The 260664-nt window shown below is 40.8% G+C and overlaps 2 protein-coding genes and 1 pseudogene across 3 annotated transcripts; 1 reads left to right on the forward strand and 2 right to left on the reverse strand.

Moving 5' to 3' along the window:
• The first annotated feature begins 18394 nt into the window (after window positions 1–18394).
• On the forward strand, window positions 18395–201350 carry LOC138203554 (MAM domain-containing glycosylphosphatidylinositol anchor protein 2-like). Of its 2 annotated transcripts, none has more exons than XM_069158514.1 (19): window positions 18395–19426; window positions 76026–76165; window positions 87454–87628; window positions 109889–110085; window positions 116113–116245; window positions 116492–116761; window positions 129911–130002; window positions 130085–130322; window positions 140616–140936; window positions 151057–151329; window positions 161416–161564; window positions 169952–170129; window positions 179873–179893; window positions 182047–182202; window positions 185481–185642; window positions 191875–192005; window positions 192567–192663; window positions 194293–194377; window positions 194620–201350. In XM_069158514.1, exons 1-19 carry the CDS (start codon window positions 19354–19356, stop codon window positions 194660–194662), a joined length of 2934 nt encoding a protein of 977 aa, XP_069014615.1. In that variant the 5' UTR covers window positions 18395–19353; the 3' UTR covers window positions 194663–201350. The 2 variants fall into 2 exon arrangements, with proteins under 2 accessions (XP_069014615.1, XP_069014616.1); XM_069158515.1 differs by having other exon boundaries at window positions 18396–19426; window positions 140643–140936.
• On the reverse strand, window positions 55031–58838 carry LOC138203715 (low choriolytic enzyme-like). The gene is made up of 8 exons (XM_069158729.1): window positions 58764–58838; window positions 57979–57997; window positions 57817–57870; window positions 57507–57653; window positions 57284–57401; window positions 55461–55639; window positions 55283–55367; window positions 55031–55172 (listed from the first exon to the last, which is right to left on the reverse strand). Exons 1-8 carry the CDS (start codon window positions 58836–58838, stop codon window positions 55031–55033), a joined length of 819 nt encoding a protein of 272 aa, XP_069014830.1.
• A 2071-nt stretch (window positions 201351–203421) lies between the features above and the next one.
• LOC138203763 (uncharacterized) lies at window positions 203422–205687 on the reverse strand (annotated as a pseudogene).
• Between the last annotated feature and the right edge of the window lie 54977 nt (window positions 205688–260664).

The following is a 260664-nucleotide window of genomic DNA, read 5'->3' on the forward strand; positions in this document are numbered from 1 at the left end:
ACGGGAAGATAAGAAGTAACTTGTCAAATTTGATCAGCAATGAATTATGCATCACTGGCCACTGAGTTTAAAGCTCTCTGATGAATCCTCTTTATCTCTTCATCTGTTTCGGCAATCACACGCTGCTGTCGGGAACTCTGTCTTTGAGTACATTTATATATGCATATCCAGGGTGTATCAACTCCACTGTATACCTTTCTGTGTGTACAGTAGGTGTGTGTAGATAAGATATAGCCTCCAAAAGACAACAACTTACTTTTGCATTTTTAAGCTTTAGAAAAAAAGAAAACTGCATTATTGTAAATTCAGATTCAGGATCCAGGATGAACAAAGGCAGCTCGTAAACAGCTCTTCCAGAACAAGCTTGGATGTAAGCAGATATCTTATCACAGATACCTCTCCATCTGGGCGAGTGGAAGGGGGAAAAAGCTGCTAACAGGATTATGTCTTGCGTCTTCACCTTTACCAAGCAGACGGAGGGGCAAGATCGATATGTGACTAATGTGATCAGGGAGGGCCATCACCCCTCATCTTGTGCTTTCAATGAAGCCCCCATTAACCACGTGACTGCGCAGCTCCAGCACAAGTCTGCAATTTGTCTTCCCTCCGCGCCGTACAGTAAGCTTTACTCTGAGAGCACAATATGTTCCTGAAATGGGATATGTCTGATATCATCCCATGTCTCTCAGTTTGAAAATTTAAATCCATACCGGGGAAGATAGGAGAATCAGCCACATTGCTAATAGATCAAGGGTTCTTGTCAGTAACAATTCAGCATGCCATCCCGGTGCATTTTCATTTACCTACAGCCCAGGACTGCAGGTAGCATGAGTCGAGCATATCTCATTAAAATAGAGGAGAATGGTTTTGCCGTTTCTATTGTGCTCAGTAATTCCTCGGTGATGATTCCTCCCCCACCTTGCTAATAGAACAGCCTTTCAGATCCCCAACCCCTCTTTTGCCTCTCCATTTTCTTCTTCTCTGAGAAAGACAGTCTGATTCCCCCTCCACTCCCAAGTTAATGAAATTGTCACAGCATCTTATGAAATCGCCACCGTGTAAGCAATAACATCTGGCAAATAGATGACGCATGTAATGTCCACTGAGCCTCGCTACACAGAGCCTTGTTAATGAGTGGAGAGACAGGCTGAAAGACAGGGACAGAGACAGACAGACAGACAGATTGACAAGTAGAATACAAGCAGACAGACGGACAGATTGACAGGAGGAGTGTGTCTCTGTCTGAAGGTAAAAATGGAAAACAAAAGCACAAGGTGAAAAGGCTGAACAGCTTTTTGGAATGCTGGTGTAATTAGCTAAAGTTTGACGAAAGATAACCTTCAATTTCAAACAACAGACTTTATCAAAAATGAAAATGTTGTTGTGTACCAAAAAGTTCCAAGTTAAATGGAAGTATTATGTTCCACCATTAAATGTGTGCCTATTTGGGTGACAAGGCCTAGCATTTAAAGAAATGATTGACAACTCAGTAGTGTGTTTATCTGTGTGTGACAGATAAACACACAATCATGCCATTTTTAGATTAACTATTAATTGTTTAGTCATGTTACACCAATGCAGGTATTACACCTGTCAGTTACCATGTCAGAATCGTGTTATGAAAAGTACACGCATGTGTGACCAGGGTGGAAGAAGGAAGTCATGTGATGGAGGTCATGTGACAAAGTGAAAAGAGTAAAAAGTCCATGTAAGGAGGAAGTCAGAAGTGATTGGGTGGAACAAACAGTGGAGTTTTAACTGGGAGAACAGCGTTCGAGTCCATTACAAAGCTTTTAAATAACACAAGTTACTTGCATAACGTAACATATTTAACTTCTGTTGTGTCCGTAAAGTACGTGATGTACGTAATGTTTTTCAGCTAAAGTTACTTATTGTAAACAAAACCATGATCTTTTCCTAACCCTAACCAAGTAGTTTTGGTGCCTAAACCTAAGACACCTTACTTTTCATGCTGAGGCGACGGGTATTACAGGCTTTGGCGTGATACTGGGTTGAATTGTCATACAAATAATTGCGATAACGATGGGAATGAAAATACATTAATGTTAATGACAGGTACCAATATTCGCAATTTCTCAACAACGTGATGTCTTGACAGTCAAACCTCGAATGGTGGAAAACGACATTGAAATAGTGATGGAAATATGGCATTTCTGTTTCATCCAGCTGTTTTCATACAAATGGATAGAAATGATTCCAACACTAAAGCAAAATATTAGTCCTACAGTGACAGATGGAGAAAATATGGAGAGATATCCAGCATGTCTTGATTCAGTTTGTGTTTTTAGTCAACACCAGTCGGTCAATTTTGGTCCAGACTGAAATATGTCATCAACTGCCAGATTAATCTCTGTTAGAAAAATTACTCAGAGGCTAGGTTCAAAATCAAATATTTATTCTTGCAAGAAGGAGCAAATACATGCACCCTCAAAGAAGGATGCCCAGCATTGCTCAATGTCACTCCTCCGTAGGGCAGCTTTATACAGTGTGACAAACAGTTGACAGTCACCCCCATTCCCTTTGTATCTGCTTTCGTATGGTAATACTGAGTTGGTTGCAGGTCACAAGACAAGGACACAGGGGAGTCGTCAATTAGATGCAGAAAGTAAAACAAAAGGAACTTTCCAGGAGTCACTTGCAAATAAGAGTAAAACAAAAGAAACCTTTCGGAGCCACTTGATGAAAAACTTTCCGGAGTCACTTGCAAATAAGATGACCACATAGAAACTTTCCGGTGCCACATGTAGACAAGAAACAATCTTTTTTTCTTTCCATCAATCTCCTAGTAAATTATACACACATTTGTGAATCTCCTTTGAAAGTTGGGATTTGGGTTCAGATTTAAGGTCACAATTAGGATTAAGTACCCTGAATTTGCATCAAAAAGTGGAATGGTTTTACACTGGTTGTGGTTAATTGTATGGGGATAAAGGTTCTGCTTTCATAGCTGTTTATCTGATGGAGCAAGTTTATATCAACTCAGACTGAAAACACCCACTAACACTTTGTTTTGCACTCTCCCGTTCTCTGTTCCCTTCAAATTCAGCAATGTCTAAATAACTAGCTATAGACCTTCATCATGTCAGACATTTGGACTTATCCCAGTTGGGAAAGCACAGGTTGGAATTTCTAATTGCTCAGCTCCATTAAAGGAGAAGTGTATTGGATTTTGTGGCATTGAGGATGGAGATTGCAACTTAACACCTGGAGGCCACCAAATTTTCAGTAAATGTGAAAGGCCCTTTCTTGAGCCAGTGTTTGGTTTGTCCCATCTGGGCTACTGGAGAAACATGGCGGGCTCTACGGAACAGGACCTGCTCCCATATGTAGATATGAAGGGCTCATATTAATTTAAATAATACACAATGGCATCCAGCACCGTTCTTTTGAATAAATTTCTTCTTAAACCCCACTTAGGCAGATTTTACCCAAGATTCTGTCATTCACCAATGTTTTCTCATTTGGGATTTTTTTTCTTAGGTAAGAGAACAAAATCTACATACACTTAAGAGCACACTTACGCACATCTGAGTGTTGAAATGTTAATGCCAAATAATAGTTTTTTGCGTTTTCTTCAATTCTACACTTGTATAATACTATAGTCTTTAAACTACAATCGTATTTTTTATATTTAAAATTTTAATCATTATTTGTATTACTTTTTAAAGCATCATGGTTTTGAATAATCACTACACTAACACCCTGACAACTGGACAACAGCTTTGCCTTCCAGGTTTGACAGCAATTAATTGCTTGATAGTAAATTTAAATTAATTGAACTTTTACAGTGTAATTCTTTATATATTACAATTATTCTCAAGAAGGAAACACATCACTTAAAAAAACTAAGAAGTTTCAGTGTATTTTTAGTTTCAACATTTTTAATTAATTTCTTGAAGTGTTTCTGGGATTGTAATCAGTGTTGAGGCTGTCTGTCAGTGTTGGGCTGTCAACTCTTGGATGTCCAGGACCACCTGAGACCAGACGTGGGGCAGGTGAACAGGATCTGGATGTAGGTCTGGAGGTGCTGCTGCAGAAGGTTACAGTCTGCACGCTCCTGATTACAGTGTTCACTGAACGAACAATCCCATCAGATGTATCTTTTTTTTTTCTAATTTTACATCCAGTACCTACGCTACGCTATTAACTATGACAGCGCTTTTTCTGTTCACTTCCTGCAGCAACACCTCCGCTTCAGAACTACTGTAATTGGTCCTCCTCTTAGAGTCCGCTGCGCCACCGTCTTTCAGAATTATACTCTGAACTTCTCTCTTCTCCTTCACTGTCTGTAAGTCTGTGTGCACACGGCACTGCAGTATCATGCCCTTTTTTTATGGGCATTGGTAATTATTCTAATTAGGGAGAACTGACACACACTTTCAATTTATGAGGACTGTGGGTTTCATCAATCTAAGAGCAGAGGTGCAACCTAATCCGCGGTTTAAGAACACGTTGTGAATCTGACGTAGACTTTTTCTTAGGATATTTCGTAAGAACAAATTTAAGACAAATCTTTAGAAGATATTGGTGAATGAGGCCCAATGATTCTTAGTTTCAGGTGATTAAACACTAATGAAACTATAATTATGCATATTATTTCTACCAATAGATCTGCCTACATCCTACACACTGCTTCTTTCTGTGTGCCATTAAGCCATGACATGTACCAGCATGCACAAAAGCAGGACCTCTAAGCTAAGATGAATGCAACCATTATTAATACACCTACTGAGACAAGCCAAAATGTCTTAACAAGTGAATGTAGTGATGCTTAACGGATCTCATATCTTTTTGCTGTTCGTTAATCCTGTTGGGCTTCAGAATGAGTATGAAGTGAAGATGCTTAAACTGACAATTATGGAGCGGGGAATATATTGTAGTCAGTGAAGATTCTTGTTTCCTGCATTGTGATACAAATCTCCTGTCTGTGTGCATGTGCGTGCGCATGTCTTCCCTGTTACTGCATCGTGCTGAGCAGAAAGGAGAGCGGCCGGCTCCTCGGCAGCCCTGGCAGGCCTCACACAGTTCGTGCTGGCTGCCCTCCCAACCTGCCCTTCCAACGGGACGCCAGCTGGCCCGCTGCTGCTGCTGCTACTGCTGCCGCTACCGCCGCCCCACCACAGCAACCATCATCACCAGGGGAGGCTGGCTGAGTGCATACAGGACGTAGAAGGGGAGAGAGAGAAGATGGGAGCTGCCAGCTCGCACCATCCTCACCCGCTCACTGAGATGTTAAATCTGTTGTCGGCCTCAGTCTCTCGTCGCCGGCTTGCCAATTTGTATGCAGACGTTGAGTGTAATTCATTACAGACTGCCTCCTTTACCCAAGCTCTCGTCCAGGGCTCGCATTCCCGAGCATCTCCGGCGCCACACTGTTTCGAGAATCATTTATGATTATGATGCAATTATCTATTTACTAAGCAGCCCTCCTTGCGTTTTCCCAAGCTCTTTGGCACCTACATCTCCCATTAGAAGTGTTCGGTCAGCAGTGCTGAGGACAGCACACTGAACCCGCGACACACCATAATTAGTCCCCCCACCTCTCCACATATCACAGTTCTGCTTGGCTATGCTCTCTGGAGACACCCATCATGTATCCCAGACACCCAACTAACCCCTGACCTCTCTGACACAGACATGCCACAGGAAAATACACCCGTGTGTCTGCACAAGCATGAACACATACAGTATGATGTGTAAATATATATGAAGAAAAATGTGGGTGATTACATGTTACACACATCATGCATTACCCAAACCATCGGGCATTGATTTCGTAGCGTTTGTTCTTGATAGAGTAAAGGCACACGTCAACCTGTTTGCTATTCTCGTGTTGGACGAAATCAAAGTAATCAGTTTGTGAATAGTTAAACTTGATTAAAGTACTGGCTGTCAAACTGCCAAATACTATCCTGTAACAACCCTTTGCATTTCTATCCCCTTTTTTCCGCAGCCAACGGTGTCTCTTCTCATTTTACATCTATTAGCAATGTGTAAGTCTACAGTGTTGGAAGCCTGCCCGGCAATTAAACGACAGCAGGGAAATGTGATGAATGATTATAGGAAATGAGTACACGCTTACACAGAAAAGACAGAGATGTAACCCCCCACCAACATTCCCACCCCCGACATACCTACTATTTTACTTGGAGCATCCATGTTGTGTGGTACATTTGCATACATGCAAACCACACGCATCCAAATGAAACGATGCTTTTTCTCGAATGCAATTTGCATTACCATCTCCGAAAAGATTAAATCTAATTTCATAAAGACCTAAAGCGGGAAGATTTACTCCCAACATCTACAGGGAAGTGAGACTTCACCTGCCGCTCATTCACAGTGCACATCCGCGAGCCTAGACTGCTGTGAAAATGACGTGTCAGTTGCTTGGACGCCGTAATAGAGGCGTGGCATACCAGGAATACAAACAGAGGGAACCGAATTCGTCACTTCATTAAATATTTCTTCCTTTGTTGTCAGTTGTTGAGCTAAGAAGCCAGTCACGTCCCAGGTGTTGCTGTAGGTGACGATTTAACTTTTCACATGAGGTCTAACAGATGATGTCGTGTGATGAGGCCTTGGCAACCCCGGTAAACCTGTTCGCTGTTACCGTGGAGTTTACAACATCATGAATATTTGAAAGGATGGCAGCGAACGTCAAAGTCAGCTCAATCCACTCCCCCAAAAGCACACTTAAATGAAGGATGAGCTGAAGAAATTCTTGAAAGAGCAACAAACTCTGCCAGATATTCAGGTAGGACATGAAAAAAGCATGAAAGCGAGAATAACGTTGTATTTGTGTTATTTATTATTAATGCATGGATTTTTACCCGTTATATGCGGTATCACTGTTTAAATATTACCACTCATCTGTTGGGAGTTACTCTGATTGAAATTGATGCAACAAGGCTTTGACCAACGGCCCTACTGCGCTGTTGCAATATTCATGATGACAGCGTGTGCAATGAACAAAGGCTTTCCCTGACATTACAGTCCCCAGTCCACAGACTGTGCAGCTTTTCACGTAACAAAAAAAGCTGGTCAAATGCATATCCTATCACCCATCATAAAGCAAGCAGGAGCTCACTTCTAACATTTCATGACACATAGCACAAGAGATCATTTCCCCCAGGCTCTGTGTTCCTGGATAGAGTTTAGCTGCGGCTGCTGTCACACCATTCCTGCAGCAATGTTTGACTGATGTGAAGTCCAGACAAGCTAAGTTTGTTATGTCCTTCCTATTGATCCCAGCATGAGTTTGTCTTTGTTCAAAAAGGTGGAAAAGGAATGAAGCCGTTTATATTCTTTTCCTTTGCACTGTTATATTTTAATGATTACAGCTGCCTCTGTTAATATATGTTAACAATGGATGGAGTGCCAGTGTGTGTTTAAAACCAACTGTACTCACCTGCACAGCACCAAGCGGCAGACAAACAAAGTTATTGACCTGCTGGTGAACATATTGTAGTGATCCATTAGTTGGTGGAGAAGAAAACAAAGCTAAAAGTTTAGTGGGGATTTGAATTACATTGATCAAATCAGTCTTTGTTGAGTGAGTTCACACAATACAGATTAAACCTACAACTGTCATATGAATATGTCACACTATATGGAGATCCAGTGTTTGGTGAGACTTCCAATGTAGCCGTATGCTAACTTGAATGTGGACAAAATAATACAATTTTGTGTCTCTTCTGGACTTCCCAAGTGTGACTGGACTGAATGTTATCACTGAAGACAGTCATTTCGCAGCGGTTGTGATGCCTCTTACCTTATTTATCCACCGTTTCACAGCTACAGCAGTAGCTACGTGGTAGGCTGAGACGGAGGCTATGACGTAACCACATTTTGGTAGGATTTTGTAACTACTCTTACGAGCAGAAGAAGGAGACAAAAGTTCCGCTCTACAGGTTTGATGTACTGCATGCTCTGAAATTCACAGGCTAGTATTTCTGAGCTATCGACTATCTTAAAGAAAGAGTCTTCAGAAAAGATGCAAGGCAAATGGAGATGGAGCAATTGCATACAAATTTCTTTGATACAAATTCAACGGAAAGACACAAGTGGGTAGATGTAAATATCTATCGAGCACACTGAGCCAAGTCTTGGGTTGGTGCTTCCTTTTCTTGCTCGTTTGCAGCTAACACCTCTACACTTGGTCTACTAAAAACTGCTCGAACAGTCAAGGACCCACACTTGTGTAACATATGATACAAGCCAAACACCCGGCTTTCACTTAGTCACTTCATGTGTCTTCGGCAGATTGGATCCCCTATCTGATCTCTAAAAAGCTGAATGTAAATGCATCCCAAAGCCTTGCAGGACAGACTGCAGTCGTGACTGTTCAAACCACCTCTGTTGGTGAGTTACGACACATTCGAGCAACATGTTGAAAAAGATGCTCTTTATTTGACCGCTGGCTTTGTGCAATGATGTCTGAGGAACCAGGCTGTGGAAGTACCCACTCACTGTCTGATTTTCTTAACACGTCCATGGTCTGTGTACTGATAATTACACAAAAATCACATTGAAATTAGCAAATGCTCTCTAGCTCATGTAATGAATGAGGACAATTTTTCCTCCAGTGATTTCTACACACAACGCGAGACAGCATTGATCTGTATGGGTGAGGGAGTGATTCGAGTCATTCTAGTTTATTAATTCATGTGTTTGTGTTAGGTTGTGAAAAAGTTTTCGCTGACTTCAAACTCTGCAGCTGAACTGCTAACATCTTAAAGTTGCTTTTCTTTTGGCATTATTGGCAGTTACCAAACAGCTTGAGGTGCATCACCACCGTCTGAACTGGAGGAGACCTTGTGATTTGCATTTGTCTTTGAAAACTAAGATGGATTGCCATTCATTTTCTAGTCTGGTCATGGAAACATATTTATGTGCTTGAGTGGAAATGGAATTGACTAATTGACTAATCTGGATTGTATCCTGATATGACACAATGGAAATGGCAACCACAAAAGAGGTCCAACAATTCTCTTGTGTCTGAGCACACCAGATAGACTGACCAATTGGCATCCCTCGGAGGTGTTATGTAGCTGTGTGACTCTTATGTTTCTATGTTTACACTCAAATGACCATTAAATGACAGTTTGCGGTTGCTCGTACCAGCTGGAACCTTTCTTTGTGTAACACGTATGTTCTCCATGTCTCTGTGTGGGCTGACTGTGTATGCACAGTTTTCCTCCTACAGTGCAGACATTCAGGTTAGACAAAGTGGAAACTCTAAATTGGCTTTAGTTGTCTGTCTGTATGTGTTAGCACTGCAATTGAGGGCGGCCTTTTGTCAAATGCACACTGAAGAGGTCTGCTGCCCTCCTCGGCCGTGACCAGGAGTTAGAAGATAAATCTTTCTTCAGTAGCCAACGACATAGAGAGAAGGATGGTGTAAGGATAAGAGAATATTACTTTCATACAGACAAATGTTATATAATGGTCTGTGTTTGTACTGATGCTGCATATTGACGCACTTTTAAAAGCCAAATAGCTTGAATCGGGATAACTACTTCTAACGGTAAAAAGAGGTGAAATTAGCTTCTAAAACTCAAATTTTTACTCACAGGGTTTTCCCTGCCATTATGACACTTAGCTGTGTGATCGTAGCACTGCAATGTGTCTATGGCTGTTTGTCAGTGAAAAGATGCTACGACTCCCCAAGACCTAAGTCAAGTTCCCACCTGTTGATTAAAGTAAAGGGGGTTCGCTTGAAGTTAGACAACACCTAAGGTCACCGAAGCTGAAATGACCTTGAAGGTGGAGCAATCTCAGCAGTCCTGAACGGAGAACAGATAAAAATCTGACTGCTGAGTTCAGCTTAGTTTGTAACATTTATTAAAACTATAAGTTATTTGTTGCCACCTACTCATCCCCCTTACCTGCAGCAGGAGGACTGATGTCTTTGTACCTCATTCTTCCTTAACTTAAACTTCTTCATATTCTATATTGTATTAATATGTTTACATATTTATTTTTTAGTTTGATTTTTGAGTGAGATAAAATAAGATCAATTTGCATCCACACCTGTCCCTACAGTTGGCTGCTGGATACAGACTGGCTGTGGGAAAATGAGAAAATCACTGTTCAAATCCACTAAAAAGCCCCGATTTACAATCATTTTGTGATTATTAGTTATATGGCCCACAGTACATTTTCACAAAAAAAAAAAACAGCCCTCCAGAAACCCAGGGAAAACCCTGACTCAAATTTTCCAAATTATCTTATGTGGTGTGGTATTTCTGGAGCCAAAGCGAATGGGTGCCAGGCATAAACAGCAGTGTGCACTCTGAATTCACGCTTTTTGTTTTAAGCCAATAGCAAAAGAAGACAATTTAAAGGACAACCGGGTGAGCAGATGGCAGAGCCATTATTACCCTACACCTGAACTCTGGTGCAAAATAGAAAAGCCAATGGTTACACAGCCGCTGTTTCAGGCTCTGTTTGACCACTCGATTACTTTTTAAAGTGGGCACATCAGAAGGCAATGTTGGGTGAAAATAGGGGACACAACATGATGTGACGCTGCCGGAGAGCCGCTGTTTATTGGCCACGGATGATAGAAACATAACCGAGCTCAAGGTAAAAAGCACCTTTTCATTGTCCTGTGGAGGGACTGTGTTTTTGTTGCGTGTCAATTTTTTTTCAATGCAATTATAATTACATGCATGTAATTTTAAATATATAAACATTGTAGATTTATTGTCTTTCTCTGCCACAAATATCAGCTGAATGTGGGTTGTTTTTCTGCTCCATGTCCTGACGTAGAAGTGATTAGAATTCAGCTTCCATGGAAGTGAATATCTAGCCGTGTAAATCAAATCTGCTGGCTTATGAAGGAGAGGCAACAACAATTTTGAGAGCAATATGCAATATTCATTGTTCATTAATAATTAATTTGTTTGCTCGCAACTCAGCCTAAAGTGATTGTGGCCCTTTTTCATTTGGGTGTATATCTATGGCAAACTGTCCTGCTGAATAGAGTGGCATTTGTATTTTATTCACACACACCGCTTTACCACATACTTCATTGCGCTGTGCTATTGCCCCCAACCCTACTATGTTTCCAGAAGGAGCTCAGATTCACAATGAGGCTCTCGTGCTGAATCGGACACAGGAGCTGCCGTAGATAAAGAAGATAATTATACCATAATGGTATCTTTTTTATGAAACACCCAATTATCTGCATCTGTTTGTACACTCATACAGGTACAAACAGTGATTACTGAAGGCCTTTGGAGTGGGAGAGGTTGGACTAGTGTGTAATTTGGTGCTGATCCAGGGCACCTGCCGAAACACAAACAGCAGAAGTTTACTTTCGAATGAGGATTTCCTCCCTGTCGCTCTTTACCTGCAATTTTAAGTGGAGTCGGTAACGTAATTTAGTGTCAGTCGAGTGCGATGTGTAGTGTAATGATTGTACCCAGAATGAGATCTGTTCTGAAGATTTATGTTTCTGGCTGAGTGCAGCCAAGGACGCCGTGGCTAACATGGGCTTCACTTTACCTTCTTTACAGACAGCTAATTAGATTTGCAGACACTTAGCCAAGTAGAGCTGCATACTAAACTGGGGTTTGCATTTACAATGCAGTTGAGGGGTTTATATTTGGAACTTGATTGTACTTGCTTAGGTCGGTGAATTTGTGATTAGCACAGCACTGGAAATGCAAATGCATTAGTACCTCCATGAGAAAATCAAAAGTGCTAAGTTCCTCCTTGTAATATCAGACTTATTTTCAGTTTCGAGGACTTTTTTGTTTTATTATTAGGGAAAGATAATTTAATATCATAAAATATGTGTTTATGTGTATCATTCTGGACAATATGTTGGTAAACCGGGAGCCACAGGAAACAAACTCCTCAAATGGTCAAACATAATTGACCATAACTAAATTTGTCAATATTTCAACTTAATTTGTTAACATTAAAATACTGAACCAACCCATTCTCAAACTGTGGCGGCCGAGGAAGCTGCAGTGGGTTTAACTCGATAAAACACTGGTGAAGGGAGGTGCCAAGGTTTTGTACTAGGTAGTGTCTTAGTTTGGTGTATGAGCATAGTGTTAGCATGGCACCCTGTGAATTAGTGGGGAGTTTAGATGAAGGCGAGGTAGTAAAATTGAGTCAGTTCACTCTTGCAGTGTTATTCTACATTAATATGGCGCTTTGTGTGTACTTCAAAACCAGTCTTACATGTCCACGCAAAAGTATTTACATTTCACTAATACAACCATACTACAGTTGGATAGAAGCCATCAGTATGTTTGAAACGGAGGGCACGAAAACACGTCTATTCATAGATAGAATGACTAAAAAGAACCAGCAGATATGTTGGCAGATGATGCATTTAAATGTTACGGTCAATTTCCGTACAGAATCACATTATGTAATTTGAGACAACGCCAGCCTGTCAAAAGTCATGTACTACACAAGTAAGTGTACTGACATGTAGACATGGAAGTGTGCTAATGGAAGTACACAAAGTAAGACATTGCAAACAATTTTTAAACAATAACCAGCCCCAGTCAAAATGTAAAAATATTCTTAATATATACAACAACTACAGCTCTGTTTATGAAGTGTCTGAAATGGGCCTTTATACAGCTCGATATGGTAATTTTATATTTTATACTGACAGAAAAAGTTTCTGGAATATGTATTCATTAATTATAGATGTATCTACGTACGTAAAGTCTATTACATACTTACAACTAATGGCCATAAACTGCTGCTGAAAGCTCTGAAAGAAATCTAATAACTGGACATCGAGTTGAGACTTTTTTTTTCTCAAACTGAAGTGAATAAAGTATTGATGTATTCACGAGTTTTTAAAGTCTTACCTCTGAGTCATATGTACATGTGTGTAAACAGTTAATGATCCCTGTTTGGATTTGGTTTGGTTGTGAAAACATTTTTAATTAGATAATCTCAAAAACTGAGCAGATGGCAATTAAGTGTGTTTTTTCACATCCTATACAATATAATCTTCTAAATCTGCTCTTGTTTAATTCACAGCTTTGGAGTCTTCTGAAATCAAACAGATCTTAGATGTCTGCTGATGATATCAGGTATCAGCCCATTTAATGAGTAACGTAGGTTCATACAGCTTAATTAGCACGGCATGTTAACTCTGTGCTGTTTCACCAAAAACAGCCACGACAGAATCAATCTGATGAGTTGGGATGAATCACTTGGGAGCGCAGCTGATCAATAGGTCAACAGGAAGTTCCCTTGTGTTAAAATGGATAGCTGCTGTATAGCTAAATAAAGGGAGACATACAAGCTTTTCTTAATCACAGTATAGACAGATGAATGAATTGGTTTTAATCAGATTGTAATATTGAAGGATGTCATAAAAAAGTTCCCCTTGTGAGCAAAGCAAATGAAAATCTTTATGACTTCTAGATAAGTGAGGGCTACAGTTAGGAGCTCTACATATTTCATGCAGTGTTGGCAACTTTTACAAAGCTTCAAATATGCAGGTAAATTTACACCACTTCAGTGATTTCATTCACAATTCAATCTCTGTAGAGACCAACCCTGAAATCTCACCAGGGACCGTCACAAAGGGCTGCGGTTTCTGGATTCTGACGGCATCTTGATACCAGCTGCCATGAACCGCTGCACCTCATTGTGAAATCTACCTCTTTTCACCCCAGTTATGTGTGTAAATACCGCCGACAGGCTTCCTGCTGCCGTGAATACTGAGTGTATCAGAGTGCCACTGCCCAGGGAGAACGGGGGTGTCTGGGGGAACATTCGTTGAATAGAAACGCACGCCATGCCTGTCAGACCTGCCATTTATTTTTACAGTCAGGGTAAAGGCCTTCCTCTCAGCACGAGCTCCTATGCAGATCCATGTTAAAACGCTGCGCTTACAATGCTTGGTGTCTCAACAGAAAGCCCAAAAACACTGAATCTAAATGGAGGCAACTCGTTTCAGGTGGAACGACATGCAAAAGCACAGGTGTTGTTTAGATCCCGCTAACATAACAGAAGTTGTTTGGTTCCCAAACCTTTTACGACCACGACACTGCCTCAAAGGAAGTGTATTGTCATGGCGACCAAGCCAACAAACCTATTCTATTCTAATCTATTCTATTCTATTCTATTCTATTGTAGTCTATATTCAATATTCATTCTGAAACATATTACTAAAATATTGAAACAGTTAAATATTCATTGTCCTCATTGAAATGAGCTCATATCTAAGGTGTACAAGGACAAACAAACTAATACAACACCAAGTTACAGGCATTTTAATGGTACATTGTGAGCTTGCTGTTGTGCACTCTGATATGGGGAGAGAGAGCAGCACCTGCAGGTCTGACTGCCCTCCACTCCACTGCATACTGTAAACTGGACACCCAGAATGAGAGGACCATATTGCACTAGTAAGATGTTGGGATTGTACATCAGCACAGACAGTGATTGATATCTATCTTCCACAAATGTGAGTCAAGCCATAAGCAAACTACTGCTCAGTCTAATAACAGTGTTGTTAGCAGACTCACACCATCTGTGAGCTCTGATTACTGTGTCAAATTTCTCCATTGCTCGCTCTGATTATCACTATTTTTGCTCCTTTAAAAACTCCCTTGCCAGAAAGCGTGTTGTGTTACGATAACAATTGGCAACTACAAGTTGACATGTCTTTTGATGCAGCATAACTGCATATTAAACCCTTTTTTTAAACGTGGTAATTGGTTTCTTTCATCTTGATATGTTTTTAATATGGTGAAAAGTGCAATAAACAAACAATGATATGATTAATCTGGCAGCACATTAGCCTGTCTTCAAGGAATCCCAGGGGGGCCGCAGCACCGTCTTCAGTAACTGATGTCTTAGAGGACCAACACGACTTTGCATTAACTAATCAATGCTAGAATTTCTATTTGAATAGAGATTGCCTTTAGCTTTGGCATCTTTTTAAACTGCTGTCTGGAAGAAAGTCATTAGCCCTCTTGCTGGATGCATTTCCACTCCACACTTTCCTTCCAGTTGCGTTCGGATACATGCAAGACACCGACACCCTGTATACGAAGCATGACACAAAGTCCAAATCATCCGCCGACTTTTAAATTTAGATCTCCTCCAGCCTGTAGTGGACCTAATTTCTTAAGTGAAAACTCCACCAGCAGTGGCACACAGTGGGGATGCTGGGTTGTATACTGTTTTTGATATGCGTGCAGGCTTGGCAGGCACTTGGGCATGTGCCGTTTTTTTGAGTAACGGCCAAAAATGTATATTCCAATCCCCCATGAGTGCTTGTGCTTTAGATGTTGCAGATTATAACAGCATGCTTAATGACTCTTCAGGCTGTGCAGAGGAAAAGGTAATTGCAGGTAATTGAGCCATTAAGTGTCTTTTGAATCCAGACACGCAGACCTGTGTTATTTATATATCACAAATCCTGGTGTTTGTGCCAGATGACATCTCTCTTGTTCACCAGATAGGTTTAAAGTGATGATTCTCATCGGATGTCAAATTTCAACAGGGGCAATTTGAATGAAGCAACAGCGAGCGGATTGAAATAAGTGATGGTTGCTTGATAAGCTTCGGGTTTTAGTAGTCAGTGGATCTGTTTCCACAGGTGGCTGGCTGTTCTATGACTTTTTAAGGCAGCGAGATGGAAAACTACATGTTGTTCCATTTGAGATTTGCTCATGTGTGAAGCAAACCAGAGCAGAATATTGTCAGAATACCAAAACCATTACCCTCTGATGTTCTTTCACACACATTCGCAGATACACACACTTCTCTCCGGCCCAACCTGGCCTTGTATATTTTTATCATTATTTTTTTTTTTTGGAACTGTGAAGCCATTGCCGTGTTTGAAGATGCATGCAAAGCCCAGAGAGCCTTTCCCAAAATGTCAAATTGTCTTGTTTCATACCGTATCCAACACCTCACGCAATGTATGACTGACTAAATTTTGTGAAATGTCATACACCTACAGCCACAATTTTAGTGAGTGCATATTATATTCATAAACCCCTTCATGACATGGAGACTCGCAATGGGCTTTATAATTATATTCCCTCCACTGTCAGAGCATTGGAGTAGCGTTAGACATCTTGGATGTAAAGGTTGCATTATATGCCACAAAGGAGGAAGACGGGGAGAGTTGGGGGGGAAAGCCGAGAGCAGACGTACCCACAATAGACAGATGGGGAGTTAAAGTCGAAGCTACCCAAGTGAGCGCCCACTCCGGTCCATATTGGATGGGTGATGCAAAGGTACAGTCATAAACAGAATGATTAGCAGTAAGCAGATGGAGGATAAGCGGCAATACCGGCACACACCACCATATGAGAAAGCACGTACATTTCTTATACTTGTCAGGACATTCAGCTGACTGATATTCATGTCCAGACTGCTTAGCTGTTCATGAGAAAGCTAAAATTGTCCAGATTTTTTTTCATCCTCTTAAGAAGTGTCAACATACTCTTCAGGAACCTGAGGCGCTACAGGTCACTTCACTTGCGTCAACGAGCGAGCCGTTTCAAGAAATTCAAGCTGAAGTGGACACTCAATATTCAATGACTTGTTGAATTGTGATTATTATTTATTTATCTATGAAAGGATGGCTTTTATTACATTTGCAACCTTGATGCCGATATAGTTTTTTTTATTTTTTTATTATTATTTTCAGACAGTTAGAGGGGGGAGAGAGGAAAGATAGCGAGGAAAAGAGCTCTCAAATCCACACCTTGAAATGAAGCGAAGGCAGTCACTCGATGAAAAGATGATCACTCTGGCCTTCAAGAGCATCACCTGAATGACAGTATAAAATGGACAGACGAGATTCATCATTTCAATTCTAAAATTTAATGTAGAATATATCGAGTATTAAAGCCAAAGAATTCCTTTTATTTCTCTCCTCCACTGTGAGGTCCAGATATTCACAGCTCAGCTGAATAGCAATGATAGGAATCATGATGTCATCTTAATCATTATTTTAAAACTGCAATCAAATTTATAGCCTGGACACAAACTGGGTGGAACCCCTAATGACTGCTTGGTTATGGATTAGTTCATTGGGTCCTGTAGAGGGCGCCAAACCACCCACTGCTGCTGCAACACTCACTTCCCCAGCTGTCTAAAGATGAAGCCCTCTGAGGACAGTCTCTGTGCCTCAACGAGAATTTCCTGTCTGTCACTACAAGTAAAAATTATACACTTTTTAATTTGCTTAAGGGAAGCCTTTACTCTTTTACTTAGATCTAAATTAATTACTTGATTTAAATTTTTTTTAATATGTGACGCGTTAACTTATTTCACACTGCCTTAAAAGATTAGTATTAGTTGCCAGGAATTACAGAGTTTTGATTCCTGGTCATGTGTCTTTATTGTATGTTTGGTCAGGGATCACACCGTTGGACCACTCACCTTCCTTTTGTCTGAAAAGTAAAACATTTCCTTCTCCATTGGGGAAAATACACTAATTAAAACCATTTAATTGAACGTGTTGCTAGGAAACGACTAGTCCAATTTTATGACTCTGCCAGCTCTTTACATTACCACGACAACAATAAAGATGCTGCACTTACAGTAGATCATGTTTCTGTTACTTGGAAATTGTACTGCCATGTGACAATCATGAGAGTGAAACCTATCCGGAGATTCCTTTTTACACACTCTTTAGCTCCTGGATATTTCAAGTCACCAGATGTGACCAAATGGAATGTAATTAAATGGATTTTCTCGTTTTTCAGGCGCCCCCTGGAAGTGCCTGCAGGACCCCTGAGGGCCTACTAGGACCCCATTTGGGAACCACTTAGCTATACCCCTGCAAAACTTTCAAAGTTACGTGTTGCTAAAATGTTGCCAGAAATACATGGTGTGTGTTGGCAGCAGTGCGCGTGTGTGTATGTGTGTGTGTGTGTCTCTCTCTCTCTCTCTCTGTCTGTGTGTGTGTGTGTGTGTGTGTGTGTGTGTGTGTGTCTGTCTGTCTGTCTGTCTGTGTCTGTGTCTGTGTCTATGTGTGCTGGATAGATTAACACAGACATCTCACTATTCCAAGCCAAAGAAATCTGATGTAGCGGATGAATGCTACATGACAGACAGCATCTCATCCTCCCTGTCTGATAAAGGAGGCATGGTGAAACATGAGCAGACAGGAGTGTACTGTGTTTGGTGGTGATTGCAAAGGTCTGTCAAAGCTCGATCTCCTGAATTCCAATGGTTCCATCTCTTCCCCCTTTCTCTTCCCCCCTTTCTCCTCCTCTCCTCTCCTCTCCTCTCCTCTCCTCTCCTCTCTGTCTCTCTCTCTCTTTCCCTCTCTCTCTCTCAGCATCCAGCAGCTGCGCCTCTCATGCCTTTCCTGACGCTGAGCGAAGCCTCCCATACAGATGAGCACTGGAAGCCACGCACCTCTTGACGTAGCTACAGACCGGTTGCGGTGCCACTCGGTCTCCGTAGCACGTATTGCGCAACGTGACTGATGCTCAACTGGCACCGCGGTGGGCACATCCGGCACCCACCGTCTCGTGAATTTACCAGAAAGTGGTCTCATAGCGTCGAGACAACAGAAGGCATCGCAGAGGAAGCTGAGGAGAAACCGTCAGCCGCTCAGCAACGCGCTGGACCCTCCCCTTGTCATTGCCACCGGGAGAGATGAGTCGAGCGCGCCGTGCCGGGGTGCAATCGTGATGTGACTGTGAGCGCACGAGCCTCCACTGTAGTATCGACAACACGGCAGCTTGACGACTGTATCGCCCAGAAGGTGAAAAGCTGTGAGAATTTGACTGAGGGTTTTGGGAAGCGGAGGTGATGGCTTCGCCTGACAGCATGCAGCCAACGCAGCAGCATCCGCGGGGCGAGCCGTGAGCACAGCTGGAATTTTGAGAAGCTATGTCCATGGGTACCGAGCCTCCGTCCGCTGACAGTCGACACAACCTGCGTGCCGCCTCAGTTTGGCGCCTCGGGGGTCTTCGTTAAAGTCCGGGGACACACGGTGCCAGTGGCGTGCGCCTACCTGGAGACGAGGAGAAGGTTGCATTTTCTTATAAGGCCGGGCTCTCTGCAGCCCGCTCCCGGCGCCCGCCCGCCTCCCCACGTCCACCAGCGGCGTCTCAGTGCCGCCAGCGCTCCGCATTCTGACTGCATGACATTCTCCATCGAAACCACCGTCACCTGAGCCTGCCTGCCTGCCTCCCTGCGCCCAAACCCAACATACCTTTACTACTGAAACTAAACAGTGGGACTAAATTAATCGACGTGCCGATCGGAGCAGTGCCGCGTCTATGCACCTCAGCCTCACCGCCCCGGAAAGGACTTCTTGCTATTGAGAGCTGGATATGCAGAGATTAACGTGAAAGGATGGATCTAATTATCTGTGTTTTGGGGCTCCTGGCGCTGATCGTGGAAGGCATCCGTTGCCAAGGAGTGTATGGTGAGTGTGAGCAATTTACTCCTGAAACCAAATGTGATCATGACCTTGTAAATCGCCACTTAGATTCACCCCCTTTTGAATCACATAAGAAGGAGAAGCAATTCAATCAAGCATCAACTCGTGCAAGGTTGGCAAACCGGGTTTGAATGTCATGTTTGAGTGAGAGGCTCCAAATGTTCCTTTCAACCCTGAGGTTATACAGCAATTCGCGTGTGTATCCAATCATGCACAGCCCCTTTTCTCATCCAATCCATCACTCACGATGGTCGGTGAGCAGGCTAAATTTAGTAAGGTGCATTCATGGATCATTGTACTGGAACCTGGTGGTTTTGTCTTGTCGCCTTTGGACGCTCAGACTCGCCACGTACATACATGTAATTCGTTAATTATCAACCAGTAGGTCGACACTTACCTTATATCACGCCGGATATAACATTTGGACTGTAATCTGTTGAGCTGTGGCGCTTGGTATGCATGAATGGTTTCATGCGTGTTGGATCTATCAGCCCACCTCCTCCTCATGTCTGTCTGTCTGTTTGTCTGAGTCTCTCTCTCTCTCTCACCTACACGCGCTGAACAAGGAGCACACATTTCTGTCTGTGCTTGTGCAACCAGTGGCACAGATGATATCTCACATGAATCGTCACCATCACAGCAGCAGCGGCGGCGGCAACAGCAGCCGCACTGTGAGGACGTAATGATTCATGTGCACTAACACTGGGACAGGGACGGAAACCTTGAGGTGCACAGCCCTGACCTGTCGGCGGTAACGGTTGCTCTGACCGAAGCAAAAATGCTGCGGTTGTGAGGTCAGTGTGGGGTTGTGTGTTTTCAGAGGCCGTTTTGCCAAGCGCAAAAAAATAATAAAAAAAAAAGATCTTGGTTTGTGTGAGTTGTGTGGAAAGATGATTTAGCAAGAAAGGTTACAGTGAGCATGACAGGAACAGTCATGGTGCTGCTTCTGACCAATGATGCGCCACGCTGTGATCTAGTCTTTACCTCTAGGGGAAGGAGGTGAATAAGATAATAAATCACAGCACATGACAGGGCAGCTGTGGCATGGCTGCTCTTATGTGTACAATTACCTCACGTTTCCACACTCCTAACACCTGTTGCAGAGATATTTTACAGTAGAGTGTATGTAAAAACGCGTCGGGTGTCGATTGCACCTTATCTTCAACCCTCTAAGCACACATTTGAGCAGTGTCACATTTGGACGTGTTGTTGTTTGGAGTTCCTGAATTCCCCCAGTTACGCAATGAGCCCGAGGGCAGAGCTTCTCATCAAACACTGATGCCTCAAGAAATCATTGCCTTCACTGGATTCGATACGCGTAAGCACTAAATCGGCCTCTCCAAGATACTGTATATTTAAGGCAGACAGGCATGACGCTCACCATCAAAACCCATCACATGAATGCCAGATCAAAGCTGCGGATTCTTGGTGTGAGCATGCTACGGCGTGTGCGTGCCGATGAAGATGCAAGCTCGTTAGAAGGAATCGTATCCCATAATGCTTAATGTGGTGTTGCCAGAGTGGTATATGGACTATAGTGGGCTTGTAGCAGCAGCAGAAGGGCCAAGAGAGGGGGGGAGTGTAGCAGATGGAGCTGTTTGGGCATTGAACAGTCTGCAAAGTCCTCCTAGTCACACCATCTTTCCCCCCATCACTACAATGTGTCACCTATTCTACAGGGATGATTTCCGTGTGCCTCTGCTGTATATTAGGGCCTTGTAACAGGAGAAGGGCTGCAGATAGACAGATACTTTAACTTGTTGATCACATTCTTTTAAATGGTGAGGAGCCATAGATGAAGACATGTATATGCCTCATGTTTAAAGGATGCTGCATGCCACCAGCGAGGCAGGCTGAATGAGAATTTATCCGCAAGGTTCAAAAGTCAACATTTATTATTGATAGTGCATGCGTGTTGCGTTGCCTCTCAATATATTCACTCAAGGTTTTGATGCACGTGCTATGCATACGATACAGGTAAAAGGCAGAAGGCATGTGGCTGAATACTATAGAGAGGATGGTACATAACAGTATCAGTTACCAGCTCTTTTCATGAGTTTTTATAGAAGGCCGACCTTGCGCTGGTCCTATCTTTGAAACCCGAGTATCATATAGTGCAGAATGTTCTTATTCTTTCCCACAGGGAACTGCATTTCAGTATTCAAACCCCACTGATTCCATCATCTCCGCTTTGTTCCCTTCAAATCATCTTCCTATCTTTTCCTTCTCTGATTTCTAAATTGACCCAAGAACTGATGAAGGGATATTTTTTTTGCGAAAATGAGACTTTCAACGTTTATTTATTTTTTTTTTTTATCCCAGACCATCACTATACGTCATCACCGGCAACTAAATGGTGGAATCATGATGTAGTAATGAAGAAATCACGTACTAGTGTGTTAAGTGGTGCTGCCAGAGTCATTAAAGAGGATTGATGAAGGCAAGTCATCCCTCCATGACTCCAGGCCACAAGAGGGGAAAAAGAGAGACACCACTAAAGTACAACATCTGCTCCTCTCTTGCTCTCTCCCGCCCTCCTTATCTTCTTCTGTTTCCCTTTCTTTCCTCCAAGTGAATTTTTTTTTTCATCACTTTCACCACACACATGCCCTCCTCAAGGAGATTGCTCTATTATGTAGACCTCCGAGTGATCCGATAGCTGTTCCTCCATTGTAGCAATTCCTAAAATGAACCTCCAAACCTGCTGAATATTCTCAGATGGCGTTTATGTGTAATGTTACTGACAACCTAACTGCGCTTAATAATTATATCAAAAGGCTACAACGGAACACGACTCTTATAATAGCACTGAAATGTTTTGGTGCTCGTTTCTTTATCTGGAGATGTACCGTCTTCAGTACGTTCTCTTTGCATCAGTCAGCTGGCAAAAGCCTCCATGGGATGTGCAGATGTTCCTGATCTCGTTTGTGTTTTTGCTGCTGAAGAGAAGAAAAAAAAAGTTCCTACTGCTTTTTCCTCCCATCCCACTTCTCCCTCGCTCGCTCTGTCTTTCCCTCCCTCTGTCTCCCTCTCGTTTGCATTGAAGTCCAAGCAATTGCTGGGGTTTCTTTTCATGAGCCCCGGTTCAGACGCTTTGGCTTCTAAGCTATGCAAATGCATTCTGCCAGTGAAACTAAAGCCGTCTTTGTTGGTTCTCAGAGGCCTCCTCCACAGAGTCCTTCATCATTCCCTTGGATCGGGACCCTCACATTTCCCACCGTAATGAGACCACGGATAACTCTATCTCTTCTCCTCCCTCCCACTCTCATTCTCACTCTATTTCCCCGCCTGTCTCTCCCTTCCATCCCCTTGGGGAAACGGCGGATGGACGTCTACACTATATGCACTTCAATCAGAGGCAAATGAGGATATACAGCTGAGTACGGCACAGAACAAGCAATTTGTTGCAGTAGAACACTTTTCTGTGCATGTTGAGGATTACTCCGTAGCCCTGGGTGGGGCTTCAGATAGCACCAACTTAATCATACTGAATGTCAGTTCTCTTTGGACCTAGTCCTCTGAGACTGGCACTGAATATACAGTGCGGCACAGAGACAATGTTTGAACTTGATGTCTGAAGCGCTCCTGCTGCGCTCTGTATTCGCTGGATAATCCTTGACAGTTTTACTTTAATACTCAAATACAATGGGATTAAGGTGAAACAGCTGTTTTGTGAGGGTGGTGAAGTTTGGAGACCGGACTTCATTATAGTTCAGAGTTCGTATTAAAGGGGTTTTTCACCAATTTTAGTATCGCCGACCCTTAAAGTTGCGAGAGAGATATTTAAAATCATAATTGGGGCAGCAGAGGCTGAGATGTCCTTGTTTTCAGTAAGCGTCAGGAACACGACATTTCCCATAATGCAATTTCCTTTTACCCTCCTGCCTGGCAAAGGTCCTTCAAACTCCCCATTGCATTTAACAAGCTTGAGTAGCTTCCAAGTCAAAACTAGATGACATCAGAGATGCGGACGATATTACGCAACTGTTTTTGCAGACAGAGTCAGACCTCCCACATAAATCTGTTGGCCAGCCGTTTAATTTTGTCTTGAGACTTGCTTGCTTATAGCTGTGAAGCCGGGGGGGGGGGGGTCATGCTGCCCGTGGTCATGTGCGGCACGTGTCTGTGTGACGGAGTGACACTGAAAGGATGCACCCCATCTCCCCTTCCCCTTTAGTTTGTTTGAGAGATGCAGCTGTGTATAGTTTGGCAGTGAGGCAAAATGGAAAATAGAGCCACAAGCTTTCGGGGGTTGTATAGTAGAGCGGGGGATTTTAACAGCATTGTCAACCACCACAATGTCCCCCGCACAGAAAATAAGCAATTCCATTCTCCCCTTTTCTTCTGCATAGTTAAAGCAAAGACAGAGTCGTGCATAGCAGCGGAGAGGAATATGTTTTCGATGTGGATGTTTGCGATGTGTCATGTTTCTCATGAAACTATATTAAAAAAAAAGAAGTAAAATGCAGCTTTGGCTACTTTACACGCGTCATAAACGGCTGTAATACTTCCTCCTTTCTGCTGTGAGGATTTGGATGAGTTCAGGAACACAATTTACCTCTGGAATCATTCAAGCCCAAATCCCTGCTGCGGACCAAAGAAGCTTATTGTAACCTGGCTGGCTGCTTGAACTGTTAAGCCCACATCCCCAAAACCCCGAGCTGCTCGTGCTCCTCTACACAGTGCTGAGGACAGAAAGCTGCTGCTAATGATCTTGTAGTCATTCATTCATTCATGGACGAATCTTGTGTCCTGGTTTATTTAGTAATTCCATACTTTGAATGAAGTCTTGTTTGGCCTCTAACCTGCAGAAAAGGCCCCGTGTTGAACCAGAATTGATATTTTTCCCTTTGCCTCCTGACATTCTAATGAAGTGCCGATTTATCATGTGGACCATTAAAAACAAGATTTAAATCTTAAATGTCAACCTTGGGTCCCCGCTATTATTACTTTGTACAGCAGCACGGCTTTTATCTGTAGTGATTTCATTTCTTGTTATAGTGTTAATTTCCTCATGCTGACAGACATGCAGTTGAACTCCAACAAATTAAAGCAACGATATTTGGCTTTAAGAAGCCAGACTGGTCAATATTGTTGCTGCAGTTGTAGTATGACACGTGTTAGAGGTAGATCCCGGGGATAAGACTCTCTTTGGCACTGAAGCACTGCTTCCCTTCCATTCCACTCTGTGTTTTTCATGTCAAAAGTGGAACTCATGCAAAAGGACTTATGGCATTCAGTTACCAGTAACTGCTGCAGTGTTGACCATAAGTGATGATGGGCCTTGGAAAGTATTGTGTTACCTTTATCCCTGATGTGGTTGCATTTGTTGAAAAGCTTGGATCAAAACTGTAACATCATGTTGATGAATGAAAACCCAAATAACTAACAACTAGAGTAGCTGTAGTGGAGTAAAACACTTCCCTTTAAAATGTGCAGTAAAGGAGTAGAGATATAAAGGGTAATAAAATTGAAATACTCGGGTACAAATACAGGACCTCTAAACAGCACTTAGCTTCAGTACTTAAGTCAATGTGCTGAGATTTCACCAGTTAAAAGCATCTGTGAGTGGCTGACCTGGTTGACAATCTTTAATGGAGCTCCTATAAACAAGGATCAAACACTCATAGGATTAAACTTATTATTTCACCATGACAAGTCTGATCAATGCAAATTTGGTCAGGTGAATATTCGTGAAAATTCAAAATGTCTCGGTCATTGTGGATTCCCTGAATCAGAGGTAAAGATATTGGTGAAAAAAGCAGGATCGTCTTATAAGAACCCAAACTCTGCCCCATGTTTCAGCTTCTCATTTTCCACACAATGTATCAACATGAACTCCCAGTTAAGTCAAACATCCACAAACATCTCATTTTATGAGCTGAAATCCCACTTACTGAATGATTTTGGTTTATCATACTGCCCTCTGACCCTCTGTCTATTCCAGCATACACTCAAGCTTTCATTATACCGTCTTGCCTCTTATATGCTTTACACTTTGGCCGGCTTGTAAATACTGTATGCCATACATGAAGGGATAAACAAGCCCAGATGCAGAGAGCTAGGACGGCAGCTGTATGTGCTGCATGCTGATAAGAGCACATCAAAATCCCTTTAGCCAGCTTTATAATTTCTGCATAAGGAGAAAAAACAAGTGCATTCATGCTTTCAGAGGTAAAGTACACATTTGTCTTATTGTCTTGTTAGTTAGTTTAAATTGTAATTGTTAATGTGCGACTTTGCAATTTGGCATCATCCAAAAACATGCACCTCAGGTCAGGTTACCTGGCACCGCGCTAGTGGCAGCCTGTTGCAGCAGCTCCCCCCTGAGAGCCCCCCTGCTGTAGCGAAGAAATTTCCCCTCGGGGATTAATAGAGTGAAATAAAAAAAAATTAAAAAAATTAAAAAAAAAGGAAAATTATTAGGTGTCAAATCATTACGTAAACTTGATCATATGTTAATGAACAACAGATCTCACTACTAAGATGGCAGATCCGTTTTTTTCTGTGTGATGGTTTTCTGTGTCTTGAGTTATCATTTCCATGATTGGCAACGGTTCAAATCACAGAGAATTATACATGCTAGCCAGCTTCAAAGTGACGCAAACGATGAAAGGCTCTCATTGAATATGAATGTCTCCTCCTGTCTTCCCATACGCATTTCAGTCAATTGAATTGTCTTTGTTAAGCCAAACTGGCAGGACCCGCATTTACACGCATGAGGTACAAATCACTCAGCAGTCCCAATAGGTAGCTGACAAGAGCAACAGGGTGCCTTTTAGCCGTACTGCGGAGGAAATAAAGAAAAAAAAAAAGAAGAAAAAAAAAAAAAGTGAGCCAGGAGAGAATTGGTGCGTTGTGGCACCCACAAGAGGCTAATGCCAACCTTCAACTATGTCACTTCAGCCCACACAGGCATCCTAAGTGCTGTTCCTGTGAAGTGATGTCTGTTGTCATGGTGACAGTATGTGAGCCTGGCATTGCACGTCCTCTGACTTCCATGTTGCCTCCCTCCCTCCCTCCTTCCCTCCCTCCATCCCTCCCTCCCGCCCTCGCTGCCTACCCACTCGCTCATTCTCTCCTTCCCCTCACATGCCAGCAAATCAATCGCTGAAACAAATGTGAAGTGATTGCAGAAGCGAAAGCTCCTCGCAGCAGCCTTACAATTGTGCACGAGAGCAGATGAGATTGCTGTGAAGGGAGGGACAGGGGTGTGTGTGTGGTGGTGGTGGGGTACGACACACGTGTTGAAGGTTCGGTAGAGAGGGTGACTGAATGTGTCTCTTCAAAATTCACTACCATTTCATTGCTGCAGGAAGAGGCCTACTTATGTTTGTGGCAAATGATGCTTGAGCTTCTCTGACAAGCAGGAACAGTGGCAAAGTTAATGTGTTGACAATGACGCCTTCAGTAGTCTCTGGCTTTAAAAACAACAGCCAGACAGCAGCGAGGACCCTCACAGAGAGACACCCCTGCATAAAACTACCATCATATTAATACCTCTCTACCCACCATTACGTAACCCACTGGTTTGTGAACTGCCACTTGGAAGACTCCAGCCTGGCATTTTGGCTTCGATCGTCTTGTTTTTTTGTGGGCCACTGAAGTGACCATATTTGGATGAGCTTGGGAGAAGCGAGAGGTGGATCTGACCATAGACTGTATTAAAAGGCAAGTAGCTTCTGTGTTTGACAAGTGACACGAGTATAGAAATGCCGCAAAGTGCAATACCACCAAGGGCCACTAAGGGTTGGCTTCAAAAAAGCCGCCTCGATAGATTCCCATTCGACTCTCATGACATACAAAGCCAATGACTTTTTTTCCAATGGCCATGATGGTGTCATTTGTTAAAGTCACTCCTCATTATTTTTCTGGCACTCCATCTCAAAATAATTCAATCATTGAATAGATATTAGGCCTCAAAAAACAGTATTTTTGGGGGCGTGTCTTTTTGATTGACAGGCCTTTGGTGTAGTCGGATTTCTGCTATACAGTGCATCCAGAAAGTATTCATTTTGGAATAAGGCTGTAACATAACAAAATGTGGTAAAAGTGAAGTACTGTGAATACTTTCCGGATGCACTGTAGATGGGCAGGCGTAGTGTCCTCCATTTCCCAATCACATCAATTCAGATTTACTGCTTGCTCTTCCCCAGCTCGTCCAAATATGTTCACTCGTGGCTCCAAAATAGCAAGATGGCGACGGCTGAAAAGCCGAACACAGGGCTTCAAAACAGCTGTTCATAAACTAATGGGTGACGCCATGGTTGGTTGTCGCTTGTATGTTAATCAGAACCCGATGAAACGATGCCCACTCACCTATACCAGAAACCTGACTACCCCCCGAGGAATGTCAATCAAAACAGGCGTACCCCCAAACATATGTCAATTTGAGGCATAATATCCAATTGATTATGGAATTATTTTAAAAAGCACAACCAGAACACTAATCAGAAGGACTAAATTTTGTGAATGACACCATAATCACTTGTGGAAAAAAACATTATTGACCTAGTACTTCATGAGCAAAGTTGGTGCTTTTTTGAATGTTAGTGTTTTGTAGTTTTTTTTTTTTTTTTTTTTTTTTAAAGCCAGCCCCTAGTGGCCCTCAGTGGTATTGCACTTGAAGGCATTGGCTTCACTTTTCAGTCTACAAGACAAAATCAATTTTTCTAATCTATGCTCTCTCCCCCATCAGCCAACAATGCAAATGCACTAACAACACACATATATATGTAAGGTGTATTTTTTTCCTCCTCTATAGTCGTACCCCCTACCAGCAAAGATAGACTGTGGAGTTGTGCTGTAGCTCTGCAAAGCTCTGCACTGGGAAATGTCAACACAGACCAACCTGCAGTTTGTGCAAGTGTGGGAGGATGTGTACTCATTTTCTGTGTGCACTTTTTTTCTCCATCTTTCTAGGGCAACACTTTGCTGAGATATTAATTTAGCAGTGTGATTTATGACCACGTTCACACATCAGCCCATCTGAGCAAGACCCATCATGGATGATGTGCGTGCCTCAAAGTGTCTGCAAACATGTGATGCAGACATTATGTGTGCTTGTGCGCTTGCTTTTCCACTTAGTACACCTCCTACCCTCTGTAAAGGGATATCCAACTGTCTGCTAAGCCCTTCTTTGTATTATTGAGCTTTCTGTGTATCCCTTAATAGTCTCTAAAAACCATATTCTTCTAACAGAAATTCACAATGTAATAAGTAATCTCTTTAGCGTCATGCTCGCTTCATCTCTCCACCAGACACAGTATATCCCAGAGGCTGTTACACCCATGGGGATAACCTCAAGCCGTGTACTGTCAGTTATTGGCTTCCTATGGCAAAGCAAGTGGAGTTATCTGGAGTAGGCAAAGCGTTCTGAGAGAAATCTCAGTGGAGAAGCAAATCTCAGAGCGAAATTTAATGCAGATCTCACCCAGTTCTGATTGTCTGCCGTCCTCCCTCGTCTTTATTCAGGCGGCTGCAATTCACAGCCATTCATACCTGGAGATACACGTTTTTTTATACACTGCAGGTGCAGGAGCCACGCACCAGCTGCTGAGAACAATAACAAGTCCACAATCCGGGCAAAAGCAGTTTAACTCTTGCCAAGTTGCCCGAGTCTACACACAGTCTGTTGCATCCACTTAGAAATCCAAGCTTTGGCCTTCAGTTATTAGCAGTCCAATGTGGCTCTTGACCCTGCACACATATAGATGTGTCTGCTCAGCATGAGGTGTGTGCTTCCTTTATGAGAGCTTCTCCCTCACTGCAAACAGCAGAAGAAGAATCAACCCACGCTTATCGCCTTCAGAGAAATCCTCACTGGCCTCAACAAAAGCGCTCATCTCGTATTCATGGCACACTTTTCTCTTTCTCTGAGACAGTCGCTTTCATTCCGTTCATCCAGATGTTTTTATTTGATAGGCAAATCAAATCATCACAATAACATACTTACAGTAACACAAGCTTTAATAAATTAATTCTGTGGGTATAAACACAAGTCAAATTACTGATTAATTCAAATGTCAGATTGTGTTATGTGCAGCATACCTTCTGGTTGGAAATATGATGCTCTTCCTGAATGAACTCACCAGCTCATCATATCCTGTGATAGATGGAGTTAAAACATATATTATGTAGAGCCGGAACGATTCTGGATCTTTGGAACTGATACTGATATTAGGGAGTAAAATATTCCAATATAGATATGTTGGCTGATCATTTATTTATATTTTATATACAGTATATATAAACACATATGTTTTACGTTGATCTCTAAAATGGGTTTTTTGACATTTGTGATAAAATAATGGAGGCGCAGGATATTTTACCATTTATTGTCCACACTGACATCAGTGCACTGAAATGGTGAACTTCACCGGGAACCTAATTATATAATTATAAATAGCTCTAAAATCAAGTAATCTTTAATTTAACTTAAGCATCTTTTTCTGCATTATGTTCTATCGGCCAACATATACACCAATATTTTTTAAGTATGATAGGTTACACATTTCTACCTACCCTATTAAAATGTAATACGTAATGTAACTATTTGAATTACTTCATCAGAGTAATGTAATTTATTGCATTTGGTTACTTTTTGATTACTTTTCTAACACGTTATATACTGAGCGATAAAGCTGAAAAATCATAAAAATAAATGTAATCTAAGCAGTGTAAACCTCCCAACAGGACTCTGACAGTTACCACTAATTACTGTCAAATTCTCATTTAAAATCTCTTTTTGATAATCTTTTATCCGGTGACATGGCCAACCGCCTTGGATTGGTTGCTTAAAGCAATGCACAGTGATTTGATTGGCAGACAAGAGGTGGTGCGAATTCAAACAAGAGAACCAATCAAAAACAGGGCTCAAAATACTGCCAAATAAATGGAGCCTGTCCAGATGTAGACAGAAGGCATTCCAGCCTGCCTAATTGCTTATAACTAGTTACACACGGACACTACTAATATATCTGTGATAGGTGAATATTTTCTGATAAAATCAGCCAGCTCATATCAGTGGGGCTCTGATGTTGCATTATAATTATACCTGAGTAAGAGATGTATAAAACAACAGAATTTAGTCAAATTCAGTGCCCAACCGAGTGGTCCCAACCTTTGAAGAACACCAAACTCACATGCCCATACATGTGCATACAGAGGAGCTCACAGTTTGCCGTGTTTTTCCACTCGTCTTTCGTGTCACTTAGGTGCGTTTCATCTGGAGATGACTGAAGCCCGCAGGAAGCCTCCTCAAATGCCACATTCACAGCTTGAGCTGACCTCCTGCCCTTTTTCATTATTTCTGCTTCTCACCACTTCCCTCCATTTTATCTCCCTGCGCCCTTACACTGCCTTCTCCCTCGCATGCAATATACACCTTTGGTTTTTAGGTGTGCGCCAAATGCCTCAAAGAGTGGCATCCTATCTGAGTAGTTAAAACATCTTAATAATTCAGACCTTTCCAGTGACCCCTCATCTGTGTGATTACCTTGTGAAGGTTGCTAAAATATATGTTGGAGCAGAGGTTATATCCGTCCGCTCTTGGGTTGTAATCAAAGGTCTCTGTGGTAAGCAGAAAAGCTTCCCTCAGCAGCAACTTTTTCTCGAGTGAACAGCAGGACTCACCATGGATTTTATCCTCCGAGCTCAATTGGGGGTTAAGGTTGATTGTGAGAAATTGCAGGTCAATAGTCGATTTGTAGTTGATTGTTTGGGGACTGCTGTGCCAGTCCTCGAGATCCCAAGAAGAACACCAGCGTTTACTCTCAATGCATATGTAGTTACTATATTTTAGTCATAATCTGTTGAAAAATATACATGGCTTTCCAAGTGATTTTGAACAAAGTGACTTCAAAGACTTTACTTGTTACTTTATTCCCCCATAAGATTGAAAGTTTGCCAAAAGTTTTGACTGAAATTAATTGAAAATACGTATCTCTAGGTCTGAGATAGTTATTTTGTAGTTGTATTTACCAAGGTACTGTCCCCTGTAGTGACACAGATGATTTAACACTACACAGATATCAGAGATTTATCAGCTTCAATAAAATAGAAGTGCTGCTCTAGGCTTTTTTTCACCACACGATTAAAAGAAATGACGAATCTTGTATAATTAAAAATGTACCTCAGAATTGATTTAATAGCAATGTCTGGTGAAGTATGATTTCCCACTGGCCTTCGGGCTCCTGTTTTAAGGAAAGAAGAAATATTATAATTATTAACCTGTGTAGGAAGACGTTTCGAAAAAATATGGAATGCATTCATTCCAGGATGTTGTGTTTTAAATGAGTTCAGTTTTGCTGGGCTGTGTTTGGTGTGCTGATGCGGGACCATTTAGTTATTAAAGTTATTAAAGTTTGTTGGTGGGGATATTAAACACCGAGAAATCCCAGGTTTTTGCCAAAAAAAAACCCAGAAGACTTCAAAACAGCTTTGAAATGCACCAATAAACCTCAACATATTAGCGGATCTGCAAGGTCCTCTTGGCTCATCAGAAGAAGCCATGCAAATCCAGTAATAGCTTTTCTGAATGCATTAGTAATACTCTCCAAAGAGGTGGAACCTGGGTGGTGTTTCCATATTGCTATCCATATTTATATCATAAACCACATATCAACACATGCAGATAATATTCATGTATTCTGCAACTGATCTAGCAGAAGCAGAATACTGAAATTTGGCTGCACCCCCTCTGTGGTGGGAGCCTCCTTTAGTGGGTGTCTTACATGTTGATGTATATGTGGGCGCAGCATGCGTGCACGTGTACGACTGTGTGTATCTGTCTGTTTGTGTGTGCATTCCCCCGTGGATTTCTGTGATGCTACCGAGGTAATTGGATGTGTGACGCCCACCAAAATCCCCTTCAGCCCTGGGCAAGCGCTCTTTCAATCCCAGCATGCCTCTCTGGAAAGCACAACCCAAAGGAAGGCTTATTCTTTCAACTGGCAAACATCAAATGGTTCCCTGTTCTCTCCATCACAGCCTCCGTCTCTCTGCTCCGCGGTAGCATCAGAGGAAAGCCCATTAACATGTAATGACATGACCCTACACATGCGTGGCACTCGTAGAGGAACATACAGCTGACGATGCACACCCTGCGCACCACAGTTTTCCCTGCTAATAACGGTTGATTTTTCATTTTGACAATTATTTAGTTCAGATTAGGGAACTGATTGTCCACTCATGGAGCAGATGCAGCTCAGGGGCAGGAGCTCAGAAGTATCAAGACTGTTAAATTATCCCTGATGGGTGGAGATGCACCTACGCCCCAGCAATGTGTCAGATATTTAATTACAGCGCTTTGGCGACTGTAGTCTTTCCAAACTTTTATAATGGAAAAAAAAACCGGTTGCAAGCTTACACATACACATCAATATTAGCATGTAAACAACCAGGAGAATGAGCAATCAACTGTTTCATAGAGTAAGGCATCATCACACTAAATGCTCATGTAGAGATGGGCTGCTGTGTGTGTGTCATTACAGACCGTTAACACATGCTGTTCAGTTGGTGTATTTTAGAGCTACAACTACAATTATTTTTATCATCTATTAATTTGATTTTTTTAAATTGTTTAGTCTGTCATAAAATGTCACAAAATAGTAGAAATACAAGTACAATTTCCCAGAGACATGTCTTGATGTCTTAAAAATGTTTTTTTTTTGTTTAATAAACAGTCTAAGACCTGGAAGTGTTCAGTTTTAGGGCTGAAACTAAAGATTTATTTACCAGTTAATCTGTCACAAACATTTTCAATATATTGATTAATCCCTGGGTGTACAAAATGTCAGAAAAATGTGAGAAATGCTGTCACAGTTTGACAGTCGAATATATCATTATTAAACAACCACAGCAAAGCGTCTTATGGACCCGTCACTACAGGATACTGTGTCAGTGTCATGCTTTGCCACACCGACGTGTGAAAAATAAGGGGCCTTAGATGTAGGCACCAAAAACCAAGTGATTAGGGTCAGCAGAAGATCATAGTTTGGGATTTAATAAGTCATTTTATGTACGTTATGCAAGTTAAATACATTACTTAAGAGAAACTTATGTTGAATTTTTCTCTCTCGCAGACTCAAACACCGGTCTCCCAGTCGAAAGTCTTGTGTTTGTTCCATCCAACCACTCCAATCTCCTCCCTATGATCGCTCTTTGTACTTCATCACATGACCTCTTTCTTTGATAATCATACATGCGTGCACTTTTCACACCTCGGCACAGCAAAATGTAACATGTTACCTTGTAGTGGTCTGAGAGGTGTGTTACATGCTTTGATACTGGCCAGCATTACATTACTTGTTTTGTCTAACCCAATGCCCCAGTGATATTTAATTTAGGGACGTAATTGGTAATCATTTGTAGTATGCATTGCTTAATAATGATACCTTAATTAAAGTAACGGATTTAGGACTGATCAATTAGATCCCTATATTTTAGAAGGTGCTTGATAGTTCTGTCATTGTGAGCACGATTGCATTCGAATGTTAGCGTTTACCTCAAAGCCCCGACTTAGTCATTGTAGTTCTGCGTACACAATGTAGAAACAATAGACTCAAGGTAAAAAAAAAAAAAAAAAAGTGCTTTACTTTGTGTTTCAGTACGTAATAGGAGTATCTGTTCTATCAGACACGTGACTGAAAAGTGAAAAACCAACACTAGAAGGCTGAGCATAACTTTACTCCTTAAAAGAAGATATTTCACGAATAATACATTATGAAATCTTTCTTTTTAAAATTAATTTTCTTGACTAAGTGAGAATTATAATCTGCTCCAATCATCATTTATCCCCTCACAAAGCAGTATGAATGTCACAGTATTATTCATAGTGCTGGCTTTTTAAGTTACACGTCTTTTCCCTCCTATGCGGTAGTGAGAGTTAATCCCATGTGTAATGCAGAATGTGACGCTCCTTTAGCGCAACAAGGCTATTTTTTTTTTTTTTTTAAACTGGAAGCCTTATTAATAATAGATGACAAACAGGGGTCAGAATGAGGTTTCTTACTTAAAAAGACGCTCTGTTTAGAAAATTTGATCTTAACTGCTGGTGAATATTAGCCTTCCCAGTGATCCTGCACACTCCATGCAGCCTGGATACACACACAGAGGATGGACCGTGTGTTCTTGAAAACTATCATGATCTCTGTAGCTGCCAGTGTCTGACATGTGTACGTGTGACTGCTCTGTTTGCACATGTGTCTGTGTGTGTGTAAATGTGCGTCTGCAGGCGTTGGTATGCATCGGGTGCTGCGGGCTCTCTTGTTCCAGTGGCCTGACCTCCCGCTGAATCACATACTGCAACGGACACCGGCAGAAAGAGAGGGGGGGGGTCTTCCTTTCCTTCCCGTTCCTTCCCTTCCCCCTTTTTTTTTTTATTCATCTCTGGATATTTTCCGTGACCTTGTTCTTCTTTTTTTTAAGTTGCATAATATGCTGCTGGAGGTTTGGGTGCAGGGTACAGGGCGTGGAGGCAGCGGCTGCTGCAGGCAGGACACTGATCTAAACTGTGATGACAGCTCAGGCTCTCTCCCTCTCACCTCCTCCACGCTCTTGAGGGGAGGTGAGACTGTGGCAACACGAAGGAACCTTAAAGACAGCAGGGGATTTCGTCATTGCCACAAACACAGTTTTATCGAGAGAGATGGGAGTGAATAAAAGAGCACTCTCTGAACCGTGAACTTCATTCACACATAGATGGAAAGAATCCCACTTGCATTGGTTTGCTTTCTGAACCTGTATGTTGTGCTCCCCTGCTTGCTCCGGCCCCTCTCTCTCTCTCTCTCTCTCTCTCTCTCTCTCGCTCTCTCTCACACAAACACACACACTCTCATGCAAGCAAAACAAGAGGGAGAAAGCCTCTGACTCTTACTTCACCATTAAGTGGCTTGTTGTACATGTTACAAGGTTATTTGCTGCAGAAGTGGGAGGAAGCCATGATGATAATGTCATTAAATTGCGGGGGGGGGGGGGGGGTCAGCTGTGGGAATTGCTCATAGCCTCATCTGATGACATAATATGCGAAAACTCGAATAACTTATGGCGTAAAATTGCATAGTCACACGTCAGTCTGCTGCAACAGTGAGCACCGCGTATCTTTGTGAGGAAGCTGAAATAGGTTTCGATTGTTAAATGAAGCGATGCAATTAGGAGCGGGACATATGGATGAAAACCTCTCTCCTTATATATAATGAATTAAAGATTTTTTTAAAAAATTCAATGAAACTGTGAATGGATAAAAAAGGAGTTTGTTTTCATCTTATCCGGTGAAGTAAATGTCTAACAATTCATAAAACTACATCACAGTGATGTATAACTCTTACAAAAATCCAATATTACCATGCAGCAATATGATCCTCACTGATTGGCAAAGTTGCCCACAATGACAGAAATATTAAAGGAATAGCTATGCATACCATAAACCGTTTTATTTCCCATTATATATCTTCATATTGCCCACTAATTGCGTTTTTTCTGTGCGACATCTTCAGAGAGGACAGAATAACATGACATCTGCAAAATAACACTGTGCCTTCCAATATCCCTGCAGCAGATATTGCTTTGATGTGGTGTTTTTAATGTTACTTGGCAGTTACAGTCAAGTTATTTCATAAAGTTGTATTAGATTGTATTACTGTATATGAGGGGGTTCACCCTTTCACCCTCTAGAGTACATGCTGTACATACAGTTCAGGCCGTCAGCGTTCTGACAGCTCTTCAGGCCCTCTGCACAAAATTTAACCATATATACTACATTAAAGCACCAAGTCTCAGCTTTAATTTGACAAGATTTATGTTGTGCTTCATTTAATTATGACCAAATTCCATACTCTCCTTTACAAATACTAGATCGTCAATCAGAACTTTGTTTAGGTTTTCACTGTCTTTGAGGCCATTCAGAAAACGTGATTTTTTTTAATGGAAGGACAATTTATAAATACTACTAAAATAATTGTCATTATATAGCCGACCAATTTAAACAAAAAAATGTTTTCAGTTACAGATTGAAGTGAAATTAATTTAATATTTATGAATTAAAAGTAAGAACTGAAGTTAAATTAAAGGTCGCATATTGGATAGTTTCAGATTCATGTTTTTTTTGTTATAAAGCCGTTCTAGGTGCTAAATATGAACTGTGAGTGGATCAAAATGCTCCTCAGAGAAATTCACACAGCCTGTATTCAGCAACTGTGCCGTTTGGACATCAGTAACTTTATGATGTCACAAACTCACCCTCATGTCATGTGACCGCCCTCACCACGGCTGACTCTCCAACCTTTTATGTGGAATATAATACAGAGCGGTAATTCAATTGTGGAGCTAGCAATTTACAAGACCGAAGAAAATCTGTGGTTTGCACATTCGTGCGACACTCAGAAAATGACTCAGCCAATCGTAAGAGACGTTCATTGATATCAATGCGCCTCAAAGACTACAGACCAAAAAACATCTTGTTCTTGATAGAGCTCCAGAAAGAGGGCTAAGAGAAAATATGTTAAACTATTAATCAGATGGTTTTTGGTACTAAAAACACAATAATATACTCTGATGGATTAAAAAAAAATAAAACACCAGTGAAGGAACATAGTAAAGAGGAAATTCCATATGCACCTTAAAAATGATTACTTAAGTCCCAAAATCTACTCTTTGTGCTACGGAGATGGTTAAATTAAAGATAAATGGAGTCACCAGTTCCTCATTCCAAGGAGTCATATTCTGGACCAGCTGAAGCTTTGATAGATATTCTCATTATATTTACTTAAATGAATAATATGTTCACTCCTGTCTGGAGCTGCAAACCAAACAGACCTGCTCCTTGTACTTCCCTGGCCTGTTATATTCCTAATACACAGTCGCCCTGAGTGTCGCTCCTGCTGTGTCAGAAGCTTACTCACCTGCTCCATCGCCACAGTCGCCCCTGAAGAAAATAAAAAAAAAGTTGATATGTCAAAACAGATCCATCACTTAACTCCTGTAGCAAGTCGACTCTGCCTGATCCTTCCCTGCGCTTTAGTGACCCCTCTGGCTGATGAAGGGCATGAGATGAGCTCCCCAACACACATTAGGCAGTTCCCTCGCACAGGGGGTTAAGACAAATCAGATTTACTACAGCATATTGTTTTCTCAGGCCTCATTGAATATATGTAGATTACTGCCTCTGTTCATGATAATGGTCCAGTTTTATGGGATGCTGCGTGTAAGTCTTTGACCAATATTTGCAAAGCTTTCTTCGTGTTTTTCTCAGCTTGTTTTTGGACATGTAAATCGGGGCTGCCACAAGGCAATGCGGATACTTTTGCCAGAAATCCGTAGCATACTCTCTGTTTTGTTTTAATTGCTGCTCTCCTCAGATATGTGGTGCTCCCCAGATATACAGTACAGTATTGGCACTCTTCATGCCAAATGGTGTAAAAAGATACAAGAAAAAGATGAAAATATGGATCACGTTCTTATTTTTGTATGGTAAGAGGAATCGCAGATATTCAGTTGACATAAGTAGAGCTCGGAGAGACAATCAGAGATTACATCGGTATTTGCATAAAAAAAAGAGGATTGGGGTAAATTGAAAAGTGTTCTTTGTGTGGGTGTGTTTTACTTATACTGTATATACAGTGTACAAAGAATATCTGCCGACATACCAATATTGGAAGTCAAATCAACACCCGCTAAGATCAAGAGATCAAGCCTCTGTGTTTATACACCAAGTCTTCTTTGCAATATTTGAATAGATTTAGCTCAGATTTGCATTCATCTGACATTGATTTGGCTTTTTTCCGGATGAATACTCCCGAGATGGACTATTGGTTTACGAGTCTACATGCAATGTCTTAATGCACTTACATCATCGGCTGACATTACCGTATTGTTAAGAGCAGTATGTCATCATGCGTGCTGATACATGGCTGCTGTGTGCTGTGAATGTTTTATTGCTGTCTCGAGAATGTGTTTGTGAATCTATTAACATAATGGAAGGTCTTTTATGGTGGCATTCATGGGAGGCAACTCCCTCTTGGACAGGGGTTAAAAGGTTCTCTGCTTCTACCATGATGGTAAAACATTAGGACATTTAACTTTATGACATGTCAACATTGATTATTCATGCAGTTATTAGACTGTGTCCAGCTACGTATCCAAAGTGGAGGATTGTGGTTGGGTGGTTTTGATATGTTGTGCAGTCACTGAAAACTCAGCTCTAGCTTTGTCTGTGCTTTCCATGGAGTCCCACATAAATAAGTCCAGAATCTAACAATGCTCTCTCCTCATTTGTTAGCTTCACCGCAGGGTGTAAGCTCTTTAAACAGAAAAGAAGCTTTCTGTGAGATAAAGGGCACATGGAGCTCACTTAAGAGCACCCTGCCTTGTTCTTTTCCTTGTTTGAAGCGCCTGAATTGGAACAGGAAAAAACAAAAAGCAGGACTGCAGGAAGGGAATTTTTAATGAGGGAATTTTTAGTGCCTGCACATGATTTTCAACAGTGGATAGATAACCCAAAGGGGAAAAAAGAAAAAAAAAAATCCCCTAGCAGCTATCCCCTTGGTAACATTATATGACCACTCAATTTACATTTGTAAAGAGAAGATAAGAGTTTCTCCATCATCTCTGTGTTTATCTTCCTCAGCGGTGCTCAGAATCTGGGGCTTATTTCCCCCTCCTGGTTGGCTTTACTTCCTCTATCATTTCCTGTTTCTTCTTTTTATTATCCTAAAGCCAAGGTGCACAATGTAAGTGATGCCTCCTTTGACTGGGATTCTGAGGGAAAGTATTAGCAGGCGTGGAGAGGAGAGAAGGCTCAGCAGGGAGAAGATTAAATTATCTCCTTTGAAGGTGTGCCGCCGCTTTTCATGAGACAGAGGCCATTATTAATATGCAGTGACACATGCATACATCCAAAATGATCCTGGACGCTTCGTCATGGATCATAAAATTCCCCAAGGTGCCTTTTGCTCATTGCATACTGAGAGCCGCCACCACAGCTTTTATGAATCATAGCGGTTCCGCCAGGATATATGGAAGGAGGGCAGAAAACCGGGAAAATGGCTCTTGTGTTTTATTAGATTGCCCAGACAAAATTATATTAGTTTTGAGCAGTTTGACTCCATGGCAGGGCGCTGTGGCGCTCCGTCCATGGGTGACAGGAAGGCCAGTGAACAGATTGTGGGGTTTGCATTGGCTTGCAAGAAGGTTAAATGGGTCATGCAAGCTGTTGTCTGTCTGGGTCATGGTGATCTCATCTTGTGATTTGTTGCTGGGATTCGAAGTTGAACTTTTGTCTCGAGCTCTGTGATAAAATGGACCGTTAAGAGCAGTGGTTCTCAGCTGGTCTGGCCTCGGGACTCTCATTTCTCCTTTGTCATTAAGTTGGCGACCTATATTTGAGAAGTTTTTGAGCCATTCAGCCAAAAAATAGTGCAGTAATACACAATGACACTGTTAAAAACATGAAAAAAAAAGTGCAACAAAAGCTAAAAACCCAATAATAAAAAAAAAGCTGGATTATCTTGAACGAAATAGAAAATCTAGACTAATTCTAACCTTGTTTACAAATGCACGAATGGAGCAAGCTAATGATGTCAGGATGTTAGTTTCAGTCCTTATTGCCATGTCAACACTGGCAACAAATGGCCAGTGTGAGAACCAACTGAGACGTCACCCATTAGTTTGTGTCATGCTGAAGCCTCGAGTTTGGATCTTGGCCATCACCACTTTGTTATTTTGGAGCCAGAAGAGACCATATCTGGACAAGCTGGGGCAGAGTGAGTGGGAAATCGGACTTGATTTGAATGGCAACTCGAGGACACTACGCCCCTCCCACCCATAATGGCAACCTGTCTACGGAACCAGAGCCTTCATGAAGCCAACCCCTAGTGACCCTTAGTGGTATTGCGGTTTGAGACACTTCCACAATTGCCTTATTTTTCAGACCTGGAAGTTATGTCCACTTTTATTCACAGTCGATGTCAAGGACTCTGCATCATGGGCAACCAATGTCCTTGAAAATAAAAGTGGAGCAGCAGAAATTCTGTAGACTTCAAAATAAAAGTAACTCAAGTCAACCTAAACTTTTTAGATTTTTTACGCACGCACTTTTGGGTCTTGACCCACCAGTTGAGAACCACTGGTATAGAGTATATTAATTCAGAAAGCTGTTTGACAGTATGTAGCATGATGTTCTTTAGTTACTCTAATCAGCTTGGTAGGTAGCCAGGTCCAACTAGCTCATGCTATTACAGCGAGGTAGTACCTGTCCATGATGTCATCTCTCACCTTAATGGTTGCCCCATGGAAGCACCTGAAACTTCTTTAACATGCAGTGCTCACTTTATTCATGTGATGCTTAACTCCATTGAATATGATATGCCCACAGCATGCTCATTATACAACTGGACGGAGGCATCAACAACGCCAGCCAGAGGTTACACATATCCGTGAAGCAAATGGGCATTGACTGTGTAATTGGAATTTCTACCCTTTTTATTTTCCAACTGTGGCTTCTGCCTGGTAGATAGCTCAAATGAGCTGTCATCCATGATTGATTTTCACATTTCAGGGATGCCTACTTTCACTAAGCACCGACTATTAGAGAAGCTCTGTCATGCCTGTGGCACGAGGTGGGCCGTTAAGTACGGAGTAGGAAACAGTTTGGCTTGGGTGCTCTCAAGCTGAACGTGTAATGTACATGCAGTAGGCACACATTTAGTTCTGTGCATGGCAGACGAACTGTAATGCACGACACAATAAAAGCCTTTATGATCTGCAAAGTAAGATGATTTTCAAATTCTCATGCTGCCAGTGTTTCGTGTTAAGGTTGGTGGCTTTGGATGGTTCACAAGTATGTTGGAGATTTCTTTATATGGTAGCAGTTAATGTCATCATATGTCACAGCGTGTCACTGAATGTGATAGCACATTGTCAGAAACAATGTGTAATTTTCTTAAGAAGCAGCCTCTAATGGTGAAGCGAAGGTGTAATTTCTTCTGTTTCGCTGTTGAAGTGGGTTTAGTTTAGTCCATATGAAGGTCTTGGTAATCTGGTTTAACTTCACCTCAATTTCCCGATAATTTTAGCTGCACTCAGGAGCTACTTGTATTCTCTCTGTTACTCAGTTGGTCATTAAATCCTGTGGTGGAAATTTTTCAGATTCCACGTCTCCCCTCACCCACATGTCATTGCTCCTTGAACTCTTATGTAACCTGAACTATGGTAACGCTAATTGTCTCAGCTCATTCATTTGACTGATGGTTAGTCCATCTGCAAATGCTAAATACAATTTACAGAAAGACACGTCTCGACTCCCTGGCGTTTAATCCAGTTTTCAGCCCCCACAACCTCCCCAGACTCAAGGATTCAAATCAGCAGCTCACATACTGTGTCATTGTGGGTTGGCAGAAGTTTGCCATGCCAGGCTAGTGGGAGTTTTCCTGATGGATTGGTTGGCCTGTCAACACGTGATGAGCCCAGTGTCACTAAAATAAAAATAATTACTGTCTACCATGTGAAGCAGGTTGGTGAGTGAAGTATCTGTGGTTTGGTGGTTACGGACCATGCCGAGTCACATTTCCGAGGCGACTTTTTTTTTTTTGCCAGAGCTCCTGAGTGCTAATCATAAATGAGTCCGCAGCTGGTCAAGCTGGTAGCAGTTAGAAGTTAAGCGGCCTTGCGTGGATATTACGTACTTTGTCATTTATGGTATAACAGCAGATGTTCCCATTGAACCTTTAGGCTTTATGACTGGACATTGATTTACTCCCTCTGTGTTTTCTGGATGGATGGTCAGGGCAAAGGCACTTATCTCACTTACAGTGTGAAATGGAGTGTATCCAAAAATGTGATTCGGTATGGCAGATAGACTCATACCTACACATAATGTGGCTCATGCACGCATAGGTATATTTGTGTGTAGACACAGATTTAGGGCAACAGGGTGACATAGCACAATCCTGCACAGTTTACTTTGTGTGAAACTAACAAAACAAGACACATGCTCCTCCCTTTGCAAGTGGGTGTAGGTTTTTTTTTGGTTTGCCTAAGGCTAACATGCAAAGCTTGTATGCTGCAAATGAGAGATTTTGCTGCTCTCTTTGTAAAACCACACTTTGTCTTTGGATAAATGGGGTATGTCATGGGTATTTTACCAAAGAGAAATAGTCTCACAAAATTGGTTTCAAAATACTGCTTTCTATTATCTTTGTCTTTGTCTATGGATTTGATCTTCCTTCACCATCACAGGTAAGATTTGTTGTTGTTGAGGATGCTTGTGAAGAACATGGTATACTGTATGTAAAGCTTGGATCATATCAGTAGATATATGTGAGGGGTTTCACGATGTTTTGCTCCAAAAAGCTTTGTCATATTAAGTAATTCCCTGGATAATCTGTCACCGAAAAAGGTAATCTAAATAATGAATGAACAAATTTATGTAAAATGCAAGTTTGTACAAAATCTAACTCATTAAAGGTTCATGCATTCAATGATGCATACGTGTCCTAAAATAGATCCACACAGATAAATGCAGTGTAACTGGCACCATGTACCACATTCTGTATGTGTACATATTAGAGGTGGAGAGATATATATATTTTTTTAAATGGGTCATGAAGGGTATGGAAAACTTTGCATCGATGCAGTGACAAAACACACTTGCCCAAATACATAGCCCAGGTTTCCCCATATGTAGGTTCTAGTTGGGCAGCCTTTCCAAGTTGATAAAAAAAATCACTCGGATTTAGCTTGGGTAGATTTTACAATTTTAGGCCGCACACCTTTCTGAGTTACATGCACTGCAACTGAGTGGGAACCAGATGCTGCTCTGTGTAAAATCATCTTGTGGGCGTCCACTAATAGCCTGTCTTTAAGGCGTCGAGAGAACATCTGTAAATTTTGTCGACCAATAATTATTGTGATCTCTAAATTGTTGAGTCTATCAAAAGTCTCCATGTGAGGCATTGAGAGGACATTGTAGTCTCCAATTTTGCCTGTGTGAGGTGTTTAATCTCGCATTTACCGATAGTCTGCACATAATGTGTTTAAGGAACATGCGGAAATTTTAGCATCTATCAATGGTTTCCCTGTGAGGCATTCACGGGACATCTTTAAATTGTAGCATCTACTGATTGTTTTCATGTGAAGTGTTTAAGGGACATCTGTAAATTGCAACTACAGAAAATAATCTGAGTTACATTCTCCCCCTCTAATCTGCATTGAGACGCATCGTGCATTTAAATCGTTTATATGTGGATTGCAATCGAAAGAAGAGGCCAGTGAAGACTCACACATCTAATATATATTCATGTTGGCATTCATTCACAGTAAAATCCACAGTTCAGAGATCAGAATCAGAAAAAACTTTTTTCAGGTACTTATAAAGTAGAGGATGTCTGTGTGGATATGTAGTGCCTGTAGAACAAGACCTTTAACCCGAGAAGATGGGAAATATTCATATCGTTCCTGCTCCAGGCTACTTGCTTCCTGAAGCCCTGTAGGTGCATACTATGCCTTCCAGGGTGAGGTCCTGCATTATAAATGCAAAAGTAGAGGTCACTGATAGTGAATCAGAATACAGTTTTGCCAGCAGGGACCCTGAGGGTCTGCTTTAATGATAACTCAGTCATAGTTGGAGGCCACAAGACAAAATCAGGTCCTGTTTTTGTGCAGAGGGGAACAGTTTGTGGATGATGCAGATGTCCCTGGGGGAATCTTACATTTTTCATTGACAAAAAAATGATTAATTTAGGACAATCCAGATTTGTTTTGTATTTGTTTTGCAATAACCCAACTGAAAACATCAGTTGTGTCATTAATTGTTGAGATTAATAATTAGGAGGATTTATAACACAAGTCAAGTGCAACATCTTGTATTATTTTAGTATCATCGGTGGTATTTTGGCACTTTTGCTCAAATAAATGATGAAAATAACACATTAGAGTTCCCTTTCATTAATCAAAGGATGTAATTTGACACTTAAGTATTTCAGAGTCCCCTCTTTGTATTTATTTCAATGATTTAGATGGTCCATAAAGGTCTTTGCCAAAAATAAAATGTAATTGCTGAAGGATATGAATCATTTCAGGGCTGTGATCTTACGTCCCTGTGAGGCCTGTTGTCATTTGTAATTCAAAAAGTTGCAGACTTGGCAGGTGCAGTAAGGGTACTATTTTACACTTATCTAATTTTTCATCTGTAATACCCCAATATGTCTTTCTGGGTCTCCCCCTGGTGTTCTGATTAATGTCAAAAGTAAAGAACACAAAGACGAGTTTGGATCAGAGCTGGCTCAGAGCAACAAAAATGCACACAAGATCGAAGGAAATATATTGTTCGAAATATCAAAGTGTGCCAAAAGAAAACTTACCATCCTCTAAAAGTTAATATAACATTTTAAATTATGTAATGTAGCTATAAATTGTAGATTCTGGATAATAAAACTGATTTCAGTCGTGTTTGCATTTTACACTCAGCATGAAAACCATTTCACCTGCTGTAATCCATTTTTGACACAAATCACCGGTGAACACTTAACACTTACTGTCACCTCCTCCTGGAAGTAAAACAGCTAGATGAGTGATTGCTGTGCTCACTCTCTTTCTCTTCCTTTTGTTCCTCGACTGATCGGACTGCTAAAGCTTCTGCTTGGCACTTAGCGGCTCCTTCAATTGGAGAACTGAGGGTCCCGGACGGTTAGGAGACATTACAGGTTGCTCCACTCTGACAGGTATCTATAGATGCCATTGACTTTAAATTAAAACAGGGTGTGAGGTGATCAATCATAAGAGTGCACTGTGGACACCGCTACAGTGTGATGCATGGGCTTCCACTCGCCAGGCTTCACAACAGTGCACTGCGATCAGAGCTAAATTACCCCAGTGACCTGCGCTCCTTCTCCTGTCCCCCCACTGTCCTCCCTTTCTGCACACTGCCAAACCCTCCCGTTTTACACTCCATGGAGCACCGCTGTATTTTTTTGTTCCCTTGTTTTATTACTTCTCACACAACCATTGTCAAAATGTTGCAGTTTTTACTCTGGAGTATGTTAAAACTAAAAGTCGGAGTGTATAACTCCGCTCAGGTCAGGTATGTCAAACCCTCACCTCAGCATGCTACTGTACCGAACATTTTACTTCATGTTCAAATTAAAAAAGGCTGTCACTGTATGTGACTCATTCAAGCCTTGGATACTGTTGCTATGCTTGTGCATGTAGAGTGAAGTGACAAAGCTCTCCCTCTTTTGAAGGCTGCTGATGAGTGTGAGTGAAGGACCATGTCATGTACAATTATCACAACAAATCACACATATTTAACATTACTGCTCTCCACTCTTGACATATTGCGTAAGGCATCAGACTATTCAACATATCTCTTAATTCTCATCATTTTTAAACCATGATGTAAAACATATACAGTTTGACACGAAACAGCCTGTTCTTGGTAGATCTCCAGAGAGAAGCTGAAGAGAGGGAATGTAAAGCTTGACTGAAATGGTTTTTGGTTCTTAAAACCACAAAAAAACATGTCTTCTAATGGATATTATGATTGCACATAAAACACCAGAAAAGTATAAAATATGGAAACTTGAAATGTTTTACACTGTAGAATTACTACTTTTAAACATAAACGATGAGTACTTCTTCCTCCATTGTTTGATCCAATGAGCTGCTCTCATGCACTTTGATTGATGAGAGTGCGCTGTTGTTTCATGTAACTGGCTGAATGTAACCTTGTAGAGAAAGAAAGTGAATAATCACTGCTAAAGTGAAGACATGGCGCATTGCAACTGCATCTATTTATTCCAGAGAGGACATAAGGTGATGGTCATTTACTGACAGTTTATCAACGTGATGTAGAAATTCATAATACAAACAGTACCGTCTGTCCGAAGCACTTCTCATTCCTTCTCTCCATTTCGTCATTTGTCTCCATGAAAACTTGTACACAGGACAAGGTAACATTGCTCAATTTCATGGTCTAATGAGCCTCGTCACAGGAGGTATCATACTGGCACACGACATGTTAAATTGGTTATGGGAGAGAGAAAAAAAAACAACTTTATTTCAATTAGTTTCTTGTGCTAACCGGTGTGGAAGAATGCTCTCGCTAAACAACTAACTGAAAAAAACCAGACACTAAGGCTACTCAGAAAATTATTGCTTTTTGTGCAGTAAACTGAGATGGAAATCGAACCCCAACTGCTAGCAGTGACAGCTGTAAAATATCACATTGTCTGCATGAGAACTTGCCTTTTCAGAAATAACATAAGAAACAAAATCCTCACTTTCAAAACCAGTGAGTGGGCTCATTTCAGTGTCCTTCTCACATGTGCACACACATGCTATCTCTCACTAACTGCAAAAACACACTCAAGCATAATGATGTTAGGATTCATAATCATAACCGGTGAACTGAGGAAAAGGCTAATGAGCATATGCACTGTTTTAATGCACCAGCACCATCGTGGCTATTATTCAGCACACGCTGCCTTGAAAAACGATCAACTGTATCCCCGCGCTATGTGTAAATGAAGCTAACATGATTGCCCACAACTCAAGAAAGACCACTGCTGCGGCTCAATAAATCCCGAGGGTTGCTGGAGGGACTATGGCATCCACTGAGAACACAGCGGTGTACCCAGAGCGCTGCACACCCCTGTCATTTCCTTTGCTTGGGATTTCTTGTATTGGCTCTATCGGTGGTTTGTTAACAATTCGTGTCCGCATTACTGTCAACCACCAGGAAACCTCCCAGTGGTTGGCACTTTTAAACATTGCCCAAATGGATTTTTTTTTTTTCCCTTTTCAGAGGTAGAAGCACAATGAGGACAGAGGTAGAGGCCTGGCATACTTAGGTTTGCTCCTGAATGGAAACTTCAAATGGAAGCAGAATATAATTCAGGTTTTCCTTGAATGGCTGGAGCCACTTGTGCAATCTGAACTAAAACAGCGCGGACACTATCCACATAAAAGGAAAAAAGCCTTATTTCCCCTGCCTGTGAAAATGTTATTGCTTCAATTTCCTACACAGTTCCCAAAAGCACTGGCTGGACAAAGAAACTGACAAGATGTTCCTAAGGCCTCTCTCTGTACGACACACTATTTGACCTTTCTGCTGATTTAGCATGTCCTTGTGGACAGTGCGCTTTGCTCCGAGACAGAGACATACATCGCCCGAGCCGACGTCCATGTGCTCTCCAACCCATTCATTCAACGAGAAGAAATTACATTTTCCAATTGTCTGCGGCGAGATGATGGAAGTACATTTGGGGGCAAAAGGATGTGTGGAGAAACACAATCAGCACCGAGCAGAGCCCACAAACATACCATCAAAGTGAATTTCATCGGAAATAACATTTTCAAAACCCGGTCAGAGACTTCTGACCCTTTGTGCTTCGTTGTTTGGGGGGTTGAGCTGCATTTATGAGGAGCTTGATCCTGGTTGTTTGTTTGTCATGTGCGTTAAGTTTAAGATTTTCCTTGAAGCACAACGCAGCTGCATTAATTACCGCCTTAATTGGGCGATATACGAGTATACCAAGTTAAAAATATCTTAAATGTGCAACAAATCTCTGCAGGGACAATATGTCCTCCCAGGAACATTATATGGTAAACAAAGAGAAAAGATACATTTAGATTCAAAAAGGAACATAATTTTCCCTTATTGGCTATATCTGGGAGCGTTACAGTTCTGTAAATGCCAAACACTTAACAACAACTAAATATCCTATCTTTGGGGATCACTCTATAAGCTGCTGGGACTTGCTTTATCATTTTGTCATCTCATCATCGTCTATTTGCCCATTTTATTTTATTTTCCATTTACACTGTACAACTGTGCTGTGATTAAAACGCAGTCTGACTGCAAATGACGATCCAATTTGTTGGTTTAAATGTGATGCGGAAGACTTCGCCAAATATTTAATTAAGCACATGCCCAGAAGAAAAAAGAAAAAAAAAGGGGCTGTATCATCAATCGAAAACCAGCAACAGCTGTCGGACGATAACGGTCCACTCGGGTTTAATGGCAAGTCCACCAAGGACAATGGAAGTGAAGTACAGTCTACCGCCATGATAATTAGCTGAAACCGTGAGTGTAACTGTCCCGTCTATGAAAACAAGAGAGGCTCTATTAATATGACATTACGTAAACGGCCAATGACGACTCATCCACTCTGCCACTCACAAAGTCAGACTCGTACAACCTGTGTAATTGCCACATAAAATTGATACGTTTCAGGGTTGTAATTATATATCTATTGCAGTAATTATACAATCCCACCTTTAGTAGGCATGTTTAAGTGCACTGACACATGCAAGGGGAGAACCAGCCCGGCACCAACTTTTTCCGTTGTGGCTTTTTGTCTGAGAGACAAATTAGAGTTCAGTGTTTGTACGGCCTATTTCAGGGTTTTATGTCTTCTATTAGGCAATTCAATAATTATCAATTGTGCACTAAAGAGGATCTAATTAAAGATTAATAAACCAATTGTTGACCAGGACACCTAGAATGTGTTAACACTACGGCTGGGTACCAAATTTCAATACTTTTATGGGAATGACTGAACTGCCTCAATACTATTTGGTATCAAAATATGCCTTGTTATTCAGAACCAAATTTTGATTCCAAGGCTATACACATTAAGTTTGTTAAAACATTTTTTTGCCATGTACTGTATCTGTCCGAGTTGTGTGAGCTGCTGTAACTGGAGGCTTCTCTGTGTGCAGGACAATTGTAGTGTCTGGCGATAGCTTGCATGTGAGGCATTTGTGGACATCTGTTAATTGTAGCTCCAGTAAAACAACCTGGGTTACCATCTCTCCCTCTTAACTGTATGGAAACTGAAGATGTGTACTGCACTATCATGTAACTTTCTTTTTCTAGAATAACATTTTTATAAAATGAATATAAAAAAAAGGATTGTTCAGGTCCCAGTATGAGTAACCAGGTATCAGTACCTGTGTCAGTGTCAAAGGTTTTTGCTGTATGTGGAATATCTATCACATTTTGTATTCTTAAAAGTCACATAACTGCTAAAACCCTGTCTTCTTCTTAATTAACTTAAAGACTCCCGAGAATTGTTTTTTATGCACAAGCGTGTGTGCGCACACACGAGTGACACAATGCAATTTGTTTTCCAACGTTTTTCCAACACAAAGAAGAAGAAGACTGCTGGCAAGTAAGCACGGATGTAAACAAATGCCGGATTTAAAATACCTTCAAAAACCGGCTTTACTAATGTTTTGTGGGGAAGGAAATGCTTTCAACACATTAGTCAGAGCTCAAAGATGCTTTCGGTGGGTTTTGGTGAATGCCACTGATTGTAAACAAAGCTTTTGTTTGTTTGCAGGAAAAACGACACAGTGCACCTTTAAGTGTCACAATGATGCTTCCAAGCAGCACAAAAGCTTAGATGCTCTTTATGTTTGTATGACCAATTAAATGTATACCGTATTGTACATAGTATATTGGTTCTTATTTACTTTTCTTATTCTCTGTGTCTGATTCGGCTGCCTCGTTCTTTTCAGTTCAGTAAATCCCAATTTGATATGTAGCGGAGCTCCCACGGGTAAATAATTACAAATCATATTAACATGCTTGACCAACATGGCAGAGTGGAAGTGTAGCATTGTGTTTAGTCCAATTAAATTTCAAAAACTGAGAGAGCGGTTGTGACACTGCTTCTTAATTCATATTTTAGTGTCAGCGGCGAAGCCGCTAGCTGTTCAGTGAAAGCTAAACGGCTGCTTTGCACACTGTATGTCAGTCCTGCTGACTGTGACGATAGTTTGCTTCATTTTCAGCGTCAGACTGCTTTTTAATCAAGAAATCAATCAGCCTGCTTACTAATTGTGGCTTGATACTACGGCGCTCGTCTGTTGATCAGAATGATGGGACTTCCTTTGCCGCAGTTAGGACGTGGCTTTGCCTTTATCCTGCTATGCACACAGTTTAGCTCAGAGGTGAAACGATCTGCAGGATGAGAGATCAGTAGCTCCCCGTGAATAAACCTGACAATCTTTCAGGGCACAAGCGACAGGGCGTCTGTCTGCCTCTCTCTCTTCTGGTCAACTCACTGGTTTCTCTCGCTGCTTCGATTTGGGCGTTTCAGTGTTGCCTTCCTCTGAGTACTGTCTCAGTCCCCTCCCTCTTGCTCCCCCAGTCTCATTGTTCCCCTCTCTATTTGTCTCGTCTTATCTCCCCCTATCCTTTTTCTTCCCCGTAACCGTTTCCCTCTCTTTCTCATTCTCCACGCCTCCCTTGCTCTCTCTTTATCTTAACCCCTCCATCTCCTCCTCTGCCCCGGTCTCATCAGACAGACACAGGGAGTGATGCGCAAACACCATCCCTCACATCTCCAATGAGTACCTTGTTATCATCTTGTCCCCACAGCGGCTTTCTGTCTGGCTCCGTCTCAGCTTGGATTCTGTCACTAATGGGACCGCATCATTTTCGACAGCTGCAATTCCTCAGCGTTGACAAACAGAGATGTGGTGCCGCTCTGCGAACACAGCTCAAAGGGATTGTAGACTAATGCCTCGGTCTGATTTACACATTTACAAAGGCCTTTTTAAAGCATCATTTCTCTTTGACACAGGCTGCTGCCACATGACCTGTAAAGACAACTCACTTTTTAGAGCTCACTTGCGTATATTTCTCCTTTCAATCTTTAGAATATCTAAATGTCACCTTATTTGACTGGCTGCTGTAATGTCCTTTTTTTTTTTTTTTTTTTTTTTTTTTTTAATGTATTTATAAGTAATGTCAGCCACAATCCCAGTGTCAGAGAACACAAAGCATGAAACATTCATGAGATTTGAGAATGTAGTGACAACAGACTGTAGCTCGTCAGCGTGCTATTTTGGGTTCAGACATCTTAGAAGTTTGTATATGGCTGCTCGGGCTCCTCAGATCTGCAAAATAGAAGCAAAGTGAAACTTCATGAAAGCTTCAACAATGACACGTTAGAGTTTGCCTTCCTTCGATCTCCCAGCCGTGCTAATCGTTTCCATTGGGTCCAGCAGGGCAACAACAAAGACTCCCAGAATTTGTATGCCAATCTGTTATTTCTTTTGATTGCATCCTTAACTAAATTTACTCTTTTTTTGGAGCACTGCTTTCATCTCTTTCAAAAGGGGCACTTAACAGCTGAGTTGCTTGTGACCCCGATCAGCCTTTGAAAGCAGACGCGCACCACAGATTGCAAAATCGAATGCACTTCGTAAACAACTGTCTGTTTTTTTTGTTTTGTTTTTGTTTGTCACTGGGCTATTAAATTGTGTTCAGCTTAATGTACAGTCTATATGAAAGGGCAAGTCTCTTTTTTTTTCCAAGTCTGTCAGACAACAACACTATACAACAATATTTTGTAAAATTTAAAGAGCTCCTGGATGCTGTATTTTTTACCATAGTGACTCTGAAGCAGTCCCAGTGTAATGTGATTTTAGGCCTTCGAAGAGTAAGCGAGAGTTGTTCTGTCAAAACTGTTATTCTTAGGTTCTAATGTCAGTTTATAGAGTTTGATTTATAAAGTAGTTATTTTTCTAAAATTACATTCTTTTTACAACAAATTCCCAATTTATTTATTTATTTTTGTTGTCGTTGCTTTGTTTTTTGGCGAGCTGCTGTGGAAGGACAGTAGCCAGCCATTCCAGAAATTGTTATTTTCAGAATAAATTGGGCTACCCAGAAATGCGTTTAATTTGCATGTGAGTTGTACCACACACAAATTTATGCATCTTTAAAATTGTTTGAATCTTTAGTCATTCTGTCTGCACGTTCATGTACAGGGCACATACACAGGCTGTATGTATAAATGTGTAAACTGATCCACATTGATTGGAGCCTTCATGCCACTAATATTACAAATTTAAAGTACAGAATCACCACGTGTCCTGGTGCCAATTCACTTTAAAATAAAAAAAAAAAAAAAATGCATTGGACAGAAGGGTTATACTGAGAGGTGTTTCTAATATTTTGTCAATCCAATTCATATAAATGGGAGGGACAAAATATTTAGCCTGGTAATATCAGACACAGATTCACTGTGCGAGTGTATGGGTTTGGTCACGCTCCATTTGGAAAATTGTTTCCAGTTGTTGCATCCTAATAGGCGTAGACCTCGATCCTTTAAATAGTTGCCATTAACCACTGTATGATGGTACTCTAGCACTACTTGTGAGCAATAGTCAGCTGGAGTCAAGCTCAACAGCACCATAAATTACAGACTCCAAAATGATCATTAAAATAAATCATCACCTCGCTCAATCACTCAGCTGATCTTTATGCTTCACCTGTCGGTGGTTTAAATGTTGTGGCTGATTGGCGTATGTAAACCATTTCATTCCCTGGAAGGTCAAACGCATATCGTGTTCAGGGAAAACTGACACAGCCTCCAAGGTTGGACTGACTGGTATGGTCAGAGCGAGCATTCGAATTTCCTATTTGGCGGGCAGCCCGTGCAGTGAACTGAGGAGAGCTGTGTGCTGAAGCTTATCGTGTTTGAAGAGAGGCAGGTACACTGATCTGTGTTAATAATGTGGTGGTAAGAGCCGTTCAGCCAGCCAGTGGTTATGGCCTGCCAGCATATTACCAGTGACATCACAGATCAGACTGCATTTGGCTCCGCTCTGCTTGCTCTCATTAGAACAGACATCCTACAGGAGACCCTGCTGGTCATGTACACTCTGCCCTTTAAAGTACGGTCAAAGAGCATCTGTAAGAGCCTCACAGACAATTCTTTAGACAGACAATAACTGAGTAATCCTAAATGTTAGATCATGTAGATCAGGCTTCCATGTTATGTTTCTGTGTTCTACAAGGCTTCGGTTGCACCAAAACCAAGAGGGGTGTATGTGTGAACAATAAAAGGAAAGATAAATTATTCCATTTAATATGCTTCAATTTATGTCATCCGCACAGTTCAGGGAGATCACTCTCACTAGATTCCTGTTTCATTGAACGTTCAGTGATTTTTTTTAGCCACAGTGCGTTCCAATAGTGGCCTGTTTGTACTTCAGTCATGGGATCCCAGGCTCATCTGTAACCTTATTTTAATTAGGCTGTGCAGAAATGCTTTAATTTATAGCTGGCCGAAAAATTTCTCGGAGCTTCTTGGAGCATGAACAGAGCCAGAACGTTAAATATTTCAATAAACAAGTAGAATTTAAATATTTCATGGGTAGAACGATTGATATGAACTGAAACTACTTTATGAAACATTAAAGGCCCTGTGTCCATCTGAACTATTCAGATTCTCTGGCTTTCTCAGTACACTGCTTGTGCCATGGCCTCTTTAGCTGCATTTAAGCCAGAACGCTGTAGAAATACATGCAAAGCAGTCGTGATTGTTAGTGCATTTAAACATCATGGGAGGGGAGAAATTTGCGTAATAGGAATCTGTTCTCTCTCCCAGGCATTCTCCTCCCTTATCTCACCCTGAAACTCCCCCGCTACTCCTTTGTCACCCAACACTGCTCTCTTTCACTGTGGTGAATACAGAAGAATAACACTGCATAGAATTTCAAAGGGTGGAAAAAAAAAAAATATCCAAGAGCGTGGGATGTGGCCAAGTGAAAAAAAAAAAAACTAATTTCTCTGCAGGGTTAGGGAGTAGAAGGAGAGCGGTTTATCTCGTGTCCTACCACATCTATGCCTTTCCGCAGAGACTCAGCCCTGCAAAGTTTTGCTCACTGAGTATACTGCAGTACCGATTCACTCTGATAAAACACCGTACTCTTCACAAGTGTGCAAATCCCAAACGTAATTACTATGAAGCAAAATGGAAATGAACTCAATCATGAAGATATTGCCACATATTTGCCCCTCAGTCTTTTTCATATCTAATTAAATCCATGTATTTGTCTTTGGCCAATATTTCCTAACTTTTCTTCCTGAAAGTAACATGGAGAAATTAGAGAAAATGTAGTAATAAAAGATACAGTAGAAATGCTTCATTACTTTTTTTTTTTAAAACAGAATTTTACAGCATCCTATAACAACTCTGTGCAGAGGTGGATCTCCAGGTTTGAAAAGTGAAGCCAGTGTACAAGTGCCTTAAAGTGCAATACCCCTGAGGGCCGATAGAGGCTGGCTCCAAGAAAATGCTGGCTACAATCAACTTGGATATTAAAAATCATCAACTTGTCATCAAATACAATAATATATATATTTACCACATTCATTAGGATTTCATTTGTTCAATTCCCTAGAGTCCTCAGAATCTCAGTCCTAAAAAGGTAACGGTCAAAATGGCCAGACCCCAATAAATAAGGATAAATAGATTATTTTGTAATGGTCACATGCAAGATGTCATGACTTGTAGTCATTGATATTGGTTCCCAAAAAGCAACATAATAGCATCTTTAGATCCCTCCTGTCTGATAGTCTAAATAAGCATAAAGGCTGAAGGCTTAAATGTGTAGTCTTCAAACTAAATTGACTTTCATATGTACAGTGTGTCCATTTAAACGTCCATAATAGAATGCAAACCAATAAATAATGGCGAAAGACTGAGGAAATGATCCATTAAATCTCTGTTTTAATAGTTTACTTTCACATTATAATGAAATGTCAGACTTAAAACATACTGCAGTAAACTTTTATCCAATGTGGTTCCAGCACTTGTAGAGCCTGTTAATCCGGAGAACGTCAATCTCAGATAGGCCGTCCCGCTGGCCGATTGGAACAGAGTTGTCAGGGATGGGAGTTATGCTTTCCAATCCTAGCTTTGCAAAGGCAGATCTACAGATTCAGACAATGTAATGAGACGATGAGTCATTCAGAAGTTTGTTTCTAGAAGCGAGTTAGATTCACTGTTTTCAAATTTATGTAGCAATTTTGTTCAACCTTACTTTCCATAGTGCATCACAGAGGAGTAGTCATAGGGAGTGTTGAGATCGTTTGAGGCCGGCTTTTTTTTAAAGTTGGACTGAAAACCTGGGCCCCAAAAAAGACCAGTATATAACAGATTAAAAAATAAATAAATCAAGCTCAATCAATTAACCGTAAACGACGGTGTGAGATTCTTACCTTCAATGATGTTTCCCATGTTGATTCTGACATACTTGTCGCGGTCGTTCCGATTGTGTTCGTGGTAGAAACCCAGTGCGTGCAGTAGCTCATGCTGGATGATGCCATGGCTTATGCAGCCAAACTTCTGCAGTGACACCACCTGCTTGTCTCCAATGCGACCCAGTAAAGAGGAACAGCTACGATTGGAGAGCGTGAAAGAGACAGAAGTACATGACATCAGCCTGTGTTTACATCCATAAATTGTTGGCGTTCTGATAACATTTGGAAAGGTATATATTGGGAGTAGAAATGCAGCTACCAACTAACGTTCATTTGAACAACACATTTGTGTTTTGTTCTTCCTTTTAAAGGTCTTTGTCTAAACTGATGATCAAGTCCACTTTAAAGAGGTGCACTTGATCATCAGAGGTAGAGCGGTCGCAGAGGAAAGTACTAGCAAATGTAGGGGTAGCATTTTGACCCACAAAGGGGAAGGCTTGGAGTTACGAAACACTTTCTGCCTTAGTTAATCACTAAAATAGTGCTGCGAGATGCTTGTTGCAGCTGTAGCTGCTGCACGTATGGATCATCAGATAATGGACATCTCTCCTAACTAAAAGAAATAGAAAAGGATTACATATGACGTGGCTGCATGGTCATTTTGTCTTTGTTTCTTTGTAATTATTTTGCTTGCCAGTGTTGCTGTTTGGCATCTCTTTATTGTAGTCTTGCATCTTCTTGTGATCATTTTGCTGTGTCGATATCTTTTTTCTTTTTTTTCCCTCTTTATAGCTGTTTTTAATTCTATGTAGTTGTTTTTATCTCTGTAGTTGTTTTTGTCTCTTTGTAGTTGTTTTGGATTTATTTGTGGTTTTTTTTGGGTATCTGTCCCTTTTTATTTATATAATAGTAAACACCAGAGCATGCAACACAAAATATCAAATGAAACTACCAATGAATGCCTGAGACGTACAGCTTTTCTGCCGTCAAATCGATTTAGATAGCTTCACTGTGATATCACCATAACCTCTGTGTGCTGAGAATCTGTAATATGAAAAAAATGTATCAATTCACTAGATTTGGTTTGAATGAACTCGATGTTAAAAGATTCTCATCTGAATCAGGAGCCCAAAAAACTGTATTTGGACACCCTGCATATGCCAACCCTGTCTGCTTGAAGTTACATGTATGTACTACTGATTTTTCAACAGCAAAATACTTTTTATAGGAAAAACATTATGCAAACAAATTACATCTTCTGTTAATGTAATTATGACATTTGCAAATTTAGAAAGTTGACAATATATTTATAATGATGCTCATGACCAATGCATATTCCTTCCACCAAAATATACATTGTTGTAGTGCAAGACCCACATGTACTGACTGCTGTATAATGTGGTTATGTTTACTATGGTTATGTTCAGACACCAGTAGCGTTAGGTTAAAGTAAGGGAAAGACCGTTTTCTGGTTTTACACGGGAAAGGTTTACAATATATTAAAGCATCAAGTTTATTTACATTTACCAAATAGCACAATATTGCCTAAACCTTATCCAAAGTCAAAGTACTTTTGTAGCTATTCCTAACCACAGGCTGGAGGCCGGATGCGAACCTTAGTTTGATAGTAGTTTAATGGTAGTCATGTTTTGAAAAAAAAAAAAAAAAATTTGTTTAATTCTTAACTGTACAAGGTTTTTTTATGCACAACGCACTTAAATAAGTGTATTTATTTTCACTGCTCACTTTTCTTTTTGCAGATATAATAACCTTGCGTGTCGTACCGCTTTAATAAACTGTATACTGTGTCACATACAGGAGTGCTTTAGTTATTAACCTACCCATATCTTGGTTCAATGCTTAGGTACACCCTCTCTCTTCCACGTGGAATGAAGCGAATGCAGGTTTTTGATTCCATGTCCTTCATGGCCTTCAAAATCTCATTCCTCTCAGTGTAGTCTACAGTAGTGGATAAAAGTAACAGTAACATCATTGTTTGATTAGACGAAAGAGACATGTTAACATGCAACAATCCAGTTTCACTAATGTATCATGTAAACCCACCGTATTTTTCACTCACAACGTAAGGGATTTCCACATTCCCGTTTCCAGACTTTGGCCATAGACAGCTATAATTGTCATTAAAGCACTTCATAGCACTCCTGGTGTTTGGAATTAACACATCTCCTTCGAACAGAAAATCGCTAGATCCTATTAAAACAAGAGAAAATACGACTTTCCATTTAAATGTCAATGTAAGAAATTGCCTTCTTTCTCCAAAAATCTTTGTTTTTTCCTTTTATTAAACAGAAACTCGACACAATGTGACAATTCTTTCGTCACTGACGTTGTGATATCATGATTGAATACTCACCATTGTTCATTCTGAGGATAGTTGTGGTAATATCGTCCTCGGCAGACTTAATCTCTGAGTTCTCTAATGAATGGAAGAAAACCAGAAGTCATACAACGGTTTTCCCAACAACAAACTGTTAGACAAGACTGTGAGTCGATGTATCTAAGTTTGGTTACTTACCATTGTCAGCATCATGATGCTGTGAAAACATAATGAAAACAAGACTCGGTCAAAACCTAGAACATGGCTGAAAGGCTGAACCTCTTTTAATTTGAAAAGAGGACTTCTTAATTTGAAACAGATACAGGAAGTTACAGCATTTGACCAGCCAATGGTCAAAGTCATTCAAGACTTATATGGCTGTTGTAGTCCAGCCAACAATAAACATTTGATTAAACAGTTTAAAGGTCTTTTCAGACTGGGAGATTTTTGTCTCACGTCATTGAATTTTGTTTTACCTTTTTTTTTTTTTTTTAAATTATTTTTTTATCATGAGTACATTCACACTGAACGTGAACATTTTCATGGTGGAAGAGCAACTTTTTCTCAGAAAGATAGGCTTTTCTGAGGTTTTGCACAGCGAGTAAAGGCACCAACCAATCACAATCTATAAAACTGGAATCAATGTCACATTGTAACTCCTAATGACAATTTGATTGTTTTTGTCACCTGGTGTTACAACAGCGCCCAAAAAAATTGCAAAGGCAACAATCTTAAGAACAACGTATTGAGCAGCATATGTTGTTCACTGTACGTTGCAACGGCGCAATTCTATTCAAACTTTTCTTTGAACAACTGTTGCAAATTTGCTGCCGGTACGAATGATTTGATGCAAACAATTTGCATCATTTATACATCACCCCCTGGAGTGTAAAGGCCCTAATACAATGATAGGGGGTTATGTCACTCACTACACACAGTCTTTATGAGCTGGTCTACTCTATATTTAGGAAGTTATTTCTTACCTTGCCATGGTGAGCGTTACAGAGGCCCAGAAGCTGCAGAAGAAGAAGAAGAGAAACTGTTGTTGTAAGGTCCATTTTGGTCTGAAGCTGCCGATGTAAAGGTGCTGATCTTTAGAGTTGTCGCTCAGGAGATTTCTCTTGTCTTACCGAGGACTGATGCTGAAGCCCAGTCAGAGGCGAGCTTTTCTGCAAGCTGTTAAGGTGTTTCTGTGTGCAGAGATTAATGATAGGGGTTTACTCAGCTCCTCTTAGACACACAGCTGATGGGAGTGTCCTGCCCACCCTGGCCTACTGTTTCCACACAGGAATCATTTCCTTCTGCAGGGATTAAAGTGACCACAGGCTGCTGTCTGCTTGCTTAGCATCAGATTTCAGATGGCATTTTTAACCAGCCCGGGGTTTGGCTCACGAGATGTTGGCCTGCCCGAAAGTCTTTTCTCAAAGATAACGAATACAACATTTGAAAAACGTAATACCATGTTCCCATTAAATATTTGCAGGGGCTGACTTCACTGACTCATGTTTTCAATAATGTTCAAAATTTGAGCTTAACAGACAAAGACACGTCGTCATTTTTGATAATGAATAATTTCCGGTTGTTTTATTCCAAGCAAAAATATCAAATTAATTTGCAAGTTTTAATGTCTCAGATGTAAGGATTTTCTAATTGTCTTTCCTTGTATGACAGTACTCTGTATATATTTTTAGGTTTTGGACTAATGGTTTTGGACTATTGGTGTTGTGAAAGAACATTTACATAAGTCTTGTTTTGTTTTAGTTTTGAGAAGAAGTACTACAGAAGTGAAAGCTTCATTTGACCCTAATATGCATTGAACAATTTCAGTTTATTGAGAACAATTACAGTTCTCAATAACATTAATTATTATATCTTCATAATAACTAGTGCAATACCCATTGAAAATAGCCTGTCTCTCAGTATGGTTGCCTGCTTGTAGTATTGCCGTGTAGCTTTCTTGAGAACAGCTCGTTGCAGACGTAGGTGAAGACACTCTTTTCTACGTTCGCTGCGATGCTCTTTGGAACTGCAGCTGCGCGGTTTGCCTCCATTCCCACTGCTGCACAGTGCACCAGTTGCCCGTTTATCAAAGTTTATCAATATTAAATGTGTTGCATTGTTGCAATGTGTTAAATGTATCCAAATTGCACCACATTTGACAATGCACAGCACGGGGTCCCCAGCAATACACTCACCAAGTTTAAAGCAAATTGAATGAAAGGTCGTCAATATATGCGAGAGAGAATCATACAGAAAGGTTCCTTTCATCTGTAGTTGCTTGAATTTTACAAAGACATACTTATCTGTTGGCTCAGTTTGTTTTAATACTAAACATCCACATCGCTTAGATTGATTGCCAGAATTTTCAAAGAAGGAAAAAAAATTAACATTACATTTTAAAATAAAAATCAAGATTATTATTTGATTTCCGTTTGCTGTGGGATTACATTACATTACATTTAGCTGACGCTTTTATCCAAAGCAACTTACAATAAGTGCATTCAACCATGAGGGTACAAACCCAGAACAACAACAATCAAGAAAGTACAAATTTCTTCAAGAAAGCCAAACTACAAAGTGCTTATCTGCTCCAAAACTCTGAACATTGCTTTGGTTTGGAGCTGCTGTGGTTTGACTCCCCATATTGCTGCTGTGTTTTTCAACCAGTCAGAAAACTTTTATTTCATGGTGCAGCTTATTTTCCTGCCTGTCAGAACAAACTTGCCCTTTGATCCAAGCACTTAAGAGCTTGATCACGAACAACTTTTGTGCTATTTCAGTGCATCTCTTAACAAAACACACACTCCCTAATAAAACAACAGCCACTGTGGATTTACAATGCTTTAGAGCCAACAAAGAGATTTTTAGTTTACACTGGGTGCGACCTGTTTGTTGTGTTAAAAGCTGTTGTTTCAAATAATGGCTCAATTAGTCACTGGCTGTAAATTTTTGTATTCATTATTGAGCAGCCGTGATCTCAGCCATAACAACCAGGCCATGGCCACCAGACTGTGATGTGAACCAACAAAAATGGTCCTGTAATAACTCAAAGTCTAGAAATGCGTTGTTCAAACTGATGAGTATTCCGATTTATTGGATGCCTGCTAATAAATCATCAGAGGATTGTTTACAGGAAAAGAGGGATGCGGTACATCTTTACAGCATCATAAACAGTTTTAGGATCAGATTTCACGTGTCAAGGCCGGCGGCTTCAAACACAGACTCCATCATGGTGGCCTTTATATGATGTGGTCTTCCACTGTACATCACAATAATGTGGCATTTATTATCGGCAAACAAAAATTGCACTGTGTGTGCGCGTCCTAGAATGAGATGGACTGCAGCTTTGAACTCTGTTTACTGCAAGTTCAATAAGACCCTCTTTGTTTGTGAAATTGTACGATTGTTTGTGTTATGCATTCTTTCCGCACAAGAGTGGGGAGAAGCTCCGGAAAACCACAAGTTGTCAGAGTCAAATTAAAGTGTAAGACTTTCCTGGTGTCAAACTCAGCTTTAATTTCATTCTTTTTCCTCTTATATAATTTTCTTAATGATGTGTTCCGTGGACCTAAACCTCAGCTGTAATCGTACTCATTTCTGCCACATTTCAAAGTCGGTATGGATCCGCCTTTTAGGTTGTGCGTTATATCTGTAACTCAACACATCTGATTGATGGGGCAGCACTGCTCATATTCATTTTAAACAAAACAAACACGGTAAGAGATGTGTGAATGGATAAGTCTGTTTTATGGAAAATCATTAATCTTAAACCCTGACAGGTCTGTAGAAAATGAAACTAAAAAAAAAAATCCTGCCACCAGGCTGCAGCCTTGCTGACTGAATAAAAGTTTTTTTTTCATGGGTGGAGAGCTGAAAATGCTCTGCAGCACTATGTTGCCATTTGTCACTTTCAGAGTTGCATTTAGCAGATTTATATGTGTGAATGAATTTTGAAAGCATGTTGTTTGGATTTTTGTCACATACTGATCATAAAAATATAGTTTTTAAGACTGTTGTGACTTTAGAAGTAATAGGACACAGGATATAAATATCGGATAGCTAATAGGTAACACCACAAAATATTGGAACAGCATAGTATGGAATTGACTGAAGTTAATGATCCAGTAAAATGGCATTAAAATAGAGGTGAAACTAGTATTGGCTGTTTTTATAGCTACAATTCACAGATGTCCTCTACATGCCTCACGTGCAACCTATTGGTACATGTTACAATTTACTGATGTTCCCTAAACGCCTCACATACTATCAGTAGATGGTGGCTCGATGGCTGCACACAGAGAAGGCTAGTCACTGTGGTGCACACACAGTTGAAACCGAGTGATTTTGGGTTGCCCAAGTAGAGGCTGTGTATGGTGAATGTTGTGGCTCATTGACGCTGATGAGATTTACTCCAGTGTGAAACATAAAAAAAATATTTGTTTTTTAAAACAAAAACAAATTAGTATCAATTTTGGCACAGAAGCAATTCTGTCAGTGCCATAACAGTACCAAAGTTTGGTACCCAGCCCTAAAATAGAAAAACAATCTCTTATTTCAACTTCTTCAGTGGGAGGATTTGCTGATTTATTTATTTTTTTTAATCATTTTTAAACAAGAATATTCAATATTTCTGGTTTGGGGCTGATGGCGTCAAATGGAATATGACATTTGAAGACATCACTCAAGGTTTTAGGAAATTGTAATGAACAATTTTTGGAATATTTTCTTACATTTTATATATATAAAAAAAAAAAGGTAATTATCCATAGATGCATATTTATTGTTGCACTGTGACTTTACCCATTTTGGCAGGTGGGTTTGTGGAGGGGGGAGCAGATGGGAAGATTTGGCACGTTGTTCTTGAACACCAAACAACGGTGATGGCTGACCCTATTAGCCCTCCACTGCGCTACAGTACATCTCTCGTTTTTTTTCTCTGACACGACGTGGGCGGCCAAAGACAACAGTCAATGAGCAATATCAATTTACATAATGGACTATTAAACAATGTGCTTAACATTTTGAATTGCTACACTGGTGTTCAGTGGGAGTGTGTGCCAGGAAGTGTGCTGGTATGATAACCTCCCTATGAAAGGAAACACATTAGCCCGCTCTGCTGGCTCTTACTCACTCTTGCTCCTTCTCCTTCTACAGTTGGTGATCTGATCTGACACAGATGCCCTGCTTACTCTCCCTGCATTCACCTTTTGCTCTGCGTATGACTGCATGTCAGAAGAACTAGCTGTTTTGTATACTGCATTGATGTCGAGCATCCCCATTATGCGTTGTTACATACAAGTCTTTAAATGAACCGGCTATTTTTTTTCTCTCTCTCTCTCTCTCTCTCTCTCTCTCTCTCTCTCTCTCTCTCTCACAGGCTGGCTGTGTTTTTTTTTTGGTTTTTTTTTTTTATTACAGCAACTCAGAGAAATGGATTTATTTGTTTTTTCCAAGACAAAAATCTTTGAGGACTTTTGAAAAGTAGCTCTCAGCCTGCCCTCTCCTGTCTCTATCTTCTCTCACTCTTTGTTCTCCATGCTGGAGTCAATCTGAGAAGGTAAACATTGTGTTCATATTAATTGACATCCCGACAAACAGGAACAAATACATGGAATATGAACCCCGTCTTAATTGGTGTGCATTACCACACTTGTAAGAGCCATGCGAATAGTAAATTAAATCAGGTGTGTTATTGTAGTAATGCGGCTGATTAAAACACAATTCAGTTGTACAGTCCATTCAGGGAATAATTGGATTTGATGGATGAGGTGTCAAGTGCATTATGAGGCACATTTGAAATTTATTCTATATAAGGGCTTTATGATGGGAGAAATAGCCATCAAGAAAAAAAGATGTTTCAAGCACAAGATCTTTTTGATCAGGCAGAAATGTATCAGTGTTTGTTGGATGTCTGGTCAGAAGGGTCCGTTGGTGCTAATATTCCAGCAAATGTCAAATTCAAATTTGTTTTGTTTTTTGTCTGTAAACTTTTCCAGAAATACTCACTTCCACATGTCAGTATCTTCATTGGTACCAGTTAGCGTACAGTGCGTGCCTTGCTCAGGGGCACGTCAAAACTGATTATGAGTGAGGGAAGACTGTGACTCATTCACTGTGCCCACCCACGCTTTCCCAGCTCGCCTTGAACTGATCATGTTAGAGAAGTAGGTGCAAGCCCATTTCCGTTCCTTCGGGCTACAGCCTCTGATATAGACCCTTTCTGTTACCACGTTAGTGGAGAATAAAACCTTAATTTCAGCCTTTTGGACGGTATATAAAATATCTCAAATTTAAAATCAGTACTTGTCTCAACCCCAGTTTAATGAAACACATGTTGCATAGACACATCAGCCTCATTATTATGTGCTGTAGACGCCAGCAGTGAAAAATATGATATCACACAGCCCAGGGTCAATTCTAAATGTGTGATAGCTGCATTGTTGCACAGCTCAAAACATACGTTTCATATAACGGCTCTCAAAATGTGAGACTTCTATGTTTCAAACTGGGTTTTTGAAGAATAAAGTCGTGATGGAATAAACAGTGACAGGATCCACGTAAGGAGGAGGTGAGAGGTGGTTGGATAAAACACAGGACTTTAACCCAGGAAACCAGTGAGAAAGCAAAAATCAATGTGACTGTTTTAATTAACGCAAGTAAACTTACGTGTTTGACTAATGTAACGTTACCTAACTTATGTACGTCACGATACTTGCATGTTTTTTTTCCCAACCCAAACCATGATATTTTGCTAAGCCTAACCACGTGATTTTGGTGGTTAAACCTAATCTAGTCTAACCTTGTGTGTATGTCTGAGAAAACAGCGGGCTTTGTTGGGCAGTCATGTGATGCGGACGAATGCCAATACAGAAGAATAGACAAAGAAAAACCTGTTTGTGAGCTGTTATCATAAAGCTAATACATTTTGGGCTGTGGACCAACATAGCTATTTTTACATTTTGATTTGAGACAGTGTTGTATTACGAGAAAATATACCAAAAAAAACGTTTTTGCATCAGTGTCCTAAAGCTCATGTGCCGGTCACATTTGAAAATAATTACAAGAATCCTGATAATCTTGTTTTTTATGTCAGTAGCCTTTTAGTGTCCATTCGAAAGACCCATTGAAAGATTCAGTAGCTCTAGATACTCAATAATTTGACTCAATTTGTGTCCTATTAACTTAAAAATCCAAGTTTCTAGATATGTACGTAAATGTCCTAAACTAGGATTTAAGGTGAAAACTGAGAAACTATGACAACAGCCCTTTAGTGTAGAGATCTGAATGAGTTGTACAATACACTGCCTTGGTAATTTTCTGAAGTAGATGATGTGTAAATAACATGATGATACAACATGTAAAACAATAGTTTTAAGGTACAAGCATGAGAGCCTGTACTGGGTTCACTTTACAAAGATAGATTGTCTCTTACTGTGTCTTAACTGGCTTCTGTTTACTTCGGTCACACCCATGCGGTTTAAAGCGCTCACTGTTTGTGAACACCTCATTCTATCAAATTACACAGTGCAGGAGTCTTATTGCTGAAGCAAGGTTTATGAGGACGTGTTTTAACTACTACAACTACTTTCTGGTTTACTTTGGTAAAGCTTATCCTCCTCCTCCTCCTCTTCCTCTCCTCCTCCTCTCCTCTTCTTCTCTTCTTTGAATGGCCCAGTCAGTGCAGATGACCTGACTAACTTAAGTTTTCCACCCAAATGTAGAAAATCCCCTAATGAGGCTTTAGGTGCTGCTATTTTTCATCTTCATCATTTCGCTGAGCTGCATTTAGCATCACATAGAGTAAAGCACCCTTCAGTTAACAAGACTCAGTGGAAAAATTATAATTCATTAAAACTCAAAAACTCTCAGAACCAGATTAATTCGCACACGACCGAAACAGTCGTGTGTTGTGATATCACTTTACGTGCCTCGTCACTTGGTGGATTTTTGTTGAAGTGCTGCAGTGTAGCTAACTTGAACTTAAGAGGCATTTCCCTGGTCTGTGCTGCTGATAGAGGAAAAGCCACATAGCCCACATTTCCAAGAGCATAGCTCAGTGAGAGATCTCTAAAAACCCATTTCCTTCCTGGCTTAGAATAATGAGGTGTTAGAACCTGCTGGCAGGGCTTAGCTGCATACCTCCCCAATCGAAAAGTTATAGATGGTATACAGTCACACACCTACACACACACACACACACACACACACACACGTACACACTCAAAACCATGGACATATGCCCCCTGGAGGTTTTATGGATACCTGCATATTGCAAAGCCAGCCAGCAGGCAGCACAGTCAGCCAGCCTGCGCTGTGGGCATTGATAGGACAATCAGTTCAATTTGGAGTAGCCACAGCCAATCATCAGACAGTTTCTTGGCGGGCAGCACCCAATCTTCAGAGGGTTGCCAGATACTTTATCCTCAGTGAGCTGTTGGTGGCTCGCTACTAGCCAACCATAAAGAAAGCTGCTGCTTTGCGTCAGCCAATCGTGTGAGTGTTGGCCAGAGTAAGGCCTATCAACAGATAACGGCTGCATGGTTACAGCCAATCTGGGCTTTATCCTTCCCTACAGATGTCCGATTAGTGTTGTTTAGGGAAATCAAACTGCCACAACAGGCCCACGTTGCCAATGTGGCACCGTGAATGGAGAGAATAGTAGAATGGGATAGGACAAACCCACAAAGGCTTACTTAACTGTACCACTGTGATGCTCTGGCTGTCATATGATACTGTATCAGTGAGCATTTAATTGTGTAGCACTGTTGGTAGGCAAAATAAAGTATCATACCTTTGGTTTGACAGTCTTTTTTTTTTTTTTAAATAATACTGAGCTAGCAGGCTCTGCTGAACTGACGAGGTGTTTCTTTAATGAGACTCTGAATTTGCCAGCATGTACTCGTCAAGGCCTATAAGTTTATTCCTCATAAACCTGTTATGGCTTCGCAGAAGCCAAGAACATGTTCAATGAACTCTGGTCATGTCCAGTTTAACAGCCCTATAACACATGCTTGCATCTTAAGTTGACAGAGGCCTTAGATCAGATGATAGTAAAGAAGTTTTAGTGCTGCTCTTGGTGTGTTTGGACATTTGTTTGTACATCATTTTGAAGGCTTTCTGTAGTTCAAGCTCTGTTGAGCATAACGTGCGAATGGCCCCTGAAATCTCTGATCATTCAATAAAGGCAAGACATTAAATTCCCTCCCCATCCCTTTTTTTTACAACACATGAAAATAAAAACAAAGCAGATATATTATTTGTAAGTCTGTATACCTTTTTGCATAACTAATGTTTCATTATGTATTTAAACTTAGATATTGAAATTCAATACTATTTCAGTTTTTGGCAAAGATTTGGGAGTATTTTAAGGTAAACTGTTACTATATAATATTTTGGTGAAAATCCACACATCTTATCCACGGAGACTTTTTTATGTGTCATAGCAGCAAATGTGTAATTAATAACAATAACAACTCCATGAAAGTCAAGGCAGCTACTTCCAGAGCCCTTGCATTGTTCATGCTGCCTTATTGGGACACTTACATGTGCTTTTCTTTGGAATATCAGCCATAGGAAAAGTCTATTACTGTTATCTCAATGTAAAAAAACAAAAAAAAAAACCTCATAAGACACAACTTTCTTTTTCTTTTGACAGTGCAGCTGTCTGAATCAAACAATATTGTTCGATCATTTCTTTGTAGTCTTAGAGAAGTGGGTTCCTGCAATGCTTAAAAGTCCTATGCCTGCATGCAAGCTTCCAGTCATCTTAGAAAGCTGAGGAAGGCTAAGCAAGACAAATTAAACAACATTGCAGCCTCAAGTTTACCACTAACATGGTCAAATGGGCTATGGAAGTAATTATTACGTAACTACTGTCATTATCAAAAAATATGCTAACCATTTCATTTAGTAATCAATTCATTATTTAGTTTTTAGTGAAGAATAATCTATTGGACTTCAACAGATTCCAAGTTGATGACTTCACATTGTTTTCTCTGTTTAACAGTTCAAACACTTGGAGTTTTTTTTCTTTAAAAAATGCCGAATTGTTGCTGATTAAATTTCTTTTGACTGATTGTTTCAGTACTGCTTGAAATATTGTGTTGCAGTACAGCTTTAGTAGAACTCAAATCAAAAGTGTTGGGAATCTTACATGCTCAGAGTGCTAGTGTTGAAACAGGAACAGTGAATTGAAGATGGTGGATTTCTCTTGGCTATAAACTGAGTGTTGCTAAATAAAACATCACATTACGTTACATTAGAAAACTTCTCTTCACTGTGTGCAAGCAGCATGCGTAGCTGAATTCATGCAGTGGGCTCTCCCTGCATGACTCAAGTCTCAGCTGCTGTACGTTTCAGCACCACAAACAGAGGAAGCACCATCGCAGCAGTGCTTCAAGCCGAACAGGACACGACGCCTTACAGTGTTAACCTCAAATGTTTGGCTTGGAGTAAAAAAAAACAAAAAAAAAAACAAGCATCTAATACTAATCGCCTCAAAGTAGTACACCAGATGATACCAGGCTCATTTGTGTCACTTCCTCAAGATGGTTTGCATGACATAAAGCTTGCATGAACATAATGGATGCAGCTGTATACAGTCAAGCTCCATAACCCCTGCTGTGGAGTGCCATAATGTGGGAGCAAAAATGAATCTGTCCTCCAAATCGCCCTACCTTCACCCTCCATTGTCATCGCTTTTTTTTTTTCCTGTCTTTCTATCTCAGCGGGGCCTTGGCAGGTTCACACTGGTCTAATTTTAGAGTAACAAGGTGTGCATGTGTGTCAGTGTGCAGTTGCATGACTGTGTTTGAATAATTGTCTGTGTCGGTAGGTGTATGTATCTGTATGTATCTGTATGGCCTAACTTGCACAACCCTGAGGGCCGTAGCTGTGCACGCCGTGTTTTGTGCTCTTGTGGTGATCCATGTCCGGTGTATACATGGACTAATGTACCTTTCTGCTGTGTTTATGAGCTATCTTAACTATCCAGTTCAGTATGTTCCCTTGTACTATTTAAAAACAAAACTCTCCATATTTTAATAACGACTGTTTTGCTTTTCTGCTGAGCTGGACAAACGTGGGTTCTGCGTGATGCTGCAGTCTCGGCGCCGTGTGAACGTCTGTGTTTTTCAGCTCCACTGTACACTCTGTGTGATAGATGATCTGTGCTGATAGTGCGAAGCCGGATCTATACGGAGTCTCATTTACAATAACGGTGTAGGCTGAGGAGTGCATGCGAGTGCATTACGTTGTGTAATCAATACGCTCTGACAACCCTTGATGTAATAATATGCATGTGCTGCTGGCAAACCATTTCAAGGCCTTACACACATGGCTGACCCCGTGGATGAGTTGCTTCTCAATTATACAGTAGGGAGAACTGGGTATACTTTCTATGGGCAATGGTAGAGTTACAGGAAATAATAGAATTCAATTCGGGACGCCTTTGGCATTGGCAATGGACCATGTTTACCTATTCTCAAAGGTAAAACACATTGAATTACCACTGATATAACCAATGGCAATGTTCTGCATCGCCTGAGATGATTCATGTTCAAATGTATTATGAATGTGTTTTATGATTTAATATCACCTTTTCCCATTTGGGATGATCTAGCTGCATGATAACTAGCATACAGTCGCTGTATAATTATTATTGAAGAGCTCTGTTAGTTGCAAATTATTCTACTGTCCATCTTAAAGCTGATCAATATTTAAGTTACTACAAATCAAGATACTGTGTGTAATATAATAGCAGTTCCTTGCAAGAACGAACCTACTCATACTTTACATTTAGTGTACCGTCAGTTCTATAGACACCGTTTTGGAGTCTTTCAGCTCATTGTTTCAGTTTTACAGGACTCAACTTTACTGTTTTCGTTCACTTTCATTATTCTCATCAACCTGGTTTTCATAGCCAGCAGTTATATTCAGCAAAAAAAAAAAAAAAAAAAACTCTGAGAAACCCAATTTACTGTACATTTCCTGCTGGCACTAAACATTGAGGGAAACAAAAATGAATAAAGCATTTAGCAGCTAAAAGGCATAAGAGTGCAAATTGGAGGAAACATTTGCCAGGTGGCCAGATACATAACGCTCAATGAATGATAATCCTGCTTCTGTATGTGTCAATGACCAACTGTTTGCTGCCTTTAAATAGTCTAAAAATAAATGTATTATTAATTATTTAAATGTAACAAAAGAGGGTATATATTTAGATAATGTACATTTTGAAATCTAAAATATCCTTCCTTTTATACAGTTAAATTCATAAACATATTTTTGTTCAGTTTAATATACACACAAAGATTTTACTTATTCTGGTATGAACAGTAGTTTTTGGTGGCAATTGACCTAACTGAGTCAGTCTGTTAACTTTATGACCTTGTTGTACTTCTGCTACCTTTTACAAATTACAGAAAATTTACCATGGTGACTCGGAAACAGTGAACATGTTGAAGCTGATACTGTAGCAGACATATCTCTATCGGATCTGGTTTAAATTTTTTGGTTTCGTAGATGTCAATGAAGGTCTTGTGTCTAGTTTGACTCGGGACAAATTTCCACTCTTAAATGGGTCAAAAATGGGTTAAATGTTTGTTCATTGCTCTCATACAATGCTGGAAATAGATGCAAACATTGTGTTATTTAACAACAAGTATTGATTGTACAATACTTGATCAGTTTTGCAAATATCTTTTTCAAAACCCAGCTCCTTATGTTGGTATTGTGCAGTGTTATCAGAGTGAAATTGACTTCTCACACACACACACATACACACACACACACACACACACAGTCCTTTTATAACCAACAGGAAGTTCCATTCCAGTGTTCCTGGAACAGAATCTATAATGAACTTGGTGTGATAACAAAAACAATTATTTTTTAAATTGTTACCATATTCATATTGCATATGTTTTTCTCCTTCTGTTTCTCACTTGCTCGTGTTTTTCTCTATTTGGCTCTCCCATTCTGAGAAGGTGATTACGGAGCCAGAAAACTAGCAGGATATGGTTAGTGGTCCTCAGGGGTTGGTCTGAGGACATTAAGCCCACAGCGACAACGAGGCCCAGCTGTAGGAGTCTTTCTTTTTTTTTCACATTCATTTGTTTGTCAAATTTAGAGTCTCTACCGCTGCCAAGAACCCCCTCTGCCACTCAGGCACTCCAGAACTGGGGTGACAAGGCTGCTTTTAGCCAAATCCAATTTAATCTCCATTGGCGGTAGTGGATAAAGCTGTCTCCATCTCCCCCAACCGAGGCCAACGAAGGCCAGGCACTCTATTGGGAGCTGCTCGTTCACCACACGAGGACGTAATGCACACTTAGCACACACATACACACATGTACAGCCAAAGATGAAGACAGAGTACTAAACTAACAGTCTAACATGGACAATTGTATGTGCTGAGACACTCTCTTGTTCTCCTCCCCTCCTCTACCTTCACTCTTCCTGTGTGTGTTTCTGCAGTGGGGAAAATTATGTCACTGTTATGGAAATGAGATAATGAAATGGGAAAAAAGCGATGCACATCTGAGACTCCTGCTTCTAGTCTGCAGGTCCTCCGCTTCCTTTAAAAAAAAAAAAATAAATAAATAAATAAATAAAAAAAAAAATATATATATATATATATATGTTATAAGTATCAGGAAGCTGTGTGTGCAGAGTTTGTGTGTGCCTGCAGATGGCTGGGTGGATGGGGAAGTCAGAGGGAGTGACATTAAAGGCAGAAATGTACATTTATGCAAATTTAACATAGTAACCTGACAGGTTCATGACAACATTTGCTCAACATTGTTTAATCACAGTTTTTTAAGTGCATGTGGAGCGAATAAACAAGCGCTTTTAGAATAACTGCATTAGTTTAACTGTAAAGATCTACTCAATATTTAGCATTGATTTTTTTTATTTTCCTCTCCACTGTTTTGCACTAACATCAGTGTGAGTGGCAGATGTGCTGCTTATGCCAATGCCCCCAACCGGCAAGAAAAAAAAAAAAAAAAAAAAGATCAGAAAAAACATCTAATTAACATCCAAATCTGCCACCAGCAGACTACTTTTTTTTCTCTACTTCACTGCTTCCAAATGACCTCCGCTCTCCTGCTCAACATACATGATCACTCACTCATTTAACAGCTTGTAATTTGACTCTGCAAGGATGTGACCTTGTAATGATAGTAGACAACGTTGCTGTAGAACATTTGAATATGAATTAATTGTCCTTAAACACAATTTGATGAATCTTTACTTGTGTTTATTATAATAAAGAACTGGAAGTAGTGCACTTAAAAGCAATTATTTGTACTTTTTACCATTCTATGTCACTTCATAGGTCGATAACACCTTATTTCAGAAGGAAAAAGGTCACTGTTTTCTTTCTATCATGTATGTGCATAATGAACACATGGGTGCCGTCCTGATTCATATCCTGGTATTATTTTCATGCTATTCTGCAAATTGAATGTTTGTGGCGGTAATGTGCCAAGAAACATAACAATCCTCCAACAAAGTCCAAGAAGAAGACTGTTAGGAAGCAAAGATGAAAATAAATAATGCCAAATTTGAAGTCTTTTTTAAAAAGACTGCTTTTAAAATGGTTTGTGGGGAAGAAAATTCCTCAAGCAGAAACACAATGTATTTAGGTGGGAAAAACTCAAAGTAAACACAACTTCTTTTGCTCACAAGAAAACTCAATTAAGTAATGCAGGACTTGTAGTTTTAACAGATCATTTTGTATATTTTACTTTTTTTAAATAATCTGAATACTTATTCCAACATGAGGACTGGTTTGAAATTCAGTATTAGGACATTGCAAAATGATACTCACAAGATCAAGAAATAAAAATCCTTATTATTATTATTATTATTATAAGCCTTTGCAAAACATTAGCAAACTTGTGCATACTTCCTTTTTCCACAAACAGGTCTGTGTTTAATGCACAATTGAAAAATACTTTACGATATACCTTTTCTGTAAGCTTACACTTGGATTGATTTTGCGTTCTTCAGCAGTTCTGATTCAGAGGTGGACAAGGAGATGGAACACATATGACATTTTCCTTATTTGTACATAAGACATCAAACAGTCATACCAATTATACATATCACATATCATCTACAACTGTACATTCGAAACTCAGCTGGCAGCACACTGATCTGGGATAAGCAACAGGATAGTCTTATAAATGATTGCGTTTAAATTGAGGGGCTGTAGTTAGCCAACTAGTGGACAAAAGTTGATATTCTACATTTAAAAGTACAAGGAGATAGATGAGATAAAAGGCGGCTCCATTATAGCGTAACACTTTCAGTGCATGAGACATCATCCATGTCCACATAATGAATTTGTACAGGATGTAGTTAAGATGTAAAGGGATATAACCGTCCGTTTCTGGCCTGCTGCGATGTGTTCAAAGCTTTGTCCGTCACCCATATCCCTTCAACCAGGATGTCTTTTTATCTCCGACCCGTCGGTGCACTGACATCTCATTTCATGCAGCCCACACTTTAAATCCCACAGCATTAATGTCCATTCGTTGATGTCTTCTCTGAATATATTATGAGTAGTTACTGTCAGTAAGGTATCAAGTGGCTTCCATAAACAAACAAATTATGTCGTAATGACACTGACTTTAGTTCACGCTTCAGGCCAAAGAGTAGGTCTTGGCTATACGTGTGACTGCTGGAACATTTGTGTGCTCATTATGTATGCTCAACAGAGGGTTATTTACTTCTGTGGCTTTAGGAGGAGTGTTGTCTGTGTAAAAGAACAAGTGTGTGTTTATGTGAGTGTGTGTGTGCAGCCGTTGGAGCAACAGCAGTTGAAGATCATTAATTATGGGTGTTTCCCCACTTTCCTCCAGGACTGATAGCACGCTGCAGAGATACTGGCTCATTGGAGTAAATGGCATTAGTACTTTGTTTGGCTTGTGCCCCTGGGGTCTTGTTTCTAAGCCTTTTTTTTTTTGTTTTAAGTGGCTGCGTTGCGTGAAGCTCTCTTGCACTGAGCCTATTTCTCAAGCCCTTATCTCCCCCTATGGAATTCACCACCAGTGTATTCGTCTCCAAATGGAGAGAGGCAGACAATGAACGTGGTAAGAGCAGGACAAGTCCAGCAAGGCTTTATGAGGAGCTAGTTAGCATCAGTATCAGCCCTCATCAATCTGCGTGGCATTTGGACAAGCACAGCGGAGCATTAAACTAACAAGCCGAGTGAGACGAGACAGCGTGGCTGCTATTAGGGAGGGACAAGTGGGTAGCGCGTGGCTAAGGATCCACTCTGGCTGAGACTCCCAATGCAGCGGGAGGGGGAGGAGGAGGAGGAGGAGTGTCGCTGCGCTCATTAGCATCACAGCCTGGATAGAGGTGGAACCGAGTCTGCTGCCGGGGCTGACTCTGCCGAGAGAGGCCCACACAAGAAGCCGCTCCTCCAACATGAAAGGCAAACTTACAGTCTCTGATTTCTGCCTCATATTTTCACCATTTTGTACTTCTCCTCCTAATCATATCCCGTATCCGCTCTCTAAATCATCTCATCCCAAACCTCTTCACTAATCATGCAAGTTGGAGAGGACGAAATGCTTAACAGATGCTAGTATTGTCGGGGGTCGGTAACACGCGACGGCGGATTCACAGCTTCAGCGGAAATGATCATTTCGGAGCAGTTTACCTAATGACTCCTTCCGCTGTTCAGTTTAACAACCAGCACTTGTGTGTCGGTGTTTGGACTGATTCAAATGTCCTCACTCTCAGAAGGGTCAACTTTAGTGGTGGAGAACACCAGTGCAAGTAATTACAGCTGTGGACAGACAGCTGTGGGTAGTTTGGAGCTCCACTGCAGGGTGCCTGTGCTGAATAATATTGAGTATAATTTGCCAATATCACATTTTTATATCTCTGATTAGATTGCATTATGAAGTTATGCGGGAGAATGAATGTGCTTCAAAAGGGCATACACACCAATTTAAATATGGACACCCACTCTCCATATGGTCTAATGGCAGGTTTTCATTTAATATTGAAATTTTGTGCAGTCCCTGCAAGACATTTACCTAATGAATAATCATATATATAATTTGGAGTCAGAGTTATGTTTCAAAATATTACAAAGTCTTTCTTTTTTTGTTTTATTTAAGATGTTGTAATTAAACCTTTCTGGCATTTAATTACACTGACTTATAAATCCATCTTGATATTTGATAATAATGAAGGGAGGAGGATGGGGATATGAGGGAGATAATTTATGAGATGTCTTGTTTGGTGGCCTGCCATCAATAGTTTACACTCAGTGTTTGACTCGACAAAGAGTTTTGAATTACTGCTGCTGGCTAATTCGGTTAAGATACAAATTGAGTGTCACTTTGATTCACTTTTGAGTGATATTGATTGGTCCGGCCACAGCTACAACATCTGTTTCCCTCAATGTTCTGTGAGATCAACATCGTCCTCCCTGGGCAAAGGTGCATCGGAAAAGTCTGCAAGCAGCACAGAGGGTTGTCGGGTCAAATATTGACTCGAAACGATACAAATAAATCCAGAAAAAAACGTGTGCCCTATCATCACCTTCAATGGTACAAATACTCACCAGGTAGCATGGAGTGAATCACAGGCCTATTGTGTTGTTTATGTTTAACACAAAAAAGAAATATTTTAGATATTCTACACTCGTGTACATAACTAAGTACATAAAATTCAGCATGTTTGTCTACACGAACATCACTGATATTTATCTGCAACAGAAAGCATTAATAACTTGTGAAGTGTTGTCACTGTATTTGAAAGAGCTGCCAATAGTTAGACAAAAATAAATTTATATTTTAAATAGTGAAATGTTACTTATATTTTATCTGTTTTTCATCTGAACGCCTCATAAAACTTACATTTGTTTTTAAATCACAAGCCGCGTCAGCCCCACGTCTTTTTAAAGTGCTCTTCCCACAAGTCACTTCTAATAAGAACTACAAAACATTGTACTGCAGTTTACTTTATGAAAGTCGCTTTCCTCGACTTTGATCTGCTAGCGGCTTTTAAAAAATGTGAAGACAAAGCGAGCGCTATAAAAGTAAACCGTGTCACTTCTTTATGTTTTTCTTGTTCCTCTGGTTGTTTGGGTGCTCCGTTGGGTGCTCTGTAACTGTGTGCACAACATTTTGGAATAGCCTTGTTTTAAGTGAGACAACATTGTAATCAATGCACCATTTACTGTGAATGCCAACATTATTTTTTTTCTCTCTCCACAGCACCTCCGAGTGTTCGCATTATCCACTCAGGGCACGCCTGTAATGTTGAGGAGGAGAGGCACACGGAGAGAGTCTACACCATCAGAGAAGGCGAGACCCTGGAGCTCACCTGTCTGGTGACGGGACATCCTCGACCACAGGTAAGCAACTCGGCAGCTCTTCGTCTGCCTGCAGCACAGACAAAAATAACCACACGAGGAAATCACGGGACAAGCTTGTCGACCGCCTCTCCTTCAGCAAGCTCTCTTTTAATTTTGTATTAGAGGTAGGCGCACCGCATACCTCTGCACTAAACCACCTTAAAAGTTTAATCCTTTAATGAATTGATGGTTTAGGTTGCACTGTGCACCTGCATGTTGATAATGAAAGCTTTCCAAGTCTAATGAGAGTGCAGAAACATCTGCCAAAACAAAATGTAATGAGTGAGAAACAGGCCACAGTAAAAAGACTCTGGGTCATGTGAATGCACATGGGTTCTCCGCATCTGAAAACAGCTTTTCTCACACTCTTATTTACTGTTGTGATCTGAACTAATGAAATATTTTTTTTTCTGTAGAAAATAGGCTCTTAATTTTTTCTTGTTGTGCTTTCGACTTTTTGCTAATATATTCAACTAAAAGTAGGAAAACAGAAGAAACAAGGTCCTGAGACAAAATACAAACAAAGTTTATGCATGCAGGTATTTCAGATTTGCCATAAGTTACCTGACGATCACATTTTGTTGTCGTATTAACCTGGCAGGGTTTGCACACGAACGATTCTAACATTTATCGCATGTTATTTTCAATTTGTCTGATGATACAAATTTCATGGTATTCTGCACCATCTCCGCAAAGGAGTGAGTGCATTTGCATTCATTCATACAATTCCCCCTTTTGATCCATAGACGGGGCCGTTAGTTTGTACACTTGCCCTCTGGATGCCAAAGCAAAAGAGCATATTGATTTTAATATTTCAATTGAAAAGGTGAGGCCTCTTAAATTAGAGTTTCAGACGCACCGTTCATCTCTTTCTGTCGTCAAGGGGGACAACTTCGCACTCATCATCTCTGTCTTTCCTCTTAATTAAAATTTTTGAAAAACAGAGCAGCAGGAGAGGAGGGAGGAAGGGAGGGAGAGAGAGAGGGAGGGAGGGAAGGAGGGGAGGGGCGATCAAAAGCTCTGCATGGCAATAGCAGGAGAGGAAGGGTCTCCTTTGAAACAGAGTCATGATGAGACTCACGCAGATCCCCTGGCACAGCGGTCTCGGCTGTGTCTCTCCAGACTTTGGGATCTGTCAGCTCTGTCCCCCTCTGGTAGTGGCATGGAACCGGGGGGCAGGGCACACTCATTCTGAGTGGTGTAGGAAGCCGAGGAGGTTATCTGGGGTGGCAGCAGACCCAAGGCCGGTTTTTGTGATGTTGGTGGAAAATACAAGGCGTATGTGACCTCATCGAAAACAGACTTTCAAGTTAATACAGCAATAACAGCTCATCTTTTCATTAGAATTAAATATTAATCCTCAGAACGTGTTCGGAGTCTCTCTTTGCCCCCAAAAGTTCCACATTTTAATTGAGTCGAGTTTCTTCGTCTTTAAAGAGCATACGTGGGCAAAATGTAATCAGTACTTACAACGGTTGTAGTGTATTTTTATTGTGTCCAGTCGTGATTATTGGCAAGTGTGTAGCTTAGTTTTTATTATTGACTGACAACCAATGTGAACAATTGTTTGTGTGTACATTTCTCCTGTTTTCGTTTTTCTGTCATACACTTGCATACATGTACACATATTCTACACACAATATTGACCTTAGTTGTGCCAAACGTTTGCTCCATATTTGCCTGTGTTACTTCTGCAGCACAGTAGCCTGGTTTTTGCCAACTGTAGCTCAAAGCTTCAGTTTTCTTCACTATGATTACAGTCTGGGAACTCGGCTCATATTAGCGTTTGCTCAACCACTCTGAAGGATGGACCAATTGGCGACAAGTGTTGGTGGTTAGTGTTGTCTGAATTATGATTATTAAAATGATAAGGAAATAAACAGTCAGCAAGCCAAGTGTTTCAGTAACTGTTTGCTTTTATTCATTATTAAAACTTCACCTCACGTTTTTTATGTCACCAGACCTCCCTTTAAAGCATGTATTTCACCTGCATGTGTACTTCTGACACTTTTTACCTCACATTTTACATTATACATCTCAGTCAAAAACAATCAGTTGTACATTACATGCTGCATGTGAATATAAACTACCCATACATTAATAACTCATTATTTGCTTGTGAAAAAGACCACAACTACAATATGTGTACTGACCATCTTTAGCAATAATTTTTCCTTCAGAATAAATGCAATCTTATCTTGAACACTATTGATACTAAAGAGGCAATCATTATTTCTTATCTGTGAATATAAAAATCTTTATTAACAAAGCTGTAAATGACCTCCTCTGAGAAAAGGATGTCCTCCATCAATTTGACCCACAGCACTACATTTTGTTGGTGTTAAAATTATTAATTAAAGGTCCCATATTTTACACTTTTATGATGTGTTATTTGCAGTTCTGATATAAAAGAAGATCTTTTTGTTGTTTTTAAATACCAAAATCCATGTCAGTGTAGTTTATACAGTATCTCTTCCCTTAAGCTTCTCTCTCGGCTCTACTAGGCTGTTTTGTGTCTGTATCTTTAAAGTGCATTGATATCAATGACACTCTCTTCTGATTGGCTAACCCTTTCCTGAGTGGCACATGCCCAGGTCAATCACACGTTTTCTTCAGTTTTGTAGCTTTCAGCGGTGGATTGACCACTGTGTGTTTTCTTTCTCATAAATGTTTGGACATGACAGTGAGTTTGTGACATCACAAATTTAGGAAGTTCAAATGCCACAGTTGCTGAATATGGGAATTTGGGCTGTGTGCATTTCTTTGTGGATGGGGTGTTTTGACACTTTCAAAGTATTAATACACCTAGACCTGGTTTATAAAAAAAAAGAAATAAAAAAAAAGAGAAACTGAAATCTTAATTTAAACAATATGGGACCTTTAACAGTAATTAGCTAATTTGCACTGCCATCTGATGGTAGTTTATGTTAATTTTACCCAGCAAAACTTAAGGTCAGGTTTCCCCCACGTCTCACTCTTTCATTTCTCATTAAAATAGGTCACTTAAGAAATATATATTTTTTTAAAACACACATACCTGGCAACTCTGCATACTAGTATGTCTAATTAAAATGATAAATTCATACGAGATTGTTGTATAACATTTAGGCCAGACGCGTTCCTACTGTGCACACTGTTGAATAATTTTCAACTTTATATTCTTGAACAGCTTCCATAGGGTAACATAAACCACACTCACCATCTGGACCACAGTAACACAGAGGGCCAAATCACTGTAAATGGCTTCAATTAGTTTTGCATTAGCAAAATTGCATTTTTCATCACTGCTGTCCAGATTTCCATCTCGCTCTCTCTGACTTTGAGTACTACGTGCTCCAGGGATATCACATAGAGGGGTGGTGTGCCAAGTACAGCACCACAAAGGACCAACCACAGAGTAAATGAGGGTGTGGTTGGCAATTTCACCACAGTTTTAATTCTTCACAAGTCTATCAATATGCACACTTCTTAAATTATATAGACGCCCCCTCAGGGCCTTCCCACTGATGGGAGAGACTGGATTGTGTCCAGCCAGGCAGCAGCTTCCTCGCAGTGGGCCTCTCTGTCAGCCCCATTCCCATCCGCCCACCCTCCTCGGAGGAAAAAACAGAAGCTTTCTAATAATAAAATCCTATATGCGTCCAACCACACACACAAAGACACACACAAACTCATGGCAGCGGCAACACTTGTCTGCTTTCCCATTTAATTGTCAAATAAATATATGTTCTTGTCAGTCACCCGCACAGCGTATAATGTGTGCTTTTCTGCTGCTGCCTCGTGGGTTTGCCATTTCAAGGTGTTACTACGGGACGTGCAAGAAAGCTGTGGCTGTTGGCATGTGGCGGGCTCGGGGGGCAATTGATTCAAATTCTCTTAGATGTATAGTGCAGAAATCACTGGAAGGATTACTGCAACTTGGCTATCTGAGGAAAAGCATGTGACATCTCTTTATACAACACTAGCCTGGCCACTTTCTTGCTCTGTTGCTTCCTTTTATATATTTCTGAAACACTAGTGGACAGACAGAAAATTAATCAGCAACGAGTTCAATAATCGATGAGTTATGTTTGTCATTTATCAAACAAGAAGACTAAGCTTCTCCAGTGCTTTGAGCTAAAGGCTCAACATGCTCACAACAACTATGCTAACATGTTGCAGACCCTGATGAGCTTTCGTAGGTACTATTCATCAAAGTAACCACTGATTTCTGCTTGACCTCAGCATTCAAATAAAGTTGTGCCTGATTGGAGTCACGACCTCTGTTGGAGCGTTGCTACATTTCTTGGCACGCTACCACCACCTGCAGTATAGGGGAATATTATGAAACCTTTGGCAGGGATGTATGTCACATTACCCGTGTTTGTGTGTGCAAAGTGCTAGTTGCGATCATAAACTCCTCATGCTCCCTTAATATATCAATGCGGTTTATAGACCTTTCCTGGATATTCTCAAGATCTACAATAATTTTCCACAATTTAAAAAAAAAAAATATTTTGATTAAACGATTTATACATTTTAAATATTATTGAAAAAGTCAATACTGAAATCAGCTCTTCTTTCTTATATTTATAAAGAGTCAAACCCCCATTTTCTTTGTCTTTATCACTGTTTTACTGTGTTTTAGAAACCATATACAGCTTTGTCTGTTCGTACTTTCACGGTCATTGTTTTCCGGATTCATTCATTGTCTTTGATGCTATGAACAGACATCAAAGAGTCCCTGATGATGAAGCCATCTGCCCCCGTCTCCTCTGCCCTGGCCTCCGTCCATTATGTCCACACTACTTTGTTTGAGTACCAGGCTCCAATAGCCAGCAACACCACATTGCAAACACCTTTTTTTATTTCATTTTTTCTGTTTCAATTATTGGCCGGCCAGATTCGACTTGCAGCGCCACGGGTCACCGGGTACAAATAAGCCGACCTCAGGCTGTGGGACATTTCGCTTTATACAGACCAATTGGAGTATGTGATCTGTTTTGGATGCTCCCATGACAGTTCGCCTACAGTGCTGGTGTCTTTAGCAGATGGTGCTTTTTGTGAACATGATTTAACCTTGAACTTTTTTCACTGTGAGCCATACAAACATGCAGCATCAGAAAGGGGCACCATCTCAGAGCATTCCCTTGAATTGCACCCTGCATCCAAGGCACCCGCAGTCCTTTAATTCAAACACTCAAACACACAGTCCAAGACCAACAGGAAAATAGAAGTTGATGTAATTTTCCTTCTATGTTTGTGTGCGTTTCCTCTTTGATCCTGATCCTGACATCAAGGCCTTCATTGTTTTCATATGATCATCTAATTGTCATGATGGCCAGTATTTCCTAATACAGACCTGTGGAGTAAGTACACTCACAATTTGGTCTCTGGACCCCCTGTTGCTTCTTCTGATCACTCGATTGTCATACTCAGCCACACTTGTCTGCACCACCGAGCAGCACACACCACCATCAAGGCCGAAAAGAAAAGATGGCAAGCAATTAGAAAACCAGTCTGTAGTTGGAAAGAGGGAAACGTCACAGCAGGCATTGTGGGAGATTCACCGAAGACGCATGCTCCGGCATATGATCCCTGCATAACAACAGACACTGGGCGCATTTTAATTAGCTCCCGCCATGACATCGCAGCATGTGTGGTCTCAAACACTGCTGAGATTTTAGGTTGGATACCAATCTGGATGAGCTCCTGCTATCCATGTCAGCAAATGTTGATCTTTCTATTGGGGTGTCTGATTTAAGAGGGACTTCTTTTTGAGTCCACTTTGCCTTTCCCCTGTGGAACTAAGTGGTGTCATGTATTTGATGCTTTTAAAAAGATATATATGCAGTCTGAGGTGAAAGATGAAAACCAGACTCTATATACATTTATGGTAATGATATAGGCACACAAACACAAGGCACAGACAGGAATGATATATTTCTGCCATAAAATAGTTGCTGAGTGGTACATTTTGGACAGTTTGACTTATTCCCCAGTGTATACTTGCACGTTCCCTTTTTTTGGCTGAAGTAAAGGAGCAGCAAAAATAGCCAAAACCTCCGCCAGGCTGTCGGTGGGCTACCAGGAGCAATTATCATATTGCGCAAATCCGGCAGCTCCTCTCAGATCAAGAGTATTTGCATTGCACTAAGGAGAGTGAAGAGGGTCAAACTGTTCTCACTAGGCATACTTCAGGACTCCCCCCTGTGGGCAGAGGTGCTCAGATGTTAAAAAAAAAAAAAAAAAAAAAGTCAGGAGTGGAGGAATGAAAGTAGCCTGAGGGTACAGGGAGAGTTGAAAGCTCACCAATAATGTAAGTCTGCTGCCCCTGTGAACAAACAGGGGCACTTTCCTTTTGAAAATATAAAACGTTATTTGAATACCTGCTTCTCAGTGTCGCTCGAACAATGCACTTATTGATACTGTGTCTTCCTAAAACTCAAAGCTCCTTACACAAAAGCCAAAGGAAATGGCTGGTGGTATAAGCTGGGAGAATATTGAATTCTGCTGAGGTCACCATAAGCAAGCTTGCTTTGTATTTGCATGAGGGAATCCAGAGCACTGCAAGAGAGTGACACAGAATTCAGAAAACTTTGCTCCATCTAATTTATGCTCATAACTTATTTAACTTTAGGGCTTGTTTTGCTGAACTCATGATGTCCCTAACTGTTATAATGGGGCTCCAGATTTTTCAACAGTGGGGCTTTAGCATCGATCAATTGCTGAGTTTGGGTCTTTTTTTCTCAGTGTCTGTTGATGCATTTGAAACAGGCCGAGTGAAGCCTTTTCTTTGCAGTGTGTTCATTTAGAGGCATTTATTTTTAATGGTAATATATCCACTTAAAGACTGTGTAAAGGGATGGGACAGAAGCACAGTTTTTCAGAGAAAGAGGTTGATGAAAGGGGGAAGTAACACACACACACACACACATAACACATACCCTTTGAATTTCGGGGAAGCTAATTTATTTCTACCACACTGAACAGTAACACCCCAAGCAAGGCAGAGAATCTTAAACTTTTCTGATAAACTTTGCTGCATCTGAGGTCCTCTCTTTGTCACCCCCAGCCTCCAAAAAGAAGCCTCTGTAATCGGGTTCCATCAGGAGTTTTTTTTGGGCCACCCACCCTTCCATTTCCTTTCTCTCGTCTGTTTGGAAAATGACCAAACTTCAAGCCATCGCAACCTGGTGCTCATCATGGTTAAAAAACCCTACGGCTAAAGCAGCACAGCAGCAATCTCTGTGATAGCACCCAATCCCCTTCCCTGCATGTGATGATATCCCTGTTCCATCTGATGCTATCTCTGTAAAATGGGATGTTATCAGTACCAAAGATGATGCTATCACCATACAGTGTGGAGATATTGGATTCTAATTCATAGCTTCCGCTGCCTAGACAGAGATTTGTGGGGCTCTGCAGGCAAAGCCAGTCCATCTGTGGCTTACTTAGAAGGAGAGATTGAATGGAGCTTTATGCTTGGTGGTTCTGGCTGTGTTGGCCCCCAGGCCAGAGTTGTCACAGTACCTGTTCATGCTGTATGCTTTAATGAGGACAGGAGAGGGAAATGATGGAGAGTCAATTACAACCTCATGTTGGAGAGTAACACTATTTCACCTTTCATTACACCTCAATGTCATCGGCTAACCGGGTCTCATCAGTTAGTAAAACGTACTCATGCTGAGAAGGCCACACTGAGGTCAGTCTGGTGTAGAGCAGAGCGAGGAAGAGTTGGAGGAAGAGTTTTAGCATATCAAACCAACACTTTGTAACCATGGCATTACACAAAAGAATGTTAGAGCTATTTTTATTTTAAAACAGGATGTTCTTCATCAATCGTCTGTGCGTTGCACCGAATACTAGAACCTGAGACAATATAATAAACATGCATACAGTGACTTAACTTTAATCTGCTGCAAATTTACAGAGTGGCTGTGGATTTGATTTACCTCAGAGAGAAGCAGGCCATTATTGCAAACAGACTTGTATTAGGCGGTCTGTTTTACTGTGATATACAGATATATTTCATTTCTCCTACTCATCTGCTCCTGTTTAAAAGGAAAAGTGTACTGATTTGGGAAATATGCTTTTTGTATTTCTTGCCCAGAGTTAGATGAGAATATCGATACTGTTCTCATGTCTGCTCATTAAATATAAGTTCAAGTACAGTAGATGATTCGCTGAGCTTAACATACAGACTGAAAACAACAACGATTGGCTCCATCCACTGGTGGCAAAATTTGCTTATGAGCGTCTCTAAAGGTTACTGCTTAACACAATATATATTGTTTGTTTAATCCACATGTGAGCCAATTACTAAAGACACATTATGATCGTGGCAGACTATTTATTGCCAAGCATTTCTCTGTTTGAATGGCAACCTCACATGACAACAAGACTTCAGAAAGTCTGCATAAAATTTGATGCTTTCTCAGAAATTAAAGAATACATTTTCTTGTTCTTTCCTTTCTCATCCATTTTGTGTTCTTTTTATTTGGTGTTCAGTTTCTTAGCTTAGATGTTTCATATCAAAAAACTTCATGCGACCCGAAGGCCACAATTATCTGTATTCCAATGGGCTCTTAATATGAAGAATGTGCAGGAAGTGTTGTTTTATTGACAACAAATTTTAAGTGATCAATAGAAACTGAAAAAGCAGAAAAAACGTGTGTATTAAAAACAACAATTATGTTAAAATTAGTGCTTGGGAAATGTGCATGTTGTAGAATATACCATGCTATTTAAGAAAAAATATTTTCCTAATACATAGACTTGGTCAAGAAAACTTCCACCTTAACAAACAATCTGGTAAATACTTGGCAAATCAAATTAAAAGAAAGAAAGAAAGAAAAAAAAAAAAACAATCTCCTTCATTAAGGACTCAGCAGGGAAGCCCACACATTCACCTGAGATAAATAAGATCTTCAGAAACTTTTATGCCACTCTATACCCATCAGAAAAGGAACCAAGTCAACAATATATCAACTCATTTCTCAACAGTATTGACCTACCACAGCTTAGTAAAGAACAAACCAACATGCTTGACTCACCAATAACACAGGAAGAACTTGTCACTGCCCTCAATCGTATGGCCAATAACAAAGCACCAGGACCGGATGGCTTCTGGCCCATTTTAGCTCCACTTTTTTTTTTACAAAATTATAACCGAATTTAAACAAAATGCAAGACTTCCAGAAAGCATGAACACAGCCACAATTTCACTGCTCCTCAAACTTAAGACCCATTTTTACCATCCACTTACCGTTCAATCTCTCTTCTCAACGTCGATATGAAAATCATTACTAAGGCATGGAATAGAAAAAGTCACACCATCCATAATTCACCCAGAACAAAGGGGATTTATTAAAGGGAGACATGCATCCAACAACACACAAAGACTTTTGATTTTAATGCATTATTCATCTTCACAACAAACAGGAACCATCACAGCCACCTTAATTGTCGAAAAAGCCTTTGACAGAGTTAACTGGTCATTTCTCTTTACCACATTACACAGATTTGGTTTTGGGGAATCATTTATTTATTTATCATTTATTAACTGGGTCAAAATTATGTACACCTTCAGCCACTATTTTCATCAATGGACACATTTCACAAAGCTTCACATTGCACGGGGGACTAGGCAAGGATGCCCACTCTCACCCTCTCTATTCATAATTTTCATTGAACTGTTAGCTGCTGCCTCTCGTCAGAACATTCACATCCAAGGAATCCAAACACAAAACATACATCATAAAACAAGTCTTTACGCAGATGATATATTGCTGTTCTTACAAAAACCTCGGTCATCATTACAGAAAACAATTAAACTTATTGAGTCATACTGCAACATCTCTAACTATGCCATCAACTGGAATATATCTGTCATACTTCCATTACACAGAAACATCTGGGATGTGGCAGCCTATAAACCACCTATCCCTCTATGCATGGGTAACGTCACGTATTTAGGTATTAATATTTTCCCCAGGCTGTCAGAGCTGTTCAGACTCAACTTCACTCCACTACTTAAAACAATAAATGACGACCTCCTCCGCTGGATGAACCTCCCACTATCCATTATGGGCAGAATAGCAACCATTAAAATGACAATACTCTCCAAAATAACCTATTTATTCACAATGATCCCAATACAACCCGACACTGTGCTATCCATACCATCAATAAAATGGGAAAAAGACCTATCCATTACTCCTGATGCCGACTTCTAGATCCAAATTTACAAAAACATCTACTTCATGACAAAAAACGCCAACCTTCAACTCATACAATATAAGATACCCCACAGAATTAATTATACTGCGCAAAAGATGTTTCAAATGGGATTCGCATCAGATATCTGTTCATATTGCCCGCAAAACAGTCCGGATAGCTATGTGCACACCCGTTAATTGCTTTTGGAAAAAAATCATTGTCCGTCATCCTGCGCTGCCACATCCCATTGTCCCCCTCGCTCTGTTTACTAGGTGACTTATCAACAATCAAACTAAAGAAAACAAACAGTAGATTACTCCTTGTGGCCCTAACTATCGCCAAGAAAACTATCCTCATGAACTGGAAATCAAGGACCACCATACACATTACACACTGGAAAATCCTTCAAATAGATTACTTCTCTATGGAAAATGTATCCTCCTCTATCAAAAATTCTGCAACAGAACCTCACTTGGTTTGGTCAGCTCATTAATTTCTCACAAACTTAATCCCATCTATCCTGTTATCTTACTTTTGTTTTCTTTGTCTGTCCACAATCATAATTTAAGCATACTCACACTGGTATTCAGATCTACACAGTAAATTGGAATTTAGACCGACTGCTTAGTAAACACACACACACACACACACACACAAAGGCTGCACCAACAGCATATTAACACCAACTCACACAAAACCTAACACATCTTGTAACTGGCCTGTATTGACTGCTCTTGTTGCCCTTGTGTTATTCACTTGGTGGATTGTCTTTTTGTGTTGCAATTAAAAAAAATATATACAAAAAGAAGAAAAGAAAAAGTGATTTTAACCGCTTTTAGTGTTTTGGCCAGATCTGCATTAGCGTCTGGCCTCCCCCCCGCCCCCTTCATTTTGGCTGTTTCCCTATGACTATTCATTTAATAATGATCTTTTATTTTTACTATACATTGATTTTTTTTTTTTGCCTGATGCCGTATTTGTCTCCTCAGCTCACTGGATGCAGATTATAACAAGATAAGGGCTTGAAATTGAACTGGAAGTAGTATAGTCATTTTTACCCTTTTTTTTTTCTTTTTCTTTCTCCCCAGATTCGATGGACAAAGACAGCTGGCAGTGTGTCAGACCGCTTCCAGGACTCCAGTGTGTTCAACGAGACGTTGCACATCTCAAAGATCCAGAGGAACCATGGAGGTCGCTACTACTGCAAGGCTGAGAACGGCCTCGGCTCTCCAGCCATCAAGTCCATCAGGGTGGACGTCTACTGTAAGTACGATGAAGGGATATATGGATGGTATTTGTCTCCTCAATTGCAAGGCTAGAAATTAGCAAAATATTTTACCCAACGTTCAGATACACAGTTGCCCACTGGCTATGTTTCCTGACTCAGTGTTTTTTTTATCTTTTTTTTTGCTCCGTTATTCTTTGTTTCTTCCTGGTCTACAAAGACATCCGAGTGAGGCAGAGTCGAAATGGTAAATTGCCCAGAGGTGTGACTATCAGAGTCTGTATCTGTGTTACCCAGCTAAGGATTGGCCATGCTGTCACTTTGTCTTCTGCCTAATTCTCTTGGAGGCCAGATTCCAGACAGCCATGATCCTGAAAAGGTTTCTATTCACAGCTTTGATTATGCAATAAAGTCAGCTTCTTAGCAGTGTAGTAAAATGCACCTGCCAGCACAGTTAGCAGATAAAATGTAACCAGCATGCTTTAGTATTTAATCAATTTGAAGGCCTGGCAAAGAATTATAATACAAAATGAAACAGCTGCTGTGGTATTAATTTCTAAATATGCCAAACATTAAGAAAAGCCAAACTGTGACAGCTGGAGTACAGATGTAACAACATGAAACTTTACAACCCGAAATAGCAATGTTCCATATTTGTGCTGTAAATGAAAAGTAGTTCTTTAGAGGTAGTGCATCCAAAAGACCCCACAGCTCTCCTGAGGATGTTAATTAAAGTGAAACGCTTCTATTATCCTGACACAGTCATTGACTGTCAGTGCAACCTCTTCTATTTTCTCTACGACAAACAGGGAAGGTTCATTAGCATTCATCAAAGAAAACAGCGATTTATTGTTATTGTTTTATTGATTTGGCATTGATTGTCCTGTTTAACCTCGTTGAGCGGTCGTAGAATGGCGAGACATGGGAGTTGGTGCCCTGCCTCTGACTACCTGCAGCCTAAACCTCTTTATGGGTGTTTGTGTACACAAAGCTGAGTTTATATCCACTAAGAAATATGTTGGCATGTTATAATCAGCTGGATTCAGGCCAGACCTCTAGTTTTAGTGTTTCAGCGACACGAAATTCAACTGAGATATATTTAAAATCATGTGTTTAATGCCTTTGAAAGATCTCTAAGCTGACTCCTTAATTTTTCACGAGTGCTCCAGTCTTCTCTTCCCCACCAGCACTTAAATCCCCTGCTACCAGGAGCAAATTGCTGGATCTTTGAAAATTGACGACCCCTGTGCCCTTAATTTGTTGCCAAACATCATTTACAGCCACAGAGGAAAGAAAGAGGTAGTGGAGCAAAACATTTCTCCTCTAAATACGATGCACCTCGTCCCTCTCCAGTAAAACCAACATCTATTTGATGCATTTTTGAGTTGTACAACACTGGTCTCTGTAAATCAGGGATGGAGACCGACGGTTAGAGCTGATATATCTGCAGTAGAAATATGATTTTTGTCTCAAAAATCTGTGATTGTTTGCCCTGACTTGTATTAACAGGGAACCTTTAGCCCAGTTCTGGTCTGTGTCATCCATCGTGTATGAGTTGGTACCAGACTGCACCATAGAAATTGCACTGGTAAAATTGTAGGGCAGTTAACCACATGTACATTTGCCAAATCAACCAGTTAGTCCAGTGAAACTAAAAACTATTTTAATAAAACACAACCTCATTTTCAAGTGTGATATTGGCTCATTTCTGCTTCCTAAGGCCACTCAGAGCTCTTAAAGGTTTTTTTTTCTTTTTTCTGCCCTCCGCCCTTAAGTGGTAGTAATGTGCATCATTGCATCTTGGTGCTCCATAATGAGGTGAAGAAGACACCACCCAAACAAATTTACTTGGCAGTGGACACAAAGAATATTAAGTAATACTTTATTAGAAGTGAGGACTATATGAGGACTAACTGGTTGAATTTGGCAAATGTATGCCTAATTACTGACCCCACCCCCATTAAAGACCAGTGCACAGCTGTTTTTTCAAGCTTTTCTTTGGGAGAGCCCAGGATTAGAAAGAGGTCCATGCTAAATCTTGCTCAATGCAATATATCAGCAAAGATACATATTAACCGATATATATCAATAAAGATATATTGTCTAATCATGCAATAATTAAAATACCTTGCTTACCTTTGATGACATACCTTGTCTCCTCGTTGGTCAGTGCCTAGGTATTGAACAACAACTATCCAGCATTTTGGCTATACAAACCTGGTAAACTAGCTGGCAGGCAGAGTAAGAAAGCTTTGTTTTGCCCTCCACATGGGCGTGGCCAAAAGGATCTAAAATCACCTAAAAACTATAGATTGGTGTTAAATAACACTTGTGTCGTTTAAGCCCACAAAAAACCCCTAAACTGGTCATCACTGAAATAGACCATGATAGATGTGAGTTTTATGCTAATGGTAACTTCAGCAATATTAACATTACCTGAATAAAACAGCTGCAGCAATGCTCCCGCTGGCTCGACTGAGAAAGAGGTCCATGCACAGGCTCTCGGGGCCTAAAACTGCAAAGAGTGTGGCACATTTGCGTACTTCATTTCTTTTTTTTTTTTTAACATATGCATGACAAAACAATTCCCATTTGAATGAATGAGGCCCCATCTTGTTATCCAGTACCCAGCCCGTCCTTATTTACCCGCATGATCTCTCTCTCTCTCTCTCTCTCTCTCTCTCTCTCTCTCTCTCTCTCTCTGTGTCTCTGTCTGTATTCTTTTTCCCCATGTCTCTCCCACAAATTCGAAGTACATTGTTAACTGGCTCTCCTCTCTTTCCTTTCATGTCTCTGTCTCTCGGTGTGTGAGCTACAGTCTTGTACCTGTTTATTTGGACTGACACTGGCAGAGGTTGTGGAATTGAAACTTGTTTAGAAAGCTTGTGGAAGGCCTTTGCGGTGCAACGAGGTCGGGGCTGAATGCCTCTCAGCTGCTGACAGTCAGAACTTTGTTCCCCCTGTGCACCATTTCACATTGGCCGCACTAAAGAGCTGGAGGAGCAGATGTGGAAATGGAGCCAGATAACACGGAACCTGAGCGTGGTTCCTCAGTGAGCTTCATCATATGGCATTTTGTGGTCAGTTTCCATGCTGTTAAAGGAAAACTAATGATTATATAGTTGTTGAATGATAAAGTTCTAGTTGTAAGAGCTGGGCAATCTTCTATTCACTTGATGTATTTAGTATGTTTGCATTATATTCAATACATACACACTAAATACAGTATATTCCATAGAAGAATGGCCTCTATATAATAACATCTAAAAAATACAATAATAAGAGTACAGCCAATGAATATGCTGTGTACAATAACCTATTCGTTTTGTATATGTAATGTTGCGTAGAGTTTTTATATAGCATTTCAATTTGCTTTCCCTATAATGTCCTTGCATCTGGCCTTGTAACACAGTATGTGTGCGCTTCACGAGCATCGTGTTATGTTGCACATCCAACGAAAGCACATTGTTCCTACAGAACAATGTTATAGCCATCCCCCGGGGGTGAATTTAATTGATGGGCCTCTGCAGTACATGCTATTTTTAGTGGTTCGCAGCTTCAATTTTTAATTAGTAATAAAATTGGTGTTCTGGTGCTGGACCTCCCAACAACAACACCTTGAATTATGCTTGCTGTCTCTTTCAACATAGCTCGCGTGTCCATGTTCATACCACTTTGTTTGTATTAGAAAAAATAAAACTAGAAGGTCTAATGGACTGTGTCTAGTTTGCTGTAGAGGGAAGATGCTCTCCATAACCAGACACAGGGTCCCAGCATGTTTTACATTAAGAGCCATTAAACCAGAATGATCTTTCTCCTGCTGATTGCTTTTGCTTTTTTCATTTATTTGCTTCTGGGAATCAAGGGTCTTGTTTTCAATTTTCAAAAATAAGCACTAAAGATTTTCTTCATATGTGCACTTTTATTAGATCAGTAAGCTTCCTGAACTGCAATCCTTCCTCATAAAGGGAGCCTCAGCCTACATATTCATTAAATGAAATGGGAAAAATACATGGAAATATATAATGTACAGAGATATTAAGGGACATAAATGGAAATATACATAGACAAGCAGACAGACAGACAGAAAAAAGTTTTCTTTAGAGTTGTCTGTGAGCAGCCAGCAGAATCAGCAGGGGATAATTAATGGTAATAACTGACCTCTGCAGCACACAGGAGCTGATATTAGCTGTATAGCCAGCTCAAAGCTAACATATTTACAAAGCTCAGAAGTCCATCTAAGCACATTTTATACCTGCTGACACCTCAGTTGTGTTTGCCCACAGTTAGGTCTACAGGGAAGGTCCTCTGCAAAGTTAATAAAGAACCTTTCCCAACTCCTCCACTGATCGATTTTAAGCTTAAGATGCTCACTTCTTTTTCCTACAGGGGAGTCTTTTCAGTGTTCTCATTTAATTTCAGCTGCATTAATTTTGCCGCAGCATCTAATGTTTCATTGAGTGACTGATCGAAAAGGGCTTAAGAGTTCTTTGGGGGCAGCTTATTGCAGGCTCAGAGAGTTCACTGACCATCGCCGGCACAATATATCTAAAAGAGATTTAGCCAAGAGGCGAATTGGAGAAAATGTCCACTGAAGTGACCTAAAGACAAACAGTTTTGAAGAAGTTTTGGGTGGCTGAATTACTTCTGTTCACAATGGGTGGTCAATAAATGTACGCTGTTGTCTTCCAGGGATTCATGGCAACAATTGTGGTCTTCCAAAATACACTCTAATGCTGTTATGTGCTGAACATGTTTGCTGATGAACTGATTTAACAGAAAATGAATTAGCAAGAATTATAATATCAAGTAAGTCCTGTAGCAAGCAGCATTGCCAAATATCTGCTGGTTTGTTCTTCGCAAATGTGAAGATTTGAAGCTTTTTGTATAATTTGGTCGGACAAATAAAGCTATTTGAAGACATCACCTTCTCTCAGAGTCTTTGATGCCGCCCCGTTTTCATTCTCAAGGCATCAAGTACGGCTGTTTTGTCATCGCCAATGGCATCAGAGAGATATGCACAAGTTGCCCTTTGGCGTCAGCACCATGACAAACCGGGTCAAAGAAGGAGGTCATGTCAATGTTATGCGTTGTTCTTGGGGTGGAAGAGCACAACATAAGAACAAAGAGAGCACAGGAATGGAAGCGAAAAGTGAACAATGTATTGTGACACTCAGTGAGTGTTACTTACAGTCAGTGAAGCTTAAATTCAGGGCGAACCAAAGGCCAAAACAACAAACCATAGTCAAACCATCCTCTTGAAAGACCTCCATCTAATCCCTAGATTAACCAAAGAAAGAAACAAAAAGACAATGACTAATCCCAACTCCATAAATTACACTAAACAGGAGAAAACGATGTTCAAACAAGCAGTTCACCCCTACTGCTCAGTGCTATATAACAAGTGCCTGAGCTATTAACATAATGTACAGTGGTGTGAAAAAGTGTTTGCCCCCTTCCTGATTTCCAATTTTTTTGCATGTCTGTCACACTTACATGTTTCAGATCATCAAACAAATTTAAATATTAGTCAAAGATAACAAGTAAACGCAAAATGCAGTTTTTAAATGGAGGTTTTTATTATTAAGGGAGAAAAAAAATCCAAACCCTGTGTAATCCAAACCCTGTGTAAAAAAGTGTTTGCCCCCTAAACCTAATAAAACATAACTTAACTGTGGTTTATCACACCTGAGTTCAATTTCCTTAGCCACACCCAGGCCTGATTACTGCCACACCTGTTCTCAATCAAGAAATCACTTAAATAGGACCTGCCTGACAAACTGAAGTAGACCAAAAGATCCTCAAAAGCTAGACATCATGCCGAGATCCAAAGAAATTCAGGAACAAATGAGAAAGAAGGTAATTGAGATCTATCAGTCTGGAAAAGGTTATAAAGCCATTTCTAAAGCTTTGGGACTCCAGCGAACCACAGTGAGAACCATTATCCACAAATGGAGAAAACACAGAACAGTGGTGAACCTTCCCAGGAGTGGCCGGCCGACCAAAATTACCCCAAGAGCGCAGCGACGACTCATCCGAGAGGTCACAAAAGACCCCACAACAACATCCAAAGAACTGCAGGCCTCACTTGCCTCAGTTAAAGTCAGTGTTCATGACTCCACCATAAGAAAGAGACTGGGCAAAAATGGCCTGCATGGCAGAGTTCCAAGACAAAAACCACTGCTGAGCAAAAAGAACATTAAAACGCCTCGAAGAATCCAGAACTGTAGGAAACCGATCTTTGGATAAGTCAATCTGCGGCAGCTCCTCACAGGAGGTTCTCCAATCCAGGCTAGAGCTCTCACCCATCACCAAAGAGAGATTTATTTGACACAAAAATAAAATGTAAATATATATGGGACTGTAACAGTGTGAATAGCAAGAGTGAGTCTTTTTAGGGAGAGCGGAGGTCAGGGAGGCTCAAACACAACTTTTACCGCGGTACCGGTGTTCGAATCCATGAGAAAACAAAACACAGCGTTGATTCTTTTTTCTGTAACATAAGTGACTTACGTAACATGTAACTTATGTAACGTGCGTAACTTATGTGCCGTTAATGATGTCAGATTACTTATTTTGATCCAAACCACAAGCTGTTTTTAACCCTAATCAAAATTGAGACCATGTCACATTTAACCCAAACCACGATGTTTTCGTAAACGTGGTTTTTGGTGCCTAAAACTAGCGCACCGTGTGCTTATGAATGAGACGCCAGCGGGCTGTGACAAAAGGGCAGCATTGGACAAGTTGGGATGAGAGCGGGTTGCTGATGCACTTACTAAACATTTAATTCATCCAAATCATTTTATTCTAAGGATAATTAACATATTTTTCAATCCTGAAAATAATAGGCAGTTGCACTACACTTCTTATTGATTAACAATACAACCCAATACAATTCAAGACATTTACTGGCGCTCAAGCGTACAGTTTGTCAAATTAACTGAGAGTGAGATAGAATGCTTTCAGCTGATGGTCAAATGGAAAACAAATTACTCTGCCTTAAACCTGCTCAGTCCAGGTCAGCATTTATTGGACACAGTTTGATAAAGGACCACTTTAAAAACTCTCTTTATAACGGTCTGAACAAGCTCTGCAACTAAATAGAGAATGTACAGAAGCTGTGCAATAAAAACCAAACATACAGCCAGATTTATTGTTTATACAGTGCTTCAAAAGGGCTGTTTGTCCATATGCTAATGTTGTACATATGATATTGATATTGTCTGTGTCGTCAGCCATGTCCTGTTTGTCCATGGCTGTGAAGCAGTAAGAATCAGGTGCTGCATATATTGTAGAAAACAACCCAGTGGGCTGCAGATATCATTTCACTGAAGCCTCCACACACATCTTCACTCTTCCCTGATATTTCTCACTTCATTCCTTCAAAAGGATTAGAATAAGACAATAGCTTGCCTTCTCTGTGTTATCTGTGGAGGGACTTACGCAGCCCTGACTCCACACTGCTGCTGCAGAAGCCGGAGAATTTTAATGAGGATACTGTGTGTGTATTTTGTGCGGGTTTGTCGGCGCATGGGCTGGAGTCTGAGCTTGAATCATGTTTTGGCAACAGCAGCGTCCATCTAGATTAGAGACGTGTGAATGTGTGTGTCCATTTCTTTGTGTGCTCATGCGTGCGAGAGGAAACAAAAATAGCGGCTGCCCATTGGGTTCAAGCACATGCTTATGCATGAACACACTCTTCACCAGTGAGGTCCCTGACTCACACAAACATGTCAAAGGCTTAACTTGTCTTGGCGTACGCCTCCTCAGCCGTGCAGCACTGTGGAGCAGCATGCAGGGTGACTTCAGGAAGTGTGTCTGCTTTATGTTTGCCTTCCCTCGATGAAGTTCATGAAGGCGCTCGGAGACCAAACAGCAGCTGATGGTGTTTGTTTTGTGGACGTGCTGGCTTTGCTTTAGTCGGTCAGTAAAACTGGCATTTCCTATCCCATCAGGTGTCTGACTTGTGCCGACCCGCTGCAAGGCTCCTGGGTAAATGTGTGTGTAGAGCAAGAGAAGGGAGAAAAAGTCGACCTCCAGAAACCTAGAGCCTGGTGACAGAGCTGAGTTTTGACCGAGGCTTGCGTCATTCTTATTATCTGCTGCATCATTTTATTACTGCTGTTTTCACTTTACCCAGGAGAGGCTCCTCTGAAGTGACTAGTTAATATGTTTGGGTATATGAAGAAGGAGGTGTGCGGGATGGAGATCTCAGGGGAGTCTATTAATTAGTGAGTTCAGATGGTTGTAGCATTTGCTGGAGGCAGGTTCAATAGATTGAGTTTTGTCTCATTGAAGGAAGATGCAACTATTAACTGGTGGACCTTCTCATTATATCAAGCATTTATTTGGACTGTTTCATGGATAAACAGATCTGTCTGTTATATCCTCTATACTGAGTACACCCTGGATAATACTCACAACTTGGGTAACTTAGACCCACTAACTGTTCTACGGCCTCCTTAGTTTACGTTGCTCCTTCTGTAAAGCTGTCTGTCCTCTCATTGCACATGTGGTCGATGTACTGCTTCAAAAAATGTTGTCCTTGATTCCAGACAAAGGCTTAAATTATAACTCCATCCATTCACATGTTATTGACACCCACTTTATAGCCAATCTTGACTTTGGGCGAAGGTGCGGACACACAATAATTCACACTCACATTAACGCCCACGTCCAATTTAAAATGACCAACTAAATGAGCATGCATGTCTTTTGACTGTGGGAGGAACCTGGAGAACCTGGATAAATACCCATGCAACCCACCTACTCTCGTTAGCATTTTTTATCAGCTGTTGCCAGTCAGTTGTTTGAGCCACCGTTTTAATGTTTCCAGCTGACCATCTGTAGGCAAAAAGTTAGTTGCCAGTTGATGATCCATGTTGGTCTGATATTGCACCATTGAGATCTTTACCATTTGCTAAGGAAAATTATGAAATTAGAGACTTACACTTCATCCAGTATTTTCTTACCAGACCAGAGGTATTTGGCTGAGAACTAACCGATGAGTTTGACAAATGTAAAACTGTCACTGACAGCGCTCCTGGTGTTGTTGCTATGTAAACAGGTTTTAGCACATCCACCACGTAGAGAAATTGTACACAGTAGATGTGCTAGAGAGTTTTATATAACCTCTAACCCTGCAGACTAATGCAGCTAATTTATGATAAGCCCTTTGGCCTTGCTTAGTTACTGGAATTAGTAAACTTGTTGGCAGAGTTAATTTTTTCAGCTTATATTAGAGCAAACAAACAGTATTTAATCCATTCCACACTTGTGTTTTTCTTTGCCTAAAAAATACACCTCCACTCTAGTGGGATGCTGATTACCGGTCCCATTACAGTCCAATGCATGGCAGACCACTTAAACGTGTGAAGAAAGCCAAAGCTTTTTTTAAATTTATTTTGTACTCATTTTAGTAAAAATTTTGATCAATAAACTTCACAAAAAGTGTGATTTTAGTTTATAGAGGTACACACACCAAGTTTTTTATTGTTCAATTTGCTCCTCAATTTTAGCTCTATTACAAATAGAAATGTCCACAAAAACACAGCTTGTAAATGCAATTAAGTCCGTAAGAGGTTAGAATAATGAGGTTCCCCAACTGCCTCCTCCTGCCTCTGAATGTAATTCAGGTGTCAAAATGTTAATAGGAGCTGAAGTTTTGTTTGTTGTTCACAGCTGCTTGTTGCAGTCTTTCCTCAGAGTTTATTAAATACCTGTAACATTCATAGAGCAACGGGATCCATCTGTGCAGCTCCACAGTCAGAGGCTTGCTTTATGCACACATTACGATAGTGGTAACTTCATTAATTGTTAACTATTCCCAACATGGAGACAGGATCGATGAGGCGATTGGGTTCTAACAGCAAATGACCTTCTGGACAAGTCCTCTGTCACACACAGATTCACCGTTTATACAGTGAGCCATACAGTCAAATCCTTTGATACAGAGTGCCTGTCCCCATGTTCAGTCCCGAGCTGCATCAGAGCTGCCAGGACATTTTTATTTTACAGTCCTGTGTATAAAAGTCTGATCCGTTGGCAGTAGGAGCATCATTTTGTGTGCGAGTGTGTTCCCCAAATGGAAACAACCTGTCAAACAATTAAAGTAAATTAGAAAATGTGGCAGCAGGTATTAAGAATGAAAACACTTTTTTTTTGTCTCCACTAAGTTTCTGTAGTTGGACAAATAATCATTAGACACCGACAGCATTTTCAGTGTTTAGAAACTAATAAATCATTTAACTAATTTAAAGATATTGTCAACAACGCAAACAGCATATTTGGGGTTATGTATACTAATTACCTGGGGCAGTTTGTATTATGGGTCCTTTTCCCCGTCAAATAAATGGTGACCTCTCTCCTCCTAGGCTATTTAAAGAATCAATTTGCCCAAATTACTGTTGAAATGACGATTTTCTCACTCGCCTCTTGACGTATCTATTTACCCAGAGTTTTTGTGTTTTTGTGTATTTTGTAGGTTTGTAAATTAATGGATTTTCATTTGTGATGCTCACATTTAAATGAAGCATTTCAAATTCAACATCTCTTTGCAGAAACGTGAGTGCCACCCCGGTCAGACACAAATACACACACCAATCTCACTCCAGCTGTTAGTTGGCATCCCTGTGATAGTAAATGTCGATTTTTACAAGTTACAATTACAATGCACGAAGAGAACCATGTTGGGAACATGTTGGGACTGTTGTTCCAACATGTAAAGATAATACTAAAGAGAGAGAGAGAAAATGAGAGATCTAGTAAAATAACACACACACACACACACACACACACACACACACACACACACATTATCCAAGGCTATGCTCACTTCATTGTGCAGATATTTTGAGCTTGTTTCACTTTGCATTATTTTCTGATTTTACCAGTCTCTTCAGTCGCACAGATTTCTAGTAATACAACTGTGATACAGTTTTCTGTGGACTGTTTCTTCAGCCGAAAATATTCCCATGAAATTTGTAAACACGTTAATTCTGGGGATTAAGCTCCATTCTATCGGGCTCTGGTTCTGAAAATAGATATTGAATTTTAACGCATGCTTTGAGTATCGTGGGTGAAATTTCATTCACCCACAAACCTAGAAAACCTTGACACTGTGTTTGCACTTCTCCCACTCGTTTTTAACATTGTGTACCCACTGTTTCCATAGTTGCAAGTTTACATACAATAGTCAGTGATGTATATTTTCCATCGCTTTAATTTAATGAAGTCAACGATATAGTTCTGCTATTTTAAACAGTTGTTCTATAATAGTTCTCGAAAGACTTACTGCCTGATTTCAGTCACTACACGTTCCTGCAAATGTTTCACAATAAAAGCCTTGCTAAGAAATAAAAGATCTCTGTACTAAAAAGCTATAGGGCTTTTAATTTGAAACAGATACAGGAAGTGTTGAGTTTGTATTCATATGTAATGCAATAACTTAACACAGGGCAAATGGTAGCAGTTCAAAAGCAGGCTTCAAATTGACAGTGATTCAACCAATAAACCTTAAATATCAATGTCAACTTTGACCATTCAAATTTTTTTTAATCTACCCTGAGAGGATCTATATAAAATATATTGTGCAATCAACCATAAACAATTCATTTGGAGCCTATTTAAGTCATACAAAACCTCACAGGATATCTTCATTATCAGTTGTGGAACGTGAGAGAAATGACTGACAAACTTTATCTTAGTCTGTCTGTATGATGTGTTCCCATGATATGAGGTGATGCGTTATACAATTTCGTGAAAAGATCCCATAATGTATGTAGACAAAGATATATGTGCAGTGCCTGTTAAGTGCTTTTGGATGGAAATGACCTGGTGTGATGAATGGTGTGATACAGCCACGATGAGTTATCTGAGCCTTGTTTCAATCAGGACAGAATGAATCAGCACATTATGTGTACATTATGTAAATGTTTGCTAGTGTGGTTAATGGCAGTAAAGCCAGTTCACGACTGCCCATTACTCTTTCAAGGACTTGCTCTGGGGAGGGGCCCCCTAATCAGAGTAGCGGAGTCAACCACGTCTCTTGCCTTTGTTTTTCTCACCATCAGGAGCTTAAAGCAGTGTGTTTGTGTTGTATATGCTAATGTGATCATCTCTTGTAGAATTTCGTTGTGATCTGCTTTTTGGTGTGTGGTTTTTTTTGTTTGTTTACATCTCTCATGGTGAGGAAAGGCAACAGTAAGCTAATTGCTAGCTATTATTTATCTTTAAGACAGTATTTTTGGACATGAGCAAGAAAGCCCCAATTAAAAGACCTCACTATTCAGCAGACATCAGGATAAATAATGATGATATTGATCTAGAGTTCTACTCACTATAAAACTGAATTCTTGAACAAGGCTGGATTTAATGACTGCCCGTGAATGATGTGTTGTTTGAAGAAATCTCATGAGGTCAGAAGTTTTGAGGCAAAAAGCAGTTTGAAGAATGCTGTTTTAACAAGTACCGTGTAGGTTTGTGTGTTGTTACCAAAAGAAGATCAAGGAGACAAGAAAAAGAGAATCAGCAAAGACAGTATGACATATGTAACATGATATAGAACCTTAGAGATGTGCATTATAGACTAGGGATGGGCATTTCTAGCAAAAATACGATACAGTACACTTATGATATGCCAATTTTACCTGGAGAAAATGTTTTGATGGCTGTAGTCAACTTTGCAGGTCTCCCATGTTTATAAGAGCATTTATTCTCACAGGGCCACACATGTTTTGTTGAACACTGCTAGTAACATGTTCCTTCTCTCGACCTCTCGTTGTTTATTCTAAGTTGGCAAACAGCTTTTAGGTGCATTACCGCATTAATACATTACGACTAGGCACTTGTAAAAATGAAGTAAATACAACTTGTATGGCTATTGTAAAATCCTGAACCATCCCTATACAGGAACAATGAAATGTCCTCTCAAAATTGTAAATTGATGTTGAAACAGGATCTTGCAGTGTGAAATAATGGCGTATCCATTAAAGAAAGGATAACACTTGTTAGGATGGTCATTTATGAACACTTTTGGTGGTCAGACTATATATTCATACCTGTTGGTACAATATGAGTTTACTGTTGAAAATTCCCTGATGGTGAAATGCCAATTACATCAGAAGTCCAACTTGCATCAGCCAACTGGAGGCCAGTCTGCTGTTGCAAACAAGGCAGGTCATTAAATTATTAAATATATTGCTTTTTTTCTTAGACATAACAATGCCACAGATGACTGACATATTTGGTCATCTTTCTCCCCCCAACACACACACACACACACGCACACGCACACGCACACGTACATACACACATGCTTCCTTCATCCGATACATCCATCTTAATCTGCTAAAGCACACCACACTTGTTGCTTTATTCATATTGCGTGGAGAAACATGAAGATGATGATTTTTCTGAGAAATTTAGAGGTTTTTTTTTTATTGTTGATGTCAAATTGAAAATGAGCCTGTAACATTAGTAGAAAAATGTTGTTGTTTTTTATTTAAAAAAAAAAAAATCCTTTCAAATCATCTTTCAGGAAAGATCTCCCATGCTTGGCCACTCTTTGTCCAGACCAAACAAAGGAGAAGGTCATTAGGCTGAAACCAGAGAAATAAGTACATCATGTCACTGGTGCTTTGCCTCCAACTCTAATGGTGGGCTCCTAGGTGTTGTTGTTCAGATCACTGGTCTGTGACCTGCTTGTTTTCTTGAGAGATGAATTAGAGAGGAGATGGGCTGAGGCAGACGCCACTGTCTGAGGGAGAGAATGAAGAGGAGATTCATTACTCCTCACCCCCAAACACACATACGGACACCAACACAAACACGCGGACACACACAGAGCTGAACTGGGTCTCATTATTTCCCCATTTCCATCACTGGGAGGAAGTAAGGTCTTTCAGCCTCCTCAGTGAGCCTGCTGACGTCTGCCCCTCCATTTATCACACACAATGTCCATGTGTGTGTATGGGTGTGCACATGCACACACACACGCGCGCACGCACACACACACACACACACACGTTGGTCTTTTACACAGACCTACAGAAATGCAGTGTTCCTCCAAAGACAGCATAATTGGAAAAGCACAGTCACTGAGGAAGACGGAGGTGCGGCTGTCCTAAGATTCGTCAACGCAGCTCCAGCTCTTAAAGCAACAGTTTATATGGGACAGTTAAAGGGCACGATGACTTTATCCTGCTGGAGGGAAACATCATCCGCTCTGTGAGCTTGAGAATAATGTGTTATCATATTTTTCACTTCAAGGGAAAAAGAACAATCAAAAGTTTATATTTAGGCACATAGAGTTTGAACACAGCAAATAAAATACATCTTTTTACATCCAAACTCATGTTATTAAAGTCTTTTTTGTTGGTTTTTGCATTAGTAGTCAGTAACCCAAGAGGACAAGCCCAATTTACTACACATTAGAGCATCTTCTTACAATTTTAACAGGACCATTGTCCTCTATATCCACTTAGGCCGCTCTACCAACAGTGTAGCACGCTGTATCGTTCACTATCGCTCCATTGACTCCATTTTGCATTGCTACTTTAATTGGCAGTAATTACACTTAACCAGGCCTGATGACCGTGGCCTCAGAGAGGGAGTTAGTTACCATTACCTTAATATTGAATGCATATCCTATGATGGCTCGAGAGGGAGTGAGAAAAAAAAAAAGAGCGAGTGCTTGTGTAAGGGAGAGGGGTAATCAAATAAAGGATATTTTATCGAGGAAAAAGAGAGGAAAGCAGCTTTCTCCTTCTCATCCTCCCCGCTTCCGCAGTAGAAATTAAACTTCAAGTAAACGCAGGAATGTGGAAATAGCTAATGAATAATTCAGCACTTGTTACACAGCACCACAGAGGCATGCCAAGCAGCAGCCATGGCAGGGGTGGTGTGTTGCCCTTTACAAGCCTTAACCCGACTTGTCCAGTTGGGTTAATGTTCCTGGCACAGACAGGGAGTACCCTTCATAAACCCACCGATCGCAAAGGTTTTACACTTTATTAAAGCAGCTGTCCCTACTCCTGGTAAACTAACCCGCTGATTACATTTCAATTCAAAACTGCAGTTATTAAAGCGACGATGGGTAATACGTGTAATGAATCAGCACAAACAAATCCACCTAACCTCTTGAACCTGCAGTGTTTCATTAGAAAAGAGATTGTGGATATGCAGTATTGTTCTACTGATGCAATCAGAGCAAAAGCGGTGATTCGTTTGTTTTTTATGTAGACGTGGTAAATGCAAGTGACATTCCATTCATTGCCGCAGTAGCGAATTCGGTGTGTTTTCAAAAAGCGCATTGTCATCTGCCTTTCATCGCTTTTGCTTTTCGCTTTTTATCAGACGTATTAGAAATGTGGCCGTCACAATAATTGTCATAGATTTTAGTGCATACCCTCTGTTTTACTCAAAATAAATATACAAACATGTGTTCACCAATACATCTAAAAAGTGATATACACTAAATGAGTAGTCCCAACTGATAAAAACCAATATTTAAAACTTGATTATAATTATTATATATAGAATCAGTAAAATACATATCAACAGTTATTTTTTAAATTGAAGAAAGGATTTGCCTTCAGTAAAACTCAACACAGAAATTTGGAATAACTCACTGTGGGCTCTATTTTAACCATCAAAGTGCACGGTCTAAAGCAATTACATTTAGGGCGTGCCCAAATACACTTTTGCTAGTTTACTGTTAGATAATGTGAGCGCAAACTAAGGCACATGGTTCAGATGGGTGGGACTCGTCTTTTCATTAATCATAGGTCTGTTTTGTGGGTAACACAAGTCAGAGTTTCGGCTTTAAGAGCCAGGTGTGCTTGTACTTGGTGAATTCCTGTTATAACAACAGATTTGCCAAGACATCAGAAAGAACGCTTTTCTGCAGAGGAAAGAGATCTGCTCATGTGTGGATTGAGCTGATTGATGAACGCAATAATAATCTTTAATATTGGAATCATTTTATTTATAATTCTTCACATGTTTGTATGCTGCTGCACATTCTTTTTTGTGTAACAGAGCAGTGTCTGTGCATTGTGCCCCCGCCTAACATCTTAATAATGTGTCCTTAAAGTAGTAGTAAAATACTACACCAGTGACTTTAGACCAGGTTTTCATTGATCAATGGGTCTAACCGTTCCTTATTTTATGACCAACTCGCCCATGGGTAATCAGATCGGCACAAATCCCTGGATGGAAAATGAAAACTCGTTTTCAGAGCAATGACTTGATGTCACAGCGAGGTGCCAGGAAGGCAGATTATACTCCAGGAAATCACCACCACCACTAAGAAATAGCCCCCCAGTGATATGATTCTCCCATTTAACTCTGCAAGAAAGCCAGTCAGCATATTTATCAAAATGTCAAAATATTCCTTTAAGGTAGGAAATGGAGTGTGCCTAACAAATAACTCATAAATTGATTTAAAGAATTCCCTAAATGATCAAGACACTAACAGATGTTTAGCCATCGTATTGTGTAAGAAGGAGCATCCCTAACATTTCTATAGATGAACAGTGGCCAACAGTTATAGATTTTCTGGCAGGAGGTGACAGCACTCTGCATCTTATACAGTATAATAAGGCATGAAATGTCCTAATAATCACGAGATATCCATCGTTGCTGAATGACCAGGCCATGCGTACATTAGTATTCTAAATAACCAGATGCACTCCGTTTGCATGGCGCCTCCAAACACTGTTCACGTGTTTCACAACACAATGACTGAGAGCTCCTCCCTGCTTTTCATCTCCCCCCCCCTGACAGCCCTGAGAGCAGTGCAGCGCATGAAGCTGCTCACGCTCATATCTCATGTCTCAGAGAATGATATTCAGTTTACTGCGATATCTCTGCTACACAGGCGCCATCATCAGAGTGGACTTATTGCAGAAATAGATGCATCATGCTCTCGCCCACACCTCCAAACACAAGCCATCCACCGCCACAATCACACTTTAGTACGACGCAACAGCTGACACCAAATAGATCCGGCTGGCAGGAGGTGGTTTTGTGGAGAGTAGCCGTGAGATAGAGGTCACTGTCGCCAAGGGGTTGAGAGATGGAGGGAAAGGAAATGTTCTGACAGTAAATTACATGCCGGATTCACATATTCCATCAGAGGCCTACATATGAGACGGATGTTATATATCACCGATATGGCTTATTAACTTTTTGACCCACATAAATGGCATGCATTAAAGTGCACCATTCAGCAAACTAAGATTACACACCATCTATATCATGTTTTATTTGTGCTGCCTAATGTGTTTACATGTAACAGTGATGTAACACATTGTCTGCAATTTTGGGTCTCCTTACACTCCATAAATTCAAAGCATAATGCACCAGCCTGGAAATATTTCAACATTTCATTGAATTTCATCTTTAATCATCACTGCACATTATCTCCATTTTCTATTCATCTCGAGGCTTTTATTAAACAGCTACCAGTTACTGTATATATTAAGGAAGGGCATTTTAAGCAAAAATACTATTAGATATTTGCTCAGAAGTAATCGCCTGTAAATCGACTATTCGCACACGCCTGGATGTACACACAAACACACACATTAAGAGAAAGAGATTCACTTACACTCTAAATTAAGGCTCAACAAATGGCATTAATCTTCTAAAACTTTCACCTTGACCAAAGCTGATGAAGAGCATACAAGCTTCATCATTGAGGTGAGGGCTGTTGTTTGTGCTGCACGTCCAACATCAAACTTACTTCATCTGGCCATCGATTATTGATCAATGGATTGATCGCTGTCTGCTTGGTTCTTCACTCTAAAAAGTCTGCTTAGCTGTCATTATGCTGGCTTTACCTGCAGAGTTTGCACTGCACCTCATCTTCCTTTATGTTTTGAAGGACTTTCAGACAGCTTTCTGACGCCTGTAGTCGTCTTTGTTTGTTTCTCCTGTTCGCATCGTGGCCTCTAATCTCGCAGTACCACACAGTTTTACCTGGCAAAGCTCTTTGGCCTTTAGCGATATATTCTTCTGCTCCTTATGTTGTTTAATTGCGGCTGGGAAACAGCTTTTAGGGGCATTATCGCCACCCTCAGACGGAAATAATGCATGAAATATAGTCGCATACATAAATCACTTCTTTTAATTTCAATGACGATTTGAATAATCAAAAATCATGACCCATCTCTCGTATACATACATAACTTTTTAAATGAACAGATGTCTTTGAGGGCCGTTTAATCTGTTCAGAGACAAGGTTCCTTGGACAACAGTCCCGACTGAACAACCAACATCTGATCTGATCAAACAAGGTGGTCTTTGTTTGGCTCAAACTGAACCATAGTTGGATTAATTTGCAGTGTGAACACAATGTTCAGACTTTTCAACCAATTCCAGAAAGTTGAGACATGCTATCGTCACCCCTTAAACAATAGAATAAGGGAAACCACTGGAAGAGTGAAAATGAGTAGCTCATGGGGGGGATGAAGACACAAAGTATAGTAATAGTTATTTGGTCAAATTGTTGACTTGATCAAATCAACTTGAAAAATCATAGAAATGCTGAAACTACAAATTTACTTTGAGAGGAAAATAAGCGCTGGTAGTAATGCATAATAATATGAGTATCATGGCAATGAAATTAATCTATTCATTTTTCGCCATTGAAATGGACAAGACCAGCAGCCAAATTGACAAAATGGTGATGTCAGATGCACACCTGTCCACAAACCAATCAATGTCAAGGATAGGGAGATGCAGCACATGTAGGTGATGACAACAGGATGTAGGTATGTCATTCAAAATAGTAATATGAAACCAAAACTAGCCAGATGTATACCATTGTTTACATTTGTTTAAATGTATACAATGTAACCAAATGAATTACATTAATGTCTAAAGAGCTACAATATCAGTTCACCCCTTATTGTTTTCTGTTCATGTGGAGATCGCTCTGCGTTTTTTTAGAACTTTCTTTCACACTTCAGCTTTGAAAAAAAGCATCGCTAAGATGAGGTAAGGCCAGGCTGCCACGTAATAACTTCTCTAATCACTTATGCCACATGCCCATATTTTTACCAGAGAGAAAAGAGATCTCCAAAGAGAGCAAGTCAGCCTCATTTCAGTCCAGGAAACAGCTGCTATAGAGTATCATTACCTCATTAACCCGACATGCATTCCTACATACTCCCCACCCTCTTTTTTCCTTGTGTTCCTGTTTGTCTCTCACCACGACCCCCCTCCGTTTCTGCTTTCTTGTCTCTTGCTGTCCCTTGGCACAAAATAAAATAAAAATGTTTGCCGATAACACAACAGGCCTGTTTTTTCTCATGAAAGACTTTACAGAAATGTCACAGGTCAGCGGCTCCCGCTGGTAATCACGCTGGGACAGTGATTAGGCAAAATTAATCGCAAGCCTCTGTCGCTCATGGCTTGACAGCCTGGGAGCCCGATAGGTGTTCGCATCCCAGGTGACTTTGTCAAATCAGGTGGAGAGGGTGAAAGACATCAAAGCCAAAGAAAAAAAAGACAAACTCGTATTAGATTAACACCCGAGAGAGAGACCAGAAAAAGGTGTGTGTGTGTGTGTGTGTGTGTGTGTGTGTGTGTGTGTGTGTACGTGTACAAGGATTTTTGATGTCTGTGTGTGTATGTGGGTGACTATGTGTGGGTAGATAGTGTGGGGTAATGTGTGTGTTTTTGCGCAGGTGTCGGCTTCTTTTTGGAGGGAAGTGGAAGGAGGGGGACATGAAAGGAAGGAGCGGAGGTTTGATGTGATAATGAAGTGCCTTCTTTAGTCTTCATCTTTGCTTTTATCCAAACCACTCACTTGCGCCTATTTGTCCAACAAATATGTCGCTAGGCCTATGAAGGTGTGCGTTCTCTTATTCAAACAGGAATATCAACATCTTCAGTTTGTTTGAGGTTTTTCTTACTTTATAGACTAAAAACATTGGTGATAAATTGAACGTTATACCTTTGTTTTTATGCTTGTCTCGTGAGACCTCCTTTGAGTCACACAGACGATGCGTCTGGTGCTTGCACATTTGTGTGTCGTGCTGCCCTGCCTCTACAACCCCCACATGTCTTAATGTCAGAGAAACCCAGAGTTTTGAGACTTGTCATGAGGTGAGCGGGAGTGATGCTCCGGTTAGTGCGCTGGAGCGTTTAGCAGTACATGGGCAGATTTACCGGCCTGTGAACCCATAAACCTGCAATTACAAACCCTAACAACTCTGGCGCAGGCGGCCTGTACACCGCAGTTTTCCTCTGGGCTCAGGGATTTAAGCTTCACAATCAGTCAAGCGTGACTTCAGAAGCTAATTGCACAAGAGTGACACACACACACACACACACACACACACACACACACACACACACACACAACATCCTTACGGGAGCAAGACTGATGGTGGAGGTGGAATTTTGTTTGAAATTCATCAAATTTTAATCCAGTGCGTACATTTCCATATTTCCATATTTATCTCTTTGCGCTCCTAGCATCCACTTCCTCTCTGCATATCATTTTAGCCCTATTAATAGATCAAGCCGCTCCTTACCTCATACACAAACATACAGAAACACACGCTCACATTCTTGTCACCACAAGAAGGAAAAAAAGAAGAAGACAACCTCCTGTCGGGTCCGGCGTTCAAAGACATGTGTATCCCAAGGTAGATAGGGCTGTCAATGAATCACTCCATTTCTGCCACGGTTGGTAAATTGACTGTTTGAAGCAGGAAACAGATGAGGCAGAAGCCGGGCAGAGTCTGAGATAGGATGTAGGATTCATACTCTCCCCCTCCTCTCTGTAATGAATCAGTATATTTACTTAGAGCGATCTACTCTTCTAAAATGGCCCCGCCATTGCTCTGTCTTCTTTGTCACCCCTCACCCCACCCCCATCCCTCCCTTTTTACCCACCCCCAAAGGTAATTGCTCTTACCTGAGACACTGTAATGGATCCTGGATGAAGTATTGACCGCTGCTAGAGTTTGATTAAGGGGCTGTAGGGCAGAACACGTCTTTAATGAAACTGAGGAATCAGCATTCTCTGGCTGGTGCGTCGAGGCTGGGTGCTGTGTGCCGCGGCCAACATGCACCTTGATTAGGACCTGATCCTCAGCAAATCCAAGGGTTGGCCACAGCCACTGAATTAAAAGTGATGAATTCATCCATTAATAATACCTGAGGCATGTGTAGTTTTTCTCTAGAGGCTTATAATCGTTAAAGATTTGAGCATTAATTTACTGTAAGCTGTTTGCGCTCCCTCACTCGCATAGTCGCCCACCAGCTCAATCATCTACCTTGTTGCTCTCTCACTGACACACTAACTCACTCATTAATACACTCAATCACTTTCCCCTTTCATATGCAAAAGGTCAGCCTTTATCAGTTGGAATTTCACCATGAGGGATAACTTGCATTAGCTTCTCTCATCCTCTCCCTTAAATTGCCTTTTTGCTTGCGTTAAAAACTGATTGCATCTCACATGGAGATGAAAGGGGAACAGCTAGCTCCCCACGTTCTTTGAGCGTGCAAATGGACATAATCTAAAAGGCGAGTATTAGCATGCTAAAAAGACACACAGCCATGATGAACACCATTTGCCAAGGCTTAATGCGATAGCCGGGTAAGATGATTAACTTTGAATCGATTTAATCAACCACAAGCGCTTTCTCAAATAACCAACTGTCTCGTGTTGGGGTAAAACTTCCCTCAGATCTGTTGGGAAACAGGCAGGATAACAGATGTGTCAAATTACAGAGCGCCTAATATCGGCGTGGAGGCCATCCAAGCACTACTCTTTGAAGCGATGGACATCAAACATCATTTTGTGCACAGTATTTGTCGTCGTCTCTCTTGTTTGGAGCTCACAATGGAGTGCGACTTGGAACACACAGCAGCTCAATTTGACTGGGAAGTCAATGTGCCCTTGGGCTGCATCCTATTGACTTAAGTAGTTCAAGTAGTAGGCTTCTCACCTCCTCTCTCCCATCGACCTCAGAGTGCATGCCAATAACTGGCTCTCCTAATGCAATGAGAATTCTGACCCTTTCGGTCCGACCTTTAACCACAATCAAGAAGCAGAGCTTGTGAGAGCCTGTGTTTGTGTTTACTGCTACTGTAAATATTTCATACTGATTTGTTCATTGTTGCTGCGACAGCTGAGCAAATACATATTTATTTTGTGAGGTGTGGTCAGTGTGATTGATTGATCCAAGGAATTACCGACTTGTTCGTCGATAACTCATGGAAAAGTGTGTGTTGATAGCATCCTCCCTTTTGTGTGTGTGATCCTCTCGTAGACCTTGATGACCCTGTTGTGACGGTGCACCAGAGTATAGGAGAGGCAAAGGAACAGTTCTACTACGAGAGGACCGTGTTCCTACGTTGTGTGGCCAATTCCAACCCGCCTGTCCGCTACAGCTGGCACCGCGGGAGAGAGGTCCTGACGCAGGGCTCCGACAAGGGTGTAGAGATCTACGAGCCGTTTTTCACACAGGTAAGACAGAGTCAACGTGATGCAGTTGTGAACATCTCGAATCAGACAGAATAGTACTGGCGTGGAAAATCTGAATTAACGCTTAGAAGTTAAAGAAAAATACTTACAAGTGGTTAATGATTGTTATACAGCATATTATGGTGATCGTCACCTTATTCAAAATATCTCGAGGCTTAACACAGAAAAGCTCCAGGTTTATAGTGTACAGTCACCAAAAATCCTCATTTCATTGTCAGTTAGCCGTGGTTGCATAGTCACCTCTGAACGTACCCTCAACATAGAAATCTCCAGTGAGCAGACTAAAACCTTGCAAGTAGAACATTGTCCTAATTTACAACCTGGGGCTCTAAATTTTGACCTTTTACCTAAGTTCATGTTGTACTCAAACAAACCCACATACACATACAGTCATGTCTGTCTATCTTTGTGAGGACACTCATTGACATAATGCATTCCTTTGCCCCGACCCTAACCATAACTATCCCAATTAAATGCCTCACCTTAACCTTTACTCTAACCCTAACTTAAACCTAACCATAATCCTAAAGCTAAGTCTTAACCCTCAACTCGCACTTTAAAGTTGCGAGGACCATTCTCAAAGTCAAATGTGTTTTTCCTCATATATATGTTTTTTAACCAAACTTGGTCCCCACAACTACAGAAAGACATGTACCACACACACACACGCACGCACACACACACACACACACACACACACACACACACACACACACACACATTTTTTTTTTTTATCTTCCAGTGTGGGCTTAAATCTGAATGCACACCAACCCATGATGACATGTAAAACAGTGGGGATAAAAATGTAGGTCCTCAGGGGTAGAGCCTGCTTTTCAAAGGTTGAAACTTTGTTTTAGGGTTAGCGCAAGAATTAAGGTTAGGATTAAGGTAAAGGTTAAGGTAAAACATTTAGTTGTGATGGTTAAGGTTAGGGTCAGGACCTAGGGAATTCATTATACCAATGAAAAGCCTCATAGGGATAGTGACACACTTTAAACTGGGACAGAATCCCATTTCAATGGTTAACATACAGATGCTGATGTCTAGTTTCCGAGCAGAGCAATTTGTCTCTAAGAGATAAATGAATATGAATTTAGGATTAACATATTGATATTGATTACACATAAGCAAACAACTGAGTTTACGTTCACAACACATGCAAAGAAAGACGTATTGTTTTATTAAGTAAGCACCATAGGAGTCCTGACCTGGAATTGTTACCACTGAAATATGAAACTTCTATTGTTTATTTATGTTAGTTGTCATGAAGACATCCACATTATGCAAGCACCTCCACCCCTACAAACTACAGGGGAAAAAAGGTTGATACCGAACAGAGGATGTGAAACAGCTAATAAACTTCAGAAGTAAGAGGCACAGGATGTGTTCATGAGGTGCTAAATTTGCTGATACTCATTCACGCAGTGTGTTCTCGCATTTAGAGATCCTCTCATGACCGGAATTAAGTTGCGACTGCGGCACCCTCCTGCGTGTAACCAAAAGACACGATGCTCTCTCTCACCACGGGAGTTTGTGTTTGTATTTAAATGTGTGTTTGTAGCTGTGATTGCTAATTTATGAGTCAAAAAATATTCTTGACGATTAATGTGACAATTGAGCCAAGCATTTATTTTTTTGCCTCAACAGATGTGCGACTAAAGATTGTGTTTACAGCACATTCACAAATTATCAGATGATCATGATCACTGGAACAACGGCCATTTAAAGAAAAACAAAAAGATGAGCCTTTCACTTAAAGTAAACAAATCTTCATAGCAGTGATCTCATTATTATTTGCAGTAATTCAAATCCCAGTGCATTGTAATACAGTAGATTGAGGATCGTGTTTTATATATTCAGTTAGGCTTTAAACAGACACTACAAATATGTAAATTATGACATTTATCAACCTCTCTTGACAATGAGTAAAAGGCGTAACAACAACAACAACAACAACAACACACACACACACACACACACACACACACACACACACACACACACACACACACACACATTGCATTTTTACAACAGAGATGAGTAAGCCAGGGCTGCTAATTAAAGAATAACCACAACATCTTGTGTAATACAGTAATTCTGCCATTTTATGTATTGGGAATAAGAGTATTGTTTGTTTAAAAAACATCAGCCTAACTCCTTCATCTTGTTGAGCAGTGGGACAGTAAAACTTGTATTTATTGACTTCATGAATAGCAATATAAATTCCACTAATCCAGTTTCACGCATTACATGCATGTTGAGGAATTGCAGACGCAGAAAGAGTGGGCTTTCTTCACAATCAGGGCTTTCAGACCAGCAACTGGATTTTCTTTACAATCTGAAAATTGAGAAGCTTTGTTCCAAGAAAGGATTTTGGGCAGTCAACAAAGAACTGATTGAGATTGTTCAGTCACTTGTGAGGCAATTGTCATTTTTTTGAATTGATTGAGTTGAATGTGATTTGTGTGCCGAGCTGGGCATCGCAGAGAATGCAAATCTATGCGAAAGAGAAGAGAAAGAGAAGCGTGAGAGGGGAAAAGAGGCTTAACAAATAGAGAGAGAAAACGGAAGTGAAATTGATGTTTGGCCAAATGGAGAAAGATGGCTGGGAGCTAATGGAGTGGGTGAAAGAGTCTGAGGAAGCTATGCAACTGAGCCTCAAAAGGCACTCCTCCTTTTTCTATCCTGCTCTTCCTACCTCTTTGCTCCTTCCCTCGCTCCTTCATCCTGCCCTCTATTAAAGCTTTAATTGGGTCTGAAAATTTGAGCGCAAGCCACAACCCGGAGATTAGCATTGCGTGAGTCCAAACCCAAGTAAATCCTGACCAAACTCTAAGTCATTTTCTCATATAAATGGCTAATAGCATAATTTCTCAACAATATATCTGAACTTGCCTGAAACATCCACAGACAATTGAGGGACCCATTCGTAACTGACCCAAATCGAAGCTGCAGGGTAGAGTTGAGCCCACTTTTGTCCGTTCTTCCATTTTGGCCGGGAGGATTTGCAAGTTAACTTTGTCTTTATGCCTTCCTCCCTCCACTATTCTTTATTCCAACTTCACTTCAGCACCTTTTTTCAGCATTGCAAAAGTTTTATATTCCCACTGATACTGTAGAAATGCAGAGGTGGCATTTCAAACTCTGCACGGAGAACGGCTTTGTAATTAAGTGAGGCCCAGAGCTGTGGTTTTATTGTAGAAAACCTGTCCTTTCTGCTGTCTGTTAACTTTCTCCTCCACCTCTCCCGCCATAATTTCCCCCACAAAGTACCGGAGAATAGCACAATTACCAGAGGTATAATCCATCCGTTTCTCCTCTTCAGATTCTCTGCTTTTATAGGAGTTGATATCTTTAGATGTTTTCTTGGAGTATGATGTTCTGTTTGAGGTCTAAATCTTGAGGTGGTAACTTTTAAAGGTCAATTAATGTCAATTATGACAATTTTCTCTACCAATTTCTGACAAGGCCGCTTTTATGAAAGGTATTTAAGATGCAATGAATGGCTTAAATAATGGGTACTAAATCATTCTAGATTGATTCATAAATTACATTTTTAAGACAAATTTTGGAATAACCAGGTTGTGGAAAATCCTTCTGCTTGACACTTCATTTGTCTTTTTAGCTCTTTAATTCGTTAAGGAGATCCCTCCTATGGTCTGTTTTTACATTACATTACATTTCATTTAGCTGACGCTTTTATCCAGGGCAACTTACAATAAGTGCATTCAACCATGAGTGTACAAACCCAGAACAACAAGAATCAAGAAAGTACAAGAAAGTGTTTGACCAGCTGTCTTCTGGAAAAGGGTTGTGGGACATCTGGACCAAAATCCAGTTATTGATTTCTACAACATTTTATAAGGATTTATTTTTGACCAGCAACGTGAATGTGAAATGGTTCTGATAAGAGCTTATTTTATCACATTTTTGGGTGAAAAAGTTCCAATTGTATTAATGGAATAACACTCTTTTTCATGTGGGACATGTTTAAAGGTCCCATATTTCACACTTGTCTGGTGTTTTACTGCAGTCCTGATGAAAAAAGAGGATATGTTTGTGGTTTTCAGTACTAAAAACCATCTCAATATAGTTTTACATCTCTCACTTCTGGAGCTCCACAAAGAACAAGTTGTTTTGTATCTGTGTCTTTAAGGCACATTGATATCAATGACCCTCTCTTCTGATTGGCTGATTCTTTTCTGAGTGACACACACACTCCAACCCACCACATGATTTCTTTGGTCTTTTAGCTTGCAAGCTCCGTTCAATTATTTTTTTCCTTATAAAAGATTGGACAGCATTCTGTGCTGAGGGCACACTTCTGTGAAGTGGGTCTGAGTTTGTGACATCACAAACGTATAAAGGTCAAAACAGCTTGTCCAAATAGCAAAGCTGCTGAATACAGGCTGTGTGCATTTCTCAGTGGAATGAGCGTTTTGACACTTCCATAGTATTTATACTTTTATAATCAAATAAGAAGTAGAAAACTGAATTTAAACAATATGGGACCCTGAAAATGAACATTTTGGTATTAACATGTGTGTTTCTATGCAGAAAAATTGCAATTATGACTTCATCAGATTTGCTGTTATAAATATCAATTTGACACTGATAAAAGGTCTTGCATTTCTTGAGTTATAATTAATCCTTAGAACAGCCCTTTACGTAGGCAGTCAGTGTATCCGAAGATTCTCTAATGAATTAAAGAGGGAAACAATGCTTCATGCAAGAACAGAATTTTCCACAACCTGGCAACCTAACAGTTCTACCTTACAATCAATCTATAAATCATTGGTAAGTAATGTAATAACCATTAATAAATAAATTAATTACAATTAATTATAAACATTTTATGAATCTGGCCTCATCAAAATTTGGTGAAATTATTTCCAAGTCATCTTCTTCAATCTTTTTTGGAGTCCATGTTCTTCTCCTAGCATGTAAATGCCCTCGTTTCATCTTTACAGGCAAACATTCATCCTTTTAAGTCATCCAGCTGGTTTTGATTTATTTCTTCCTGAAGGTGAAGTTAAAGCATGGAAACACAGCTGGACATACAATATTTTCTCCCGACAAAGACACTGCAATCCCCTGTAATTTCTTTGCCCTTTGACGACAGCCATTAAAGTCCCATTCCTGAAGCTCTTCTGTACTTTCATGTTCAATGTTTTCATCAATACAGCCATCAATCCCTCCGTCCAATTCAGTTTAATGCGTTTGTCCTTTCCATTCCTTTCACTGGCCCTCGCATTCTCCAAATAGATATTCCTCCCAGTTCCTTCCACCCCTACTGTGAGTAAAGCTCCCAGTCTGAATACCACAAACCTCATCCCCACATATCTACTCTAAAGCAGAGGAGGTGTCAGGAAGAGAAAGGAAGTGGGATGTGGGGTCCGTAGCTAATCTATTCCAAATAGGCATCCACAAGCTTCAATGGCTTGTGGATATGAAAGGGTGTGAGAGACATAATGGATTGTCATATAGTGTGGACTGCCGCACCATATGGGAGACTAGTGTTTTAATCTGCCACCCTCCCCTCTTCCTCCGTACACAGATCAAAGTTTTACACTCACATCATATCCTTCTGGGCGGAGCTCGTCGTTGACAGGCCCAGCTGGAATCAAAAACACATTCTCAATGAGATAGCCATTTATGTGGAGACATCCCCGACTGAGCCCGTCCGTATTTCTGGGGCTCAATGGTGGAAATGCTGCAGGGCCTTTCACTAGAAGCTAATCTGACACATTAATTTTCTGGAGAAATATCCGCTTCACTTTTATTTGGATTTTACAGTAACATTCTTGAAATCTGCTGCTTTTTCTTTTCACTTTTGTCTCTGTTCAAAAAAAACTGTGTACATATTCATCTCATTGACCTTGCTTCGGAGCTATTTGGGCTTTGTCATCTCCTTCGCAATACCTAGTTTGTTTTGCATTTCTTTCACTTGATTATGTTAATACTTTTGCACACATTTGCATACCAGTGTTGGTTTAATCTGAGCTGCAGGGGGAAACGAAGATTTTGAAGCTGAAGAACCTGCGTCCTCAAGACTACGCCAACTACAGCTGCATCGCATCCGTCAGGAACGTATGTGGGATTCCTGACCGCAGTGTTATCTTCAGACTCACCAATAAGACAGGTACTTTGGATGACTACTTTCTTTTCTACACCCATTCCTCCCAAAATTCATGTTTTTAATAAACTTTCAAGCAGATTGCAATTTAAAACCAACAAAACACACAAACTGTCTAAATAAATGTGGAGCAGACATGGAAACAGATGTGTGCAGATGTGTGCAGTTTCTCAGCTGAGTTATACTGTAATTGTCAAAAGTGCCACTGTTGTCCAACCTTTTTCTGAGATGTCCCACCTTCTGTCTCCACAGCCTCCCCGTCCATCAAACTGCTGGTGGAGGATCCCATTGTGGTGAATCCTGGCCAGACAGTATCCTTGGTGTGCATCACCACTGGAGGGGAGCCGCCGCCCCTTCTCACCTGGGTCAGCAGCAATGACAGCCTGCCACAAAGTAGCGTGGTGAAGGGGGGCACGCTGACTCTGCCGGCCATCTCCTCAAACGAGGCAGGCGTCTACAGCTGCGTGGCAAGCAACAACGTGGGCAACCCGGCCAAGAAGTCCACCACCATCGTGGTGCGAGGTGAGAAAGCATGACAGCATATCCAAACACATAGAGCCGCAAATTATTAAACCTTATTGGATTATTCGCTTTTTTGTTGTATTGTTTTCGCTTGGTTTCTCCCAAGTTTTATTTTCTGTCTCCTAATAGCATTCTCACTGATTCTCAATTTTTATGGCTGTTCCTGCCCACTCACTTTTTCAGCCAATAAGACGCCATCTGTCGCTCTTTTTAAGCTCAGCCCAGCTCCTGCTGGCTACAACAACCAGAGAGGAAGACACTGTGGCTTTTTGCTCTTTATCTGAGAACCTCTTTAGAGTGAAAGTGCTGTTGAGGTAACTGTGAACCAACCACCCAACAACTGCCGTTAACATTTTAATGAAAAACAAAAAATATAAATGTCATTATATTACAGAGTTGACTTTCAATAGCTTGTAAAATTACTGCAGTTCATTGGTTCATTTGTGTATTTTACTCAGGTAAAGGGTAAAGCTGAAGGAAAGGTCAACACTAAAGAGAGGCAAAGTATTCCTAACACATACATCAAATGTGGAATTAAATGCTAAATAGATCTCTACAGTATAATCTGCCAGAGGCCTTAACTTTTGCGTAAATTCCCTCTCTGCCAGTAGTGAAGTACTTTTTTGCACACTTTGTATGACTGCACATATTTTATCACTGTTTTTAAATCATTTCCAAACTTGAAACATTTCAGGTTTAATTAAATGCAGGATTTTCTAACTTTTATTAATTTAGAATTTATGTTACAACATATTTAAATTAATTTACAGCGTTGCTGAATGTCCTTCAGATATGATGTATGCTCTTGTAGTTCGACCTCACAAAAACAGAGTGCATCAGGTATTTATTCCAGCTGTGGTTACTTAAGGACAAGTCAAGGGCACTGCTCGAGGCTAAAGAGTGTGAAAGCATTGATGAACAGACACCGATTCAATGAGTGGTTTAACACCAATTTAGAGAGAGCAGCAGGACGAGGGGCCATTGCTGTCTGTTGGGTCATTATCAGGAAAATATTATTTTCTAAGATGCTCTTCACCTGAGTGGCACAGGAGGCCGGGGAGTGTCTGATCTGTAACTCATTGCAGAAATGACCGTTATCTGAGTACCACCACTCGTTCTTTTTTTTTAATATTGACAGTTTGTTATGAAAGTCGATACTTCGACGATGATAAGCACTTCTAGGTATGATTCTGGCTCATGATACGTACAGTAAAATGCTAAAAATATATTTGAAAGCTGATACTTAAGAGAGGCAATTTCACCGTCTGTAAAGAAAAGCTGTTTTACTATAAGACCTGCACAGAGGCGGCATAATGCATGAGGAAATTGACTTTCATACTTTCAAATCGATTGCTATTGCTAAGCTGGAGGATTAGGGTGGCGTGCGACTCAGCTTTCATCTGTGACATAACAGAGGAGCCCGATGCCCTGAATGTGGAAGCGCAGGTACCTCTTGCTGGTGAATAAAAAGATGCAATAATTAGTGGAAACCCTACAAGCAAAAACAGCATTAATGCGATGATCCAAATGCGAAAACCGTATTCTGTTGTACATTTCAACTTTCCAACATCATACAAATGCAGCACAAATTTAAATCCGAGTTTAGCAGATTGGCTCATAAATGGAAGTTTTTCCCAGTTTTCTGCTTTCATCTCAGAGATTATGCCACAGCTCGATCATCAGGTCGCCTCTGTGCTCGGCCTGTTTGGAAGCATTTATTTATGCACCATATACTCCGTGGGATGAAAATCAAATCATCAACAAATCATTTCTGATGGCCCCCCTGACAGATAAACCCCCATCTCCGTATTGTGAAAGTGCCCATAGAGTTGAGGACTTAAGAACTGGAGAGGCTTACATCAAAAAGAAGATGTCAGGTGCCCCGTGGGAGCAAATAAGTCAGAGCACGCTCACTGCAGGCAACTGCTCCAATAAATATCCCACTCTCATAAATGTGCCATACATCTGGAGCTGACAATACTTCTCATATGGTATCCTGCTAAAATATGACAAAAGAAATAAATAATAATAAATTCACTCCCTTTTTAAATATATATGACATTTCAATATACCCTCACTGATGTATCGGATTTTTCTAAGGCTATGGAGCACTTGTTAAAAGTTGAACAGGACGAATATGCATTATTCTGCTTGACTACATTTCTAGCAGCATGCACTGCTTCTGATTTGTTATGCAGTGCTTTATGGAAAAACAAGTATGCCGTTTATGTAGCAGGCTGCTACCATCACATGAGATCCAAAAGCTTCATACAACATACTGTTTCCATAACTTTACCTTTATTATTATCAAACTATTAGAGTTTAAAAAAAAAAACTACTCAATCATGGGGACTCTCCATATCCCTCCTGCTAAGGACTGACAATGATAAACACCCATTTTTGAATAATGATCATTGATAGTTAGCCTTCTATGTTTTCCTAAAGCTTAAAAGTAATGACATCAGTTGAACTCTTTTGGATGCTCAAAGAAACCACAGTCAGACAGGGACAGGTGGGTACGTAAATTAAGAAATGGCAAGAAATTGTATCCTGAGTGTATCAAATCAATGAGTCGTTACACATCTGAGAGGGAATTGGAGGGGAAACCAACTAAACTAGACATAGGAGAGAGGGAGATGCTTAAATGACACAATTAATCAATAAGTGTCAAAGCAAATTAAGCATCAATAAAAACTGAAAATAAATTGGAAACATTCTCGCCAGATTGATGAACAGTCAGTCTTGTCGATGCAGCGGTGGGATCAATAATTACAGACAGTCTCTGAACAGAAGGAATGACATAAATGACATATAATCGACACAGAAAGTCCACTCGGTGTTAGTTTGTCACAAATTTTGGATCAACATACTTGAAGGAGATCTTAAGTTTAGAGACATATTTTCAAAGTCAATTAGAAAGGAAGACGACTAACTTAGATGCCATCAGCATTTGATGGGAAACACTCTCAAGTCCAACAAAACATCACTGATGTCAGAGTGAATTTGGAGCGAGCTCTATGGACGGCATAAAAAGTGAACAAGCCAAAAAACATTGCGGCTTTTTTAAAATTTTTATTCATGTGACAGAATAATAAACTAGGAGAAACAGTGAGTTGAAGAGAAGAAAGGAGGGAGGGAGCTGTATTTAACATCACTAATTAACAGGAGGGAGCTTCAGCATGTTATCACACACCTTAGGATCACCCTCCTGAGTCTGATGAGCTGTCACTGACGTAAATGCAATTTTGGGATCGGCACGCAGGAGATGATTATTGTCGTCATAGCTGTACAATGGCAGAAAAACTGTACGTGATACTGTATTTTTGTATCACTATAGATTAGATTATAAAACGTTAATCTGATGCTCAAAGACTAATGTCACGAGGTGCCAAAAACATGTCGCTTTTACAGTATCACCACAAGTGTTTTTCAGATAATCGTGTTTTAAAAACCGAACAGTGTCTCTTTTTAGAACACTTTCTCCATTGTTTGCTCCTGTGGCACTTTGTCAGACTGATTCCTCCTGTTAGTGAGTGTCATGTTACATGAAAACAAGCTCAAAGCATCTTTCCATATTAAGGAGCCTGGTGGGTGCACGGGTGGGTGGGCGGGCTGGGACGATGAGGGTACGCTAAGTTTCCATCTTTACCAGGGAACTTCACACAACCATGGTTACTGTTAGATGTTTGAATTTAGAAACAAAGTGATGCTTTTTCCGTTTAATTGTAAAGTCACCCCATAGTGTTTAAATTTTGTCTAAACCTGCCAGAAGAAGACAGCAAAGGTTTGAAGAATGATCGAACTTTAAAAAAAAAAATTAAAAGGAGAATGCCAGCATTCACAGATCATCAAACTGCAATTTATCATCATCAAACGTGCAAAGTTAATTCATGCATGCTATTTTTCTCTCTATGAACTCATATTTGCAATGCTGCAGGGGAGATATAAGTTGCACTGTACATGATTAAAGGCTCTCATAATGTTATGGTAAGACTTTAGAGTTAAATAATTGTCAGCTGTCTTGTGTGGACACACTATGTACCCCAAACATACAGCTCACTCCAAAGAAATTTTGACCTTTTTTTTTTTTTTTTTTTTTTTTTTTTGCATTTTCTGAGGTTATAGCCATGAAGTCCTCTCTTGCTTCATTCATATTGAAACATGACCATTTGCACCCTCAAGAGCATTGTTCACTCGCTGTGGGTTTTTCCAGTCACCCACCTTCTTTGCCTACCTGGTTGTTTGATATTTTCTAGTTCTCCTGTGTGCATACCTGGTCACGTCTTCACTCCCCATATTGACAGAAAAATTGCTCTTCAATCTAAATGGCCACTCTCAATCATCTCTGAGTCACAAGTGAGCTCTTAAAGGCATGAAGTGACTTTGAAATGACAGAGTTGTCCAAAAAAAAACAGAAAGCCAAAACCTCTTCAGATAAAGTTGAGATCTTAACATCAATTCAGCCTTTTGAAGCACAGAGATTGAAAACAACAAATATGAAGCTGCCCAAATACTGTATATTTACCATCACTTTTTATTTATTAGGCAACATAAACAGCCATACAGATCTGGTCCCAGCATATACTTTCGGTTCAGGTGATTGGTGGTCGACAACACAGGTGCAGACTCTCTGTGAAAGGGTTTTATACTCTACTTCCACTCCCTGTCAACTAGTTTGAGATGACCCTTAAAATGGCAACCCCTTCCAGTGAAAGCACAAAAGGAGGCAGAGTGGCTGTGGTGAGATTTTAGTTTCCAGACTGGGTCTGAAACTGTTTTTTTTTCTGTACTTTCTGTTAGTGACAATCAATCATGCATGAATGCAATCAAATTCCATTGAAACACTTTGGAATATCTAGTGTCTGTGCTGAATTCAATACAGTCTGCATTATATTCAGTATGTTATATAATACGCATATAATTCAGTCTCATTCCATTGTAACTAAATTATGATGTAACCATGTCATAAATTAAAAAAGGCAGTCGTGCTTTGGTTTCCTGTAAATCTCATCTTACGTCTTTTCTTCCTATACTTGATGAAAATTAATAGAATTTTCACCCATTAAAATTAAAATTTAAAAATCATGTTTGATACAGTACAGTTGGTCCACTGGGAACTCTTTTTACTGACATGGTACTTTGATGTGAGGAGAAAAGGAAAATTGAAAGAGGATAAGCTCGACTCGAGGTTAAAGCACACGCAGACCTTTAGTTGCTCTTTGTTTGATGTGTGTATGTCTGTTTGAAAAAGAGAGGCACAGAAAAGAGAATGTCTTTATGTGTGTGCATTTGCACTCTCAAGAATGCTGGAACGCTCTGCCAGCTGTTAATATGTGTGTTGTGTGTAGGTGTGCTGCCTTGAAGACTTAAATGTGTGGAATTGTAAACACAGGAATCAGTGTAGGTCAATTGTCCGTACTCGTGTGTTCGCGTTGATGTTCATGTGCACACACCGCTTGTGTACACGATATACCAAATCATTTGGATCCGCTCCACTGAGTTTACTCTGCATGTTTCGCAGGGTCACCCTGTGGCCTCATCGTTGACTATCTCAGCATGTTCACCCTCCTCTCTAGTCCTTGAGAAGCCCTAACAAACTGCTGCTGCCAAAGGGGGCCTGTGTGTGTGAAAACACACATCTCTCCCCAGCAGATGGTAGTTTCTCTGGCCATACTCTCCCACAAGCCAGACTGCCTTCCAGGGCTTGGCCATCTCCACAGCCAGCCCGGCAGGCTACTGGCATCACATCACCCTGCTGACAAGATCCTTTTTATGGATTAAGGGTCTGCAACACGTCTTCAAATGCAGGTCAATATCCTGCTTTCCCCTGCCACTTCAGTCCATCCCGTCCCCGGCACAGACACCAGATTGTGATATATCTGCTGCGACAATGCAAAGATACTCCGCACTGGTGCTTTCTTTTTTGGTGTGTTTTGCGTATCAAATATGAGTAGGCAGCTCTCAAATGGAGAATTGGTGAATTGAGACCGAACTGTCTGTAGATGGTGTTGAAATGGGCAGCTGGCCTGGCATTTTGTTTTCACGTCTCCCTGCATACACATACACACACACATGGCCGACTCTGTGCATGTGTTTTTCCATCTTTTAGCAAAGCAATGCGTTTTCCCTCTGTGTGATGTAGGGAAATGAGCGTTGCTGTAACTATCAAAGATTCAAGATCAAACGGCGATGAGTTGTCATTGGAATTCCCCAAATATTCCTCGGGGAGTGTCTGACAAATTCAGGTATGACATTTTTTCCACTCAAAACATCCATCATCCCGACATGCCGACGTAGACACAACTAATTGTGCACACCCAGACACGTACATACATTTTAGCACATACAAAGTCAAACAGCTTCCGTCCACACTTTGTAACTCTGACTTGAAGCTTGCTGGTATTTAGTGAAACAAAAAAATTCAACCTCTTTCAGTGTGGGCTGCCCACTGTTTATATTTAGACTGTTTGGCAGGGAGAAAACAATCATGACAGGCCTTGTAAAAACCTCTCTGTCAGCATGTGAATCAACATGTGAATGACCCCTATCAAATTTGCTTTGGAATAAATTCTGGTCGAAAGCTGAATACATTTCCATGCATGAATGCCAGATTCAATGGCTGGATGGGCAGAACTCGCCCAGGCAGGCTTGTCTCTTCTGCTGCGGCCCAAAGACTGTGTCAGTGTATTTGTTATGTGAATACACTGTTTCGTCGGCGCATGCGGCGCCCATGCGTGTCCATGTAAAGTCTTTTCAACATGAGTTAAAGCCAGAGGTCAGCTTGAAGGTTGAGTGTTGCAGTTTTTTATTTTTTTTCCCCTGCCAAACAACGGACATGTGTAAATGGTTGTGATATTGTAAAGCTGCTGATGCATGGGAAATGTGTTGGTGCCAATGTGAAGACACATGGAGTGATAAGAGGAAAATGAGAGGTGTTTGAATGGTGGCACGATAATATGTGTACATGAATGGCTTGTGTTTGTACCCATTCTCCTGCCTGTTGTCCTTTTTTTGTGATTAACCTTGAGCCTAGCGGATGAGGAGAGTAGTAGTTTCTAGAGACATCCATCTGGCTCTGAGAAATGAGTTCGGCTTCGCATGCTGGTATTCGCCACAAGAATGAATGAGAGCACAGTAGGACGCCTGCTGAGAGATGGACAGACAGGACTGAATGAAAAATGAGATGGACTGACGGGCAGAAGTGAGGATAATGATTCAGGCTGAGAGTGGAGTGAGACACGTCTTTCTTCTCTACCAGACAAAGGTAGAGCAAATGCACGAGAGATAGAGAAGGGGAAAACACAATCTTTTTTCTTCTCGCAGTGTTGCTGCATGTATGTGTTTGCAAAAGTGATGCCATTGTGTCTTTTTCATTACGTGTTTTTCATTACGTGCATCCATACGCGGTATGTCAGGGCTGTGTGCATGCTCTGCTAAGAAGCTCCCCTGAGGTGGTATTGTAATCCTGCTGTGTGACACAAGCCCTCTGTAGAAGAAGAAGACCTCAACCAGAGCTTTTCCCTTTGTGTGATTATCTGTGCCTTTCATGTACAGACCACCCATTATTCCCATGGGCTATTAAAGCTATGGGGAATCAAAAAGGCTCGCTACAGGCAAAAGCCCTTCAGTTTGCAAAAAAAAAAATAGGGAACACTGTATTATGTACAGTAATGATCCAAAACAATACTTTGAATATCCACCATATCACCACTGAACTGCATGCAACCCCTTTAAGCAAAATGGGATACAGGAGACATGTAATGCAAATGTAAGAACCCCCCCATTTTGTCTCTTGATATTACCCTGTAGAAAGTAGCTCCTGTAGTGGATGTTTTACTCTTTGGCACATTGACACATTCAAGGTTCGATGACAGGAAGCTCTGATGATGATAAAAGGGAACCAGCTTCCAAAATGCATCAATAATGCATGCAGAATTTGTTTGCGCACATGTTGACTTGTGTTTTGTGCCCTAGAATCTGTGGCACTGCCATTGCTTTTAAAAATAACACAGGCTTTCCTACACTGCTACTTGATATTTTGTGCTTACATTCTGCTTATCATACATTGCTTTACTTTGCACCTCATAACCACCAAGACCAAGCTGTGGTATGTCGTAAATGAATCTTCCCAGGAGCTCTTAGTATTTAACATGCAGTACAAACAGTAAACATAATCCTTATAAAACTAATATTGTTACATTTTTGCTGATGGTGATGCCTTAATTTAACTTCATGCTTTAATTTTCCTGATGCTAGTTTTTGGTATTGTTGCTATGAAAGCCCTTATTTCACTGCCGGTACCTGCTCTACTCTACTAACTTTTGGTATTGGCTTGGAACCTCAATGGTGTTGATACCAAAAATAGTACCAGGTGCTATTAACAACTTTTGCCCATGTGAGTGGCTAAAAGTCCATTGAGTGATAAATGAACACTTCTATAGCATGATCGTAAGAAAAATCTAACTTTATAAGCCTCACAAAGGTTGCTATGAAAGCTCTTTCTTCAGCTGGAAACACTCCTGAGACAAAAACAGCCCAGTTTAAGTGTCACTCACAAGCTTTTTTCAAAGTTTTCAACCATATCACATGGTTTACATCAGCAGATAAGGTTTGCTAAATCATTGGGATTTAGGAATTAAAAGTATCAGAAAACAAATATTAGAGGTAGCGTATAGTTACACTGATACAGATTCAGAGTAAAATTCGACATGAAATTTGGAAATTTGTCCTGCACACTTCTGTGCTTTTCGTATGTTGGTCTGTGCAATCCACACTTCTCCTGCTAGCTCACTACTTTTCGAAATAAAATACCTTATCCACAACATTTTTACTGTGGAAGGATGGTCAGATTGCCAAGTACACTGCTGTCTGAACACAGCAACTGCTGGCTTCAAAACACGCAGTTGTATCATAAAATCTAGCAGTGGTACCACAATCCTCACTACACATGGAAAAGGTTTTGACAGTAAAGACCATGTGACACTTCTGCAATGCAGCTCTGGATAAAGCTTGTGGACATTGAGTTTAAATATTTGTTCTCAAACCTTACAAAGGTACATTACTGTTTATTAAAGGGTTATAGTATGGGATTGCTCTTGTGTTCATGATTCATTTCTAACTAAACATACAAAGCTTACATTCACGCATGTACATGCAGCCAGTGCCTGTATAAACTCAGAAACTCACATTGTATACTCCCACAGTAGTGCTCTAGTTAGATATTGATGATGTTGTGAAAATTGTGTAACAGCAGCCGGAGACACAGTTTACCTCCACAGCAAATGGGAAAGTTCTGTTTCCAAGTGGAGCCCTCATTAAAGATTCATTTGACTTTTGCCATGAATTGGTTATCAGGAACGCAGAGGGAAGAGTGACAATGCAGCGTCACACGATAAAGTCTCCCAACTCTGCACTTCTCACCTAGCACACTCGTCTCAGTGCTTTTTAAAATACCTCTAGTTTTGGATTCTCTGCCATGCATAAGGGAACAGGCACCATTTTAGTCACCGCCGCTGTCCAGCAAAATGTACTACAACCTGGGGAAGTAATGCCCACTTATCTATCTTGTACACAAATGTAGTCGATTTACAGCAATGCCTATTCAATATTTATGGTCAGATAAAATGGCAGGAAAGGGTTTTTGAATATGGAGGAGACATGGAGGGGACCCATTGTGAAATATGCATGAGTGCACATATGCAGCACTAGCTATTCTGATGTGCACTGCAGCTCTATGCAGAAACCAGGGAAGGCTGAGTCCCATTCTGGGGAAACAAAAAAATGACCATGTAGGTTTGACCCTTCCAGTCTGACAGACGTAGAGTGCGTCCAAATTCACATCCCTTCTTCTCAGCTGAATTGTTGAATAAGTATTCATCACAGACAGGTGCAGTATATATCAAATGAAACGGCACAACTTGACCTTTCCAACGACGCTAGTTGCTTTTCCATTTGACAAAATGTTGACGAGAAAAATATATTTGAAGTTGCATCAAATTGAATCTTAGTTAGAATCTGCGTAAAATGCGTACGTCCCTCTTCACTCTTGTTTGAATTACTCATGAATTCGCCATTACGAGTTCTATAAATGCTGCAGCAGAACCAGAGCTTTGTAATGAAGATCGTCACGTATTTGTATGTCAAAGTAATTTTGCTATGAGGGCAGATCAAATGTCTGCTCAGTAATATCTTAACTAATTTCTTTACCAATTTATTGCTCCCAGGTTGAATAAGTCACAAAGACCCAATCGCTTCACAACATACCACATATCAAAATAAACAGCAGAACGTACCCTTCTGATCTTACTAGTTGTTTCTTTGTGTGTCAAAGCGTTGTTGGCACTTTTTTTTTTTTTTTTTTAAATCACAGCAAATTTCTGCATTGTCCAGATAGTTGAGTAGTTAGCACACGTCACATGGGCACATATTCCCCGAGGAGTAAGTCCACGGCTCAGGTCCCAGCCAGCTGGATGCTTGTTGCATGCAACCCGGTATCACAGCAAAGCGTGTAATAAACCGGAATGACTGAGAATATTTTCAGACTTTTTACTGTGGTATCAACATGGCCGATCAGCCATCAGGCAAATATAGGATAGTGACTTCACTATGCCGTAGAGTAACGCAGAGATTAAAAAAAAAAAAAAAAAGGTAAACATTGATTGTGTGCACCTTCACATTGCCTCAGATAATACGCACATATATCAAGAATCATAATAAGGTCCAAACTCATTATGACATCCAGTGATCAGTTAATGAAAATGAGACATTGCTGCCCAACCTTGTGTTTTCTGCAGATAACTTGTAATGACAGGAAACAAAAAAATGAAAGTGAAAACAATGTCATTCCCTATAAAAGCTTTTTGATTGAATTTAGGCAAATAAATGTATCTTAAATAAACAGAACAAATGTTTGCTTAGACTGCAGATATAATTTACTGTCGTTAAAACCGAATGACTCAACCACCACCTCCCTCGAGTTAAAGTTCATCTTACGTCATGTACTAGACTAATTTAAAAATGGATATTGGAAGCTGTTGACTCGTTGTTCAGTCATCAATTTATGTAGCAGTATACACTGGACCAGTGTAAACAAGCCCCTGTATAGAAGAGGATTCTGTAAAGAGGCTATGACACACACCATTAACAGACATATATAGGATCTGTTTGTCACGAAAGGAGCATAAGTTCCAGAAAATTATTTGTTTGGCCGTGTGGCCATTTACAACACACAGCATGGAAAGAGATAGCATGAGCAATTGAAGAGAATGAACTGTACTTGTTCGTCTGACAGACATCTTCGTAAACGAGATTACATCTGGCCTTACACTAAATCAGAACCAGATCTGTGATTGTTAAATGTTGAGTTGTGTTGGAGTTTCTAAAGCTGAGAAGAATCTACTTGAGCTGGAGGGATGTTAAAATAAGTTACAAGTTAATCCAAATGTTTATCCGCTGTCACCTGTGACAGCACAGTGACTCACGCAGATGTGTGGAAATATATGTGTACGTTTATGTGTGGATAAGATAATACTTTCTTAAGAGGCGGCTACCAACTCTGCTGCTTAGAATGTCACTGAGACATAAAAGCTTTTCCAAACTGTCAAGATAGAACTACAACTCAGTCTCAGGATTTCACCGTCTCAAATGTATGATGGCACAAAATCTGTGTTTCCTTACGGATGTGCTCACTTAATGGCCTCCACAAGGGACTTTGTATTGTCTTATTAACCTTTTTCCATATGTTGACTTGGAGGAAATCAAATCTGTGCATATATGTGGTAGATTTACATTGTGATGTGGAGCTGAGCCTAAACCTGAAATGAGCATGGGCTTCTGGTAAAGCTTTGTATTTTGTATCCATGATGGTCACAGATGCTGCACATCATATTCTACCAATTTTCACAGTGTCCATGGCAGTACTATTGAATTATATACGAGACGACTGATAGGCACTGCCTCTGAGAATAAGAACATATGGTACACGAGAATGCAAATGCACAGTGGTGTTCGGAGGGTGTTGACATAACTGTGATATTTGTATCAGAAATAGGATTCTCTGCCTGCCGACACTGATTTCAAAGGTGAGGAGGAAAATCATGTCAAGAAGGCGAGTGTCGCTCGTCTCTCCTTCACTGTGCAGCCTGGCAGGCGTCACAATGTTTTGCACATTCAATTTCCTGTGTTTAAATCTGACGCACAGGTTTTGTTTTCGTTTTCCCTTTACCAAACTGAATATGATAATGTCACTTGGGAATTGCGAGATGAAAAGATTTCCATGGTGCCGTCAGCTTTTTTTTGCTGAGGAGATGAATTGAACAGTCGGCGCTGGGTTTGGAACCAATACAGCATGCATTATAATGAAATCATCTTCTTTTTTTCCGTTCAGAGGAGCTATGCTTTGAAAATGGAGTTTGCAAACCAAATTGGATTAGAAATGGTGGATATTTTGTTAGGTATCTCTCCAATTTCACAGTGTGTGTGTTTGTGTGTGGGACTGTATGTGAACCTGCTTCACTAAAGCTGGATTTTTCAGTCTGCAGCTATCAATAATGATGCTGCTTCAAAGCTTTAGTCTTTAAAACAGATTTACAATTTTTTTCACATCTATTGAGTTCTCTGTTTGACGCTACTGGTGCATCGAAAGGTTAAGTTTCAATTGCTGTTTTAACAGAACAGTTGAATTCATCCCTTTATTGTCTGCTGGTGGAAATTTCACGGCCATGGACATTTCCCGACTGAAGTGACACATTCAGATGAGCAAAAATCATATTTTTTTAGATGAGATTAACTGTGACACGATGCAGCCTGTCGATGCATTTGAACAATGTTTGAGGTGTGCAAAAGCTGAGCAGGTACAAGTAACACACTCACATCTACATTACACTCACTGGAGATACATAACAGTGATTTACAGCTCGAGTATAGACACCAAGCAAACTAAAAATGCTGGAAAAAGTCTATTCAAAAAAATCTATAAAATCCTGTCTTGCGATTACATCTCAAAAACCGCATCAATATGACAAGCAAAGCCATAACCCACAGTAAATGTCTCTGGATTTGTTCCAGCGGGGTGGCACAGCGTTGCAGAAACAACACGTGTAGTGGATAAATGCCAATCCTGTTCTGATCAAACTAATTTTTACTTCACAGCTTTGAAAAAGGGACGATTCTGGATCACTCCTGACCCCTACCACAATGATGACAACATCCAGATCGGGCGTGAGGTCAAGATATCTTGTCAGGTACAGTCACAAAAAAGCAGCATAAACACATGAGTATGCGTGTCAAAAGTAAAATATAAAATAACAAAGTGTTACATCCTAGGTGGAGGCGACTCCTCCAGAGGAGCTGACGTTCAGCTGGCTGAAGAACGGCCGCGCCCTGCGGAGCTCAGAGCGGATGGTCATCACCCAGACGGACCCCGACATCTCACCCGGGACCACCAACCTGGATATCATCGACCTCAAGTTCACCGACTTTGGCACGTACACCTGCGTGGCGGCGCTGAAGGGGGGAGGCATCCCGGAGATCAGCATTGACGTCAACATCTCTTCCACAACTGGTGAGCCTCACACCCCTTTGTGTCAATGATGCATCTAAACACCTCCCCCAACACATTCGACACACACAGACACCTCACAGCTACTTTAGTCATGCACACATGCTTCTTCCACTCTTTAAAGGGCTTTTATTTTTGTAGATTTTTCTACCAGTCCTATCAGTTTTCATATCATTTGACTAAAACTGTGTCCAGTGTGATTATCAGAACCATTATTTTGGATGTAAAAACCAAGGATAATGCACTGTAAATGTAAAGTGTAATATAATCACCCATTACATTGTTAAACCCCTAAGTGCTTACAAGCATGTTAAGTAGAGTATCTACTTATCTGGTATTATCTATTACTATCCACCGTCTCATTTCTAATTCACAGGTGTAAAAATAACTTTAATGCCCATGTTGGTTTTCATCTCCATTAAGATGTTATAGTATAATTGAAGCGCTGTCGCTCTTAAAGCCATTTCAAGTTGAGTTGCAATTTTCCCAGATTTAAGCAGCCAACCTGATATGTAATAGACAGGACTGGTAGCAAATCTAATAAATATGACCAGGGTGTAGCGAAAGGGAATTTTCCTTCAAAGTGTTCATTCACCCAAATTGTAAAAGATATATTTTCCGATTCACCTTAAGAGGTTTCTAGCAATACAGATAGTAGCTGAGGTTATAAGCATTCAGTATCTGCTGTGCCCTGACACAATGAAGGTGAATGGAGTTCTGTCGCTCAACATCATTATTGTTTTCTGTTGATGCATTTCTTATGTCCCTGAGTTGTGCTGCCATAGGCCAAGATTGCTTCATTTCTTTAACATTTATGTCTTTAATATGTTTTTTTTTAATTTAATATTCTTGCTGTATGCTCTTTAAAAGTTGACAATAAAAAGCCAATTTACTGTGAGGTCTGTGGATTATCCAGACTTTTACAGTTTATTTAGAAGGAAGTAATGTTTTAAAAAAATATATAGTTTTGAGTTGTGCAAACAAACATCCATTCATCCACATTGTATTTGGGTCGTGGCAGGAGTCTATAATGATATCTCAAAACCGCAGGAGATGAAACCAAAAGCAGAAGCAGAATTTTTTTGTCTGTGTGATTTGGGTGAACTGAACCTTTAAGCCTTTTGGGTCATTTCCACAGGATAAGAAAGGTTATATGTTTTCATACATACAGGCTTTTGTTCACTGCCTGACTAAGTTCCAGTAGTCTCTCCCAAACTGTAAAAAAAAGTCTTAAACCACTGACTTCTTCACACTATTATATTACAACACTAACTACTGCACACTACATTGCTGAGACTTTTCAATTGGACTCCTGTGAACCAAAACAGACACCAAACATCCATCGTCCTTCCATCTAATTGGCTGCTTCCACCTCTGTTCCGACTAACGTTTGCATACATGTATACAGCATGTTAATAACACAACATACCAGTCCACCTTGTCTACCGAGCTGCATCATCGTAGTTTGAATCATTGGCATGTCGAGCTGTAGCTAATCTCAAAGAGACCGAAAAGTGTTACAGCAACCGTTCGCTGCGTCTTTTAGATTCTCTGCTGCTCTATTTTATATCAGCTGTTTTAAAAGAAGGCAAAGATGCAGGTACTTAGATAACAGGACCAATGTTCAGTCTTAAATAATCAAAAGAGAAAATCTACTGTGAAACATCTATTTTTCTGTCCTTTTTTTAAGATTTTAACATCAACCAACAGCCTCCATGTCAGGTTTTATAAGAAAGCAGCTGCGTTCACAGGCAACAAAAGAGAGCCTAACTTTTTTTTTTCTTTCTTTTAAGATTACTACGTAGCACATTTAGTAAAGTTACGTTTTGTGCTCACTCATTTCCTGCAGGCTCTACAGTCATGGTGAAATACAGTGTTTAGAGGGAGACAAAGCAATAACACATGTAATGAGACGGGAGTGGTGGTCTTTATCTGTAATCTCCAGTGTGAGGTCAATCAATGAGCAGCAAATGTGTGGTAATGCTCCATTGTCACCGCACATTACTTCATCGTCCATCGACTCCACTGAGGGATGTGACCCGAGCAAATCCACGGCCCCCAGAAGACACCGAGGCTGGGAGGGTCCTGCTTGCACCGCACTCATCCCAGATTTCCAGATATTCCGTGTGGGGGATTCCCGTGGGTCGGTGTTGCTGCCGCCGCAGTAGATATCTGTTCCTCCTTTCAATTTACCAGCATGTGTTTCTTACTGATAAGTGACTTCTGGGGTTGTGTGATGTTTTGCAGCTTGGTGGTGATTTGGGTTCATAGTAAGCTTTACTCTCTTTTTTACACACACACACACACACACACACACACACACACACACACACACACACACGGAGGCACACACATCCACAGACACGATTCACGCACCCTTACCTATTTTCACCGTCTTGTTTTCCTATCACACTCACACCTTGCTGCCACTCACAGCGTGAACATGAAAGCAGTGTGTCGACCTTGGCTGCATAATTATTGTTAGATAATCCTTTGATAATCCCTGCGCTATAAAACAGTGGGATCAATCGCATCTGCCAAGATTGTTTCCTCATTATCTTTTAAATAGTGCAGTCTCTTCTTTTAGAGTGCCTGGGCGATGCCAATGCATTAACACAGATCCTTTAATGTGCAAAAGAAAAACTACTGCTGTCTAGCTGAGGAAATAACCGAGGAAATGACTGACTCTATTGTGATCATATGAAATGAAATGTTTTCTTAAGGCTTAGATTTGATTGCTTCTTAAGCTTTCATTGTTCCAGTCAGATGTGTGGGTATGAAACAGTATGAAAGAGTTGGGTTGCCATCGAGCTGTTTCTGTCACAGGAAATAAGATACTGAATTTTGTTTCTGCCGGTTGCAATTCCTGCAGCCGTATCTGGATGTGACTGGGTTGTTTCCTGGAGAATGCCTGTTATGTGCTGCGTTTCTTTCAGCCACGCTGATGCCACGAATCAGAGAAGTGCCTTTGCTGAGCGGCACCGTACAGTTGCTGTGTACTAAAGCGCTTTGTGCCTCCGCCTGCAGCCTGTTATGGGGTGAATAAGCCCCGTTTTTGTTCCTCTGCCTGTTGTCCTAAAGGGAGAAAGCCCGAGCTGCAATTAGAAGTCTTAATAAAAGTGTTTAGAGCAGATTACGCTGCAGGTCTGCCAGGGTTTCATGCTGGGGAAGTGGTTGGAAAGCGTTTGAGCCTGAAGTGTCTCGAGTCTGAACACTGCGGAGCTCGCAGGGCTGTTCCAGCATTGGCTCCGGTTTCAGATTCCAGGGCTTAGCCCGAGCCCAGCCCACAGCCCATCTTTGTAAAAGAGAGTATTAATTATCCTCCGTTCTTTCAACTTTTGATGAACACAGATTTTATGATTTCTCCCTTTTTGCAAAACAGCACTAATATTTACTGTTGTGACACACTTATTAGATAAGCTGCTACTTTTTATTTTTCGGGGCACCCAGAGATTGCGAGACTAATGCTTATTTATGAGCGTGGTCTGGAAACGAGGACACAGACCTCCCCTTTGGATACTGCCAAGATTAAGAACCACAAGACACAAGGGACAGCTGAAAAGAGTTACGAGCATTAGCGTAAAACATCCCATAACCTTCTAACAGGAAGTAGCACATTAATCCTTTCATTAGCCCATGTGTTCAATGGTGTTTGGTTGCTGCGTTTTGCTGGATTATTGGTAGAGGATGTGATTATTGTCATTCATTCAATGGCTGTGAGTCTGAAAAAGTTATTTGGATTCAGATTGAAACTACCACTGGGACATTTTTGGAGATACCATTTTAATGGCATATAGAGTTATTACGGATGGATTCTTGACATTTAAAGCCAGTTTTAAACAGATACCCACTCTGCTGAAACCTGATGAACTGATACCCGCTTATTGCACTCGCTGTATCATAATTGCTAAAACACTTGAGTCTAAACTACATTACCGTCCTTTAAACAGTTGTAGTGAGAGTAGGCTCTGTTGATACATTTTGGATTCAGCAAATGATGGTGGCTCATCCTCAGTCAGATTGATGACCAAAGTAAGTATTAAGATTGAAAGTCACCTCTCTTGCTTGGGGGATAAATCCTTCCTTGATGAGTCCCTCAGTTAGCACCCCGCTCACACCTGAAATCCTGGCACCACCCAGTGTTTCTGTCAATCTCAAGAATCGCTGTGGTTAATGAATGAAGCAAATCAATTGAGTGCTTGGTTGATTAAAAAATGAGCTGGTTTAATAAACACAATATGCCACATTTTTTCTTTTTGTCTGAAATTAATTTTAGTCATCAGAGGCTCATGGCAGGCCTGCTCGTCTCTGTCTGTCCTCCTTTCAACCACCCTGACTGATTCGTCATGAGCTGCTGTCATTTGAGTGACCGTGCCACATGAGACTCTAATAGGGCCAGCATGACCGCTGGCTGTTGACTGCTCCGATGGGCTTGTTTAAGCAAGAAATTCATAGACCCTGAAAAAGACCAGGTTGTGTATCCTGACTCAACTACACAGTGCAAAGGTTCGACTGCTGTTGTGCAATGTGTCTGGATTTTGCTTTGTCAAAAAGGTGATTTAATTTCAATTTAGCTGAATGAGTGAAAAGAGTGAATGGGATTTTAAGTTGACTGTTGTTTAAACCCCAACTCCTTGGTTACTGTTGGTACTCCTGAAGCTTCCCATTCTCACGCTTCACATGTCTAGGTTGTACTAATGGTGGCAGACTCACCACTGGAAAAAAAAAAAAACACTAATAGCATAAGATAACATAAACTCCATGTTTTGGTTAAACCTTACTCCCTTGTTGAGCTTTTCAAGCTGACTAGTTTTAAAATAAATGCTCAGTCTTTAATGTCATACCATACATAATATGATGCTGAAAGATTGAGGCTCAAGCTGCGTACCCCAGGCCGAACTCAGCATCCTCACCAGCAGAGATGATACCTGTAGGAAGCGGGGAAATGCATTGTTCTTGTGCACAGTGTTGGAGTGTAAAATTCCCAGATTATAATAAAGAGCTACTATTAACCTCTCATATTATTGTGGATCAGTTTATAGACAGAGGGGAGATACTACACAGTAGGTGTGCTTGTTGTGAACTGGGTTATTTTAATGGAATCTATAACTCCACAAACTAATGTAGGAAGTACCACACTCTTGCAAGTAATACTTGGTTACTACTATATGTAATCTAGTTAGCCATACAAGCTAACGTTTCCAGTGTGCACTGAGAAGACAAACACACTGTTTAAGATGTGCCGTACACTTTTGTTCTTGTGTTAGAGAGACTGAAAAAAAGAGGCCACTCTTTAAATGCAGAGCCCCATGTGCACTGTTGGGCAGTCTGTGTCTTAAATTTACTGAAAAGAATTGGGAAAAAAATGATTTGAGCACATATTGTATATGTAACCACTTCTAAATTTTAAAAATGAAGTACTGAACTGCACACACAGAGCAGATTCCAGCGTTGGATTAACATGCCAGTAGAGGTGCAGAATCAAGTCCAGTGAGCTGTGAATTTAGATGAAGGGGTTTAACAGCTGTCCCACAGCTGTGATGCTGTCCTCAGAAATATGCCATATGACAACAATGGATGCCACTGTGGTGCTAAGATCAGGATGTATACAACTGCCTGGGCGTCAGCACAACACCTGTGATGTTTCTGAGGTAGACGGTAGATGCAGAAACTGTCAGTGAAAAGAACAACTGTAGTCTGTAAACACTGACATGTACATTTGTGGCAGTTCGGGGAAATCAGTGGGTAGCAGGCAGAAGTCTACTCCAAGCTGAGACTGTAAGTATATCTGTGCCATAAATATAAGTCCATAAAATATGTTAATAAGACGAGTGTAACTCAGCACATTATGCTGGCTTTACCTGCCCATAGCCTCAACTGCACCACCTGCAGTCATACTTTATGGAGGTGGCCATCTGGGAAATCACCTCCCTGTCCAGCTGGGAGAATCTGGGAGGGAAACTTGAGTAAGAAACACTCTCCCTCCCTCATTAACCACTGTCAGAGCCCCTTGAGCGATGTACATAAACTCTGGTCCTTCCCTGGGAGTTGCTCACTGCTTGACAGCAGGTGGTACCGGAGGTGTGTATTTATGCGTTTTTAAACCAGGCATTTTGTTTTACTCTGCTAGGTAATTGTTAAAAAAAAAAAGGGGGCAACAATACAGAGAGCATCGCAGCTACAAATCAAAGTGCAACCCATGAGAGCATCAGTATTGAAAGCCTGCTTTTTTACAATCACAAGACATGAGAATTCAGGAGGGGTTTGTGAGATTGCTTGTGAGATAAGTTACAAAAGCACTGGGGATTGGCACAGAGCTCCAAAACACACACGTTGTAGTATGTCAGTGTGGTAAGTAGTGAGTCGCTGCAGTGCACTAAGCCAATTTTAACACATCTGTGGATATTTATTACACTTCAGCAATTCATGATGGAAATGCAACCTGGCCACACACACACACACACAATCACAAACGCACACAGTTTCACAAACATGTCCACAGTGGACCTATGGGACTTCTCACCCTGTCCTCAGAGGTCTGGGACTCAGAGGAACAGAGAGTCCTGTCATATTGTGACCAACTCATTGGCCTCAAGCTGTCTGAACACACACTGGCACACACTCTGCAGGACTTGCAGTAGTAGAGGGTGCTATGTTGCCATGGTGATGGGGAGTGATGTCATAGCACTTTACCAGAAAAGGGGGCAGTGGGAATGTTTATTCTCAAAGACATTTTTGCACACCACTCTGGATCCCATCGCTGTAAGAAAATGCAAAGTGACAGAAATTTCCACGTTTTGCAGTTAGCTCTCACTGTGCTGTGTCTGCTGCAGCACTGATGGATCCCGCTGAAAGGCTCCAGCTATCAGCCTGCACACATGGAGGATCATTCCAGCTGAGGCCCTAGAGATGTGTGGCAGTACTTAGGCCAAACCAGGAGGTCCAGCCCCGATTTAAACCCACAAAGTACACAAACACACACTCGCACGCAAACGCAGTGTTTTCGTTCAACAACAACTAGAAGCATCCCATTGAGGAACTGAGGCAGGATCACAGCTTGGTGTCACCCGTGGGCGAGAGAAGAAACACTCAGCTATACACACACACGCACAGACATAAAACCACATAGATGCACACTGCACAAGCATACGCACGCAGCGGGCATGCCCTGCAGGCATCACTGGCATTTGGATGGCTTTGGCACAATGAGAGCACAGTGAAGACCAGTAGCAGGCTCTCTGCCACGCTGACCATCTCAGTGGTCAGTCTCACACACAAAGGCAGGGTGTTCACTCGGAAAGGGAGAGCAAGACAGAGAATAAAATACGGAGTAAACAAGCACGTGTGTCTGTGTGCATGTTTGCTTTTCCATGATGGTGCGGAGAGAGACAATGGCAGCTGATAGCCAGTACTTGTGCTGCCAAACCCAATAAGCAGACAACTGTAATTGCCTGCCTAATCTGGGCAGTGGAGAGGCCAGGTGTAATGATGGCAGCTCTGCAAATGCACCTCTCCACCACGCGCTAATGGAACCTCGCTGCTCCCCTCCTGTCCTGTCGTTGTCAGTTCACCACTTCACTGTTTGGACCCAAAGAAATGCTCAGGAAAGTGGAGGAAATATGCAGCAGAAAGAAATGTGTCAGCACTTGACACCTGGCTGCTTCAACCGAGACATTGTGTGAATATAAATCAGCAAACGTGTGAGAATGAAATGAGTGTCTGCTGTCATTGTTGCTGAGGAAATAATATAGTGCTTCTTTTGGTGCCAAACAGCAGTGACAGTCCTTATTTGTGAGCGACCAGTCTTCATTATTCCATGCCAATGACACCAATATTTTTATGCATTACTTTTTCCAGCTGTTGTTACAGTGCTAATGTTGATCAAAACAGTGTTGTTCACATACTGTAGTACTGAACGCTGACGACAAATGACTTAGAATTATCACCCTTCTCTGTCATTCCCCCAGCTTCTTGGAGCATTTTAGCATCTTTCAGCACATGGTTTTGGTTTCATGGCCCATGAATCCAAATGAATGCCAATGTGGCTCTGTACCTGCTGGATGTGTAAACAGGGACTTGTTTATTGACAGATTCATCATAATGACTTAGAAGGTGTTGTTGGTGTTGTCAGCTGGTTTCTTTTGACTCTAAGAGGGTAAAACAAAATATCTTGCAGCTTTGTTCTTGTTGAATTTTAAAAACGGTTTTCATGATTGAGAAAATTCTCTATTTTTAAACCTCTTCTTGAATATTTATTGTCTCAATGCATTACCTACAATAGTAACAACGAGCTAATTATACTTTTGGCGCAAGTTATTATTTTCTTTTTTAGTGATATGATTGACACAACCTTAGAAGAAAAAGTGCATGTTGGGCTTCCCTTGTTTCTACCAGATGATAGCAATAACAGATAATTGGAGCACTGAAACAACAGCAGGATTCTTACTTCTCACCCAGACAGAAATTAGGTCAAACGAAATCTAGCTGGACTGTGTTTAGTTCTCTTCAGATTGCTCGTGATTTCATCACTATGAAACTTCATTGTGGCTTGACTCCATTCCAGCTGCAGCATTGTTTGGGCAGAATGACAGTGATTCGAAAATCATCTGGGAAGCAAAGGCATGGTTTCATCATTGCTGAGGAGATTTTTACTCCTTGAATTGCTGGCCGTTAACTATTTTTTGGAGCAGTGCTACAAAATAGTCTTGGAGTCTGCTGATGGTTTGGACTCACACAAAACCACATGAACACAAACACACACACACACACACACACAGCACTCTAGGAGCTGGTGCAATTTGCCAGGTTTACTAATTAAACAAATTTACTTGGCCAGCAGGCTTGATGAGGAACCAGACTGCCTGATCCAACCTGCTAGATTTCCTGCTTTCCAAACTTAGAACAGATGAAGGCTCACACACACACACACACACACACACACACACACACACACACACACACACACACACACACACACTCGTACTCGTACACACATGCTCAAGGAAACACACACATATTCCCATCAATTTGGCACTTTGCATTATTTTCTTCTCCTTCTCTTGCTTCTTATTTTTCTGCTTCTTCCTCTTCATTTTATACTTTTTCGTATCAATTGTCAACCAACCGGGCCCTAAAATATCTGTTAGAAAAAGGCAAAATATTTTTTGGGTCATATTTTATTACATGGCAAGCAGCAATAATACTAAATCACCCTTGGGAGGGTTCTGTTGTAAACGCTCTGAATTGTATGGTGGTGGATGAGACTGAGTAGCTGCGGGAGGAGGAGGGCAGAGAGTGATGGTAATGATGCAAGTGTGAATGTTAAGAGGATGTTAGCAGTGGAAAACATCTTGAAAAAGAGTTTTATGATGAGAAAGTGATGCGAGTGTGTTACGATGTTGAATATTATGATGAAAATGTAAAAACAAAAGTAAGAATACTGTTGCAGTGTTGATTTTAATGACAATGCTGCTGCTGCTGATGAAGATGATGGTATACTGAATGGGTTCTTCAGAAGATGTCCTGGTTAGTTCCTGGTTACAAAAATGTCCCCACTGTGAGCTTAGTAAAGTAAAGTTGCATTGCTAGCTGGTAGACTCGTCGTAAAAGAGCAAAATAAACTAAGCTATAAATCTAGCGTCTCCTGGTTGTAGTTTAATTTTAACTCTGCTCTTTTTCAACTCTGCTTGTTTTTTTTGCATCTGTTTAATAAATCCACTTGAACATCAGTCATGTACAAGTACAGTTGTTTAAAGTACAATGACTGCGTTGAGTCCTTGTTTATGACAAATGTGCCTCAGACTAATCCCTTTTGGACTAATTAGCCTAATCTTCATGGTTCTTCAAATGTGATGGGAGTGCAAACAGGGATGTGCAAAAAGACACTTTAAATTTTGAGCCCTATTCTTTTAGTTCTGTGTATGGTTGAAAAGGACTACTATGGATTATTTTCTTTGTCTGCTATGGTCACAAAGTGCATTTGCTTGTCAGCTCTTCATTGCATTGTTCATTGTTTGCCATTGCTTGATGACATTAATCTTCCTCACTGCTGCCCTCCATGATGGTTTTACATAGAGTTACATGCTCAGACTGTCTAGTCCCAGCTGTGAGCCATTAATGCTGCTAATATCCGCATGGTCCTTCCATACAAGCTGTGTGTGTGTTGCTGAGACTTCATTGCCATTGCAATTTGGATGCTCATTCGCTTCCCCCTTCCATACCTCTTTCGCCACTTCTTCCCCCGAGTCGACCATTTCCTCTTACCCCGCCTGCTGACTTTCTAGAGCCCCATATCAGTCCCTCTTTTGTTTTTCTCTTTCTTAGTTCCCCCCAACCTGACAGTCCCACGGGGCAAGTCCCCCCTGGTGGCCCGCGAGGGTGACACAGTGGAGCTGGAGTGCCTTGTTTCAGGGAAGCCCAAGCCCATCATCCTGTGGTCGCGAGCAGATAAGGAGGCGCCCATGCCAGACGGCAGTATGCAGATGGAGAGCTATGACGGAGTGCTGCGTATTGTTAATGTGTCCAGGGAGATGACGGGCTCGTACCGCTGCCAAACCAGCCAGTATAACGGCTTCAACGTGAAGCCCCGGGAGGCTGTGGTGGAGCTGATCGTACAATGTGAGTAGACCGACTGTTTGTATTTTCTATATGTGTGTGCATGCATTTTGACGTATGATTTGTAACCGTGAAACATTGTATGTTTCTACATATTGTGCATCATTTGTTACTCTGATGTATTTTCATTTTATGCACTGTAATTATTCATCATGGGTGCCATTCCAGTGTGACCAAAATGGAACATTCACCCATTTCTTTCCATTGACGCCTATCCAATTTCCTTGTGAAGGCTGTAAAATTTGTCCAGTCCCCCGGTGCCCTCAGTCAGGTCTGAGAGGAAGCACCTCTAGATACTGATGTCCACACTTGTTAGGGTCTTTCTTTGTGTTTGTGAGTGTGTGTGTGTGTGTGTGTGTGTGTGTGTGCGCGCCCATGTCAGAGAAGACCCAAAGACTGCGTGCCATATCCCCGGGCCTCTGAACTTCCGCCACTGCCGCTCATTGAGAAACCCCTTCCCCTCCTTTAAGATGTGACATTCAAAGATGACTTAGCAGCTAATTAGTGAGCGGCTAATTTATTCCCACTGGTATTCATTTTGTGTTCATTTACAGACATGTGAAGGGAATATTTTGAATGAACACCAGGGATTCAAAGCGGTGTCACTCACTGAAGCACTGGGGATGTTTTTGCCGAAAAACCGAACGGAAGACGGATAGGAAGGAAATGAAAGCGATCTGTGTAGGGTGCTTACCATTCTCTGGCAAGTGATTATAGGAAATGGAGTCTCATAGCTCCCATTGTTTTCCTCATGGCCTACTTAGTTAATCCATACATTCTTCCATTTCAAGTTACGCAGTTACTCCCTCATCTAAAAAGAACCTGGGCAGCAGCATGTCACTCTTAAAATCCAGTGAAATACACGGAAATTAACAAGCTCTGTGTTGATGTTTTTAGACCCCTCGTCAATAGACTTGTCAAACATAAAACAGCAGAAAAAAGATATCCAACACATTCTGAAGTGGGAACAATGAAACTGAATTATAAGTCACAGCGCAGCCAGTGTTTTCATTCAAGATGAACTCGTCACAGCAACTACCAACAGTTTGATTGAAGAGGAACAAGAGCAGCCCCCGTTCTGTTGTAGCCAACAAGGATTAGCGCAAAATTCTACGCTCAATGTTTTTTTCCAGGAGTTTTGATTGTACTCTTTGCTATGGCATTCACGTTTCAGTTTAGCTGTTCCCCCACTCCGCTGTGTTAAGGGAATTAATGAAGTTTTGATGTGCTTTGAAGAAGACTGTGTTGAATTTTTGGCTGAATTGATTATGATTATGCAGTGATGACAGCCCCTATCAAAGGTTAGTGGCTTTGCTACGCACCAATGCTGACACCAAAAAGTAAACAAAGGATTTAGACTCTAAGATGCCCCTCATTAATTAGCAGCCCTCAGTGGATCTGCTGCCTCATGCAAGGAGGGTGCTGAGGGATTGAACAAATTGAGAGAATAAAACCGATGTTATTCTTTTTTTTTTTCCCAGCAAGGCCAAAAGCTGACTCGTCAAACACCTGCTGAATGTTCACACCTCATCCTCCTGTTGAACTGTTGCCCATGACCCATATATTAATAACAGCCTATCAAAACATTTCTCTTTTTAAAAACATGAATTGATGATGGGGCTTTCTCCTCCGCTTCCTCTCACCAGACTGCAGCTTACTGCCACAAGCAGTAATAGGTCACAGCGACCTCGCTTCCATTTGGAGAGCAGCTGGGGCACACTGTATTCTGTCTACCATTTTTCTGAGAGCAACACAGTTACAGGAGGGAAAAAAACAAATAAATAATGCCCAGAAGCTTTTCTGTCAACAGCAACAATTATTCAGCATTTATGAAAATCTGGTTTTGTCTGAAACGCAACAGCAGGGGGTCGGCCCTGTAAATGTGAATGTCTGACACTGAATGAAGGATTGAGTGATAGAGTTACACCGTTGATTCATCGAATGCAGTATGCCCGATTGATGAAGTTACAATTGGTCGGTTTAATGCCACGACTTCCTGTATCCATTTCAAATGAATAGCCCTGTAGTATTGCATACAAGGTCCGGCCATATACCACTTTCTTTCTGCATTTTCTGCAACAACATATGCAGCAGGTTCATCTGCAAAGCACCAACTATTGAAGGCAAGAAATAGGCTGCATTGGTTCCAAATTAAAAGCGTTGTAGTATTTCATACACGGTCTACCATTCATCATTAGGTTATGATCTCATCTTGTTGCGTATGTTACACGCAATCTGTTTGAGTGGCCACCGTAACAAATGTGGATATTTTTCCTTCTACACAATAGGCCTCGGGTCTATTGCCTCTCCTCCAACCCATCTTCCTCATCACCACATGGCCCCTAGCCATTCACCTGAGATTGCGGGGAGTGATGATGACCTTCTTGTCCGAAGGCTGCCCGCAGGGATGCTGGGATACTGTGACTGTGTCACGCAACCCATGCAGGCCTTTAGGAGAATCGAGCCACTGACATGCAGACAAAGCAGTAGCCAGCCTCTTTGTTACATGTGGGTGTGGGTGTGCATTAGTATGTGCCTGCATGTGTGTTTGTAATCATGTCAAATATGAAACATGAATGACCAAGGTGGCCAGTGTCACCGGGGAGCCCTCTCATTCTTCCAGCTTTGAAATCAAACACAAACACAGTGTCCCACATGCACACTGCAACATATTGGCATTTATGAGCGCCTTGGAGATAAGAATGCTTATCCATTCCCTTTCTTCTATTCCATCCAATCTTACCACTGCACATGCTTCTCTGGCTGGAATGCAACAGCAAAGCCAAATCTATTAACTGTCTGTCACTGACTGAGTAATAAACTTACACCATTCCTGTATCATTGCCAAATTACAAGCTGTTATTTCAAATTAGAAGCCCCCTAATATTTCATACATCGTCTGGCTTTATAGGTTCTGATCTAGTATTGTTTCACTTTGCAAAAAACACTTTAATTCAAGAAATGTAAACAATTTAAACAAAAAACAAGCAAACTAACCCCTACTATCTGTTGGATGCACCTGTGTCTGGTTCTGGCAACATCGTGGCTGCTAGAGAAAATAAGATGCCAGAGCACAAATGTTCCCACATGACCAACATGTCTTCCTCATTTCTCTGCTTCACTATCTTTAAGCTCCAGATCTATGTTTGATAGAGAAGCTTTTGTCTTTGAAGCACATTTGTGAGGATTTGCGAGTGTACAAAAATCCCTATATTTATCATCAGTTGACATGGCATTAGTATTTAATTATGCATTTCATTTTTTATTTATAATGCACTACATTTACATATATATAGCTGAACTAGTTTCTTCCTGTTTTTTATCTTGCTTCTCCTCCAAAGTCTGAGATGAAGGAGATGGATTGGATCTACAGACATAATGTATCTGTTTACACATTGATCATAAATTAGCTGCAAATGTGTATTCAGTGCTTGTAAAAAGATCAAATATTGAAACTGTGACAGAGATATGACAAAGCTATGGTGCAGAAAGAACAGGATCCAGTTGCATTCAGTGAACATCTGGTGGAAAAAAAACTTGCGCAGGTTTTGAAAATAAGCCATGCATACTTTTACGAAGTTATACCTCAATCTCAGAACACAAAGGAGAAATGTAAATCTGTTTCACTGCAGAGTATATTGAATCTACAACTGCCCCGCTGTCTGGTATGACAGATGATCTAAAAGGAAGAGAGGAAGAACAAAACCTTCGGACAATAAATTCCAGTGACCTTAACTAGCCACTGAAAGAGCAATGAATACTAAAACTCCAAAGCCCAGGGTTTTATATTCATTATGTACTTTCTTGGCCCAGTTAAATCTAAAATAATACAGTAAGTGCTGAAAATGAAAACCTTTTACAGTATTTTCGAGAAGGAAGCGATTCTCATGAAGGTCAACAGCCTTTGAATGACCCCGTCTCACAGTGCAAGGCACAGGCAAGATTTCTCTCCTGTGACATCCAGCCATGAAAGGTCGTCTTTTATCACGCTGCTGCTGCTGCTGCTGCTGCTGCTGCTGCTGCTGCTGCGTTCCCCCGCCGTATCAAAAACAGTGGACAGGGGTCACTTACAGGGAGTGTCTGTTGTTAGTGGCAGTCAGATGGAGAAGCCATGCCTCAAGAGGCAAGAAGGAGGAGGAGGAGGCCGAGACTACGAGGCCACAGCTGAAAGGCATTCACGCCATTAAACCTATTATTTTTCACACATTTATTTGCCCTGGCTTGTGGTTGCATCATAGGTGGACTCACAGTGAAGCTCATCAATTCCATCTCGATCATTCTGTCTCTAACTTTCACCACAATTTATCCTGAGAATGCAATTATTGCTCATTATGAAGTATTATTTTAATAAAGCACCTCTCTTGCACTACACTTATTGATGCTGTGCAGCACTTTTATCTGTTCTCCATCTTCAAAGCAGAACACATAATGAAAAGACTTATTTGGGCTTTGGCATTGATGAATCAATCATTCTGCTTCTTGCTTCAGAGCCAGTTCTGTTTGTCAGACTCGTGTTACTTATTAATACCTGGCATCAAAGCCTGACTTTCCGTACTTGAGTTGTCAGATTGCTTTGACACACTTAGAGTATATCGGGCAAACGTGTCCATCGTGTGTACATGTCAGTGCACGCTGTTGACAACATTTTCCAAACACATAGACCTTTGCTCGTCTTACTCAGCTTGAGAATTGACTTCATTAACATAATCTGGCCCTGCTTTTGTTGTTTGCTCCATACGCCTGTCGGTATGCCCCCCTCCCTTTTTTCTCTTGGCCTGTCTCATGGTGTGTAAGCACAAGCCAATCCCTCTGAGATGCTTTTCTCGCCTGCATTTCCAGGTCCCAGCGTGAGCCACCCGCCTTTGGTGGTGAGCCATGTGCAAAGCCGCGTTTAGTAACTTGATCAAGGGACCGAGGTACAGTCCTCTGAAGCAAAGAGCATTAGAGGCGTGAAGGAACGACTCTGGCAAGTCAACAGCTTTGATATGTAAAAACCTGCATCTGTTGGCTGGCAGAGGCGATGCCAGGAGGAGAGGTAGAGGGAAAGGAAGACGTCTGCGTTTAGAGTCGTAGCTCTAATAGAATTGCGAACGCCAAATCCCAAGCTGTGACACCCTAATGTTCTTAGTCAAACTGACTTGGCATGGTCCAGGGGCTTGAGAGAGGGAGCGAAGAAGTGGAGAGAAAAAAGAGGGGAGGAAGAGGTATAGAGTGGTCTTCTGTCCTAGATACACTGTCTGTCAGAGTGAGAGTTATCAAGTTCTACTTCAGCCCAGATGCACAGGAATCTTTTATCCAGGCTTCCCTTCTGTTCCTCATCACATTGTCCACGACACCTGCCTGATGTAACCGTGCAGTTGTCCCCTTGAGCAAGCACCTTGCTATCTAACATACATCAAAAAGACACACCAGGATAAAGAGCTACTGTCTGTGCAAAAGTAATGAGCAGAATTACACAATTATTGTTTTTAATTAATTTTCCTTTCTGCATCAAGAAGGCCTGCAATGCTGGCCCCTGAGGCCCACTCCAATGTGAATCATATTAGAGCGCTTCACATTAGCCTAACGCCAACCTAATGCCGGAAAATTAATCTTTTGCATTACAGCGGGGCTCACACTGCATTTGGGGATGAAATTTTAATAACCTTTTTTTGTGTGGAACAATGTAGAATTGATCAGCCGCATCAAATCCGCCGCAGAAAAGGTCAGTGAATATGTAGGTTGTAAACAGAAGCATGCACACGGCTTAGACAGAATAATTCATAACTTGGTCAATGACTGAGCTAAACCTATTAACGGATCACCAGGCCACTCGTTGCACTGAAGAATTTACATTGATTATCATTAGTTGTATATCTAAGTTCATAAATTATCCCTACGTTTTAATAACAATATGGTAATGCGGAAGGTGTTTAAGTTCATTGTTTGATTGCAGCAGCTGTATCATGAGGGAAGGAGGGCGCATTGATGCGGAGCAGCGTTCCCCTACAGTATTTAACACAGAGACTCATTAAAAACCAGATGAATCAGAGTTAGCATTTCATATTCTGTGTAGAAATATGTCTTTGACTTCCTAATGAAGTTTTTTTTTTTTCTTCTATCAAGGGTTGATATTGACATATGTCAAGCTACAAGGGTTAAGAATGTTTTTGCTTCCATCCAAATACAAAGCTGTTGTTTTTATTTCGTATTCCAATGTGTAGTTGCTGAAGTTAAGTAAAAAAGTACACAAATATTTTAAATTTTTCTAAATGGAGGGCAGGGATGTCACATAGTTATCCATCAAGGAAGGAGCACGGATGCCACACAGGTCTCTGAAGTATTCTACTTAAAGCCCCCCCCCCCCCTCGACATGTTGGAAGATGTATATAAAACACTCTATCTTGAATCATTTTTGTCTGATGTAGTTTTCCACCCAAAAGATTAATAATTAAATAAATTACTAGTAAAAATTTCAAGCTGAACTGCTGATGACTCATACTGCAGGTCAATTCTCAGTTGAATGTGCACTGGAGTTTTAAAGTTTCCATTTAGTACTGATGTACGTTGATTTGCACCAGGATCAGCAAATCATGTTTACAGACCTGCCCTTTAAAATCGTATTTTTAATGAGCACAGAAAAATTTGGCACTCTCATCAGTTATTAAAATCTGCATGTCCTTCTGTACAGTGAAGCTCAAACACTCAACTCCAGGATACCGATATATTAGTTATAGGCAGATAAAACCAATATATCAGTCAGGCTCTATAATACAAATCACATGATCACACGATTACTCTTTTATTATCTGTAAGGAAATAGGCCTAAGGCACAGGAGCTGCTGTGGTACACTGCAGGTAATTTCATCCAAACACCCATGTTTTTTTTTTCTTTTCTACCCAACTTGTAGTAGCTACCAGCCTATATTTGTTTGAGCTCACCATGTATTTGAGTTTCTGTCATTTATTGAATACTGGCTTCTATATGGGAATTTAAAGTGGTAATATATCAAGAGCCATAACTCTGCAGTGCACTCAGTGCTTTAAAAAATATTTTAAATATATTTTGCTGATAATAGCTCATGTTGCATCAATTGCATTTAAGACTTTTACTTGTCAGGACGGTTTTTTTTTTCTTGAGTTTTTATTTTATTAGGACTTTAACTTGTAACTTGTATGTAAAAGATCTGAGTCCTTCTGGCAGCAGTGTCTTCCAGTGAGCCCGAGGGGAAAAAGTCCCAGACAAAAAAAGGATGAAAGTAAAACAAAAAAGACCAAATGAACGTCTGACACTTCTCCAGCCCTGAAGACGGATTGCAGGAACCCATACGCACTCTGTGTGCACATGCACAGACTGTACAGTAGGATCTACTCTTGCAGGCTCGCCCACAGGAGTTGCATGTCCCTCTCTTCACGCACTCACCCAAAGCTCAAAAAAGAAAAATGAAACCCATTTGGACTGAGGGGAAAGTTTATTCTGAACCAGTCAAGCGATATTCCAGAAATGCAGGTGCACACAAATTCACTTCAGCTTCCGAAACGCACGCATATTTTTCCACAAGTGCACACACGTCTTTGTTCAGACCTCCTCCCTGTAGATAGCAGTCCGTGTGGACCGTGGGGAAAAGGCCTCCGTGCTCTTCGATGTTGTTTTTCTCCACATTACTGTCAAGGTATCCACTGGTGACTGATGATGGATTACATCTGAGCCCGCGCTCAGTGTTCTCCCTCTGCCTGTGACTTACAGCAATTCGGAGCCCTCATCGCCCTCACTGCTACGCTAACCATGGCGAGCACTGCTCAGGGAATAGCACACAGGACCTTTTCGCTCCTTTCGCCTCGTGTTCGCTGGGCAGCTGTTTCACAGAAAAATGCACAGGGGGAGATGAGGCATGTGCCCTTGTGCAAAGGATGTTTTGGTTATATAAGAGATTTTTTTTTTTTTTTTTTTTTTTTTTCATTTGCTGCAGATCCAAACCCTGTCTTCATTTGTCTTTCTGTGTGAATGGGACTGCACTTACTGCAATTTGGTCTAGTGCCACTCAGGGAGGCTGTGGAGCTAGCTGTGATTCACCGCTGCACACAAACCTACAATTTTAATGTGATAAGTAGAGTTCCAGACCCTTCTTTCGGAGTCAGAGATAAGCCTTTGGGTATGGGCAAAAGCCCAGGCCACGCTCATTTGAAGAAGTGATTTGCTGATTCATTTAGCAGAGATGAAAACCACTTCTCGTCACCTTTGAAACAGCATCAGGTGAAGGAGAAAAAACTTTTTTTGTAATGTTTCTTTTAAGTCCAAACCTCTTGAGAGAGCTATGTTTACTTTCTCCCTGTCACTTCATGTATTATGATACATTATTTTTCACTTTTCAGCCCGTCATTATCCGATCTAATGGTGAGTCATTAATCATAGTAGCTGCTGACTGAATTGCAGGATGTCGTGTGTTCAGTGATAATTAGCATCGAGGGCAAGGATGCACAATCCCACGTTGGACTTGTTATATGTTGGCGTATTATTTTGCATTCAGTATGATGTTTACAGCCCACGTTTCCCCGTGCACTCCTCTGGCCTCGTGGACCTGCCCTGCTCTGCAGCCTGCGGGGAGGTGAACTCAATTATGTGCAACAGAAAAACAAAAATTAAAGTTTGTTAAAAAACACAGCGAATACTTTCAACCCCTCAAAAGAGCTTCGACATCCTCCACATCTTTAAAATATCGGCTGATTAAGGTTGCAGATAATGCCATTAATAGTGTTATCAAATTATATGCTGTAAATTTTAATACACTCTTCATTTAATTGCATATCCTATCAAGTTTGGAAGGCTCAGTAATTAGATTATATTACTGAGTGTGAATAATGTAGAAGATTATGTTGCAGATTACAGTTTCAATCAGGTAATCAGTGATCTGTAACAGATTACATTTTGAAAAATAGCATCCCCAGCCCTGGCTATAGCTACCGCCTCTCCTTTACTTTGTCAGGAATTATGTAAATTCCAAGCAATTAAGGGGCTCCGTGTCATTCTGTCTCTTCTCGGCATTCGCTGTTGTTTATCGAGCCCCATCGTGACTTTTGTCAAGCATCTGTACGAGCACGTCAAAGAGCAAGGATGCTTAAAATGGAGGAAATTATTCACAACCGTTTCGATGCTTGCACACACATTTTGGCCTAACAAAAACATCACCGTGTGCGAAATTAGCAAAGATTTTACATGTGCTAAAACATTACACATAATTAACTCTTTAGCAGCAGGGTCTGGCTTGTATTGAGGTCATGTCCAGCCCCCAACTTTGCTCTGGGTCGACTGGCTGAATAATTCAGCACCAGCTTGCCTGTGTGGGGAGAGGTGAAGCCTGTCAGATACTCAAAGAAAGTTATTAATTTTCCGTTTTGAAAGCTTCAGGTGCACTTCATCATGCTGTTGCCAAAATCCTGTGAAGCGTGACTGATTTTCGTTCAGAACATTGTTCTAGCCTTTTGAACATTAACATTGATCTTCCTGCAGCCCCTGCCGGTTACCCCACAACTGTTTTCATTTTGTCATCTGTTGTTGAAGTTTATTGACTTTGCACAGCTGATTGTTTAAAGATTACTTACAATATGCTTAAATCTAACCCTTTTCTCTCTGCTTGTATTCATTTAACAATATCAAACTGTCTTCTATAATGTTTTTTCTGCCTCTCAGTGTGTGTGCATGATTTAAATGTGTTATTCAGCAACTTCTATTTTATTTCCTTATGTCCTTCTTAGGTCTTCATTGAACAACCAGCAGATGTGCTCAGGGCCATTTTCCTTATTTTCTTTACACAGCACAAAATGTCCTTGTTTATGATTTTAAGTGTAGTTATTCAATCATCTCACATACTGTGTAATTCCTCTAGATTTGTATTCTGACCACTTTTTCTGTCTTACTGTTATTTTTTTGTGTATATCTTTGAAAGGTCACAGACTACCTCGTTTGACCGAGAGGGCCCTCACCTGAATAGTATCTGTCTTGTACAGACGTCAACAAACCTTCCTCCCACTTACTCGCCCTGTTTATCCAAACCTTTTTTTTTTTTTAATTCAGTATTTTTTTCATATTTTCTGTCCTCATCAAATGTCAGCTGAGCTTGTCTGAGCCTCTCTGTCTCCCACTCAGACCCTCCGACAGTGGAGCCTGTTTACATGGAGATGCGTCAGGGCCTGGGGAGGCCCGTAGTGATGACCTGCAGGGTGCTGCGAGCCCACCCCTCCCGCGTGCTGCGCTTCGAGTGGCTTCTGTCAAACCGGCTACTCCATGCTGGAGCCTTCGACGCCCAAAGGGATGAGACGGAGTACACCATCCGCAGTCTGAATCGAGACGGTTGGGGCGAGTACACCTGTAACGTCATCAATGAGGCCGGAGCAGGAAAATGCACCTTCCAGGTCACAGGTAAACATTACTTGTCACTAAAGTTTTAACTTTTTTATTTTGCTAGGAATTGAATGTTCAATCACTATTAATTTCTGTCCATGCGCCTGTCAAGACGCTTCCTGCAAAGCTCAAGAATTAGTGTCAAAGAAAAGCAACTTCTAGGTGTTAATTTTTGCATGTTTTTTTTTGCAATGATTCCTCTCTTGTAGTTGTCTGGACAGGCTTCTCACTTCTATTCAGTGAAATAGCACCTGTTGCCAGCAGGTTGTATCAACTGTAGTCAACTAGCCAATTAAGTTTCATGGTTGAAAATACAGAGTCTGGCTGAAATTTCACTGTTTCAAGGTGACTCATAACCTCCATAAAGGCTTCTAAATATAGGCTACTTAATGGCCATGTATTCATGCTCATAGGTTAAAGCTTCGGACAAGTACGTACATAAGTAAGTTAACATTTCAAGAGAAAATGTTTTTAGGTCTAGGACGAACTTGAACTTACTCAGACAAGTAGTTTGGCTGATTTCTCCAAATTCAATAATGAGTACTACAGAGTCGCTGATGATGGCATCAAGGCTCAGCTTTAATAGTACACAACATGTGCAATTGTGAACTGGACTTTTTTCAATCTAATCTGTAATTTCACCAAATAACATAGTTAGAGTTGGTTTTAGCCTTGGAAGTAAAGCTTGGTTGTACTGCTTGACTGTAAGACTTTTCACTGTAAATTTACAATAATTAACTGGCTGTAGCTTCGTCTGCAAAGTACTGTTCTTTTACAGTTTTTTACGATATTTTAGAATTATAGTTTATTATTTGACTTAAATGTACAGATCTTCACTGTATTCTTGTAAATTCACAACACAGCACTAGTCACGGTTTTGTCAGTAAATTACTGTGTATTCACAGTATGTAAACTATATTTGAATTTACAAAATATTTAGGCTGATTTTTAAAAAATTGCAATCCACGTTAAATGATCCATTTCTTTATTTCTTATATTTTTTGTATTAGAAAAGCCCAAAAAAATGTGTAGATCTCCAGACTCTTTATCCACAGAGTATATTTCTTTCTGCAGAAGCTCAAAGCTTTGCAAACCTCCTATGCCTTCTTGCATTTGCTGAGCTGGGATTTGACAATCTAACCAAAGAAGGGTTTACTAAACAGACCATTTTGTTTCAACATACTAGAAACATACCATACTTTACTTCACACTCAGACACAATAATAATATTAGTGCTGTAAGATGTGTGTTTCAGTGTGTTTCCTCCATCTTGCTTCTCTAAATTGTAGTCAGACTGCTTCACTCTTTCACCACACATCTGCATGTCTATAGCAAATTCTTCAGTTTGCTCTCCAACTGGTAATTAAAGTGTTTCTTGGACCACTAAAATAGGCTTTTCAAACACATAACAGTCCTCGTTTCACAGCGTTTAGGGGGGCGGGTTTGTCTCTGTGCGATAGACAATTCATTTAAAAGAAGACTGAAGAACAAAAAAAAAATAAAAATCATATATTATCAGTCTGAAAGGGACATGTCCATCATGTCTGCTCTTTCTCTGTTCCCCTCTTTCTGCCATTGTTCTTTTATTTTATTTTTGGTTACCTCAGTTTTTTTATATCTTTCATCAAGAGATCAAAATGTCTATCTCCTAGTTGGTTGTTGTGACAGAACCGAATTAGTTTGGCCACATCAAGTGACCGCAGGAACTCTGGCCAAGGTTTCAATCTCCCAGACCTCCCATTAGAGACAGGAGCTGCAGGGTCACAGGAGGAGTATTTGTCACTTTGATCCTTTGCCACTCTATCTCACACTGCTTTCTAATAATACCTTTTCTACACTTGATTTTTTTTTTTACTTCTTCCTTCTCCTCTGTGTGCCTGTATTTTCTTTTCCTCACTGTCCATCCCTCTAATTTTAAACTTCTCTTCTTGCCTGGAGATAGAGGAGTGGACAATCCCCCAGTGTATATCATAATTCAGTCCTTCCCGGTGAAACAGGTAGAGCAGAGAGACAGGAGCAGATAGTCCCCTCCAGCCATTTATTTTTCACAGCAGGACTGGGGTTTTGCCTGCTTGTTATTGCTCATGCTCCCTCCCTCTTCCCTCTTGCACTCCCTTTCCTTCCCTTTCATCCTCCATCCCTCCTTCTCTCTCTCTACCCCCTCCCCCACCCCCCTACTGCTCCATTCCTCCCGCCCAATGCTCCAGATTCCCACCATCTGGACTCAGTGGTTGCCAAAGGTATGGAGGCTCTTTTAGTAACCCCTTGAGTGCAGGAGCATGGTGCAGAAAATCCACTTTGGTTCTTTCCATCAACTATGAAATCTGCCATACCCCAGTCCCCCAACCCCAGCGCCTACTCTTTAAGGTTTTTTAATTTTATCCCAAAACTCAATAGCCACGATTTCAGCAATTCTCTTTAGTGTGGCTGAAAGAAATAATCTGCTGTAGAGAACGAACGTATCAGATCCTCTACACTACTTGTGAGACCACTTCTCGATGAAGCTCATGAAATATTTGTTATGGCTCATGCAGTTCGGTGGTGTCTCGGTTTACTCACTTTCCAGAGACAGGTAAACACGTCGATGGATATTCCCCCCACCACTCTCTCCCTGACTTCTTCTCGGGCTGTGTTCATGTGTGATAAACATACCAATCAGAAGTTTTGGCCCGAAGCCAATAAACTCATATATCCAGTAAACATACCACGCAAAAACATACATGTTACCATGCTGACAGACGCATGCAAATGCACCGGTGTCGGGCAGCGAGCCATTCTAGGGCCGATATAAATGCTGTTGCCCAGAAAAGTACACTGTGCCAGGGGAGAGTGTGTGTGCATGTGCATGGATGCCCATGTGCCAAGCCATTGGGACATCTGTGGAAACAGTGAGTTGGCTGTAATGGCCAAGTTGGCCATTAAACTGTGCCAGGGGAGAGACCCCTCAGAGAGATGTAATGTGTACCACTGAGCTCTGGCTCAGGTCCTCTGTCACAAGAACCCTGAGTTTTTAGCAGAGGCTGAAATCGCACTCTCAGAAGTGACAGAATTGGGAGAGAAAGAAATACCTCTCTTTCTCTAGATCGTCACACTGTTCCTTTCCTCTGATTTCACTCCAGTCTCTGGACCGTAGGCTGGAAATGTGCACCAGTGAAGCAGAGTGAAACACAGTTTATGTATTTTGCAGGCTTGAAATTTACAGGGATGTTTCAGCAATTTATTATTGCACTTTCATAAAAAATTTAGGGGTTTATAAAAGACAGGAATGGTAAATGATGAAGCAGCAGACATATTCTGAAAGACAGTATAGTGTGAGCCATTACCAAGCAGCAACCAACAGAGATGTCATCCATTGGTCTGTGAACAGCCGTTATTTTGGATACTGGCCGTCCCCATGTTGCTAGTTCGTAGCAGTTTGGAGCCGGTAGTGACCATATGACCAGAGCAGAGGATCTGACTTTTTCTGATTGGAAACCGGAGGATACTATGTTCCGCCCACCGATATCTTGTAACCTGTCTGCACCACAGACCTGTCAATCAAACAGATACGCCCCCACAAACATGGCTTTTTAAGTCTTATTTTCTAATTAATGAATTAGTATTGATTATTTTCTACGGAGCCCCTGAAGGGACACAGGGGAGGATTTTTTTCAGGACTACTTTTGCGTGCCCTCGCAATACTTTTGCGTCATCTCGCAATACCTTGCAATATGTTTGTTTGCATTCAGCTGCTCTGGTCCTCATGAACAGTAGTGTGTTGGTCCATATACGCACACATACTGTCATAGAAGCATCACAAATTCAAATAGTAACATCTAGAAATATCCATAACACCACAGCCTGAACCACAGCAGCAGTTAAAGTCCAAACAATAATCAATATAACCCCAGCATCACCATCACAGCAGACAGAGCAGCTGCAGCTCTGCTCACAACAAGAAGCCGAATTCTGTCAGGGATCGGCCTTTTTACATGAATGAGCACTAAATGCACAACTTGTCACATGATCTCTAATTCCTGTAGTATCTGAGTGTTATTGCTGACATGGACCAACACACTACTCTGTTCATGAGGACCAGAGCAGCTGAATGCAAACAGAGATATAGCTCAGAGCGAACAGAAGAAGAAAATGATTGCGAGGGAACGTAAAAGTATTGCCAGGGACGGCAAAACATATTGCGAGGGAACGCAAAAGTTGTCCCGAAAGAAATCCTCCCCTATGAGCCTTTAGGGGCTCTGTAATTTTCAGATGGACGGCCAGAAAACTAATAAGAAGGAGTGTCTTTAGCTAGCAAGAATGAAATAACTTATGAACAAATGTATTAAATTCAAATTTTATGGGAGAAGTTGAATGTGGGTCTTTGGAGCTGTAGCATTGTATTTGTTCATTCACTGCAAAAAAAAAAAAAGAGTAATCCTGCAGAACTGGTCCACACATTCCCCTCCTGCTTTCTCTGCATTGACCAGTGTCCCTAACATTGCCCACTGCAATACTGTAGTCTTGTTGGAATTCAGAAATATACAGAGAAAGGGCAAACAATGTTTCTCATTTCTCTCCCACTCCCCTGCTTAAGTCCTCTCTCTGGCAGCTGGTTGTAAATTAGAAGAAAAGAACAAGTAAATTCCCAGGGTCAATGTTCAGATAGCAGCTCTCTGCATTTTTTGGAATTTGCTCATAAAATGAATTCAGATTCCACAAAATGATGTGTTTGTATGCTTCCCCTTTTTATCATAGTCATTGTTTCTAATGAGGTAGAAAGCCCACTGGTGTCCAAAGTTGGCTACAGAGAGATATCGGCATATGCTTTTCCCATTAGTGAGGCACACGCACTCCGGCTATTTCTGTTTGTCAATGTATTTTCTGCATCCAGTCTATTTTATTATATGATTATTTAGTCCATCATCTGTAATTTCAGTCATGTTTTTTTTCATCTTGATTTATTAATGTTTTTGTATATTCCTTCGGCTGTTTGAGGTGTGCTTTAAATAGGCTTTTTGGGTCTTCTCTTGAGCCAATACAATCTGATGGTTTTGTGTAATGTGTTTGTATTTTCTTTTAATCTTTCTCACCTCTTTAAATGAAAGCAAAAACTGATTGTACCTTAAAACCTGCACAGTCCTCTGACTCAGGGATTTATAAGCCTCATCAGCCTTAGTCTCCAGTAAAGATTTATGCCTGAGCGTTGGTGGTTCTGAGTAACGTGTCCGTCTGCCTTCAGTCTGTACCCAGCTCACCTGGGTTGAACTACCCCACCTGCAGTACACGGATGATGATGTTGAGCTCAAAGAGACATGCTGACATTGATGGATCCTGTCGGTCATAATGCCTTACGTTATATGATCGGAGGAAAAAGGCAGGATATGAATAATATGATCCGTGATCAGGTTGAAAGTGTGTCAGGTTTGAAGGACGGACGCGCTCTATTCTGGTGCTTTTCTGTCCTTTTCTTCTTCTTTTCATTTTCCTGACCTAATTTTTGTTATTCCGCTTCTTTTATATCAGTGCAGTATCTCAAGATTAGTCACTCATTTACATTGACCAGAAAGGATAAAAATCGCAGTGCCAGTTTATATCATCAACGATTACAAAGCTTTCTGACCCTTTTTGTATTTTAATTGATTCATTGAGGAGAGAGGAAGCGGAGGAATAATTTGCTGAATTGTCAGGGTAGAAGTAACTCATTACAAGCTCCGTGCCATTTCCCTCAAGGGAAAAAGAAGCCACATAGAGAGTTCATCCTTTATCCCAAAAGGACACAACCAGGCAATTACCACAAAGTCCTCTAATGCCTTTTTCTCTTCGTCTGTTAGCCATTCGAGCTTTGGTGTCGTTGGTTTGTATTGGCCAGCTGTGCATCCATATGTAAGCGTCATCTCTACCACAAAAGCCTACATCACACATCAGCCCAGCACTATATAGCAAACACTTAGCATATGGTGGGACAAAGTGTTTTCCTGATGAAGAAAACTTCATCATAAACCCCTAAAAAATGAAATAGCAATTCTGCAAACAAGGTCAACTTCTTGCCTGAAGGGTTTTACTGAGCAGTTATGAATCATTGCATTGGTTATGCTGTTATAAACAGGATTTTAAAAAATCAATTAAGCCCTCTGTACTTAATGTTTGATGTCTCCCACCCAGGGTTATCTGTTTCAAGCAGTGTAAGTGGGTTAGGTAATGTGTTTCACCACACATAACGTATTATCGGGAGTGAGGGTCATTTTACTTCATTACATTGTGTATTTGAGTAAAAGACAACAATTTACCAGTGAGTTGGTTATTGCAGTTAATATGTTCTAATAAAATTTCCTTTTAAAAGATTTATCCTCAAAATAACATTAATTGATTGTAATAGATGAGTTTAAACAGTTTCGCTAAATGAACACAGTGTTTTCAAATCTTCTAAATTCATTTTTGTTCAAGATGCATACCAATCCATTTATGTGTTCCTGAAGTCTGTGTGGGACTCTTTAAGGCGACATATTTAAACATGTGATGATATGAGTCATTTTAATGAACCTTTCTTGGCTTTGCTTTGCTGCAAATTGCAGCCCTTCTTTTCCTTATCAGCTTTGCTGTACAGTACAAACTGCATGAACAAATCTGGCACTATCTGTCAGGCTGGTTTATGTAACATGTGCACAGTGTGTACAGTATGCTGCCAACACAGCTGGCTCTATACAGCCAAACAGTGCCAAGTGAATTGCAGACAGTAATTATCCTTGCATTTTTTTTTGTTGATGTTGGAAAATGTGGTTGTTTTTTTTGGGTCACATTAATATCTCAGAGAAACAGGCAGTTTGTATGATAGCATCATAAGTTATAACAGAAAGGTTTTACTGAGAGTAGACTGCTGATGACCTTTTCAGACACATCCTCTTATCTCAACAAGAAAATGAAATAATTCAAACATAAATTACATTGTTTAATTGTCTGTACTATTTCTGTTGCTTCTACTTTTTTCCTCAGAATGATTTTATCAGGCTGATTAATGAGCCGCCTTCTCCCCCAGATCAGAATATTGTATTTTAAATAGCTTTATCCATGTAAAGGCCAAGTGATCTGCAGCAGACTGCCCAAAGCATCATTAACATGATTAATTGTCTGAAACGCACAACAAAACACATTGTTTGTGCAGTGTTGATTTTGACTTATTATCATGGAGGATTATGACAATTGATCAAACTAGTCAGAGGCTGAATGAAACCGCTAAACTTTTTTTTTTTTTCTCTTACAAAGCCGCTTCCCTACTTTTGATTGGTGTGAATTTGAATGATTAGACCTGAGGTGCCCATGTTTGCAGCTTAATTCAAGCAATCAAAGAAATTAGGAAATCAGTATTGTATTGTTCAGTAGTGTCTTCCCCATTTGTCTTCCCATGTTGTGGTAGATTAATATCAAATTTAACAATTACACTTCAGTCACAACTCATGCTGCAGGATTATACAGCAGTGTGAAAATTAAGTTTCTCATATTACTGCAATTGTTTTGTTTTTTTCTGCATATCGACTCCTTAAAGGAAAAAGCTGGTGTTATTTCAACATTTGTGTCATGGTCAACAGAATCCCATCAGTACTCTCCAACTTTTTCTGTGACACCACAAATACCTCAGAACCACAGTGTTAAGCAAGTAGGGACTAAACAGGACTAAATAGTGCGTTTGTCACTTTTTTGGTACTCTCGTGAGTATTTACAGAAACAGAATGGTGTACGTGGAATTAACACAAAACAAATGTCACCCAGTGCAACAATATGGCTCTCTGATGTGTTTTAAAGATCCATATTCAATGAGAGACATCACGTTTTTAACCTTGTTACCATGTCCATGTGGTGTTTTTTTTATATACTACAAGACATATGAGTGGATTAAGCAGTCAGCGTCACTCTCAAAAAACAGGCAATCATACGCCGCATGCCTTAAGAAGCGAGGTCCTCCACTTGTGGGGCGGGGCTTTCCGTGTCAGCGAGCTGCCAACTCCTGCCGCAGGCGAGTGCCAAGGTGGTGGGTGGAGATAGAGGCGGGGACAATTTTCATATTCAGAAATCTGCTTGTACTGAATTAAGTCAAAGGTGTGGAGTTACATTTACACCACTTCAGGGTTATGGGCAAAACCTTCCAAATATGTACTTTTAAGGAACAGGGATACATTTTAATCAAAGCCAGGAGAGGGACTTTAATAGTTTTTGGACAACTGACGCAGAGGGAAAAGCTATCAGGCTTTGAATATTAATTTCTTAAGAGCCAGTTGTCTCCTTCATGACACAGAAAATGAAAAGCAAACACGCTCTTTGTACTTGTGACCCCCACAAACCCTTCAGTCCCTTAGTTTATGACCCCACCACCACACACACACACACACACAAACACACACTTACCATCTGATCAAAGGAAATCAAGTGGTTCAAGGATATGTTCACACCAAGCAGTCCACAGGGAGGGACCCAGGACACCTGTATAACCATTTAGGAAAATCATGTTATTAAAATTCATGTGACATAAACTAACTTGACAGATTTATCCAATTTCTGAATCTCCACACGGGTACGTCGAATCCCAGTGCTGCTTTTGTTTGACCTAACAATGGCAGCTCTATTGTCTTTTCCAGGGCTATTAGAAATCATCTGCCTCAGGTATTGTCATCCTTCGATAAACAAGCACCAGTAGCAGAGGGACAAACACAACAATATGTCAATGAGGTGAATTACTGTTCTTTGCCTGGAAGGTAATCCCGTAAACTTGTTTCTGGATCTTGATTAAAATGCAGCGTTCTGCCAGCTCCTTCTTCAGCTGTCAGAAATCGGCTTGACTGGAAAGCTGAAAACTTGACAGATTTATTCAGTTCATGCCACAGTTGTGTTCAAGATAAATCCTCACAGATTCCAACAAAGTATGTTATCAAAAAAAACAAGTCTGACGAGGATCGCTGGTCGTCCAGATCCAGCTGTATAAAGCAAATTTTACTAGCGGGCAGACTGACTTGTCATGTAGTTACATTCATGGAATATGCTACAATCTGATACATGCTTTGATGCATGAGTCATGAAAGAAGCGTATATCATATAACATAAGATGAAACTTTAATGAATTTAGAGGGGAAATTTGGGTCACGGCAGCAAGAACAAGGAGTACGATATAGATAAGAAACATATAGAACAAACATAAGATAAGAGATACTGTACATCTTTGTCATGTTAATTCAGCGCTCTGTGGCTTGAAAGAAGTCACACTTTGTTGCAAAATGAAATACTTACAAGTCTACAGTGTCACTTGAATTTGCACTCCAGTGTAAGAGTATGCCTGCATTGTGCTGCAAAACATAGAGTTTCCTTGTAATGTGTACAGATATAAGCAAATAATTGATCTGAAAATGATAATAATTAGAAGAATTTATAAAACATAAACCATTCTGACATTATAGTCATAATAATACTTGTACCAGTTTTAAGAAACAGAATCATATACAGACAGTAATAAATAGCGTAAATCGGATCAGTTTGGAAAGTACGGTGCTGCTGCGTCTGGATGCGCTACACAAAATAGAAACATATTTCTTCCTCTCCCCTGTTGCCCCATGTTAAGTTCCGCTCTGTTAACGTCAATTTTTGCTTTGAAAAGCAGAAATATGCAGCTACAGTAGGCTCAAAACTTCTGGGGCTGCAGTAGCAACCCTTGGAACCTACGGGACGGAGCCAAAACTATGTCATCACGCCCAAAGCTGTTGTGATCACTATTCCTGATAAACATTAAATGAGGCATAGCAGGTTCTGTGAATGATAGCCTACACATCCAATGTGTTTTGAAGTCAGTTGAGGGAACACATTAGCTGTCTTTCAGCTTGTAGGGGAATCCAGTGTTTTGTCATTTGCACTTTTCAAGACAAACAAATCTACAAACTGGAGATTTGGAGTTGGAAAGATACAGCCATTCGCCAGGCAAGGTGGTGGCGGCACCATATCTCACCCCAAATTTAAAGCCGTTTTTGGGCCACTTAAATACAGAATGAAGAATTTTGTCTGTGATTTGCAAGTGTGTTTTTTTTTTTTTTAAATGTGCTTTAAGTATACAATAGTAATTATAAGGAATTGTTGTTGTGCTCTGTCCAGGTAAAGCCTACCCTCCGGAGTTTTACTACGATACCTACAGCCCTCTGTGGCAGAACAGACCCCGAGTCTACGGCTTCAAGCTCCAGTGGACCCAGATGAACCCCAACGCTGTGGACCGCATTGTCGCTTACAGACTCGGCATCAGACAGGTAGGACTGGTAAAAATTGTCTGAGTGCTGACCCTCCTGTCTGCTCGTTTGTTCTCTTTTTAATGGAGTTATTCACTCTCTTCTTTTCTCAGAGACCTTTTCTCACAGCGAGAACACAAGTTTTTAAAGCTTGTTGGCTTCTGGTACAATAATCATTGAGTCAATGTTATTGGTCAGCCTCCTTTCAACACTTCATAGATGAATTAGAGCCATTTTGTGCCACAGGGCAGTAAAACCCTCTCTTATTGCCAAATTAAGCATGTGATGGAAGTGTTTACACAGCTTGCTCGCACTTGCTTGTTGTATTCCACTGATGGAGCCAAATCTTACGCCTCAATTCATCGTCTGTCTTATTGTGCAGTTTGTGAGGATGCGAATGAGCCTTTGTGGGCCGGGCAGAATCACTGAGAACCTGTCAGGGACAGTCAGTTGAACGTGTGCTTCTGTTTTTGTTCTCCATCAGAGGAGAAGACGGGGACCCCGCAGCGAGAGCTAGCAAGCATAACTCCCATTTTCCCTGCTTCTCAAGTAAACTCCACAGATGACAGGCAGGTGGCATTGATGGATGGCGGGGTTACATTTTCTCTTTTGGCAATCAATGTGCACCTTCCTCTCTCTGCGTCTCCCTCTCCCCGTGGCGATGTGTAGCACACTTGGTCTTCATAGTTTTTACTTTATTTACAGCAGCAGGCGTGGCACCACCTTTATTTGAAATGTTGCAATGGATTATATTTACACCACAGAATTTCAGGTTGACATTACCTTTGCATTGCAGCATTGAGTTGCCATTTCGGAGCATGTTTCAAAACAAACAAAAAAAGAAATGTAGCGCATGCTGCAAAGCTAAATCCATCTAATTTCGGCTCAGAATTAGTGAGCGTACCCTGACAGTTGTGTTTTATAATGAATAATATAATTTCATGTTTGTTTCACTCACCCTCAAGGAATTGAAGCCTGAAAACACATTCTAAACCTGTTATGTTTGTGTAGCGCAATCATTTTTCTGTCAACTATCTCAGTTGGTCTGTTTGGTAATATATTATGTTGTGCTTGAAGAGCCCGTGTCTGTGCTTGCCAGGCGTTTGTCTGAAAACCTGCCAGGAATCTACATTTGCTTTTCCTATTTTCAGCTGGTTCCGTGCACTTTTCTTTTTTTTTTTAAAGATTAAAATGTCCGCATCTGCACCAAAAAGGACCAACTGTAACTCAGAAATCACATTAACATTTCACTTGTCTCTGTGTTTGTTTATTAAAAAGAGGACATAACATAACTACCCCAGTCTGTTTTAGAAGGAGACTTTGTGTTTGGGCAAATTCATTTCTTTCCACCTTCTTGCCTTGATATCTCCAGAGGCTACACTTTGTGACCATTATTTCCTTCCTCCAAGGCACAACAGCTAATCCTCCATTGTCTCAGACGAAAGAGATTCTTCGCTGTGGGGAAAATACTGACTTTTCTGCAGCATTTATACCCTCTGTGATTGATTAAGTCTCAGCTTTTAGTATTGATTTAGACTGATGAGATTTTTTTTTTTTATTTCTTATGGTGAGGAAGAGTTGGAACCAGTGAGAGGCACGAGTGTGAAGGCAGCGGGCCAGAGGAAATGATTGAAAAGAAGAAGAAATGAGTAGGAGGAGAGGCTCCTTTTGTAAATAAATAAATGCAAAGATACCCCCAGACTGACTGAGAAAGAGTGGTGCAGTAGAAACAGCTCTGGCACGTGGACTACACCACTTCGATCTATTTATAGATCCAGCAGCAGCTCCCCTGCCATTCCCTGAGAATTATTATCATTTTCTCTCACTACTTTTGAATTCATTCTTAGGGCTGGTAGACCTCATGCCTCTGTAATGGATTGCTTTGTGTTATTGTCCAGTGCCCTCGTGAGAGACAGTCTGACTGAAGGGGAAATGGGAGTGAAGATCTCGCTGAAAGGCAGGCACCGGCCAGAATCACAAAACACAAATCACCGTACCTGTCAAAGATGCAGCGGAAGGGTGGGACATCGGCCCTTGTTTTGATACTGTACCTGGCTACTTCAGAACCTTCTCCTCTGTCCGGAGGCTTGAATGGCTGTCTCCCCTCGCTGCAAGACAACTTTTTTAGCCCACATATTGCCATCTTGAAACAGCTTCTTCCTTCTTCTCCTCCTCCTCCTCCATCTTTTTCAATTGATCTGACAAGTCGGGGCATGCGAGCAGATCAATAGGAGCCATACTAATTACATGCAGGCAATCTACAGTAGATCCGCTCTTGTCTAACATTACACCATCAGTTTGATTATTCCCGTGCTTCTTTTGGCTCTTGCTATCGCTTTGATCAATCCTGCTGTTTTTTGAAGTTGCCATAAAAAAAAACCGCAAACTGCTGCTGCAATCAAATGAAATTAAATCAATATGGCGCTCTGCCTCTGTGGGAAAAATGTGGAGAATGAAAGGTAATGGGATGTAAACAGGAACCTTAATTGAGTGTAGATGCCAGGATTCACTGAACATTAATGGGAATCAAAACAAAGGTGCAAAATCCATAAGCCAGTAAGTATGTGTATGATTCAAAACGTCTGTAAAGTGAAACGCTTTTTTCAATCAGCATTTCAAGTTTAATTTGACTTGCACATTTCGGCACCATTCGTTTTTCATAACACAGGAAAAGATTGAACTATTTGCTTCCATTTGTTCATTTGAAGTTTGAGGCGACATTTGCCAAGACTAGCATTTAAGACCTCCATCTGCCTGGAGCTTCGGGACACGCGCACGCACGCACACACACACACACACGTATGGCCATCTTTGTGAGGATATAATGTATTCCCCAGCCCCTTACTCTAACCTTTACCATCACAACCTGGCGCCCAACATTAACCCTGACCCTAATCGTAACTTAAACCTAATACATTCATTCATTCAACCTTTTTTGAAATCCTCGGGAATACAGTAAGGGTAACTCTCATTTTCAATGATGCTGACTATATAAATAAAAGATTACACCAATAGAATATGTAAAAAGTAATAATAGAATGTGACTATAAAATAAAGTAGGCAGAATTAAAACAATAAAATACAGACAATACTTAAAGAGGTTAGATAAAATAATACCAGCAGGCGCAATAAAATACTAATATACAGACAAAGCACCAATAAAATCAGTCAAAGCTATTACAATCAAGTCTAATCTCACCGCTAAAACCAAACATTAACCCTTAAACAGCCCTTCGAAAGGAGGTGAAAAAGTGAGGACCAGAGAAAATGTCCTCACTTTGTGAAAATGTCCTCACACTGATGGTATAATACTCAGTGTTCCCATTACAATCCAGCCATCAAACCAGTATGAAATGAGATTTTTTTTTTTTTTTTCTAATACAGTGCATACTATCACAGTTAACTTATAAGAACATTATATTCATTTTAGAAAGTAATAGCACTCAAATAAATTAGATGTAAAGTACACAGAGTCCAATAGAGTGCTTGTTTCATGAGAGCTTAACAGGGCCACTCGTCTTACATGGCCTGAGACCTCTCTCCACTACACTGTGCCAGTGCCAGAGAATGATCCAGCTGCACCCATATATCATTCTGTTAAAGGGGAAAATGGTTCTGGCTTGTTAGCATTTCTTTAAAGTAATTACAGTTGTCCTTAGCAGCGCTACGGCCAGGAAGCAGCGATAGTGCCAATTCAAAATATTGTCGGGGAGAACTTGTTTTGGTGGAACATTTGCTTGTGGGGAGGCAAGCCCTGGCATAATAATAGTCCCTGCAAAAGAGCTAAAAGAACCAAGCCGCCCAGCCTTATCACATAATCCAAACCTATGTCAAAACTTTCCATTCCTTTTCCTGTAGGTCTCGAGCTCAGGGGTTGTTGTTGTTGTTTCCCATAGCGACAGGTATTTTGAAAATGGTAAGACGCAGATAGCAGAAAAGGAAAGTCGCCAACAGCAAATTTATGTATAACAATCTGGTGAGTAAGACTATGACTGACTCACTGACAAATATTTGACCAACATCAAGTCTCATATTAATGTTCTAGCTACAGTTTTGGGGCATTGTGGACATATGAACCATTCAAAACATCTACAATTTTACATAATATAACCTAATAAGAGATGGACAATTAAATGTATAGCCCTGTCAAACAATTGGACTTTTAATGAATATAATTATACAGTTATACATTGTGTACAAGTAGAAGAGAAAATCTGAACACATATGTTCAACATGAGTTTATTAAACCCTGACTTACTTCAAACACAGCTCATAATGAGAACATTTGGGTGATGGAGAGAGCATATCATCAAAGTGACAGTGAAAAGTACAGTGAGATGATGGCTGCACTGTATCCATGCATGAATTAGATTATACATCATAGTCATCTGGTAGCCAAACAGCTACAGAAATGAATGAGCCAGTCATTGTAAAGTGTGAAACAGCTGATGCCCATCAGCCAGTTCAAATGTGGCATTAGTGCTCTACCTGAACTAATGCTTATCTCAGTAAATGAGACTTGAAGGGTAACTACACCCTTATACACTGCTACAAGCTTCTCTCGCACCTTCACAGGAAGGAAAAGTCAGGAGTGTGTCTTTGTGTAGTGAAAAAAAGGTAAAAAGGTTTCTTTTACAATACCACTCAATGGGCAAAGGCGTCATTTCGTGTCAAGGGCCATGCTGACTGCAAACACGAAGCAACAATCCAAAGCACTCTGAGTCTGGACGCATACGGAGAAAAAGCTTTGAGTATTACATGGCTGACAGCAAAGCATTTCTGATGGAAGCCATCATCAGAGTGTTGAAATAGAATACAAACACAGACACCCGAGTAGAAAGACATTTCACAAATGAATCAATAGTGTGTAACCAGCCAGGAGGCTGGGCTGCATAAATCACACAGGAGTTTCAAAAGACACTGTGAACATGTTAGACTGTCTTCACAATTAAATGTGTAGAGAAGGAATCTATTTTCCAGATTTGCTATGTTTGCTTCCCAGCATTATGTTTTCGAGTTGTCTGTCCTTACTTTACCTTACCTGTCCCGTAGTCATGAACAGGATATCACAAGAAAGTCTTGAGGGAATTTCTTGGCACAAATGTTCACTTTGACTCAAGAATAAACTGACTTGATTTTGGTGGACAAATGTTACTCACATAACACGCTTGTGACCATAACGTCAGGATTCATCTGCTAATTGTGACAAAATTTCACACAAATGTGTGATATGATAAAATAGTGGCGTGATGACATTTTATATCCAAAAGGTCAGAGGTCAACTTCACAGTAGCATCACAATTTTCTGTGAAAACACTTTTTCTGTTCATTATTCAGGACTGTAACTCAGGAACAGAAGAAGAGATTGTGATGATAAGATCAAATGGTCAGAAAATGAATTGAGAAAACTAGTCTTTGGCATCCAACTTTAAACTAAGCTGATTGTATTGATTGTATGTGCTATTGGGTTGTAGATGTGTGAAGCATAAATCTATTGGAATTTGTAGGTTCTTTGCAGCACCATCCATATTTGAAGTATTGTCTACTGTCAATCAGATTTATTGGCCAAGCATGTGAACACATGGAAGGATTCCTTCAAAATCAAAGAAGATAACCTTGTCCAGAAAATGTTTTAGGTATGGCATGTCTTCCCTCTTGTACAAAAATGTTTCATTTCCTCGGCATAAAACCACTTAAAGTGATGATTTTCCTTTTCTTTTCAGCATCTCAAAAGAAAATTAAAAATACTGCATTTATATAATTATTGGGGTCATTTTGGTGGCACTGTGCCTAAAACCATGTACCATGAAATTTCCAAATTAATTTCTCCTGTATATGCTGAGAAAAGTGTGTGTGTGGGGGGGTTATGTACAATTTACAATCCCTTTGCTTCTACAAAAAAAAAAAAGAGAGACCTGAAAACAGGGCTGTGTCTTTCAGCCCATTTAAATTTGACGTTTTGGGGATGGGACATCGACAATTTGCCATGTTATTTTTCCTACCTTAACGGGGTTTTTTTCTTAACACACATCAATTGGACCAGTTGCATGAAAAAGTATCACATTGGCACACTGGTTTTGGTATGCAAAACAGCTTGTGGTCAAAGATTTAAGGATTAGTATCAGCTGCTTATTTGCTTGACTTTGCATTTGCATCACCTTCAATGTTTTTTAGACTGTACAATATATAATATATTTTGTCATGAGTATTAATAATACTGTATAATCACCTCTGAATATTTATTACAGACACAGAAATCAGCTTGTCTCAAAACAAAACATATATCAGGATAATACATCTTTGTCTACTCAGGGAAAACGGATCAGACATACTGTATTTGACCTTTTGCGTAGAGCACTCCCACTGAAAAACAGCAAATACGCTGAAAACATTTAGAGTGTTCAAACACAAACACGCACAGGCCAACACTGTAATGTATGGCTATTAACCGCCATGACTTTTGTACTTCAAAGGAAAGCTACAATTTTCAAAAGATAGGTAAGGACGAGTGCACCGTCTGTAATTAGCAGTGACAGACACAACACTCTAGTTACCTGCAAAGTAATGGTGATGAAAACTTGCGCCCCATAATTGCGGATCATCCAAGGCTCTAAGTAATTACTTAATTGGTTCTCACACACAAGCTGACTCTGCTTCGATGCTATCACACCTTCATTCACTCCATCTCTGTCTCTCTGTGCTAGCAGCACACTTCTTCTTTGCCTGAGAAGGACATGGATACTATACTCACCATTTGTGATCCAGAAGCTGTAACTTGTCTTTGTGCATTTTGTGTTTGTGTGTGTTTGCATTTAATGCTGGTGAATTGTACAATTTATACTGAACATGCTCTGCTTATGTGGTGATTATACATGCAAAGTCTATACAAGAGATGTAAAGACAGCAAAAAATTCAAGAGTTATGAACCACATGACTTAATATTGGCACCAAAACCAACACTTAGAATTAGGCCAAGTCAACAGTGTATATACAAATTAAATGACCACTTTTATTTTTAAACCTATGAGACTGTTTCTTGGTCTTTGTTTGTTTTTTGGCACAGAGGCTTTACACACAACACCGTAGTGATACGCAGGTCAGATTTTTTTTAAAAACTCACATCCACCCAACCCATTATGAGAACCAACCACTGACCTGCCCGACCCTGAAAAATCAACCACTTTGACCAACACGGCCTGCAAACTGCCAACTTCAACCTGTAGCCTATAGGGTCATAGTGGGCATGTTTACCGCACGTTTCAAAAAGGACAAACCCTCGTGTAGATATCAAGGTTTTGCACAAGCTACCATACGTTGCAGCAAAACAAGCAGTGTGATGCGATTCGAGCACACAACCAGCTGAAAGTGCAAAGATGCGCTTGTTGCTGGAATGCACAGCACCGCTCGAACGTGTATGGAAAGGGGAGAGAATGTGGTACGGTGATCCCTCCAATAGAAAAGTATGTGCTCCTGGATGTAGTTTTATTTTATTTGCTGAAATGCATACCTGCGGCATACACTGATAATTTAATGTAGAAAACGTGTTAAAAAACAGGTGCTGCTTTAAAATTGTGGAACCTAAAGGAGCACGTAATCATGATGTTACTGAACTCCGGCAAATGCAACTCTTTACAAAGGTGGTCTTTAAGATAATCAGGGGCTCTCTTGTTGTGCACCCCACTGAGTTGTTGTACGGCAACGTCCTTCAAGTGTGGCCAACCAGGCTGTTAAAATTTCTGTTTGCCACGAGCCTTTGAGTTTAATCCCAATGCAACCTTTCCTAACTTGTGCTGAGAGACCTGTGAGAACTGCAAGTGTTTTTGCCAGACATCAAACTGTTCACTCAAAACAGAAATCTGCCAAACATGTTCGACTTCCTTCATCAATTAAACTAAATTCTGTTGCCTCTGACTGAATGTTTGGCAAAAAAAAACAATCTGACCATCTAGGACGATACTGATGAAGCTTTCTTTTCTGCGATTTGATCTGACTGAAAGAGACAGTTAATTGTCTAGAAGTGGATTCTTGATCTTACTGAAGACATCATCAAAATGATCTTCAGAGTCATGTCAGTTCTTTGTAAAACCAATAAGCCAGTCACATAGAAGAGAGGGCCAAAAACTCTGCTGTGGTACTGTTACATGTTATAGGTCAACTTGCATCTTCAACTTTAACTTTCTTAATGGATAAATTAGTTAGATATTAATCAAACCAGGTCAATGCTGTTGGATACAATCGCACCACTGGCAGATTCTTCAGCAGCAGATTGCAGTAGTGAAAGCTTCAGATGTTTTTTGATGATCAATTATGCATAAAATGTCTCAGTGTGTGGAGGGCCACAAACAGAACCCAGGGTCCCAAGTGATTTTTAATAACACAAACCTCTCGTGGTTCTTCTTCCCATCCAGATGGGGTTGCAGCGCTGGTGGGAGCAGGAGATCCCCGTGGATGGAACAATCAACAAAGGAGAGCTCATGACGCATAACCTAACAGAACTGATAAAGCCTGAATCCTACGAGGTGCGCCTCACCCCCATCACACGTTTCGGAGAGGGTGACTCCACCATCCGGATTGTCACCTACAGCGGTGAGTGCTACAAACTGAATACAGTCTACCTACTCATGTGGTCGTACAGGTGAAAGATGTCATCCTTCAGCTAACTCGGAAACACTCTTAAATAAACTCCAGCTCGAGTTTGTGCCGCTGTATTACGACACATGTTCATCAACAGTGATGGATATCGAAAGTTCACTGCGGTATCAGCACCCATTACGATGATCCCGAAGATGATGTATTATGTATGATATGTATGAGGGAGGACCAATAAAAAGTGAACTCATTAAAGTAATTTGAATTGCATCTAACCCATTCAGATATCAGAAGACAGCTTGAATTCAGCTTGCTTGGCTCCTTTGGCTGTTTGAGTCAAATGAATGCTGATCAACTGACTAATCTCTTCTTGGTGACCTTTATTGCTGGAGTCAGGTCTATCATGGATTGGGGCAAAGGCTGACATGTTGTTTCTGTGCTTGAGAGGCCATCGTGACATCAAAGCATCAGATGAGTCAAACATGTGGTTTGGGTCACAAGACCAAACAGAACTGGTCAGAGATGAGTCATGTGTTGCTTTACCCAATTTACCCCAAACAAACTTCTCATCTTTTTTTTCCCAAAGGATGTCATTTGTCTCCTTTTTAGGTTTCATGTTGTAAATATTTTCAGAGGTCTTTGCCCTCGCCAAGCATCATACAGTCCCTCAAAAAATAAAATCTTACTGTGCCTTTCCCCCAGAATAAGAGTGCGGATAGAATAATGTGTATATTCCTTACTATGGTTGATGTAGGCTTCGAACTACAATTTCCACAGGAGCAAGCATTTGGCAACGGTGGGGAGGAAAAACTTTCTTTTTCCAAGAAGAAAACCAAGACAGAATCAGGCAGCCTTAGGCCTCAGCCAGTTGGGACTGGCTGTTGCGGCTGGTAACCACAAATCAGAAAGCTCCGAAGGCAGAAAGGTACATGGAGAAAGAGGAAAAAGCACAAACTACAAGATAGAGGAGGCAACATTTATGACGTAAATTAATGGGATATTACAGAAAATATGTGAGGTTAAACTAATAAAATCAGGACAGACTCACCGATAAAAGTATAGCCAGAAGCAGCCACAAATATGTGCCGAAAGGTCATCATGAAGATTCTGACTACTATAGATTACTATAAGGCACATCAGCCTGGTGAGAATAAATAAAAAAAATTAAAAAAAAAAACACACTGTATGTCTCTACAGAATGAAATAGCAGCTTGCAAATGGAGGTAGATTCTTCAGCCCATGGGATGGCATACAGGCTGAAACACAAAGGTTACAGTAGTACCCACAGTTGGCCCAGCAGTGCCAGTGAACAGATGCACAGGTACTTGAGATGTGCATTTTCAGAAACTAACGGTCTGCCTGTTTTCTTTCTATCCCCGACTGCTGAGTTCTTCCTCAGTGGTGCTGCTGCAGTTGTGAATAATTCAGTTTCACTGCAGCTCATCATGGCTTCTGAAAAGAGGTTTGGGGAAGAGGGAAAGAGAGAGAGGACGACGAACTTTCTCTGCTGTTATTTTGTAGTAGTTTGTGATAGCACGTGGTCTCTTGAATACAGCTCAATTGAATCAAATTGAATCCAGTCAAAGTGAAGTTAAGAAATTGAAGTTAATTAAGACAGAGAGAAGCGCAGGTGGAGAGATGGAGGCAGTCAAGTTGGGACTGAGAAGAGAAGGGAGATACAGGGGAACAAAGTAAAAAAAAAAAAAAGGAAAGAAGAGAGCCAATGCTGATGTGCAAATCGCCTGCCCAACGAGAGACTGGACTAATTATCACTCTATGGCTGATCTCTTCTCCCACGCACTGAATAGCGTCACTGTAGCAGGCTAATATAGGTCTGAGTTGACTCCACTCTGCTCTGAAAATGTGTCCCGTAAGACACCCTGACTGATGTGTGAAATTTAGTTCAGGATCATCTCCATTATTGCCTCCATTTCATTCTTACTGGGGAACAGGGACCTGTGGGGTATCTGTGTACAAGTTGTAGCCCAGTGGTGCAATGTGTTTCAGAAGATAAACAGAAATAAATGTGTGTCATTATATCATTGCGTTAAATGTGATTATAATTTATCAGTATGTTTACATTTAGGTCCTATCCTATCTCTGGTTTTATAAACTACGTGGAACAAAGTGTCCTTTGGGTGCTGTACTTTCATCCTTGCATCACTGCTTACACCTCCAGCCTCCCCTGATCCACCTTGACTCTCTGAGCTGCACCCCCTTTTAAATATCCTGTGCGAAAGGCATGGCACTCACATACAGACATACAACTCTTATATTGTAGCAGACTACTAATTAATAATTTATATTTGTAATTATTTGTCACATATAAAGTACTTATATCTGGAAAAAGTAGTCAGTAGTTCTGGATTTCAAAATATAGGATTCAAAATTTAAAAAGTAAATTACTGAATATTTATGTAACAATAAAAAATTAAATGAAATCTTAAAAAAACGATCATCAAAAAGCGTGCAATATGCAAACGATGGCTCCCTGAACTTTTTGGGGGGGCAGGTATGAAAGATTGGAGGAATATTGGGACATGCAAACACACAAACTGCTATCTATGTCTAGAAGTAGAAATGTATCTGTCTTTAGCACATTCATTACTAATAGAAAGACTTCTAAGTCGAAAACACTCAAACTCCAAGATTTGACCATTTTTACTTTTTGAGCTTTTTGAGTAACAAGGTTTCCTAACACTATGTAATCCCCACTCCTTCCCCAGTCTGTGATGGTTCTCTGCTGTGGTGAGCACTGTTGCTTCACTGTTGGAGGGTTGTGAGCTTGAATTCAGTCCTGCCTCTTCGAGCGAGGAGTTTTCACATATTTCGTGTGTTTGTTTTGGATTTCACCAGCAGTCAAAGAGACATACAGGTTTCTGAATAACCCTCGGGTGATTCTGAGTGTGTCTACTGTGTTTGTCCAGCCATGTTTGTTTGTGTGTTTACAGTGCAATGGCAAACACAGTGTTTCCTGCTTCCTACTAGAGGATGGTGGTATATTCTCTCGCTCCCCATGACCCTAAAAATTTGAGAAATGACAGAAACAAGAAAACAAAAATTATGACTGTTTGTCTGTTTGTTAGCCGTTAGAGCAAACATTGTCCTACTGTGAAATTTCAACCCAAGACATCTAACATTGAAACAAGAGCGAGTTTTCTCATCATTGCCCAATAGGCCGAACAATCATTCTGATGCACATAAAGCCGACGGTAGCAGCTTTTCTGTGACTTGGCAAGAAAACACAAAAGCGGTTATAGTGTCCCCAGCTGTAGGATGAAGAATGGTTGTGTCACCAAGCTCTGGAGACGCTCTTTTAAATTTTGCTGCAGTGACAAACTCAGCATCTGTTTGGTGTTCCTCATAACACTCCCCCCTCTCCCTCTCTCTCTCTCTCACTGCCTGGTTTCCTCCCAGATGCAGGATTTAATGTGTAAGCCTCCTGTCAAACCTCACAGTGGCAAAGTAAAACACTGCTACCGTTTCTTAATGTTCCATTTTCATGCAGCTTATAGTGACATATACAGTAAGATGCCTCTCTTGTAGGCATTAAACAGTTTCCTGTTGTAGCTGAGGTGTTATGATTCGTCCAGTGGTGGTTCAGTGTTATCCTTGTCGGAGCTCCCGCTCTGTCATGGTGTCAAATCTCTTTTTACCTGTAAAGAGAGTGATACACAGTTTTTGAAAGTATTATTTTACAATTGTTGTATATATTTTTTAAACGGCCTCAAGCTTACAACATAGAGTTTCTGAGGGTTGGCAATTATTTTCTTAATCCATTAAGCTGTTTGTTTTTTTGGAAACTCCCAAATAAAAAAATAAAACTATACCCAAATAATTTAGTCAGTAAGAGATGCATCACTGGGAGGCCAAAATGAACAATGTTGGACTCTCTGGACAACTTTGGAGAATTTTGCAATGCAATAAATATTTGTTAGTTAATGTCTCCTTGTTACCAAATTTGAAAAACACCTGTAAAAATTGTAATTTTTCTGCCTCATCCATCTGTAAATTAGGGAGTAACTACAGCCTTATAACAATTGAGTCAGTACACATTCATCTTATTTAATCTGGTCCAAAAATTCCCAACTGCAACTCTACCAAATGTTATGCAGCAATAAAGCACAAGCATTAAGTGGCCTCTTGATTGAAGTTGCCACACTTGGCAACCTTCAAAATATGGCATCGGTTGCATTTTAATAACGGATGGGCCCATCACAGAGACCTCCAGGGTACAAGGGGTTAAAATATCCTGTTATCATGGTATTATCACTGTAATGAAGACAATTTAGTGTAGCTGCTGTCTTGTTCCCTTATTTTGTACATGTCAGGAGTGCTGTCTTCTTACAATACTTTCATTGAAAGTAAAACATTTATTCATTTTCTACAGGAGAGCTCGATGAGATTCTGTCACGTCTGTCCATGAGATATGAGCACTAAAGCCAGCAGACACTAGGCTTGGATTGGAACAAAGACCAGAGACAGAGCGGAGCAGCTAGCCTGAGAGCAGCAACTCCCTGGAGTTTCTGTTCGCCTGGCAACTGCTCAGACCCGCGAAACATCTCTGAGCTACTGTTGTTTTTACAGTTTCATTTTTTTGTATCAAATAAAATGAGATATGACATGTAAATTAGTGAGCTTTAGAGGTTCTGGTTGGTGGATATCTTTACCTCTTGACAGTCAAGCTCGCTTTTTCCAGTATTTATGCTAAATGAAGTCAACCAGTTATGGTAGACTGCACCAGAATGGTCTGTCTGTTTGGTTGTCGTTTTGGCCTCGTATCGGCTATTCTTGTGAGTCATGGATTTCCTTAAACTCAAATCAGTGCCTCTGCCTGACATCCCCTTGAAAACTGCTCCAGGTTTTATGTTATGTCACTGATGGACCTGTGCAGAACATAGACTGTATGTAGAAGTGGACGTAGCTTGCGGGTCAATTATTTTGGTTTTCACCCCTTCTTACTGGTTTCCTGGCTGTCCATCTTAAAATTATTCCGTCTATAATCAGGAAACAAGCCTAAAAAAAAACAAATTTTTGGGAGCGTCTCTGTTTGATTGACAGGCCTGTGGTGCAGTCAGGTGAAGGCTATTGTTGGGCGAGACATAGTTTCATCTGGTTTCCAATCAGATAGTCAGATCCACCACTCGCTCCCCCCAGCTCGTCAGAAAATGGTCACTTCTGGTTCCAAGCCGCTCCCAACTGCTAAGATGGCACCGCCCACTATCCGAATTTGAGGATTCATAACGGCCCTTTACAAACCAATGAGTGACGTCACTGTTGGTCGCCACTTGGTGCAGACCCATCCTAGTGTCACACCAAAGGGTGAATTACACCCATCTATACCAGTGTCCAGTTTTACCTCGACCAGGCATGAATAGAAAGGTATCTTAGGTTTAGGTACCACAAACCATGTGGTTAGGGTGAGGAAAATAGCTTTGTTTGGTTTCAAATTAGTAATTTTACGAGAGTGACATTACCCACGTCACATAAATTCCGCAACGTAACGTGTAAGTCGAATATGTTACGTTACATTTGTAACTCAATTAAGAGTAATCCAAGTTAACTTGAAAATCCTATGTTTAAGCAATCCAACCACCCTTAAACTCTTCCGGACTTTATCACTCTTTGCACTTCATCACATGACCCTCTTCTTCGACTATGGTAATACATGTTTGTAATTGTCATGCTGAGTCAAGGCAAAACTGTGAAGCTGTTAAGTTTTTTTTCGGCTGGACTGATGGGTACAATACACGCTTTGCCGTGATACCGGGCTGGCAGAACAGTGCATCCTCAGAACATGATGTTGTTTGAAGGACACAATAGTGTAATGTTGCTCTTGTTATTTTTGTCACGGAGACATGAGAGAAAGATCGCTGAATTAGATTTACCCACACTGTTATTATTCCAACTGATGGTCGGATCTGTGAAGCCGTCACAGGGCTTTCTCAGAACGTCATGACACCCACCCACACCCTCTAAACATGATGGATGGGAATCTCAGAGAGTGTGGATTATATGAGGTCAGTAAAAAAAAAAACACGAAAGAAAAAGAAGCCAGGCAGCTGTTGTCTTTGAGGACACTTGGCTGCATCCATGGAATTGTCTGCTGCTTTGTAATAGAGCCGCAGGCCAGTGGGCAGGGATTCCTGCCAAGATGAAGTCAGTGCTCATATCTGGAACAGCCTCCATGGACCAATGTCCTTTGGCGGTCAATGAGCTCACTTTGTGTTTCAATCAAAATTAGTCAATTTGGATGGAAGGCACTCATGCATCAAGCGGTAGTTTGTTTTGTCCTCTGAGTTGGAAAAGTAGAAACCAGGACTCAGGCAGACATGCACCTAATATGTGATTTCGTAACAGAAATTTTCAAAAAGCTCACTCCACTCCATGATCACGGGCAGTGTTTATCTTGACAACTATCAAAATTACATTTCATCCCCGATCATTATTTGAGGCTTTTTAGCTGGGGGGGGGAGAAAAGCAGGGTGCGCACAGCATTTAAGAAAGAAATTGGAGATATTTCTTAAAGCCGTTAGATGTTGCTTGAGGGCTTTTCACACCAAAGCTATAACGACGTGGTGGATTTGTAGAAGGGAAAGTGAGGTCCGCTTCATGTTTTCAGGAGCTAAATACATATTTAAAGACAAAGCTGTAACATTTGTTAAAAGAATAGTTTATTTGAAACAGTGAAGTCAACAGTATATTTCAGTCTCAATTTGTTTTATTCCTTGTTTGTTTTCCTTTATCCAATGCAGCCATCCATACTGGAAGTAAAGTTATCTGCTGTGTGTGTGTGTGTGTGTGTGTGTGTGTGTGCGTGCGTGCGTGCGCACAACAGTAGTCGAGTAGCCTCTGGGCCTGCTCTGTGCCCAGCTTGATTTCCTCAGTGACGGTATAGAGACACTTCTTGAGCAGACACATTCATCTGGACTGAGGCACGTCGAGTTACCCCGTGGAAGCTGCAGCTAAAAAAAAAAATACTGACAACAAAACATATTTTCACAACCACAGTCTTGGAAGAAGGAGGAAATAGGCAGGAGGAAGGAATTGGGAGGGGGCGAGGAGAGTTGCAGGAAATGGGAGGTTGAGAGGGAGAGAGCCGGTGAGCAGGAGGGGGGCTGAGAGAAGAGAGTTTTGTCGGGAAACTGAGCATCCGTTTCACAGGCCCGAGGCTGTAAGTTGTCATTTAAAACATTTTCTCTGCAACAGCCCCCCTCTGCAATCTGTACTGCTCTGTGCAGACCAGTGAATATTCAGTGAAGCACTGAGCGTTGGGATGCATATATGTTCACAGTGTCAGTAACATAAAAGATTATTTAAGCTTTTACAACGAGGGTGTACATTTAAAAGGTTTGTTCTCTCTCTCTCTCTTTCCCTCTCTGTTTATTTATCTTTTCTCCACAAGTGGACATATATTTTTCCATGAGCCACACAACAATAACAACTTCTTGAGTTTCTGCTTTAAAAAAAAAAACACCAATTCCATCAGCGCCGCCATGCTTGCCCCACTCCTCAGTACATGTTTTCCTTTGTAGGAATGATTTGTTATTACTCACTTTAATTGGTTGGATTAAAATCAATTCCCCCCATGAACAGCAAGGTTTCATAAATCACGCAGCAACGTAGTTTTGTAGTAAAGCTGATGTATCGCATCTATTCAGCCGGTCAGCAATCGATCATGAAAATGCCCATGGATCTTCTTGACAGGTTAAATGGTATTTACTCTGCAAAAAGTGAAGTGCCGACTAACTGGTTCGTTGCAACTCTGTGATAACCTTGACCTTTGTGCATTTGTTGCCGCGGTAGCATCTTAAATTATCAATGAGGTGAAGCATTGAACTGTGGTGAGGTGGACAGAATGCAAAAGAAGTATTGTGTGCATTTCAGCAGACATTAAGTCAGGAGTGTTTGATCTAAAAGTTTTCCTGATGATGGTTTTGGAAACACAGAAAGGAAGTTGCAGGGAAGTGATTAGCCGACACACTTGTGATTATTACTAATTTTTATGATTTACTGGCTTCTAAATGGAAGTATAAAATAGGCTTAGCGTTCTAAATGGAAGTCACCTTGGACAAGAACATCAGCAATGCTGGTAAATGGCAGTAATGATAAGCAGTTGCGCTATAAGCTTATTAATGTGGTCTGGCTGGTCCTCCTAATCCCTATCTTCTACATTAGATAACAGACAGAGTGACTGCTGTCACCTTTTCCACTTCAAATCCCAGATATCTTTCTTTCTTTGATCATTCTACTGTGTATGGCAGTATATAGTTGCCTTTCTTGCTATGTGTTTACTTTTGAACAAGTCGTCCAACTCACATATAAGTGGTTTGTTTCTACCCTCAAATATGACCCACAGGAGGGTTTCCAAAATTAGATCCCCCGGTTTGGTTTAGGCACAAAAACTACTTGGTTCGAGTTCAGGAAAGATGAAAGTTTAGGTTAAAATTAAGACTTCAACCGTGTTCTGGGTTAAACATACTACATCCGTAAAATTAGGCAACTTTTGTTGTCATGGCAACACTAAACGTAGTTCTAAAAAAAACTATCCTGACCCAAACTTCAGTCTCCTGAACTCAAGTCTGCTGTCCTATCGAACCGTCCACCAAACCCAACGCCTCCGAACAAGGTAAAACTCACATTATATCGATATCATCTGAACTTGGTCACCAGATTGTCGTTATTTATACGACCGCTAGAGGGCGCATACTTTAAAACGGAACTGTGGGTCATAATCATTGACTGTATATAAAAGTGGACGTACCTTCCGGCTCTGAAAAATTTGGCAAATGCAGAAGTGCCTTAAGCTGCGATACCACCGGGTGCCACTAGAGGTTGGCTGCAAAAAGCCTCCGGCTCCAACGATTCCCATTCAACTAGTGTCATAAAATTGTCAGTCAATAAAATTTCTCAATGGGTTATCTTGGTGTTGTTAGATAAAGTCACTCCTTTTAATTTGTTTTCTGGCCGTCCATCTGAAAATAATTCCATCATTAATTAGAGAATTAGCTTCAAAAAGCTGTGTTTTTTGGGGCGTGTCTGTTTGATTGACAGGTCTGTGGTGCAGTCAGGTTACGGCTATCGGTGGGCCGGACATAGTATCACCGGGTTTCCAATTAGATCGAGTCAGATCCATCGCTCGTTCACGCCCAACTCGGCCAAATATGGTCACTACCAACTCCAAACTGCTCCGAACAAACAAGGTGGCGCCGACCAAAATCTGAACTCGAGGCTTCATTGCAGCTGTTCACAAACCAATGGATGACATCACTGCTGGTGGCCGCTTGGTCGTAATACGCTGCTTGCACAAAAGACTTAATGGGTTTTTGTTTTGGTGGAGGACAGTCTCTTACTTTTTGTTTGTGCATTGTGAAAGCAATGCACAAACAAAAAGATGAAGCACACTCTCATATAGCCTACTGCATGCTTCCAGTGTTTTTAATACCACAGGATGATATTTCCAGACATCTCTGAGCAAAGTTTTTTACATGTAGACTTGTATTACCTCTACAACTAACCTGGAGATAAAATCAGGATGAAAGGTTTATTACATTAGCTACTGTGTATATGCTTGTGTACCCTTCTGTGTAAAACACATCATCGCAGTGCACACAACAGTGTTTTAAAGCGCAACATGTTGAGTGCTCGTGTTTTTGCTCCTTTTTTTCAGTGTTTCATGTCATGACAAGCAGCTAAGATATTCAGCACTAATGATTGTGTCTGGCCTTCCTCTTTCACAGCTCCCATCAACCCTCACCTGAGTAAGTAATGTGCACCTCACTTAGCCTGTCTCGTCACAGAGCGAGCTCCTTCTGCTCTAACACAGTGTGAAAGCAGTGGGGAGACTTTGCAGTAACTGTACACTCCATAGAGATCTGACTCTCAACATGTCACACCGCACTCAAAGATCTTTCTAGGTATTCTTATCTACAACTAAATTATCTATGATAAGCAGGACTTTCCTTTAGGAGTTCTGAGTAAAGCTGCTTTAGGCCATTTTACATGTTGGGAGCTTTAAGTCTCTACAGTACATTTGGATATTGTATCTGTATGAGATGCTGGATGTGTGTGTGTGTGTGTGTGTGTGTGTGTGTGTGTGTGTGTGTGTGTGTGTGCATGCGTGTGTGCGCGCATGAGCACATTTGCACGCTCTGTGCTTTGTGATCATTACTTATGCATGCATCTGTGCCGTATGTGTTTGTAGTCTTTAATGTTTAGTCTCATTTATGACGCATTTCATTGTTGAAACTTTACAAATTCACATTATTCATGCCTTGAGAATCCACACTTCATCATTGTTTGCTGTGCTGCAGTGCGCTTGTGTCAATAGGGGCTTTATTTATTTGTATATGTATATATTTTGGTGGGTGTTCACACAAACATTGCCAACATAATAACAAACACCCTAATCACCAACATCATTATCCAAATCCCCGAAGGAAACTGCCTTACCTGAACGCCTCCTCTTCCTCCCTCCTTCCTCTGCCTATCCTCCAAATCCTCCTATCTCTCCCGGGCGCACACGGCGAAAAAACATTTAGTTTAGCTCACAGTGGATGGGGGCGTTAATTTCCAGCGCCAGGAGCTAGACCTCCATTTATATCTGCATGCCTATGAGGAGAGGAGTCAAGAGTGCCTGCAACCCAGCCCCTTCCTCCACTTCTCCCTCTCCACCACCTCTTGCGCTCTCCCTCTCCCTGCCTCAGCATCGCTGCCCTCTTCCATCCCTCGATGCATCCACCCACACTCTACCTCTGTCTATGTTACCTCCATTACCTGAGTAGAAGCTGCAGATTTTGCTCCTCTCAAGGTCACCACTCCAAACTGCTCCAAGCTATGTTTTAATAAATCAATGAATATTTATCAGAGCACAGGCCTGCATCCTGAATCTAAATGCTCCTTTTTTTTTTTTTTTTTTTTTTTACTATCTCTTTGAGGACACTGCTTAGCAACACCGTGTCTTCTGCTGAGGTGTTTTGCTTTGTTTGTTACATGGATTAAATGGAAGTTTTGACACTGTTGATCCTGCTGCGACCACTTCATTAAAACGAGTGCATTAGTTCACCCCATGTCTGATTTCCGACTATTCATTAGTATATTCGCTGTTAGACATTCCTCTACATGTCACCCATCATAACCTCATGCTGGAGTAACTAGTACTCCTTCTTTCTTAAGGGGTGACAAAACCCACACTTTCATTCCCTCCCTGCACACTCCACTAGTTTAGAAATTGCAGTCAAAGGGGCATGGAGAGCAACAAAGGAAGAAGGGAGAGTGGGGGAGCGCTCAATATCTCCACCTGCACACCCATAACAGAGAAGATGAAGAGCGTTCGAGACTTTCAATCCTGTAAAAAGAGAACTATTTGAAATCATAAGTAGTTTTCAGATGATGCTTTTTTTACTGTCAAACAACGTTCAGAAAAACATTCCTATCTTTAGAATAATGTTTTCAAATGAGATTTGCTTTTAGTTTGATATTGTTTACTGAGGCTGCGTGTGTTATTGAATGTCATCCATCATGCGTCAACAGTGGGCTGTATGATAATCACACACACACACTCGCTGCTTGTTTCAACAATGCCGCACGTCGTCTTTTAAGTACTGAACCAAACTGCGTGTCGTTGTCGGGGGAAAACGCACTCGGTGACGCCCCCGCCACAGTCAGAGAGAGGTCACATCTTAATTTAGAAATTCTGTTCACCAGATTGCATGGTGTAATTAGGGCTTAGGCTCTCATATTCCCCCAGAGACACACACACACACACACACACACTGCAGGAAATCTCATACATATACAGTTGGTGTTACGGTGCTCACATACAGTACACCGTAGCTTCCAGGCAATGTATAACTTCTTAGTATTTTGTAATGATGTGCATGTAAGAGCCTGGCTCTGCTCTGTCGCTCACCAGGAGAGTTCCACTGCAGCTTTGAGGAGGAGCCCATCTGCATGTTTATGCAGGACAAGAACGATGATTTCGATTGGACGCGGCACAGTGCTGCCACCCGCGACACCAAGTACACGCCCAACACCGGTCCCAGTGGTGACCGCAGTGGTTCCAAGCAGGGTAAGTAGCTCTAAAAGTAAACAGTAAACAGTGGCTGTCCAATCACAGCTTACAGTAGCTGCTGTAAAAGCATGATCTGGTATGCAAGGGCTTGGCAAGGTGTTGGTTTTTTTTTTTATATAGCCTTCACTATAACAAATGGATTCCACAGTGTATTCATTGTCCTTAAAAGTCAAAAGTTAGCATGCTCATTACCTATAGTAGTAATTTATAGCAGTACTTCCAAAGCCAGGAAGATTATCATGAGCTTTCTACTCTTTACAACAGAGAAAGCCATGTTTACGACTGGAACATCCAGTTTGTTGTATTTACACACTGTGTGGAAGCCCCTCCTGGGTGCAGGAGCAAAGTATTTGTCTTATATGTGCAAAACATGGCAAACCAGGTTTTGTTCATATATAACCGAAACCAATAATGCATTGTTTCAAAATTATAATTTTGGTGGTAAATCTGCCTCTGTTATCGTTGTAAACTGCATAATGTGCTGAGCTACAACTGAAAGCTTGACAGGTGTTGCAACAAGGTTCAGCGAAGGGTCAGTTAATTGATTCCTTAGATGAGCAATCAGTCGGGTGATCGTTTGTTTGATGGCCTGATACAAACAGGAACAGGTCCAAATCATTCCCTAAAATAGCTTTATACTTGTAACAGCGTGGTGTTTGGTACTTGTGTTTGCAGCTCTCCAATCATGTGTTTGTCAAACTAGCCTGCACTGAACTGGAAACTCCAAATTGCCAATAGTACGAATGTGACTGTTTGCCTGTGTGTTTGTCCTCTTCACAGTGTTTCCCTACACTGCACCAGGCACATGCTGAAATAGACTTCAGCTACTGAACAAGAATATCTATGCATAGTGAATGTTATAGTATAAGTAATATACTTATACAGCTTATACCCCGAGGGGAAATTTCTTTCCCCTCGGGGATTAATAGAGTGAAATTAAAAAAAATTAAAAATATATATATATAATGATAGAATAGAAGAAATTAGACACAAATCACCAATCATATCAATGTTCACTAACCACTGAGCAAGTAACTTAATCATGTTTCTCAGCTGGGGATTTATCTGTATGGTTGAACAATCATATTGCAAAAGTATGCACCAATAAGAGAAAAAAAAAACCCACAGCTGGTAGAGGTCTTAGTGAGGATTTTTTCCAGCTGTCAGTTTGGTTCTGCTCGCTGGATTGGAAATAATTTAGTCGAATGCACACATTTGAACGGACACCACTCTTTATTTCTTATGTAATTCATGCATGAACACAGGAATTCCCACAGCGCATTGGAAAACAGTCTGAATATCCCGTTATTGGCAAGTGAAGTGGAGGGATATAAAGTTAGCAACATTGCATTTTGATTATGTCGTACCTTTATTTGCAAACATGCCATTAAAAGTGACACTTTTTAGAAATGCTGAAATAAGTTGGAACAATTCAAGTGTTCCCAACTGCATAATATATTATTTCAGCTGTGCTCATTGTGTCACCAATTGCTTGATGCAGCACAAACTAACAATGAGCAGTCTTGATCATGTATTTGAATCTTATAAATGAGCATCTGTTGCTGTTTCCATGGTACCTAATCCAGAGGACTCTGCATAGTATTTAGTATTCTCTATGTTATTTACATGTGCAGGTATTCCATACTCAAGAACTTAATAAATAAAGAATTAACAAAATTGGACATATAGGGAATCCATTAGAGGATTTTGTACGAGTCCTCTGACGGAAGTTATCTGTGGTGGAATATAAGTGCCTATTAGGGTGCTCCGGCACCAGCAGCAGCTGAAGCAGTAAATAATGCATTGGCTTTAATCACCTAATGGTTTAAAAATGTCCAGCATTTCATTATCAGCCCCATTCCTCTCTGCATGTAATTATGTGATATGAGATTCAGCTGAGGGAGATATTCCATCTGGTTTTGGCTGGAGGGGCGTGGAGCTGCTCACTTGCTACCTTCCCTGCGCCTGTGGCAGGGCAGAGATTGGCTTCAGATTATTTGGCTCAGACACAATCAGAAGACCGTCTGGCATCACCGCCACTGCCCACGACTGTCAGACCACGGGAGCGTAAATGTAACCCCATTGTTATCATCTCGGTTTGCCCCAGGTTATTGTGACTATAAAAGGAGAACTTCATAGAAAGCTCTCCTCCTTATCTCTAATATGGAACGTTTAATTTCCATCATGCTATCACTAAACAATGTCAATTTTTTTGGTGTATAAAACCTCATATTTTTTAAAGAGCACATCCACTGTTCCTTAGTCAGGGACAGTGACTTCCCCCACAAGGCATGTGGGAAATATACTGTGTGTATATATATATATATATATATATACTGTATATATACAGTATACTGTCAGGAAATCTGACAGTATACTTTTCGCGCATTTTATGCCTGTATGACAGTGGAGGTGAACAGGAAATGGGGGGAAAGAGTAGGAGAATGAAACAGCTGCAGGTCCAGTCAGCTTGGAATAAAAGCAGGCAAGCAGACACTCGCCTCAGGGCATGTGCACCAATAAAGTATGCGCCCCAACTACCTGGCTATTTGGTCACCCACAATACAAGTTTTTATGAAATCTTTATTTAATTTTTTGGGAGGAATCTTGGACTAAATTCATCTCCTGTAGTTTAAGATATTCCCTCCAGAGGTTTTCAGTTGTACTGAGAAACTACACCAACAACAACTTTACGGTTTCACTTTTACAAAATAATTGTTTCTTAAAATGTTATGTTTATTACTGTATCCATTCCTCCTGTTGGTAATAATAATAACATGGACCTCACCAGGTTAACTACTGCGATGTGGGAGTTTAGTGATGGGACAAGAAAGAGTTTCAAACAAACATCATGTTAGACTGACTAATTTAGAAGAATATCACAGAGAAATGGAAAAGTTAACATCGAATTGATCTTTTTAATGTTTGTTTAAACTGTGAACAAAGTTTTACTGTGCAATGATGAGTTCTTACCAATTAAGGGTGTGATTGCCTACAGCTTTAGCTCCAAATAAATTGCTGACTTTTAATATGCAAGTGATAAAAACAACAAAAAAGACCCAAGTTATAATAAATTCTAATTATCCCTTAAATGAGGTTCTTCCTCCAATAGCACAAGGCAGTTTTATAAAGGAATTTGCATCATGCAGAATTTGAATAGTTCATGATTTCAGTGTGATATATTAAGACGATTTTTCCTGCCAGTCAACGTGAAGTGGCATATTGTATAAGTGTATGCTTATATGTGTATTTTTATGTGTCCTCTGCATTTCAAGGTTTCTACATGTACATCGAGACATCGAGACCACGCAAGGAAGGGCAACAGGCACGGCTCATAAGTCCGTTTTTCAACGTAGCCCCTAAAAACCCTTACGGTATCACCAACCCACCTGCCTACTGCCTCGGCTTCTTCTACCACATGTATGGGAAACACATAGGTAAGACACATCCCTCATATTGCTTCACTGTCCTCGTCTTGTCCTCTGCGCTGCTCTTTGAAATAATCGTCCACGTAGTGACTGCGGAAAAGACTATCTAAATTTATGGCCATTGCTCAATAGTTCGTGAAAGTAGATGAAGAGAAGAGTAATTACTCTGATTCTTTGAAGAAACTGTCTCTTTTCTGTGATATTGGTTGCTTAAGCAGCTGAAGCAACTTAAAGTGGAGCTCAAATTGTTTCAGCAATTCTCTGCTAAATGAAGGGAATGCATCCTTATTCTTCTAGCCAGCGAGGAGACACCACAACAAATTTTCTTTCTAAAGACAAGTACATCATCAAGCATCTGCGGGACATCGCACTGGCTTTGAAACATAAATTTAGAGATGAAATTCTTGAAATTGCTGTCCGTCACCTTCATGTTTCCCAGTGAGGTTTTCTCTTTTTCTTTTATTTTCTCTTTGGTGAAAGACTGCTTGTCTGTGAGTAAAAAAACCACCGTAGTTATGCTGGAGAAAAAGCAAAACAGTTTCAGTCATTTCCAGGGAGGTTGTCCCCACGGTGGATGCAGTGTGGAGTTTTGCACTTTTCTACAAAAAAATGTTAAGTGCAGGTGTTAGATGTTCCAAGCAAAAGATATCTCATTTTCGCAACAAGCCCCTTCAAAGGTGTGTGTGCACAAACCGATCCTGGGCATTAGCTCTTACATTCATGTCTGAAAGTAGATAACAACCTTGTATGGCCCATTCGAAGATGGCAGAGAGACTGAAGGAGCAATCTGTGGCTTACGTCTGGCTCTCTTCACCCGGGACCCAATCAGCTGACCATGAGTACTCCTGCTCTGAGTGCACGCTGTTTGTGGTGTTTGAATGTTTGGGAGAGGTGAGCGAAACTGGGTCTGCAGCACAAAAACAGCAGGCTTATACATTGCTGAAGGAATAGAGTGGGGGATTCTCTGTCTCAGCTTCACCCCCTATCACTAGCTACTGCGCCAGTTCATAAGGCAGGTAAAGAGGCACCAGCGGGTGGGGTTGCAGGGTCATCTTGGGTGTCGTGGGAGATGGAGGCGGTAAATGCAAGAGAGATGACAAGCTGATGCTGCACAGTCAAAGCACTTTAGAAAACATTTATAATCACGAAAAATGAAATTTTTAAATGTCTATATGTCCTATAAATCTCCCACCACTCTGTCAGCATATCAGGTGACCCAAAGCTTTAGGAACTCTGGTCTGTTCTGGCAACAACACATTTATATACATATATTATTGGACCCATTATTTTAGTTGCTTTCTTCACATTTCTCTTGTGTTAACATGTTTTGGCCCGTTTAGCAATGGACACTTATGAGCACTCGCTTGAGAGACTCCAGAGGGGCTCACAGATGTATAATTTGAACATTCATGTTTTATTTTGGTCGTTTTTGTTCTGCTTATGAAAACAGAGAGACCGAATAAAAATACATCTGTATCACCTAGGACCCTGTCACTTTAAGTTTTCAGGGCCTTAAAAGAGAAATCTTAGTGACACCAAACAAAGAGCGAGTGCACTGCAAAAAGATGGCATTTACTAAAAATAATACTTCACTAAAATATATTTTAGTTCACGCAAAAATGTATTAAAAAAAACTAAATGAGAAAGAAAGTAAAGAAAGTAAAAGAGAGAAGAGAGTGAGTAAACACCAAGAGGGGATTGGGAGTTGGGAGATTTGTGCTTGAACTAAAGCTTGAACTTGACGTTCAGCAAACTGTGAAATCACTAGAGGCTGGCAGCTGAACTCTGCTCTGTTTTGATAAGACATTTACAGTGAGCATTTGGCTGCATTTACTTCAGTATCCTAGTGAGACTGGTGGTATCATCGCCATCGCCACCCTCCACCTGCTCCGCTTCTCCGAGCTTCTGCTGGACCTGCTGCTCCAGCTCCAAACCACTCAGCTCGCTCTCTCTTCGTTCTGTCTCCCGCACTTTGAACACGTTGGTTTATGTAAATTATTCCAAGCTAAATTTTCTTTTGTGCATCTCCTCCCTTTGAAGTTTATTTTATATTTTTTATTTGCATTAATAATATAAATAAGCTTACAGATTGTTCTACTGAGAATTAGACTATTTTTTTCCATTTGGAGCTAAAGTGCAGCTACAATAAGTGCCATGGCATTTTGTTACATTATTAGTGAGCAATATCAAAATTGAATCCATTTGACAAAGTTCAGTCACTGACCTCTGCAGTATGTCCTCCTGTTTTTATCCATTTTAATACACATTATGAACAGTTTTTATGGATTATTATGAGAAATGTCTTGGTAATGGAATTATGATACCACAAGACTGTTAAAAAACAAAGTTATGATCTTTACTAGGGTTAAAAACATACACTCCTTTTTCGATTAAACTGACATTAAACTAGCACAACCAGAGGTCAGTTATGATACAGGCAGCAGAGCTGAGAAATATGCAGAGCTGCCCAACATTATGATCCATCACTTTTTAAATGTTATATTCTTTCCCACAAATGTGTCTATTCTGTCAGCCTTTTTCGATTTTATGTGTTTAGCATTGACAGTTTGTGAATGACACGGAAAAATTTAAATAAAATGACTTTCTTACAACAGGAAATAATTGTAAATTATTTGAAGGTAGAAATGAATGGAAAAAGATAGATACTGCCTGAGTCAAATGCAAATTATAAAATGTAAATAGTAATATCTCTATCTAAAGTGAGATATGTTTTATATTTTGGTAGAACTGACCCTTTTAGCTTTACACTGAGTTTACAACAAGACTCCATAAGAGCTGAAATTCAGCCAGGCTGCTTTTCAGGAGTCCTCAGCGGAGAGAGTGGAAGTGTCCAGGCAGGGGGGCCGGACCAAACATCTGGAGAGGTGGAGGCGAGGGAGGTGCAGAGAATGTAAGGACAGAGGTGTTGGAGGGCGACTCAGCAGGGAGATGAGAGCTCCTCCGGCTCCCTGCCGAGGTTGAGTAGGCCGTGACATTTCCAATTTGCTCAAATTGATCGCCAGCCAGACCCTCTCTTCCCTGCCCTCCCCGTCTGTGGTGAAACCCATGCCCAGACTGTGGCGTGTTATGATGAATGGGCTAAATGTCAAGGACTTGAAACCCAGCTCAGATCCTCCACAGCTACGCCTCATTTAGTATTCTGCTTCTCCGGCCGCGGGAGAAATTTTCCCCTGAGCTTGGGAATGTTGGTTTGTGATATTTTCAATCCAGAGGAAAGAATGCTAATGATAAATATGTGCACATATATTCTTTATTTTCTCTTATCTTTGAGAACTTTGCTGTTTTAAGTAGATTTTTTTTTTCATTTGGAGTTGCGACTCTGAGCCATCAGATGTGGCACTGCTCCATCTTGAAATTCTTGGAGTTTGATGCTCTTTGGGACTGTGCTGTTGAGGTGAGTCAGAGTCAAGCTGTGGCACGGCAGCGCTGAAGGCCAGAGTCGGTCGATAAGGAGTCTCGCCTACACACTGATGAGAACAGTGGCACAGGCTCACAGAAACTCCTCCGTAGTTAGCTGGCGGGGGGATACCTGAGACAAGGTCACACTTAATTACTGAAGCGCACATCAAAGTTTGCCTTTGGAGTCCGTGTCGCATTTGTTTATAGGATTAAGTCTCCAGCAAAGCACACCAAGCAAGTCTGTTTTAAGCCTGACCTTCTGAGAAGCAAGGGAGTCATCTTTTCATTAGCAAGGAGGGTGGTACTGCACCTCAATCCCCCTCTCCCTCATCCTCACTACATAATTGAAAATTTCCAGGAGCTATTTCTCACTTTTCACCAGACTCACATCTTTCTCCTCTCAGATCTCTTTATATTTCACAAGTGCCTGCCAAAGGTTTTCCTTCAAAAAAGAAAAAGTGAACCAAAGGATATACAGCATATGCCTTTTTTCCTCAGGATGTGATGACACTGACATAACCACCTACATCGCAATGAGTTCAAAGAAAATGTAAGCCAGCCAGCTCAACAAGAATCCTTCTACATCCTAAACACTTCAACAGGAGATGAAACCGCAGGTCATGTTCCGTACAAGAGCTCATCTCTCACTGGAGATTGTGCTGTCGTTGGGAAAAGTGTGCACTGTGCTGATGAGAGAATATGAACAGGGACATCCAGTATAGTTTCCCCTCGTTTCCTCGCAGAGATGTTTGTTGAAGGGGGCTGAGCAGTAATGAGGCACCTCGCTGAGACAAAAATGCATCAAACACGAGGGTGCAGTGATCGTCGCTGCTGTTTTTTGCTCACCAGTTGTGTCAACGCGAAAGGCGCTGCTTTCCATATTTGTGAAATTCACTTGACTTCAGAGCAGAGGTCCCACTGAGCCGCGCTATGGTGTCGGTGCTAACCTGATTTGAGGTCTTGCAAAATAATACTCTCTCACACACACTCTTCCCGCACGGCAAATAAAAACACGAACATATTCTGTGTTTTGGGAGGAGAGGGTAAGGTAGTTGCACTCAGTGTCATCATCTGACGGCTTTATATCAAAGTCTAGGACCAGACAAGAGGTCTCACTGAGGGTGAGTCTTCAATTCAGACCTGCTATAGTTTATTCTGTCTCAATAAGGGCCACTATCTCTGTGTTAGTAAGTGTTGAAATGGATCCGTCATGTTGCATTTTAAAATACGAAGTTGGCTCCAGCAGCACACTTAGTAGTTACTCACGTGGAAATCCAGCTGAGATGAAAAAGGAAGCCGGATTGGGTGGAAATAGTTTGAAATTAATGATAAATTAAGAGGAACTGTCCTCCACCGGGAAAGTATTTACATTCATATAAAATTCTCATCACACATTGCCCATTAGTGATAATTAATTTGGATTATCAGGAGCTAGAGAATAATTTATCATCGCTTGCACAACCTCAACTTAATAAATGTATCAATTCATGTGACCTGAGTTTAACCTTTGCTACTGCTCAGCTCTGCTTCTCATTCGCTGAAGAATATATAAATCTGAAATGCAGGAAACGGAGGTGAATATTAAGTCCAATTTCTCTTGTAATTAAACTGGAAATCCCAACAGAGTCCTCCTATGTGAATAGTTATGTGGTATCTGATATATAGGAGACAAATTACTTCTTTGTTGCTGTTATGAAGGATACCTCTTTGGTTAGACCCTGTATGATTTTTGACAAATATCTTTTCACTGCTTTCATCACCAGTCTCCCTGCCACTGAGAACTCGCATATCATCTTTCTACCACCACCATGCTTCAGTGTGGGGATGGTATTAGCAGGTGATGAGCAATGCTCAAAGTTGTTTTCATCAGACCAGACCTTCTAATGCTGCATGGCAAACACCAAGTGGGCTGTCATGTCTTTTACTTAGTGGTCAATGTCTAGCTGCTCTACCATAAAAAGCCTCGTTGATGAAGCACTGCCGACGACTTTTGGAGCTCTGTAAGAGTGTCTGTTGGGTTCTTGGTCACCACCCTGACTAATACCCTTCTCGCTGGTTACTCAAATTAGCCTGAGGGCCAAATATAGGAAGAGTTCTGGTTCCAAATGTCTTCCATTTCACGACTATATGCTGCTGGGAACACAATGCTTCAGAAATGGTTTCATACCCGTGCCCTGATTTTTGCCTCGCCACAGTTTTATTATGAAGGTCTACAGAGTGTTTTTTTTTAACTTCATGGCTTGTTTTTTGTTTCGACATGCAGTATGTGAAATGTTAGACCTGATATACAGAGTTGTGCCTCTAAACTCTGACCAGTCAATTCAGTTTACCCCAGGTGGATTCCACTCAGCTTCTAGACATTTTCCCAGGTCCCCTTCCTTTCCTGCAGTGTCAGATACTGCCCTCATACAGATTTCATGCACTGCTGAATGCTGAGAGGTGGTTATGTTGGACTTGTTACCCTGAGCACTGATGACCTACTTAAATTTGGTAATGTGTCGCGTTCAGGACGTAACAGGGAGGAGAGATGGGAAGTGCTGGACGGACTGACAGAGTTGAAGGAAATTACTGCAATACAGCCTACAGTGCCCTAAAATTATACTATACAATAATTACTATCAAGGAATTCATCTGAGACTGAACACTTTCAACTAAGCTGCAAGGTTTGAGAAAATGTTGCGTCCCAGTACCAGTCTGCAGCCCTGAGGTTGGGAATCACTGAGTTGTATGGAGTTCAGTGAACCAAAATTATTTATATATTTATAGGAATAATGCTGGTGTGGGCCCACCTGGGTGTGTACTGTCTGTCTCCTTCACGCAGGAACACTAAACGCCTTGCTAAAGCAGAAGGGCCAAACGACCTCAGAGGGTCCTGTGTGGTCGCTAAGTGGTAACCAAGGTGACCGCTGGAAGCAGGCCAAAGTAAGCATCCATCCAACAGCGTCCTTCCAGGTGAGACTAAAAAACTTCATCAAATCCAATATGCAGCAGCATTCCCCTTGTTGCCCTCTATTTTCCTCTCTGTCTGTGTTCCTATGGTATTAGTTTCCTTGGGGCTGCATATTGATGTCGCACTTCACAAGCCGTGATATTACGCAGAGAAGTGGACGGCATCCATAGACATTGTTTGGTGCTGAGAAAGCAATATCACTCACGGTTTGCCATCATGAAGCTGAAGCTTTGTGTGGGACGAATATATAAAACTGCACTGTTCTCCATCATTTTTACGGCTTCAGTTGTGGAAAGTAATTATAGTTTCGGCTGCACTTCTGTGGCATTTTATTTTTGTTCCCACTCTCACAGCTAACTGTTCTAACACCATAAGCATTATTAGTTTAGAATTTTGTGACATTAAAAGTCGAAACAAGCACTTGCCACCTGCTGTGCTGTTTTATACACAGCGATTAAGCTAAATTACACTGTGTGCAGACTTAGATTTATCTTACAGCAGTGCAGATTCCCCTGTTTTCGAGGTCTATATGGATGAATAACAACTTCTTTTACTCTCTTTAGGTCGTACTTGAAGGTATCCGGGGACCAGGCATCGAGGGAGACATTGCCATCGATGATATCACGCTGGAGGAAGGGGAGTGTCGAGACCCACCGCCCAGTAAGTTGCATCGCACATCCGCCTCCTCCATCCCCTCTTCTGTGGCTCTTATCGAAGCTCCTGGTTGTCTCTCAACCTCCCCGGACAAGGTTGAGATTTACGAGAGGGGATCTAATCTTGGACAATTGGCAGCATTGAACTAGCTTCTCGCAGAGGGAGGGGGGCCTGGTTGCCATAGCAACGGAGTTGTAATCACATGAGTGATAGCCAAGCTGGCTGAGTGCTGCACTGTAATTGCACTGCAGGAACAAACAGAAGGTAAAAAAAAGACACCGAAAATGGCCTGCAATTGACAAGGTGATATTGGTGGGCAGAGAAACACTGTTCTTTTGATTCGATTTCTGTTATTTATGCTTGGAGGAATATTATATCCAGAAGCTTCCCAGACTTCACTTTAACACACCATAAATGAATCAGGATAATCTGTTTTCATTTTTCATGTGAGTGACGGAAAATAGCCAGACGTCCAAAGGAAAATCCCACCCGGTGATCGTGGTCTGCAAGATGTCTTCTTTTTATTACTGCAAAATTATTTTTACGTTATTTTTCATTTGGATCCATTATGATTCAAAGTGACAACATTAATTCATTTGGAGTCAAAGGAGTGGTCGCCCCAGGTGAGGACAGGGTGATGTTATGAATTATGCAATTCAATCTCACATGATGAATCTTACATGACTTTATGTGATGTAACAGGGAACATTTTTGAAATCTCTCATGAGGACTGATCAGAGGTGACTTCTGACTGATGACGGTTCAGAGTTACTGTTTTAGGATCTGCTCACACAGGTGAGCTGTGCGTTCAGGCAACAGTTTGACATTTTGTGGAATACAATTATTTGTTTTCCTAATTTAAATGAGAAAATCAATTCCAATTAGTTTTATATTTGACTGAATCTAACAGCTTTACCCACCAGTTGGCCAACCTATTATCATCCCAAGACGCCAAATACTGCTGTTCTGTCACAATCAGATAGCGTCTCGTACATATGCACACAGGGCCTTCGATTTAGGCACCAAAAATCATGTGGTTATGGTCAGGAAAAGATCATGATTTTGGCTTGTAACAGGTCATTTTAATGTTACATACATCACATAAGTTTTCTAACATATGTTACTCAAGTTAAATATGTTACTTTACGTTACATTACATTGTGCATTAAGCTCAGTTCAGCAGAACTTGTCAAAGACTTGGCAATGGTACATATTTCAAGTGATTTTCAGCTAACTCACACACAGGCACACAGTAAAAATATGGGAGCACTGGAGAGGTATGTTGTCAGTGATATATGGGGAGGAATTTCACGAGGATCTATCTATCTATCTATCTATCTATCTATCTATCTATCTAACATACTATTGAACTAAAGATATTCTTAATCAGCACTAAGTGTAGCAGATGTATGCTATAAAGCACTGGCTATAGTTTCATATTTAATAAACAGTTAAGAAACTGAATTGAGAGGACTTGAATAAAAATCTTTCATAAAATTTCATGGTATTTCCTCCAACAACTTCCATCACATCTGTTCTGTTTTTGTGTGGAAACACGTTTTTTTGTGTGTTTTTTTGGGAGTATATAAAGCCAATGGTTACTATTGTTATTTTTGTATGTGTTTTCCTATTTAGATCTCAGCTCCAAGGCTCTGTCCATATCCTCCCATATATGGCTGCTATGTGTCACCTTGGTGCTGACCCTCCTGGAAGGTCAGAGGTGACCCTTTTCTCTGTCATCTCAGAGGCGAATATTCAGACCCACCGTCTGTGAGCTATACCCTCGGCATCCATTCACCAAAGATTCATGCATCCTGAAAGCAGCAGGATCCCCTGATGGAGCACAGACCACAGAGGGACCGCAGTTAATGAAAGAGAGAGAAAAAAAAACATAAAGTAATAAAGAAGATGCGCAATTTTTTTTAAAGAGACCTCTTTTACAGAAAACTCTCCTCGTTGCAGGACTCGGGACGTCTTTACGAGCACAAAGACAGGTGGGCGATGAATGAGCCTGGACTTTGGTGGAAGAGTTCACAAGCGCCGAGGGAGGACACTTTGTAAAGCACAAGAACAATTTTATGAAGCTGTGGAAATAATCTTTGGAAGGCGGCGGAATAAAGACACTGCTGACATTTTGAATATGAAGTAACATTTCCCTGCTTACGAATACATGGAATCAGACCTTTCTCTGTGTATCTTTATCTTCATTTTCTTGCACCAGATGCCAATCACCGACACTTGTTTTTCACTCTAGCCCAGCCTCACTTCACACCTTGGCATTTTCTTTACCTGCTTGGTGCTGTACTGTAGAAAAACAAGGACTCTGGCAACATTTAGTTCTGTCTGCTTACTCCCCCTGTAGCTGTATCTTTTTAACACTGTGCTCACGAGTCCACGTGGCCAACTGACAGTACGGTGGCAGAACAATAATCACAGAGGAATCAGCAGAGGTGTAGGCAGCTGGACCGGAGGGCAGAAAGACGTTTCAAGCTTAGGAACTGAAATAAGGAGGAGAGGGAGCAGAGAGGAGGCGTGTTAAAGGGAGGAAGAGTGGAGGGAGAGGAAGAACAGGCAGAGAGGAAGAGAAAGGTCCGATTAGAGAGGCCTGACTCCAATATTCAGTCAGCGGTCTGCCTGTGGAACAGAAGCCACTTTACTTTCTGCCATGAAACAAAGTGCCTTCAGATTACAAACCGAATCGTGAGCCTGGGTGTTAATCAACATCGAACAAATCTTTGTTCATGTTTCCTCTGATGGGCTATTTTCTACATGTTTCTTTTGCCCCACAAGTGCTGACAGGAGGGCACGCGTGTTCAGAGGGAGTATGGGGTTGCGCTACACGCCCGGGTTTTACTCCTGATGGGACAGTTGCCTGTGTGTGCAAGTGTGTGTGTACGAGTGTGTGTGCGAGTATGTGTGCGAGTATGTGTGCATGCGCCTAAGCCTACGCATAGTTCAACGTGAGGGCAGCCAACTATAGGTAGTGCTGGCAGACCCTGAGCATAGGTTTGTTAACAATTTGGATAAAAACAGCGGCAACAGTGCAAGTGAGGCTCTGGACCTTGGGTTTCCTTTTTTGTTTTTTGTTTTTTATTTAGCAGAAAGACGGTTTAAGATCATACAGGAGGATAAAGACACTTCGCCGAATGAATACTCCACTCTCTCTTCCCGTAAATTCTCCTTCCTTGCGGGCGAGCATTTTTTTAAACAAAAGAAAAGAACAACTGCTGAATAAAACATTGTACAGGGAGGAGAGTAGGAACTTTGGGACTGCAGGCTCTTCATTAGGGTGACACGCCCTCGCCCCTATCCTCCACCATTTATATGGAACAATATGAGAATAAAAGATAATAATGACCATAATAATAGTCATGATATTTTATTACTCTAGCGAGAATGTTTCTCTGCTTTTACACCAACTGTGAAGATTGACTGTGGAAGATCTACCTGAGACCATAACCTTAACCAGCGGGGTTTTTAAAATATGTATTGTAAAAAAGAGAAAATAAGAAAATGAAAAATTCCGTTCATTGTTGGTTATGACAAATGTTTTGAGGACTTGTGTCTTGTTTCTTATTTTTCTGTTGAAGATGACTTAACTATCTTTTTCTTCTTGTTGTCTCCCTTTGCATTGCTGAAATATCAAAGCTGATGGAAGCATAAGAAGTTAAACCAATTTGGTAAATGTATAACTTGTAAATGTTAAAGAAGCTCTATTCAAAGGTTTATGATAAATGTTTTATGTTGGAGTACAGGAAGCACAACATACAGTTTAAGGTCTCAACATATAGAATCCATTTTATATTTCTCTGCACATACGTGACCTACTCCCACAAATTCAGGCTTTTTCAACACTCTGAAATGAGTCCGTATTTAACGGCAAATTGACCGTTTTCTACTTGTTATATTCATATTTATAGTGCAACCACAACACTAAAGAACACAAAGGGAACCCAGTCAAGAGTATAAATTTAATCTCCATGAATGCAGCCTGGGTGGAGGTTCAGTTTGGTGTTGTGGTTCAGCATATGTAGCCTCTTCAGTGGAAGCCTGGGTTAGTCCGAGTGGTACATGTGTGCGCATCAAGCTGTGTACAATAGATGTGATGAGAAACTGATACATGTAAAGAAGATTAATATGCCAAGCAAAACAGAGCAGAATGATGAGCATTTCAGGGCATCCTTACAATATTGTTATGGTCTGTATGATGTTATTACAGAGATGTAGTCATCACAGATATTATCTGCTATCCATTTGTTTTTGAGAGGGGTTTTTTTTCTTTATAATTTCAGACATTTTCATTTCAAATTTAAGATCACACTGAATGTAAATGGAGTTCCTGAGAGTTCTTTAATCTTAAAGTCTTACTAGATGTAATGTTTTACTAAAACATATGGGTTGTTTTTTTTGTGTGCTTTTGATGATGAGAACTTTCAAAATTGTAGAGGTTGTTTTGGACACATCAAGAACATGAAGTATGTCTGACTTAGACACAGACTTTGACACAATTTCCCCCAAAAAATATAAGCGAAGATAAATTAATCAGTAGCTAGTTGCTATGTCCTCCTGTGGTATAGTAAATCATGATAAGTGCCAAAGTGCCCCGTACAGTCATCACTGTTAGTAAGTATGGATATGAGTTTCTGAAGACATTTTGGTAACTGTTCCTTTTATGATCCCAAGCACCTGGTTTCAAACTACACCATTAAGTGCAGGAATGACGAGTAAATACAGCCGGGGTTAAAGAAAAGATCACATTTGGTATCTCTGTTAAAGGTTTTAAGGAATAATTTGACCTCATGTTTTTAATGTAAACATGAAGCTACAGCTCGGAGCCAGTTAGCTTAGCTTAGCATGAAACTGCCAGGTTGGCTCTTTCCAAGAGTAAGGAAGTAAATCTGCCCACCAGGTTCTCTAAAGCGCACTGAATATTATGTTAGGCTATATATTGCTTTTTTTTAAGTGTTAAAACAATGAGCTGCAGTTTTTTGGGGGGTCGCAAGCAGCCAGCAAAAACAGGAAGTCACTGCTTCCGGCCAAGAAATGGTTCAGCACATAACCTTATAAAGCCTTTGTTTTTAGACTTTAAACGAAGCTAACAAGCTGGTGAAAGGTTCATATTAGATAAACAGATCCAAAACTAGTATAATCCTTTTTTGATCTAACTCTGGACAAGAAAGCAAATAGGAGTTTTTCCCCTCAAATTAGTGCTTTAAAATAACACCGAGTTCAAAAGTGTGCGTTACTCCTTTACGCACATTGTGAACATTGGACTTACATCGTTAGTCCCTCAACCACTATGGCAGACCTCATTTTTATCCTAGTTTTGAGGTTTATATTATTGAATGCTGGGTACGTTCATGAAAACTTTCATCTGGGTTGACAAAATATCTAATTTTCACAGAATCGTAGCTGAAATTGCGCCACAAAAGGGATTCATTGTTTTTTTACCACGATGTTGCAGCTCTCAGCAGGTCCTTGATTTCCATATCTGTGCAATTCGCACATTCAACTTCAGCCTCTGCCCTTTGTGTTTGTGAGGGATGTGAGCCTGAGCAGCTTACACACTCAGTTCTGCTCTATTTCTTGATAAAAGTCCTCTAAGCTACTTCAAAGTACAATTGGGAAGGATTAACCGTTTTTGAATATGTAAACATTGCTGTGTGACACTTCTCTTTCTTACAGTGTTTACTTACTTTATTTTTGATGACGAGAGGCTTCTTGTGTAGTTGTGGAAGGTGTGAAGTGTTCATAAACACTTGAAAATGGGAAATGAGTTTGAGTCATTTCTAGATTAGTTTGGGTGCTGGAGTTTAATGTAACCAAATATGCCAAGCATTTTGTTTTTCCATCACTGTGCCTGTTCGGTGTCCAAGACATTCGGTGTCTGGTATTTTTTTCCACCACTACACAGTTATGGTGACAGTGCCAAAAAAAAAAATTAATTACAAAGATGAAAATGACACCAACTGTTTTTTTTTTTAATGATACACTTTTCCAGCAAACCTAATTAGTTTTGCTTTTTTGATAACATTAAACTCGAATTATTAGATTTAATCTTCAATAATTTTAATGCACAGTGCTGTACACTGTATATACTGTAGGTACTGCAGTCTGATACATCAATCCAGTAATAAAAAACTCATTCTTAAATAGAGCCCAGCAGAGCATTGAATCCCGCTTGCATTGGCTGAGTGGCATCGGCTGTTTCCTTATGCTTTATTATCACAGGCCTAATCAACAGCTGTGTGGCTGTCAACTGACTTGTCATGTCCAATCATCTTTATGCAGGTGAAGAGATCAGCCATTATGACCAGAGACTTTTCACCTTAGACCTTTCACTATCATTCTACAGACATGTTCTGTGCTGCAGCAGCTCTTAACCTCCTTATATGCCATATTTCTGGTATTGCTAATCTAAAAACTTCAAACGTTCATGTCTAAATATTATTCGTAAGTTCTCTAACTGAAGAGACATTTTGGTAATTCCTTGATTTTAAGTATCTGATTGAAACACATTTGGTTTAAACTATGGTCTTTTTTTTTTTTAAAGCTGCAGTTTGTGATTATGTTTTTTCCCTTCTATAAAATGGATGTAAATGAGGCGGACAAAATTTTGGGAGCACTTTACAGTATAATGCGAGCAAATAAAACCACTAGCAAGTACAGCTTCTAAATATACCATAGAATTCAGTTAACAGGAAAAAACTACTAAAGTACTAAAATGTGTAGGCAAGACATACCAATCATTTGAAAAAGGTGTTTGGGGCAGTTGTATTTTATTACATTGCACTGGTCACAGCATACACTAAAAATTGCCTTTTTCCACTGTAGCAGAAAACAAGTGGCACAAGTCGATCTTTATTGCATAGGAAAGGGGAGAAAAAAACGTTTGGTTAGTGGGAGGAGGGCAGCAGGCTGCAGCACATCATACAGGGATAGAAATAGTGTTTATCTTTTCGGCTGCAGTTTTACCTTCCTTCTAAAATAAAACGTTTGATTTGCTACCTTTGTAACATAAATGGTACATATTGACCTCTTCTCAGATATAGGAGGGCCCCAGAGTGCAGAGGAAACAAACACCTTTGTTTTCAAAGCTCTTCCAAAATTAGTTTTTTTACAACAAAAAAAAAATCCATTATTTATTTTGTGCATTGATGAATACATGAATGAATAATGCAGTTGTGCATGAATGTACCCAGTGCTCGTATGAATACCATTAAAACTAAGGTACTGTAGCATTTTGAAGATGTCAGAGTTGGTACAGGACACAGATTGAACATAATTTCTGCAACATGCAGTATGTTGAAACAATTTCCTAGGTCTTGGGTAAATTTGATTAAACTTATCCATGTGAGTAGAACCATGACTAGTTGTTATGTGACAAAATATAATTTATAACAAAGTATTGCCTTAATTCCCAGGAAGTGCACCCCTTGTAATATTATAACCTACACGTGGAAAAAAAATCTTGCTTCAAGAGTGATGCTTCTAAACTCAGTTTCCAGCTGTGATTTAGTCAGATGGGAATTTTTGTTTTTATTATTTCCTTATATTTAACTGCTTAATACCTGGTGCTCCAAGGGTCTCTAAAAGGAACAGTCCCAACATTTATTTCTGAGTGGAAATGTTCTCATTGTCTGTTCAACCTATGAAGGGCTTTGTCACATTGTGCCATTCATCGCACTATTCTAGCTTTCCAAAAAGAAAGAAACCCTGAAGTTCCACTGGTGTGATACAATTGCAGCTCGTTGCCCTGATTATCGCCACACACCACCGCCCTGCTTCCTTGGTATTGATTCAGCAAAGAGAAATTGGTGCCAAAGGGGAGGGTGGGGATCATTGTGGTAAGGCACGACCAGCACCGGCTAAATTGGCCATCACAGTGAATTCAGACAAGTATTCATTTGAAGACTCAAACAGGAACAAAATGTCTGTCATATTAAACTTGAAACATTATTAGTGCACTGAGTTTCTTTCAGGAGTAAAATTGCACACCTTTAATGTGGTGAGTTTCTTTCACTTTCACAAAGCAGCTCTGGAGCAACGGGTGACTTTTTTTTGACAGGAGGCTGACTGCAGTCTCACTAAATGACTGGAAAAGGTAGACACATTTCAAAGATCTCATTTTACACTGTCAGGAAAGAAGCAGTGTGTCGCTATTTGATGGCATGGCTGCTCAGTGTGAAACTTTACCGGGGGGGGGAGTCCCACCTCCTGGTACCAATTCTCTCTGGTGTTAGAGCGAATCTCGCTGCCTCTCCACATCTTTCCTCCTCTGTCTGTCCTGTCTTTCTCTTTCGCCTGCTCTGATCAGGAACCACAGGCCAGGCAGGAGCAACATGCTCGCTCGCACAGACTCCCGTCAGTGACCATCATGGCAGCCGACTGGGTGCAAGGTGACAAAATGAAGAAGTCACCCAGCACGCCTCTCGCTCTTGAAAAGTCCCCTGGAAATAATGAAATTTGATGCTGTAATATCGAGGTTGTTGAGAAAGCTGTGTTTCAGTGATGTTATTTATCTTGTTCTGTGCCGACACCCTGTAATAATGACCTGTCACTCTTCTCTGTTTTGTGCTCTATATTTATATATGATCAGGCTTCTTTTTCACTGTATTTCTTTGGATTTATCACCCATTTTTTTTTGTGCCATACCTGCAACTAATGAAAAAATAAAGAAAAGGAATATTTTATGTGCTGTTTCAAATACATTTGACATTGTACAGTATGACTAAAACAAATTGGGACAGAGCAGAATATAATGTCTCACATTATATGCTTTGTACTTAAACACAAATCCTCTTGTTTCTGTGGCTTGCCTGTACTTGACACCTCTGTCCCTATAGTTTTTCAAAGAGAAAGCCAAGTTATTCCCAGAGTAACCACCTGTCTCCAACTCAAAGGGCTGGAAACAAAAGCTTTTGTGTTGTGCAAATTGTTCCTTAGTTTGTGGTTCCTCCGAGGAACTAGCATGGTTTTTTTTCCTCTCATAGTTGAGAGCATGCTTGATTGTTGCTAGAAAAGGACATTTGAGGGAAAGACAGAGGAATAACAATGGTGTGTGGAGGGACTTGAAAGTCATCCAAAGGTTAGTCAGCAGCAACTTGAGCAGAGGCTACTGTACACTGACTGAAATGACTGTCCTTCTTTTCTCCTGACCAGTTCGCCTCTTTGATATGATAAACATGCAAGAAAAATGACAAACAATTTTTTTTATAAACACAAGGTCATAAGAACGGTATGTTGTGGGTTCATATAGATAATAACGAATGCAATATAAAATTTCCCTGTTGGTTTTTTGACCACTATATTAACATTATGGAGCGAGTGATGTAATACACATTCCAACCAATAGTTTTGCATTTTATCCATTGATCAACAGTTGGCAGTAGTGTGTCAAAGCGACACCAAAGGCAGTGAAAATGAAGACTATAAGATAGCAAACCTTTGAAAAAAAGCAGGTTTTATAAATGTCATGAAAAAGGAAATACGTGTTGGACCCATAGATTGTTTATTAAGATAGACAATGTGACGGTTCCCCAAAAGCTAAAACATCTCTATCGCCCTCTGGTGGCTGGTTGCAGTGTAGATCATAAACCCCGCCCCCCTTAGTGTTAGCAAATTGGACGTGGCCAAACTATAAACTCAAAGTACCCTTCAAATTTGTCCAAAAGATTCCTATCACATTGAAGTTTGTTCAAGTGTTAATTTTTCTAATGTTGGGTTTAATGTTATTTGATGCAATAAAAAGAGGGTGACATCGTAGTTGGCAGCATGATTGAGTCAGATGGGTATATGGGTTGATAACATAATGCCACCCCTATCATCATTAGTGCTCAGCTAGTGTGATCATAAGCAACTGGGAAAATACACCTGAATACCTGTCTAAACAAGAATATCCCTCGAGGAGCAGGTTTGATGTCACTTGACATGGCAGCGTTTTTGGTAAGTGAAAGGTAAGAAATGTAATTGCATTGCATATAAACAAAGTAAAAAAAAAAAAAAAATTTAAAGTGAAATAGCCACACTTGGTGTGCCCAAGCCTACAGCAGTACATCAAAGCATGTAGAAGTGTTGTGTACAGAAAACATTGACCCTCTGAGTTCCATCTGCTCCATATGTTGGTATATATGCACGATGATGAGGCCCCTTTTCTCTCTCTTACAACAGAAATAGAGGAGATTTCCTGAGGGCTGCCAAGTTGCCTGTTTGTTGTCCTCATGTGAAGACTCTCAACTTCGAAGAGGGACATCCCCAAATGGGAACTTTTCCAATTACTGTCGGCCTGAACGCACAAAGACTCCGGTTCCAAATTACGTTACCAGCATTAGATGGCAGCGATATTTTGGCTTCACTTTCGTTGAGTGGGAGGAAGTGGAGATACTTCATCCCGCTTTCTATCTATGGTTAGACCTTAAGGATACACACAATTTTGGTAAGTAACTCTGAATATAAGAAAAGTATTTATTTAAAGGAGTAAGGTAACATTTTAGGGTTATCTGTTTTCATGGCAAGAGTGAGAACACCCATCATAATTTAATATTTACCATACAGACCTACGTGTGATATCAAGCACCTGACATTACATTACATTACATTTCATTTAGCTGACGCTTTTATCCAAAGCGACTTACAATAAGTGCATTTCGACCATGAGGGTACAAACCCAGGACAACAAGAATCAAGAAAATACAATTTCTTCAAGAAAGCCAAACTACAAAGTTCTATCAGCAAGTGCCATGTTAAGCGCTACTAAAGTGCTACCTATTCAAGGTAAAGTCGGAAGAGGTGTGTTTTTAGTTTGCGGTGGAAGATGTACAGAGTTTCCGCTGTCCTGATGTCGGTGGGGAGCTTATTCCACCATTTAGGAGCCAGGACAGCAAACAGTCATGATTTTGTAGAGTGTTTAGCTCGCAGCGAGGGAGCGACGAGCCGATTGGTAGATGCAGAGCGGAGTGAACGGGCTGGGATGTAGGGTTGGACCATGTCCTGGATGTAGACTGGACCCGATCTGTTCGCAGCACGGTACGCAAGTACCAATGTCTTGAAACGGATGCGGGCAGCTACTGGTAACCAGTGAAGGGAGCGGAGGAGCGGAGTAGTGTGAGTGAATTTCGGGAGGTTAAAGACCAGTCGAGCTGCTGCATTCTGGATGAGCTGCAGAGGACGGATGGCGCTAATAGGTAGACCTGCCAGGAGGGAGTTACAGTAGTCCAGACGTGAGATGACCAGAACCTGGACCAGAACCTGGATCAGAACCTGGACCAGAACCTGCGCCGCCTTCTGAGTGAGAAGAGGACGTATTCTCCTGATGTTGTGCAGCATGTATCTACAGGAACATGTTGGCAGTAAGGGAGAGTTGACTGTCGAGGATCACGCCGAGGTTCGTAGCGGTGAGGGTCGGGGATAACACGGAGTTGTTGAAGGTAATAGTCAGGTCGAGGGTGGGAGAGTCTTTCCCTGGAAAGAAGAGCAGTTCGATCTTGTCGAGGTTAATTTTCAGGTGGTGTGCGGACATCCACTGAGAGATGTCAGGCAGACAGGCAGAGATTCGTGCTGTTACCTGTGTTTCAGTTTGGGGAAAAGAGAGGATTAGTTGGGTGTCATCAGCATAGCTGTGGCAGGAAAAGTCATGCGAGTGAATGACCGAGCCGAGAGAGTTGGTGTACAGAGAGAAGAGGAGGGGGCCCACTCTCAGCAACGCAGCAAATTAGGGTATTTTTCTTGAAATAGCAAAATGCAAGAATCTCTAAGCGGACACCAGTCTGGCTCTTTCCAAAAGTCCAAAATATCCCTGTCAGCACCTCTCCACAAACCTCACAAACCTCACTACACACTTTATCTCATATGTTCACACACAGAAATGTAAAAACAACAACTTCAGCTGTGCTATCTTTTAATGCAGTAGCACAAGACTATAGTTTCTTATATAACTTAAGAAGAGAGAAAATAAACACATAACTGAACTGCATAAATATTGTACTCAAAGAGCAAGCTTGAATTTTCTGTTTATACAATACTGATAAATACAGAAATGCCTGTCAGAATGATCTGTTTACACTGTTTTGGCTTTTTCCACACAACGAGGCCTTACTCTCTGGGCAGTCTCCTCTATACAGCATATATACAGTCAGTTTTCCCAAGGGCCAAGCCGAGTCCATACACCCTAAAGGCATGTTGTCTTTTTTTTTTTTTTCGGGAGTGGAGGAATCTGCCAGTTGTGTTGTTTGTCAGCCTCCTGCCTTGGGGGAACAACAGGAGAGTGTTTTATTGTTTTATAAGATGCAGATTTTGTCATCAGTCTTCCTTTAGCCTTCGGGCTGTCCCAAGGCTGCCCACCAATTTGGAGAATGTGTGTGTTTGTGTATAGGATTTGTGGGAGGATGTATGTCACATGACTTGTCCAAACAATATTTGTGTCTTTTCCCCCATGGTGCTCTTGTGAGAATTTGTAGCTCTACAATGAGAAATGATGTCACATTCTGCAGCTCTCACCTTTAATTTCAGGTTGGTTTTGCTCTGTATGGTAACATAAGAAATGATGTAAGCTGTTATCACAGCAATGATCTCTTTCGCTGTATGCAGATTTATAATAGAAAAAAAAAACAATATAAACACCTTATTAGTTTGTTCCATTACACAGACAATTACTGTGAGGCTGTTTGGTAAGTGGAGCATATTTCCTCCAAAGGTTGTTGGGTACACAATCCAAACATTGTTCCTGCAAACAAGGTGCTAAAAGTAATTTTACGGTGTTTTAAAGGCACTCTAAAGTTTGCTCGTGGCCTTTATGATCTCGTTTCTATCCTGCGTACCCTCTGTGAAGCGTGACAAACCTCCTTTTTGTCCGGATAATAAGTTACTCCCATAAAAAATTCAGATTGTTTCTGCTGCTGATAACCCCTGGTAGCATTTGGCCTTTAAAATCCCAAGCACTTTCAATTACCCTGCCGCATGTCCCATTCGTCCACTGCGTTATCGGCTCCCTCTTCTGTTTCAGCCAACCGGAGGTTGCCCTGTAGATCCGCATTAGAATGCGCACCTGGTATCTCGGCCACTGAACAATGCCATTTTACATTACATTCTATTCCCTTTTCTCCTCGCCATACACCGCAAAATCACTTTGTTTACAGGGCCACCACTGCTTCCTGGACGGACGGGAAAATGTCATGGAATGCTAATAGTCTGCTAATTCTCCTCTGTCAGGGCTCCCCATGTCAGTCAAACAATATCTATTCAGTTCTGCCAGCGTTGTCAAAGTCATTCAGGCAAACGTGAGATGGCCACGTCTGTAGCCGGCACAGTGTTGACACATCAATGAAAAACACTGCTCATTTATTAACTATCAACATGTGCTGTGCCTAAACTAATTTGTGCTCAGCTGAGATGATTAGAGCTGATTCAAAAATAAAACACATCAATAATAACAGGCTTAAAACGGGCACACCACTGGGATTTGATTTCATTTATTTGCTGGGACACTTCTTTTTTTTTTTTTTTCATCTTTCGTCAACATTAAAGCACAAATTACTGATTTAAAAATAATTCAAATTGTATTTAAATAGCTCCAAATCACAACACAAGTCATTTCAAGGAACTTAATGTAGGTCTTTACCACAGAACCTTAGAACAATATAAAGAGAAATCCAACGGGTGATAGCTGGAAGGGAAAACTCCCATGTAACAGGAAGAAAAAAAACTCCTGTTTAACACAAAGAAAAACTAAATGCATCCAGAGCTGAAACAGCGCAAATGCTCCATTAGGGCATTACTTTGTTGTTTTCATAATCACCTGCATCTCAACACAAAGCTATCATAGTCTACAGTAACTCAGCAATTAGCGATTCTTCCATGATGAGCAGTAATTTGCCTCTCCACTTTCATATGAGCACCTCTCACTCAGCTCATGGTTCTGAGACATCTCCTTGTCCTCTCATGGATGTTGCATGAATTAATCCCTCTCATGTGCTGCCATCTGAGCCATGCTGATGCAAAACTTCAGGCTGAATAATTTATCTGTCTGCCCTTCGGAAGCCAGCACTCGCACCGGGTGCCACCGCGCATAACTAGGAGTTCTCATCACAGACCTGAGCCCGCTGGCATCCACTCAGACATCTGTGTTGTGTGATAAGAGCGCACGTCATGGGAGGAAGACATCAGATCTTGTTTGAATTGTGGCCACTAGATAGAGAATACAAAGGGGAACCAAACACTGCCTAGACAGCACAGTGGTCACCTCTTCCACATGTGCTGGGCTGTTGCTGTACTTTTGCTTCGTCTTCAGGGGGATTACTTCTGCTGTGCCGCAGTACTGACTTCTGCATTGGTAATGCAGGCTAGATTCAGAGCTCTTTCTCAAAGCACGTTGCTTCATTGTTTTAGTTTCACCCTTCCCGGTGATTAAACAACAGATGAAGAGATTCTGAACCTCTGGTGAGCTGTTTTTGTTCCTAATTTAATTTTGATGACAGTGAGTGTCACCGTGAATCATATATGTTTGTATTATAAAACTGCCTCATATGTAAAATAGATTACCTCCTGGGGCAGTTTTACATCTATACATCCCTCTATACATTGTTTTCATTTCTATATATTGTTTATTCTAGGGAGTCAATTTAAATGAGACATATACTTCTGCTTCTCAGAGTAAATATTCCCCTCAGCATTTGTGAGCAGAGCATCCTCTTTGTCAGGTCCTTGCCTCTCGGTGTGTAGTTTCCCTGCAAAGTGATTCAGCTGTGAATTCAGGCCTGGGGAAGCATAAGGATAAAGACAATGCCACTCTTAATTTTTCCACATCACTTCCATCATGTCCATCAATATTTGTTCAAGATCATTTCTCAAAGAGCTAATTGACAAAAAGTGATTTCATGAGCTTTGTTTACCAGTAGGCTATGAGTATAATGCTTATGAGCTAGCTAGATAATGATGACTGCTCCTGCGCATATCAAGTAGGTGATTCATTTGCTCACTATGAATTGTATGTTTATTCAAGCAGCGTCTCGGATGTGAGGACACAGGCTTTCCATTACTGTTAAAGTCGTTGATACGGATCAAAAGAGCATAAATCTGCTCGCGTATGTCTTCCAGGTCAGCGAGGCCATAACTGAAACTTAAACTCGCCGGATTCCCCCAACTCGACTATGCTGAAGTCTGCCATCCCAGTCCGTGAGTTGACTTTATGAGTAAGGTTGCAGGCAAGGTTGTTCATCATGTGAGTGAGCAAGCCCCACCCAGGTCCTTATCCACCCACCAGATGAGCTGTTGGCTGGCTTGTTCTCTGATGGAGTGTGGAGGGCAGTCATCAGATCTGTTTTGCATCACCCTACAGGACAGAATGGGCGTGATGACACCGGCAACCTTTGGATCATCTATCAGCACTGACGTCTTTCTCATAGAATAAAAAATGTTGCATTAGCATAAATGACCTTTTCTCATCACCACGTCCTGATTACACGATGCCACGAGGATCCACCCCCACTGCTCCCTTATCTCACCGCTCTTATGGGCGGTCACGCCATTAAATATGAGCCCGAAAATTATAATTTAGAGCAACTCCACTTGCCCGACTTGGAAGAGTCGCGTCAAGTGGTCTCAAATTACATTTTCCTCTTTAATTGTGCTCCGCTTTTGAAAGTGGCCGAGCGTAAGCTGTGAAGGTACAGGAGAATGACTCATTTTGCAGCACGATGAAGTCACATGCCTTTAAATGAAAGTAGGACATGGAACACGAAACAGAACCTGGAAATAATTTTCAATTTACACTTCTGGACTCAGTATGAAAACCAGTAATGATATCTCACAAATAGATCATTTGTGTTGATAAAGTGAAAATGAATAGCTCTGTATAGTGATATCGTTGTACACCAAAGCAGTCTTGCAGTGTGATGAGTTTCCTTTCAGAGCAAATGAACAGAAATATCTGTGGTGATTTTTGTTATCATGCAAAAATAAATTAATGATTGCACGCAGTAGCAGTGTTAGTTGTGATCACTGCAATGTGTCAATTGCCAAAGAGCCGAGGGAGAGTTGGGCGATAATTCTCTGTGGGTTTCACATCAAACACACTTATTTAATCTGTTATATTGATTAAAGCAGCTTTAAAGATCAGGATAATTTTACCATAAAAAATTTTTTTTTTTTTTTTTTTTTTTTTAAATCTCCTGGGGACTCTCAACGTCTGCACTCAAAATGTATTCCCATTTTAAGCGTGATGGAAATATCTTTAAAAGGAAATTTTTCCACAGGATTTTTTTTTTTTGCTTTAATATACTGTATCTGTTTGTTTTTCATTTTTCAACATGATTACACTTTAGGTCAAAAGAAGCCTGTTTAAAATGAGAGTCTTCAAAGATAAATGCTGAAATTAGAAAAGCACGTAAACACTCCGATCCACAAGTTGCATCTGCCCGTGCCACTCGTGGTTTTGATGCCACACAAGTGTCCTTTGAAGGACAGAACACAATTGCAGAGTACCTCTCGGTGTGAAGATGACAAGTTCAACCGAGCAATTAGCTCCTTCTCTTTTTGCATCTGGCCACGCAGACAGACAGACAGACCGACAGACAGACAGACAGACAGACAGATGCATCCTTGTGAAATCCTCCATCTATCACTGACAACAAACCTCTCCGGAGCTCTCACATTTTCGCTGTGTGGCTGAGCTCCCATCTGTGTGTGAGCTCGCTGAAAATCACTTGAAAAATGTACCGTTGCCAAGTCTTTGACAAGTTCTGCTGAATCGAGGTTCCGCCTAACACGGTGTTGTTCTTCGATTGCTCTTCGAAATTTACCACACGCTATAGTCAACAGGTTTTTACCCCAGGGCTGACAAGTCTGGAAATTCAATTGGCCTTATTGTTTGTTTTTGTCATGCTTTGCTGATGGACTGTGCTGGAATGCTAACTCCACGGCATGTGGTTTTATGTGAAATTATATTTATCAAGCCAGTCAAATGGATTTGAAATCTTGCCTTCAGATCAAGGGATGGTGTCACGTTGCATGACATAGCATTTGTTTTGGGCCTGAGAGGCACAACTAACTGCAGAGGTTTCGTTTTGCCATGTCTGGTGGAGAGAACAAAGCAGCCATCCTGTGCCAGTTTTTCTCCCAGAGGACTTAAGCCTTCTGCTGGGTGAAGAAAAACAACTCAGAGTAAAGTATCCCAGCATTCAGGGCTGTAGTCATACCTCTGCCTGTGACATTTGTTTGGTACACAGACAATATGTTGATCCAGAGTTGTCATAGTTCTGCATTTCAGGACTCGTACAGTTGTATTCTTTTTGCCTTGCTAGTGTGGCTCCCTGGGTTGACAATGTCTGTCTGCCTATTGGTCGGTCAGTCCACGTCATTGATAGATAGACAGACAGACAGACAGACAGACAGTTAGTTAGTTAGTTAGTTTATTAATCCCCACAAAGGGACATTTTTTTCGCTACAGCAGCATTATAGGTACAGGGTGGATTAAGTGGATTTTTCATCTAGCCAGTGCGGAGGTTGACATTTTTATTTTGTTTTTTTAATGAGATGCCTCAACAACTATTGCATGGATTGCCGTGACACTTTATTCTGATTTGTGTGGTGCCCAGAGGATGACTCTTTAATGACTTAATGATGATCTTCTGACTTTTCCCGCAGCGGCCCCAGCAGATCTTTGACTCCTCGTGTCTTGTCTTCTTCCCTCGGGTGTATCTGGTTTGGTCTGATAGAGTGGAAACCAATAAAAGAGGGGCGAGAGAGCTTGCCTCACTTTCTTCCGCCTTTCAGCCACAGCTGTAGCAGATTTTTTTCTTTTGTGACCGCATGATTTAAACTTCTGTTTTGTTGTTTCTGATGGGTGCAGTGGTGGTAGTAGTAGTAATGGAATGTTTTTGTTGCAGCTTGACTTTGTGGAGGGGTCGTAACAGCGGTTCAGACATTCATGGCTCCCAGACATTGAATCGTACTGACCTAGTGCTAGTGTGATTAGTGTCACCAGAAGGTTATCTGATGTCTCAACAACTGCTGGATGAATTGTATGACATTTATTCAGTATGAATTGTCATAACTTTGTTCATCCCAAACTTTTAATCAAGCACCAGGCTCTCTCCTTACAACTGTATTGAATCCATACTATTTGAGAAATTCACACTTTTTGAAAAGAGTAGTTGTAATGCATGTTACAGAGCAAAAATAGTCATGTATAATGCAGTTAGTAAACATTTTAATTGCAGACCAGAATAACTGGGTAAAATATTCTGTATCTTTACACAAATACTTTGACTACTAGCACAAGGATGCACATGCTGCCGATAGTTTCACATTATTCCACTCAACTATAGGTGGTGTAGTGCACCAGTACGTGATGCAATGGGTCTGCAAAGGAATGAATGAAGACGACACCTGGTAAGCAAACGCAGATGTAAACAACACTTGATTGAATGTAATAATCTCAAAAATTCTCATTTTAATAAATGTTTGTTCAGTCACTATTGCTGAATGAGATAACACAAAGGGGAACTGAGCCTGTGAGGCACTGGAGTTGTATTTGCACTATTACTAAATGAATGAGCTGGATGTATGTGACTAGCCTGGTGTTATCAGACCCAAACTCACAATGGATATGTATGTCTGGTTGACCTACATAGGGAATCATTTCCTGTTGTTGCATCCTTCTGGATGTCGTTCTCAGATTAATTTTGAAACTATTGGACGAGCCCTTAACCAATCAGCATTGACCATCATATATACCGAAACTCTACCCTGCATAAACTAGATTTAAAAAAAAAAAAAAAAAGCTTGACTTTAAAGTCATTGCGCAAAGCCACCTGATTGGTCCACCGTCCAGAGTGGCTGTGCAAACATTTATGTGAACAGTGTTTCCAGACTGTCATCATAGAAATAGACGGGTGGACCCAGGCTCGTCTGTGGCAACATCTCTGTCAAAAATCACAAGCAGTGAAATAGTCTCTTCATCTTGTTCTAAAACTCCTGTCACACAGGCAACTGATTGGACCTCTGGAAAGTAAATCTAAAAAACACAGCTGCAATGATTGCTTATCACCATAACTACCATCAAGGAGAACAAAATGGAGATCGTCAAGATTGTTGCTATAAAATAACTTAAAAATTAAACCTTAGTTTTTGTGAGAATTTACCCAAAGGCTTCTTTAACTACAGCCATGACTATAGACTCATAGTCTTGACTAATCACCACCCTACCTCACTCTACCTATCAGTTACTTCCACAACGCATAAATCCCCTTTAACTTTACATTTACTTTAAACTTTGCTGTTATTAATTTTCCTAATATTGACAGTCTGTAGAATGCAGCCAAGTGTGAAATTTTAATTGTATGCTGAGAGCCATCTCCTTGTCCCTGGGGCAAGAGGTGGAGATGTAGATCTGGTTCAGTGAGGTTTTCACAGCCTGGAGCGCCTATTGATCAGGAGAGAACTGTAAATAGCGGGGCATGTGAACACACACAGCAAGCGTTTGCTCTGCTGCTCTCAGCACACACTGCCTCAGTTCTTGAAAGATAAAGTCTTGCTCGTGTGCTGCTTCCTCTGACAGTGCTTAGATAAAGTTTGATGATTGAAAATCACGGTTCACTAAGGGGGAAACTAGGGATCATTTAAAGTTAAGAATGGAGGAAGGAGGACGAGGGGTGAAAAAAAAACCAAGTGGGTGGAAGGCAGTGTTCCATAGCAGACTCTTGCACTTAAGAACAACCTATTTCTCCTCTAAAGGAATTAATCCTTGTGTTGTACTGGAATTTCCCCGTGAATGAGCAGCACTAAACCAAATTCAGGGCAAGTAGTCTGGTGTGAGAGATTTGTCTCGACGTCGGTGTGTGCTAGAGAATTTACAGAGACACCAAAAAGCACTTGAAATTCCATTTTGCTTTCAGGAACTTAGAATGGATTTGTGTTTCAGCGCTGCGGAGGGGCCGGGCAATCGCACAAGAGTAATGAAAACAGCCTAACAGACTAACAAAGGGTAACAATGATACTCCGGCTGCACTGCTCTCCCTCCTCTGAGCTCTGGTGTAAACACGGCGAGCTATTTTTGGTGTTCCTTGGGTGCAGGTGTCCAATTATATTTCACACTATTGTGAAGGTGCACTGAGTGCCTGCTGGGGGTGTAGTGGCACTTGCTCACTTTGCTGCCCCTCAGTGGAGCCTAGAAGACAAATAAGGAAAGAAGGATCTAAGAACAAAAACAACTGTTTCTGTTTTACCTACTCTCTCTGTCCACCTTCAAAAAAAAAAAAAACAGTAATTCACCTTCTTTCTGCCTCATCTCGCACAAATGCAGAATGACCCACACCGGATGTGAACTCAAGATCTCTGACATTAAGTAGCGAGCACTTCTCCATCGGCTGTGAACTTTAACCTCCAAGGCCAAACCCCAGCACACTTTGTTTGGCTTGTGAACAACTGAGTTTTTCCTCATGGATAAAAAGGCTGTTGCCGAGATACTTTGCTGTCTCGTGGACAACAGGAAGTATCTGTGAGTGCTGCAGAGTTGGGTTATGAAGAGGCTGGGGATCTGGGTGAGCGCCAGGTCAGCTCTGCAGTGTGAGGTGAATTTTTAGGTACGCTGAGGCTATTTGTTTACAGCTTGTGCACATTTTCCAGTCCAGATGGTGTGACATGCTTTTTTTCATCTTTTATTTTAGCAGTGCCTGTTTAGTTGTCTTTTTGTTTTGTCTTGCTGAGAAGGAAGATGCTGGTGGGTGGAGAAACGATTTCAGAGGTTTTGTTCCTGTAGGTGCTTTAACATGCTCCGCATTCTGCTGGAAGTTTTCATAAAATCAATACACACATCTGCTAGAGAATGGCTCCTCTTGTTTCAGAGACATATATATATATATATATATATATATATTTAATTTTTTTTGTATCTCTGCTGAACACATTAGCACACAGAGGAGAATGAAGACATGGTTTTGTTGTGTTTGTTCTCACAGTTGAATTCTGGGCTGTCCGGAGGAGCCCAATATGATCTGAGGGGGCCAGTCCTTAAGAAAAATTGGCACATGTGGAGCAATGCTGGGAGTATATCGCCAAAATGAATGCCTTTCCAGCCCCAGCACAGTGACAGGTCCAATCCCGACGATGCTCCAAGGCTCCCGCAAAGGTGACAGGACTGGTAATCGAATACACCCCATCACCTACACAGAATTCAAACAAGATTGTCCTTTTCTGGACACCTTGTGGGAAGCTTTTATCCACCATGAAAAAATTACGGAAGACATGGGGGTTTTGTACAATGGAAAGAAAAGTCAGAGTTCCTCGACTTTCCAGTAAATGGAGAATTAAAGTACCAGATACTTGCCTGTCATAGAGATAAATAACAAATACTCTGAATATATTTCTAGACCTTAAACACCTTTTTACCACCTTACACCACCTTTGGGGGGTTAGTGACCAAAAGGTTTTCATTTTCAACTGGACAACATAAATATATTAAATGAGGGACCAGTCAAGGAAAGCCCTTGTTAGCACGTTGGTTTAATTTGATGCATGATGTTTGAAATGTAAAAATGCACATTTGGTTTGAGACAGACTTATTTGACAAATGTTGGAAAGGATGGATTGACTTTATGAAATCATTCAGTACAAATTTACAGTGGTTCTTTGAAAGATAATAAAAACATAGCCCGCAGTCATGTAGATGTACTTCAAAGCTTATGGTTTATAAAAATGTTATGTTATACTCTATGTGTGAAAATATAAGTTGAACAGTTCAGTCACTTCACTGTCTGTCAGAAGACATAAAGAGTCACAAGACTTGAAAATGGAAGCAAAGATAGTGGCAGGAAACCAACAGGGGAAAAGTTTAGGTTGCATAGACACCACACAAAGGAACACAGTATTCAGTGAGAGTAAAAACTGTCGGGCAAAACTGCTCACAAACTGCTTTTGATGTAAAGGAGGGCCATCTTAAAATTCAAGTTTTCAAGGTCTATGAACATTTTTAATCCCCTTAACAGGACCGAATTCTGCCAAGTAGTAACAGCTGAGGTGAAGAGGGAACCAACACTAACCATCCAATGCATTTTCAATTCACCATCAGAACCACGGTGGAGGAGACAGACCACCTTCGGTCGGGTGGATCTGTTACATACAGAGCTACGGTAACAGCTCTCATCCCAGCTACAATCAATGATATAAGGTTTGAAGGCCAACTTCCTCTTGCATCAAGACAAATGCTGTGTTCTAAATGATGTAATTCTCTTCGTACACTAACAAATGGTTCTCTTACATGTTAGGACTCTTACTTTAATTTTGACCGGGTAGTGTTATTTCAAACCGCACGCTGCTGTTCTGCACTGACCGGAAATAACCACAGCATGTGAATACATCACCCACCAACATATCTGCAGCTTTCATTATTTTACCCAGTAATTTACATAAACACTTTTGTTTGGTGTTCTGCAACAGCTGCACCTTCATCAGGTGCCTTAATTTGAAAATTATTTACTTCCTGCTCCTGCCCCCTCTTCTGCGTTGCCAAGATGGCGACCGATTTGGGTGGAAAGTGTCCGGCGTTTCACACTCGTATTTTGGACCGGTTTGAGTGCATCATTCTGGTATTGGTAGTGCACTGCGTGGTTCAGTACTTGACAGTGTGAATGCACTGATATACTTAAAATAGTGAGTGTAGGTACATAAGTGCGCAATTTGGAGCACAGCATAGCAATGTTTGCCACAGACAACATCATAAAACAAATGCAACGCTGAAAAACATCAAACAACGTACATGGATGCAACCTTCATGTCATGGCCACGCCTCTACAGCTATGTAAGTATTCATGGTTTTGTCGTTCTCCTTGTCTTAATGGAGCACCGTACAACTGGACACCACTAACAAGTGTTCCAGCCTGTCCAAATTCAACAAGGAGACGCCTACACCACTACTGGTGTCCCCGTAAAACCATCAGTGACTTTGAAAATGCACTGAAAACTGCACTTGAACTGGAGTTGCCACAAACCGGAGTTAGAGGATGCCACTTCCATTTTAATCAAGCCTTGTGGAAAAGGCTGCAGCAAATTGTATTGGTTGCTCCATTTCCAAATAACCATAGACTGGCAGCAGACCGCCCACCGTGTGATGGCTTTAGGACATCTGCCTCTGGCTCTAGTCCAAATTAATTTTCAACTTCTGGTCAACAGCAGACACACTAGGCAGGCCCTGAGCAATCAGCCTGAGTTGCAGGACTTCCTCTTGCAGTTTGTAACATGTACATCCAGCCCGGAGCCACCTTCCCACCGGCAATGCAGGATGTGTTCAACAGAAACACAGAGCAAAAAACAAACAACCATGTAGCATGGAAGTGTTGCTTCCTGTCTGTTGGTATGTCAATATTTGCATGCTAAGCAAAGAACAACAATTAAGTATTATCATCATTATTGTATGGCTAGGATGCTTAGGTGTGTGGTTGCCACTGTATATGAGGTGGTCACTGGACAGTTTCCCAATGCTGTGATGGATGACTGGTATGGTTCCTCTGGGTCATAATTTAATTGCTATGGTAAGGTCAGGTGTTTGCGTTGATAAATAGATAGTAAATATGACAACAAATATGACACAACAAGAAGAAGAGTGAACCGAAATCATAGGTTCGTCAAGGCACCTTAATAATAGTAATTATAATTGTCTCCAATTTCAACTGTGTCGTTTATGTTGGCTTGACAGAGCCTTTTTTTCTTTTTCTATTTTTTAAAGAAAGACTTGTTAACATGTGAAGCACATCTCAAAAATACAGACAGCCTTGACCATTAGCATATCCTAGGGCCAAACTCACACATTCCTGTAATGGTGCAAATTTCAATAATCATCACTGTCACCCCTCATTAGTCCAAATATTAATTTTGAGCAAATGTGAAGTCATATTTACTTCAAATAATTCAGCAACACGCAAGCTGCACTCCCTTCTGATAAAGACACAGGCCAGAGGTAGATTACTTATATTTGTACATACACAGTATGTGAAGCAAAAACACCAGATCCATGTAAGTATTTATTGCATTTACCTCAAACATTTATGGCAGTATTCAATCCAAATAATCTATTGCAGGAAAAGCCTTTTAAGTTTAGCCAATAACCTGTTTGTGGATGTTTTTCCTGAATGAAGTGAGGACTGATCAACAGGTATTGTTCACTCCTGCAACATTGCAGAAAGAGAAGTGAATATAATCTGTATTTAACTGCCAGTGACGGAAATACCAGCAGCCATGGAAGCATGAATTGTACTGCAAGAAATTACTTTAATTTTAGGACTGTAAATAATGTAATAAGTAAAGTGCACAATACAAGAAAATGCGCTATATTCATAATTTACATAGTTTATTCTAGCCTTCATTGCTCACCTGCTGTTGATATTTTACTCCCAAGTTTTGATGTATTACTGTCTCTGCATGTACAGTGGTAAAAGTTGTACATTAATTCAACTATGCATAATACTGAGTTGATTATACTGTGTCTACTTTATGCTGTTACACATACTTTCCTATATAAAACATATCAGAAGGAAACTATTTACTTATTATTTCACAATCAGAATCAATTTTATTGACCAGGTATGTTTACACATACAAAGAATTAGACTCCGTCTGTAACTTGCTCTCAATGTACATAGAGTCCTTAAAATCTTGTTTGTTGCTACTCCAAGGAAAAAGTTATTTATTCCCCTTCTTGTATGAATAGAATGTCAAACTAAGTAGTTCCCTAAACTTGAGTTGAATTTTTCTTACATTTTTGGGTATTAACCTGCTTTATTATTTCATGTTTCAAGCCACACTCCATGTTTTAGACAAATTGATTTAAATTAAGAACTATTTAGATTATACAAAACAGTGAAGTCATTTGAAGTGCATTTTGCTGATAATACTAAATTAAGAATTTGGATGTATATTAATCTGAATAGATCCCTCAGTTATTCTGTACATATGCAACATTTCCACCTGGTGGTCACAGCCAACATCAGATCACTGGATCGGATGCTTGTTGCAAGGTTTTGGCTAAGACACTCTTTCTAGATAAAAATCTGCTGAGCAGCGCTTTAAAGTGAGACTTTATTGGAGATGTTCAGTTAACTTACAGTTTGTCAGTAAAACCAGACAGCTGTAAAACTTTAGTGTGACAGCACTGCTTTCATTAACCTTCCAGCAGTTGATCTAAATGGGACATTCTAAAATGGGACATTGAAAGTGTTTCTTTCACCCACTGACAGTGTGTCTTGGCTCTTATTTCTTCTCTGCCAATCAGTGTCCAAATGCTGTGCTCCGAGGCTGTCAGAGCGATTGGTTCAGCTCTCCTCTAAACTTATTTGCCTTAGGGCCACCTTTCCCTGTCCTCTCACTCCATTTTCCTCTTTCATTAACCTAATCGCTCACAGTCTGATTTCCCTCCGCCTTTCCCCTTCGCTAGTCCTCTGGCCCATCCCAGAGGGGAGCATTGTGAAGGTGATTCGGCCGATTAGCGTCCAGCTGATGTACTGTCCCCTTCCGGATACAACCTCCATTGTGTCCCACCGGACCAACCCACTGTGCAGTGGGGCGCCTGGTCAAAGTTACAGCAGTTTTCCGATCAAACAGAAAGGTCTGATATTATAGGAATCCTTTCCAAAACACTCAGACATATATGATTACATTTTTAACCTGTCAGCAGAAACACAAGCACTTTTAATGGGGGACAATCCACATACTATGTATTGGGACAAACTAATGCTGTGTTAGACAGTGTTAGACATACTTCCCTAACAAACAGTGGTCTATCATGTTAGAATTCTTACTTGTGTAGTACTTGAATTTTGACAGGGTAGTGTTAGCTCAAACTGCACATGCTAACATATCTGCAGCTTTAATTATTTTACCCAGAAATTAACATGACTTACTAATGGCTTCTATCCATCAGCAGTGTGGTGGTACTTATTAAAAAAATAAACACTTTTGTTTGATGTTCTGCATCAGCTGCAGCTTCTTCAGACGCCCTTATTTGAAAATTCGTACTTCAGTCCCGCATCATCTGGATAATTGTAGCACACTGCAAGTTTCTGTATTTGCCAATGTGAACGCACTTGTGCATTCAAAATAGTGAGTAAATAAGTACCCTATTTGGAGCAGAGCATCAACCTCTTTCTGAAATATCCTAAATACAATGGTAGTATTGGTATTGCAACACACACTAAATGTGATCTAATCATCATCAGACCTTTTTCCCAGCGGACATCTTGGCTCGTCAGAGCAGGAAAAGCACAGGTGTAATTGGTCTCATTGAAAACTCGTATATTTATCAGAGCTGATAGGATGATGAAAATAGTGACACTTTCAGAGTATAATAAATGATGAATTTGATTGGAAATTGAAAAACGAATTTGTATTGGTTAAAATGATCTGTTTTTGCAGTATCTTTCATCATTGTGTGAGCATCATCATTTAACACTGGGCAGTGTATTAGGAATAGCCCCACCCCCAGCTTGACAGTGCTGACTACGGGCTCCCTGAGGCATCCATCGTGTCAACCACGGCTGTTTTTAGCTCCACTTGGCAGCACCACACTGAGCTATTTATTTACATCTTTATCTGCATACACATTCTCGGCACATCCATGCCCACTTCACCAAGATAACAGCCATCCTGTGTTCTGTTTGTTGAGGACACATCATCCCTGAGGCGTGAAAGGAAGTTGCTCGCCAAAGCAAAACTACCTCTACCCTGCTACTTCCCGACAATGCAGGGCAGAGCGATGAGCTCACTGAGCAGCTTAGCGTGCTCCACTACAATCCATCACAGTGAAAATCAAACCAGCTCAGACCAGCTCAGACTCGGCTCTTATTGAATTCAGCTGGATGTAAATGCAAGCCACTCATTTTATTTGTACAGTGATTCTGCAACATTACATCTATTGACTGCCATTACATTTCTTTATGGACTTTTTAAGTGTGTGATTGGAGAGAGTTTAAAAGTTTGAGATGGTTTTCAGCTGTATTATTTTCAATTATTCATAGCGGTGTTCATCTGGGAATTGCTTTCTCGCCATTACATTATTGGTTTATGTAAAGCAGGGAACAACTGGCTGCTGATGGGATGTGTGTGTGTGTGTGTGTGTGTGTGTGTGTGTGTGTGTGTGTGTGTGTGTGTGTGTGTGTGAGGGTAAGTGTGCATGTATGCTGTTAAGTGGCAAAGGCTTTCCTGGTGTCTTTGAGTCTATTTGGTCAAGTGTGTGTGAGTTCTCTGTATGGAGAAGCATTGGCCTGTGATGTTGAAATCAAAACTAAAGTACCTAATGAGTTGTTGAAAAGCTTCTCATGTGAGTCCCAAGGATCCCCTCTGATTTCAGACTTTATCTCCCTCTGCTGCCTGCTGATTATTTTCATGATATTACAGAATTTTGTATTTGTTTGTTTACTATTTAGTTTGAGCCTTACATGTGATTGCAACACCTTGAGTTTAAAATCAGTTATTTTACATTTCAACAGGGGACTCCTTTTTTGCATCATGTACTGTATAAAAATAGTTTAAAGTATTTCATAAAACCCCATTTTAACCATTGTTGCATGTACTGTTTATGTAACATACTGTTAAAAATGTGTTTGTGGTCACTTTTGAATAAATCCTGTGTCCAAACCCAAAGTAATTTTGAGGAGGAAAACTTGTCCCGCCTGGTTGTGATGGGGAATGGCTGCCATGTTTTATGCCTTTCAGTGGAACTGTTTTAATCATGATTGGCTGTGTTGTGAGCAAATGGTTTGTCATGAATGATACAGAGAATGTGTTAATTACTTGTGACTGGGTATGCTCTAGCGACTCATCCCCCTCTCTGCTGCAGAGGCACAGAAAAAGAAAACATAGCAGACAGTCTCTATACAGTCTTCTCTTTAGTTTCCTCTTTTATATTACTATTAATGTGTTCTTTCAAAGGGATAATTTTACCTTTGACATATTGCAGTACTATATATGTATGACCCAAGGGATATTGCACAGAACCCAGAATAAACTAGAACTGGAGACTGCTATAGCCACATTTTTTGGGATATATTTTCATTTTCGCAAAACCTGTTTGGTCTGTGACAGTGGATGTACAAGCAGCAATCACTGGAATACTTTTAATACGAAAGAAAACATATAAACTTGATGAATTTTAGTCAAGATCAGACACTATGAAGTAATTTCTTCCAGGATTTCTGAGTCGGTTTTTGGATGTTTATCAGCATTACACATTGGAGGGACCAGTATCACTGCATGGTCCGGGAGTGTGAATCATGTTTGTAGTTAGCTCAGATTCTTATATGGATCACAGGATAAAGGTTGTTTTCTGGGTCAGGGCGTTAAGAATGTGGGCCTCACTGATAAAATTACGGATGAAAAGACAGATAGATAGTGGAATAATATAAATGAAAAGAAAACTGTACTTTAGGATGACATGCTGATCTTGATCCTAGTCCAAGAAATGTGGTAAGAGTTAACATATGTCTGAACTGGTGTCTATTAGTGAGATTACAAACAACTTTGATTGTTGATTAAGAGCACAGTACAATAATAAAATGGACTCTTTGTTTGCTGTACATGTAACATTATGGAAATCTTCCTCTGTGCTGTCACCTGCTGCTATTTCCTCAAAAATATTCAAAACCTATTAATTCTTTATTGTACCTTGAGGGGACAGTTTATGGAAGCAAATGGAGTTCACACACAACGAATAAAGTGTGGAATTTGCCAGTTTCCACTTGCATACTGTGTAAACACACGCACATCACAGCACACGCAGAGATAGCTTGCACTTAATGTAGGCCATAAAAACACACAGACTGACATATCCCTACTGTATAAACTGTCAGTGGTGAAAAAGGCAACACTGGCTCTAGTCAAATAAGGAGTATTTCTCTTAACGCCTCTTGCGCGTGAGGAAAAAAAAGACCCTATGTATAACAAATAGGCTGATCTAAGAAGAGCATCAGGGGGATTTGGTGAACACGGGTGGGTTGGGTGACTTTAGAACACATTGTTATCCCTCCAGAATGCAAACTTCCCCTTCATCACTCTGCGTTATCACTGTGACGATCAGGAGAGCAGGAGGAGGAAGAGAGGCAAGAGGGAGTGCAGAAGGGTGCCGGGGGGGAGGAAGATGAAGGTTTCACAAGTCAGATAAGAGAGCCCAAGACAATCCCTCCGCTCATCCTACTTGTTTTTAATATCATGGGGGAATATATCATGCGCTATGTTGTCTTGGCTGCAACAGCGATGGTCTTTGAGTTAGCAGCATTTATTAGGAGGCATCAGTGTTCATTTGTGAGCTGGGAGGAGTTGACGTGAAAGAGGGAGAGAGAAAGATGAGGAGTGAGTTCCTAGTTTTAGTCTGACGCCATTGTTTCAACATTGATTATTCTGTTTTCTGTGGGCGTGCACAGTTCATGTACACACATTCGTATGTTGCATCAGTGAGCGGCTGAGCAATGAGAAGAAGTAGAAAGAGAATTGTATGGATGTTATGAAACAAAACCAAGAGATTGTGCTTTGATATTCATGTCTCTGTGGGTCTGATGGTGATATAACACATGTTCTAAATTTTTCATACCAGATGAAACGCAGTATGTAGGCTACATACCACAGTATTGAACCAGCGCTACTTTGAAAACAGTAATACTGGTTCTATACCTGACAAATGAGACAGAACATCGGCTTGTTTCTATGGTAAAAAACGTGTTTTTTTTCACATTTTAGATCCTGTCCTTTTTTACCGCTCGATGTCACACAAACCATAACCAACATTTTTTATTTGGCTTTTATTTAACCGCCAGTTTGAGAGGCAGTTGAAGGCAGGTGATGTTATTGATTATGAGGCAGCAAATGATGCTGGCAGTGTAACATGGTTTGATGTTACGGGAATGAAAAAACTGCTATACGAGCAGGAATATACTGTAATGTATTGAGTTTTGTAACAGACTGACCTGTGGATTCCACCGCACACAAATCTATGACATCACACCTTCAATGCTGTTTTGTTCTCTACGCTTTTGTACACCACCAAGCGAAGCATTTTGTTTGCCTAATTTTGCTGACTTGGTGATTTGACCTTTTGTTTTCCTTTTTTTTGTGCTTCTATCGTGGGTAAAAAGTGTAGGCCTAAAATGGGTTTTTTTTTTATGTTTTGTGTTTATTGTTAATATTTCCCACTTGTGCTGTAGCCTGCAGACAAAGCCAATAGAGGTTGCTGTGTTTTAGTTAAAAAAAAATATTCATCCTCAATCATTTCCCAGCTATAGTTCACATGCTGTGCCTGTTAGCAGGGAGTGAACACGTTTCTTCTCCTACTTAAAAGACCAGAGTGATAGATGGTGATGTTTTGATGTCTTATACAATCTGTAAAGTCTGCATGGGGTGTTTTATCTTGAAAATTGACTGGATTCTCCATGTTGTTCCTGTGTCTGACCACCACCCCGGTTCATTTGCTCTGTGCAGCTTGATGCGGCCTCTATCAAAAGTAGACTAGGTGCGGGGTTTTTTTTAGCAGAAAAACACTTCTGGGATACTTCTGAAACGTGCTGCGGCTCATCTGGTGGAATCCCAAACATTATCTAGAATGATTACGATGCGCTCAGGTGGCCGTTCTGCAACAACAATGTGGCCAGTCAAGGTGGAATCCAGCCTTTACACACTATGAGGCAGCCCATGGTATCTATAATTATGAAATTATTATGTTTATGTCAAACTATGGTTATGAAATGGTTCTTTAATACATAGATCCGAGCTGCAGTTTATAAAAATGCTGCGATGCATTTCTGTGATGAGACATAAACCACAGACTCCTGCACACAAGGTTATTAATAAAATGCAGAGATGCGCCTCTCTGACCTCCACACTCTTACTCTTTATCTCACTACGTAAAAGGTAGTGAGGTGGAAAATATTACTGAATGTCGTCATCAAACCTAAATTGTGAGATGCACAATAGTCCAATATGACCAACATTTAGACATGTGTGACAGCTTGTGGCCCCTGAGTTTCAAGGAAAATGTTAATACAACAATAGTTAACTTTTTGACTGCAGTTTAATGAAGATCCTCTGCTGTTTTAACATTATGATGCTCCTGTGTGTAAAGTGAGGTTCATAAAAGAAACAGTTTTCTTTATGGAGTCTGGAATGGAAGACCTTGAATGGCCTCCACAGGGCCTTGACCTCGACCCCATCCAGCACCTTTGGGATAAATTGCAACATTACTTCCTTATCGCCCAACATCAGCACGAGCCACCTCTTTAATGCTCCTGAGGATGAATGGGAACAAATCACTAGTGCCAAGTTCCAACTGCTTGTAGAAAGCGCTCAGAAGAGCAGAGGCAGTTAAAGCAGCAGAGTCACGGCCAAGATGAACAATAACATATGCGTGTTATGTCTGGGTGTTGGCCATGTAGTTTATTCGGTTAAAGCAATAAATCTCAGCTATGATCTGTTATCTTTAGGTTTGTCAGTGGCGAGTGGGTCAAGACAAACTCTTGTTTTTTAGGCAGCCACAACAAGTGCTGTGAGTTTTGCAGCACATACATTACAAGACACCCGTCTGCACGTCACGTCACCTCGGGCACTCTGTCACGACACAATCTTCTGCTGCTTGTAAATTCAGAAATTGGATTTATCTTTTTGTAAATGGAGAGCAGATCATGTGAGGAAGGTGAGGAAGGTGAGGACGACACTAGCACCCTGTACGGTGTTTTCAAACGAGGAGGAAGTGTTTATTCACAGTTTTAAATATGGAATATGGATTTAAATATTGTGCTGTCCTTCATTTTCATTTTAGTAAATGCGCTGCAATCCATAAATTATCATATTGGTCTCATGCCTGTGGGATTGTTTTTTTTTCCAGTTTACCTAACTCCGGTTTCTCCTGATTTTACCATTCTGCTGTTCTGTTGCTTTTTAGTGTTGCCCCTTTTCATGCTTACTATTATTTATTGCCTTATCCATTTTCATTGTTCCTTCAGCTCTCATTTTATTTCTCCACCATGTTGTGCCGCCACTCGGCACCTATTTTGATATTTATGTTTTTGTTTGTCACTGTCTAATAAATGTACCTCAGAGAAGAACGTTTTTGTTTGCCTTCTTTATCTCCTCCTCTTCCGACTCAAGAGAAAAATTCTCTCCTCCAAGGTTAGACTTGTAAATAACAGTTTGTTCTTCATCGACCTACATGCATAAACAAGAGGAGTTTTGTGAGTCTCTACGCTGCTGAATTCATCTTCCAATTGTCCTTGGGATTTAGCTGGCAAAGATGGTAACCATATCATCCTCAGTAGAAATAACAACAATGCACAGCTGAAAATAAAAAATAAAAAAAGTCTCACTTCTTCTATTTGGCATACAATGCCACCCAATGCTCAAACAGTGATGCAAAACTCTGAAGTCCTCGGGTCTTTTGTGTTACTGTATCAGCTCGAGCCCAGGAGATGCGTTCCATTAGAAGCGGGCCATATGTTACTTTCTGATGGCAGTTTGTTTTTCTCTGAATTCACAGATGAAGATATATGTCCCCAGAGACGAGGAGTTTGTTTGCTCGTGTGTGTGTGAGGGAAACGGAGTCAGAGAGTGAGAGGGTCTGGGCGAGAGCATGTGGCAGGGGTTCACCACAGCTGCAGCGTTTACCCGGGCCGGCACAGGGGAGGGTCACCCAGAGAAGAACAGAGCGTATGCGAACGTGGCACAGCTGTGGCCATTTGCACGGTAAACTGGGCTTCTCCCTGGGAACGAGCCACTGTGCACTCCAGACCCATGTGGGATGTGGCATATCTATGAAATCCATGCATGACCACATTTTGAGTCTTGGATTAAGTAAATAAGTAGGTGAATGTTAGCAGTGTAAAGGATTTTCTTACAGCAACAGTCAATATTTTGTTTTTATTGTCAACACACTAAAAACTGTGTGTTAATGTGTCTGTCGTTGACTTTGGTTTTATTTACCCCGTCAGTAGCACTCAGACCTGCGGCCATTTGTTCACATTAAAGACATAAACCTTAAGAAATAGGGCACCTTGAAGTGCCCTGGTAGCCATGTCGCGAAACCGTAACATCTGTGGTCTGATTCCAGCTACTGACCTGTGTTGTATGTCATACTCTTCTCATTTACCCATGTGGCAGTTCACCATGAGGTCACCCACTGGTTTGTGAACTGCACTTTTAAAAGCCATCTGGCATTTAAACTTTCGCAATCTTGTTTTTTGGAGACAGAAGTGACCATATTTGAATCTGACTGAGAAACTGAGGACACTATTTCCATCCACCTATACACACACCCAAACATAACTCTCTTTGAGGCTCAACATATAAATAAATACATACTTATTTTAAGAAGGACCATCAAAACACTGATTAAAAGGAGTAAGTTTAGCTAATGACACTATCATGACTTGCGGGAAAAGAATTACTGACTTTGTATTTAATTTTGAATGGGATTCAAAATTGTTCTCGTCTGCCTCTTCACTATCAAATATGCAGTTCAGAGGGGGAAAAATGGTCACATTATTTCACCTTTTGAAAAAGGCCTCATGATTTACTAAAACATCTGGGAACTTGGTTTGTTGCACACTTTTACTCAAACAAGAGTAAATAGTAAATGTGTAGGGAACTATTTTCAGCTACTGATTGCTGATTTAGTCAGTATGTACAGCAGCAGCATGTATACGATTGGCCCAAAAATAAATATTAATAGTTTGAGCTCTACAGTGCAGAAGAATAAGCTATATGAGGTTTGACTACACAGACATTGTAGACATCAATTTATCATGGGATTTGTTGACAAATAAAAAACATACATAGAATACATCAGCCTTATCCTTTGATTCTAAGATTATAAAGTTAAAATTGGATGTAAAAGTGGTGTTAAAAATATTTGATGTTGAGTGGTCCAGCCACATAAAATCACCATAAAGAGAAGATCTACAAAAACAAGACCTGTTCAAGTGGTTTTCCACTTAATTTCGGGTTCAGAGTAAAGAGAAGAATGCATTTTCAAATAGCCTGAGTTTCAAGTAAAAATGAGGCTTCAATTTGCATTTGTTGCTCCTTACTTTGACAGCCACTTTCTCCCCTATTCATACGTTAGCCACCTCTCTCCCTCCATGATTACAACTGGTAATGAGCGTGAGGTCTGACATTACCCAGCTATAATTCAGAGTGAGACATGTTGACTGAGAGACTCAAGTGTGAGGCGATGGGAATTGTGTCGTCTCTGGAGAATGAGCATCCCACAAAATGTCCTGTGCGAGCAAGAAAGAGGGCATGAAATACAGGAAGAGAGAGTGAGTAAATTTGCTCTGACATTTTAGAGTTAATACAAGTGTATGTCAGACCAGTTCTGCCTTGTTGTGATTTAATAGGAGGTGACCTCCATTACTATTCATGAGCTAAATCTACTGTACACAACTACAGTTTGTAGATCCAGGAATAGTTGCAGCACTACTGACTTTACAGTATGTTTGAATTTGTCTTTTTTATGACTTAAAAGTTGGGCTGACCTTGCATTTAGCTATGAATGTTAAAATTACACCTTATACAATTAAGAGTTCAGGCAAATTCTCCACATTCTTGCTGCACATTCTCACATAGTTGCATACCTGACTGCAAATCTACACAACACACAGCCCATGTATTCTTTAATTTAGGCCTGGGTCCATATTAAATCATAAGATGCTGCCTGCAGAATATGAACATCTTCAGCTTGTCACCCTGACAGGGCGAACGGTCTCTTTATCCCGTCTGCTGGCTGTCACGCGTACAGAGCCTCTTCAAGTCCCTCGGCCTAAGCTAGATCCCTAAAGTCATTATCTGCATGATCAAGGGCTAGATTGAATAAAAGCCACGTGCGTTTAACCCCTGAGAGTGTAAAATGGGAGAAGGGGCAGCCGTGGCGGGTGCGACGGGAGGACTGACAAGGTTAGGTTGAGGCATAGTCGATATGCTAGCACAGCTGAAGTGACAGCTGGGACCTCCGTGGCCTTTGTTAGCATACTCAGCCGTGGTAGTCGTATCTTCTTACTGTTTTTATATCTTCTGAGTAGTTTTTCAATACAATATCGACATGTTGTTTCTCTAAGTCCAGGACCAGTCAGATTTGTGCCTTTTTGTCTCTATCTTCTTTCAGTGTATTTTGAAAAATCAACCTAAAGAGGTTTGAAATTTGCTTTAGAAAATTCAGCCAATTAAAGAGAACATTATAGTGACCTTTGTTTATTTTTTTCTTTTTATACTGTTCAGTAGTGATGTCCTGTGTTGCATTTAGAGAAGTCTTCTTGGCGGTGCATTCAAGGATGCTCTTTTATCCAAGAAGAGAAGCCTTCTAAAGCATTTGTCAGAAAATCTAAGTTAGAAAAACAAACAGCGACATTGTTGAGAGAATAGTGTGAATATGATTTAGTGATTAAAACAGTTGCTGCTCGGTGCCAACTTCATTTATCAGACCAATGCTAATTAATGTGACATATTTTTGCAATTTATTTATTAACAAGTGCTTCTACAGGCTGAATAATGTTGTTTATTCTTGCCTTGAAGGACAAGTTTGGGAATTTCATGTCAGGCCTAAAATAACACTCATTTGCCCCATGTGTAAGTGAGAATAGATCCTGGTTAATGTAACTATTCTTGCTTTCCAAACTAGCCCTGAAGATTTTCCCTTAAATGTGAATATGCTGCAAGAAATAGGAAACTAAATGCAGAGCTCGTGTTCTGTGCACAGTTCGGGCTCGCATCAAACTTCCTGCTCAGCTAAATTGAGTTGGCATCTTTCAGAGTTGAAGTATATTTGGTGCAAGCTTCCCTCTGGGTTTCCCTGCAGACGGAAACCTTCAAGTAGTCACGAGTAGGTTTGGAGAATGGTCAGCAGCTATATGAAGTTCAACAATTAATGGGTTTAGCATGCTGTATCTCCCTAAATGCTCCTTTTTAAAAGGCAGAACTGGTGCACTCGAAGGTGTTTGTGTTAATTTCCACCATACAATTCCTGCATCTGGAAACGCATCACACATACTACGCTCACACATGCGTATTCACCCACATTATACACACAAATACATGTCATCCGGGCTAATTCATTTCTCATGCCTGCCATTGTTTCAACCACAATTAGCTATGCTTTGTTTGTGCTGAACACATTTTCCTGACGTTTTCAATTAGGAAAAATTGCAGCACAAAAATATCTAATTAGGGGGACAAAGATGAAGAGAACGGAGCTCTATCACAGCAACTTAATTGGTGTAATTTAGTCTAGTTTGTATCATGTAGCTTAAGGGTGATACAGGTAACAAATAGATTAATTGTATGATTACCCCATCAGGTTCCATTCAACTGTGCTGGCAGTATTTCTCTGTTATATGCTTCCTTACCCAAAACTGAATGTGTGCGATGACTCCAGGCTGCATCCTCTTTCTTTCTTTCTTTACTTTTAGTGCATTTAAGAAAAGGAAAAAAAAGAGAGAGTCTGTTTTCCCCTTACTGAAAATGCTCTAATTTATTATTAGGCTTCCCCAGCTCATGCCTCTCAGCCATCTGTGTACCCTGATACTGCAATCACTCGACTCGTTTCGTAGATGGATGACATAAATATTCACGTGAGACATATGTACAGCTGAATATTCACGAGTCATCTGATTAAACAATCCTCCTTCTCATCCCGTGAGCAGCAAAGTTCCCCTGCGAACTTAATGAGTGATTGGCGCAGCTTATTGTTGGGGCTTCACCTCTTCCCGCTTGTTACCACAGGCCATCCTCTGAAGCTCGGGAGTTCAGGACTGGCCAATTTAGATCCAAGCGGCAGAGACATCTCCTGACCATGATTTCACAGAGCTTCGATGCACCCTGTGCCCGAGGAGAAGTGCGTGGGCGGGAGGGGGTACGTGTGCTCTCTGGGTATTTCACAGACATGTGGAGGAGGAGGAGAGGGAAATGAGGCGCAAGAATCCGCGCAGAGACAAACAGAATGCTGGGAGTAAGAATAGCGACAGCGGAAATTAAAACATGTCGGCGTGAAAAGTGTGCCTTAAAATGTGGGCTCAGGCCTGTGTGCATGCAAATTGCAGAGAGTGATTGAGTAAATCCGAGAAAAGCAGAAAAATCCAGCTTCATGCTGTGTGAGATATTACTAATGGATTTTTCCCATTGAAAGCCAGCCACTAATGAGGAAGTAGGTAGAGAGAGGGCATCCGGCGGGTCGGAGGAGGAGGTCACAGGGAGGGATGATTGCTATGCTGGTTGCAGGTAAAAGGGCCAGGAGCACCACACTGGATTTGATCATGTGGAGGCAATCTAATTAGCTATTCTCTGTTCATAACTGCGCTTAAATCCATGATGGCAATGTACCCTTGCTAATGGTCATTTTACTTTAGTAAGGATCACTTTACCTGCATGAGGACCAAGACAGAGCAAGAAGGAGAAACAGACTGAAAGATGGATAGTTGGAGGGATTTTAATGGCAATCACTTAGTATACATATAGGAAGGTTTTTTAATTGAATGTAGTTCAACCTCAGGTTTCACCTCTTGGTAGGAAAATTGAAACATTCCAGATACATTCATCAAATTCTTCACTGTAACAGTTGACAGTCTTTTGTTTACTTTTACAACTCCGGTTATATCCAGGTAACCTAGATTCCTGCTCTTCTCCCACTGACGTCCAGTCTCCATAACTTTCATTCACTTTTGTGATACATGAATGTGTTTACTTTGTAAATCATTTGCTGGACATAAATAAGCATATTACATGCTCACATTCTTTCATTTGAGATGAGAAACCGGTCACGCTGGAGGATGTTGCAGGCAGCAGAACGTTCTCCACGGCGTCTCCAGACTCTGTCACGTCTGTCACATGTGCTCAGTGTGAACCTGCTCTCATCCGTGAAGAGCACAGGGCGCCGACGGAGAAGCTGCCAATCTTGGTGTTCTCTGGCAAATGCCAATTGCCCTGCACGGTGTTGGGCTGTAAGCACAGGCCCCACTTGTGGACGTCGGGCCCTCATACCACCCTCATGGAGTCTGTTTCTGACCGTTTGAGCAGAAACATGCACATTAGTGGCCTGCTGGAGGTCATTTTGTAGGGCTCTGGCAGTGCTCCTCCTGTTCCTCCTTGCACAAAGGAGCAGGTAGCGGTCCTGCTGCTGGGTTGTTGTCCTCCTACAGCCCCCTCCACGTCTCCTGGTGGACCGGCCTGTCTCCTGGTATCTCCTCCGTGCTCTTGACACTGTGCTGACAGACACAGCAAACCTTCTTGCCATAGCGTGCATTGATGTGCCATCTTGGATGAGCTGCACTACCTGAGCAACTTCTGTGGGTTGTAGACACCGCCTCATGCTACCTCTAGTGGTGAGGGCACTGGCAAAATGCAAAAGTGACCAAAAATCAGCCAGAAAGGACGAGGACAGAGAAATGGTCTGTGGTCACCACCTGCAGGACCGTTCCTTTATAGGGGTTGTCTTGATAATTGCCTCATTTCCACCTGTTGTCTGTTCCATTTGCACAACAGCAGGTGAAATTGATTCACAATCAGTGTTGCTTCCTAACTGGACAGGTTGATTTCCCAGAAGTGTGATTGACTTGGAGTTACATCGTGTTGTTTAAGTGTTCCCTTTATTTTTTTGAGCAGTGTTGTTTAAATGCACATGTTCAGTAGTATTAAACAGACATTACATTTTATCATTAGCACTGCATTGCTGCAATATAAAGAGTGCAACATGAACTTAAACACAAAAGTTATAACATCTAACATCAGAGCGATAATTGAGCTTTGAATCACACTTTTCCCACCGGGTCATCAATGCAGAATGGTGCTCAATGTACAACAGCTGAATGCTCTGACTAACACAACGCCAAGTTCACATATCAGCAAGGAGAACACGAGCTTTCAGTGCCGCCTCGAGCCGACGGACAACACTAGCTTCTACAGTTAGTTCAGCTTAACTTTGCTGAACTCACCAAGATGATGCCAAACAAGGTGAACTGCTGGCACACAGCTGCTCGGACAACTCCCGTCTCTTCACAGAAACTCTCTCAAAAGGTAAACTTATTGTTCACACAGTTTTTACTATCTTGTGTTTAGCTGAAGAATTTCGCCATCTCTTGCCGCGCTCGTCTTCATGCCGTCTTCACTTCTCTGCGCTCAGACTGCTACTTGTAGTGGTGGGACTTAACCTACTCCTCCAATGAGAACTACGTCTGAACGAAGTGGCTATGATTGACAGTGTTTAGCAAATAGACAACAACAAAGGAAACATAACCCGCGCACTGGGTTGCATACAGAAATCTTGTCCTGTCGCCTGCAGACTCTGCATTCTTGTGCAGAAATCTGTTTAAAGAGATTCCACCGTCAGAGTTCTTGCTGTAGCCCCATCATGTCTCTAGCTGTCGTAGCCACAAAAACATGTTAGTTGTAAGTTTGAGCACACGCGTGCCAGCAAGGACATGTCGCTACCGCCACTAGTAATCTATCAATTCTTGACGGAGTTGTAAATATCAATCTCAAACAGGAACATCTGCTAGAAAAATGGGCACAAGAGGCTCCAGCCAATACAAAATTGCATTGCATGTGTTTGAAGATGCATGAAGAGATTTCCTGTGCCATGTGGGAAGGCACAAAAAGCTATGAACACATTGTTGGCGTACGATCACATTATCAGTGTTTTAACTAAGCAGTTTAGCCAGATCATCTATTGTTTTATTTCAGGGGTCTCTAACCAGTAGCTCCCACACATAGTGTGTGTTGAGTATAATTTTTTATAGTTCACATTAAAGAAGTTGGTTCAGCTGGTTTGATGGAGCTCAGCTATGTTAATAAATGTTACTGAACATGAGTACCTCTCGGAACACTTTCATTTCGTCAAAGTAGCTCTCAGACGAACAAAGGTTGGAGAGCCCTGTTTTATTTGTGGGTAAAAACTGAGCGCATCCAAAATCTTCAACAGGAAAACTGTGTACACAAAATAAGTGCATTGTACACTACTGCAATGAAAGTTTGTCAACTTGGCTTTGTTTTCCTTTCCAAATAAGTTTTGTGCTGCACACACAAATCTCCGTAATTAACTTAGTAGGTACATTATCATCACCGATACTAATGAAAAGTTTCCTTTCAATCTCGAGCAAGATTTGTCTGTTTAATGCTATCGTGAATAAGACGGTTTGAAACGCCCAGCCGAGATTGCTCAGTAGGAGTAGGTCTCTAACAGCAGGCAGAGAGCAGCGTGTAGCCTGGAGACCTTGTTAGCCTCTCCCCTTTGATCAATGAAGAATGACAATGCCAGGGGCTAGGCACAGTCCCATGGGTGCTGCAGTCAGCCGACACATGCCCGAAGCACTATCCACCCAAAACGGATATGGCATCAAAACCAACAGAAAACATGAGCCCTGCTCAAACCTTCATGTTAAATCTTTAAGATGTCATGTTCCACATCTCGCTGATTCTCACTGGGGCTTCGTGTACTCAAACTGTCGGGTGACCTCTTGTCTTTTAAAAATAGAGAGGAAAAAAAAACTCCTTCATGTGCTTTTATTCCATTGAGGTATGACAAAAAAGTATGTAGAGTGCATTGTGGTCATACGAAGTTGATGTACAGACTCCACTGAACATAGCTTTGACTTGAACCGTCAACCCTCTGGGACGTACAGTAAGATGGTTTTCTATGCTAGCTTGCCCTCTAGCTGCAGTCTTTGGAAAATGTGAACAGGTTAAGTAATTGATACCATTTCATGTTTTCTTTCTTGAGGAGGGAAAAATATCTAATGGTTTTCAGGGGTTATATTTACTTTGACTGGATGGAAATGAGGACTCGAGAGGTGATGTTATTTCTGCAATCAATCTCAACTTTTCACCTTGTGATGCGATTTATTTTTACACTAATTCTGCGTGACTCTGAGCTGCCTTGGGCGTGGTGGAGGGTCAAGAACTAGGAACTGATTCAGAGGAGCTGCAGCTGCTTGATCCATGAGCAGCTTCACTACATAAAAGAGGAAATTATGCTTCTGTTCAGCAACGCAGAGCAAAGTGTTAGTTTTTCTTTCCGTAAAGGTTACATTAAGGTTGTGTACCGCAGAAAAAAGCAAAGAGATTTGTGAAATAATCACAAATTCAAGCATGATTGTGTTTGTCTTTGCACAATAATTAAAAATAACTTTAAAGCAAATTACCCTGTACCCTTTTACATTTTGCACCCATCCAACACCCTGTAAGTAAAAACAAGGAGATGTTGCAGACTTTGTATGTTTATACTAACGAACTCTGCCAATTTTGCAGCAAGACAAGAATTTAAGTGCTTTGGACAAGGTCGGGACACCGGGGTTATTGCAGCATCAAGTCTTCGTCATTATGACAAGCCGGGCTGTAACAGTCTAAGAGACACAGGTTAATTAGAGGGATTCCTTGCCACTGTTGCCCTGCACCAGCGACTAATTTAATGGCTTTATTACTGCAGCTTTCTGCCTAATTAAATTGCTCTAATCTTATTTGCAAAGTATTGTGAGGTGTAAGTTCAAGGTGCTCCCATGAGCTTTGAGTTTTTCACAGTGGTAAGACATGCAAAGTCACAGTCCACACAAACATGTATGAAATGTCGAACACAATTAAACTGTCAGACGAGACAGATTTACAACCTGTCGGAGCCGATCAGTGCAATGGAATCCAAACTACAACAGCCTGAGCTGTAAAAGATGGAAAATTACCACCTTACAGTCAGATAACAGAAAGTGAGGGCCTGACAAATAGTGGCCCAAAACACTTTAGAGACTACAATCAAGTAGTTCAGCTGACAAATGCTCAACTAGATGGAGTAAAATTAAAACCAACAAGTGACAGTATTTATCCCTCTGGCAACAGGCAGAACTCCTCTGTTGCTTAGAGACTGTTAGTTGGTTGAGTCGTCGGGCATGCGGTGACAGACGCCCCTGTCAGACAGACCATCACTCACTGTAATGGTGTCACCAGCTGAACGGTGCTGCTGGTTGGAGCACGCTCAGGAAGCGTATCTGTATTACATGCCCAAGAGATCTGAATGCACAGAGGAAACAAACATCACAGAAACGGGCTGTCATGCCGACTAACTTTTACTCAGCACAGTCGATTAGCATAGCTGGGCTGAGCTTTTGCTCTGCATTTGAATTCAACTGGAAGACTGAGTGAGCATTTACAGCAACACCTGAGTTTTTTTTTTTTTTTACACTTCCTGCACATTCAGGATGTTTGCAGTTTAGTCAAGGTCTCGTGCTGTTATCCAGTGCCTGGCTGTACTTGGAGTCTTACGTTATAAATGTAGTGATTTTTTTAGTTTTTTAATTAGTGTCACTAATTAATTTCTGTTTTCTAGACATGTTTGAGCTCACTTTTCAAGTAACTGTGTACGTAGCCATCTAATTTTGGAAGACCATTTTCATCCAGGTGGTTGAATAAAGTTAAGAAATAGCTATAAAAGAAACTTTATCATAAAATCTTTAATGTAAACCCCATATAGTCTGCCTTAAGGGAACAGTTCAAATAACCTTATTGACTTTCTCGAGTGAGATGTGCCGATTAATACCACTCTGGTCTCTGTGTATCAATTATTGAATTAAAGCCAGGAGGCAAATAGCTTAGTTTATCATGAATAACAACAACAATAATAAACTTTATTTATACAGCACTTTTCAGACACACAAAATGATTTATAAGGAAGAAACCAGGATGAAAACATTTCAGGATTGAGGCAAATAAAATCAGACAATTTAAATGATACTTATAAAATGGGGAAACAAAATATCAACAATAAAAAATAAAAATCATAAAATAGGTAAGATGAATTGAAAATAAAATTATGTTGGAATTAATAAAAGGCTTTTCTTTTAAAAGATACTGTAGACACGGAGAAGTGATTTGAAAGATGTCACTGATCCTGTAGAACCAGACTCTTAAAGCCCCGTCCCCTTTTGTCTTGAGCTGGGACTAAAGAGCAGCCGGCAGAGTCCTGCCTGAGGAACTGAGGCTGTGCTTGGGCTCACAGGGAATCAGTAACTCCACAATGTAGTTGGGAGCTGAACTATGCAGTGCTTTAAATGTGGAAAAGGAGAGGAGTCACTGGTGACATGAAGTTTTATTCCATGTATTATGTTTGTGCAGAAGGATTAAAATTTCCCTTCCGTTTGTTGGCTTAGAAGGTTAATTGTGGTTCATTAATTACGGATTTGATGGTTTATAAACGAATTCTAGGATTATGACGTTTTGTTGTAATAACGTTGGAGAAATGGGAGGAGATGGCTTCTTTTACTCATTTTTGATAGGCAGACATTAAACTCTCAAATTGACCTGACACCACCTAGTTGTCCTTTTTGGATTTCCCTTTGGCTTGTCTGCATTTTCCCTTTATTTCTTTCATATTTTTATTCAGTCAACGTGTGCAGCGATTTAGGTTGAATTTTTACAGGTGCTATGGAGTCAAGTACATCTGTACATGTATTGTTGAAGTTGTTCAGTTCATTTTTTTTGTCATTGCCATGTTTAGCTGGAGTGGTGAAGGTCTTATGAAATCCGTTAACAAGTTTTTAATGAGAACTCAAGAGGAAGCAAAAGAAGTCAACGTGTGAGCCGTGAGTTATGCACTGTAACTATTTCCGAGCAAAGAGTATAAAATCCGGGATTACGTTGAATAATCATATTTAACAAAATTTTGAAATATTTCTTTTAACAAAGCAATCGAAGCCTGACTAAACCTGTAGATAGTAAGAAGCTCTACAGTGACCACTTCAGAACCAAACAGTCTGACTGAAAGCCACAATGTGTTCAATGTTTTTATGATCATACATCTTTCACATTATTCTGATAATTGGTACAGTCTTTGCATTCAGCATGTTTAATTCCTTGTCTCCTGGTCAGTTTCATGACGTCTGCTAGAGTGTCTTTATTGAGAAAACATCTGGAGGACACCAAAGTTGGACATGTTTGAAAGCTACACGGTTGCTTTGGAGTCTTCTGTAGATTTAGGAATTTATGTTGTTTTTCAATTGGAGGGTAAATGTTGTGTTTTGGAATTCATGTCTACTCAATAATCAATCATTGGCGTTCACCTGCTTTTGTGATGCTGGTGTTTCTGAAAGGTGTCGTGTGGATTGTTCCAGTTGGTCTCTCACCTACAGTCGCCGTTTATTGGGGGTTTTTTTGTCCTTCAATGCAGATGGCTTCACCACAAAGCGTGATTCAGTTTGAGTGTGGACCCATGTCAGCTTGGCACAGGAGACGGTGTCAGCTGGGCAATGATAAAATAGCAACCGACTTGTCAGGAATAGCATTCATTGTTGTTATCTGTGTAATTTATTGTTTGGATGTACTGAGGCTTTGCCATGCCCTTCTGGGGACATTGCCATTCACGCTGATAGGATTGGCAACAAACTGCGACAGATCTCATTGCTGACAGCCACAGAGTGAAACACTTGAGACAGCCGCAACCGCCTTAAGTCACCTGGATCCTATTTACTTTCAGGCTCTCTCCTTTTCACACAAACAAATAACAAGTACATAGCTAGTCAAGCACACAGTGACACAAAAGACAGACACTGACAGCTCAGCACACCCACGCATTCGTTATGTGGTTCCTTGCACAAAAATGGCTGCTACCAGCATCTGTTTATCTGATAAAGTTAGTGGGAAAACAATTTACATTCATGTTTGTCTTTTGGTAAATCACACTATTTGCAGAACACCAGGAACGTGCTGCTATTTGTTGATGTAACAAAGCACACCTGAAACGCATTGTTAAGTTGTGGCTCTTTCTCAGGTTGTGTAACCACTGTGCAGCTACGTTTACATACAATAGTAAATAGCATTGTACACGCTTTAGTTTGATAAAGTCAACAATCATGGTATTTTCAACATTGTTTTGGATTACTAATATAAAGTGTGATTGTTCAATTTTGTTCACAACACATTCCTGCAAATGTTTCACAACAATAACTTTGGCAAACAATTTGGAGTTTTTAAACAGTCGTGGATCAAAACCAGGCTTCGAATCATGAATCCATCAACAAAATGTGGTAACTTTGTCCATACCATTTGTCTTTATTTGCTCTCTTGCATGAGATCTGCAACCAAAAAAAGTGGTGAAGCATTAGTACGGTGCAGTCCGGCAGCAATACACCTATATGCACAACCCAAAACTGATAGTGTGTCCTTTATTGTCTGCTTAAAGTGACACGAATGCAACTTTTCAAGTAGCATGTCCCTCTTATTAATGAAAAACTGAAGTCAAAAAAATACAGGTTCTGAATTCAGTACACTGAGGGAGTTTTGCTGCTACTGGATAGCCACACATGGTTTGCTAACACCAGCAATCAATGGCAGTTAGTCTCAGCTAAACTCTTGACCCAGGTTCATATTTTTCTACATTGTATACATTTTATCCGGTTCGTTTAAGAGTTTTGTATGACGTACATATGTGCTGTTATCATCTATGTAGGCTGCTCTACACCATATACTTGACATTGATTGGTTTGTAAATGGGCGTGTGTCTAATGTTGGTGTGTTGTCAATTTGGCCTGTAGCCTTTTCTGTTGGAGACAAAAAAAAACTGATTATCTTCTGTTGTTTGGTGGGTGGCGATAGCCTAGCTCAACTTGTTGTAATTGGTCCCAAAAGTCTGAACCATCCAAAAAATGTCTTTACACTGCAAACCAAACTATGGTTCCGTTTCATTCGGGCCGAGACCGCCTCTTTTAGTCTGACCAAATTATGGTCCTTTTGTCCATACCAAGGTCCAAAGCACCTTTCGAACCTGCTGTTTTGGTTTGGACCAAATTGAAAAGTCAGAAGGTCTTGACTAAACAAGAGAGGTGGGAAAGCACAATTCGTTTATTAACGCAAACTTCAAGAATTGCAGCTTCAGTTTGTTGACTTTGTGACTCTTATCTGCCTGCACAAACTGTTAGACAATGTTTTTGCCTTTATGACTATTAGTCATAGTTTATACTGTACATGCTAGAGACCATCCTCTGGACAGAATTTTGGGAAGACAACTGTTCACACTTCCATTCTGAGGACAACAGGAGTTTGTGAATTTAAGAACTGATTTAGGCCAAAAAGAGATCTGTTAAGGCACGATGGCACATATCCTCATGTTCAGTTTGTTGCCTACTGTTTGTATCTGTAATAACCAATTCTGCCTCACAGGGATCAATGAAGTTAATCTTATTTTAACAATCCACCCTTTCCCTCTGATCCCTGCTGGCACCACAGCACTCAAGCACTACACCACACACACACACAATCATGTACGGACTATTTATTGTCATCCACATCAATACTATTGAGACGGAAGGACATGAATACCAGTACACAAACACATCCCACTACCAAGCATATGTCTCACGCTGCTAAACAAACACGCACACTCACACACACTCACACACACTCCAGCCTTTTAAAGAGAGAAGAGAAGCCTCTTAAGTTCCAGCACATTGCATTTGCGATGAGACCAGCGGGCAATCATCGCCCATCTCTGCGAGTGAAATGAGCCCAAAATTGTGAAGAAAAGAAGGCCATTTTGACAGGCAGGGTACAAATACAAGGCGATAGAATCTCAATGAGGCCTGAAAGAGGGAATGCATAAATAGATTAGATTGAAGGGACTGGCGCCACACAGAAAGCAAATCTAATTATGAGGCGGCTGTGTCTCCTGATTTTCGAATTGGAGAAGCTCATCTCTACCCAGCGGAACCTGCTGGATCCACTCGGACAACAGAAACCGTTGATGGAGAAAGAGAGGGAGGGAGAGAGTGATGCATATTTCATCTTCTAATGGGGAAAATTTCATATTGAGCAGCACAGACCCCAGTGTCAGTATCATTTTAAAAACAGAGATAGGCACCCAACTGTAAAAAAAAAAAATGACAGATGATGAGATTACTGTGACGCCCATAACACTATTGACAAGGTGTGGAAGGAGAAACCACATGGTCAATTAGAATTAGTCTGATGTTGGTATAACAAAAGGGTATGAGTCCTATTTTAACATTCAAATTTACTCTCAGCTGAGTGCGACTCCATCCCTCTGTGATGAGCCTTCCACTGGGCTAAATTCTGCTTCTCAGAAGTGGGTTAATAGACCACTTAACTGTCCTCATGATTTCCTTAAACAAAGTTATCTAGATGGACTTCCTTCTCTTCATTTAGCCAAATATACTCTGATTGCAGTGTTTCAAATCCAAAATGAGAAAAGCCACCTCACTGTGGGGAGCAGGGAATATATGCCAATTTATTTTTAAGATTGGATATAACAATTAAAATTCATTTTACAGTAATTATACAGAATCAAATTAAACACAGAGTGGTTCCTCAAAGGAAAGTATAATGCATGTAATTGAAATATTCCAGCATCGCAATGGCTCACACAATTAAATATGCATTAGTGGAGTAGTGTTCCTATCAGTCAAGAGAAGTGGGTTTCACTGTCAACTGCTACAGCCGGTCCACATGAGCTTTAGGACCGACCTTATTTAGGGTAAAATGAAAATTGGTTTAGTGACCTCTACATTTAGATATTGTCCACCACAGCGTTTTTTTTTTTTTTTACAATTACTGATGCAAATGAGCAGACACAAAACATTCAAATACCACTGTAAGTGCAGTGAGCAGCTCCAGTGGCCATCCTCTGCGCTAAGTGTCATTCATATTGCATCCATCAGTGAATCTGTTCACAGGAAACAGAAATGAGACAAAAGGCATAAAGGCGGTGTTTTGAGCTCTCGTAGATTTACACAGGCAGCTGGATGAAAACGCTAGCGCTAACAACTCAATCAAAGGCCAAATTGAATTAAAACACAGGTTAACTCAATTTGTTCCGAAGAACATTGTTCAAGGCGTTCATTAATTTGTGCCTTTTTCCTCGACATGCTGGAAATCAGAGTCTCCTGGTGTGGCGCTGCATGACCCTCCCACAGCGACAAACTTCGTCTCAGCTATTTGAATAATAATCATAATAAAAAACAAAACAAGGAAACAAACACACAACAAAAGAAGTAATCACAGCACAGTCAGTGCACTTATATTAACTCCTGCTTGGTATTTCAAGGATATTATATATAATTCACTCAGAAGCAGAAGAGGGGAAAATGGAAATTTGATTTGGGGAATGTAATGCTGTAGAGAGGTGGGGTTTTTTGGGGGGTTTTTTCTGATCCCCAACACACATCTGCCTTTTTGTTTCAGTGATGGGTGATGTGAAGTAGGAATACCAAAATGGGATTTTAATTAGACAGCTTGCAGCCACAACTGCTGTGAGTCTGCTTAGTTTAATAATATTAATTACATAAGCATATGTGTTGGTATGTGTGTGTTTTCTGTGGTCAGCCGCAGACATCCATGACAGAATTTCAAATTATTACACCAACCGTTATCTTCAGAAAGTATTGCAACGTGCTACCTCCACCATGCTGCATCGTTATCATCGCTCTAGTTTAGTCAATCATTTAAAATGTCCACCCGACCCTTGACTTCTCTGTTCCCCCCTGCACCGGTCCCCAGATGGAACATTTGGGCCGTGCACTTGGCTACGACCTCCAACACGCCCTCTGCCCACGCTCCCGTGAGTGCTGTCCACGGTGATAGAGTGGCTAGCTGGGAGGTGTAGTCCAGTCACCCTGGGTGCGACCGTCCGCCGGTTGGATGAGTGATAGGTAGCCCACAGGTCTGTCAGGCAGCAGGTGGAGTCAGTGACTCTGTTGCTCGGTCAGCGCTGCCGCTTTGACCTTCAAACCGGCGCCATCCTTCAATCTTGTTTCCAAAACATCGGACTCACAAACACTTTTTTCCTGCTGTCATTATCGCTTCAAAGCCGCTTAGATGCCAAAATTTTGTCTTTCATGCCAGAACAGTTTGCGAAACTGCATTTTGGTCAATTATAGATTAAAGGATAAGAAAATTGTCTTTGTTGTTCAGTGTTTTTCACATATTTCTTTTCGTCTTTTGTTGCCCTCTGGGAAATTAGGCATCATTACAACATGGCATGAGCTATGAAATCCAGATCCACATTCAGCCCCAATGCTTTATTGGATTCAATAAACTCTATCGTAACTCCATCAGCTATTCCACTGATATTGACAAGCATATTTCTGACTGAATAAATGTATATCCATCCAAGAATCCATCAATACAAGCTCCTTGGTGCTGCTTTTGTTTACAGAAATAGCTTGTGTTTTTCTGTCGCAGGTAATTGCTTTGATAACTAGCAATAACCTCCCACATGAATGTTGTCTGACTTATTCTGCCTCGCTGGAACGGCAGCTGTAAACACTAATTTCACACATATTGTTTCTCAGTCTAAACTTTTCAATGTAGAAGGATTTTTAAGGTAGATGTGAATGAACATGCTCCACAGGGAAGCCTGCTAACTGAATGAAAGATTCAGGGTGGGGAAAGTAATTATGCATCACTGTCTCTCCTCAGTCACTTCAACAATTAATTATGATAAGCTCTCAAACTGGCACTTAAACCTGTTTATGTTTAGGTTTAAGAGTCTGGCTCTCCCATTATCCTGTCAGGTGTTATATGTGTGCTGCAGCTGGATGATTGTGAAGCCTGGCAGTGCTGGAAAAGAGCATGCATGGTCAGCAAACTATCCCCAGACACATTTTGAGAAAAGCAGAGAGAGCGAGAGAGAAAGAGCGTTATCCTGGATCAAGGATAAGTCAAGCCGCCTGTTCCCCTCCTCCACAGCCTGCTGCTTGAATCCAACACCAGCTCGCCAAATAAGCCTTGAGCCCGCGCACTATTTCCCTGAGCCGTAGACCTTGACCCTGCGTGCCACGGGCCCAAACACACTCGCTCTGCCCCGGTATCATGACTGCTGCCGTGGAGGCCCGAGCAGATAAGACATGATGAATGCAGATTGTTTGCAGTGTGACAGACTCATTCGTTTACAGTGGGATGGTGCCTTTGCGAGGGGCAAAGCCATCCAACCCTTAGTCTGAGAAGGACTGAAGCAGGAAGGGAGAAAAAGAAAGAAAGAAAGAAAGGATGAAAGTGAGGACAAAAAGCCTTGGAAATAGAGAAAATGAGAGACAGAGGAATGAGGAGAAGACAGGTGAGTAAAAGTAATGTTCATGCTGAAGGACAACATGACAGAAAAACAGTGAAAAGTCCATTTTCCCCTTCAAGGCAGGTAGAAAGGAGAAAGAAATTGGAATGAGAGGAGTGAGAAAGGACATGAGAACAAAGTGAGCAGAGGTAGAGATACAGAAAAGATGCATCCAGCGCATTCCCACGTTACTAATCTAGCATCTTTTATTGCTGGGCTGTGGGATTTATGCTTCTCCCTGACACACAGACAAAGCCCCGTCTGATACTCTCCATGGCAACTGACTGTGGTGACTAATTTTAGGGTTGCGGTTTGGATGACACTTCAGTTATTAAATACCCGTCCGACAGCCTTCCCTGCTGTGCCAGCTCTGAACAGGAGAAAGGTGGTTTAACAGGATTGAGCTAGAGTTTATGTGACATAATCCTTCTGCAATGCATTCAGTCCTTTTACAATTCACACAGATCATCAATTTGTCAGTGGTTCAGCAATCTTGCTGGGATTTAACATATAATGCATAAGACAACAACATTAAAGCTGCACCAGTTAACATTTTTATAATAACAGTGATTTTGTAATGGGTGTGTGATATGAAATAGTGGCAAATCATTGGAGTTCTCCTCAACTCTGGGGAGTCAATTAATCTCGTTTAAATCTGTTTTATTAACAGTCATTTCTGCTGTAGCAACAGGTTGCTGTTTTTAGCAAAGAAAAAAACTATTTGCCCAGAATCAAACAACAGAGAGACTGAGTTGTCGCTTGAACATAGTGTTGCATTTGGCTGCTAAAGAGATTAAAGTTTTTCTCTGGAGTTAGAGGCCAAACAAGAGCTAGAAGTATTTTGGTTTTTTTTGTTTGTTTGTTTTTTGGAGTCAGATGTGACCATGTGTGAACAATCTGGGGAGGAGTGAGGCGTGGATCTGACTGAGGACCAAGCGGCAACCAAATGTGACGTCACAGATGGGTTTGTGAACTGCTGTTTTGAAGGCTTGAGTTCGGTTGCCATCTTGGCTTTTTGGAGCTATAAGTGGCCATGATTGGAGATTGGACATGAAGCCTGAGACACAATGGATGCTTAGCGTGTGCGTTACCTGTTGCTGCGTAGAGTTATTCCATTTCGGCGTCCATATTAACAGATTAGAGCAGCCACACTGCCTGCGTGAGACACGTGTCTAATTTATGATGAAAGCTAAGTGTGTAACGTTTTGTGTAATTCTGTGTGTTCCCCTGATGGCTCTCCAGAGAATGATCTGAAGTAAATAATAATCCACTAACACTTCTGTTTGGCATTTAGCGACAGCACCGACTAAAATCCCAGTCTGCTGCCAGTCCACTCGAACTTGACTCCTGCCCTGCTGACGTGAGAAGCCCTTGCTGGTTTGGTGTCCGGTAGCCAACTGCTTCCCATGCAGTAAAACAAACTACAACAGACCCAGCTGATGGCACAACAATAAATAACTTAAGATGAGCTGTGAGATTTCATAATAGATGTTGATGTTCTACCTCAAGCTTGCACACATTAGGGTCAACGAACACCTCCACACGCTGACACCCATAAACACTGAAATGAGCATTCTCTTTCCTCACATCCAAATGTGTGTGGGCAGATGGTGCAGCACAGAGTTGTATCACCTTGTTAAAGGAAAGAGCCTGATCAGTTTCTCTGGAGAAGCGAATTCTTTCCCAGCAGCAAAGTAGAAAAGTACTGCGTATCAGGCAAACAAGTGTGGGCATAATTGTATGGTTTAACACTATTATTGCAAAGATATTAAAGTGATTCCTCATAGTCTGAGGGATTTTCTTGCTTTATATGTCATAGCCGGAAAAGTGAACATGAAATAGAGAAAAGCAGAGTCCAGGAGACAGAGCATGTAGATCATCTGTGACTTCAGGGAAACTTTGCCAGCTAACAGTTTTTGTCTTTGACTTGTTTCTAAAAACTTTCTTGTCAAACGTTTATTACTTTCTTGCATTATTTCTATCTCAAACATGGTCATTAAACGCATTAAGGCAACTCACACCGCCATCCAACTTTAATTTACATCTTAAATCACTACTTTTCTTAGAGCTTTCTGCACTGTAAGGTTTCTCCACTTCAGTGTAGCTGCATGCTGCATAATTAGCTTAAAAAATCATTTGCATCTACCTTTAAATTATTTTTCCTGCCTGAGTCTCTTCAAGGCCTAATGAATAATGAGGTAAATCTCAGTTCTATGAAGACTGGATATTTTGTTATATAGTACTTAATCAGTGTCCAACGTATGGCGAAATCCCTTCGACTAATGCAGAATCACTACGCAGTCTAAGTGAGAAATGATTGACTGGTTAATTGATACTCTCCTCTGCCCATATGTGGGCTGTTATCCCAGAAGCCCGCAATTATTGATGAATTACCATATCATCAATATTAAAGTGATCTCTCACTGGGTAACCAAAAAAAGAAAGATTATAATGTGCTGAAATTTTTTAAATATTCAGAGAAGAGATCTCTTGGACCAGCTCCATCTGTGATGAGGGAGTAAACGATCCAGAGCAGTGGCGTCTTTTTTCTCCCATTACCAGGAGGGCACTCGTCCCCACTGGCTCTGGATCGACAGGGGAGTCAGACGTTGTGAAGGACAATTGGCAACTGGTGAAACTTTAATCAGGGCCATGAATTAATCAATAAAAAGGGGAGGATAAATGAAGCAGGCGCATGCACCTAAATGACGGCAGGGGAGGCCCCATGGCCCGCTGCTACACTTACTTCCTGAATAAATCATTTCCTGTGAAGGCCTGGAGTGTCCTGCGGAGCAACGGCTCCCAGACTCCAAATCTTTTCCCTCCTGAATCTCTCGTGTGGATCTCAAGGCCACAACAGAGAGCAGGGAGCTGAGTCTGTATATTCACCTTAGCAAAATAGACTTACTTAGAATATTTATCGCACACAAAACCAGTAAATGTCTTATGGGAGACAATTTAGGTGAAGCTTTGCATGTCAAAGTCACGCAATTAAGGCTCATAACCCAGTATGTCGGATTGGTATGTGCTGTGGCATGTTGGGATTTTAATTGTTAAGGAACACACACAGCGGAGGTCACTGAATATTTTCCTCTGTCCGTTGGCACTTCACTTTGTGTCTTTACTATAATTATAGGCTATGCTCAGTGCATTGGCATGGAACCACAGGGGGCTGATGGCACTTTAACATTCAGCTGTTGGAGTAATTGTGCAGTTTGGAGGACTTGATTACCGCCTCGCACTGCAGAAATTGTTACAGTTTTGAGGCTCACCACTGTCATCGAAAGGAAATACAGCGTCATGATAGTAAACCATACAGCTAGTGTTACATCATGAGCGAGCACAAAACATGTCAGCCTCGCTGAGAGAACCTGTGAACTTTTCCCTGCATTCGAGGTTGGCTGGCTCCCTGATGGGCACGCAAAGCCTCGACATGGCAACACTTGGGGGGGAAAAAAGAATCATCCCGCCGCCCGTCTGCAGTGTGTATTCACACATATTTGGGTTTTCTTTTCTAGCCAAGTGAATGTGAAATCGAAAATGTGAAGGCACCTGCCATGGTAATTGGTAACTCGAGCCCTAGCAAGGATAAATCTGCAGGAACTAAGTCCACATCAAATTGAAAATGCATGCTTGTGGAGAGAGTGTGGAAGCAAAAGACACTGAGAGCAATATTGAATTTTACCTATGAGATAGATAGATAGATAGATAGATAGATAACAGAGTTATTAGCATCTATTGACAGTATACAGTATGGGGATAACAGATAAATAAATGAGGATATTTTTTGTTATTTGTACTAGTCGATTGTCAAATAGAGGATGAAAGAAAGTGAAGAAAAGCAAAAATGGGAGAGGAAATCGGAGGGATGAAAAGAGAATAAGAAGTTACCATGGGGAGAAAATCAAGTGTGACAGACACAGAGAACAAGAGGGAAGGAAGCAAAGACAGAGAGACTTAAACTGGCAAAGCCATCCTCAGCTTCCTGTTGGCACTGTGGCGCGCTCGGAGCTAGGTGTGAGTCTAGGTAACCATCAATAGCAGCATGCCGTCTCCTGGGCTCTGTTCTCTTCTATCTCATCCTCAGTCAGTACTCAGTGGAGCATGGCAATCGCTCCTCTCCACACCCTTCCACAGATCTGCACCCGTGATTACACCCCAAATCAAATGAGAATGGGACTGAGAGCCGGGGTGGAGTGGGTGAAGTGGGAGGAGGGTGGGGGGGGTGGAGGGGTGTTGGAACAGGGGGGCGGGTGGAGAGGAGACAGGGATGGTTTGGCAGATGTGCATACAGATTTATCATGCCAGCTCTGTATCTGAGTGGTTCCAGAGAGAAAGTGAGGAGTGGAGCACCTAGAGTGCTTTAGAATTCATATGAAGCCTGTTGGTTTCAAAGGGCATTCATGCAGAGAAATGACTTGAGTGTTTTCACTGATATTCTTTGTGAACAATAGTGCATGTACGACAGATATGCCCCTTGAAGCAGAAGCAACAGGCTTTTCTTTTTTACAGTTTTTTAAATGCAAATTATACACGGAGCTCTACATTTGAGCCGGTTTGTGATGGCACACAGAGACCGGTGACTGAAACAACAGATCAGACCGAGCTGGAGGAAAAAGACGTGAAACATTTACCACCTCCTCCACGACTGATTTCCCAACAGGAACTCTTAGATTTACAACTCCTATAACACTGTTGGACTCACAATAAACTTTTTTTTAATTACTAAATGACAAAGCAGAACTACAGACATTTATTTTTATTCTACACCTTTTTTTTCCTCACAAAACCTGGCCGGGGCTCTAATGCTATGCACAGATGAAGAGTGGGCAACAAAGGTCTGGTTAGCTCATATCTTTTTAATTCCACCCCCAAGACTTTTTTTTTTTTTTTTTTTTTTTTTAGACTTGTAGTCGTCAGGTCTACCAACACGGACTCAAGTGACATTCACTTGAAGTCATTTCACGCAGCTCCCTAGAGCCACAAAACTTTTTACAGATATGAAACAGAGTATCCCAAGCACCGGCTTTGATGTGTTAAATCTGTGGAGTTTTCCTTTTAAAAGTTAATGTTCTTCTCCCTCCCTTCTCCAGTCCTTAAAGCTGCACTAATCAATATGTTTATGACAATGATAGATCAAATAACTTGGTGCAATGTGAAAGGGGTCACTTCAGTGTCGAACCACCAGAGATATCTCCATCTCTGCAGCTCCTCTCAGCTCCACTGAGCGTTTCAACTATAGACTAAAGACGGAAATAGCAACCAATGACGTCACCCATTGGTTTTCATTGGAGTCTAATTGAAGCCCTCAAGGTTACCATGTCAGTGTCGCTTGTCAAGCATAAAAAGTGCACGCATGTATGACCGGGAGTCGAAGAAGGAGGTCATGTGAGGAAATACAAAGAGTACAAAAAGTACAAAGAGAAGTGTAAGTAGGGAGAAGGTCAGGGGTGGTCGGATGGAACAAACAGAATTAGTAACTGGTGTTTGAGTCTGAGGACGTGGATTTCTTTTAAGCAATGTCAGTAAGTTATGTACATAATGTTAACATATTTAACTTAATAAAAAATTATTTAGCTTAAACCAAACCAGCATCGTTTCCTGAACCTAGCCACATGGTTTTTGTGCCCAAACCTGAAGCACCATACGTTTCACTCCTACACCAGGCAAAAGACTGACGTGATGAAGTCTAGTGGGCTGACAGGTGTGGCAAACACTTTGCCGTGGTAGTGGGTTGGCTCATGACCACGTCCTTAAACTAGTAGTGGCAGAATTTAAAATTTTTTTGGATGTGACCTCCATGTTTCAGATTAGGTTTAAAAGTCAGAGTAAGACATGTTTTTTTTTTATGTTGACACTTGTAACAGTGGTGTTGTTGCCGATATAGTTCAACATCCAAGGCTGGTGATCTAAAGTAAGAAATATACAACATTCTTCCGGTTTTCTTTTATTATTCACATCACACCTGATATTTTTGCTTGTGATGGATGACTCTGCAGTGTTTCCCTAAAATCTGAATCCACTGTAGCTTGGGAAGACACTTCGGTTTACAGACAGATGATTCCTGAAAGGAGAAACAATGAGTACAATGGGATGGCAATCATTGGAGCAGACAGGTAAATACTCAAATTGCAACATCAGACCTTAAGTGGCAGCACTAGCACTTTCATTTTGAGAAATAAGAAGGCTGTACAAAGGCTTAAAAAAGGTGAAAGCATGTTTTTGTATTGTCGAGCCCAAAGATAGAAATTACGGAAATTACAACTTTCTCTAATATTACTTCTTTGGACTTTGCCAGTTTCATCCAGGTAACCACTTTGTGTAGAGAGACACAAACACGAGGTAATCACATAATTACAATGAGTGCACCTATAATTCAAATGTAATGTCCATTCTGAAAGTGGGCAATAATGTGTCAAAAAATACACGAGGGAAATGTGTTATCATAGTGCAGATGTGATTCTATCTGTATAAACAGTATGCTGCCTCAGCCCCTTCAGTTTTTTACTGTTCATATCAAAGAGGAAAAAACAGCCTAGGTGTGTTTAATAGCTCCTCTTCAGCAGCCTGTGATTGGTCGTGAGGATCACAGAGCTGATGTACTGAAAGTGTTCAACTTCATGTACAAACATCTTTCTGAAGCTCCTAAGTTGTGGCATGATGTGCCATCACTGTGTGACATATTTATACCCGGGTGTAAAGACGGCTGTTGTTGCCCCAGTTTGTGGTCCAAAAGACAAGAAATTTAACTGTCTGAGAGCTGAAAACTGTCTGTCTGGACAGTAAGGTTGTTCAAATGCATATTTTAAAGATTTCTTTTTGGCATTTAGCATTTATTGGATACTGCACTTACAGAAATAAGTGTAATGTTTTCCCCCTGTCACCACATATATAACACGGTGCACATGTTGCAACATATGATAAAATGGGGAAAATGTTTCACATGGGAATGCTCTTCACACATGCACAATCACATGTTTTGTTTTTTTTAACAGGATTGGGTTGCACTGTAAAATACCTCTTTAAGTTTATAGTTACTAGCTAGTTGCAAACTAATCTAAGATGCACTTTTAAATTTGAAAGTCTTAAGCCATACTGACAAGCAGGAAAACAGAAGTTTTGCATTGCAAGTTGTTCAGCTGCAGTATTTACCACTACCACAGTTTAGCTGCAATGGTAATGTTGCTGAAAGTAGAAATTTCAGTTTCAAAAACATGTTTTTTTTTTGTCAGGTTCACATTAGGATGTTTTTCATTTAATGGTCTTTATATGATGACAATTTGTTACTGTACAGGTCTGAAAATTCAGGAACACAGCTGGTCCAGTTAGTTTTTTGTTTCCATCTTTTAGTACATGCAGTGAGCAGCATCGACTGGCTGTGACCATGAAGTTCAGAGTACCTTGGGTAAAAAAATCACCAACTTTTGGTGCGCCACCATAATAATTCCATTTCAAACAAGCTCAATTTAAACTTACCAAGAGCTTCTGCACTCAACTCCTGTCTCTTCAAATATGAGATGAAGTCAGTGCAACATGTTTTCAAACTCAAGTAAATTATTTCTTCACCTTCAAGTGTTTGCTGTGTGATTTTCTGTAACATCTAACAGCAGTAATTTAGCACACATGCAAATTGGTTTATTGCTTTGCATGAGAGACCGATAACACTGGCAACAGAACGGTTTAATTAGTCTGACTGAATTGATTTTCTTTGCGGCTGTTGACATTGTTTACTGGTTTGCACGAGTGTGTTTTACCTTTCCATGTTGCAAGAAAGCACCAATCAATTATTAAGCATTCTGAGTAAGTGAGTTCATAGATGTGTGTTTTAACTCACTGTTTTGACGCTGGGCAGTGATGCCTCAAAACGGTCAAGAAGTATAAACACCGCTGTGTGAATGACTCAAAGCGGAAATGAAGGAGACAACAGGGTGACTGGCCCATTGCACTCGAAAAGAGAGAGCCTTTCTCTGTTTTCCTCCAGAGAGGGGAAAAGAGGGCAGAAGGTGTGTTATTCTGTGTGAGCAAGACAGAATGAAGAGATGGGTAGCGCGGGGAGATAAGGTTCATTAGAGGAGGTGCGCAGGAACAAAGCGTAATCTCCATTTTAACCTTACCTTTAGAGGAAGGCCACAGTTGCTGCTGTGATAAAGGAGTAGTGCAGCCCTCAGCTATGCTCTGAATACTGATTAATACCTTACTATTGTTATCAGGAGATGTCAGCTAATGCTGCGATGGTGGATCACACTGCTGCTGTGGCTGAGCAAATTTTTCTCTCTATCTGTCCTCTCCGTTTCTTGCACTCTTGTCTGTTCTCTGACTCTATCCATCTCTCTCTCTCTCTCTCTCTCACTCTTCATGAGTGGAGAATAGGTGCCTGGGGCCTTTGATGGCGTAAGGGGGCGTTAGTGTTTTGATAAGTATTGATATCAATCTTATAAATCTGAATTTAATGACCCGATGTGCCTGGACTGCGGACATTAGTCATGGAATCCTCATATGAAGAATCTCTGAATTCGCATTGATTCATTCTGACAGAAGACTGCTTGCTTGTGCATTATAATCTATGACAATGACGGTTACGTGTGTTTGTGCTATCGACTTGCGCTGCACCCTGCCAAATGTACCCCACAGTGACACAAAAAGAAGGCAGGTTTTTTGTGCCGGGAGCAGGAAACAACTGTTGGAAAGCGATGTCAAAGATTTTCAAAGGAAAAACAAAAGAAGAACCACAGAGAGGAGAGATCCTCTATTGGAAGAGTGGTTGAGCCTCAGCGTGAGTTCTTCCTGTCCTTTCCCACCACCACCACCTCCTCCTCCTCCTTCCCTCTTTCAGGCTGTCTCTTATGATGGATTGGCCCATCAGTTAGAAATAATTAGGATGAGCTGTAGTCTTGTCTTGCTGAATGCAGTATTACAAGGGAACGGGGTCAAGCCTTAAAAGTAGAACTCCATTCCTCTTTTACCTTATATTCCTACAAGGGGGTTTGCACATTAAGTTGAGTCACTCCACTTTATTACTTTAATACCTCAGTGGAGGATCATGCAAAGACAAGCCGTTAAAGTCGAACAGCTGATGAAATACCTGCTGTTACTTCATGGAAACTGTAAATGTACAGCATGTTGTAAGCTGATTTTTTTTTTTGCCGGCATAAGCACTCAGTCCCTCAGCTTGATCAAACATAATACCAAGCACACAATATATAACTACTGTCACATCACCACATATGGATTTTTACCTTCCCTCTGCTTCTATAATAATTCATCATTGCGTAGAGAATCACAAACTCCTTGTGCTCTTGACCACTGGAGGCCACTTCTCAATTCTGGAGATGGCTGATTAAATCCATTGTCATCTTCAAACTCCTGAACTGTGTGCTGTTTATTAAACTCCAACATACCTGTGACTCGTGAATGAGGAGCACCAGCGTTGAATCAAGACTAAAAGACGGAGGTGGTGGAAAGGAGCTGTACTGAGTTATACGTAAAAAATTTAAAAAAAAACACTGTTTTGTTTTTTATTTTGCTGTAATCAGGTGTTGGTTTGATTTTATAAATAATTCAGTTACAAATGCAATGTTTAGTGGAAAATCCTGCCACAAATTTCTTTTAGATGTGTTCCAAATGGCATACTTGCGTATCTGTTTTGAGTGCATTAGTGCGTTCAGACTGACAAGTATGGACACATGCAGTGTGGTACAAGAACCTGGACGTGCACTCATATTGATCCAAAACTCTTGTGTGAAACGCTGGTCACTTTCCACACTCAACAGTCGCCATCTTAGCTATCTAGTGAAATGGGAGGGACCACCGATTTAAAGTATTTTCAAATTGCAGCGTCCAAATACCTAAATATTAAATACCACTATACTGATGTTGAATAAAAAACAAAAGTAGGATTGTTGTGTATGTTGAAAAGAGGGAACAAACCCTAACAGGAAAAAACTCACATTGGACAAATGTAATCACATGTATGACACATGTTTACCACATCTTACATCATATGATAACATTGGGAAAACGTGGATACGTTTTCACATGGGAATCTACATGGGCTTCACATGTAACACCATGAAAATATTCCAAAACCACACATTTCCCATGTACACAATCACATGTGTCATGCGGTCAAGTGAAATTCATGTTGTTTTTCTGAGGGAAAACATGTTCATTACAGGATAAAATGATTTAAGGCCAGCTCACATGTTGGCAGGTGATGCATTCAAATGCTATGGTTATTTCCGGTAACAGCAGACACTACTCCATCGAAATTGAAGTACTACACAAGAGCACTTGCATGTAAGAGTACTATATGTGAGTGTACAAAGTGTGTTTTTTGCTTTCTTTCTGTACATGTAAGGATTTCTTTTAGAATATATGGTTTGCACAGCTGTGATATATGGCAGCATATTAAGAAAAAAAAAATATTTCACTGACTGTAGCTTCAGCAAAAGATTTGAAGCTGTGACACAGAACTAAATGAGACGCATCGTCGCTGTCTGTGCCAGAACAGAGGATGCCACATATCCCCGACCGTTCCTCATGACACCCATCTACACGTGTATGGGTTGTTATTGCCAGTCTGGGCCACCTCGACCTGCCTACTGTATCTGTCGTCTGCGACCTCCCTCTCCGTCCTTTACAGTGATGAGCCCCGAGCCCCAGTGGACCATCTCACCCTGCTAGATAATAGCTTATTTTGGTCAGGACAGAGTCTGACCTTCTGCTCATACCACTGAACAATGCCATAATATCACAGTCATCATCACTGCTATCTGTCATTTGTTTGGTAGGTATGTAAGGCTTCAGAATGACATGAATATAATTTATTTTATGTTTGTATCTCTTTCCCTGTGTTTCTTTTTGGGTGACATTGGCCTAGCTTTATAGTTTAGACTCAGTTCAGTGTGACAGACAATGAACCTGTGGTCACTGTTTTTCATACCTGGAAAAAGAAATGCAGAACTCAGATAGACACTGGGGCCGCAGTTCACTCCCCGCACTGATTCATTATTCAAACATGACCTTTCTTCCTCCTCTTCCTCTTTAAAAGGGGTACCTGCATGAATTTTCGTCGGACAGACAGATTGGTTGGCACCATCAGAAATGCGAGGTGACGGAGGTGCCACACACAATCTGGTGCCGGCGCTCCCCTCTTCTCCTTTATTGAGATGAACAGAATTTTTATAGTGGAGAAGAAGTGCGGCATAGCAGGGAGTGTGTGCACTGTTGGTTTTGTGTTTTGAGCCTCTTTTTTTGGTCAAAACAGAGGAATGAGCGTGTGAGACACATTAAAGCAAAAAGGTTGTGTGTGTGTGCGCGCGCATGTACAAGTGGGTTTGCCTGAGTAAGTGTGTGTTTGTCAGCGCCTGGGTGTTTGCTTTAGCCTTTCGTGTTCACTGCATGGTGCCTTGTCCATGTCAGGCTTCACGTACTCAAACTTTGAGCCTGAGTGGCTCAGCTGGCTGGAGGGGACAGGGTAGGAAAGCTGCACATGGGAAAAAAAATGACTGGTCGCCACTTTTATGGCTGTTGTGCTTTAATGTTCTGTGGGTTTTGCACCAGGTGCGTACCCTCAGCATGCACAGGATTTAACACACAGCACTTCATCTCTCAAATGCCTTTGCTCTCGCCTCACAGCTCGTCTCATCTTCCTCCAAGTGCATTCAAGCACATGCATGTACACTCAGGGATAAAAGCTGCCCGCAGAGTGTAGTAATTTTAGATTCAAACAACATAATAGCTTCATAGCTCACGTGACACGACCTGTCACACGTTCACCCATCTTTCCTGTTTTCGCTGCACCCTAAAAGCGGGCCGCTCAGCCTCAGAAAATAGCCCTGAGGAGGCATTTCATAAATACTAAGTATAACATGTTCTGTTATCAATAAGTCGTCTCCTCTCTACAGACATGATGCATTTTACAGGCAGACACAGTGAAATCTGCTCCATCCCGGTGATGGAATTGAAGGCAGGAAGATGGAATTCCATCTACTGAACGCAAACCCATTTTCAATTACACAAAAAACCCTCAGCGTGTGTGTGTGTTGGCACTGATGCCTGTGTGTGACCGTGTGCGTTTGTTTTCTTGTAAAAGAAAGGGATTGTTCTAAAATGCAATCCAATCTTTGAACAAATGGAAAAAAGTTGCTACATCCCAAGTTTGAAAACACGTTGTCTTTAGTGTTAGTGGAGCAAATTGCTCAGTGTTTTGCTTGACATTCTGATAAAGTAAGGTATTTCATCCTTTTTTTTTATAATGGAGAAAAAATATTTTGCTCAAATGTTATCTGAGGGTTTGGATGTTTTATGAGTGCAACAGGAGGTTAGTGCTTGGCCAAGTGGAGTATCCTGGCATGGATTTAATGGAGGCTGATACAGGCAGTGAATCACTTTTGTTCACACACCCCAAGATGAAACTGGGTATTACCAACATGTTTGATTCAGTCTTACTTTGAAATATATATAACCACAAAACTGTGCAGTTTGAGAAAAAAAATAAAGCGTTGAAAATCAAAAACACCTACATAAGTGTTCTGATTTATAGTCATAAATGAGCCCAGTTTCTCCTCATTTCATGTTTCCTGAAATTAGAAAATATATACTACAGTATCTTTCCATCAGTTTGTGTACATGTCATATCAAAATTTAATTAGGCTGCAAAAAAACACCACACAGCCTTGACATATGCCTTTCAGTGTCACTTAGTTCTGCTCTTGACTCAAAACCCTTCTGCAATCAGCCTTTCCTTCACCTTCTTTAAGTTGTCTAATGAGAATTTAAAGCATTAAAGATTGGGGGAGGGGACACATGGGTTACCGTACATATCTCGGGTTGATAAACAGAAATTAAAGCTACGTTTGGAGGATGTGTGTCTGGTTGAGATGAGGCCTCGATGGCAGGCTGTTTGGCCAGAAGGAACCATCAGACAGAGGTGTGATAACATCGCCTCATTACAGACAGGCAAGTGGGAGTTTAATGTATTTGTGAATATTTGGGCATGTGTGATTTGAACATGCATCTTAATTTTTGTTGCAACATGAACTGTGCATGCAATTATTTGTTGATGACAAATGCCAGCACAGGGTGTTTTTGTACTGTACATGTATCTAGATTCACAGCAGACATTTTGACTCAACAAAGCAGAAAAAGCACAGGTAGAAATATTGCTTTTGGTCTGAGAACATTGCAGCTACAACAAACTGCTCATAACAGTTATTTTGAAGCTACAAAAACAAGTAAATTATTAGATGTGGATGATGATATAATGTTGTGTTTTAAGTTTATAATTTGCACTGAGGAAGGATGCAGTCATTCCTTTTTTCAATTGCAAGCAGGCAACGTGAGAGTAATGTGAGGAGACAAGAGTTTGGGGAGCATGCGGCTCAGAAGTCCATTCCTTTAAGCCCTGTGAGATATCATACTGGGACCAGTTCCAATTGAAACTTCAAATCCATCTTTTCTCTCTAGTTTCTAATTAGCGGTTAACAGATGATGCATCCCAGAGACAGAAGGGAGAGCGTGTGTAGCCGGTGTACAGCACAGCCTCTGTTGACTGATATCAACCCCTTATGCCACCCAGTTCTTGTGATTTTGAGACTTCTTTTTTTTTTTTTGCAGGTGAGCGAATTCCCTTTTCCTTTGCACGGCTCAGATCAGGTTTGGGCTGATCTCGGTTAAACTCTTAATAAGCCCCATTTCACGGCATGCAGCCAAGAGATTAGATCTGACAGGGCAGGCGTGGGCTAGTACTGAGACTACAGATCTGCAGGCTAAGCTCTGGATTGGAAATCTTCCAAAGCATGGAGCAGCTAGTTAGATGGAGAGCTTCGTGCTGCATGATGATACCAGCAGTACCATTGTGAGAAATTCCACGCTCCCCGCTGACCATCCCACCTGCTATACCACACTTAAATCCAACCTTCACTCCCTTCCCAGGGGACATATAGGTGGAAGTTATATGGGGGGAAAAAAGGTTCCAACTTCCTGCTGCCAGATGTTAGTGGAGTTTTCAACTGCTGACCTATCCCACCTTCCACTCTGACAGAGCACCCCAGAGGAGCCCTGCCTTCCTCATGTGAGGTGTGAGCTGATGGTTGGAGCCGCAGCAGCATATGAATCATATTCTATGTGAAGCTAAAGACATGTTCTCACAGCACTGGGCACAGGTAGGTGAACTATGCTTGCCATATGGCTTAGGGGAAGCTTATTAAGCTGTGAGCAGAAAACACATTATCCACAGTGGACCAAGGCCACCGAGGGATGATTTCCATTATGAAAGCCTTTAATTCCACCGGTATGAGCAGGAGCGGGTGGGAGGGGGAGTGTGGGTTGGAAATGTGGAAAAAGGAGAAGCTGCACACTAACTGCACAGCTCATGAAGGGATGGATCATATCTTCAAGGCCCGTCTGCTTCTGACTGAAAATCAAAGGGAAATGTAATGTTTCTCTTTTTTTTCTGAACACCGTTATGATTGCTGATGATACAAATGACCATCTGATCTCACTAACTTCTCTCCATCTCCACAAAATAACTTGAAGCAATCCAACAAATTGATGATTACACATACACAATGACTCTTTCGATTTTTGTATTTCTTATGTAAAAACAAAACATCCACAGCAAGCATTTGGGCCACAAACACAGAATGAACACTTACCCAGACGGTGATCCGTTGACTCCGTTCCCCCCGTCAAGCCGTATTGTAAACCTCTTATATTGAAACTACCAATATTTTGTAAATGTGGAGCCAAACCTGCTTCATCCATATCAACAATGTGTACATACTGACCCCTTGAGGGTTACAACTGGAACTGCACCCTCGACTAAACTGCAGTAAGTGCAGAGATAGATAGATAGATAGACAGACAGACAGATATTATTGAAAAACTTAAAAGGTTCCCTTCTAGCCATGTATTAAGACATGCATGAAACAATAATGTGTGTCTGACCTGGGTTTTTTTTTCATAGAAAACGTTCAATGATCTCATAACTTTAAATTTATATTTAGTTATTCTTGGTAGGTAGGTATGTAGGCAGTCACTTTATTAATCCCCAAGGGGAAATTTTTCCTCATTAAAAACTGTAGATGCTATGAACATGAATAATATGAAATATATATATATATATATATATATATATATATATAATTTCAGAAAATTAACTGCTGCACACAATATGTCTCATACCTCAATGGAAAGTCTATTCTCTGTGTTATGTGCACTGGAGGCTTCAAGTTTCCACATCATACTTGTAGAAGTTGGACCATGATCATCTTCCAAACTAGTTGTCACAAATCCTGCTCGTAGACCCTTAAAATCAGATTTCCAGTGAGCATAGAGAAACTTTCAGTAAAACAGCATTTAGTTTTAAACTCTGCACAGTGAAGCTCAAACATTTAGAACAAGAAGAATAAGCTCTATTTGAGTTGAGGGGACTTTAAGGTCATTTCCAATAAAATGGTCCTCAACATGTTAATTTATTAGACCATTTATACACATTTGTTGCTGTCTAATTTTAGGGAACCTTACTTGTAATCTGCATAATTTACCTTATAGTTGATTTTAAAATGTTAAATTTAGATCGTGTGTGTGTGTGTGTGTGTTTGGATTGAGTGTAACTAAGGACACAGTTCTACAAATATTACTTGAGGACAATATTGTCTGTAATCTCCATTCTGAGAGGCACTTCTTCGAGAAAGTGCATCACTTGTTTGTGTAACCTGTAGACGTGAAGAGCTCTCAGGAGCTGCACCAAATTAGATTCCTCCCTCGCTTGATATGGGAACCCATTTAAGCTGCTCAGCTTTGCATTCCCAAGAAATGCTTGATCAACAACACGATGCACCAGACATCAGTCGCCTTTTCATTATCGCCCGAAACTTCCTAGAATACAAGTTTCATCCAGGCATTCGTATACACCGAGACAAAAGAACACCACTCTAAAAAGAAAGAATGGTCAATTGAGGACTGAAAACTCACGACTGTACTATCCACAGATGGATTATATGCTAATTATCATCCTTGAAGGAAACATCAGAATATCAAAAGGCAGCGGAGGACAATATATTCAGTTTCTTTTACAATACAGAGCTGTGAAATCTTTCCAGTTTTCCTGATGCCGACTCAACTGCACAGTTTGTGCTGTTGTTACTACCTTTCCCTCACGGGCAACAAAGGAGAAGAGATCAGACCTGGGAGATTTCCTCGAAAGTGATAATTATCCCTCTCCTCTTCCTCATGAGCTTCTCACCCAAGTGTCTCTTGTTGCCTAGTAACCGATCAGGGTAGAAGCTCTACACGACCCCATTCTCCAGCTACATGTAGTGGTGGCAAATCATCATCATCAACTCACTGCTTTTCAAGGTTATTGATGAATAGAAGCAGGCAAGGACAGTTGTGGGACATATTCTTCACAGGCCTTTTTATGTCAGCTGTCTCACTGTTTGTGCACGAACTCAAGGCTTCTTAGTCGAACAGCAGGGTGCAAACAAAAAAGAGGGCTGGGTGATGCAATAAAGATGAGCGCCACATGCTAACTCTGAGAAACGTAAAAGAGGGCGGCAAACTAACAGAACATATGAGACTCTGGCTATTATCTGTCCTCATACACACTAAAGCTGCATGTCAGGTATAGCGAGAAAGACTGGTAGTAGCACCGACAAGATGGATTATGTAACCAGACTATTTGCAGTCAACACAGGAGGTTCAAGTACTTCTAAATCTTATTTCAGATATAGTTCTGTGGCAAAAATTGTAATTGCACAGTCCACCTCATCCACCTTGTATTTTCATTTAAGTGTTTCAAAGTAAAATGTTCTGCAATATGATGAAGAGGATCACCGTTGAAGAGATTAAAGTTAGAAGTATTGGTAATGTATTTCAGAAAGTTGAATTAATCTTGATGGGAGTTTCATATTTGAATGCTGCAAACACAATAATTAATTTTGAAAGTTGCTTTTGTGCTCCTGGCAGCAAATAAATGAAATGCAACCTTTGAGTAGCTGCCTTTTAAAATGAATATGGTTCGTGGTAACAAAGTACATTCACTTCAGTACGGTACCTAAGTATGAATTTAAGGTACTTTTACTATTTTCACTTCACAACATTTCAGAGGCGAATGTGTTGTATTGTTATTCCACTACATTTGTCTGACAACTTTAGTTACTAGTTACTTTTAAATTTACAAAAATTCCATACCCTTTATCCAGTGAAAACCATGTGTCTTCTAATGCGTTGATTTCTAATGTTTCAAGTCAAGCATCAAGATTTCCTTCATGAGTTGAGAAAATTATCCTATGAAGCTGAATAAACTACTTAAAACATTACTTGGATGAACATGCATCATCACAAAGCTAAAGACAGGATAGTTTTTCTGAGGTCATGAAAAATCAATTTCTTATACTAGGTTCTCACAGGACAGCGACGCTGCAAACATATGATCTTAGAGAATATGATGTATTGCTGCAGATGAAACGAGCCAACAGTGTACAGTGGTGTGAAAAAGTGTTTGCCCCCTTCCTGATTTCCAATTTTTTTGCATGTCTGTCACATTTAAATGTTTCAGATCATCAAACAAATTTAAATATTAGTCAAAGATAACACAAGTAAACACAAAATGCCGTTTTTAAATGAAGGTTTTTATTATTAAGGGAGAAAAAAAAATTCCATCTCTGAATGGCTGAAGAAAAACAAAATGAAGACTTTGGAGTGGCCTCGTCAAAGTCCTGACCTGAATCCTATTGAGATGCTGTGGCATGACCTTAAAAAGGCGGTTTGTGCTGGAAAACCCTCCAATGTGGCTGAATTACAACAACTCTGCAAAGATGAGTGGGCCAAAATTCCTCCACAGCGCTGTAAAAGACTCATTGCAAGTTATCGCAAACGCTTGATTGCAGTTGTTGCTGTTAAGGGTGGCCCAACCGGTTATTAGGTTTAGGAGGCAAACACTTTTTCACACAGGGCCATGTGGG

The sequence above is a fragment of the Embiotoca jacksoni genome, unplaced genomic scaffold (assembly GCF_022577435.1).
Source record: "Embiotoca jacksoni isolate LCO1_2020_lvr unplaced genomic scaffold, fEmbJac1.0.p SCAF_23, whole genome shotgun sequence".
Taxonomy (NCBI): Eukaryota; Metazoa; Chordata; class Actinopteri; family Embiotocidae; genus Embiotoca; species Embiotoca jacksoni.

Excerpts from the sequence above, each read along its gene's own strand:
- LOC138203554 (XM_069158514.1), top strand. The coding sequence starts at position 19,354 with ATGGATCTAATTATCTGTGTTTTGGGGCTCCTGGCGCTGATCGTGGAA. Across the intron at positions 116,246-116,491 it reads CAGACTCACCAATAAGACAG|CCTCCCCGTCCATCAAACTG; the intron begins GTACTTTGGATG and ends CTGTCTCCACAG. Across the intron at positions 185,643-191,874 it reads CATGTATGGGAAACACATAG|GAACACTAAACGCCTTGCTA; the intron begins GTAAGACACATC and ends TCCTTCACGCAG.
- LOC138203715 (XM_069158729.1), bottom strand. The coding sequence starts at position 58,838 with ATGGACCTTACAACAACAGTTTCTCTTCTTCTTCTTCTGCAGCTTCTG. Across the intron at positions 57,654-57,816 it reads TATCCTCAGAATGAACAATG|GATCTAGCGATTTTCTGTTC; the intron begins GTGAGTATTCAA and ends TTGTTTTAATAG. Across the intron at positions 57,402-57,506 it reads CGTTGTGAGTGAAAAATACG|ACTACACTGAGAGGAATGAG; the intron begins GTGGGTTTACAT and ends CCACTACTGTAG.